We start from the raw sequence: 276,725 nt of genomic DNA, 5'->3' as shown, positions 1-276,725 counted from the left end.
TTATCCTACCAAAAAAAAAAAAAAATTGTTATTCCAGCATCAACACTTCTCGTTTTTAGAACATCTACATTAAAATCAATCATCTAATGCAAGAATTTTGGAGACGGCAGCGAGCGGCTTTGCAATCTGAACTAGGGTTTTGCTTTAGGGTTTTGACGCTGGTCACCATGGCGGGGCGTGGAGGAGGGAGTTCTGCTCCCTCCTACAGTCAAGTGGTTGCAGATAGAAGCAAGGGAGTTGGATCGCATAGCTTCAAGAAACCAACGGAGATGGTAATAGAGACCATGAATACAGAGAAATTGGAAACCATCAGACCTCAAGGACAGGAATAGAATCATGAGGAAGCTAGTAAGGAGAAGAGGACAGAGATTAGCAGTCAGAAAGTTGCTCCTATGAGTACATCAGGGGTCTGTAAACCCAAGTCGACCACTACTCCTCGAGTCGTTTTAAGTGACCCAGCGCTACAGGTGCACAGAGAACACATGAAGGAATATGTTGTTATCTATAAATTTATGGGGATTTGGCCGACGGAGAAGGCTTTGCAAGCATGGATAAGAACCACTGGAAACCAAAGGGGAAAATTGACCTTCACCTTGGGTCCAAGGGCTTCTTCACGGTGGTGTTCACAAGCTTGGAGGATAAAGACAGAGTGTTTCGAGGGAGGACCCTATTTTTACGCTTCTGCAGGCCTTTATATGAGACCATGGGTAATGAACTTTGTCCCAGAACAAGAAACTTTCACATCGGTGCCGGTATGGATAAGACTCTACTCCCTTCCTTTAGATTATTGGCTACCGGAGTCTCTAAAGGCTATCGGCAACAAGATAGGGCATTTTATAAAGATCTCAGATGCTACTCTAAGAGGAAAATACACTTCCTTCGCCCAGATATGTGTGGAAATGGACTTATCTGGGGCACTTCCGGATGCAATCATTTTAGAAGTGTATGACAAGGAATGGGTGCAGGTGGTGGACTATGAACACGTCCCATTTAGTTGTCGTAAGTGCCACGAACACGGGCATCTATATAGGGACTGCACATTGAACAAGCTGGAGAGCAGTACGAAAGCCACTACAGGCAAGGATCCTGAAGGTTTTACTAAGGTTGGGGTAAAGGAAAAGGAGGCAAGCGATACCAAAAGAAAATTAATAAAGACGAACAATTGAGCCATAATAGTTTCAAGATCTTAGAAGAAGAAGTTGAAAACAACGGGACAAACCAAGAATCGGAGAATATTCCCACTCAGACGGAAAGGGATGCTAATATGGAGGATATACTAGAAAACAACAAACAAAAGGATGATATGCCGAGCATTATGGAGCTCAGTAGGGACCATGAGATGACCCCAAGTGAGGCTGGAACGGAAGACCATGAATTGCAGGAAATTCTAGAGAGGGAGAATTTAGACCTAGAAAAGTTTCTGGAGCAGGGAATCATCAAAGGGGTAAACTCTCCGCCAAAAGAGGAGTTTGATAGGGTTCAACTGCTCTTCCTATGGAGATCACAAACGAAGTGTTCTGGAGTCAAAAGAAACCATAATAGCTAGGAGAATAGGGGAGTGAAAACGATGGAGGATACACCGATGCATTCTTCTAAGAACCCGGGTAGGAAAAGAGGAAGAAAAAAATAGAATGAGTTGCTGACTGAATGTGGGAAACTTATGATTAACTCAGGTAAGATGAGGGATCTTACCAGTTACTCCTTTACAAATATTCCTTAATGAAGCTTACAACCTGGAACAATAGGAGTCTAGGAAGTAAAAGGAAACAAAGAACACTTAGCAGTAGAGTAAAAGAAGAAAAATTAGATATGGCTTTTATTCAGGAAACAAAATGTTCGATGGACAAGATCAGAGAGATACACAGCAAATGGTTAATCAAGTATGAGTATCTAGAGGTTAAAGCGGATAACTCGGAAGGGGGGATTCTTACTCTATGGGATCCTTAAAAACTTGGAATCCTAGATGTTGAAGCTTCTAGGAACTATCTATCGCTGGGGATTCAACCTTTGGGTGATAAGGAGATCTACAAGATAACCAACGTCTATGGCCCTCAAAAACTAGAAGACAAACTTAAGCTTCTCACCTCCCTTGAGAAGCTGAGAGAAAGATATCCTGATATGCCCTGGATTCTGGTGGGGGATTTCAATATGATCAGATCTCTTATAGAGAAAAAAGGTAGTACCAAAAAACTAGGCAGAGATTCCATCGCCTTCTAGAACTTCATGAATAACATGGGGCTAGTAGACATCGAAACATTAAATGGCACTTTTACTTGGAATAATAAGAGGGGAGGGGCTTTTCTAGTCGCCTCTAAACTTGATAGATTCATAATCTCAGAGGACCTCTTTCTCAAAGGCCTTGATATGTCAGCTTCAATCCTCCCTTTGGAGGCTTGGACCACTGGCCTATCTAGCTTGAAGCTACTTTCATGGGTATACCGAGGAACAAACCTTTTAGGTTTGAAAATGTCTGGCTCTCTCACCCTGACTTCACCAGCAATATTGACAAATGGTGGGAGGAAGATATGCCTGTTCAAGGCACTAAAATGTTCATGCTGCAGCAGAGACTTAAACACATCAAATCTAGGCTTAAAGATTGGAACAAAAAGGAGTTTGGGAATCTCTTTAAATCCAAAAGCGAAGTTAAGCAGAAACTCTAGGAGATTAATCAGATCATCATCTCAGAAGGTTTTACCGAGGAACGAAAAATTCAGGCTGACTCTCTTCAAAATGAATGGGACGATCGGTGCAAGCAAGAGGAGATTTTCTGGAGATAGAAATCAAGGGTGCAGTGGATTAGGGAAGGAGAAAGAAACGCGAAGTTTTTTCATAGATCAAATTTAGATCGCAAATCTCGTAACAGAATTTCAAAACTTAAATATTCTCAAGGGAAAGAGCTCATCTCTCACAATGAAATGGAATCTGTCCTGGTTCAACACTTCCTTAGCATTGTAGAGGAGCCTCTCATTGACAAATCTCGGTTCATTAACAAATTCACCAAGTTTATTCCTAAGCTTGTAACCAGGGAAGACAACCACAATCTTAACAGGCCAGTGTCTGAAGAGGAGGTTAGTGAAGTTATCAATGAGATGAAAAATGGGAAAGCTCCTGACCCTGATGGCTTTAACGTGGACTTCTTCAAAGCTTGCTGGAAAACTGTCAAACAAGATATCCTTGATGTTGTGGAAGACTCTAGAAGATCCAAAACTATTTTGAAAGCTCTTAATGCCTCTTTCATAGCTTTGATTCCAAAGCAGGAAAAAGCTATGACACCGGACAGATTCAGACCCATAGCCTTATGTAATGTGGTGTACAAAATCATTTCCAAAGTGATTTCTAATAGACTCAAGCCTCTTCTTCATGCTCTCGTCTCGGAGGAGCAAACTGGATTTGTGGAAGGAAGACAGATTCTCAACAACATCATACAAGCTCACAAGGTGGTACACTCTCTAAAGAGCAATAAGCAAGCTAGTATGATCATGCAGCTTGACCTAGCGAAAGCTTATGATAAACTAAGCTGGTCTTACATCAGGGTAGTTCTAAGAGCTTATGGCTTCGACCACAACTAGATAAGATGGGTTATGGCCCTTGTATCTACGGCTAGCTTCTTCATTCTGCTTAATGGCTCCCCCTCTAAAACTTGTATGCCTTCTAGGGGTCTCAAACAAGGGGATCTGCTCTCCCCCTTCCTCTTTGTTTTCATGATGGAAGGGCTAGGCAAAGCGATCAATAGGGCAAGTTCTGAAGGAAAAATCCAGGGTCTGAAGCTTACTCCGGATGGTGCTGCTTCTACTCATCAACAATTTGTGGATGACACAATGCTGTAGGCCATTCCTATGGTCAACGAAGCCAGAGCCTTCAAAGAAATCCTGAACGACTTTGCATTAGCCGCTAGTATAGAGGTAAGCCTTGACAAATCAAAGGTGTTATTTTTTAACACTGACATTGCTATTGAGAGGAACCTTACCAGAATTCTTGGGTTTCAAAGACATCAGTTACCTTCTAAGTACCTTGGAATGCCTCTTACTGACAAACATCTAAGTAAGGGAGTGTGGGAGCCGATAACTAATAAAATTCAGGACAAAGTCAAGAAATGGCCCTACAGGTCTTTGAATATGGTGGGGTGTCTTGTGCTTACTAAGGTCGTCCTGCAGGCTATACCCATTTTCATGTTTTCAGTTCTTCCTGCTCCTAAAGGAGTTATGCAACAAATCAGAGTATTCAACGAGAATTTCTTTGGGGCAAGGGGGAAGAGAAAAAGAAGTGGCCTTTGGTAGCTTGGGACAAGCTCTGTAAACCTAAGGCCCATGGTGGTTTGGGGCTGCATGATCCTAAAATCCTCAGCAGAGTCTCGGGAGCCAAACTTTGGTGGAGGTGGCTCAAGGAATCGGCCACCCCTTGGGCCAAACTTTGGAAGCAAAAATATGCAAATAATTGGCAGGAGAGGGATCATATCCAAATGTCTGGGCTCATCAAGGGCTCCCACATTTGGAACCTTGCTTGGGAGAATAGAGCCATTGTCCAGAAGCATAGTTTCTGGGAGATCCGAGATGGGAACCTTGCACGGTTTTGGGAGGACAACTAGCAGCAGGAACCAAATCTGTTTAGGGAAGGACTAACTGCTCTCAAAAATGACACTAAGGGTTTACTTATGGTAAGTGACTTCTGGGATCAGGCAAGGAACAATGGTAAATGGAGAGTGTGGAAGGATCTTGGTTATAGTGAAGAGAGTCCTTTGAAGGCCCAAGCGGAGTCTCTTGCTCTTGACTTGGAGCAGAGGAAGATTTTGGTGTCATCCTCATCTGACCAACTGAGATGGGGTCGAAACACTGAAGGCACCTTCAACCTCAAAGAAGTTAATCGCATGGCCCTAGGTTTCGATTATCCAAACCCTGATCAGGTTTGGAATGACCTTTGGCAGAACTCGCAATGGATGAAAATCAAGTTGTTTATGTGGTTAGTTCACTAAAATAAAATTCTCACATGGGAGAATCTTCTAAAAAGGGACTTTGTTGGCCCATCCAAATGCCATCTATGTGGCCTATAGGAGGAGATGATGGAACATTTACTAAACCTCTGCCCCTTCACCTCTACCCTGTGGGATTGGGCAGCCTCAGTCTTCAGGAAAACTGACAGGGACAGACTCAACATTACCAACACTTTGAAGAATTGGAGGAAAGAATTCTCAGGTAATGAAATCATTAACAAGGCTTGGACTCTGGTTCCAGGCTTTATCATCTGGGATGTCTGGAAAGAACACAATGGCAGGATTTTCAAGAACAAAACAGGCTCGACCCAGAACATCATTGTCCAAATTTTACGACAGCTCAAAGATACAGTAGGAGCCCTTATGTGGAAAATTCCTGAGGACCCTCCTTCACCCTAGGATGCTCGCATACTGCTGCAATTGGGTTTCCATTCTCGGGTTCCCCAAGGCACTGTCAAGGGTGTGAGAAAAACAACTATTGGTAAAGATATATGGCAACCTCCTTCTCATGGTTTTTGGAAAATCAATATAGACGGGGCCTCTAAGGGCAACCCAGGGATGGCTGGATTTGGTGGTGTCATAAGAGATGAGCAGGGGCACATAAAGGATATCTTTCACAGTCATTTGGGGACTGCCACTAATAACATGGCGGAGCTCATGGCCTTAGAGCAATGCCTGGAAATCCCAATGGAGTCAAATTTACATAACGCCATCATTGAAGCTCACTCTAAATTGGTTATTAATGCGGCCAAGAAAATGTGTAATGGAATGGCCCCTGGAAAAGTGTCGAAACACTGGAGGCTCTCGCAGGTCTTTCAGCGTATTCATTCCCACTTGCGAACCCTGAGAACCGTCAGCTTCGTTCATGTGAGAAGAAAAGCCAATATGTTAGCTAATCGTCTGGCAAATGAAGGGGTGTTATGTAAGGAAAGCTATATTCATTACAATTGGGAGTTTTTACCCTCTGGTAAACTCTGTGATGATTGTCAACGACATGCAACCAAAGACACGGCGTATCTCTATACCATGAATAATGAGCAGGGGGAAGACTAGCGAGAGTTGAAGGAACGACATAAACCTGCAGTGAAGAGAAGGACTAAGCGATGAAAGATTGATGCATAGGAGGCGTTAGATCACGTAAGATCAATGGACATATATGGTGGAAAAGATTAGCGGGACTAGGAGAGGGCGGAAGGGCTTGAGCCTAGTTGAAGTGCCGCATTAAATCCTGACCATCGATCTTAATTCCAAACGATGACATCACATGTAACTACAGGGGTTCAGCTATCTATAACCCACATGCTAAGTTGAATGGCTGCAGACCATAGGTTTTTAGTGCATCCACCATCGATTGGATATCGGGTGCTAAAGTGGTTGGAGGTTAAGTCTAAGAGCGGACCTGAAGTTTTATGGACCAAGGTTCATAATCTATTGCGGCTCTAGGAAGCGTTTAAGTGGCGAGCAAGTTCCGATGAGATGTTGCGACAACCGTCGGATCAAGAACCAGATCGACGGCGGAGATTTAATCGCAAATCGCATTCGGTCAAAGAGTCGGGTCAGCGTTAAGCCCAGTTTTGTGATATTGCGATACCGAGATAATGTGATATTGCGATATTGCACTGTCCCAAGGTTGCAATATTGTGATATTGCAATATTGCGAGGTGCGATGTGCCAAGGTTGCGATGTTGTGATGGATTATGGACCGTCAGATCAAAGGGTTGATCGAACGGTGGCGGTCAACTCTCGCTTTTCGCAGGTATCAAGTGTTGGCGGCTTGCAGACCTAAAGTTTTATAGACCATGGTTCATTTTCTTTATCGGCTCCAAGGAGCGGTTACGGGGCACGCAAGGTCTCAATGCGATGTTGCAACAACTGTTGGATCAAGAACTAGATTGACAACGAAGATTTAATCGCAAATCGCATCCGGTAAATGACTCTATCAGAGATAAACCCAGTTTTGTGATATGCGATGTGCCGAGGTTAGCGATGCTGCGATGGAATTTGGACTGTCAGATCAAAGGGTGGATCGAACGGCAGAGGTTAACTCTCGCATTTCGTAGGAATAAAGTGTTGGCGGCTTGCGGAAACTGCGATGGGCAATATGCTGAGAAGGGGTTGAAGCATCTAAATTGGCTTTTGTGTGCAATGTTTTGGGTTTTGTTGACCCTATTGTTTGTTCTCATCAACGGGTCTACCTTTTCCTGGTCTTTACACTTGTAAAGATGTGTACCATATGTAATCTTGTTTTTCAGTTAATGGATGGCTCCACTCTTACTTGACCCAAAAAAAAAACACTTCTCATTTTTAGCACTGTTTTTCATGTTTTTTTGGCTAGAGTTCCCGTTTTGAGTTTATAGTTCTCGTTTCAAAGTTTACATTGTTAATTTCAAAAACGGATTCTCAACCAAAGTTCAAGAAGTGAAGATACTGCTCATTTAAAATTAACCAGTGATCACCACAAGAGTTGCAAAAAGGATTTTCAATATAGCACCCAGATTGCACATAGACCAACACTAATTAAACCAAAGTGGCCATGGCATTCTAGGATTGGCGTCATAATAGAAATTAATAACATGTTGCAAAAGTTATACCTATTTCAATTTAGGCCCTCAAAAATCCCCATGGAAAATTATTGTTGCATGATTATCTCTTTGTTTTTAAACCAATTACAACAACGCCAATACCATTAGACATGGAGTGGAGGTGCCATTTCTAGATTGGTGTCATAATAGCAATTCATATCAATATCAAGGAAGTTAGGGCTATTTCAAAATTCACCACTTCAAAACCTTAAAGGAACCAAAGAATGACAATATATAGAAACAAATTGGACTTGATCCCACTATATAACCAAGTGATGAAATCTATTCATAACATCAATGTCACTTTCAAGGTTGTTAAGGTGACTTTTAAGAAGGCTAAGGAGGCCCATATAATTGGTGAGACATAAATTTTCATCACTGGAGAATATACCAAGGACATATATGTTTAGTATGATTTAAAGGAGGTTTGTGATTAATAGTATATGGATAGTGTTCGTTTATGATATGACAACAACTACTAATGTCCCTTTTGATGACTTTACTCCAGTAACATCATTGAGAAAAATCCAGAGCTTATGACTATCGATTTTAAATTTATATATTCTTTAGTTGTAGTATTCCTTCTAGATCCAAAACCAATATTTTATAACAATATGGATGATGTTTCAAATATGGAGGGTGCTATTTATTTAGATCTACGTGACTATAATGGAAATTTGGAGCACAATTCTTAGCAATTGATTGAGCTCAAGTGTCATTAAGTGGGATTTCATATGAGCACTTGGATATGGGACCTAAGTTTGAGCTTCTTAGATTATTTTAGTGTGGAGGCCAACACCTATACATGGGACCTTGATCTCCTAAACTATAATGTTGTGATTAACACTTGTATATAGGAGCTTGTTTTATGGTTGTATCTCATCATTGCACATGTCAAATGAAATGTTTTTCAAAGAGGGATTTAATGGTGAGATTTTTTCTTGGGGTATATTAGGCATCGAAGGACTCACTAGAGTTAGTAATGGTGTAGATATGATGGCCATTTATTCTAAGGTCTAGAGGATTCACTACGTTTTCTATTATTAAATAATGCCCACTAGGTAGTTAGCGTTGTATAAATGAAATGTTTCCTCATTAAATAAGGTCCACTAAGTAGTTAAATTTAGGTTTTTCTTGTTATTTATAAATAAGGATGGAGCCCTCCTTATGAATCATGCATTAGAATATATTGTATTAAAGCTTATCTCATTAGGAGGTTGGCCCCTTGAAGTGTAGGTGAACAAGAGTTGGTTATTCGTGAAAGAATCATTGTATAATGTTACCTTATCTTAAGGACATTTTGATATATAAAGTTAAGGGGACTCTCTATTATATTCTTGGATATCTTGTTTGTGCTTCAATTCAAAGGATTAAGGATCATGACATGGTTGAGGTTCTTTTTTTTTCTTCTTTAACGCACTTCAACATTATAGGTGCTACTTTCTCATGAAGTTTGGTGCATCAATCTAGTTAAGCACCTCTATCAATGTTGGGAATGCCTCACTAGCATTTCAAATGGATTTTTGTTGGAAATACTTAGAGGGGGTGAATCAATATTTCTTAGCAATTAACACTTTTTAGTCTTTTTTTTCGGAACATTAGTTAATATTTAGTTGTTATTATTGTTGTTATTCTTCAGATAATCATAAACAATAACCAACAATAGGCAACACCATACAAAAATGAAGAAAGATAAAAGGTAAACACAAATATTCTAGGTGGAAAACCCCCTTCGAGTAAAAAACCACCAAACACTTCTTTAGTAATTGTCTTCTCTCTGTTAAAAGAAAATTGATTACATCAATATTTCAGCTATAAATGAGGGAGGCTTCAACCCACTAATTTAAAGGCTACAACCTGTAGGACACTACAACACCCTAATAACTTGTTTCAACTAGAAGGATTCCCCAACACCCTACGAGTCAGGCCACAACTTGACAAGTTCCCTAACAATATGTTTACCAACTATTGTCGGAAGGACACTTCCTTGCCTTGTAATTTATGATCCCCAACAGAAAGGACAACACAACACCCTATGCTAGCTACGACCTGCCCTAACACCACCCTAAAGTGTTCTCGGGCCACAACCTGAAGGTGACTCCAATCACCTGCCTTGCACCACCCTGCCACCCTAATCAACAGGTAGACCACGTTTCACAATTTTCACATTGGATCCCCTTGTGCTTTGAATCAATATAAAAATGTTGTATATAAGATTATGTTGTTCTGCCCAAATATGAATATCCTGCCAAAAACTGATGCAAAAAGCTGACCATTGCCAAGTCAATCCACTGAACAAAAATTGTACATCATTGTCACTGCTCAACCACACATCACTGTCATTGCTCTACTGCACATCCCTATTATTGCTTAACTGCACATCCCTTCCATTTCTCAAATAATCATGTCATATCACTTCTCAAATGACAACTGCATATACTGACATTGCACTATATATCTCATGTAAGAATAGGCATCATATGCTCATGAAGCAGGCAACATATTACGTTCCTACATTGTACCAAGCTACTCATAATGTTGCGACCATCTGACATTGTTATCAAGTAATGGCACAAACCTAGGTGCCTCAGGTCGTCCATATGACTTGCCTACAATGCTCTCAAGCTTGGCCCAAGGAGGGCTACCAACGTATGTCTAATTACTCTTGCTTATATAGTCAATGCCCCAAAGGCATCATCGCCCACTTAAATCATTGAACAAGAAGTCTGTCACAAATCCACTGCAATATTTTTACATAAGTTATATCATATCAATGCATTTTATCAACATGTCTCGTTTCCATTTCAATAAGTAAACAATGTTGTTGACATAACTGTCCCTAATTGTGTGCTACAACATACTTCATAATAGTCATGTCAATGAACACCCAATATGTCACTAAGTCAAAGTCAAGACTATGTGTCAACTCAATGTGTCAAGTCAATGGACCATGTCATTGTCATTGTATACTACTGCACTTCTGAGGAAACTTTTATACCAATGCTACTACTTGCAGAAGATCAATGTATTAATATCCAATCATGTCATCAATAATTTGTTATTAAAAAATTCAAGTGTATTAGTCAATTCATTTGTCAAATCAATCATGACAATGTCACTGCCAAGTTGTTGATATAAACTCGTTGATCAAGATTCCATAGTTGCTTCAATTAAATGTTGCTACCATAATCATTGCCATGTCAGAAGCCATAGGTCAATGGTAAATTCTAGAAGGTTTGTCCTACTTCAACCATGTCATGTCAATTCGTCAAGACCTTATCAAGTCATGTAGGTCTTACTATCTCATTAATGATCTTTAATATTAGTAATATCAAGACAGCCTAGGATGGTTGTCATACATATTTAGGTCATTATCTCTTTAATCAAAAGACCCTATTTAAACATGATAGGTCCCTATAATACTAGTGATTACCCCATTACTATTGTAGTTGTATCCCTTATTAATATTGTTGTGCCCCTGTTGTCCCCATATTTTTATTACTGTGCCCCATAGAATCCCTCTATTGTTATTTTTGTGGCTTTATATTATAATTGTTAGGTCGGCTGGGTTATATTGTGACTCCTTAGACTCCTATATATAGAAAGGAGGTTTTGTCATTTGAATCATCCAAGAATTGTTCATTTATGTAATGTAAAGGAGGTTGCCCCCTTGAAGAGGCTGAATTCTAAGTTGTTGATCTATCTTTTCTATCTTCTCTTGAGCTGGTTTCATAACATTTGGTATCAGAGCTTTGGATTCTAGGGTTTCGTTGCTCCAAACAAGTCATCGTGGAATTTTCGCTATAACTTTTTTTTTGCAATGTTTCAAAAGCTTAAAAAAAACCCATTGGAGAAGAAATCGTGCTGAATCTCGGGTCCGAATTTCAGAGCTTTTCCACTATATTTGCGGAGATATGATCTAAGGAAGTTGGTCTTTTTGCAGACTCCTGAATTACATTCCAAACAGGTGACCTGGGGAAAATCGTCATAACTTGCTTTCTGAGCATTGGATTGAAATTTTGTAAGAAGGTACAGAAAGAGGACAGACTGTAGTTTCTTGTATATATTTTTCAGAGCCAAAAGTCGAAATAGTGACTCGTGGCACGTGTACTGAACTAGTCTATAATCAGGTCACTGTGGGAGATTGTGCATAACTCTTTCTTGGAGAATCCAATTTGGATCAGACTGGTGGCATTGGAAAGAGGACACAGAGGGCTACTACAGGTCGCAATTTCAGAACTTGTTGATTCAAAATTACATAGATACATCAAATTCAATATCAGGCTCCTACAAAGTGAAAAAAGGTGTGTAGTTTTTTTTAAATTTTTGCATAAGCTTGGTTTGAAAAATTAGTTTGAAGGAATTCAAAAGGCATAGTAAAGCATTATTACCAGTAATTGATGCCCCAAGGAAAGAAAATGCAAACACCTAGTAGGCAACCTGAAAGCTCTAGCATGACTCATGAAGAAGAGGAAGAAATGCAACATGATATATCAAAATTACGAGACCAAGTGCAAGAAGTGTCACTTGCACAAAAAGGAATAGAATCTAAGATGGATGGTTTAAAGAAAGATGTAGAAGCTAAGATGGATGGTTTAAAGAAAGGCGTAGAAGCTAAGATGGATTATTTAAAGAAAGGCGTAGAAGCTAAGATGAATGACGTGGAAGCTAAGATGGACGATTTGAAGATAGATTTGAAGACAAACATGGAAGAATTGAAGATAAATATGAATAAGTTGCTACAAGAAATGGTCACTAATGGTGAAAGGGTAGTAAAGGAAACTCATGATGAGAACAAAAGAAATGTTAATCATGATTCCATAGACTCTAATGTTGGATCGAAGACCCACCATATTCCAAAAATCGATATGAGGAAGTTTGATGGCAAGGATCCCGCAACATGGATATTACAGATGGAGCAATTTTTCGATCTCAATAATGTGCAAAACACACAAGAGGTACGTATTGCAACTATATATTTGGAACCAAATCAGTTTGTATGGTATCAATGGCTTTGCTCTCGTAAACAAATTATCACTTGGGCAATTTTTACGGAAGAATTGACAGCACATTATGAGGATACAAAAAGCAACACTTTTTTTAGCCAATTGATAAGTCTCAAACAAAAGGGTTCAATAATGGAGCACATTGAGGAGTTCCAAAAATTGAACATAAGGGTAAAAAATATTCTAGAGGAGCATAGGATTGATGTGTTCATAGGGACTTTAAAGGATAATATCCAACATGATGTTCGCCTTTGGGAACCTGATTCATTAGAGAAGGCATTCAGGTTAGCAAGAAAAATGGAAAGAAAAATTATGGCAACCAGGAAGCATACCAGTCACAACTATAAAGATGGAAGTGTTGTTACCCCTAGCCTTCCACAACCTATAAGGTTGACACCACAACAATTGGAAGAAAAAAGAGCAAAAGGGCTTTGTTACAGTTGTGATAGCAAATACACTAAAGGTCATAAGTGTGCTGAGAAGAAATTATTCTACATAGATTGTGAAGGGGAAGAAGAAAAGGAGCAAGAAAGGTCAAAAGAAGAGGATATACTCCAGGAACAAAGCCTAGATAAAGAAGAAATGAATCCGACCATATCTTGTAATGCATTGACTGGAATTACCACTCCTCAAACCATCAAGATAGAAGGACAAATCAAGAAGAAAAAGGTAATAGTGTTGATTGATTCAGGAAGTACCCACAATTTTATTCATTGTAAGGTAGCAAAGGAATTGAATTGCTTCCTATATCCAGCACCAGAGTGTCAAGTGATGATTGCAAATGGAGGAACGATAAATTGCTCTGGAAAGTGCCATAATATCAAGCTATCCATGGGAGAATATGTATTAACTAGCCCAATGCTTTCCATTCCAATGGGAGTTGCTGATGTTGTACTTGGAGTCCAATGGCTACAATCCTTGGGTACAATAGCTTTTAATTTTCAAGAACTTTTCATGAAATTTTCTGCAGAAGGAAAGGAAGTTGAATTAAGGGGTATTGCAGGGAAACCAGGAAAGATAATCAGCTCTAACGGTATGACAAAGCTTCTAAAAAAGGAACAAAGAGGTGTAATTGCACAATTATGTTCGCTAGATGTTTCCACATCGGAATCATCTATTTCTCCAGATCTCAAAAAAGTCTTGGACAATCATTCCAAGGTATTTGAGACTCCCAAAGGTCTCCCACCTATTTGTGATCATGATCATGCTATTCATCTGATTCCAGGAAGTGTTCCTCCAAACATCAAGCCGTACAGATATCCCTATGCCCAAAAGAGTGAAATTGAACGTATGGTTGTAGAAATGCTAGAGGCTGGTATAATTCAACCTAGTCAAAGTTCTTTCTCTGCTCCAGTAGTATTGGTGCACAAGAAGGATGGATCATGGCACATGTGTCCGGATTATAGGGAGCTCAATAAGCTCACTATTAAAGATAAGTTTCCCATTCCTGTCATTGATGAATTATTGGATGAATTGCATGGATCAATTTACTTCACCAAGTTGGATCTTCGTTCAGGATATCATCAAATCAGAATGAAGACTGAAGACATTCCAAAAACAACATTTAGAACTCATGAGGGTCATTATGAATTTTTGGTCATGCCTTTTGGCCTTACCAATGCACCTTCCACATTTCAAGGTTTGATGAATTTCATTTTCAAACCCTTCCTTAGAAAATTTGTGTTAGTATTTTTTGATGATATACTAATCTATAGCAAGTCTTGGAAGGATCATGTTGAACATGTTGACAAGGTGCTACAACTATTGGAGGAGAAACAATTATATGCAAAAAGATCCAAATGTTTCTTTGGAGTACAAGAGGTGGAATATCTGGGTCATATTGTATCTCATGAAGGAGTTAAGGTAGACCCTAGCAAAATTAAAGCCATTAAGGAATGGAAAATCCCCACATCCATAAAGCATCTGCGAGGATTTCTCGGGTTGACAGGGTATTATCGCAAGTTTGTTGAGAATTATGGGAGAATAGCAGCACCTCTAACAACATTATTGAAGAAAGATGCATTTTCATGGACTCCAGAAGCAACAAAGGCCTTCGAACATCTTAAAGAGGCAATGTGCCAAGCACCGGTCTTAGCTACACCGGACTTCACAAAAACCTTTATTGTGGAATGTGATGCTTCAGGAAATGGAATCGGTGCTGTTTTAATGCAAGATGAAAGACCCATTGCTTTTGAAAGCCGTCCAATCAAGGGAAAGTTTTTACACAAAGCTATTTATGAGAAGGAAATGTTGGCAATACTACATGCACTTAAGAAATGGCGACCCTACCTAATGGGAAGACACTTCAAGGTAAAAACGGATCATGATAGCCTTAAATACTTTCTAGAACAAAGATTATCCTCTGAAGAGCAACAAAAGTGGGTCACAAAGATGTTGGTTTATGACTTTGAAATCATCTACAAAAAAGGGAAGCAAAATGTGGTGGCAGATGCACTCTCAAGAAAGGATGAGGATGTGGAAGTGTTGTTGTGCGCCATTTCTATTATCCAGCCAGATTGGATAAATGAAGCAAGGGAGGAGTGGAAGAATGATGAAGAAGTGTGGGAACTTATTCGAAAGTTACAACAAGATTCCAGTACATCTGATACATTTAGCTGGCAAAATGATTCGTTATGGTACAAAGATCGCTTATACCTCTGTAAGAATTTGAAACTCAAACAAAAGATTCTTATGGAATTGCACACTTCTCCCTTAGGAGGGCACTCAGGATTTTTAAAAACTTACCACAGGGTTAAGAAGGAATTTTTTTGGGATGGCCTTAAATCAGATATTCAAAAGTTTGTGGCGGAATGTTTGGTTTTCCAACAAAATAAAGTTGAAACAATTAAGACCCCGGGTCTATTACAACCTTTATCCATTCCAAGCCAACGTTGGGAGGAGGTTTCAATGGATTTTATCACAGGTTTACCCAAGTCTGAGGGAAAGAGTGTCATCATGGTGGTAGTTGACAAACTTACCAAGTATGCACACTTTTGTGCATTGTCACATCCATTGAAAGCCAGTACAGTTTCTACTGCATTTATGGAAACAATTCAAAAGCTACATGGAAACCCAAAGATTATTGTAAGTGACAGAGATCCCATTTTCACTGGAAATTTTTGGACAGAATTATTTTCTTGTCTTGGTACTTAGTTAGCTCATAGCTCATCTTATCATCCTCAATCTGATGGGCAAACTGAGATAGTAAACAAATGTTTGGAAGGATATCTTCGTTGCTTTGTATCTGATAAACAGACACAATGGGTCAAATGGTTGCCTCTGGCTGAATGGTGGTATAACACTTCCTTCATACAACAACAAAAATGACCCCATTTATGGCACTTTATGGATATCAGCCACCATCCATCACATCATATTTAAGAGAAAATTCTAAGGTTCAAGCAGTGGAACATCACATTGAACATCAACAACAAGTCCTCCAACTCTTAAAGGATAACCTCGTGTTGGCACAGAATAGAATGAAACAACAGGCAGATCAACATCGCAACGAAAGAAGTTTTGATGTAGGCGATTAGGTATTCCTACGGCTACAACCATATAAACAAATGTCCCTCAAGCAAGCTAAGAAGGATAATAAATTATCACCAAAGTATTATGGTTCGTACAAGGTGTTGCAAAAGATTGGTACTATGGCATACAAATTGGAGCTTCCTGCAGTCTCGAGTGCACCCAGTTTTCCATGTTTCATGTTTAAAGAAGGTTATAGGTGACAAGCTCCCAGTTCAAACAATATTGCCAGAACTTGACGAGGAAGGAAAAATTATATTGGAACTGGAAGCAGTCACAGAAACAAGAAATCGACAGCTACGAAATCGATCAATCTCCGAGTATCTCATCAAATGGAAGAACTTATCTGCTGAAGATTCCACATGGGAGGATGAGAATTTTATACAGAAGCATCCAGAACTACTCAAGCGTTGAGGACAACACTTTTTTTGAAGGAGAGGGCATGATAGGTCCCTATAATACTAGTGATTACCCCATTACTATTGTAGTTGTATCCCTTATTAATATTATTGTGCCCCTATTGTCCCCATATTTTTATTACTGTGCCCCATAGAATCCCTCTATTGTTATTTTTGTGGCTTTATATTATTATTGTTAGGTCGGCTGGGTTATATTGTGACTCCTTAGACTCCTATATATAGGAAGGAGGTTTTGTCATTTGAATCATCCAAGAATTATTCATTTATGTAATGTAAAGGAGGTTGCCCCCTCTAAGAGGCTGAATTCTAAGGCGTTGATCTATCTTTTCTATCTTCTCTTGAGCTGGTTTCATAACAGAACAAACATCTAACATTTATATAGTCACAAATATGTCATAGATGGGGAACATAATTGAGATCACCATTGGTGCAGTATAACAATTAATGCATAATCATTGTCATATCTTTAGAGATTGCATCGCCTACTCTCTATATCAGATGTCATTGTTAAGAATCGTAGGTTTAAATGTAGGATTACTCACCATCTTTGTGACAGTTATATGGGTCTAAGTAAAATTTCATTGTTTGCTTATTATTAAGTTCATGTTATTGTTTTGATTTTACAATTGGACAGTTAACAAAATTCCAATCACTAAAGGTCATATATTATAGTTGTCAAATCATTGTTGTCCTAAGAATTGATGCAGCGCTAAGACAAAAATCTGAACTAAAATTAGGGTCACATTCAGGAGTTGATCAACAAAATCAACCAAAAACACACAAGGATAAACTCAGATCAATACAATAATTAGTGCCCTAGAGATTTACAATGTCTATCATTCATTGCAACCCATATTTACCAAGTCATGGCATCTGAGTGGTCCAGCGGAAACCCTAGACCAAGGGTTATTGCCTTTGGTTCTTGAAGTTATTCAACTTATACACAATGAGATTGCGTGAGAATTACTATCATATATTGACAACCGAAGGTGAATAAACTTCCTATACACTACTTCTTACTTTGTTGAGTACCTTCAATTTTTAAGAGCATCACTGTCAAGATTAGCAGGTCAAACCCTTAAATTAATGATAAGTTTTCATGTCACTACCCCTTAGGGTTTTAGCCCACCAATTAGGGTTATCAACTTCAATTATGAATATCTCTCAGACCAGGAGGACTTATGCGACGTACCACGTACCACCAAAAATATCTCGACGAGGAGAATCCAATGACATGGATCTCCTGGTCAAAATCAATAATTTAATGCTTCAAAAACCCTCGACAATGTCAGGGTACATTCTCAGCCCAAGGAGCCCAAACACTAGGACTTGGGTTTTCAACCATCCAACAACGTGGCTGCCAAATTGATGTAATTTGATAATTACTAAGAAATTTTCATTAACCATTTGACATCAATGACTAGTGTTTTTAGTCAAAATCAAATCCAATCAACTCCGGGGGTTTACATCAATGACAACACCATCCAACAATCTCCCCCTTTGTCATTGATGGAAACACACATACTCCTTTTGTGAGTACAACTCCCCCTAACTTCATGTTTCCATTTCCTTCTCAATATTTTGAACTGCTTCTCATGATTTCTCTCCCCCTTTGTCATCAATGGAAAAGGGTGACTCCCCCTGACAATCTGCTTGCTTCTTGTGGACCTGTCACCGACCTATGCTCCCCCTGACAAGAAGCCTTCTTGTAATAATTTTTCAATGACGATCCCTATGGACCTGTAACCTGCATGTGCTCCCTCTGATGAGAAGCCTTCCTCTGAATCTGATGAATATTGTGAACCTGTCATCCTTTAATTGTTCTTCTCCCCCTTAACATGTTACACATTTGTCTTGAAGCTTTTACTATGTCCATATTGTCTATATGTCAACGATAGATATGTGCCACACTCTGTTGCATTAAATACCCCTCTTCAAGATTCAAGGAGTTGACAAGCCAGATCTTTCCAGAATGGTGTGTCACCCAATGGATCATCTTGACTTGTGACATCATCTGAAGCAATTGTTGATTCCTCATGACATTTTGATTTTACGAATCTTGAAAGCATAACTATTGAAACCTTCTTATCTACTTGATCTTCCTGTACCATTTTCCTTTTCCAGACCTTGTTCCTACAATCTCAAGCCATGTGCCCATAGTTATGACACTTGAAGCATTCAATTATGTCCATAGGTGATTCCATTTGATATCTACAGTCACGAGCTATATGGACATAGTTATGGAATTTGAAACACTCAATGTTTATCCCATCTGGCACATACTCATTGTTGACAAAACCATCATAGAACCCGTCTTATGGTCCTGAAAACTTGCTTCCAAGGTTTTGCAGATGATTATGGCACGTGCCAAATACTTCACAATCCCTAGCCATATGTCCATAGTTAGTACATAAAAAGAAATAACGATTAATGAATATGTGTCCCTGGATGATTCATTCGAAGGTGGTGGTCCTTCATACTTGTACCTATCAACAACTTTACAATCCCTAGTCATAGGTCCAAAGTTAGCACATGAAAAACAATAATTATTAAATGAAAAAACATACCTGGATGAGTTATTCTTCTTTTGAGGTGGTGTAGTCTTTTGTGCTTTGTCCTTTACTGCTTTGGCATCATTCTTCAGAGTTAAAGTGTTCTTCTTTGGTTCAGTCTTCTTCTTAATGTCACTATGCGAAGATGTGGAGCTTGTACCTTCCTCAATTAGAGACTTACCTACTTTTTTTGCCTTCATCTTTAACTGAGCCAATTCTTGGTCTTTCTTGTCGATAACTTGCAAGTGTTCTTTTTTCCATTCCTTAAACTTGTTGATTTCCGATAGAGTTACATCAAGTTCTTCTTTCTTTTGAGAAAGGTATTCTTGAAACCATATTTTCAAGATCTCCCTTCTTTTTTTGCCTCTTCAACCTGTAGCTTTAGAAGAGTGGTCATCTCTACTTCTATGTTGAGTACTTGTATCTGTGCCTTCTGCTTTTCATTTTCTTGCCCGAGCTTGCTTATTTCTGTTGAATATCTATCTAATTCCTTTTGCTTCTAGTCAACTGTAGATATGTACCTTTGATCAAAATCCTTTAATTTTCTTGCCAAATCCTTCTCCTTCTTATTAGCTTCCTGCACTTGGAGTTTTAATAGAGAAACTTTATCTTTCAATGTACGATTTTCTTACTCTTCTACTTTTTTGGATTCTTTTAACTAGATTCTAAGATTGCTAATAATTTCCTCAGATTCTTCATTCTTCTTATTAAGTCTTTCGGCATGTCCTTTTTCTATATTCAGTTCTTCTTCCATAAATTTATCCCTTTCCCTTTCACTCTTGAGTTCCTTTATAACTCTGACAACTTCATTTTGAAATTCAATTTCACTCATTTCTTCAACTTCTTCCTCAGGAGCATCCTTGTTTGATTCCTTAATATTAAGATCTGCCTGATTATCAACATATACATCTTGACCTGAATGCTTCTTTGAGTAGAGATTATGGATCCTTTCCCAAAGAACTTTAGTCGTTGAGCATTGACCAACTTTTGCTTTTACGAGATCTGGCAAAACATTAAAAATGGCATTCATGGCTTTCGTATTGTACCTTTTAGCTTCATTGGTAGATGTGTCTCCAGAAACAACATATTTCCATACATCATGAGATTGTAGATGGACTACCATTCTAGATTCCCATATCCAGTAATTATCTTTATCAAATTCAGGAGTTGGTGCATAATATTGATTTTTTTATTATAGATTTTACAGTACCTGAAACTTCGTTTGAATGTTGGACAACTTTCTTCTTCGATTTTCGCATCTCTATAATATGAGATTTGACTTCTAGTGGTTAACCTGTTATTGAAGGAACCAAGCTCTGATACCAATTGTTGGAAACATTGAGATAAAGGTAAATCAATATTTCTTAGCAATTAGCATTTTTTTTTTTAATTTTTTTCAGAGTGTTAGTTAATCTTTAGTTATTATTATTGTTCTTCTTCAAATAATCATAAACAATAATCAATAGTAGACAACACCATATAACAATTCAGAAAGATAAAAAGTGGACACATATATTTTAGGTGGAAAACCTCCTCTGGGTAAAAAACCACCAAACATTTCTTTAGAACTTGTCTTCTCCCTATTAAAATAAAATTGATTACATCAAGATTTCAGCTACAATTCAGGGAGGCGTCAACCCCCTAATTTACATGTTACAACATGTAGGATGCCACTACACCTTAATAACTTGTTGCAACTATAAGGACGCCCCCAATGCCCTGTGAGTCAAGCCACAACCTGACAAGTGCCCCAACACTCTGTTTACCAGCTGTTGTAAAAAATATGCTTCGTTTCCCTGTAATTTATCAGCCCCAACTGAAAGGATGCCACAACGCCCTGTGCTAGCTACAACCCACCCTAGAACCACCCTGCCACCTTGAAGTGTTCTCAGGCCACAACCTGAAGGTGACTCCAATCACCTACCTTGCACCACCTTTCCACCCTACTCAACAAGTAGACCATGTTTCATAATTTTCACACTGGATCCCCCTGTGCTCTGAATTAATATAAGAATGTTGTATAGAAGATTATGTTGTTATGCCCAAATATGAATATCCTACCAAAACCTATAACACAAATTTGACCACTGCCAAATCAATCCACTGAGCAAACACGGCACATCACTATCACTGCTCAACTGCACATCACTGTCACTTCTCTACTGCACATCCTTGTTACTGCTTAACTACACATCCCTGTCATTGCTCAATTGATCATGTCATATTTATTCTCAACTAACAACTGCATATACATACATTGCATTGTACCGCTCATGTAAGAATAGGCATCATATGCTCATGAAGCAATCATCATATTACGCTCCTGCATTGTACCAAATTGTTCATAATGTTGCCACCATCTAGCATTGTTATCAAGTAATGGCACAAACCTAGGTGCCTCAAGTCATCCCTATGACGTACCTGCAATTCTCTCAAGCTTGGCCCAAGGAGGGCTACCAACATATGTCTAATTATTGTTGCTTAGATAGTCAATGCCCTGGAGCCATCATCACCCACTTCAATCACCATCCAAAAAGACTGTCACAAACCCACTACAATATTGTTCCATAAGTGTTATCATATCAGTGCATTTTATCAACATGTCTCGTTGTCATATCAACAAGTAAACAATGTTTTTGTCATAACGGTTCCTAATTGCGTGCTACAACATACTTGACAATAGTCATGTCAATGAACACCCAATATTATGTCACTAAGTCAAAGTCAAGACTAAGTGTCAACTCAATGTGTCATGTCAATGGGCCATGTCAATGTCATTGTCTATTACTACAGTTCTGAGGAAACTTTTATACCAATGCTGCTACTTGTAGAGGATCAATGTATCAATATCCAATCATGTCATCAATCATTTGTTATTACAAAAGTCAAGTCTATTATTCAATTCATTTGTCAAATCAATCATGACAATGTCACTGCCAAGCTCTTGTTATAAAACTCATTGATCAAGATGCCACAGTTTCTTAAATCAAATGTTGCTACCATAATCATTGCCATGTCATAAGCCATACATCAGTGGTAAATGCTAGAAGGTTTGTCCTACTTTGACCATGTCATGTCAATTTGTAAAGACATTATCAATCTTGCAGTATTCAATATGCCAAGTCTTACTATCTCATTAATGATCTTTAATATTAGTACTGTCAAGGCAACCTAGGATGATTGTCATACATATCTAGGTCATTGTATCTTTAATCAAAGGGCCCTATTTAAACAAAAATCTAACATTATATAGTTAAAATATTTTATTTGTCTACTATATGTCATAGATGGCCAACATAACTGAGATCATTGTAGGTGCAATATCACAATTAATGCATAATTATTGTCATATCTTTAGTGATTGCATCACCTAGTCTCTATATCAGATATCACTATCAAGAATCGTAGGTTTTAGTGTAGGATTACTCAACATATTTGTGACAAGTATATGGGTCTAAGTAAAAGCTCACAATTTACTTATTATTAAGGTCATGTTATTGTTTTTTATTACAATAGGGCAGTCAACAAAAGTCTTGTAATTAGAGGTCATCTATTATAGTTGTCAAATATTTGTTGTCCTATGAATTAATGCAACACTAAGATAAAAATCTGAACTAAAATAATTAGGCTCATAATTCAGGAGTTGGTAAACAAAATTAACCAAATACACACAAGGATAAACTCAAATCAGTACAATAATTAGTGCCCTAGAGATTTACAACATCTATCATCCATTGCAGCCCATCTTTACCAAGTCATGGCATCTAAGTGGGCTTATGGAAACCCTAGGTCGAAAATTATCACCTTTGGTTCTTGAAGTTATTCAACTTATACACAATGAGACTATGGCGAGAATTGTTGTCATATATTGACAATTGTAGGTGAATAAACTTCCTATACATTGTTTCTTACTTTGTTGAGTACCTTCAATTTTCAAGAGGAGACATCATGGTCAAGATGAGCAGATAAAACCCTTAAATTAATGATAAGGTGTTATGTCACTACCCCTTGGGGTTTTAGCCCACCAACTAGGGTTATCAACTTCAACTGTGAATATCTCTCAGACCAAGAGGACTTATGTGATGTACCACATACCATCGGAAAGATATCGACGAGGAGAATCTAATAATGTGGATCTCCTAGTCAAACTCAATAATTTGACGCTTCAAAAACCCTCAACAAAGTTGGGGTATATTCTCAGTCTAGAGAACCCAAACCCTAGGACTTGGATTTTCAACCATCCAACTATGTAGCTACCAAATAGATGTAATATGACAATTACTAAGAAAGAGTTCGTTAATCATTTGACATTAATGACTGGTGTTTTTAGTCAAAGTCAAATCTAATCAACTCCAGGGGTTGACATCAATGACAACACATCCAAAACTTTTCACCCTTCCTTTATGGCCTCTATAGTGATCAACATCCTCAAAACCTCTTCCAAAAATAGTAGGCACTATTGAGAGGCATTCACCTCTACATAAAGGTGCACACCAAAAAAATCACCTAGAAATTTACTAGAGATGGGAAATCACATTGAAATGAATATGCTAAGTTTTGATGACCGTAATGGTATGCAAGAGAGGAAGGTTCACCTCAAAAGGAAATGTATTCACATAGGTAGGGTCAAAGCATTCCACAAGAACCTTAGGTAGATGTAAACAAATCTATCTGTTGAAGATTAAACCAAATCAAATGCCAAATATATTCTATAAAATTACCTTTTGGGAGGAGGAGCAACCTACCAAGGATTGACGTTAGTATGAAGATAGTAGTGGCATTTAGCAAGGAGAGAGCCATGATAGGGTACAAGTTGCACAACCAAAGAATGTAAAGAAGCATTTATGGAAACCAAAATAGGGACAAAACTTATTTTTGACACGTGTTTAAAGGCAAATGGATCAAGTACAAACTTTCAAATTTGAATTTGAAACAAATTCCATTTGAAACAACCATCCCATTTATATAATGATGCACAATTTGCAACTCAACAATCCTTCCAAATCATGTAAATGATGGTGCATTCTAATAGAGAATGAAAATGATATGGAATACACAACATCAACTGGAAGACACTATTGGAGGATCATTGGATACAGTTGGAGGAGGGGACAATGTTGAGTAGATAACGTCAAGTTGAAGGTATTCTTGGAGGATCATTGGCTAGAATTAAGAAAGAGAAAGGATGTCACAAAATGGACAGATTATTAGTCATCCTACACTAAATTACTCTTTTGGTTGACACCATATACCAAATCTATATATCAAGTTAATGAACTAGTCAACTACAAAGTGAAATAAACTTACATCCAACACTAAGTAAAAAAAATCATTTCAAGCTTGAAACACTAAGCACAGATGAAAATGTATTATATTTCACATATGCCATCTCTAAATCCAAAACTGGTTTTGATTAGTCAAAGTGATACAAAAAATTCCTATGAAATCCATTCCCTTTCATAGGAAGCTCCCATGGTCTTTTAAATTGTCCACTTTACTTTCCTTAAGATGGGGCCACTATGTTCGACAATCAAATCAATTCCATTTTTACAGGAAATACCCATGGTATTCTTGTCCCACATCTACCCAAGTAACTAGCCAACCAGGGTAAATATGCGACGAGAGGCCACTATAATGGGATTCAACCTCCTAAGTCACCTTAAGGAAGTGGAATCGATGGAAACACCATATAGATTTTCCACATTAGCAACAAAAATCCCAGGAGCCATCCCAACCACTCAGGTAACCAACCCCTGGGTCCCACTAAGTTTTTAAACCATTCAACCCCTAGACTCTCCCTTGATATGGACGAGGGTGCATATGGGAGACTCCAAACGCTCCCACAACATGGGTATGCATGCGTCTAAGGAATTTTATCCTCAGACCTATGGCTGCGACTTCAAGATTTGTGACACTTTTTCAGGCCTAGAGCCCAGGTCACTGCCCAGAACTCAATGACAGGTTCAGAAATTAATTTACACAACAGAACAATGATACATTTGCAAAAATATTGACAAGGTATAGACTAGACCCCTGCTAGCCATGACAAACATTTTGTCAAATATGTTAGAAATATGTAATCTACAGGTTTAAACAATAGATCTAAGCATAGGGGTCTCATACTTATCTGAGAATCGCTAAGAAGCATTGATGCCTCAACCAATTAGCTGCAATTTCATCTATTAGGCCATAGATACATTGTTCATTCATTTACAAGTAAAAGCATGATGAGAGCCATACATCATCACTGTCAAAATACATGCTTATAACCAGCATAATAACAACAAAAATATCAAGGATACATCAACCATAGAATCCACAAATAAACCAGTACATTTACACATAAGATACCAGGGAGAGAACCTCTTATTAATGAATGTAAAAGCCAACCCGGTATGGGACTACCATGTTTCACCCGACCATAGATTAGCTAAGAAAAATATATCTTCAGCCAACCACCCCCATGCCATATTCCAAACATGAATGTGGGACTCAAACCAAAAGAACTAGCCAGGACATATCGAGGCTAAACCACCTCACCCTCATCAATAGAAACCAGGCTTTAGTGTAATCCACACCAGATCACTATGCCTAAACAATAAACATGTAATAACAAAATTTACCATGATCTCCACCAGATCACTAGGATAAAACAAGCATGGATACCACATGATTTCTCCACCTACACCATGAGGAATTTTCTTGTCTCTTAGTCTCTAGGCCTTATCGCAATCCACAGTCCGATCCAGGGATCACTAGGCCATAACTGAGACACCAGTCTCCGAGTTTTACCGTAATCCATCCTAGATCGCTAAGCCCTAACTGAGACTCCACTCTCCAGGCTTTACCATACCTCCCATCTCGGGAATAATAGGCCTGATAGAGAGCACCCACCTCTAGGCTTTAAAGTGTATCCTGCCACTCACCAATTGAGGATTCCTAGGCCCACAGAGGCACACAATACCTAGCTTTATAACAACCCACAGTCTGGTTCAAGGGTCACTAGACCAGTGGCTTTACCGCAATCCACAATATGGTTCATGGATCACTAGTCCATGTGTTCTTTCTTTCGGATACCCACCTCACTCAGCGTCAAATCAATCCGACAATCCAACTCAACCAAAACATGAGAACCCCATCACACCATGGTTATCCAAAAATGGCAAGGCTAGGCTGAAAACACTATCACACTTGGCAAAACCCATGCCATAATAGCAAAGAACCACATGCAATACCATGCATGCCAAATCTAAGAAGGAAACCACACATGCAAATCGATACTTGCAAAGAATCTTGTTGTAGCTGTTTGATCTTGCTCTTCCTTGCTTTCTCCTTCCTTCCTCTTGCCTTCTTTGCCTTTCTTGATCTGATGTTGAGCAAATCCTTCACTGACCAAGCTTTCCCACTGATCCTCGGAAGATTTTTTATAAATGAGGCCTCTATTTCCTTCATTTCCCATTATTTTCCTTCAATTTCCTCCTCACATAAAACATGTTACCTTTCACCTTCCTTTTCTCCTAATTTCCTTTATTTTCATAAATAAAATGCCAATAAATTCCATTTCGCCTTTCCAAAGCCTTTGGCAATTTCCTTGGCCATAATAACCGAAAAACCACCCACTAGGATGTTTTTGCCCAACATTCAGCTTGGAATACGTGTCCCATGACTATGGTCTTATATATATATATATATATATATATATATATATATATGTGTGTGTGTGTGTGTGTGTGTGTGTGTGTGTGTGTGTGTGTGTGTGTGTCTATATATATATATATATGTGTGTGTGTGTGTGTGTGTGTGTGTGTGTGTGTGTGTGTGTATATATATATATATTTTAACATGGATTTTTAACCAAGGTTGTTACAGAACCCTCCCCCTTGGGGGAACACCGTCCTCGGTGTTCAATGACACCTATAACCAGTAAGACTGCTGAAAACAAAACATACGACCCATGGAGCTTTATAACACAACTTGTTGCAGTATTTACAATGATCACTGTTGAAGATATGACAATCATACAGCTTACTAGAGCTTTATAAAACAACTCATTACGGTATTTACAATAACAAACACATATACTCATACACATTTGCATCAACCAACAAATAACCATACTGTCTATGGAGCTTTATAAATACAACTCAATACAATATTTACAATAATAAACACATATGCACATTTTATCAAATAACAAATAAAAGGATACAATGCTTGCATCTGCAATAAGGGAATCTAGAGGCTCACACCTCCACCCTCAAAGTGGGTACCAGGATTCATCTCCTTCCGAGGAAGTCCAAAATCCACTGTCAAAGTCAAAGTTTCATCAAATGTCCAGTGTTGCGATCCCGCGCCACTTGTCCTCTCAGTGAACAGTTACCGGCTCATTGTTCCAGGGCGCACTCCCAATGTGCATCTGATTCCATTTGGCAATGCTAATTACCAAAACAAATCCATCCTCGACCTTCCCTTCTCTGCTACATAGTCCCTCGGGCAATTTGGTCACCCCTTCCGTGCAGTCACTCACCTTCCAAGTTCCCCGACATCCCCTATCCCGGGCGATCCATCCCTTGGCAAGGCTTCCTCGCATCGGAAGGTCAAACAACCAAGGCATATACCTACCTCAAAACCATCATATCAGTCATAGAATGCTCATGGAAATCAATGGACACTATTGGGTACCAATGTCCATAAATAAGGTCATGATATCCATGATAGTAAATAGCTAACATGTTCACATCATAAACTCAAACAATTTTCTTTCATGCATAACAATGACATATGGATTGTCAGATTAGATTAGTATGACATAGTATCACAATATATTAACTCATGCTTGAATTTCATAACCATGATCATCTGCATAGGTCAATCCAAATTAGCACAAAACATAATAACATCAAGATCTTAATGTAATAACCCTAATCATCAAGTTACATATCATATAACAATCAACAAGTTAACATATAACATAATCGTCAAGTTAACTATCATAAAACAATAATAGGAACGCATACAACCACATATTACTATCATTCATGACTATCCGACACATGTGCATATGACTACACTAATCAACTAGCATTTATCATATATGTAACGATAACATCAATAAAATGACAAGCATATCAGTAACCCTAATGCGTATAAAAAACATTAAACAACATGCTTGCATGCCCACCATATAAACCTATATGATGACCTTCTCTTACCCCGAAGTCCATGTTGCAAATTCATTTTAATGATATGCATCTGCTGCTCTATCTCAGCCAACACATTAGCATCATAACATACCAATAACATCATGATGACCTAAAATCCATACAATGACCTCACAATGCATGTTTGACCTACTATACATGTATAACTATAACCATGACAATGCATGCATAATAACATATGGACACTCACATGCATAACACATGCATATACAACTGACATGAATTCATGACTAAAGAATCCCGACAACAACATCATCAACCTTCACATGGCGACATTACTGCAACCATGATCAATACCATGCAAATGCAACAAGCACATGGACTACAAGCATAAGGAACACATATGCAACCGACATGACTGCATGACAAACAAACATCGCCCATCCAGTATAAGGGGTGAACCATGCTCTGATACCACTCCGTGGTATCAAATATCACACAAGGAGAACAAAAGCCGGAAACCACCCAAAGGGAACGAAACTTGCTCTGATACCACTCTGTGGTATCAGATATTACCCAAAGAGAGCGCAACCTACTCTCATACCACTCTATAACACACTCATCCCACATCTACCCAAGTAACCGGTCAATCGGGGTAAATATGCGACGAGAAGCCAATGTAATGGGATTAAACCTCCTAAGTCACCTTAAGGAAGTGGAATCGATGGAAACACACCATACAAACCTTCCACATCAGCAACAAAACTCCCAGGAGCCATCCCAACCACTCAGGTAACCAGCCCCTAGGTTCCACTGAGTTTTTAGACCATTAAACCCCCGGGCACTCCCTTGATATGGATAAGGGTGTGTCTAGGAGTTTCCAGACACTCCCACAACATGGGTATGCATGCGTCTAGGGATTTTTCTCCTCATACCTATGTCTGTGACTCCGAAATTTGTGCCACTTTTTCAAGCCCAAAGCCTAGGTCACTGCCAGAACTCAATGACAGGTTTAGAAATGAATTTACACAACATAACAATGATACATTTGCAAAAACATTGACAAGGTCTAGATTGGACCCCTACTAGCCATGATAGGCATTTCATCAAACATGTCACAAATATGTAATCTACAAGTTTAAACAATAGATCTGAGCATAGGGGTCTCATATTTATATGAGAATCGCTAAGAAACAATGACGCCTCAACACATTAGCTGCAATTTCATCTATTAGGCCATAGATACATTGTTCATTAATTTACAAGTAAAAACATGATGGGAGCCATGCATCATCACTGTCATAATACATGATTATAACCAACATAATAACAACAGAAATATCAAGGATACATCAACCATATAATCCACATATAAACTAGTACATTTACACATAAGACACCAAGGAAAGAACCTCTTATTAATGAATGCAAAAGTCAACCCGGTATGGGGCTACCACGTTCCACCCGACCATAGATTGGTTGAGCCAGATCTCTCTTCAGCCAATCACCCCCATACAATATTCCAAGCATGAATGTGGGAATCAAACCAAAAGAACCAACCAGGGCATCCCAAGGCTAAACCACCTCACCCTCATCAATGGAAACCATGATTTACCACAATCCACACCCGATTACTAGGCCAAAACAATAAACATGTAATAACAGGCTTTACCATGATCTCCACCAGATCACTAGGCCAAAAAAAGCATGGATTTCTCCACCTACACCGTGAGGAATTTTCCTGTCTCTTAGTCTGTAGGCTTTACCACAATCCACAGTCTGATCTAGGGATCACTAGGCCATAACCGAGACACCAATCTCTGGGATTTACCACAATCCATCTCAGATCATTAGGCCCTACCTGAGACTCCACTCTCCAGGATATACCGTACATCCCATCCTGGGATTACTAGGCCTGATGGAGTGCACCCACCTCTAGGATTTACTGTATATCCTGACATTCACCGGTCGAGGATTCCTAGGCCCATCGAGGCCCACGGTCCGGTTCAAAGGTCAGTAAGCTAGTGGATGTACCACAATCCATAGTCTAGTTTAGGGATCACTAGGCCATGTGTTCTTTCTTTCGAAGATCCACCTCACTCAACTTTGAATCCATCTGGCAATCTAGCTCAACCAAAAACACGACACCCCATCACGCCATGGATATCCTGAAATGGCAAGGCTAGGCTGAAAACACTGTCACATCTGGAAAAAACCATGCCATAACAACAAAGAACCACATGCAATACCATGCATGCCAAATCTAGCAAGGAAAACACACATGCAAAGAATCCTGTTGTAGATGCTTGATCCTGCTCTTCTTTGCTTGCTCCTTCTTTCCTCTTGCCTTCTTTACCTTTCTTGATCCAATATTGAGCAAAAGCTTCACTGACCAAGCTTGGCCACCAATTCTCAGAAACCTTTTTATCATTGAGGCTTCTATTTTATTCATTTCTCATTAATTTCCTTCAATTTCCTCCTCACATGCAACTTGTGATTTTTCACCTTCCTTTTCTCCTGATTTCCTTTATTTTCATAAATAAAATTCCAATAAATGCCATTTTAACTTTTCAAAGTCTTTTCCATTGCCTTTTCCAATTTCCTTAGCCATAATAACCGAATGAACACCCACTAGAATGTTTTTGCCCAACATTCAGCTTGGAATACGTGTCCCATGACCGTGGTCTTGTATTTTTTTTAACATGGATTTTTAACCAGGGATGTTACACAAATTATCTACTTTATTTTCCTTTCCCATTTCAAAAGGCCATCCCTGCACACTAAAGAATAACGTTGTTTACTGAGGCCACAAATTTGCTCAGAAAGTTATTGTTTGCTGGAATTCGACAAAAAATTTTCTTTCAAAAATTCTGATTTTAGGAGTGTTTGAATCGGTTTGTTTTGTTTGTCTTTTTTGTTTTTTGTTTTTTTTGTTTTTTGTTTTGTTTTGTATTGTTTTTGTTTTTGTTTTTGTTTTGTTTTTGTTTTTTGTTTTTTGTTTTTTGTTTTTTGTTTTTTGTTTTTTGTTTTTTGTTTTTTGTTTTGTTTTGTTTTGTTTGTTTGTTTGTTTGTTTATTTTTTTATTTTTTATTTTTTTGTTTTGTTTTCGTTTTGTTTTGTTTTTTGTTTTTGTTTTGTTTTTTTTTTTTTGTTAATGTGGAAATGGATTCAGCACCATAAAAAAACTCCACGGGAATTTAAAATCTAGAAGTTTGACAGGTTGTAACCAAGATTTCCCAAAATTTATGTCGAATTTTAGCAAAAATCACGTCGAAGTTTCCACTATTTTTTGACCGAATTTGTGGCCTCGCTGGACTACTATCTAAAGAATTGCAAGTCGGAAAATCCATACAGTTCACTTCTAGAGTGGTGGAGCCTACTTCCACTCTTTACTGCAACGCCTTTGTTTTCTCGTACTTAGGGATGGAATTTGATGAGAAAAATGCCCGTCATAAGTCACTTTGGCCATATTTAACGTTTAATATCTCCTAACACCTGTATCTTGTGATGTGTTTGAAAGTGTGTAAGTCATATTTTTGACAGATTATTTTTTGTTTGAAAACGTTAGTAATACCCTATCCAAGAAAGCCAGAGAACTGGAAACATATAGTTACAGGCCGCAGTCGTTAGCGAAGGGAGTAGACAATGTTCACCCATCTCACAAGGGTTCTCACTAATAATGATGTAGCAAGTACCTATGGATTAAGGGACAAAGAAATTACGTAACTGACAAAAATTAAAGTGAATTCCATGGGGAGTTGGGGAGGGTTGTCTCTTCAATTGATTTTATGCTTTGCAACAATACACGAGAAGTCTAGTTTAGGATTTTGCTTGCATGTAGGAAGAAATGTAATGTTGAGGTTCGCAAGTGTGACAGACCTATCAAGGGAGTGGAGTGGAGTGGAGTGGATGTGTTAACTGAAATGAAGCCATGTGTAATCGACCATTTTATCCTACTTGGCTAGCTATAGGCCACAACGACAGAGGAATAAATATGGGTGTCAATGCTGGAACAACAACATCATCCTCAGGAAGAAAGTCGAATAACATGTCACCATGTGTTGTCTGCAAACTGCTAAGACGAAGATATGCCAATGACTATATGTTCACCCCAATTTCCCATCTGATGATCCACAAAGGTGTGCTCATGTCCACAACTTGTTTAGAGGTAGCAATGTGAATAAAATACTTCAGTTAAGTCATTTTCATTCTCCTCCTCTACTTGCCCACCTTGATATTACATGTCATGGACACAAGAGATTGTTTGTTTTAGCAGCATGACATGAAGGACCTTCCCATTAAGTGGAGAGGAGACACAGTCACACAGTTAGCAACATGGTTTAATACAAAGCAAACATGAGAGTTAGAGAACCTGTGTATGGGGGTGTGGGGGCTATTTCTTCTTTACAACAACAAGTTACATTATTACAAGCTCACTTAGTTGCGACGTAGGCAGAGGTTATTCACATCAGATTATTGTTGCATCAAGCCACGAAATTCTCAAACTGGGTGGAAGCTCACGTTCTCAAAGAATATATCATGGAAACTGAGACACATGGTTAACCTGATGAAGCAAAGAATATTTAGCTTACATTAACACCCACAACTGAAAGAGCATCAACATTTCAACCATATTAGTAATTTCTACCTCATGTCTGTTTCTTTCTCTCAAATCTCCACCAGTACGTTGTCGAGGGACTACTTTGAACTTTTGTATTATTTTCTCATTAGTCAAATTAGATTTCACTACCTTTCAGTATATGGAAGCACCAAGGGAGAAAATTGAAGAGATTCAGAAGATAACCTCTCACAAAATAATTGCATCAACCAATCAAACTTTTGTTTATGAAATTATATATGTCTATTTTGTGATGGTACTAATCCATGTAACTCGGGAAATGGATTGAAAGTGTCAATCATGCCAATCTTCTTTGTTTAGAAACTTTGTTGCAATCATAATTTTGGTGACTTTATTGCAGAAGGCAGAGGAGAAGTGGATCCATCGCTGGATTTTGTGTTTACTACTAAGGATGTTGCCGGTGTGGGTACTACTGCCACATTGTTGGTTTTTAAAAACATGATTGGATTTCAGAAATGGAATACCAATTCTATATGCAACTAGGACGATCTACCAAAAAGAATAAAAGGCAAGCAATTTATATATGATAGAAAGGTACGAATTTGTCATCTAAATCATTGTTTATTAAAATTGTAAATTATGAATTTACAATACTTATAAAGGTATGAACAGATTATTATAAGCATTATTTATATATTTATCTAGAATGATTATAATAACAATTAAAGCACTCTCTCTATTCATCTAGAATGATTATAGTAAAAATTTTGTAGGTAGCCAATTCATTCTCCCCTATTTGTCTATAACAATTTTAAAGGAAGCAAACTATCTTTTCATTGCAAGCAATGAATTTAAGAGTGTCTTTTTAGTGACAAGCCTACCTCACATTTTTGTCAATGGGTACAACACGAGATTCAATGAAATCCCCTCCTGCAGACTTTGGCATTCGATATATAGTCCTAGAATGGGTTAAAAGAACGCCCAACATTTCCCACCTTGAAGAATACAATTATAGTTCTTCCGTTGTGAATGCCAATTTTAATAAAAATAGAAAAATCTTTGTTTCTTTCGTAGGGAAATCTAGTTATTATATGTGGGGGCAATGTTTCTTGTGAAAAATGAGTGTAAGGTTGAGGAGATGAAAGATGTGGTAAAATAGGTGATTACGCTTACGTTTCTTTATAGAAGACAAGCTGGCCCTATCTATTCTTCTCTTTCGACAAAAATAATAATTGGATTTCCATTTGTAATACAATCTGATTTCTTATTGGTTTCCCTGAGAGAAAGAATTAATTTGGTTGATTCAACATAAAAGAAGTATTAATCTTCGTAGGATGTTGATTTTTGGATGTTTACAATAATAAATTCCAATAAATTTTAGATGAACTTTAGAACCTACAAGTGTATTGTTAGTTCTGCAAATTGCATTGCTAATGTAGGCAAGATAGTATTGTCACTGATATTTTACTTCCCTAGAACTGCCTATTGAACTTTGACTCTGTAATATACATTTGAAAATATACAAGATATAACATTGTTGCGTTAACATCAAATTGAAAGGCTCCAACAAATCAAATCAAATTGTAAATATGTGAAAACTTTTAACATAACTATTTTATTGAAAGATATTTTTTCAATCAATTTTTTTTATTGATAAAGGGTTAATTTATTATCACAAACTCATTATTAAAAATAATGTTCCTTAACGATAAACATAATTATCACAACCTCACTCTTAAAGTACAGGAAAGGGACCGCAAAATTTTAGAGATCATAGTTGCAAACCGATGTCTAATGGAAGGTAATAGAATTTTAAAAGAACAGGTAATGATGTTACAAGAGACTCTAGAGATAGGAAAACAAGAATGGCAAAGCATGAAGACAGCGTGACAAAACATGAAAGAATTAATAACAACAAACAAGGATGTGATAATTTCTAAACAAACTTAGGTAGATACACAAGTATCTCAGCAAACATACATTTCCAAAGAGAAGGGAAAAAAAGGAACATTAGGAAAGATAGTCCAAAAGAAATCAAAGCTAAAGTTGAAGACGCTAATGGTTATATAAGGACAGAGGAAGAAGAAGATGCAAGTGCTTGTAGAGCATAGGAAATAAAACACAAAGAAAGAAAGGACAGGGAAACAAACTTTATTATCAGAGGAATAAGAGATTATGGGAAGAATGAAAGTACTCTCAATTTGACAAGAGACTTTCTTAACACCCTTGCTACTCGTGCCCTGAGGATTTCTGATAATAAGAGCTTTGATAAGGAGAGATCCCATCTCCTTAATGTCTTTGTGGAGAATGGCTACAGTAGGCGCCTAGGTCAGAAGGCTTTCCTTAAAGCCTCTAAAAATGCGATAATTAATAAAGAACTGAAGGAGCGCCGACTAGGGGTCCATCTTCCCTATGTTCAAGGAACCACAGACAAAATTGCTCGGATCCTTAAGAGGTATGATATCCCCTCTACCTTTAGGCCCCTCAACACCATTCGTAAATCCCTCTGATCGGTGAAAGATCCTGTTGACCCTATGGACATGAAGGGTGTCTACTTGATCCCTTGTTCTTGTGGAACCCCCTATATCGGGGAAACAGGACGCTCCATCCATCAGAGGATAAGCGAACATGCAGCTGACCTAAGACATGGGAGAACCAAGTCTTCAGCGTTAGCAGAGCATGTGGAAAAGACCAAGCATCAGGTTTGTATTGAGGAGGCCAAGGTTGATGCTAAGGTTGCTCAATTCCATCATCGTAAATTCAAGGAAGCTATTGAGATTGAAAGAAGGCCTAACAATCTCAATAGAGATGACAGCTGGAAAATCAGTAGCTGTTGGATCCCTGCCCTGTCGTCTTAGTCTTTCTCCTTCCCCCCCCTTTTTATCTTTGTGCTAGCTTTCTGTGTTCCCCCTGGAGCCTTCCTTCCTCCTAGGGTTGATCCGTTTTGCTCTGTGGTTTCTATTGGTCTTTTTCCTGTCCCTCCCCTTTTTATTTTTTGTCGTTCTCTTTGTTTTATTTTTATTTATTTATATACCTTATATATATATATTTATTATTATTATTATTATTATTATTTTAATTAATTAATTAATTTATTATTTTTTTTTTCGTTTTCAGTGTAATGATCTATTTATTATTTTTATTCCTTTTTCAACTATCTTTTACCTTAGCTCTGTTCTCTTTTATATATTTTATTTGTATTTTTATTTTTATTCTTTTATTATTATTATTATTTTTATTTATTTATTTTTATGTATTTTTATTATTTATATTTTTAAACTAACCTTTACTAACCTCCTTCTTAGTTTTTTCCTAAGTTTTAGTTTTATTTATGTATTTATTTATTTATTTTTTAATTTTTAAACTAACTTGTACTTTTATTAGCTTTATTTTAGTTTTATATATTTTTATTTTTATTTATTTGTTTTTCCTCTTTTATTTTGATTTATTATTAATTTTGTCTTTTCAACTAACTTTTACCCTTACTAGCTTGGTTCATTTATTTTTTATTATTTTTTTTCCTTCTTTTATTTATTTTTCTCGTTTCTCATTCTAACTAACTATTATCCTATACCCTATGTATATTGTATTATAATATTTCTTATAACTTATATTTTTATTAAACCTTTTAACTAACTAGTAACATTAACACCTATTAAATTATTTTATTTATATAAAAATCTTATATATTTTAAAAGAATGGTCATCGAATATAACTATATTATTAATTTGACTTTTTAACTCTAGTCCCATAGTCAAAATTAGTCGTTGGACAAGATAGCCGTTGGGGGTCTCTGCTCATACTATTTAAATTGCATAGCTGGATCTGTTTCTTCAACTTGTCCCGATGATGAACCACACTAGTTGGTTCGAAACGCGTCAACAAAGGTCTTTCCTCATGTGATTTTCGCCGAAGTTCTGCTTACAACTGTTATGGATCACAGAAGCCTCAATTCAATAAGAGAAACTACATTGGAAAGGGAAAATTTTCCAAGCAAAGAGAGTTGGGAGGACATGTGAAGAGAGGCCTCGACCCATAAAAGTCACCATGGCAAGCGTATAAGACAAACACCAACTTTTGGGCAAAAAGAAACTCTTGAAAGGCTCACACTTCTTCTTCGATGAAGATTTAACCAAAAAACAACAAGAGGAGAGAAGGGATGAAGTGGAGAAAATTAGAACATCAAGAAATGAAGGGAAAAGGGCATGGTTGTACAATGGTAAAGCCGTTATTGCAGTGTTTGGGGCTCTCGGCAAAACAGGGGAGCAAGCTGGCAGTAAAGAAAAAACAAAAAATTCGATAATAGAGATGAAAACAACAAGAGAAACATGGATGAAAAGGGGTGAAGGCTAAAATTTGAGTCTTATGTGTCAAACTGCGTAGCAGTCAAATCATACCCAGGTCTACCTAAGTTTAGTTTGTTGGAATTGTAGAGGTTACCTTTGGAGGAGGGGACTTGGGTTAGGGCCTATTGCAGAAGGTAGAGACACAATTTGTCTCACGGAAATTCATGAGCATGATGGTTGCAAAACTCCTGTGTTTGACGGTTATTTGAAGTTGGCACTTTGGAACAAGGTAGTAGAAAATGGAAAAGGGTATGGGGGAATACTAGTTTTAGTGAAAGAAAAAGAAGGTCATCACATTCAGTTAATTAAAGAAGATGCAAATAAACAATATTTATGGTTGAAAATATTATAGAATGAGACTCACATAAGAATTGCAGCCTACTATTTTTCCCCTCAAGTCTAAAAAACTTACAAAAATAAGGGGCTTGACAGCAAGGATCCGCATGCAGCTTTAAAACAAGATATTGCCGTGTACTCTCAGCAAGGAGAAGTTCTTTTAGTGGGAGATTTCAATGCTAGAACAAAAAATAATCAAGCTAGCATTCTTTGTTGCAAAGAGGATAACAATCCTATTTGACTCACTGAAGAGGAGAATCCCCAATGGGTGAGGTGTTCAGAAGATGACAAAGTTAGCAATCATTTTGGAGAGGAGTTGCTTACACTGTGTGGGGCTTTCAACTTAATTATTTGCAATGGTCTAGAAAGATGGAAAAGGTTTGGGAACTTCACTTGCAACACATACAATGGGGCAAGTGTCGTTGACTATGTGATGTGTTCACAAAGCTTGGTAGAAAAGATAGATGAAGTTAATACTGGAGAGCATATTTGGGACTTAAAATCAGACCATAACCCAATTTATATAAGGTTATCATGGTTAGAAGAAAGGCAGCATAGGAGGAAAACCCAATGCTCTCGACAATCACTATCAAGGGGCAAAATTCTTCTAACACAAGAAAATTGTACTATCTTCAAGACAATGTTAGAGAGATTAATTCAGAAGGAGAAAACTGGTTTCAAAAGCTTCAACAATCATGAGTTAACAAATATAATTCAAAGTGCACTTGAGAAGTGCAAAAGAGCAAAAAATAGGAAATCAGAATCAAATTGTTTTCCTGTAAATGCTTGGTTTGATGAGGAATGCAAAATGGCAAGGAGAACCTTGAAAAAGGCAGGAAAGGAGAAGATGAATGTAAAGTTATATAAGTAGATACTAAAAAGGAAAAAAGATGAGTTCATGCAAACTAGGAGAGAAGAGTTAATATATTTAAGCGAGAATAAAGCAAAGATTTTTTGGTAGGAACTGCAACCAAGGAAGAAGCAAATTGAAAATAATATTACAACCAATCAATGGTTTGAATATGCAAGGCAACTCTTTGAGAAAGAATTTGAGGTGGAGCCCCCCAGGATCGACACAACTTCAAATCTCTTCACGTTACAGGAGGTGGATAATGGAATTAAGAAACTGAAAACAGGAAAGAAAAGGACTTGGTTGAACTTTAAGCATAGTATCTAAAATGGGGAATGAACGCTCTTGCACCGCACATCATGGAAATATTCAACAACATCATTCAACGAGGATTCCCAAGAGACTGGACAACTAACCTAGCAATACCCCTTTTTAAAAGTGGATACATTAATAGTCCATCCAACTATAGAACAATTATGATCAATCCTTTGTTTGCAAAGCTTTTCGGCGGCATGGTAGAAAACAGAATTAGTAAGTGGGTAGAAGTAAAAGAAAAGAGGGCAAGAGGACAATCGGGTTTTAGGCCAAAGCATTCTACAATGGATCATGGTATCACATTGAGACACATTGTTGAAAAGGTTTGGGAGGACAAAGAATAAGTATTTTGCTGACTTGTTGACTTCAAAAAAGCATTTGACACAAACCTTAGAGATAAGTTGTGGCGTAGAATGGAAGAACTTGAAATTCCTGTGCATTATAGAGTCGTTGTCCATAGACTTTATGAACAAGTGAAAGTCAAAATTAGAACCTCAACAGATATTTCAGAAAGCTTTAGAAGTGACATTGGAGTCAAGCAAGGTTTCCCTTTATCCCCTACTCTTTTTGGTTTATATATTGATAAATTGGAAGAGTGACTAAATCTGCAAGGTGGAGATGGTGTTTGGTTTGGGCAGTTTGTGATAAAGCTTCTTTTATATGATGATGATATTGTATTGATTTCTAAATCTGACCATGGATTACAAATGCACTTATATGCCTTTGAGCATTTTTGTAGAGTAGTGGGGATGCGAGTCAATACTAGCAAGACCAAAATAATGATTTTCTTTAATAAAAGGAAGCAGAGCCAACATACTTTCTTCTTTGAAGACAACATTCTTGAAGAAGTAAATGAGTATAAGTACCTTGGGTTTGATTTCAACAACAAACTCAATTGGGAGGTTTGCAGAAAGAAGAGAATTTTAGGAGGGTGGAAAGCATTATATGCTCTTCAAAACTGATATAGAGAGGTAGAGTTATGGGATTAGAAAACAATGAAAGTACTTTTTGGACTCCTAGTTTGTCCAATGATGCTATATGGGTGTGAATTGTGGGCTAGCAGCACCCCCGTCTCAAAATGGAAATAAATTGAGAAAATCCAAAAACATTTGATCATGAGCAAGTTCAAAATAAAAAGTTCAGTACCTTATGAGATAATGTTGAGTGAAATAGGAACAACTCCCATTGAAACAATTGCTATGGTGCTGCTCATAAGATATCTAAAAATAATTGAGCAAATGAGAGTAGGTAGATGACCTAATGTTATTTTCAATGAAGACATGAGTGAAAGAAAGAAAACATGGATGAAACAAAACTACACATGGATACATAAATGGAATATCTACCTCAATGCCTGGCCCACAAATAGCAAGGAGCTAAAGGATCTTGTTATGGAGAAGTTTCGTAAAAAGATATGGGAAAAAGAGTTGGGTAGAAAGAAGAAGTACTACATTGAGGAATTCAACCCTACCTGTGATTTACAACAAAAAGAGAGTTTATTGGAGCTACCATTTCGTGGAGGGCAAAGGTTCTTATTGCTCAATTAAGGACCAACTCGCATCAACTTTGGTGTGAAATAGGACGGTGGAAAATCCCTAAAGAAGCTTGGGAAGAAAGGGTGTGTACATTTTGCACGTCTGAGCTATGGAATCAGAAAAACATTTCATTTTGGAATGTGATGCATTCAAAGACATCAGAGAAAGTTATGAGAACATGTTAGCATGAGTTTCTTGGCATTGTCTTTTTAGCCAAGGAATTGTTAAAAAGTTGGGCCAGCTCATCATCCATTTGAATGGAAAAATGATTAAATTACGAAAAAGGAAATACAAGAAACTAATAATTTCGTAGACTATTTTTAATTTAATAAACATTAAAATATGATTTCATTTTAAACCAGAGAACATAAAAGCCAGAACTTCCGGGAAAAAAAGAAAAAGAAAAAGTTTTGTACTATGGCGAAGAGGAATGCAAATTCCAAGTATGCTTGTACCAAAATTTTGAAAAATACGTGACGCGTGGCACAATCCTATACGCAGGAGGACGCTGAAACAGTCACCGATCAGAGGTCCTCTCACCGTCTCCCTTTTGCACTGTTCTTTGGGCAGTTTCGTGTCAGAATCCGGAAGCTGTAATGGAAACAACGTCTCCCATTTTCAAATTGGGGTTCGTAAACATTTGTAGTGAACCACAAAAAAGGATTCCAATTTCAATTAAAAAAAAAAATTACGGTCACCGGATTCCAGAAAAGATTGGGCATGGCCGTAAACTCACAAGAATTGAATCGGTCTGTAAACAATTCAAGTCAGCCAAGAAAAGATTCCAGTTTCAATTTATGAAAAAGGAAACTACGATCACCGGATTCCACAAAAGATTTGGCAAGGGCGTGGACTCACATAAATTGAATCGGCGGCCGGATGTGGTTTAAGTAAAGCCTCCAGGCTATACAAACAGTATTACCTATGAACTCATTTGAGTACAGAGTACTTATCCAGCTTCCCAGCTCCACTGCTGCCTGGAAACTTCCTCCTCCCACTACAATCGAATCTAATCACATTACATCACTAGCTACACCCCGTTTGCCAACATAGCATAACCTACCGGGTTCCTGGACGTTGGAGGGCAGGGAGGGATATTCGCTCTTTTACTTCAATTCTAAGTTAGGTGTAGGTTCAGATTCGGATTATGGTCTCGGGACTCCATGATGGATGAAATTGGAATTAAGTGCCTTGCATTGATGAAATGAAACTGGAAAGGGGAGGATATGGACTCAACTCAGATAAGCCTGGGTGGTTTTGGGGAGCGTGTGAGTGCCAAAGAATTGACAGACTACATAGAAGAGATTGTGAAAGTGGGATCGGTATACAGATGCAGAGTGAAGACATCAACGACTCCTCAATTTGCATACCCAGAGTTCACAAAGTCCTGCAATGGCAAGAAAATCAACATTTCCAAGGTTCCTCCCCACGCCTTTGTTCAGTTCTCAATTCCCAGTGCTGTGAAGGAGGCAGTGAGGCTCAGTGATAGTGGGAAGCTCATATTCGACGGCCATGCTCTCAAGGTCAAGGTTGGTACCGAAACCTCCTCTAGATTGCGCAGAAGAAGAACAACTCCTCTCTTTAGATTTTCCCCTGTTCACTTGCTTGAGATTGGTTCATTGCTGAATCTGAATGAGTTCGCGGTGGCCTGGAGAGCACCTACTTCTGGTGTCGATTTTCATGTGGACCCATTTGATAGAAAATGTAGGATTTTCCTTACTCGGGATCAGTTGTTTACTTTTAGTACTCGTCATAAAGACACACTGATCAAATGTGATTTTAAGATTGAATTTCTTATCAGTGACATTCGGAACGTAAGGATTATCAATGGCCAGGGTACTAAAGTTATGCTGTTACAGCTTTGGGTGCCTCCTTGGATATATTACAGAACCGCAGACGATGATATCTATGAGAGTGTCCCTTTTCCTTTGTTGGATGATGAGGATCCCTGGATTCGAACCTTGGACTTCACTCCTAACAATGCATTGGGTAGATGCCTGGCCTACAAAATTGATCTGTCTCCTCGCATGGGCGAGACAATGAAAAAGGCCATTGATTATTTCAAAAAGGAAGGATTGCTAGATGAAAAACCACCTCCTTCTTTGACAGTTGACAAGGAGCCATGTATATCCAGCAGAGAATTGTTTTTCATCCTGCCACACTGCCCAAATATTCCTTTTGAGAGTACGTTCCTTCTGAATGCTCTTGTGCACAAGGGCATTGTCAACTATCACAGAATAACACCTGAGTTTTATAATTTGTTGGATCCTGGTGTGACACCAACCAAGTTGAGTACCCTGGCACTGAGGCATATGCTTGCCTACACATACCCAGTTTTTGATGCCCTTGGAAGATTTAACACTGTTCTTAACTGGATTTCAGAGAATCCAAAGCTACTGAAGAGCCCAAAGATAGTCGAGGAAACAATTGAAGTGAGGAGAATGGTCATCACACCTACAAAAGCATACTGTCTTGCTCCAGAAGTGGAATTGTCAAACAGAGTATTAAGGCACTTTAAGAGGTTTGCAGACCGATTTCTGCGAGTAACTTTCATGGATGATAGCATGCAAGCAATGTCCTCCATGGTACTAAATGTGCGTATAGCACCCATTGTTAAAGAAGTTTCCTCTGGTTCTACTGCATATAGGACAGCTATTTTTGAGCGAGTAAAGAAAATACTCCATAAGGGTTTTAAGCTATGTGGACGAGGCTACTTGTTTCTAGCATTCTCTGCAAATCAATTGAGAGACCGTTCTGCATGGTTCTTTGCTGAAGGGAAAGATATTACAGTACAACATATCAAGCACTGGATGGGGAACTTCCCCCAAGACAATGTTGCCAAGCATGCTGCAAGGATGGGCCAATGCTTTTCTTCCACCTATTGTACAGTGGAGGTTCCACCAAAAGACATTGAGCACCTTCCAGATATTAAAAGGAATGGTTACAAATTTTCTGATGGTATAGGAAAAATTACACCAGATCTTGCCATGGAAGTTGTTCAAGCACTGCAGTTGAATTTCAACCCTCCCTCAGCGTTTCAAATCAGGTATGGTGGATACAAGGGTGTGGTTGCAACTTGGGTAGCAGAACCAGGAAGTAAATTTAAGCTCTCATTGAGACCCAGTATGAAGAAGTTTGAGTCTGAACACACAACACTTGAAATAATTACTTGGACACATTTTCAGCCCTGCTTTTTGAACAAGGAAATAATTACTCTCTTGTCATCCTTGTCGGTCCCTGATGATGCTTTTCATCATTTACAAAATTCCATGGTTAATAAACTCAACCAAATGCTTGAAAATGTTGAAGTGGCATTTGAGGTATTGACAACGTCATGCACAGGAGATTTGCAAAACACTGCTGCTATGATGCTAAGCGCTGGTTTTAAACCCCAAAGCGAGCCTCACTTAAGAGACATGCTTTCTTCTATAAGAGCTGTCCAGTTAGAAGAGCTTTTGACAAAATGTAGGATTTTCGTTCCCCAAGGTAGATGGTTAATGGGCTGTTTGGATGAAATGGGGGAGTTGGAATATGGGCAATGTTTCATCAAGGTTTCAAGCCCGCCCTTGGAGGGCTGTTTTCTCAGGCATGGCTCAAGCTTTGGAGAGAGGAAAACAATTTCAACAGTTGTAAAAGGCAAAGTGGTGGTGGCCAAGAACCCTTGCCTGCATCCTGGAGATATTCGGATTCTAGAAGCTGTGGATACTCCTAGTTTGCATCATTTAGTTGATTGTCTTGTCTTCCCACAAAAGGGGCACAGGCCACATCCCAATGAAGCTTCTGGAAGTGATCTCGATGGAGATATTTACTTTGTTTCTTGGGACTCTAGCCTTCTTCCCCCAAGCGGCGAGAGTTGGAAACCAATGGATTATGATGCAGGTGAAGTGAAAAAATCAAAAGCACCGGTCAAAACTAAGGTACAGCAATTTTTTCCTTCCTTGCCTTTGCTAGTGTTATTTATGTAGGCATTACAAACTGTTAAGAAGTATGTCCGTTCAATATCTTTATTACTAGTTTTAATTTAGTTTTTGCATTATTTGATCAGCTATAGGTGTATAATCTATTTAATCAGGGACTTTGATTAATTTGTGTCATAATGATTATGGCAATAATCATTTTTTGGTTCAAAATTGCAGCATGATGGCTTTTAATATTAAAATTAGAACAAACTCTTAGAGTTTAGATGGAATTATTTCCTGATTGATAAGGACTATTAAGGAGGCAATTGTGAATTTCCGAGTCTTTCAAATTATCTTGGATATGGTCAACCCCTAATGTTGAGACCTCTGTGGAAAAAGTCCCGATAAAATCACGATAACATCAGGAACTCGCGATTTTTTCAACTCAACGATTTTATTGGCAGAGTTTTTCACGATTTTTTCAAAAATGAAAAACTTGGGATAAAATCGGGAGTTTATCCAAAAATTCGTGAGTGAGATGCCATGCCGCATATAAGTTAGGAAAAGGCTGATTTTTCCATTCATTTTGCAGTCTAACCTTTTTGATTCGTGCCTGTTGAGAGAGGAGGTGTTTGTCACTGCCCAAGAGGAGGAGATTTGCCCGATTGTGCTTGCGACAACTTCAGAAAATCCCTGACATGGAAGTCATCCCATTGGACCATATTGAAACCACTTCTGCATGGAGGGTTGAGACTGAGAGGCTTGTCAGACTCGGTCCCTAATTGGTTAGAGGTGGATTTGGAGGCACTGGAGCTAGAGGAGGTAACAATTGCAGGGGAGGAGGAGGAGGAGGAGGAGGAGGAGCAGGAACAAGAGGCAGAGCAGGTGGAGGAGGAGGTGACACCATCTAGGATGGGCAGTAGCAGAGGATAGAGGCGACCTCCTATTTTTGCTTCTAGAGGACAACGAAGTCCATTTGTAACCCCAGGGGCAACGCCTTCTTCCTTTAGAGGAAAAGTCAAAGCCATTCCCTATTCCTATAAAAGGCGTAGAGGAACTCAGTCATTGATTAGTTTATGACATGTAGATGACTCATGATGATGGATCATGACATACATTTATTATTTTTTTGTTGATATTTTGACTCTTGAGACTGAGCCAAGACTCAAGATTCAGGACTTGATTCACTATTGATATGTGATGAAGCACTAGACTTCTTACATCTTATATATTAGCTTTCTTTTCATATTTATGTGACAATGCATTTATCTGATGTTGTGGATACTTTAGATGTTAATTAAAAAAAAGTGAATATTTTTGTGCTTTTTAATGACTTTAATGACTTTTTCAATTTTCGGACCCTTGTCAATTTATTCTTGAGGTCGACTTTTTCCACTTTGGTTGAAACAACTTAGTCAAAATAAAGAGTGTGAATATCTCCACAAATAACTTTTAGCATTTTCCCTTTAGCTTTACCCTCATCATATTTGCCTTATTTATTTAATCTAGTTAAACATAGAAGTCAAGTGTACAAGCTATCACTTAGTGCTAATCTCGAACAAATTATTTTTGCTTTCTTTTCAACATACTAAATATGTACCCCTGCTTTCTTATATATACAGTAATAGTGTACATATTGTATTGGTGGCAAATATCCTGTGTGTGATTCTTGTTTTTGTTTTCTCGTGTTCATTGTTTTCCACATTTTAGCTGCGGGCACACATTAATAGGTCAAAGCTTGAGATGCTTGGGGTTTTCGTGGTCCAAAATTTTGGTTTCTTTGTAATTTTTTCCCATCTAAAATTCTTCTTGAACTTCCATATCTCTTTTCTTTGAGATTGTCATAAATCTCCATGCAGGGTTTCTTCTTTAGTATTTTGAATGATTAGCAACACATCAAATCCTCTCTAGAGATTTTGCAGGTTGATGATGCACTACTATGCATCATCGCTGAAAATTTCCTCCTCTATTTGCTAAGTTTCATGAATAGTTGAATTTTTGTCTTTTTTGTGGGTTCTTTGTAATTTTGATGCAGGACTAATGAAGTAGAACCAAACAAATTCAATTTTCCATGGCATATAACACTCAAAATTCTTTGATTTCACTATGCATCAATTGTTGCTATTCAGAACAATATAAGAGGAATAATGATAACAATCACACATATAGTAACAACACATAAACCATGATTTACCTTGGAAAACCCTAATTGAGGAAAAACCAACAAACAATAGATCTATTATTATCCTTGATTTAAACACAGCCAAGCCAACCAACATCTTGGCCCCGACCAAGTGAGTCACCACTCAACTCTGACCCATTACAATGGAGAATCCCCGAGCCTTTTAAAGGCTTGTTCATGTTGACCAAACCGCCTACACCTACCTACAAGTTAGTGAGAAAAGCCTTCAACCCCACAAGGTGTGGTTGGTGGTAGGGAACTCAGATAAGGGGTTGTCACATTAATCCCGACTCTCTCCGTCTAAGCTATCTCCTAGGTTAGCTAAGGGGGGTGGTCTCTAATGAAAAGTTAAGTTAAAATATGCGAGTTTCTAGGAGAGTGTTATAGTGAAAACATATTACTTTTAAGGATTTATGAGGAAATATGATGTGAGCAACTCGAAATAACAATGCCAATGACAAAAACCATACAACCAGTGTCTTATAAGGATTTTGCTCAACAATTTTGAGATATATTTGCTCAAAGAAAATGCAATGCTCTCAAAACATAAAGAAAAGTAACCCTGAAATATAAACAAAAATTGTTAGCACAAGATATGTAAGATACAAAATGCTTTTGAGGTAATCAACTTTATAAATCAAAACATGTGAAACATATCTTGCCAAAACCCAAAAATTAGTAATTAACTTGGAAATGTAAAAGAAAGGAAGTGCTAAACCAAGACATCAATATGCAATTAGACTTGAAGCATGAAAAGAAAACACTTGTTCGAAAGGATTACAATACTTGCTTTTGGAATAGACTTTGCATATGAAAACTCAAACTATCAAGAGATAAGTAAAGTAAATGTAATGGAAAGTGCTCTTGGTTAATTTTATTAATTATCTCTACAACAAGATTACAATTTAACTCTTCAATCCTCAGACCTCACCTTCGCCTAAAGATATGGATCTCACAATGAGGAGTCAATAGAGGAGTAGAGGGTTTCTAAGATGTCTACTTCAACCAACTTATGTTGGAGGTAAAATTTTAATGAGACTTGGAGCTTTCCTATACTAAAATGCCTAGATGAAATGCAAATGTTCTCTCCAAAAGAAAGATTGATTTGAAATGCTTGAAAATGAAATAGCGTTCAACATAAGTTGCAATTATAACCTCAATTGGAGGAATAAAAATAGCTTACAAGTGTTGCATGTGTCTCATCAATGAATTAAAATGATACAGGTAATTTGCTTGAAAGTAAAATTTGTTTCAAATAGACAATGACAATAAATTGCTCCAATATTCAAGATAACAATGTAACATCAAAATGAAACATGTATTCAAGTGCTCATGAAACAATTTACCAAGGTAAATGGTAATGAATCAAGGTTTGTTAAGAATATAAAATGCTTGCATGTAAATGATGAATTGCCCAAAGTAAAGTGTAAGCTTGTAGCTCCAAGCAACAATGAGATAGAAAATGCAAAGCTCAAATGAAATTGTAACAAACTTTAACTTAAAAATGAAATGTGATAGTGAGGTTGTGTTAATTCCCAATTAAAGCATGCATGTAAGTGAATGAAGTGTGAAAGTTTAAACCATGCAAATGTCAATCCACCCAAGAGAAGCCTCCCTCTAAATGGGGAGATAGGATACCATGGGAGAAATCCCAAGCTCCCACAAGCAAATTAGATCTTTTATTAATATTACAATGAGAAGAGGGCCCTTCAAAGTCCTCAACTAAACTTCAAGGAGAGTCTTCACAATAATTGCTTGAAACTTGGACACTAGACCTCCTTTCTTGAGAAAGTAATGACAAGATTTCACAAAACTTATGCAAGGGAAACAAGGTGAAAGTTTCCTCCAAATGCCCACGGCTTAGAGAGGAAAATGGGCAGCCCTCTAGTGAACTCGACTTTGGCCAAAATAAGCCTCAAAAGGGCTCATGGCATCCTTGGAAATCGAACCCCCAACATTTGCCAAAGGTCTTGCAAACACTTGTTAGATGTTGCGGGAAGTTGCTCTTCAAAATCTGCCGCACAAGAGTTAGCAAACAATCCAAACAATGGCTGCAAAATAAGTTAAGTATTAGTGAAAAAATCAACAAGATAAAATGTATTTGTACAATTATAATTTACAAAAGGCTAAGCTAAAGAGTGAGAGTAAACTCTTGTCTTTGCTTAGCCATCTTCAAGCTCTTAGGTAGAAAATGAAAGAAATGAAGTCCACTATTTTTTAAAACAGATTTAAGTTCAGAAGTGCCCGACTTGTGTACAAGCTATGTGCCAAAACCCCTGCAAATCCACTTTGTAAGATAAGACTATGAAGACTCAAGGAATAAATGAGAGCTCCTTTAAGATTGTATTAAGAGTGGGTTGGTCTCTCCAAAGACTTCCCCTCACGCTTGATTCTGTGATCCCAACAAAATGTTTCCTCTACAAAACTTCAACCAAGAATTAGTTCCATATAGATTTAACAACAAACAATGATAAGAAACTCTAGAGATTTATTTAAAACTAACTAGAGCATTTTATACTTAGAGCATACTTCTAAATCAAATGTGAATGCAAGATAGCTCTATATTAACAAATCTACAAGAGCATATGGAAACAAATTAGATCAAAGCATGAATATAATAAATTATACTAATAATCAACAATTCATCACACTCGAAAAGGAGGAACATCTCATGAATGAAACCCCAAAGTCTTTATTGATATTTTTGAAAGTGTACAAGGCACCAATGCTTCCACAAACACAATAGCTATTAATAATTCATACAATTTAGAGCTCAAGGCTCTATTATATAGAACTATGGGAGCCAATCCCAATGTAGAAGTGATTAAACAAGTGGCATGAGGTGACAATCCCAAAGAGAAATTCGAAGTTGTTGAATGGATCTCCAATGCCAAGTGTAAAAATTGAATTTTGGCAAGTGGACATCATTTTTTTCTTCCTTTATGTGCCAAATTCGAATTTTATGATGGAATGACAAGTGTATATGGGTGGTAACCCATGTGGGGACGACTTCCCAAAAAAATCTCCACCAAATATTCTCCCAAATCCTTCCAAATCCTCCCAAATGTGCATTAACTTCACAAATTCGAATTTTCAAGTAAGCAGCTTTCTCATTTAATGCCAAAAATTCGATTATATTTGAGCACATGTCCTTTCCTTGATTTTAGGAGTCCACATCACCTTGGGACTTCACTTTAACTCCTCCATAATTTTCAACCTCATTTCCACAACATTTAACATGTGTGGATATTTAATTTTCTCCATTTATTTAATTTTTGGGTTAATTAATTGCCAGATTTCTCACGAAACTTAAGAAAAATGGGTTTTGAGGGTTCAAAACACATTTTTAACCTCTCAAAGCGTGTCATAGTAGAAAGTTGAGGGTGAGAGGTGCAAATTTAATTACTCATACCCCATACAACTTCTTTATGCATCACTTATTACATTACAAATACAATTTTATTAGCAATTTTTGCAGTGCGGAAAATCTAAAAATTAAAAAATGACTATCTAGACCTAACCAAATTCCACGAAATTTTTTGTGTGATCTAGTATGGTAATATATATCAACTCTAAACACTAAGATGTGTTAGGGGCTCAACCTTCAAACTGTCACCCCGGCTTTGGGGTAAAAAGTGAGTGAAAAAACCCAAAAAATTATCTGCCTTTGAAAAAGAAGGGATAATTAACCAGATAAAAAAACACTCCAAGGTGTACTCATTTGCTGATCGAGTCCCAACATCCTAGGCCTGTTACAGACTCAAAACTCATCATTACTAGTATCACTTATTACAATTCCCCGCAATGTGTGGAATCTGGGTACAAGAAAGATGATGAGAAATAGACGTAGAGTTTAAAAACTTTGTTGACTGATAATGTTTGATGGTACAAGTGTCATTCGGATCATCCTTGGGCATGGATTCGTCATATAATCATCAGGGGCCACTTTAGTGGTCAACAGGTCACATGTAATACGATGGGCTCAATACCGCAAGCCACCCATACCAAGTGCCTCAAACCACAGCTGTTAACCTTATAACCTTAACTCATTCACCAGGTCAAGTTCAGTGTGGAAAAAGTCACGATAAAATCGATAGTGTCTTTTTTTTGAGCTAGCCAATTTTATTGGCCGATTTTTTGGTGACTTTTTGGAAAACAAAAAAATCGAGATTTTATCGAAAAAGTCGAGATAAAATCAGGAGTTTTTCCAAAAAATTGTGAGTGAGATAGTTTCTTTAATGACTCTTTATTTTTTTTTGAAAAAATCAGGATTTTATCGAAAAAATTGAGATAAAATCGGGAGTTTTCCAAAAAATCGTGAGTGAGGTAGTTTCTTTAACAACTTTTTAAAAATGAATGTGTATATATATATATATATATATATTTATTTTTTAATTCTGCCGACTTTTTCAAAAACCTCCCGACTTTAATGACTTTTTCAATTTTTGGACCCTTGCTGATTTAATCCCAACTTCGACTTTTTCCATATTGAGTTTAACTAACAATCCCCCCTTTAAACTTGACTTGGGGTTTTCCTTGAACAAATCTGGCCAAACCAGCCAAGTGAGCCAGCACCCTCACCTCTAGGCTCTACCACCCTCAAAGTTTATATCTAGTAATTTGGCATGCCCCTTATCACCTAGGTCTAACCCTAGACCTTACCAATAATTTCCCAAGGACACACATGCCTTAACGACCATATGCCCATTCAAAAAATAAATCAACTCCATTATATATATATATATATATATATATAAGTGATTGTTTTTATTTTTATTTGGTTACTATCCATCCTTTCATCCTCAACCATGATCGATAAAGTCTTATGGCTTACGATAACCCGTTCAACCCATTATGTAAATCCACGATAAATTATCTCATTCAAGCATTTTATCAAACTCTTTGTGTGCATTTCCTGGTCATTTGTTTTCTTTGGTGCCACCAATTCATGTTATAGGAATTAAGTTGTCCATTGCCCAGTGTTACTTGGGAGCGGGAGCGGAAGCGGGGAGCGAGAGCGGAAGCGGGAGCGGGAGCGACCATTTTCAGAAGCTCCCGGTTTGGGAGCGAATCCCGGAGCGATTTTTTAAAAATATATATATTTTTTATATTTTTTAATTTTTGATACATATATGTCAACAAAAACATGTAGAATGATGAAATAGACATAAAAAACATAAAAAAACATAAATTGATCATTGAACCATATCACATCAATCATCTAGAAATTATAATCGTCATCAACCTTAGTAAAATAATAATTTAAAATAACATTCAATTCAATAACATTTATCATCATTGATCACCAAAGTAACAAGTTGTACTTGTAAGCCAAGTTTAACCATTACAAGAAGTAATATCGAAGATATTTCTAAGTCCTAACTTCTAACTGTTAACATGATATGAAATGTTAAAAATTTATAAAATGAAACATGAATAATGAGATGAAATGAAACAACTTTAGTCTTTCACAAAGCATCATATTCATAATTCACAATCATTACCAATGAGTTATAATTGCCAAGGCCCAACTTCAAACTTCAAATTTTCATTGTCACAGTGATATAATGTTTACAAAAAATATCATAATGTCATAATGATATGAAAGAGTCAAGAGTCAAGAGTCAAGGACTCAAAACTCAACACTGAACAGTTATGAAAACTAAAGTGACAAGTCTAATAGAAACTAAAAAAGACAAGTAAACTGTAAATCTACAAGTGGCCCTTGCCACGAGAGTCTCCAGGAGTATAAGTAGGTCGTGGCGGTCTTCTAGGAGTCTCCCGCCCAGACCGACGACCAGAACTAGAGCCTCCACGCGAGGGTGTCGATGGAGGTGGCGACAGCAATGGAACAAGACTCGGGCCCCGAGAACTGCTACTGGATGGTGGAGGTGGAGGTGGCATGGCTGCTGCAGCTGCTTCAGCTTCATCCCGTACAAGCTCATCTTCTAGTTCTTCCATATGTACAATGCCATCCTCCAAATTGTCGTCCTCAGGGTGATTGTCCCAAATTTTATATGTGGGATCTTCATTAGCCCGATCACAGTAATGGCTCAACAACCTCAAATTGTAGTGCACATAAACCAAGCTTTCTGCTCGGTTTTCGTTGAGCCTGTTTCTTTTCACATTATGTATATAACTATAGGTGCTCCAACACCTCTCTGCAGAAGAAGAATTTACAACCTGTGCAAGAACTTTCAATGCCAATTTTCGCAAAAGTCCGTCGCCGCCATATGTTTCCCACCATGTGAGAGAATCAAATTTATCTTTGTCGTCCATTGCATGGAAGTTACCATACAAACCACTGCCAGTGAAGTATCTGCCTATTTCAAGGCGCACAGCTGCACATTCCTCCCTGTCAGGCACCAACTTTTCTAATGCATCCAGATATCCTTTAGTTACCTCTCGATCTAAATGGGGTTTGGTCCTAACACCACCCCCTGCTGCAGGTTTGCCCAACCAAGAATCTGAGTAGTATTTTGGCGTAAGGATATACGCCAAGCAATGTAGTGGAAGGTTAAGCCTTTTCCACCGTTCACACACACAATCGTGAATCAGATTGTACAAGTCGGGATCTCTGTTATTAACAATGTCTTTTATTTCCCCCAACATGGTATCCATTTGCTCATACACCTCGCCAATCACTGGTTTGTCTGTATCTGCAAACCGAATCATGTTATAAATTGGCTTGGTGAAATCCAATACCTGTCTCACAGTTGTCCAAAACTGCCCATCAAGAGCGGCCTCCTCCACCGTTTCAAAACCTGCAATGTCAGCTACATTTGTAGCCCTTTCCTTTAACACCTGCCAATTTGGACTTGATACCATGCTAGCTAAACCCTCTCTTACCTTCAAAAGGCGCCTGAAGGTGAGGTAATAGCTACCAAATCTAGTCCTCGCAATCTTCAGCAACTCCAATCTCGAGTGACTGCGGAAAAGGCCATGGGTATTGCTATGATTTGTAATAAATTTTATCATTTTTTTTCCTTTCTTGTACAAATCACCAATCCATTGGTATTGTTCATTTTTGTTTTTGACAATATCATGCAACAGAAGGTTCAATGTGTGAACCAAACATCCAGACCAAAATATGTTCGGGTATCTATCCTCAATAATTGCTCCCGCTGCCTTACAATTAGGAGCATTATCAGTGATGACTTGGATGACATTGTATGGGCCAATACGCTCAATTGTTTCAAGCAATGCTTCTGCAATGTTGATAGCGGTCTTGAACTTGTCTGAGTAATCATGTGCAGCTAGAAAAATGGGACCACTTCGGGACACAGCAAGAACACTTATCAATGGCTTGCCTTTTACATTTGTCCATCCATCAGATACAATGGACACCCCATTGTCAGTCCAAGAACTTGTCATTTTATTCAAAGAATGTGATATTTTTGCTTTTTCATGATCAAGGCCAACAGTTCTTGCCTTGTCATACCCAGGGCTCTTGTATCCTTTAGGGGCATCATTTATGGCAAAAACCATTTCGTGCCAATAAGGTGAGCGTAGAACATTGAATGGTATCCCATTTGCATAGAGGAACCTGTAAATTTTTGAATCCACATCATTCCTACACCCCTCATCAAGGAAATCTGATATGGTTCTACGGCGTAAAGATGATGACCCTGAGCCTCCATGTCCATATCCACTGCCTTGGGAGGATGCTGAAGGAGTTCTTTGTGAGCTTTCAAAGAAACCCCTTGATCTTTTTGCTTTGTATTGGGCGTCCTCCTCTTCCTTTATGTATTTGGCTCTATCTGCTGTTGACACCGCGTCGCAAGTTCTGATTCCTATTTGTTTCTCTCCATCCCATGCCCTTTTCCCGCAAAGGTGTCTTCTCAAACGGGTGTATGAGCCTGTGTAATCAGTGTTGCAATGGGGGCAATGAAATTTAGTGGTTCCACCCCCTCTCCCTGTTTCAGCCCTCTGAACATATTTCCACAATGGAGTTTGGTCTTGTTTAGTTTTTTGACCCTCATGTTCACCCTCCTCCACATCCTCCTCACTGGGGTTTTCACCTATTTGACTTCCTCCGGCTTCTTCATCCACCTCTTCAGTTTCAGGCCCCCTCCGTTTCCTACTCTCCACCACCATAATAACCAGAAAAGGGACCAGGAAGAGGAAAATGCCAATAAAAATCCCCAGGTCCATCGTGTTTGATGTTTGTAGGGTTTGAGTCTTGAATCTGCAAATTAATTTAGTTTATTGGGATTAATTCATTTAATTTATTAATTTAATTTAAATTAATGATCTTTAAACTCAAACAGGTAAATTAAACTAAACAAACAAACTACCTAACCAACTAAACTAACTAAATGATTAAGTTACTTACCTCTGCAAGCTTGCTCCTCGCTCCTTGGCACTTGCTCCTCGCTCCTCAGCTCTGGCTCCTTGCTCCTCAGCTCTTGCTCCTTGCTCCTCAGCTCTTGCTCCTTGCTCCTTTGCTCTTCCTCAGCTCTCAAGCTCAAGCTCAATCTCATTGAAATGATTTTTTTTTGGCCCATTGGGCTTATAAACCAAAAAAAATTAGTTAAATTTTTTTGTTTTTTCGGGTCTGGCGGAATTTTTTTCCGCCTAACCGCTCCCGGATTTTTAAAATTCGCTCCCGGAGCGTTTTTTAATGCCCGGGAGCGATCAGGGAGCGATCGCTCCCGGGCATTAAAAAGCGCTCCGGGAGCGCGGGAGCGATCGCTCCCTGAATCGCTCCCTCACAGACCAGGGAGCGCAAATTTTTTTACGGGAGTGCGCTCCCGAAAATCGCTCCCGTCCGGGAGCGATTTGGGGAGCGCGCTCCCGACCCGCTCCCGCCCGGAGCGCGCTTCGGGAGTGGGTTCGAAGGGGGGGGGGGCGCTCCCCCGCAACAGTGCCATTGCCGCTATCCCAATTGACTTTGCTAGGTCAGATCATGCATTTCTCAATGTAGGGCCAAGATTTTACTAGCACTAGGGTTCTATTAATGGATGAAAAAACAACACATGTTGCTTTGCGTCTCAACCCTCTATCCATATTCCAAAAGCTACTCCTTTACATTGAGCATGAAGCTTGTAGTGCCATAAATGGAACACTCGTGCTCATTGACATAAATTCACTTCGTCGACATTCCAAAGCATTGCCTTTATCCCTACATCATCTCTGATGGATTGTTTAGTCCATAGCTTGTTTGGTGCAATATCTATTCGACACAGTTACATTGACGAGATCTAGATATGCGATGAGGATAGGGTCAATTGTTGTGAGCATTCTTTAGGCATAGGGAAATATCAGGCCATCATTGACACCAACGTCAAACTTGACACAACCCATCATGAATCGAACCCTCTCATGCCTTCTTGCAATTAAGTTTGCACCATGGATGGAGCCCACACTACCATCGAGGGCACTTTTTTTAGTGTAACTCCCTAAAGAAAATTCTACATCTACTTCAAATTGACACCACACCATGCCATGGGCATGACTCACCTCCACTCCTATAGTGAAAACTAACAACAACAATAAATTGACAACAACAACCTCCTTTGTTTCCTTTTCATAATTGTAGTGGCAACATCAATATTGTTGTTCATCTTGTACCGTTTGATCCAACAAGCAATGCCCTTGCTAATGCACCCTGCAAATATTTCTAATGTATGAATCCATTGTCTAAGAAATGCCTAGGCCACTCTCACTAGAGAAGCTAGGCCAACCATGGCTCTGATACCACTTGTTGGTATTCAGAACAACATAAGAGGAATAATGATAACAATCACACATATAGTAACAACACACATAAACAATGATTTACCTTGGAAAACCCTAATTAGGGAAAAGCTAACAAATAATAGATCTATTATTATCTTTGACATAAACATAGCCATGCTGACTGTTACATACATTTTGTCAAAGTTCCAAGGAAGCAGTTGAACCATATTTTCAAAGTATCAAGATCATTAACCATCAACTTTTTGAGTCATTGTAAACCCATTCTGCAAAATTTGTAATGTAAATGATGCTAGTAAGACCGTGTATGTATGTAACAACCTAGGTAAGCCTATTATTTTGGTGACGAATTTCATCCTAGGAGGTTTTTCGTCTCACTGATTTATCTGTGTTTCTAAACACGGATGATCGACAAAGTTTTTCCCTCCAGCCTCACCCCAAAGCTAGGGTGGAATTTATCGTCAAAGTCTTAGGTGAGTCCTAATGTTTTAGTCGAGTCTTTTGTAAAAGTGATTTGGGAATAATTTAAGCTAATTAGCTAAATTATTTTATTACAAGTCACTTGGTCTACTAGATCATATTGTGTCGCAGAATTGGGTGTGTATTTTGAGGGTCTATAACGAACGGGTATTCCCCCTTTGAGGGTTGAATTTTGTAAAATCTTATGTAAAAAATATTTTAGTGCATGGTCCCTCATACTTAGACACCATGGCTAAAATATTTGAGGGTGGAAAAATAATTAATCCCCTCAAGTGTCAATTAATTAATTTTTCTGGCAAAAATAAATAAATTCTAAGCCAGAAAATTAATTAATTAGAGTTAAAAAATTATGTTAGAGAAATTAAATTCTTCAAGTGAAAAAATTCGTGGGTCTTAAAGAAATTAATTTTTGGAGGTCCTCCACCAAGGGAATATTGGAAATTTCAAGAAAAAATGGACCTTTGGACCTTGTTGGTTGAGTCAAAGTCAATTTTTTGATGAAATTAGCTCAAAATAATTATTTTTGGGTTAATAAAAAATGGGTTTAATGAGAAATTCGAAAATTCCTTAAAAATAAGTATTTTCGACGACAAAGATTAAAAGTTGATCAATGATCTATCAACAGTCAAAATTATTTTGATGGGGATCAAACCAACTAGCCGTTATTTTCCACTTGGAGGATTTATCTATAAATTAGAGGTCATTTGTGTCTCAAGCCAACTGATCTTTGGCTAATGTAACTTTGTAAAAGCTGATGTAAAGCTATTGTCCTGCTGGGAACATTTTGATTATCATAATAAAAGACTTTGGGGTGCAGTTCATGGTGTCTTTGTCTCATTGATTTGTGGTATGTGTTGGGTACGGGCATTCCTATATTGTGCTTTAAAATTTAATTGAATCGTTATTTCATTGTAGATGATAGGAACATTCTATTGGTAAGTTTTGGGCTTATCTTAGGTGATCCGATTCATTTTATGTTCTAACAATTTATTTTTGAGAAAATATATAGTGTTTGCAGGTTCGCTAGACCTTGGGCTCCAAGTTCACAGACTCACCATGTTTGGATTCTGAATATTTTATATGATTTTCTAAATTTGCTAAGGTTGTGGTTTGGCATTTATTTTTCGAAATACGTTTAGCCATTGTCAACATTTACAAAAAAATTATTCTCAAAAATTCTTCTAGGCATTGTACACTTGTTACGCTGTAAGGCGTTCCCTTTGAAATGAACTCCCTCTTTTGCCCACCTGTCATCATTATGGGCCATAAGATTATGTATTAGACGATTGAAAACAGTTCCATTGTTCGATGAAGGGAAAGTAGTTACAATTCGTTGTAGATTATCAAGGATGCGCAACAGTTGCGCTTGCCAATGGCTATGGTTGCACTCGCCGCTGCAACCACAATAGCCACAGCTGCACTAAAACATCAAAATGATTCTGATACCCATATCTATATATCCATTGTTGCTGATGACAACCCCAGAGGTTACCCAGTAGTAGAACACATGCCTCATTTCGGATTTCTTACTCAACGAATGTGGGTTGCGCCAGTCTGAGCTTTCAAGAATCCTCAAAATAAGGCCAACCTTTGTCAGAACGAGATCCACTTCTACAACCCAACAAGCTGTTTGGTTCTTGACAGATTCGCGATTCACGGATGACTGGGTAAGGAACCTCATTACCAGAAACCCATCTATTCTCGCTTTCAATGCTAATCGGCTATTGAAATCCAAGTTTGAGTGAATGAAAACACGTGGTCTCACTGCCCAAGACATAAAACTTGCCTTATCTCGGGCACCCAGATTGATTAAATGCAGTATAGAGAAACTTCTGTGTCCTAACATGCAGTATCTTCAAAATCTGTTCGGAACAGAGGCCATTGTTTCCAGGTTTTTTAAATGGGCACCTCAGATTCTAGTCAGTAGTAATATGCCATGACTTTTGGAAAAGAATGAAGTATTGGGCAACTTTTGGCCTCCTGGAAGATGAGATGAATGAGATTTTTAGCAGAAATCCATATATACTGAATGTTTCCATGCATAAGGTGCAGAAGAACATGGATTTTTTCATGCACACTGCAGGGCTTCCTGCAAAGTTTGTTTTATCATATCCTAATTTAGCGTCTCATTGCAGCTTGGCGTGTAGGATCAAGCCTTGCCACAAGGTGTGGAGCGCTATTAGTGCTATGCAAAACACTGAAAATTCAATTACATAACCCTTTAACAACCTCCAGCTAGCTATAGCTTTTCGCAGTTAAAAGAGTGTTACTTGTTTGATACATTTCCGTAAAGTGAGTGCTTTTTCATTTTTTGTTGCATTTGTAAATTGTTTCATTTTTCTGATTAATAGGAGAAATTACATTGATAGTAGAAATCACAATGTAAGAAAAAAAATTCTTCTTTTATTTATTTACTAGAAAAATCTAAAAGCCTTAAAATTTCATTGAAGTCAACCTTGCAATAAAGCAGTCCCAAAGATATTTGATGTTAGGTAACACTCTCATTCGTACTCTGTTGCCTTAATGCTTGCTGTCTAGGGCTGACACCAGTATGCCAATTAGTAGCACAATTAAATCTCATAGCAATTTTCCCTCAAAAGTTTGTTCATGGACCGTAACAGCCTTTGATTTCTTCTCAGTGGCACATTGTTCTCCATATATCAATCTAAATGCAGATAGATATCAATAACCAAAGAGGCAATAGAATTTGTGATTCAGATTTTGGAAAGTTGGACTCCATACGTTCATTAATGAAATAGATTAAACACTATAACATCACCATGTAATATTTTATAAGTGGCTGGATTATCAGCTCTTGAGAGGGTAGTTAAAGTTTAGTTTTTTTTTTTTTTTTTTGTGCAGCATAATGTGGATGTTTAAACCCGAGTCTTTTTTTCGAGCAATATGAAACAGAAAAGGAAGGAATGAAGGATGGGCTAATCTTGAGAATCAATTCGAATGCTTGGTTAGATTTATTGGTATCCCATGGAACGAACTACACATTTCATGTATATTATGATAAAATAAAGTGACTTAAGGAATTAAAATAAGCGTGCTCTGATGGACGGGTTGTTTTCTTAATGACTTTTACATTATGGAAAACTTATGCTTGTCGAATCTTCTGATAAAAAAATAGCTTTGATGCTTGAATGTAGACAATGCCATAGGCCAACGTGCATTGGTGCGACAGAAAATAGCAAGTAAGAAGAAACCTGACAGATACAGGCAACAGTTCTCTGAACAGTATGATGGAAGTGAAGAGACCCTACTTCAGATACATGTTATAAACTTCATAGCTTCCTGAATTCTGGGTCACTCCTAACTTATTGCTGAACTCCACCTGCAAATGAGATAAACTATCTCGCACTATCCATCACACACTCCCTCTCTACGATAAAAGTGATCTCAGTATCAATTTGCATACATGAATTGGTGGATTTCATTTCATTTGATAGTGTATGTAGAGGACAGAGGAAATAGATAGAGGTCTGGTTTTTATCTTTTTATATTTGGCATGTATTCTGCAATTTTCTCTTGTCCTGAATCCCAACTAATTACTTGTTCATTTTCTTGTCTTGCAATATTATAATTTACGGGGTCATTGTTCTCCATATATAAATCTGAATGCAGATAGATATCAATAACCAAAGAGGCAATAGAATTTGTGATTCATATTTTGGAAAGTTGGACTCCATACACTCATTAATGAAATAGATCAAACACTATAACATCATCATGTAATATTTTATAAGTGGTTGGATTATCCGCTCTTGAGAGGGTAGTTAAAGTTTAGTTTTTTTTTGTGCAGCATAATGTGGATGTTTAAACCCGAGTCTTTTTCTCGAGCAATATGAAACAGAAAAGGAAGGAATGAAGGATGGACCAATCTTGAGAATCAATTCGAATGCTTGGTTAGATTTGCTGGTATCCCATGGAACAAACCACACATTTCATGTATATTATGATAAAATAAAGTGACTTAAGGAATTAAAATAAGCGTTCTCTGATGGACGGGTTGTTTTCTTAATGACTTTTACATTATGGAAAACCTATGCTTGTCGAATCTTCTCATCAAAAATTAGCTTTGATGCTTGAATGTAGACAATGCCATAGGCCAGCATGCATTGATGCGACAGAAAATAGCAGGTAAGAAGAAACCTAACAGATACAGGTAACAGTTCTCTGAACAGTATGATGGAAGTGAAAAGACCCTACTTTAGATACAGGTTATAAACTTCATAGCTTCCTGAATTCTGGGTCACTCCTAACTTATTGCTGAACTCCACCTGCAAATGAGATAAACTATCTCACACTATCCATCACACACTCCCTCTGTACGATAAAAGTGATCTCAGTATCAATTTGCATACATGAATTGGTACAGATAGAGGTCTGGTTTTTATCTTTTCATATTTGGCATGTATTCTGCAATTTTCTCTTGTCCTGAATCCCAACTAATTACTTGTTCATTTTCTTGTCTTTGCAATATTATAATTTATGGGGTTATAAAGCCTCCGCAGGTTATATGACACACTTCTTGGAAAGACAAATGTTTTACTAATAAAAGAGACGTCAACAGACTCTAAAGTCAAATCATTATCTAGTAAATGCTAATAAGCAAAGTCATTTCTACGACTCCATTATGTGCAAGAAAATACCAAGGGGCAACACTACATTTCAATTTGAATGTACATGCTAGAGCACCAAATGTTATGCACAAGCATCGCATAGAAAGAACCTTGATGACGAAATTTTCTAGTATTTGTAACATTCCCACTGATATTTTGAAGGTGGCTTATCATGTAATTTACACAATAACTATAGTTGTTGCAGGTAAAAAATTTCCTTTGATTGGAACTCGATTATCAAAAAGAAGTTCTTGTTTAAGCAAATAAGAGCATATGCACCTCATTTAGATGGGTCTGCCATGAACATATTCAAAATGGTATCTCTGCTCGTATATAATGTGTCTGACTTTTTTATTGCCAATGCTTTATAAATAATAAATATTTATAATAAAAAATATAATAAGAAACTCGAGCACAAAATCAAGAAACATCTTTTTCAAAACATGAATACCAAGTAACTAATTGAGAACATTTTTATTCCAGCCCTCATGCCACAGAATTATTTGAACTTTACAGTCGAAAACCTACCCTCTTGTAAAGACAAGGCACAATGGTTTCTAGTTTGGTCATAGTTAGATTGTATTGCCTTTCTCTTGATGATTAAGTGCATTAACCAAGGGATCGTATATCGGTTAAGATCCACTGTCATGATCCCTGTTTGTTCGCTAGTAATGTTGCGACTATAATGCATTGGCAAGGATAGACCGATCGAAAATCCATTACACAGATAGACCGATCGAAAATCCATTACACAGTTCTTTTCTAGAAATACTCGACAACTGTGAAAGCCTCTAGTCACTTGTAGACATGAAGATTTTTAGTTTGTCTGAATTATGGCTAATTTGTAAAAGTAAATGCCCAATCCCATTGGCATGTGGGGACCTTTTAAATTCTTATATCGTTTATAGTCTTTAAAGTGGCATGAATTGTTTGTTTTCTTATCCGCGATTGTTGTTTGAATCAATTAGTATTGCTACAGACACTATTTAATATAGAAATGCATTTGTTGGTCACATTACACAACTTTTAGAAACTTTATGCGCAAGTGCACCTGGTATGTTAGTAGCTTGCAAGAACCACTGTAGAAATATGGAGAAAGCAGATAGAACCTTGATAACGAAATTTTCTAGTATAAGTTGTAACATTCCCACTGATATTTTGAAGGTGGCTTATCATGTAATTTACACAATAACTAGTTGTTGCAGGTAAAAAATTTCCTTTGATTGGAACTCGATTATCAAAAAGCAGTTCCTGTTTAAGCAAATAAGAGCATATGCAGCTCATTTAGATGGGTCTGCCATGAACATATTCAAAACAGTATCTCTGCTCGTATACAATATGTTCGATTTTTTTTTATTGCAAATGCTTTATAAATAATAAATATTTATAATAAAAATATAATAAGAAACTCGAGCACAAAATCAAGAAACATCTTTTTCAAAACATGAATACCAAGTAACTAATTGAGAACATGTCTATTCCAGCCCTCATGCCATAGAATTATTTGAACTTTATAGTGGCAAACCTGCCCTCTTGTAAATGACAAGGCACAATGGTTTCTGGTTTGGTCAAAGTTAGATTGTATTGCCTTTCTCTTGATGATTAAATACATTAACCAAGGGATCGTCTATCTGTTAAGATCCAATGTCGTGATCCTTGTTTGTTCGCTAGTAATGTTGCGACTATAATGCATTGGCGAGGATAGACCGATCGAAAATCCATTACACAGTTCTTTTCCAAAAATTCTCAACAACTGTGAAAGCAAGCCTCTAGTCACTTGTAGACATGAAGATTTTTAGTTTGTCTGAATTATGGCTAATTTGTAAAAGTAAATGCCCAATCCCATTGGCATGTGGGGACCTTTTAAATTCTTATAACCTTTATAGTCTTTAAAGTGGCATGAATTGTTTGTTTTCTTATCAGCGATTGTTGTTTGAATCAATTAGTATTGCTACAGACACTATTTAATATAGAAATGCATTTGTTGGTCACATTACACAACCTTTAGAAACTTTATGCGCAAGTGCACCTGCTACGTTAGTAGCTTGCAAGAACTACTGTAGAAATATGGAGAAAGCAGATATGAGGAACACACTGTGGATGGTCCCATCCATGCTGGCCTTGGTAGATTGATTTATGACTAGGCTTCTCTGAGATATGTTGAGGCAATTGCATAGGGGATGAGGCAACAACTAGAAATTTTGAAACATCAAAATGATTCTCATACCCATATCTCTACATCCATTGCTGCTAATGACAACCCCACAGGTTACCCAGTAGCAGAGAACACATGCCTCATTTCGGATTTCTTACTCAACGAATGTGGGTTGCGCCTGTCTGAGCTTTCAGGAATCCTCAAAATAAGGCCAACCTTTGTCAGAACGAGATCCACTTCTACAGCCCAACAAGCCGTTCGGTTCTTGATAGATTCGGGATTCACGCATGACCGGGTAAGGAACCTCGTTACCAGAAATCCATCTATTCTTGCTTTCAATGCTGATCGACTATTGAAATCCAAGTTTGAGTGGATGAAAACACGGGGTCTCACTGCCCAAGACATAAAACTTGCCTTATCTTGGGCACCCAGATTGATTAACTGCAGTATAGAGAAACTTTTGTGTCCTAACATGCAGTATCTTCAAATTCTGTTCGGAACAGAGGTCGATGTTTCCAAGGTTTTTAAATGGGCACCTCAGATTCTAGTCAGCAGTAAGATGCCTTGACTTTTGGAAAAAAAATTGAAGTATTGGGCAACTTTTGGCCTCCTGGAAGATGAGATGAAGGAGATTTTTAGGAGAAACCCATATATACTGAATGTTTCCATGGATAAGTTGCAAAAGAACATGGAGTTTTTCATGCACACTGCAGGGCTTCCTGCAAAGTTTGTTTTATCATATCCTAATTTAGTGTCTCATTGCAGCTTGGAGCCTAGGATCAAGCCTCGCCACAAGGTGTGGAGCACTGTTAGTGCTATGCAACCTTCCAAGCATCCTCGTAGTCTCATTAAAGCGCTTAAATTAAGTGAGTGGAGGTTCCTTGAAGAACATGTCTATTCCAGCCCTCATGCCACATAATTATTTGAACTTTACAGTGGCAAACCTACCCTCTTGTAAATGACAAGGCACTATGGTTTCTGGTTTGGTCAAAGTTAGATTGTATTGATGATAATCTACTTGAAAGAAGAAAAGGAAACCTATGACAACCTCCCATAGGACCAACAGTTCTAAGAACTACTTTATGACCAGGTCCATGCCCAATAAGAGCAGGAAGAGGAATAGACTGCCAACATTGCTAGAACCTGGAAAGAACAAATGGATAAATAACAATTGGCGGTCCAGGACCAACCTCTTCCTATTCCAAGTATCCCAATTCAGTCCCAGACCATTGAGCAGGTGTACCCCAAAAGAAAAAACCAATTTTGACCGCTATGGGCTACAAGGGCTCAAGAGGTTTGGCTAAAGAGGAGCGAGGACCAATAGAGCCTCCTTCTGTGTAGAAGAGGCCAAAGGGGCTTGGGCTAGGGGCTGGTCCCAATGCTCCTACTACAATAAAAAAGGACTTACAGTATACATTCACCCCTCCCATGGTTGAGCAAAAGTAGCAATAAGAAGGAATTCTTCTGAAGAAGAGGAGACTTGCACTCTTAGATGGAGGTGCAGGCAGTTTTGGCAGTAGACAAAGACCCCGAAGGGGGGCCACATCTGATAAGAAGAATCAGATAATCTACCCTATTGCAATGGGGGTATGCTTTTTTCAATCAAAAAACAACTAAATAAGCTGCCAAGATCCTTGAGGCCATGAAGTTCCCCCTAGATAACCCTTGCAAGTATGATCGTAAGTGTATAATGGCTTTAGCTAAAGGGAAAAAATTGGAAAACATGAGAGCATACCTACACAAGAAAAATTGGAAAACATGAGAGCATACCTACACAAGAAAAATTGGAAAACATGCACTCTTGGGTGGAGGTGCAAGCAGTTTTGGCAGTAGATAAATACCCCGAAGCGGCCACATCTGAGGTGTTCCTTGCTCCCTTTCCAGACAGATCGGGGGTACCACCTTTCAACACTTTCTATAGAGCACCAAATGAGGTGGTACCTCTAGAAGGAATGAAGTCTGTGGCCCTTACTTAAGCAAGGAGGAAAGAGGTAATTGAAGATGCTTTCACTACGAAGAAGATGGGGGCTTTTAGATTGTTAATTATGAGTGGATTGCAGAATTCACAATATTCTGGAAATTTAACCGACATGAGTTTATTCATAAAAATACAAACTCAATGTCACTGCTAAGATAGCAATAACAAAGGTTATTGGAGAAACATTTTTTTGAGATGACACAAATTAAAACAACAAAAAGAGATCATTTACTTATAAAGGTTTCAAAATCTTAATGAAGAGAATTTTCATAAATTCTTCACTTTGAATATTGAATTCTTTCTTCTATGCTATTGTTTCTTATGCCATTGCCTTACAGCGTTTCCTTTGCAATATGTGGTGCAAATGCTAGTATATTTTATAAATATATTTTGTATAATTAATTTGTAAATTATTTTATTTTCTAACTCTCGTTTTGCATCTGGGGTTTTTTGGGGTTTTGGGATTTTGAATTTATATATATATTGGGGTTTTGGGCTATCGTAAATTTATTTGTGCAGGGGAGATCAAATGACAACTGCAGGATTAGAGCTAGATCTCGGCCCTTGGGGGTAAGATCTAGCCTCTACAATTTTTTGTAGGTCCAACTATTGAAAAATTTTGCAGTAAAATTGAAGATCTGAAGCAAAATAATTTTTTTGGCAAGGGTTTCAAGTTTTTCAGGCCCCCTAGGCCCAACGTCCTTCTTTCTCCCAGCCGTCTAACCTGCTTAGCCCATGCGTCAACCCTTTTTAGCCTTTTAAGGCTAGCTGTAGGCCCCTAGAGGCCTCAACCTTCCCTTTCCCCCTAGCCGTGGTGTTTTTAGGCCTTGGTAGGCCTGGCCGTGGCCTCTAGGCCACTTGACCTCCCTCCTTTAGCAAGCCGCAGGCCTTAAAGTCCTAGGCTGTAACCCTCTAGGGCCTTTCGGCCCCTTCCTCAAGCTAGATGACAACTTTCTAACGCTTGCCTTGGCCCTTGTTGGCCCCTCCTCCTCTGTCGTGAGGCTTTCCTAACCTCTAGACCCTAGCTGCATGCCTATTTAGGCCTTTTCCCTTCCCTCTTGCCATCTTCTTAGCCCTAGTTTGACCTCATTCATCTTCTGGTTGGTCATTTGATTTCTGGACTGAATATTGGTGGGTTTTGCAGGAGAAATTGGCTCAAATTTTTATGTTTGCAGGTATTCCAGCTCTTGGAAAAACTTCAGCAAGTTTGGCAAACTCTTTCGAGGCCTAAGGCCTTTGGTTTGACCTCTAACCCTTATCCTCTCATCTCTATTTTACTACAATAGTCATAATTGCTTTATAACAGTGGCAAAATATCATTTTAATTGGCCTAAAAAAAGTTCATATATTGCCTAGCATACTAAGGAGTCAATTCCTTAAGTCAGGCATTCATCATTAGGCTTGTTTTATGCTTTGTTGCTGACTGTAATGAGAGTAATCAGATCCGATATATCACTTGTAAACACGTTTAAGAGGTATAAAATTGATTGGTAAGATATCTAGCATATTGTCACATCATCTAAGCAACTTGGGCATTAATCTTTTGGCATAAATCTTCAAGTTCTCATGACTGATATCTCTGCATAAAAAATGTGATCAGATCTGATATAATACTGAAGCTACATCATAAGAAGGCTTGTTTAACCCATAATTTCATATTGGCAAGTTTGGTTTGACATCTAGAAGTATTTTGGCATATTTTGACAGACTAGTAGCTCACTTTTTTCATTAGTTATCTACTGCTGTCATACATAATCTTACAGCTGTCCTAAAGTTCTAATAATTGATCATTTGAATGTGATTGGGACATAGGTGACTTAAGAAATTTCCTTGCTTATACTCCTTTGATAATAATTGTTCTTTGTTTCATGGTTTCATGTGCTATTAGGTTGCTAGCATTGATATTTGGAATCTAACATTGTGTTTCTTGTGAGTTTCACAAGTATCAAAGTTCATAACTTTACAAGCTCACTCTCTCTAAAGCACATTGATCTAAATAATCTTGTTACCTCTTTGAGTAATCATCATTGGATATTGGTATCTAATTGTGTTTTCCTTTCTAATCAAAAGAGTCTTGGTGAATAGCATTCATTATTGCTCCATTGGTGAATGATAATTTCATTTTGACATTAAAGATTTAAGTACTCTTTACTTGAAGTCTTTGAGTTAGTATTGAAGTAACTTGTTCCTCTTAAGTGGCAATCTAATTGGCAAATTGGTACTCTCACATGATTATTCTTGCTTTAATAATGATATCCATTTATGAATGATAAGTACACATTGATATTGAAATTCTAAGTGTCCTTGGTTCTAATCTAATCAAACATCTCTTGATTGTTGGCATTAAATAATCTCGGCATATGATCATCATTGGCATTTACTTTGTTGAAGTATCTTGAAAGATTTTGTAATTGTCATTATTGAATCATTGAAGTAGATAAGGCTCTAAATTTACATTGGTTAAGCATCTTGTGGAAGACAATTCTATCTTAAGCACTTAAATATATTGTTTAATATTGGCACTTGATAATTTGGCACATTCTTGGTGTTAAGATTGTCCTTCTATTCATTGGTAAGTAGTCTTGTCATAAAAGCTAATCATAACTTAAGTATTTATGCATTAAGCAATCTTAACATAAGAAATCATTCATACACCTTGCACAAGCATCCTAAGTCTAGTTGCATTAATAACATACCTTCAAGCATAAGCTTGGTCGATAGACATTTAGGGCCACCATTTCTCAATTTAGCTTGAGGAATTCAACACCTTTCTGGTGGTTAACATGGTGACCTTGCAGTGGTCAGAGCCACAATCTCTACAGTGTCAGAGGCATCGGGTGGTTGGAACACAAGGGAGATATCGTTAATCAAGCCTTTGCTTGCTCCCCGTTGGCTTCCATCCCACAACCTACTCTAAAGACTGGTTCCAAAACAGTTAAGAGGAAGGTCTTACTTGGAATTGGCATATAGCTAACCAAGATCCTTGCATCACACCTAAGTCTTAGGATTTGCATCGCATATAAGTTAGTGAAGCATCCAAGCAACGATTGTCCATCTGGTTACTAGGTCTTTAATTGATAATAAACAAGAAGGTGACTCCATAAGGCATTGTTCTCACATTTGAATTTAATTCAATCCTTAAATCTTGCTTAAATTAACCAAGTAGCTAGGCCACTCAATCATGTCTTCCAGACTCGTTGGTTGCCAACTTGTCCTTCATCTTCACATTTCCATAGGGACTACCCCCCATAGGCTGCTGTTGGGAGACAACTAGAACAGAGAGGTCAGGGATCAAAGTGACAGCCCTCGACCGGAGTCATTGTCACAGTGCCCGTACAATCTAAGCGACAACACCGACCAACATCCAAGGCCCTACCAAGTGAGCCACCACTCAACTCTGGCCCATTATAATAGAGAATCCCCAAGCCTTTTAAAGGCTTGGTCACATGTAATACAATGGCTCAATACCATAGGCCACCAATACCAAGTGCCTGAAAACCACAATTATTAACCTAATAACCTTCTGCACCGAGTCAAGTTTACCTGGCATCAACAATCACCGTACAAAGTCTAATAGTGATTCAGATTAAAATCAACTTTACCATAAACAAATTAAAAAAAGATTGAAAACAATTTGTGTTCACTGTCCAGTGTGTTCTTGCATCAAACTTCCATGGTTAGAAAATTATGAACCTACCTGTTCATAGTCTCTAAATTTGTCTTTTGCTCTCTCTCCTAATCAAACAACACCTCATCTTCTTTCGTGTCTTCTTTCACCACCATCCCTTGGGGTAATAGATGCATGGCTACAACATTTTGACTTGTACCATCAACATACAGATAAAAAATCCCAAAAACATTAACAACATAATCCATTAGAAAACACATAGTTCCTATATGTATTTCATCTTCAATCTCACAGTGTTCAACATCTTCTGCTACATTGTTTCTTTTGTTATGAATTCTTCATGCTCATATCTTCTTGGCATTTCAATTTGTTGGATGAACCTGGACCACTTCTATTGTAACAATATCAACTTTGTCTTTTTCGAGGCAACCCTTTTGCTCTTAAGCTTCCCATATACTCAACATCCTTAGTTTGCTGGAAAGGCATAAATCCTATCAAGATTTCTCCAATCCATAGCTGTTTACTCTAGTTTTCTAACACAAATTTTACCTCTGCAATTTCTTTAGGCATCCATTTAATGGCATGATCCTCCTCCATTCTTGTGCACTATTCCTCAAGTGCATCACTTGTCCTTGGGCAACCATTCACTTCATTCATGTCCATTTCTAATGGACAACACACTTGAAATTTCATCTTAACTTTTTCTCTTTCCGGAACATGAGAATAATGTTTTCCCCCAAATTCTTCTCCTTCTCTTTGGTCCTGCAACCATTTGCAACCTATTCTTTCTCTTTGTATTCTTTTTTGTTATTTTTCTTGATATCTTCATCCTTTCTTACCATCGCAAGGTCCACTCTTATCTTCTTTTGCTTCATACTTTTTCGTCAAACTCTTCCAATTCTTCCTTCAATCCGACCATATTGGCCAAATAAAGTGTTTCAACCACACCACTTCAACAATGGACAATATCTCAAGTTTCTACCTCAACAAGTTACCTCTTTTATCCAATCACTTTGACTTCTCAGTGACTTATTTATTAAGAATCTTTCTCCTTGACTTCTTGTGCTTGTTGCATGTCTTCCTCTAATTATTTTCAAACAATCTGCACAATATGAAATCATTAGTAAAGATTTACATTATCCATTACTGATGCCCTATATGTAACACAACTTTCCAAAAAGCGTCAATGGCCTTTGATGACAATTGTCACAGGGAAAAAAGTCTTTGAAACCAACTCAAACTCAAAATTCAACTTGAAAGATCTAAACCAACTTGTGTTCATTATCAATTGTGCTCCAACATCATATTTTCACTATTTTTGTGAATCTTGTGTGATCTCTCCATTTCCCACAAATTTTCCATCCATGGTTGCATAGAATGTGTGAATTAATGCAACACTTCTATTCCTCTCTATATTGTCTTGAATTATGAGAATCACTGTTACGACCTCGTGGAACAAAAGGCCATTTTTGCTACAAACTCATGGATTGCTTCAGGCACTTATTCTTGTTAATATGGTTTGACATTCAAAAGGATCCCATGTTTACTTTGGTTCAACATTTCGCATATATCTTCGTGATGAACATTAACCAAAAATGACATTTGGACCAAGATGATGTACAATATAATCGCAATGCTATAAAAATTAAATGACAACAATGGTTTCTTGCTTAATAATTGCAAATGGTTGAAGAACATTAGGCATGCAATTAAGAGGTTGTGTATTTCCGCGAGCAGTAATGGCTACGAGTTCAATGGATATCACTCCTCTGGCATTTGAAATTGCTCAACAACCTACTCTAGCATCTTCACTCACAACTGATTATACTCCAAATGAGATCAAGCATGAGGAATCTCATGAACAAATGAATTCAAGGAAACCTCAATTACATCCCATTCGTTGGCTACTATGTTTCAAGAATTTAATTCATTGCCAATTTTTGAGGTTGTCCAAACAATTGAGCTACACCATACTAATACACTTGCACTACACGATGAGACTATAGTGATGAGAACTCATCTAGAAGTTGTATCCACATTATCCTCTTGGGCATTTTCACCTCTTCTTTGTTTCCAAGGTTGTCTGCATAGTCTTCTACTTTGTAGCATGTTCCCAAACACTTCACAGGGCTTTCTCATAGTTGAGTTACACAATTAAGTAGGGAGAACTTTATGCACCAAATAATCTTCTAGATCCTCATCTATCATATCTTGCTATGGACAAGACTTTGCTCTAATTCCTTGCCCCCTCTTGAATCAATGACAAAGAAAATCTATGCCCTTCGTAATCCAAGACAATTTTTATATTTCCTAGGATTTATGTTTTTGAAGTAGTATCTTCTACTTTCTTGCCCTAACTTCTTATCTTTCAACCTATTATTATAGGTTTTGCTCTTAAGCATGGACGACATTTAATGCTTTTTTATTTTGAACCTCTTCAACATGACAATGGTATCTACCTTTGGTTCAAGCATCAATCTGAAAAATTGGGAACAATTTTCTCTTAACAGGGAGGCAATGATCTTCATCATGGCAAGGTGTCTACCTTTGATTGAAGAACCTATATTAAAAATTGGAAACAATTACCTATGAGGTGTAAACCAGTTGGCTTGAATGGTGTTTGGTTGCCACTAGGTCTTAGGTTCAAAACTCATGGGGGGAGGAGTTGTGGATGGAAGCCAGTTTTGGGAGAATTAAACTATACCAAGGGGCGTCCAAGCTCAAGCAAGTTTGCACAATCTTGGTGATAACATTGAACTAGTGGATAGATCATTCTTCCATCCAATAGACAGGCACTGGCCCTGGCTCAGTTTCAACCTAGTTACTTAGGAAAAACAGAAAGAAAGATTGGAAACAATTTCCTCTCAATAAGGAGGGAATGATGAGATTTCATAGTCAAAAGTTAAAAAAAATGTGTAATTTCACAAATAGAATGTAGTTCTAAATATTGCAAATAAATTTCAAATTATTCTTATCCTTTCTAGTTAGGAAATATTTCTCAAGTTCCAAATTTGTAGGTGTCCCCTACCCCAATGTACATTCCTTGACCTCGTATCAAGTCTTCTCGAGATATTGTGACCCCCTAAAATGCAATACAAGAGGTTGAAAAATGAATGAAAGAGTTAGAGATGATTGGGGCTGATTTTGCTCCTTGTTCGGGAATTACAAGGCTAGGTGGTTTAGAAGGATGTTAAAAAAATTGTTGTCATTGATGTGAAATGGATTATATCATTGATATTATGTATAAGTGTCCAAGTATATTAAAAATGGGGCTCTCGTGAAAAAGAAGAAGTAAAAAAGTGAAATGATGGTTTTGAACTCATGGTTTAGGAAGCCCATGGTATTTTCCCAAGATATTTGGAAAAGTGAAATAAAAAGGAGAATCAATTATTTAATTAATGAATTGATGTGACTTTTTCAATTAACATGTCTTTTCATGAAGAGTTATGATAATGTATAAAATGAGAAAGCATTGGAAGGAAAGAGTGTGAAAAAAATGTAATTTGTGGAGTGAAGGAGCCATCTTGGCATTTTCACTATTAATTTTTTTTGTATCACTTCAAATGGTTAAATTTTGAACATATTTAGGAGAGATTGAGAGAAATATTTGGTTGATATTTCAGATCTTGGTTCACTATACTTTCAGAGATATATCTTGTGGAAGTTAGGGTTTGTGATTGGTCATGGAATCTACTTCAATTGAGCCATCTTGTGATTTTTGCTACAACTTATCTTTTAGGACATTCACACCGTGGATGACGAAGGAAACATCTTTGGGTACATGTGGTCAAAATTTCAGACACTGGTTCGTTATATTCTTTGATTTATTCCCTGTGGAAGTTACAGTTCTTGAATGCTGTTGAAATCAGTTTCAAATACGTTAGTTTGACATTTTTGTTGTAATATTTTTTTTGGGATGTTTAGAGTATGAAACTTTGAAGAGACATAGATGAGATCTTTAGGTACCCGTTGTCAAAATTTTAGACTTTGGTTCACTATACTTTTGGAGATAAGCGATGAGGAAGTTAGAGTTCCTAAATATTCCTGAAATAAGTTTCAAACATGTTAGTTTGCTATTTTCACTATAACTTGTTTTCTGAGATGTTTTAGACCGTGAAATTTTGAGGAGATAAAGGCAACATCTCTAGGTACCTGTGATCAAAATTTTAGACTTTGGTTTGCTATAATTTCAGAGATGCATTGTGTAAGCTAGGTTTTCAGAATGGTCTTGAAATCAATTTCCAATCAACTAGCTTGGAATTTTTGCTATAACTTCTTTTCCGGGACTTTTTAGACTGTGAAATTTTCAATGATCAAAGGAGACATATAGAAGTTCCTTAGGTAAAATTTCAAAATCAAATCTCAAAATTGGATACATAGCATGTTGTACAAGTTCGTTCTTAGGAAGATGCCAAAAACAAGAAGCTTTGGGAGAATTACCATAAATTTCATTTGGACATTCAAATTTTGGTCAAACCTAGTGAAGCAAGAAGTAGTGAGAAAACCTGGTGAAGGCAGAAGTAACAAACAAACCTGGTGAAGGAAGAAGTAGTGAACAAACCAAGTGAACGCAGAAGTAGCAAGCAAACTCGGTGAAGGTAATGTAAATGTTATTATCTTTTGAAGAAGTTATATGCACTAAAGAAGAGTTGTAATTGAGGGTTGTTGCTCAATCAAAGGGATTGGTGTCTCTTGCTAAGTTGGTGCTTAGCAGTGGGATTGGTGTCTCTAGTAGGTTGGTGCCTATGAATATTTGTAGTGGTGGGGGCTGGTGTCTCTAATAGGTTGGTTACTACAAATATTTGCAATGATGGGGATTGGTGTCTCCAATAAGTTGGTGCCTATGAATATTTGCAGTGATGGTAATTGGTGTCTCCAATAAGTTGGTGCCTACACATATTTGCAGTGGTGGTGATTGATGTCTCTTGTAGTTTGGTGCCTACAAATATTTGCAGCAGTGGGGATTGGTGTCTCTAGTGAATTGGTGTCTACAAAGATCTGTAAGAGTAGGTTGGTGCCTACCAACATTTGTACCAATGGGGATTGGTGTCTCCAGTGGGTTGGTGATCCAGGTGGCTCCAGGGATACACACAGGACAAAGAGGGCTTATGGAAGCTCAAAAATCAAAGTGATCAAAATGCTTTCGAACCATTACCATAGCATAGATCTTGTCATCTTGATCGCGGTGGTGCGAACGGTTCGTCAATCCGAGCTCGTATGGGGGAGAACGAGCCAGTCAAAGTTTTGGTCAAAGTTGGACTGTGGGCCAGGTTTAAGTATTCTACAATTTGACTAACTCCGGGGCATGAAACCTAGGTCCCGAAGGCGGGCAAATTTGTTGGATCATTAATTTGTCTAATATCCCTTATATTAGACAAAATTGAAAAAAATGTGTTGGTTTTAAAAATAAAAATAATATATATATATATATGAGGTGGTGGGCCACCACCCCCGCCACCCCAAACTATAATAAAATCAAAATTTTTATGGATCGACGGGCCATGACCCCGCCGGACCCTCCAATGCCCACCGAAACATTACATTAAGTGTTGTGGGCGGGCCACCTTCGGTGGACCCGTTCCACATCCAACCCACATTACCATGTATGAACTGAGGGTGGCGGGGCTTGAACCCGCCTGACTGGTGTGGCCGGCCTGCCTCTCGGGCACCCTCGCACGCAACTGAACCCCAGAACCAACACACACAATGTAATTATAACGGTTCCATGCCACATAATCGCAACATATAATATCACCTCGGTTATAACAATGCTTCACGCACCATTTTTAAAACGGTTATAAAAAACCATATGCCAAAAAATATTTATATGCTTGCCTAATTCGAGAGGGTCGGGATTTGATCCCCCGACCTCTCTCCAACCAAACACTAAACTTACCACTGCGCCAACCAACCCATGTGGTAAAGTCCGCTCGAAAAATTCAATATAAACTCATTTTCTCAGTGCACGGAGGTAGAGGAGAATGGGCACGGAGACCGAGGAGAGCATGCACGCGGATCGAGAAATATTATTTGTTTATTTGCAGGTGGAACCATGAGCCCAGAGAAGAGGCAGGCGGAACCATGATTGGACGAAATTCTCAGGAGGGTGAAATTTTTGCAGTGTCCAAATTGGACAAATTTTATGTCGATCTTACACCTCTCAGCGACACGAACCTGATGGCGCAGTCAGTTTCCTGATCTGAGCAATAGATTTTCAGATGACCCGGAGGAGGGAATCTTTGAGGAATCTAGGGGGAATCTAAAAGATTCCTTAAGCCCCAGATTTTCGTTTTCTTAGAATTCAGAAATTTGATAGTCGATTTTGCACTATTTGACGCCACAATTTTGATGGTGCATCAGATTTTCCATTTGCTCATTTCATTTTTCGGCCACTTTTCAAAGTGGAGTGCAGGTGTCAGCATTCAATGTGCGAGCAGTCATTCCATTGATGGTACAGCCAGCTTCAGCAGTTTGACATCCTTTTCTTTAGATGGCCCCACGAAGTGAGGTATATGTAATGTGTCCATGTACTTCTTTTTGCTATGAGATGCATTGTGGTGCATAGATCCCTGTTTGATGTTTGATGTGGGATCTTGTTTTCTTACTTGTTTCATGATTCCTGCTTGATGTGACGCAGAATCAGCTGTGGGATGTACTTATGATTCATCATGTTTTGTTTGAGATCCCTTTGTTGTTATGTTGATGGGATATTCATGTGTCGCCATGTATGTTGGCATTGAGATCCCTTTTATGCCATGTTGGCAGGATGTTCATTATCATCATGCATGAGTTTAGGTCATACTGATAGGAATCTTTTTTGAATGAGAGTTCCTGCAGCGGAACATCTCTTGGAGCCACTCCTGCGTGAGGGCATTTTCCTTGTATGATAGCGATGTCAGCACCTATGTACATCATCACTATTGACAACACTTAATGCAGCGGTCTACACCATCTTGACACCAAGGCCCGAAGATGTAGTCCCTCCTAGACGAACTCTGTTACCAACTTCTGGTGTTTTATGTTGCTGATTTTTGTCATGTTCCTTCTTCTTTACAACATGCATTTATGCTCCTTTATGCTATTTTAAATGCAATTCTAATCACATCACGAAAGCAAAATATCTTGGTTAAATTCGGGAGTTGAGTCAACTTGGATCAAGTTTGGTATTGGAGCAGTCTTTGCGTGGATGTGAATTGCAAGCGTGAACAATGGAACGTGCAGTGACAGAGGACGAAAAAGCGATGTATGAGACCATGCTCAAAATTTCCAAAAGGGTGGAAATAATGTATGAAGCTCTACAAAAACAGAGAGGAAAATGATTGATTGCATCTTCAGTTGCGAGCCACGAAAGAGGCCCTGGAAGAACTGAAGCACAACAACCAAAATCTTCCAACAAAGAACGCTAAAATGAAGATGCTTCTACACAAAGAGAAAGAGGAAAAATGGAGTCTGCTACGACAGCTGCAAGCAAAGGATGAGGCCTTGGAAAAGCTGCAGTGTGACCCATGTGAGGTAAAAAGTAGTTCTCTGAATTCATGTATGTTTCCTGATGATGATTTGCTGTTTTTGAAAATCATACCATAGGAATTGGCTCCAAACTGTTGAAGAGAATGGGTTATGAAGGAAAAGGCTTGGGCATTAAGGGTCAAGGCATTGTCAACCCCATCAAAGTAGAAGAATTACCCCATCAGGCAAGACTTGGGTATGTCAGGAAAGAAGTTGGAGAATGTGCCGAGACAGCTAGTGAACCACCAACAACAGATGATGAGAAGCCCTCATCAGTTCTTTCCAAATCGACAGAGGAGGTAAAATATGTTGATTTCCTTTCGATTTCGTCTTCACATAGTATGATTTCTGTTAGAGCTGTGGAGATATCGATTACAGGACAAACATGAGGCTCCTTACTAGGACGAGGCACGAGGAGGAAGAAGAACTTGGTTTTAATAACCAAGGCATAACTCAACCATTGGAGGTTGTGCAGAGACCTCAATTTCAGGCTTGAGATACACCGAGGGAGAATGCTCGAAGGTGTCAAATTCTTCCAAGACATCGTCGAAATCATCGAGGAAAGAGAATGATGGGAACACATCTCCATCATCCCATGGCAGTGTCCATTGCAAGGAAAGAACTGAGGCAAGCTCTCATCACCATAATGGCACCAACGACAACAAGGAAAGGTATAACCAATCTTGATATTCGAATGTTCATTTCGATTATAATCATGTTGTTAATGATAAGCGTAAAACATGTTATCAAAAAACATGTACCTTTTGTGGATTACATAACCATACATTTTCTAAGTGTTGGAAAAGAATAGCAGCACAAACAAAGACGAGGTGTGAAAGACCCTCTCAACAGCAGGCAAAGAAACATGTTAAGCAGATTTGGAGGAAGAAGATGTATTGCAGTCATTGCAATAGAGGTGGCCATCAAAGAGCCACTTGTTGGAGGCTCCATCCAGAGCAATGCCTTAAAGACAAAGTGTCGTGCATGAACCAGGTGAAACAATTGTTCGACAAGCAAAACCGCCACAGGAGGGTGACCCATTCATAGCGATAAGTGAAAAATGGTTTCTAGATATGTTAGCTTATCATGGTCTTGCTTTTGTAAATCATTTGTTGCATTTTAAGATGTAAAAGTGATGATGTGTGTTCCATCACCTGCTAAGAAACAATGATGGCTGGTCTTATTTCGTGTTGCATTTTAAATTGTGAAAGTGATGTCGTGTTTCCATCACTTGTCAAAGAAACAATAGTTTTTGGCCTTATTTTTGTAAATCATGTGTTGCAGTGATGATGTGTTTTCCATCACTTGTTGAAGCAACAATGATATGTTGGCCTTGTTTTTGTAGCTGGGGTATTGTTTCCATTTCGATGTAAACTTGACCACCAAGTATGTGTTATAAACTCGTGGCAAGTATGGGATGCTTGGGTCATTAGTTGGTCATGTAAGACAAGCATGTAATTTGCAAAACAATGTACTAGAGGTTGCAGGTGTTGGCTCATCGCTTAAGGCTCCGAAGAACAAAGGTGAAGGAGATGGAAGCGAGACCTTTTCAAGGACGCTTGTGATGCAGACAAGGTACAGAGAAGTTGCAGATTATTTTTCATGCTTTTGGAGGACCAAAAGCTCCTCTGTGGGAGGATTGATCCAGGTGGCTCCAGGGACACACAGGACAAAGAGGGCCTATGGAAGCTCAAAAATCAAAGTGATCAGAATGCTTTCGAACCAGGACCATAGTGTAGATCTTGTCGTCCTGATCACAGTGGTGCGAATGATTCGTCAATTCAAGCTCGTATGAGGGAGAACGAACTAGTCAAAGTTTTGGTCAAAGTTGGACTGTGGGCCAGGTTTAAGTATCCTACAATTTGACCAACCCTGGGGCATGAAACCTTGGTCCCGAAGGCGGGCGAATTTGTTGGATCATTAATTTGTCTAATATCCTTTATATTAGACAAAATTGAAATGTGTTGGTTTTAAAATAAAAAATATATATAAATGAGGTGGTAGGCCACCACCCCCATCACCCCAAACTATAATAAAATCAAAATTTTTATGGACTTCCTCAACCAACCGCATCACATAATAATTAATATTAAATGGGCCAACGACCATGACCCCGCCGGACCCTTCAATGCCCACCGAAACATTACATTAAGGGTTGTGGGTGGGCTCCGGTGGGCCCGACCCACACCCAACCCACATTACCATGTATGAACCGAGGGTGGCGGGGCTTGAACCCGCCTGGCCGGTGCGGCCGGCCCGCCTCTCGGGCACCCTCACGCACAACCGAACCCTAGAACCAACACACACAGTGCAATTATAACGGTTCCATGCCACATAACCGCAACATATAATATTTAAAACAATGCTTCACACGCCATTTTTAAAACGGTTATAAAAAAACATATGCCAAAAAATATTTATATGCTCACCTAATTCGAGAGGGTCGGGATTTGATCCCCCAACCTCTCTCCAACCAAACACTAAACTTACCACTACGCCAACCAACCCATGTGGTAAAGTCTGCCCAAAAAATTCAATATAAACTCATTTCAGTGCCCGGAGGCAGAGGAGAACGGGCATGGAGACCGAGGAGAGCGTGCACGTGGATCAAGAAATATTATTTGTTTATTTGCAGGTGGAACCATGAGCCCAAAGAAGAGGTAGGCAGAACCATGGTTGGGCGAAATTCTCAAGAGGGTGAAATTTTTGCAGTGTCCAAATTGGACAAATTTTATGTCGATCTTACACCTCTCAGTGACACGAACCTGATGGCATAGTCAGTTTCCTGATTTGAGCAACAGATTTTCAGATGATGCGGAGGGAATCTTTGAGGAATCTAGGGGGAATCTAAAAGATTCCTTAAGCCCCAGATTTTCGTTTTTTTAGAATTCAGAAATTTGATAGTCGATTTTGCACTATTCGATGCCACAAATCTGATGGTGCATTCAGATTTTCCATTTGCTCATTGCATTTTTCAGCCACTTTTCAAAGTGGAATGCAGGTGTCAACATTCAACGTGTGAGCAGTCATTCCATTGCTGGTATGGCCAACTTCAGCAGTTTGACATCCTTTTCTTCAGATGGCCCTAGGATGTGAGGTATATGCAGTGTGTCCATGTACTTCTTTTTACTATGAGATGCATTGTGCTGCATAGATCCCTGTTTGATGTTTGATGTTTTATGTGGGATCTTGTTTTCTTACTTGTTTCATGATTCCTGCTTGATGTGACGCGGAATCAGCTATGGGATGTACTAATGATTCATCATGTTTTGTTTGAGATCCCTTTGTTGTTATGTTGATGGGATACTCATGTGTCGACATGTATGTTTGCATTGAGATCCCTTTTATGCCATGTTGGCAGGATGTTCATTATCATCATGCATGAGTTTAGGTCATACTGATAGGAGTCCTTTTCGAATGAGAGTTCCTGCAGCGGAACATCTCTTGGAGCCACCCCTGCATGAGGGCATTTTCCTTGTATGATAGCGACGTCACCACCTATGTACATCATCATTATTGACAACACTTAATGCAACGGCCTACACCATCTTGACACTAGGGCCCGAAGATGTAGTCCCTCTTGGATGAACTCTGTTACCAACTTCTTGTGTTTTATGTTGCTGATTTTTGTCATGTTCCTTCTTCTTTACAACATGCATTTATGCTCCTTTATGCTATTTTAAATGCAATTCTAATCACATCACGAAAGCAAAAGATCTTGGTTAAATCCGGGAGTCGAGTCAACTCGGATCAGTTGGTGCTTACAAATATTTGTAACAGTAGGTTGGTGTATACAAAGAATTTTGTAAAAAATTTTTGTGGTTTTCTCTCGAAAGGTTTCACGTAAATCTTGTGTTCCATGTTTCTACAACTGATAGATTTCATATGTGATTGTTTTTTTATTGTTCGTGAATGTTCAAATAAGTAAAAATTGTCTTATACTAATTCACCCCACCCCCTATCAATATAAGTGTGTGCTCAACGAAGGATCACCTCATTGTTGACATAAAAGCCCAAATATTATCACAGGGACAACAAATTACTAGCCTAGAATAAGAAAATTTAGGCCTCGAATAATCATGTGCTCCCCTCGTTGATGGGGTCCATTTCCTATGAAATCAATTATATGATATTAAAAATATGTCGACAAACATTTTTCTGCTCTATCTTTGTAATCTTGACTTGGGGTATTGATATTTCTTAGCAAGTTTAATCATAGCTCAAATCCAATTACATTTTAAATGAGGCATATTCTTCATCTAGTCCCATGGTTTGTCCCTTCTCAATGAGTCCCTTTCTTCCCTAATTCTATTCATTTCACATTCTTTCCTTACAGTGAGTTGATTGATGTGATTGATTATGTTGCTTGTAATAAGAACTTGATCTTCCACCTTAAAGACCTTCATGTTTCTCGTCTACTTCCAATACTAGATCATACCTACTTGACCTTCTCTCCCTCTTCCCATCTTTCCCCAAAACCCCTTGTTACTCAAAAGAACACCATCCACTTGGATTATTTCCATGCTACAACTCATACCTCTTTCTTCTCCTATTTGATTTCCAACTTTTAGTCCCTTCCTAATGCCATTGTTGAAGATGATTTCCCTACTTTGTCTATTTAAGGATGTTATGTTTCACTCATGTCCTTACACCATTTACCATTCAAAACCCCTCAACTACTATGGTTTATTTCCTATGAACTATTCATGTGATGATAGTTGATTCCATACATAAACACCATCAATTTGTGCTCACTTAGCATTCTTCTTCTATCACTCTTGCATGTAGAGGTTATGGACATTTTCTTCGTCTCAAAAAATGTACATTTCTTGTTCTTTGAAGGGATGGGCTTCTTACTACCCTTCAAACATACCTTATGACATTCTAGCCTACCCTTTTCTCAAGAAAAGCTCCCTTGTCATTTATGCCCTCACCTGGTTATCTTACGTCACCCCCTTTCTGATACTCCTACCCATTCTTGACTCGTCTCCCCTACTACTTGTCTTCTCTTTACACTCAATTGCATCAAAAAATGCTATCTAGAAGACTAGTATTGGCAACATTGCAAATAGTAAGGGGTTCCTAATAAAATTTCCCAAGCATAGTGTAGACCCTTTTGTTGCTCTTGTTGTTCACCACTTCAATGATTTTTGCTTAGGATTTTCACGTTCATGACCTTAACATATTATACAACCTATCCATTCAAGTCTAGGGATAGATAGACCCTAGGTAATTATAGGAAAATTATAATCAGGCACACCTTCTACAAAATATATGTTCTCACTTCTGATATGCTCTTTTTGAGTTGTTGGAGAATGATAATTTAGAGATGAGGGCCAAACAAGAATCGGGAATGGCTATTGAATCATTTATTTCATCTTTATTCTCTAGGCTATTAATAAGGAATATAGGCAATTGTCTTTAAAGGTCTATGTTGCTTTGCACACTTCAAGAAAGCCTCTTGCTAGGCATTTGTTGTTTGATAGGCTTCACAACACTAACGTTTCTGAGATTTTTATCATCTCTATTATGAGGATCTATGAGACAATTGTTGGTTGTTTTGGGACCATGCAAAATCTTTCTAACTTCATGCATAGTATCATTTGAGTCAAGCAAGGGTGCTGGTTCTCCCCATAGTTTTAGCCGAAACTGGGTTTTGGACCGAGCCACTTATCAAATTGGGGTTCAAATGGGAACCAGATCAAACCATATTGAACCAAATTCAATGAACCAGAATTGAAAAAAATACATAAAGTAATTATTTTTTAATAAATTAAATTATATTTTTAAGGTTTCAATCCATGATTTTAAATCATTAGAGACAAAATATGCAAATTTTTCTCATCGATATTCCATGTAAGGATTCATATATCAAAATGGCATAAGTGCAATACATATCATCAACAGAATGCATAATCAATGAGGCTATAAATGGCCTCTAGAGTCCAAAAACATTGCTACAATTCAAGCTACTGGGCCACTAGCCTACTACAAATCATTGATCAACATGATCACTCATCAAACTTGTCACCACTACTAGATATGGTATCATCACTAGGAGCTACATAAACATCATATGAATCAAAGTATAAGGACTCTTTAGGCTCCTCTACAACCTTAGTAGCAGTAGCAACATCCAACGAAAAAAACCCTGGTTTCCTTAGAAACCACCTAGAAAACCACCCACAAGTCACCCTCCTTGTCACATGCACATTTTGATGAATTGGTCTGGTTTGGAGCAGAACCAATTGGTTTGAATTAGTTGGTACCGGTTAGCTACCAAATCGGCCGGTTTGGTACCTAAACAATACCAACCGGTCCCCAAACCAGATTTATGTGCTGGTTTATTACCTTGACTTTTTTGAGTGGCTGGTTTGACTAGTTATCTGTTTTTAAAACTGTGGTTCTCCCCTACTTTGTTTGGAGCTTATATTAGTAAGCTTGAGTAGTTACTTTTATCCTTTTATATGAAAGTGGTTGTCTAAACCACGCTTTCATCTCCTTGCTTATCTTTGTAGATGATGTGATCCTCACAACGTCCTACCATGTAGAGATAGTTGGATGCCCTTGCCCATGTTTGCTATCATCACCAACTTGTAGTTAACCTTAGTAAAAATTATGTTATGAGTATTAGTTGTCAATAGAATACTATGGAGGCACGGTCTCAACTTTGTTTCTTCTTTATCAAGGAGTAGATTGAGATCATTGCTACCTATACTTTACAGAACCACCTTTAATTTGCGATTAATATCCTGTTTACCACTATGTAAGGGTTATGCCTCCCTTGCAATACTTGAGTACCAATGGTTCTACATCCATTTTCAGGTTACTTTGTCCAAGATACATCTTTTCGAAGGAGTAATTAAATCTATTGCTCTCTATGGCTTGGAGGTTTGAGGAGCTAGCCTTAGGCTTAAATTTTGGGTTTGTATTGAGAGGGTCCAAAGCATTATGCTCTAGTGTATGGTTCACTATAAGTAGATTGTTCTCTAGTGCACTGTCCAGGCTAAATTTGGGGCTTCTCCCCTTCATCTTGATAGCATGTCAAGGTCAACTCCTTACGACACAAGCTCCAAACTTTCATTGATTCAGTTGTAAGTCATGATAGGTATCCTCATCTGACTCGTTACTTCTATGTTAAGATTACTTTTTGGGTCATTCTAATTGGAAAATGATGTTGGTTTTTCAAGGCTTCCTTGCTTTTATAGTCAATGAGCATCCCCATTGATCATCTCCCACATTATAGATTCTCTTTGGATCCTCACTTGTACCTTTTTCCCTTGGAAGGGGAAATTATTAGGGTGATTAGGGAGGACATTTAACAACAACACATCTGAACCACTTGGATCTCTCCTTCACATCCCCTTAGCACCATGCTAGTCTTATGTATTGATCACTTCTTGTAGATTGATGGTCATATTATTCGATAGAGTCATATACAATGCCATTGGTCCGATGGTCATATATTCCATTTAGGCTAGTGGAGAGTGGATTGTCCCCAACTTCATAATGAGTTAAACACTATACTTCTTTGGAGGGTAGGACTTGTCAACTTTGTTCTCTATATGAGGTTGACATTGATAACACTTTTCCTTTAGGTGTCCCACCTACCATGGAATTAGAGGGACATTTTTGTTGAAATTTGGGCAACTATGGGACAAATTTCGCATGAGAAACCCTGCTGTCCTAAAGGAAAGCCCATTGAGCCCCAAGGAGAATTTATATTGGTCAAAGGAGAATTCAATTTGATTAAATGTTATTATTAATACATTTGAATATTGTTTGAATTTGAGCTTCCCTCCATAAGTTACAGGTTGGATCCACAAATGGAGGCATCCATTCGGTCTATATGGAAGCCTATATATTTGACCCCTTTGTGCCTCATTTGGATACATGAAATTCACATATGGTTATGAGATTTGAATGGTAATGGAAACTCTATTCCCGACAGGCGAAAGTGATTTAGTCTCTGTATGTCTCACGTATGTCTTTTCTATGGTTCACACTTGTGTAACTCGCATTCTATTCGAGGCTTGAAGTGGCTCGCATTTATGGTTCACGTTTATGGTTTGTATTATATTTTGCAGTAGCTCGCACTCTATCCATCATTCACATCACATCCCAGTGGCTCACATCATTTTTTTTGCACGCATTATGATTTGCGTCATCATTTCTGTCGCACACATTATATTTTGTGGTTTGTACTACAATTCTCTATGGCTCGCTAATGTAAACTTTGGCTCACTGTCAGTTCCAAACTCGCATACATATTATAATAATTTGTAGTGGCTCACAATTTCATTGAGGCTCGCATCTGTTTCATAGTGGCTTAAACATTATAGTTACAATGCGGATCACATTATGCTTACAATGAGGATATAGTTATAGTATGGCATCACATATGTCAGTGGTAGCATCATACATAGTGACAGTGGTATCGCATCTCTTTTGTGACATTGTATTTGTATTACTATACTCAGTATGTTAGATTTTGTAGCATCGGACAAGTGTTCTAGTCTCGATTTGTGTATAAGATACTAGGAACACGAGATCTCCATAACCCAGAAATGGTTTCGCGAGATAAGTTTGCGAAACACCTTAATTAAATTAATTAGCCATCATTTAAATTTTTCGTAAGTCTAACTTAAGAAAAATGGTTAATTAATGGGATTAAGGAAGATCGAGAATGCTCTAGAGACCTACATGGATCGAGTCTAAGATGATCTTAGCTGTTGATGAGGATCTAATCATGGCCGTTGAAGCTCCAACAAGAGATTATAAGAGCAAGTCGATGGGATGGAGAGAGACACAGTTGCGAGAGCAAGAGCTAGGCAGACCGAGCTACCTAGTGCACAAAAATTCAGCAAGGGAAGAGTTCAAGCTAGAGGGAGAAGCATCAATGATTGAGGGAGCAACAAAGAGTATTCTGGAGGAATTTCCCAGCAGTTTTCCAGTGCCAGAGAAGTAGGAAAAGGGAGGTCGAATAGCTAGTGCGAGTAGCCAAAAAACCCAGTGCGAGTGCTGGAAAGGGAGTCGTTTCAGTTGCTGGAGGCCAGGAGATCACCCGGAAAGCAGAGCGAGTCATTTCCAGAGGTAGAGGAAGGCTGGACGACTTAGTTACAATTGAATTGCAGGCAGTACAAATTTCCCAGGCCAGTAGTGCGAGTTCCAAGCATGCCGAGTTGCCGAGGAGAGAGAACAAGCAGGGCAGAGGGAGGTTGAATTGTATTACGGAGGGAGAAAATTCTCTCCTAGTATTTTTGCCAGATTGTTTGTCGGAGGGTTGTCAGTTGGGCATCCAAATTATTGTACTCATCTTTTTGCTATTGCATAATAATAAAATAAACCCTCATCTGCTGCACTAGTTTTCCCTTCAGGGTTTTTTTGGGGACGTTAGTCCAAAAATATCGGTGTTTATTTTATTTTGTGTGTGCATTATTTTCTCAGCTTCCAGTTTATTTTCCGTAGCGTATTTTAATTTTGCTGAAGATTGCAATTATGAGTTTATCGATATTTGTCGTAATAACAAATAAACTACAATAGTTAGGAGATAAATTTCCAGTAATTGCATTAAAGGAAATGTTCACACAATATACTTTGTATGGCTCGTATTACTATAGCATCACATCTCTGCACACTCTCTTGCATCATTGCTACACTTTATAGTTTTTACATACTCACTGGCATCACATTACTATGAGACTTAATATTATATAGTGGCGTGCCCATTTGTAGCTTGCTATTCTCTATGGTTGTATTATGATGTATGGACAATGACTTGGGCATTAGTTAGTGATCTTTGTTATGGCAATTAACTTGGACATAACCTTGATAATGACAGTAACCCTAATATGATAATGTTAGTAACCGTGTGTATAACAATAACAAGAATTTTGATATATATGATGGTTACCTTAATGAATGACAGTGAACCTGATATAAGCAAAACAATGACCTTGATAGCAGTAACATGACTGTGATCTATATGACAAGGACTTGGAGACTTGACAATGATTTCCTTGACAGTGACAATACCTTGTTACATCACAGGGATCATGATGTATGACTATAATAGTGACAATGTCTCTATGGTAGATGTAATATTCTATATGACAGTGAGATGATAACAACTCTCTCTTGGTCTTGTCTCAGTTCACAAGTGAAGTTGTGAATTGACCTAATGTAATTATTGTATCTCATTCTCATTGTACTTTGTCTCTTAGCTGAAAAATTGATGAATATCCAATAGAAGAAGAATCTGGTTGGGTTTTGCCCCTTGGGTTTTGCCTTGGTCTCTGATCTAAATCCGAGTGTCTCTATTGTGTATGTTTTTCTTCTGTTGTTCCTTACTGTTCCACTGCATTGCTAATGTTACTCTTCTATCTACATAGTTGCAAATGATGTTATGATGTTATGGGGTGAATGTAATATGTAAAATATGAAAAAATGAAAATGCAATGATCTACAACAGAGAACAATCTAGCCCTAAAAATTAACATGGTGTCAGAGTTGTGCTGAAGAAAAGTCATTGGGATCATCCCTGTGAAGGAACTAATGGATAAGAGAAGATTGAAAGAGATGAGGATGGCAATGACCTAAAAGAATGCTAGGGTTTGAAGGAAACCCTAAGAAACCCTTGTTCTCACAATATAGGTTAGGGCCCGTGGAGTAGCTTTAAAGTCTTGGGTTCTATCGCATTGGAACCATAGTATAAAACTTCATGATATGATCAATAAGAAGCCCTTGTCAAATTTAGAGAAACTCTAGGAGTAGGCCTAAGATATGGTAAGGGCCTAGGTTCTACAGTTTTGAAACCCTAGTATGATTATAATCAGTGAGAAGACATTCAATTATTCAAGTACCTATGACAAATTCAAAGAAACCCTAGATGGACTTGAATCCTATCCAATAGGAGATGGTATGTTGCAGATTCAAATGTCTTTGATGGCTGAACTTGGCTGCCGATGGAAGAGATAAAGGATACAGGTGGTACTCAAGAGGAAGCATTTCTTCTGAAGACGATATTGTCATATGGTTGATGGGTAGTGGCGACTCTTGGAGGCAGGATCAAGAGGGAGCTGAGAGCTTCCTACAAATCCTCGTTAAAGATAAGTACCTTCCAAGTCTAATGTTATTGTTTGTGACACTGCTCTTGAATAGATTTAGCATTTTCGACTACTGTTTATTCTTCTTGCATAAATATTAGAATGTTTCTCAATTCTTGGATGAGGATGTGATCAAGGAAAGCAGATCCTGAGGATCATTAGGATGCAAAGTAGTGCAGGATGTGTAAGCTCCAAGAGGGTGTTGGTGCAGGAAACTTCTAGAGGGAGTTGGAGTAGGATAATGAAGGAGCCACTCTCATATCTAGAAAAGGATGATAGTCTTGCCTCATCACTAGGTACACTTCCATTTATATATTTTGATTATTATTGTTCTTGTTCTTGTCTTGGGGTCATCAAGTACAACAGATGGATGTAAGGATCTATTTTTCAACATTGAGATTGAGAAAGATGCAGAGCCATCCCGTGATTAGAGTAGACACTTGGAAGTTGGACAAGAGCTCAGACCTAGAAGGAAGGATTGCAGTCTCCTAGGTTGATAACTATGATTGAAGAGGCTTCCTATTCAGAGGGAGTAGAATATCAGTTTGAATATTGTTACCCACCATTTTGTGGGTGATATCCCTAGATTTTTTTTTTTTTCTCGAAGATGGTCCTCAGCCAGCAGCCCCTTGTAGCCACCAACTAGCTTGTTGTGCCACTTCTCCGCCACTTGATCCAACCGTGTGGTTCCTCACCCATCTGTCATGATCATATGTTTGAAGGTGGGCCTCCAAAATCTAAAGGTATGTCTTGTTATTTGGTAATTGAGTATTGTAGTTTACTTATCATGGAAACTTTTGGGCATGGATTAATGGGGGGATTCAACGGAAAGAGTGGGCTAGGTCTGTGCTCTTGTCCTCTAGACATCTTTTGGATGTTAACCTTGGACCCTAGTCCCGTATGATCTCTTTCACTAACCTTTGGATTTTAGAGATGGTACTTCATGGGAAACCCTGATTTTGGTTGTGTGGTCCCGCTCTCTTATCCACATATATCACTCCCCTTCTGCTCATTATAACCCCATTCATCATTCCTCCCACCTGGGTCCACATTCCTCCACTGGGTCCACATAAGGTTAGCCTTCCCCTTCCCCTTGCCCACACCTTGGGTCGGGCCTGGAATGATGCCCCAGAGGTTGATGCAGCTGAAAAGAAAAGTAAAAGCATAATTGGCTGTTGAAATTTGGTACCGGAGGACAGGTGGTTCCCTAAGGCTTTGATCTTTGGCCTAGGGAAAAGTGTCCAATAGAATTTAATTTTTCTCCTAAAGTGACTTTATAATTTTTATAAAGTCAAATCTAGTTTAAAAGTGACTTTAAGTGATAAAGTTACTAAAGTCTAATTTTAAAGTGACTTTAATAAAGTCAATGTAAAATTAGAAAGGAAAAGTGACTTTGCAAATAAATGACTAAGTGGGTCTTTATTAAAGTGGGGTGAATTAAAAAATAGAAAGTGAGATTTAAATGAGCATTTAAGCTCAGCCCTAGATCTCAATCTATTTCAGCCATTGGATTTAGGGATTCCTCAAAAGTCACTTAGGATTAGGTTAAAGGAGGAAAAGGAGGAAAAGGTCATTCATTCTTTCATGAGCAGATTGAGAGAAGGAGAGCAAGAGAGCAAGGGAGATTTCTGGACAAGGAGGGGAAGGAGGCAGCAGCTTGGCACACATTCCAAGGTAGCATTTTAGCAAATCCGTACAACTGAGTTAGCACACAGTGAAAGGCAGATATTGGGCACGATTTTCTAGAAATCCGTACAAGTGCATAGAAATCGAGGAGCAGAAATTTGTATAGCAAGTGGCTGTACCTTGGCACGCAAATCGAGGCAAATCCGTACAACTAGTTTTTTTGCATGCAAATCGAGGAAATCCGTACATCATATTTATGGCAGCTTGCACGCTTTTCTAGGCAAGTCGTACAACAGCATTTAAGACTGAAATTTGGACACAAAAATCAAGGAGGCCGTACATCATTTATTGTTGTTTTGTTTTGCTGTTTGCAAGTTTTTCCAGTTGGTTGAGGCACGAAAAACGAGATAAGTTGTAAAAGTTTGCTTGCTGATTTTTTGCTGAATATTTCTCACTGTAAAAAGCATTTTCTAGAAATAAGAATAAGCTTTCGAACTGGTTTTCCCCAAGAGTTGCAGCGGGTTTTTCCAGAGTCACCTTGACAAAAAATCACTGTGTTTAAATGTGTTGAATGGCTGTTTGTATGTGCTGATTTTTATATTTCTGCATTTTCCAGCATTCTGTAATTTTTCCAGAATTTGTGTTTTCAGCAAAATTTATTTTTCAGTTGTTGAATGTATAGATATGTGAAAGGGCATATAACTATTTTGGAGAAATAAGGTGAAACTGAAAACCGAGGTGGGAAATGAGAAATTTTTACATGGTATCAGAGCTTGAGCGCTGAAGTGCAGTTTGGGACAGCAAGGAGGAAAATTACAGGGTGCTGATTTTTCACTCAGAAAATTCCAGCAAGCTGATTTTTCACAAACAACAGTTTTATCTTTACTACAGCAGTGCTATTTTTCAGTTTTAGGACAGCAGGATGTCATTGGGATTGAGAGTGGAGGATAGGTTGGATGGGCATACCAATTACAACGTTTGGAAGGAGAGAATGCAGAGTATCTTTGAGGAGGCAGAAGTCTAGGACATCATGGTGCATACCACACAGAACCCTGTTGTTGTGCCTACTGATGCCACTCAGTTGGCTGATTATAATAAAAAGAACAACAAGGGTAAGAGACTGATTCTAGACGGAGTCAAAGACCATTGCATTCCTCATGTGAGAGGAAAGAGAAATGCCCATGAGATGTGGACAACATTGTCCAATCTCTACCAGAGTACCAATGAGAACCGGAAAATGGTCTTGAAGGAGAAGCTGAAGACCATTAAGATGGGTAATGATAGTGCAGCTGGATATCTCACAAATATTACTAATGTGAGAGATGAGTTGGCAGCAGTTGGAGAGGTCATTCCACCCACTGAGTTGGTGCGGATTGCAGTGAATGGCCTCCCCCGTTCATGGATGAACTTTGCTGATGGGGTTTGTGCACGTGAGACCCTTCCCACATGGGAGAGGTTTTGGGATGATTGCATTCAGACAGAGATCAGGAAAGGTCAGCTTGGGGTAGCCAAGCCAGTTGAGCAGGATGAGGATGTAGCACTGTTGGCAGGAGGCAAGAAAGGCAAAGGGAAGAAGCAGGCTTCCACAAGCAATGGTGGGGGCAAAGGCAAAGGTAAAGGTAAACAGGATAACACACAGAAGGACTATTCCAAGGTGAAGTGTTGGAATTGTCAAAAGATGGGACACTATGCAGTTGTGTGTCCGGAGAAGAAGAAGAAGAAGGGGAAGAACCAGAGCATGGCAGCTTCAGCAGAGGTTGAGGACTTTGCAGATCGTTTTGACCGGGAGTTTGCGTTCACTGCGTGTAAGTCCTCTAGTGCAGGATCACTTGCCACACAGGTTCAGAGGGAGCATGCTTTTCCCTCGATTAGCGGAGCATCTTCGGGTATCTGGTATGTGGACAGTGGGGCTTCACGTCACATGACAGGAGTCCGTGAGTACTTCTCAGAGCTTTCAGAGAGTGGCACTGATATAGAGGTAGTACTCGGTGATGACAGAGTTGTTAGAGCAGTCAGGGTGGGGACACTGACATTTCAGAGGGAGTCCAAACCTCCCTTGAAGGTGTCAGATGTTCTTTATGTGCCAAGGATGAGGAAGAACCTCATATCCGTCTCAGCTTTGGAGGACAGAGGATATGAGGTACTGTTCAGGGGAGGACAGGTGTTGATGTATCCTAAGGGCACTCCAGCTGATTCAGCTAGAGTGATAGGTGTACGCCATGCAAAGGTGTACAAGTTTGCATTCCAGCCCCTTTTGGCATTGAGTAGTAGTACCGACAGCAGAGCTAGCAGTTCTGAGCTGTGTGAGATTTGGCACCGCAGGATGGGGCATATGTATCATGGAGCCTTGAGGACCTTGCGGGAGATCACTACAGGTGTGCTAGATTTTAGTACTGATCACTTTGATACTTGCAGAGGATGTGCAATGGGCAAGTTTACCAAATCCCCTTTTCCCAGCAGTGACAGCAGAGCGACTGGGATACTTGATTTGATTCATTCCGATGTGAGCGGTTGAATGTCTTATGTTTCCTTGAGTGGATATGAGTACTATGTTTTATTCATGATCACTCCAGGAGGACCTGGATTTATTTCTTGAAGACCAAGAGTGAGGTCTTCAAGCGGTTTCAGGAGTTTAGAGCTCTTGTGGAGACACAGACAGGTCGGAAGATCAAGTCCCTGAGGTCGGACAATGGAGGAGAGTACACCCTTGGAGAGTTTGTTGACTATTGTGCGGAGGCAGGGATTAGGAGGGAGTTCACTGTTCCTTACAACCCCCAGCAAAACGGGGTTGCGAAGAGGAAGAACAGATCCATCGGAGGGGCTGCCAAAGCCATGTTACATGATCAGGGGTTGCCATTGTTCTTGTGGGCAGAGGCCTGCAACACAGCTGTTTATTTGCAGAACAGGAGTCCACATCGTGCCTTGGGGCACATGACTCCGGAGGAGGCTTTTTCTGGGAAGAAGCCTAATATTGGTCATCTTCGTATCTTTGGGTGCATTACATACTCCTACATACCCAAGGAGAAGAGGACCAAACTAGAGCCCATCGCAGAGAAGGGTATCTTTGTGGGCTACAGTGCGACCTCAAAGGCCTTTCGAATTTACATTCCTGCACAGAGGAAAGTTGTTGTCAGGCGGGATGTGAAGTTCGAGGAGGACAGGGCCTTTAGGAGGTCACGGGAGTTAGAGTATCTGGATCAGCCAGACCCTCAGCAGCAGTTGAGTCAGTCGCAGAGATCCAGTGGGCAGGGATCAGGAGGTACATCTATGAGGATGTCAGGTCCGTCAGTGAGCAGTGGCTCGCCGACCCAGGGGGGTGGTGCTCCGGGCAACATGCAGAGCAGTCCACAGAGCAGTTCACTAGGGAGTCCACTAATGGACAGTTCACACGGTACCTCAACTTCTACAGGTTCAGGTGCAGGCAGGAAGACAACAGACAGACAGTCAGGAGTTTAGGCTCCTGATGATGATGATGAGGAGGAGTTTCATTCTCCAATGGGAGAAGTACGCTCAGGGAAGAGGAAGCCCAAGTGGCTTCAGGACACCTTGAGAGATGCCACATCTGTTGCTGAGCCTAAGAGGCCGGTCAGAGAGAGTAGACCACCTAAGAGGTTTTGTAGTTATATGGCAATGACTACCAGCATCCTTGACTCTGAGCCTTCTAGCTATGAGGAGGCAGCTAGCCAGCAGGTTTGGAGAGAGGCCATGCAGGAGGAGTATTCTTCTATCATGAAGAATGATGTTTGGGAGGTGGTGCCGAGGCCTGAGGGCAAATCCGTGGTTACTTCCAGATGGCTTTACAAGGTAAAGCATGCTGCAGATGGCAGCATTGAGAAATTCAAAGCGAGGTTTGTGGCTAGAGGGTTCTCCCAGGTAGAGGGAGTTGATTATGAGGAGACCTTCACTCCCGTGGCTCGATATACTTCGATTCGCTCCATTATATCGATAGCAGCAGAGATGGGTTGGAAGATCCACCAGATGGATGTGAAGACTGCATTTCTCAATGGCTTCATACAGGAGGTGTACATTGAGCAGCCACAGGGCTTTGAGGTGCATGGGAAGGAGTCCCATGTGTGCAGACTGAAGAAGGCCCTTTATGGCCTGAAGCAAGCTCCCAGAGCTTGGTACTCCAGGATAGATACATACTTGCAGGGGATGGGTTTCACAAAGAGTGAGGCAGATCCGAACCTTTACTATATTGTGATAGGTGAGGAGCCTCTCATTCTGGTGCTGTATGTGGATGACTTGGTCATTACAGGTGTAGAGAGACTCATAGAGCATTGCAAGAGAGATCTTGCGGCGGAGTTTGAGATGAAGGATATCGGCTTGATGCATTACTTTTTGGGTTTGGAGGTGTGGCAGGAGGAGGGGCATTTCTTCCTGGGGTAGGGGAAGTATATTGTGGACATCCTTGGCAGATTCCACATGGAGGATTGTAAACCCATGTCGACACCGATGATCACCAACTGGAAGAAGCTTCATGCTTCGGATTCCGAGTTGGTGGATCCCACATTGTACATGCAGCTGATTGGTTCCTTGATGTATTTGGTCAACACTAGACCAGATATTTGTTTTGCAGTCAACACGATGAGTCAGTTTATGTGTGAGCCTAGGAAGGTTCACTGGGTGGCTGCAAAACACATTTTGCAGTACTTGCAGGGGACAGTGGATTATGGTCTGGACTACAGGCAGGGGGATGGAGTGAGATTGGCAGGTTATACTGATTCTGATTGGGCAGGTTGTGCTTCTGATAGGAAGAGCACTTCAGGGTGCTGTTTTGGGTTGGGTTCGGCAGTAGTGTCATGGTTCAGTCGGAAGTAGCAGTCAGTAGCGTTGAGTTCAGCGGAAGCAGAGTATATGGCAACGAGTCTAGCTAGTTGTGAGGCCATCTGGCTTCGCAAGATGTTGTTTGGCTTATTTGGTCAGCCGTTGAGACCTTCAGTGATTTACTGTGATAATCAGAGTTGCATTAAACTCACAGAGAATCCAGTATTTCATGACAGGTCAAAGCATATCGGGATCAAATATCACTTCATCAGAGACTATGTTCAGAAGGGAGCTGTGAAGCTTGAGTTTATTCCCACTGATGAGCAGGTTGCAGATATTCTTACCAAAGCCTTACCACGGGGCAAGCATGTCTACTTCAGAGACAAGATGGGTGTGGTGAGGAACACCTTCCTCAGTAAGAGAGAGTGTTGAAATTTGGTACCGGAGGACAGGTGGTTCCCTAAGGCTTTGATCTTTGGCCTAGGGAAAAGTGTCCAAAAGAATTTAATTTTTCTCCTAAAGTGACTTTATAATTTTTATAAAGTCAAATCTAATTTAAAAGTGACTTTAAGTGATAAAGTTACTAAAGTCTAATTTTAAAGTGACTTTAATAAAGTCAATGTAAAATTAGAAAGGAAAAGTGACTTTGCAAATAAATGACTAAGTGGGTCTTTATTAAAGTGGGGTGAATTAAAAAATAGAAAGTGAGATTTAAATGAGCATTTAATCTCAGTCCTAGATCTCAATCTATTTCAGCCATTGGATTTAGGGATTCCCCAAAAGTCACTTAGGGTTAGATTAAAGGAGGAAAATGAGGAAAAGGTCATTCATTCTTTCATGAGCAGATTGAGAGAAGGAGAGCAAGAGAGCAAGGGAGATTTCTGGACAGGGAGGAGAAGGAGGCAGCAGCTTGGCACACATTCCAAGGTAGCATTTTAGCAAATCTGTACAGCTGAGTTAGCACATAGTGAAAGGCAGATATTGGGCACGATTTTCTAGAAATCTGTATAGCAAGTGCACAGAAATCGAGGAGTATAAATCCGTACAAGTGGCTGTACCTTGGCATGCAAATCAAGGCAAATCCATACAGCTGTACTGCTGGTTTTTTGCACGCAAATCGAGGAAATCCGTACAACGTATTTATGGCAGCTTGCACGCTTTTCTAGGCAGGTCGTACAACAACATTTAAGGCTGAAATTTGGGCACAAAAATCGAGGAGGCCGTACAACATTTATTGCTGTTCTGTTTTGCTGTTTGCAAGTTTTTCCAGTTGGCTGTGAGGCACGGAAAACGAGATAAGTTGTAAAAGTTTGCTTGCTGATTTTTTGCTGAATATTTCTCACTGTAAAAGATGGAAAATGTACCAAAAAATGCAAAAGATGGTCGAGACAAACACATTTAGCACATGGGCAAAAGCCAATGCATGAGCTCTACCTCATCATCATGACCATCACCCTGGTTCCTATAGGCCCTAGATGAGCCTCTTTTATCATTCAGGAACCCATGATTGTCCCAACCCCTAGTGGGCAATGAACCGCCCTACTTTAAAGCGGTATCCAATACTATACCTTACACATCATGCTCTTATCCCTTGAGCATGAGCAGTTAATAAAAGAAGAATCCATAAAGGCAAAAGGCATATAAAGAAGGGTGGAAAAATAGGCGGGGCACCTCATGCACCATGATTGCTCCCTCCTATACATTATATACCCAAGTGTGGGCTTCCCTTTTATTAGCTACCCTTGTACTCTAGTATGTGGCCCAGTGCTGCCCCCTTTCATTCTCTACTCCATTCATCTCTTCATCACATGCCACCACCCTTTGAAGGATGTACCTTAGACATACTATCCCCTTTAAAAGTAGAGACCACCTAATAGGATATTTGGTTAACTTCATTTGGAGCTTGGAGACATTAGCACATGCCAAATCCCACTATGGAAGGGCATGCCATTATGAAGTGCCCACCTATTGTCCATTGTTTGTAAGCTTTTTAACTTGATGTCCTTTGATGACTTGTTGTACTAGAAGGCTAGGGGACGCATTGTATCTTATGCAGGATTGCAGATGGTCTCCATTTTGGGTTTGGTCTCCCTATACGGGGTCCTAACCCTCCAAAGGACTATATTGGCACATGTAGGGTGTGTGTAGAGAGCCATGGGCCTCCACAACAATAAACAACACTCCATGGATCCCCAAAGATGTTTAGAGGTTGCTTGAGATTCACCTATGTGACAAGGAAGATGCACCTGGTTCACCACACCCAACCGACCCCACAGTTGTACCATACACTTGGCAGATGACCTAGGACTTGTATGCTGATGTGCCATCACTTACACCATCATTTGAGCCCTTACAGATGGTCTACAACCATCTTTGATCTACTTGGAGATCCATGAGGTTACTTGTGTGCCCTCACACCCATTGGGAGCACCATAGGTTTATTATTTGGAGAACAAGGGGCCAACCCATTGTCCACTACTTTTGGGAGTCATATTCATCATTATGGCACTTATGGACTTCATCAAGCTTCTTAGAAGGCCCAACGACATGTATTATTGATCATTCGACCTCTTGAGAGGCTTATTATTTTGTTTATGAGCTAGTTTGGTGGGCTTATCACCAAAAGTTTGTTGTTTTGCAAATTATTTTATTTTAGGGGCTAATGTAGGCTCAAATAGCTAAATCGAACTCATTATAAGTGTATAAATAGAAGTGATGAGGATTCATTTAAGCATCATCACTTGGATTTGGAACTAGTATCTCTTTAGATATTTTTGCTATCCTTCTTGGAGGACAAATTTTTGGAGCATGGAATGAATTTTGATGTTTGGATAATTTTCATATGTGTTGGAGCTTCTTGATGGAAAGTTTTTGGATGGTTGGATATATTTTTATACATGTAAGTGCATTTTAATGCTATTCTTTCTTTCTAATTTTGTCACATATATTGTTGCTGGGATTTCGCTATACTAGGGCTTATTTGCTGCATCTCTTATGCGAAGTTGCGATAATTTTGTTTATGGATAGTGAATGCTTCATGTATGGGCCATGTATAATGAATGAGTGTTCTTGGGGATGTTTCATTACTGAAATTCATCTTGACAAGCCATTTATCTTGCAAAACAATGTATAAAGTCTCTGAAGCTGCTTTTGGTGCTGCCCTAGTGCCAAGCGAATTTGTCTTTGAGGCCTCCTTGACCTAGAAAATTCGAAGTTCCATAGTCATAATTCTACCTAACTCCATTTCTCCCCAAAGAATTAGGCATTGGTCGACCCAAAGGTGATCACTTTAAACCTTTTTCATCCTACTCCCTCTCCTTTTCTAGGCCTAGCCACCTTAGGTCTCCTAGGGCATCATTTATCTTGCAAACCACCAATCAAAAAAGTTCGATCTCTTGGCCCTTATTGCACTGGTGTGTCTCCTAGGTGCCCTCCAATTTTGAAGAAATTCCGACAGTGGGATCTTGAGATATCTCAAGCCCTAGCCTTGAGATTGAATCTTGCCCTTGGTTTCCTTAGGCTAGAAGCCTCATTGGGACCCTCACATTGTCTTGCATTAAAAATTCTTTCTTTGGTCCCTTTCCCCTCCGGAATAGGTCAAGCATATCATTGGTTGCTAAACCCTACCCCCTTGACCTACCCCTCGGGTCCACTTGGCCTCATGTGGTCCCATACACTATTAAGGGTAATTCTTCAAGGATCATTGGGAATCCAAGCTTTCACAAGAATTTCAAGGCCTAGGAACCTCCATTATAAGATACATACCCTAAACCTAAACCTTGAAATTCCCCTTAAGCCCTTCCTAGAGAGCTTTAAACCTTGCCTCCAAAGCAAGCAAGCCACATATTTGAGCCTCTCTTGTGAATAGGCTTCTAAGATCACCCCTCACCCTATCATTGGTCTATCCATTTAGTGATCCTCATCATAAATGTTCTCCTCCCATCGATGAAAGTCCATAAAGAGTAGGGAGCCTTAGCGAAGGTGACAGTGGGCTATTGCTCCATTGTTGCCCTTAGCCTAGTAGTATCCCTTTAAGGATCCCCCTTTAGGACCCCTGCTAGTTTGAGCGGTAACAAATACCACTGTTAAATAAGATGATAAGAGCTATATATCCTTCATGCAAGGACCATTCTAGATGGCAAGATACAATAGTGTCAGATGCTTCCGCGATATTAAATTCATCAGTGATAAAGAATATGCACCTAGAAGGAGAGGATTGTAGCTCTTGTTGTTGGATGCACTAATTAGATGTATGTATATAAGGAAGAAGCATACTTGGAGCTACCTCAAGGATTTGAGGCACATGAGATGAGATTCATGATTACAGATGGAAGAAAGTCCCATATGGACTCAAGCAAGCCCTCTGGTCTTGGCATACTTGGATTGATGGTCATTTGATGCGGACACCAACCTCTCTTCAAGGTTGCAAGTATGTCTCTGATATTTGGTTATATGCGTTGAAAATTTATTTATGACAGGATCAGATCATCTCTATGTTCAGTCCCAGAGGGAGCTAACCCTTGAGTCCAGATGATCAACATCTTGAGATTAGAAGAAATGATGAGGATGTCCTTATCAAAAGAAGTATGTTGATAGAAATTTGGCATGATGATTTACACTAAAGCAGTTGAGAAAGACTCCTCTTCAAATTCAGATATGATGGATCCCATGATGAGCTAACAACTTGATGGATACTCCAATGCTGACTGGGATTGAAAATGTTGTTGACAGGAAAAGCACATCTAGGTGCTGCAGTAGCCTAGGGTCTGCCATGATTTTATTGGATGAGTTGGAAATAGAAGTTTGTTGATTTGAGTATGGCCGAGGCAGGGAAATTGTTGCTAACATGGCTAGTTGCAAGGTAGTGTGATTGAGAAAGCTCTTGGGAGAGCTGTTTGAGAATGTGTTGGACATGACTATGATATACTGTGATAATATGAGTGGGATTTGATTTTTAGATAATTCTTTATTTTATGATTGGTCCAAGCATTTGGAGATTAGTATATCTGGAATATGGTGCAAAGGGAGCAGTGAGGCTTCAGCATTGATTTGTTGTGGAATTGAAGCAATGAGGCTTTCAACAAATGAGCTAGTTGCTGACATTCTCACCAAGCCTTTACCGAAAGGGAAGTTCTTGGTCTTCGGATAGAAGCTTGGATTGATGGATATGACCCTCCTAGGTAAGGGTCACGATTGATTGAGAACACTGAGTTATTCTCTTCCCCCCTGTTTGAGCTCCCAGGGAGAGAAATGGAGCTGTAGAGCTCCTGGGGTTGAGGGATCTATGGACAATAGCTATGTGTGGTCCCTACCCTTTGTGGTATGTCAGGTATCTCCCATATTGTTGTGAAAATTTCACTACTGAAATTTTATTGCAGCGATTGGAATTAATTCTTCTAACTATAAATTAATTTAGCAGTTTATTGCTATGACAACAACGAATTAATCAAATTGCAATCTTCACAAATAAAAATACCGCGGAAGATAAACTGGAAACTGAGAAAATACTGGCACACAAAAAATAAAAAATAACACCATTATTTTTGGACAAAAGTCTTCGGATAAACCCAATGTGGGAAAACCGATGCAACAACTGAGGGTTTTTATTATTAAGCAATAGTGAGAAATTTTGAGTACAATCTATGGATGCCCAACTAGCAATCCAATCAGCAAAATAATCTGGCCAAAATATCTGTGAGGCAAATACCTCAACACCACGCTTGATCCAGCTCCGATAATCAGCAAAACAAGTTAGTCGTACAGTCTCTGTGCACTATTTGCTCAGAATCTAACTCACTAAGCCTCGGAACTGCTGGAAAGATGACGTCCTGGTTGACTCTGCCTCTAGAAGGAATTCGCTTGGCCTCCTGGAGAATTTCCAGACCAACTGCAACTGAATTACCCTTCCCTTCAACAAAATCGATCTCCCTCTGAAGCTATTTGCGCTAGCTTTGCGCAATATCTCTTGGAAATATGACCCTTTTGCTGTTGTCTATCTGGAACTGGAAGACTTCCTCCGGATTCACTGTCTCTGTCTTTGCATCCCCTCTTTGGCTCGAACTCTTTCGACAAACTGTTGTTGTTCTCTGGAAAGTCGAACTGCCCAAGGAAATCGATCTCAAGTGTGTTCCTCCATCTACCCATTGACTTCTTCTTATAATCTCACTGTGGGACTCCAACGACCAAGATTAAAACTTAATCAATGGCTGAGATTATTTCCTAGTCAATCCATGTGAGTTTCTAGAGAAATATCACCTTCCTCAATTAATTCATGTTAATTAATCATTTTTCCTAAGTTAGACTTAGGAAAAATTTAATTATTGATTAATTAACTTAATTAAGGCATCTCTAGGTGGATTTTCTTGAAACCTTTTCTGGGTTTTGGAGTCCTAGTGTTTCTTAGCCTCTCTGACAACTGTCGAGACCAGAACACCAACCGATGCTACAAAAGCTAACAATTGTCACTGTAGGGTGTGTGTGATCCTTGTCTTTTATGATAAGTCGGGTATCTCCCCCTATCAGGTTTGGCAGAGTATACCCCAATTGGCATCCTACCCACAAGTTGGGCTTGTTGGATTTGTCCCTCCCCATCTCACCAATGGGTGAGGAGACTTGGGTGTATGTGATCCTTACCACTGGTGTTCTACCACTTGAGGATGCAGGTGTTCTACCACTTGACTCTTGAGGGTCAAGGTGGGAAGCTCAGTGGACGATAGGATGGATGTGATCCTTACCTCTCATGGCAAGTGGTATCTCGCCTATTGTCATTAGACAACAGGATGGTTGTGATCCTTGCCTTGTAAGTTGTATCTCACCTATTGTCGATCTGATATATAGAGTGGCGAATTAATCTCCCTTCTTGTCCATGGATATAGGGTGGAAGTCAGAGCTCCCTTATGATGATTCTTCTTCGTTAGATTGAGACATCATTGTTCAGATGATGATCAAAGATGAGACTAGTTGAAATGCGATATGATGAGATGGATATCTTGTTGATGTAGCTGAGATGAAGGTCATGAAAGCTGACCTGGAGACTAGTAGGGTTTGGAGGATCTAATCGATCTCCCCTACCATCAGTTGTGGATTATTCTTCTTCTATGAGTTGAAATGAAATGAGGTGATATATGATCAGACATTCGAGTTGAGACTTATGATATAGATGGAAATTCCTCCTCAGCTGAGAGGGAGTGTTGAAATTTGGGCAACTATGGGATGAATTTCGCATGAGAAACCCTCTCGCCCCAAAGGAGATCCCATTGAGCCCCAAGGAGAATTTATATTGGTCAAAGGAGAATTCAATTTGATTAAATCTTATTATTAATATATTTGAATATTGTTTGAATTTGAGTTTCCCTCCATAAGTTACAAGTCGGCTCCACAAATGGAGGCACCCATTTGGTCCATAAGGAAGCCTATATATTTGATCCCTTTGTGCTTTATTTGGATACACGAAATTCACATATGGTTATGATATTTTTGATGGTAATGGAAACTTTGTTCCCAACAAGCGAAAATGATTGGCTCACGTGTGTCTTTTCTATGGTTAGCACTTATGTAACTCTCATTATATATTAGGCTTGAAGTGGCTTGCATCTATGGTTCACATTTATGGTTTGTATTGTATTTACAGTAGCTCACACTCTATTTGTGGCTCACATCACATCTAAGTGGCTTGCATCATTTTTGTTGCATGCATTATGGCTCACCTCATCATTTATGTAGCATGCATTATATTTTGTGGTTTGTATTACAATTCTTTATGGCTCGCTGATGTAAACTGCGGCCCGCTATCAGTTCTAGACTCACATACATATTACAGTGGTTTGTAGTGGCTCACAATTTTGCTGAGGCTCACATTTGTTTCATAGTGGTTCACGCATTATAATCACAGCAGGGATTGCATTATACTTATAGTGAGGATAATAGTTACAGTATGCCATCACATATGTTAGTGGCACGCATCATACATAGTGACAGTGGTATCACATCTCTTTTGTGACATCATATTTTATATGATTCGTATTACTATACTCAGTATACTCTGTATGGCTCGTATACTATATCATCACATCTCTGCATGCTCTCTTACATCATCACTACACTTTATAGTTTTTACATACTCACTGACATCACATTACTATGAGACATGATATTATATAGTTTCTTGCTCATTTGTAGCTTGCTATTCTCTATGGTTGCATTACGATGTATGGACAGTGACCTAGGCATGAGTTAGTGATCTTTATTATGGCAGTTGACTTGGACATAACCTTGAAAATGACAATAACCCTAATATGACAGTGACAGTAACCATGTGTATGATAGTAACATGGATTTTGATATATATGATGGTTACCTTTTTTTTTTTTTTTTTTTTGCTTGTTAAGACTAACCTAAGTACCCACGGGGGATTTGAACCGGTGACCTATCGCAAGGAGTGCCTTAACAGCGCACCCATTCACCGTCAATCCAAAGCCCCGTGGGCATATATGATGGTTACCTTGATGAATGACAATGAACTTGATATAAGCAAAATAGTGACCTTGAGAGCAACAACATGACTGTGATCTATATGATAGGGACTTGGAGACTTGACAATGATTTCCGACAGTGATAGTAACCTTGTTACATATCAGGGATTGTGATGTATGACTATAACAATGACAATGTCTCTATGACAAATGTAATATTGTATATGATGGTGAGATGATAACAAGTCTCTCTTGGACTTGTTTCGGTTAACATATGAAGTTGTGAACTGACTTGATGTAATTATTGTATCTCATTCTCATTGTACTTTGTATCTCAGCTAAACAATTGATGAATATCTAATAGAAGAAGAAATCTAGCCCTAAAAATGAATAATTTTATCGCCTCTATAGAGAATTAAGAGGCTTATTTCCTCTTTCTTTTATTATCCTATCTAGAGATGTATAGCTTTGCTCCTCAAAGAGGTATGAGACCCTATGTGGAAAAACCAAATAACTATACCAATTTCATCCTTCAATGCATCTCAAATTTCTCAACTAGTAGGAGTGTTGAGTTCCATGCAAATACTGCCTACACATTTAGAGACCCAACTTTAATTTGAATTTAACATCCCATCTTCAACTATGTAAGGGTTATTCCTTGAGTGTTAATGGTTTTACATCCATTTTCGGGATATTTGATCTAAGATGCATCATTTTGGAGGAATAATTAAATCTACTGCTCTCTATGGCTTGAAGGTTTAGGGAGCTATCCTTAGGCTTAACTATTGGGTTTGTGCTGAGAGGGTCCAAAGCATCATGCTCTAGTGTATGATTTGCTTTAACTAGATTATTGTCTAGTGCATTGTCCAGTCTAAATCTACGCCTTGTCCCCTTCAACGTGATAGCATGTCAACTTCACCTTCTCTCTACACAATCCCAAAACCTTCATTGACTCATCACAGGTCATAAGAGGTATCCTTATCTAACTCTTTGCCTCCATGTTAAGATTGATTTTTGGATCCTGTGATTGCAAAATGATGTTAGTGTTTCAAGGATTCATAGCTTTTATAGTCAGTGAGCATCCCCATTAATTGTCTCCCATATTGTAGGTTTTCTTTGGATGGTCTCCTCTACCTTTTCCCCTTGAAAGGGGAACTGGGTGATTAGGGAGGACATTTATCGACAATACCTTTGAACCACTTGGATCTCCTTCACATCCCCTTAGCACCATGCTAGCCTTATGTGTTGATTGAGCACTTCTTGTAGATTGATGGTCTTATTATTTAACAAAGTCATCTACAATTTCATTGGTCTGATTGTCTTATGTTCCCTTTGGATTAGTTGAGAGTGGACTATCATCAACTTCATAATGTTGCACATAGTGTTGTCATTGATGACAACTGGGTGTCATTGTTGTCAAGAGGATGTTTGAGACAACAACAATATCATTCATCGGTCCAAGGAAGCAATATGACAACTGGACATCTTGCATTCCCTCATCAGGTAAAGTCCAAGGAAGCTTGAAGTTTATTGAGTTTTTGACAAGGTTGTGCAGCCCTAATGATCCTATAAACAACCAAGTTGCATAGTTCTCGTTAAGACATTTCCAATGGTATATCCCACTCTGAAAAACTCCCTCTGGATAAGAAGTTATGGCATTTTGAAAATCAACATTAGTTGAGAGACCAAAACTATAGGGTAAAACCCCCTCAAAATTAATCTGTTAAATAGTGCGCATCTTCGAGCGAATCTATGGTAGATAGTGGCCCAACATGCACGAACTTTAACAAAAAAAGTTTGAGTATGTTTAGTCTGATCGAACAACTCCAGTAACCAAATGAGAAATTGAATGGTGGATGATGTCAAGAGTTGCCGACATTTAACTAGTCTCGCCAACCCAATAAAATGGTGACACGTAGCAGGTGTTCATTGAAGGCATAGGTGGTAGATTCAAGGGGACTTTTAGGACACGTGGAATATGAATAAAATGGCACTTGGTGAGTTTTGGCAGATTGACACTTGGTGAGTTTCAGTTGGCTCGATACAATACATTGTAGATTGACAATTAGCGACTTTCGATTGTTCTGATACAATGACATGGCAGATTGACACTTGGAGCGTGATGATTGGCTTGACTTAATGATGTGGCACCCTAGACATGTGGTAGAAATTCACAAGACATGACGTGGTTGTGTGTACATACTACAACATGCAATGACACATCATTCGATGACGTGGCACAACCAGGGATTACCATGTAGCAGGCATATTTGGCACTCTGGTGAAAGGGCCAAAATGGGTGACACGTGGCACCCCTCACAGGCTGCCACGTGGCTCAATGACATCATGATGACATCATCAAGCAAATGGCCATGGACCCCAAGGATCGAGTCACATGGCAAGGTCACATTGGGCTAAGCACCAAAATCCTTGGGTTTCAACAAAGTCACCCACCATTGGTCATATAGAGTTTGCACATGGTCGACTGGTCATATGAATGGTTAATCTCCGGATGTGCATGGTTAGCTGTATTGTTTAAAGGCATGATTAGTGTTGGCCCTATTGAATCTTGGGACCACCAAACAACTATATATACCCTCAGCCATGGGCTGCGAAGGCAATTGTGCAAAATTTGTTTGTGTGACAACGAGTTTGGTTTTGTTCTGGTTTGAAGGTAAAAGGCTTATGGTTATGAGCGGAGGCCAAGTGTGAAATTTCCTTGAATAATAGTAATTGGAATTTACTCTTTTTACTGGTTAATAGTTTATTAATTTTCTGATTAATAGAAAATAAATCACATTGCAATTCTTCACAAATAAATTCTGCAGAAACTAAATAAAGTGTTGGAACTGAGAAAATAGATGCACACACATAATAAAATCAACACAATAATTTTTGGACAATAGTCCTCGGAAAAGCCCTGAAGGAAAAATCGGTGTAGCAGATGAGGGTTTATTTTTATTATTTTGCAGCAGTAAAATATGAGTACAATAATCTGTATGCCTTATGGCAATCCTCCAACAAATAATCTCACAAAAAAATTTAGGAGAAAATTCTCCCTCTGCCAAAATAATTCAACCTCCCTCTGGCTTGCTCGCACTGCCTAATTGGTTGCTTGCAATACTGGCTTGGGAAAGTCGTACGACCCCTTAAACTGCCTCCAACTGGGTTGTCTAGCCTCCCTTTGCCTCTGGAAATGACTCGCTCTACCTTCGGGGTGGTCTCCTGGCCTTCAACCACTAAATCGATCTCTTCCTGGCACTCACATTGGGGTTTCTGCGTCACTCACACAACTTAGACGACTTTCCTGCAGAATATTACAACCTCCCTTCTACTGGCTCTTCGGAAATGAAAATCCTCTGGAACTCTTTGCTGCTACTCCCCCAATCACTAATGCTCTCCTCCTTTGGCTCAAATTCTTCTTCCTGCTAAATCTCTGCAACTGGATAGCTTGATCTGCCAAGGAACTCGGTCTACCTATGTCTCACACTGTATCTATCTCCATCCCATCGATCTACTCTTATAATCTCTCTTTGGATCACCAACGACCATGATTAAATCGTTATCAACGACTAAGATCATCTTAGAATCAATCTGTGTGAGTTTCTAGGGCTTTCTCAATCTTTCTCAATTAATTGCTGTTAATTAATCAATTTTCCTAAGTTAGACTTAGACATTTTTTAATTATTGATCAATTAACTTAATTGAGTGCTCTTTAGGTGTTTTCTCCTGAAATATTTTCTGGGTTTTGGAGATCTTATGTTCCTATAGCCCCTCTGACACAAATCGAGACTAGAAAACCTATATGATGCTACCTAAAACTAACACCAAGCATTGTTGAGATGTTGTTTCTTTTGAAGGTGAGTAACCATGGTCTGAAGTTTTGATGTTCTTCGTTAGTTTGTTGGTATAGTTTCGTGGTTATGGTTGGACATGTGGTTTCGTTGCTACAATTCTTCCATTGAAATAACCCTGGTTCAATTGGTATGTGATGTAGTGCTGCAAACGCGACCGAGGCAGATTTGATTGGTTTCATATGGCACATATGGATACACAATGAAGCACAGTAAATTGGCTCTTGTACAACCACATTGGATCTTGTAGCATATGTTACGATCGTTGGAGCTGGCCACATGGAGAAAGACACGTTGTTTATGTTACGTAGAGCAACTCCCAATTGACACCAGATCGAGCTGTTCATGTGGTGATTGATACACTGTATATGTTACATGTCGGATTGAGCTAATTGATATGTGGAATGGTTGTGTGGAGTTGTTCACGATTGACATGTCAGATTGAGCTAGCTACGAGGAGTTTGATTCACTATATACATTACGTTGTTAAACGTGGTGTGGCTTGGGGTCAAATCCCCTGGCTCTTCATTTTGAAACTAGTGCTATCATAACAAAACCATTGGCCAAGACGACCTAGTAAGCACCGTCACATGGTTTGAGGTTTGGTTTGTATGTCGGAGGTTGCAGGTTCAATCCGCCAGGTTATGAGGTTTGGATTGATTTTTTTATTAATGTATTTTTCTCATTAGAGTTTCATTTTGTCGAAGAATTAAGAAACCAACGGTGTGCATTTTGTCGTGTTGATGTCAGAAAAATTCTATTATGTCTAACACACTCAGAAAAGCACTTTTTGTATAATTGTTAATTTAGTATATGGTTTTAAATGGTTTCTTAGAGTTTTTGAGCTCATTATTGGTCCAAATTGAATTGAAGCATGGTGATCAGAGCCCAGAGGTGGACACTTCTGAAGGCATGAAAAGCCTTATTGAATTATTCTTGATGATGCAAATCTTTGGTGTATGTTTTGAGGGTTTATGAGCAGGTTGTGGTGATTTGAGTATATGGTAGAAACAGGTTTTGAGACGAGTCATATGTGACTAGATTGATGAATAGGTTGAAGCAAAGATCTTGACAAGGTATTGGCAGTAGTATGATAGTAGCATGATATTTAATTTGAAAATTTATACTGTCTGAAGAACAGGTGGATCCAGTTTGAAATTATTTGAAAAGAGGTCCACAAGAGGTTGGAGCCTAGGGCAAGTCGAAGCTTGCTCATCATCGAGGTTGAAGCCTCAATCATGTTGGAGCTTAGAGCAAGTCGAAGTTTGCTCATCATTGAGATTGGTGCCTCAATTAGGTTGGAGCCTACAACAAGTCGAAGCTTGCTCATCATTGAGGTTGGTGCCTCAATCAGGTTCCAACACGCTGCAAGTAGTTGCTTGCATACTTTGGGGCTAGAGACCTCCAACAGGTCGGTACTTGCAAATCTATGTAATGAATTGAAGCATAAGAAGAAGAAGAAGAATTTGTGGTTCTCTTGTATGGGTTTCCACGTAAAAGCTAGTGTCTCTTGTGTTGATGTGATGGATTCTTGATGCTTTGTTGGCATGATGGTGGTTTCATGATGCATTGCTTTACTTATTGAAATGCAACAAATGGTTATGATTTGTAAGTATATAATTGTTAATTAATGAAAATTTGTGAAATGGTATATAACACCCCATCTAAGGTTCTCTGCAATCATGTTCGCTTTTCCTGCAGAAACCTTAAGTTCTGATTTCCTTGACGATGGCGTCTCCAAAGGGGGCTGCTCCCCCTCCTCCCCCCGTCTTCCTCTGCAGACGAGATCCAAGCTTTCAAATCTTTGATCACGACCATCGCAAGCCGCCCAAATCCAAAAGATGCTTCGTCCAAGTTCGTTAAGTGAGTTGAGGCCATTCCGTCAGTAGCCCTCCCCAATGGAGTGATCATAACCACTCTTGCCTTCTCGCATCGTGCCCTTGTTGGCGAATTCACGGGGATGCGGCTGTCTCCCCGATTTATGGAATCCTAGCTTGAGCAGACTTGGAAATTGAAAATGAAAGGGGGTATTCGATTTTATGCCTGCATCAATGGGTTTCTGCCTTCCTCTTTGAATTCAAGGAGGACTGGGATGCAATTTTTAGAAACGGGCCATATTTCTTTGGATCTAGGGGAATGTATTGTTGGAAATACTGAGAGGGGGTGAATCAATATTTCCTTCTCTTTTCACAATTGGTTAATTATTACTTTAAACATTTTGAGCATTAGATCATAACATAAGAGGCAACATCACATTAAGGAGAGTACACAGAATATTTGTCGTCTAGACAAGCTTTGTTACATGTATGATTACATACACATTTACCAACTATGCTGGAAGTAAGTACGAAACTCCCAAATCTGAAGATGTTTGCAGATCAAGTCTGCAGGAGTCTTCATTCCCCCTTATAATCAACTAATCAACCAATCAATGTTGTTGTTGCTGCAATACATCTCACAACTCCTTACGTTTCACTGCTACCACACTTGCTTCTTTGCGATTGCACTCCTCTACAACCACTACTGCCTCTACTGCTACTACACTGACACACTGCTCATTGTTGCTGCCCTTATTCACTGCAACCACTGCTTCTGTCCATGTTGCTTCTACTTACTGTCTGCAACTTCAACTTCTGTCCATGGTCCCTGTTACCCACCACTCGTGGGTAGTATCCATAGGAGAAATTTTTTCTCCTAGATGGTCCTCAGCCTGCAGCTGGTAGCCCCTTGCAGCCACTAGATAGATCGATGTGCCACTATCTCTGCCACCTGAGCCAACCATATGCTCCCCCGCCCATCTATTATGATCATATGTTTGAAGGTGGACCTTCCAACCTCGAAGGTATGACTTTTCATTGTGTAGTTTGTTATTTTTGTTTACTTATCATGGACGCTTTTGGGCATGGATTAGTGGGGGGATTCAGTGGAAAGAGTGGGCTTGGTTTGTACTCTTGTCTCCTTGTCCAATTTGATGGTTAACCTTGTATCCTAGTTCCATGGGATCTCCTTTATTGGTTACCAGTGTTAGGGGTGGAACTACATGGGAAACCTCGATTTTGGTTGCATGGTCCCGCTTCCCGACACCATATACATCACTCCCCTCCGCTCATTATAACCCCATTCACCATATTTCCCATCTGGGTCCACATTTGTCCATTGAGTCCACAAGGAGTTATTCTCCCCTTCCCCTTGTCCACACTTTGGGTCAGGCCTGAAACGATGCCCCAAAGGTTGATGCAGCTAAAAGAAAAGAAAAATCATAATTTGGGCACTCTCAACAGGAAATGTACCATAAAATGCAAAAGATGGTCGAGACCAATGTTACTTGGGAGCGGGAGCGGGAGCGGGGAGCGGGAGCGGGAGCGACCATTTTCAGAAGCTCCCGGTTTGGGAGCGAATCGGGGAGCGATTTTTTAAAAATATATATATTTTTTATATTTTTTAATTTTTGATACATATATGTCAACAAAAACATGTAGAATGATGAAATAGACATAAAAAACATAAAAAAACATAGATTGAACCATATAACAACAATCATCTAGAAGTTATAATCTTCATCAACCACGTCCACAAGTTAGTAACATAGTAACATACAACATATTGAGTCTCATGATTCATCAATCTTAAAGTTTCAAGCTTTTAAAATTCAATATATAACATTTATCATCATTGATCACCAAAGTTGTACTTGTAAGCTAAGTGTAACCATTACAACAAATAATATCTAACATGAAATGAAATGTTATAAAATGAAATGAAATGAAACAACTTTCAACTTTCATGAAGCATCATATTCATAATTCATTACTAATGAGTTATAATTGCCAACTTCAAACTTAAATTGTCATATATTGTTTAAAAAAATATCATAATAAATATGAAAGAGTCAATAGTTATAAAAGCTACTAGAAACTAGAAAAGAGAAGTAAATCTATTATCTATTTCTTATGCTTGGGCCTCTTGCCACCACGAGAAATGTCTAATTTTTTAGTCTTGTTGCAAAATCAGGATCTTTGTCATTAATATCACCCTCCAAGCATTAATATCCAGAGGTATCTTTGTCATTACCTTTGTATCTGTATAGGGATCTTTGTCATTAATATCACCCTCTAAGCATTAACATAAGATAGAAAAAGCATAGCATGTCAAGTCAAGATTTTGTTTGAGTGATGCGTACATTTTTAGAAGGGTCATGATAGAGGAGTTCGACAACCAATGTCACTAACATCAAGGTACATAGAGGGATTGGTACTCTTGATTAAATATGAGTTCCATACCCTAATACATGACAAAATTCAATGGAAACATTGCAATCCCCCAATCCTGAAAACCTGAAAAACTGATTAGTCTGCTGGATTTTGAATGAAATCTAAAATTCTACTTTCTCCATATGAAATCCAATGAGGACGAAACCACTCTCAAACATCCTGAGTCATTTCATGGTAATGTTAAAAATTTAAGTAAAAGGATGAAAATGAAAATTAAAGAAAATGTCACTTTTACTTTAAGAATTTAACATTACCATGAATAGCATATCAATACTAGGGCCTAGACTTGATCATTAAGTTGCCCCACTCAAAAACTATTTGTTTCTTTCAAAAAAAATTGCATTTCGAACATTACTACAAAAAAAAAAATGCAAAAAAGGCAAAACGCTCCCGAAAACGCTCCCGAAAAGGCAGGGAGCGAAATTTTTTTTAGGGAGCGCGCTCCCGAGTCGCTCCCGCCCGGAGCGCGGATCGGGAGCGGGAGCGAGGGGGGGGGGGGGCGCTCCCCCGCAACACTGGTCGAGACAAACAAATTTAGCACGTGGGCAAAAACCAAACATGAGCTCTACCCCTATCATCATGGCCATCACCCTGGTTCCTAGGGCCCCTCATATTGGCCCCTTACATCATTAAGCAACCCATGATTGCCCCAACTCTTGGTGGGCGATGAACTACCCCACCTTAAGGGGGTATTCATTGCTATATCTTACATATCATGCTCTCATCCCCTGGAACCCCGAGCAGTTACAAAAGAAAAATTTATAAAAGGCAAAAGGCATATGAAGAAGGTTGGAAAAAAATAGTCGGAATAACTCATGTACCACGATTGCTCCCTCCTACATTCTTATACCCAAGTGTGGGCTGCCCCAAGTTTAGCTACCCTTGTACTATGGCATGTGGCTTGGAGCTTTCCCCTAATGCCCCACTCCATTCCATCATTATTTCACATACCACCTACCATTTGATGGATGTACCATGGACATGTCACCCCCTTAGAGGCTGAAACCACCTAATAGGGTCCTTGGTTAACCTTCTTCTTGAACTTGGAGACACTTGTACGTTCTGAAGCCCATTATGGAAGGGCATGCCACTATGAAGTGTCCACTTGGTTTCATGATTTGTAAGCTCATTTACTCAATTGCACTAATGTTTGGTTATACTAGAAGGTGACGGGACACATTGGATCTTATATAGGATTGCGGGTGGGTCTTTGTCTGGGGTTTAGTCTCCCTATATGGGGTTGAAGCCCTCCAAAGGTTCATATTGGCATTTGTAGGGTGAGCATTGAGAGCCACGGGTCTTCACCATGGCAGAGAGCAGATTTCCACTCCATGGGATCCTTTAGCTTCACTCATGACTTGCTCGTGCTCCACCTATTGGACAATGATGATGCACCTGGACCAACTTGCCTAGCCTACTCCACTCTTGCACAACAAACTTGGCAGTTGATCCAGGGCCTAGATGAGGATGTGTCTTGTCTGGGAGACAATGGGAGGGCTTGCATCTTTCTTCCAACCCTTACAGATGGGATATAGGCTTGTTTGATCCATTCGGAGACCCATGAGGATGTTTTTTGCCCCCATAGTCACTGGGGGACACCATAGGTTGTTTGCTTGGATATCAAGGGGCCAACCCCTTTATCACTATGTTTGGAGCTCATTCATTCGTCTTGGCACACATTGGACTCTGCTAGGACCCCTCAATGGCCCTTCGACCTATTGTATCTACTATTTTTCCCTCTTGGGAGGCTTATTTTGTATCTTGGAGCTATCTTGGTGGGCTTGTCACCAAGGAATGTCATTTTTAAACATTATTTTATTACTTGGGGCATTATTAGGCCTTATTAGGCAAATTGAATCCCTTAGGGAGGATATATATTGATGTGATGATCGTTTCATTTGACGATCACTTGGTTTTGGACTTGTATCTCTTCTTGAGAATTTCCCTAGCCTTATTGATGGATGAATTGGAAGTTTAATGCATTTCGATGTTTGGAAAGACTTATATTTTATCTTGGAGCTTCGATTTTTGTCTCTATTGGTGATTGGAAAACTTCGCTATACTTGTAAGTGACTTCTACATGGTTTCTTTCTCATGTTTTGCACTTGTATAATGTATGAAATTTTTTTGCTCATGAAGCTGGAGTAGTTTCCTTAATGAAATGCAAATTTGTTTTATCTTGTCTTTGTGAGGGCTTTTCATATGTTTATGCAAAGTATAGTGAATGAATGTCCTAGGGGTATATGATTACTCATAATTTCCTTGATAAGTCATCAATTGCAACATCAAAGAAGTATAAATTTCCCTAGTAACCTAGTAGCTGCTTCTAGGGCCATGCGAAGTTGCTAGGGAACTCCTGGATTGGGTATAAGAATCTCCAAATATTGAATCACATTGACTCCATTCTCTGAATAGGCTAGGCACTGGTCTAGTCGTAGGTGATCACGAAACGAAAATTATTCTCACCTCCTTTTTCTCTTTTCTAAGCCCTAACCCTAGTAGGCTTCTAGGGCATCACACAAATTTTATTGTAGCCATCCAAAATTGATGAAAATTGGTCAAGAACTGTGCTGGTGTGTCCTTGAGAGGTCCTCCAAATTTAAAGACAATCCGATAGTGGAATCTCAAGATATTCCAAGCCCTAGCTCGAGAACCATTCTCCCTAGCTTGCCTTTGGTTAGTGGCTTCATTTAGGATCATTGCATTGAAAATTAAAGTCAAATTTCATCACCTTGATCCTTTTCTTCTCCCTCACCTGGTCAAGTCCCTTTGCTTAAAGTTTCACTCCAAACCCTTGACCTCGTTTGGGTCCACTAGGGCTTCTTTGTGGTCCCGCAACCTTGTCACTCCAATTTCACAAGGATTGCTTAGAAACCCTATTCTTCTAGGATTCTTTGGTCTAGGGTGCTTCACATCAAGACATACTCCTCAACCCTAGGTTCAAGTTTCCTTCTAGCCCTTCTTGGAGAGCCATTCATCTTGCTTCTAAAGCAAGCAATCCTTATCATTAGAGTCTCTCCCTTGAATAGGCTCTTGGAATCACTACCTTTACACCATTGAAATATTTATCATAGTGATTTCCTCAATACCGGGACTCCTCCCATCAGCGAAAGTCCGTAAAGAGCAGGGAGCTTTAGTTAAGGTGACAATGGACTATTGCTCCATTGTTGCCACTTGACCTAGTAGTTGCTTCGTAGGACCCCTCCTAGTTTGAGTGGTATCACTACCTCAGCTGCTTTCGTCATTCCACAACTACCTGTAATGGCTCTCTCCGTCAAGTACCAAGAATACTGTCACATTTCACTGTTTAAGACATACTGTCATCAAAGATATGTCATCATTGTTGCCACTGTACAATGTCACTGTCATATGAGAATTCTCTCAATATACAAGGAGCTCTATCATATGCTTAAGAGCACTATCAAGTAAGTAAAAGATAATGAAATAGAGTATCATTGAACATTACAGTCATACTACATTGTTGTCAAGTTCCATAGTCAATACTACGTCACTAACAACACCTTCATATGTTAGCTTACAGAATCAGACAATCCCTTGCTACAAATGTATGAATATGCAATGATAGTACAAAAATCATCTTACTGCTAGAGCATACTGCTGTTAGCAATCATGATGATGAACTCTCACTATGGCTATGATGAGACACCTGCTGCTAATGCAACCCTTATAGTGATGATGACTGGAATAAACCTTCACTGTGTTGACTGTAGAAACCCTTGTTGTAAGAAGACTGCATAAACTCTTACTGTAGAGACCCTTACTATTGACTATTGCCAAAATGCTTTTGTCTAGATGATGTAGGCTCGATTCAAGCCTGCTTAAATCCCACAATGTCGAAAGCTCTTTCCAAAAAGGCGCTGCCTTCAACCCTTTATATGACAATTTATGCGGCCTTTGCTTATACTCTAGCTCCTCTTGTAGCCTTCATATTAACGCCCAAGCTTGCTCCATGCCTTTCTCGTTTAGCTCCTTGAAATTGCCTTTCATGACCAAGGCTTTATAAAGTGCGGCCTTTTTGCTTTTCCCAAAGCCTACTCGCATTGCTTGGCTCCTCTATACTCCATCATAGAACCTTGCTTTGTGACCTTACGCACAAAAGGCTTGGGTGATGAGTCTCCTAATGCCTGATCTTTTCTTAACTGCCAATTCTTTGAACCTTCATGCTAAAGCCATGATGGGCTAGCCCACTTACTATCTCCATGTTATTGCGTCCAAATGCTTCGACTTGTCTATGGATACTTGGTCCACATGCCATGTAAGCTCGTTTTTGTGCTTGATGCAACGGGAAAAATATTATAAAATCCACCGGGTTATGAAACCTCCGGACAGGGTCCACTTTGCCGCGTCCTTTTCACACGTAAGCCCAATGGCCAATTGTCACATTAGCTCAGAGCTCGACTCTTTTTATATGTGTGCAGTTAAAACTTCCCGGGCTCTCTGGTTTCGAGCAATGGGAATTTCCTTGTCGGCTATCATGTTGTCACGTGACAGATCCTGCCGGCCGGATGCCTGGCTCTATTCACTTTGGAAATTAAAGAGATCTTCCGGGCTTAAGCCTCCTACCCGGACCTACAAGTAACGACATTCCTATGACAAAATTCAAGTTTCTATCTCCCGACATTGTCAAGCAACAAACTTTTATTGAGACTTTAAAGAAGTTGAGTGTTGCGCTCCTCCACAGTTTCGCTATGCTAATCTAGGCCTTCATTTATGAATTCGGTTAAGTCTTGGCCTTATCACTGTAACCCTTGACTCTCTTATCACCGACGCACCTCTCTGATTTCTATTTGTTGTCTCTGCAAAGCCTTTGCAATAAACAGATGCACTCCTCTGCAATGCTTCTGCCTCTAACTTGATTCTGTGGCTTCCACCTCCTCTGTGATTGCAGTTAATTCATGATCATTGATCATACAATTGATCAATGATCAACACCTTCACTCCTTCCATTATGAAAAAGGGTCCTTGCTTCAATGGTAACAAGACCTTCGACTCTCTCCAACCTCCACAAACGCTTCCTCTGCGCTACTTTGACCCTGCAAACCATATATATAAATACGTGAATCCCTCCTAAGCTTCATTTGCAACATTCTCGATTCGGGAAACAATTGCAAGAACTTAACAATCACAAGAATACGCACAGGGTTGCATTGAATTCTTCTATTACTTTAAATAATATGCACAAAATTACAAAAAGGCCCTCCTTTGGCCAAATTTGTACATTCAAAGCCCTTCTTGGTCTTGTGGCCCTATTTAGCCCTCAAACTTCTCGAATCTCTTTACTATCTATCTTCCACCCATTTTTGTTCTATTTTGTCACACATTTATACAAGGGGATTCTGAACTAAATTCTGGTTCAGATCCACCATTTTCTCATCTAAACTAGATCCTCTAAATCCATATTTCTCTCAAAAGATCTAATTAATCCCCAAATATCTCTAACTCTCTCAATATTCCCGAGACTTCTCCCAAAGAATAGATAGGATTACAATTGTATTTCTAAATACATATTTTTTTCTAGAACTCTCTAAAAACATAGGAAATACAATAATTAAATAATTACATTCAATTAGGGAACCAATTCCCTTGGTAAATGAAAATCCCTAGGTCTAGTCAAAATACAATTTTGGAAGTGGGATGCCCCTGCATCAAACTCCCAAGGTGAAAAAGAATTATGATCTCTTGACCATGTGTTGATAAAGTGAATCTTCTTGGATTCCAAACATTGTTTTGTAGCTGGTCCTTCTCCTTGTCATGTTGTTACTCTACTGTTGTCTTCTCCATCATTCCAGGGTTCCAAATCTTGCTCAATCATCTGCAACATGCCGTCTTTCATTTTCCTCTGCCCTAAATGCCGCTTTTGCTGGGTCTTCTTCAACATCAACTTCCTCATTTCTTCAATTTCAAGATCTAGCTTGTCCTCTGGTTGGTACAAATCATTGTTTCCTTGCTGAAATTTGTTGTTGTCCTCCATTGACATATGAAGATACCAGTTGCTTGGAGTTGTTTTCACTATTCCTTGCATTTTCTGCTGGAACTTGCTATCACTATTGTCCATTTGTTGTTGCATCTCCTTCATGGAAAACTTGATCTTGTTCTTACTTGTGTTACTGCAATCCATTGTTCTCGAATTCTCACCCAGTCTTCTAAAAATCTCGACTTTGCTACCATGTTTTCCATGTTCACTTCTTTGCAATCCCATAGGTCCTCTTCATTGCTTGAAGTATTTCCAAGCCATTTCACTGTTTCCTGAACAACTTCATTACCCGCAGACACAAACCAATTGTCAATTTTAAAAATATGAGACTTTGAAGTCTCCTTTGATGCTTCCAACATCTTTCCCTCATGCATCAAATCTTCATCACTGTTGGATCTTGTTGCTTACGCTGTAACAACTTTCTCCTCATCATCCTTAGTATCCACACACATGTTCTCCTCAATCTCAGGGTGTTCTTCCATGGTTGTAGTTGACCATGACTCATAGTCTTCATCTCGATCATCCTTCCAAAACACTTTTGTCTTCTTTTCAACCTTTCTAACAATATTTAGTGACTATTCTTCCTCCCTACATAGAACAAAATCATTGTTCAATCTTTCATTTGGAAAAAGTCCTGCATTCATAAACCAATTGTTAAAATCAAAATCAATATGGTCTTTATCTTCTATCAACATCTTGACCATCACTTGCTGACTGTCTAAACACTTTGTGAGATTTTCAGAAGGTCTCATCATGACATCTTCATAACAGTTATCTTATCCTAGGATTGATCCTTGTTCAAGCAGACAAATGTACTCTGTCTCTTCCTTATTCTCAACTTCTCTGAGTATCCTCAACCAATTTCTGATCAGATGTCTCATTCACTTTCTCTGATTTCTCGCATGCAATTTCTTGACTGGCCATTGCACTCTTTTCCTAACATAGACTCCATTCCTTAATTCCTTCATCAATTCCTCCTGCAACTGCTTCGTTTGTTTTTGTAGTTGTTTCTTCATTTGGCTGAATTCCTCCTTCATCTCAGCTGTCCCCTATTCTCTTTATTCATCACTCATTCTCCTTTTTCCAGTTGTTTCGACATCCTGCCTTCTCTGATTGTGACCTTCCTCTGAACCCATCACATGACTATCAATAGCCATCTTTACCTCTTCTTTCTTCTCTTTGTGAACTCTCCTTGTTCACCTATGAGTTGCAACAAGCCTCCTCTTTCTCTCTCTCCCTGTCTCTGTCTCTGGGCAATTCTACCCACAACCACCTTAGAACCTCTTCAGTGTCAAACACTCTACAATTTCACCTGCTCACTTTCTCTTTAGAGAAATTCTGATGTCCTCTCTCTTTCTTCAGCAATCCATCTTGCTGCTGGGTTTTGTTACAATCCTCCTTTCAAGAACTCTGCCTATTATATGGTTGCCACCTCCTTGTTCAAAACCCTGCTTGAATATGCAGACTACTGCTACAAAATTTTCCTTGTTGCTGTCATCCCTTTATCGTTGCAAGCCTTCTCTATTATTTCAATCAGATCTTTCTTTTTTGACTACTTCTCAAGCCAAATTTGTTCTACTTTCTCACAAAGTAGACATCCTCCATATCCTCAAATGGATTATGTCTGCACAGGACTTCACTCCACAATCATCAATCCTTTATTTAATATAAATTGAAAACAAAAAGATTTTTACCTCAATCTAATTTAATTGTGCTGCAAACTCTGATTTTCTCCAAAAGCTTTTGTATCCTCCTCTCAGAGATTTCAAGCTAAAGAGCTTTCTAGCTCTAGTACCACATGATGCAGGCCTGATTTAGACATGCTTAAAGCCCATAGTGCCCAAAGCTCTTTCCAAAAAGGCTCTCCCTTCAACCCTTTATATGACAATGTCTATAGCCTTCGCTTATACTTTAGCTCCCCTCATAGCCTTCATATTAGCGCCCAAGCTCTTGCTCCATGCCTTTCTCGTATAGTCCTCGAAATTGCCTTTCATGACGAAGGTTTTATGAAGTCTGACCCTTTTCCTTTTCCCAAAGATCACTAACATTGCTTGGTTCCTCTATACTCCGCCATAGAACATTGCCTTGTGACCTTACGTACAAAAGGCCTGGGTCTCCAATGCCCAACCTTTTCTTAATTGGCCATTCTTCAAACTTCCATGCTAAAGCCCTTACAGGTTGGCTCACTTACTGTCTCCACATTACTGCTTCCAAATACTTTTAGGGTCTCGCTTCAGCCTGCGGCTAGCCCTTCAGCCTTGGATCAACAAAGGGTATGGCTCCCTAGCCCTTATGGAGAGGCAGTGTTTCCGACACCATTTCCAGGACATCTCGTCCAAAATGAGCATCATGGACACTTTGATTTGCCCCCCAGTGCTTTACGGCTCAGAGATTTGGGGTCCCTCTCTGCTAGAGTCAGATTGGGCCTCAGCGGAGTAGGTCCAGACCCTCCTTTTGCGCTGTTTCATTAGGTGCAAGCAGACAGTTCCTCAGCACATCATTCTAGTAGAGTTAGGAGCTCAACCTTTCCGCCTAGAGGTGATATTCAGGTTAATGTCGCTCTTGCATAGGCTCCGAGGCCTGGCAGACACGAGGAAGGGTCGTGACAGATACCCATATTTAGCATATTGCTCCTCGGAGAACATCGCACGTATGCAGACAGGCCGATCCAAATGTTGGTACACCAGTGTGACAGAGCTTCTAGAGGCTTCAGGAATCTAGATTGACCATCTCCCTCCTTTTCAGTACTCTCTGAATGCTCCAGGCCACCTCCTTCCCAATCAGCAAGAGCTGAATAAAATCATTAAGGAGGATATTTACAGACGATACATTCAAACTACATGGACCAATCCTCCCAATGGGTTGCGTCCAAAAATGGCCTTCTACGCGGAGCATTGCCTGGAGATCAGGGATGGGCTCATCATCAGACCCCAGTACACATTCCAGCATTGGATGCATGCCCTTAGAATCCCCCTTGGGCAGCTCAGAGTTGGGTCTCACAGACTCCGGGTGGAAACAGATCACCACATCGATAGGGCAGATAGGATTTGCTAGTTCTATCACTTACAGGAGATAGAGACAAAGACACACTTCATCTTCAGATGCCCTGCTTACTACGAGATTCGAGGTCGTTTCCATTGTCTCTTCAAGTCTTCTCAGACTTTGACCAACTTCCACAGATATGTTGATCAGAGATGCCTTGCACTTTATCTCCAGGAGGCCATCAGATTTTGGCCCGTTTTCTTCAGCCCCCCACTAGATCGAACACCACGCAGAAGATCATGGACTTCTTTAGGGTGCTACCATCAACGCGGGGCACCAAAAGAACCATTGACCGACCCACAGACACTGAGACCAGATTAGTGCGGTCCCGGGGGGGTCGACCCACCAGATTGCACCAGCGCTCCAGGATTGGATCCACCCTGGGAGGCGCCGTAGAACCTCTAGGCGACAATAGCGACAACCCAGTATGCCCACCGGACAACAGACTTTGACAAGCTTCTCTCAGTTTTCTTCTCTCGACCTTGGATGTTAGGCGTAGGAACTGGGTAGGAGACTCCTTCCCTTCTTCATCGCTCCTTCTTCTTCTTCTCCATCTCTGCTTCATTGCAGTGCTTTGTTTCAAGCCGAGAGCTTCTAGCTTCTACATTTACATTTACTTAGATTATAGATGTATTTTCTGCTTTTTGAAAGAAATGTTAAAGGGGACCGTTTGGTCCACCGGCTTGGCATGATGTAATCATTGTAACCGACAGTCCCATTGATCTATTATGGTCATTTGTTGGACATTAATAAAATTGTTGAATTGAGGCTTCTGTGATCCATAATAGTTATAAGTAGAACTTCGACATAAATCACATATAGAGAGACCTTTGTCGATGCGTTTCGAACCAACCAGTGTGGTTCATCGTTAGGACAAGTTGAAGAAACAGATCCAGCTTCGCATGTTAAATAGTCTGAGCAGAGCCTCCAACAGCTATCTTGACCAACGACTAATTTTGACTTAGGGACCAGAGTCAAAAAGTCAATTTGATAATTTAGAGGAAGTTAGTTATCATCGGTGACCATACCTTAAAATATATATAAATGAAATAATTTTAGATGGTGTTTACGTTATTAGTTAGTTCAAAGGTATAATTTGATACTTAAAAATTGTAAATTAGATTAAAGACCTAACTTATATATATATAAGGTAATTTTAGGATGGTAGTTAGTTATAATAACTATATATTATTAGTAAGTTAAAATTAAATAGATAACTATATATATAAAAATATATAAATGAAATAATTTTATATGGTGTTTACGCTATTAGTTAGTTAAAAGTATAATTTAATCCTTAAAAATTGTAAATTAAATGGGAATTAGTTAGATTAAAGACCTAACTTTTATATATATATATATATATCTATAAGGTAATTTTAGGATGATGGTTAGTTATAATAATTTCAACTTATTAGTAATATATAGTTATCCTATAATAACTATATATTACTAATAACTATCATCCTATAATTACAACTTATTAGTAATATATAGTTATTATAGGATAACTATATATTACTAATAAGTTGAAATTATTATAACTAACCATCATCCTAAAATTACCTTATATATATATATATATAAAAGTTAGGTCTTTAATCTAACTAATTCCCATTTAATTTACAATTTTTAAGTATTAAATTATACCTTTTAACTAACTAATAGCGTAAACACCATATAAAATTATTTCATTTATATATTTATATATATATATTTATCTATTTAATTTTAACTTACTAATAATATATAGTTATTATAACTAACTACCATCCTAAAATTACCTTATATATATATAAGTTAGGTCTTTAATCTAATTTACAATTTTTAAGTATCAAATTATACCTTTGAACTAACTAATAATGTAAACACCATCTAAAATTATTTCATTTATATATATTTTAAGGTATGGTCACCGATGATAACTAACTTCCTCTAAATTATCAAATTGACTTTTTGACTTTGGTCCCTAAGTCAAAATTAGCCGTTGGTCAAGATAGCCATTGGAGGCTCTGCTCAGACTATTTAACATGCGAAGCTGGATCTGTTTCTTCAACTTGTCCTGACGATGAACCACACTGGTTGGTTCGAAATGCGTCGACAAAGGTCTCTCTATATGTGATTTATGCCGAAGTTCTACTTATAATTAATAAAATTATCTTATCTTATCTACACATACTTTGTCCACATGCCGCCACATAAGCCCGCTCTTTTGTGCCCGACGTAATGGGGGAAAAATTATAAAATGAGCTTGGTTATGAAACCTCCAGACGAGGTCCACTTCGCTATGTCCTCTTCACAGGTAAGCCTGATGGCCAACTGTCACATTAGCCCAAAGCCCGACTCTTTCTATATGCGCGCAGTTAAAACTCCATGAGCTCCTAGCTTCTAGGTAATGAGAATTTCCCCCGTCGGCTTCCATTCTATCTCGTGACAGATCCTGCCACCTGAATGCTTGACTCCATTCACTTGGAGAATCAAGGAGATCTTCCAAGTTCAAGCCTCTAGCTCGGCCTTGCCAAGTAATGACATTCCTTTGACAGAATTTGAGTTTCCGTCTCTCGAACTGTGAAGCGACGAACTTCTGTTGGGACTTTGAAGAAGTTGAGTGTTGCACTCCTCCTCGCTTCTACTGCGCCAATCTAGGCCTTCATTTCTGAATTTGGTTAAGTCTCGACCTTATCACTGTAGCCCTTGACTCTCTTATCATCATCGCACCTTTCTGATTTCTATTTGTTGTATTTGCAAATTCTTTGCAATAAACGAATGCGCTCCTTTGCAATGCTTTTGCCTCTAACTTGATTCTGTGTCTTCCAACTCCTCTGTGATTCTGGATAACTCATGATCATTGATCATACAATTGATCAATGATCAACACCTTCACTCCTTCCATTATGAAAAAGGGTCCCCTTTTCAATGGTAATGAGACCTTCAACTCTCTCCAACCTCCACGCGTGCTTCCTTTGCGCTACTCTGATCCTACAAACAATATATATATAAAATTTAAATACGCAAATCCCTCCTGAGCTTCACCTACAACATTCTCGATTTAGGAAACAATTGCAAGAACTTAACAATCACAAGCATACACATAGGGTCGCACTGATTTCTTCTATTATTTTGAATAATATGCACAAAATTACAAAAAGGCCCTCTTTTGGCCAAATTTGTACATTCAAAGGCTAAAACCCTTCTTGGCCTTGTGGCCCTATTTATCCCTCAAAATTCTCGAATCTCTTTCCTATCTATCTTCCACCCATTTTTGTTTTATTTTGTCACACATTTATACAAGGGGATTCTGAACTAAATTTTGGTTCGGATCCACTATTTTCTCACCTAAACTAGATCCTCTAAATTCATATTTCTCTCAAAAGATCTAAGTACTCCCCAAATCTCTCTAACTCTCTCAATATTCCCGAGACTTCTCCCAAAGAATAGATCTGATTACAATTGTATTTCTAAATACATATTTTTTTCTATAACTCTCTAAAAACATAGGAAATACAACAATACAATAATTACATTCAATTAGGGAACAAACTCCCTTGGTAAATGAAAACCCCTAGTTCTAGTCAAAATACATTTTTGACTTGGAAGTGGGATGCTTCTGCATCATTGGAGATGACTTGGGGCAATAAGGATGATGAAAATAAACTCCAGACTTGCTATAGGATGAGATAGCCTTTATTACAGACCTCTTCAGTGCACGGTCACTATACCTCCTTGTTTAATCAATTTGGACACGTCTATGCCACCGATGTTCTGTTGCTCACTGTGGAAATCGACTTAAATCCTTTTTGATAGTCATTTAGATATTCATGTATGCTTAGACCAACATTGCTCTAGGATAGTGTGACCAAACTAGCCATTGTATATTAACTTGCTTGTCAACATTGCTCCAATAGATCAGTGATCAAATACTCCTTATTTTGTTGTAATTGGGGCCAAACCTTTTAGAGATTTGGTTGTACAAGAATTGTCAATGCATGGTAATTTTGGGCATAAGAGATCTATGACAAAATGATGTCCTTACTCCAGAAACCCCACAATTGTATTGGCTTCACAAGCTAACAGATTTCAACTTCAGAGCCATGGTCTTCTCAAGGATCCCCATGTATAGTTCTTCTCTTTGCTGCACACAATCCAAGGTTTTAGGACACAAACATAATCTTCATTGTAATTAATAGAATTCCATCATTTAGCAGTGTGCAAGCTTGGTTGGCATCACAAGTTGAAGGGTCTAGGCCACAAGCTTGTAGCTATGAATTTTGGCTGATATCTTCTATTGAAACCCTGGCCGAGGGCACCAAGGGTCTTGGAACAAAAGTTATGCCCTAAATTCTTCACTAGTGTTGGACAAAGTCTTTGGCACCTACAAGAAATCCAAATGAATCCCCAAAATACTCCAAAACAAACTAGATTAAAGACCCTAACAAACAACACACTTGAGTCTTCATTTTAGATGTAGGCTGCAGAGGTAAACCCTTTTCAAAATTTCACAAATCCAAAGATCTGCTCCATAATAAATTCCTCTGATTACCCATTTGTTCTACATGAATCCGGTTAAACACACATGTATTGTCATTGTTCAGTCAAAGCTCAATAAATAAACTAAAACTACACCATTTCCCATAAATTCTCCATGGAAACAGTAAAGATTTAGATTTGGACTTAAATTGAAAACATGAGTATTGTTTGGTGGTTATTTGTAGAGAAATTCCAGCGAGAGCCCTCCTTAAAACAGTGATGCATACAGGTTCTGCTTCCACGAATTCTACATAGGCTGTGTATACAATGTGTCACAGAGCATCAATAGAGAACAAACTTCGAATTGCACACAAGAATTCATATTTGTCACAGAGGTCACAAAAACCCTTATTTCTCCACAGAAAAGTAACCTACAAAAAAACACAAGTGAATCCCAACCAGAAGAAGGATATCCAGAAACCCTATACCAAAGAACAACGAACAACAAAACCATAATCCTTTTCTTCACATCAAAATTCTTAAGGCCGCAACTCCATCTTGGAACAAAAGTTATGCCCTAAATTCTTCACTAGTGTTGGACAAAGTCTTTGGCACCTACAAGAAATCCAAATGAATCCCCAAAATACTCCAAAACAAACTAGATTAAAGACCCTAACAAACAACACACTTGAGTCTTCATTTTAGATGTAGGCTGCAGAGGTAAACCCTTTTCAAAATTTCACAAATCCAAAGATCTGCTCCATAATAAATTCCTCTGATTACCCATTTGTTCTACATGAATCCGGTTAAACACACATGTATTGTCATTGTTCAGTCAAAGCTCAATAAATAAACTAAAACTACACCATTTCCCATAAATTCTCCATGGAAACAGTAAAGATTTAGATTTGGACTTAAATTGAAAACATGAGTATTGTTTGGTGGTTATTTGTAGAGAAATTCCAGCGAGAGCCCTCCTTAAAACAGTGATGCATACAGGTTCTGCTTCCACGAATTCTACATAGGCTGTGTATACAATGTGTCACAGAGCATCAATAGAGAACAAACTTCGAATTGCACACAAGAATTCATATTTGTCACAGAGGTCACAAAAACCCTTATTTCTCCACAGAAAAGTAACCTACAAAAAAACACAAGTGAATCCCAACCAGAAGAAGGATATCCAGAAACCCTATACCAAAGAACAACGAACAACAAAACCATAATCCTTTTCTTCACATCAAAATTCTTAAGGCCGCAACTCCATCACACAGAATTGATTTGATACCCTCAAATCATTACGCCTTGATTTATATAGATTTATCAAGGTCCCTTTTAGAGAGGTCGACTAGATATTTTTGGAGGGAATTTGAAATTTGAAATTTAATGGGCCAACATTAAGGTCAATCTCCGCCTTTATTCATTCTTTTGTTTTTATTAAATTTTAGTTTTGACTTGTGGAGCCACAAATCAATCTCTCCACAAACCCTTTCTCCATAGTTGACACATTTCATAAACATATGTAAACTTATCTTAGCCATTGCCATGTCATCACTCTTGGGCCACATTATTTAATCAATAATATGATGCCTCCTCATCATAACTTGGCTGCCACATCATCTCCATGGGGTCTTGGACCATAAACTAGATCTTCAACTTTGAGAGAGCTTTTCTCTCAACCGTGAAGGCCCATAGGATGCTCCACATACCACAGGAATCAACGTGACGAGGAGAATCCGATAGTAAGAGTCTCCAAGACAAATTCAACAATCTGCATCATCAAAATCCTTAATAATTATAGTGTCCTCATCATCCAAGTAAACCAAACCCTAAATCTAGGGTTTCATTTGGTGGCTAGGATTTCTGCATTGACATCCTGCACCTCATCCTGCACTTGCTACATTGCATCTGTTACTTGACATCAATGACAACATATTCAACATGTATCTGAATCAATGGTATCTAGATTTCAACCCTGATAAAGATATTCTGACAACTATCCTTGTTTGGGTTAAGCTCCTTTGTCTCCCTTGTTTTTATGGAGTCATGATTGTTTAAGGGTAATTGGGAACGAGGGTGGAAAGTATCTAGATCGAGCCGAGCCAAACGGTTCCTAGTTCGCTTGTGCTAAAATTTATGCGGAGGTAGATCTAGAAAAAGGGTTGCGCTTAGAGATAAATCTAACCCTAGGAGGATGGACACACTATCAAACATTGGATTACGAGCATATTCCCTTCAAGTGTCGTTTCTGCCACGAATACAAACACTTTGTTAGGGACTGTAGAAAAGCTCCTGCCAGTAAGGGCCCGGATCCACCTGCAAATCAGGGAGAAACCTGGCAAATCCAAAAAGGAGGCAATAACAAGGGTAAATCCTTTGGAAACAAACAACAAGATGCTCCAAACAAAAATGGAGCAATATTGTCTGCAAATCCTTTCAATTCCTTGCAGAATCTGCAAGATGGTGATCAAGGCAACGGTGTCCCCATTCGAGCTTTTCCCCCATAAGATAACTTGGACAAGCAAGGAGATAGTGAAATTAATGAAAATGAGGAAGTCAATATAGTAGATCAGGTCATTCCCCCTCAATCCGAAGATCAGGTCATTCCCCCTCAATCCGAACCAAGTTTGAAATCCCCCCCTCCATCCCCAAGAAATGAGCATCTCTCCCTTAGTCCTAAACATGTAGGACCAAGTTCTCAGCTAGTAGGAGTTATCACTAGGAACATGGCGTAGAATTTAGTTTGGGTAGACGAAGGAAGCAGTCAAGAAACGAAAAGTACAAGAAAAAAGCAAGGTTGGCCCCAACAAAAGGTGGTTTGAGAGAAGCAAAAAAACAGGAAAATGGGTAACTAGTAAGTGATCTCGAATATTCTAAAACCTAAAGGTCCCAAAGGTGTTGAAATCCCAGAAAAAGTAGGAGGATCCTCTCAGAACCCTCTTTCTCGATGATAATAATCTCATGCAATATATGGGGTTTGGGTCTCCCTATTAAAACCCAGGCAATTCGAGATTTGGTTCGTCAAGAGAAACTGTGGATCTTCGTGTTGCAGGAAACTAAGATGGAAGAAAGAGAAGTAAATATGGGAGCAAGAACATTCTGAAAAGGCAGTGTTGGCATTACAAAGGATGCACACAGCGCATTGGGTGGAATAGGTATGTTCTAGTCTGAAATGCACTTCCAAATAGTCGATAGTATAAAGTCTCACTTTTGGATTGCAGTCATTTTAGAAAGAAAAGACTCCAAAGAAAGAATCCTGGTCATTAATGTTTATGGCCTGGTTCTGTATGGAGAAAAAGCCGAGTTATAGGACTCTCTTGCCTTAATTAAAATTCGGGAGGGATACTCTAACTGCATTCTAGGTGGCGATTTTAATGCCATTTTAAAAGCAAGGGAAAAAATAGGTGGATCTATAGTTAGAGATCCCTTTCGTGAAAGAATGGAAGACCTTATAAGCAAGTGGGATTTGGTTGATATCCCTCCCAAAATCGGCAAATACATTTGGACAAACAAAAGATCTGGGAATAATTTCTTAGTTGCGAGGTTATATCGATTTATCATTCACATAAGTTGGTTTCTTAGGGGCCTAGATTGCTCCTCGTCAATTTTGGATCAAGGTGAATATGAACACCACCCAATCTCTCTTCAGTTGGATCAATTAGAAAATTGAGGTCCAATTCCATTTTGATTTAATCCAATTTGGTTACCGGAAGGAGTTCTAGATCTCATTAGAAAGGCCCGTCTCACTCCGATGATAGGATCTCCTTCTTTTGTATGGGAATCCATGTTGAAAGGTGTGAAGCAAGATTTGAGAATTTGGCTCAAATCCGAGTATGTTCCTCTAGGTCAAAAGAGAAAGGAGTTGGTTCATCAGTTATCCTTGCACCACGAATCGATGGAAGATAGTCCAATAGAGTCGTGGCATTTTGATAAAGAAAAAGATCTCACTAAGCAAATCTATGTGGTCAGTCGACAGGAAGAAGAGACATGGCGGTTGAAATCGTGAAGCTTATGGCTTAAAGCTAGCGATCAGAATACTTCATTCTTTCACAAGCAAGCGAAGGCAAGGGAGCTATGAAACAAGGTGAAAAAGATAGTTCCTGAAGGAGGTCTGAAAATCTCCTCATTTGAGGAAATAAAAGCAGAAGCCTTTTGTACAAAACCCTATACATGAAAGAGTAAGAGGTTGATAAGGACTTGGCCCACAACTTTCTAAAATGTGTTCCATCGGTGGTCTCAAATTCTTCTAATTCCTCCTTGGTCAGCAAAATTGGAGAATCTGTGGTTTTGGAAGCTCTTTGGAGCCTGGACCTTGATAAGGCTCCGGGGTTGAATGGGTTCTCCATCAATTTTTTCAGAGAATTTTGGCATTTAATGAAGAAGGATCTGTTAAGAATTTTGAACAACATGAGGTTTAAATAAATGTTGTGGGGAGCTATGAACTTAACCTTTTTAGCCCTCATCCCCAAAGAATCAAATCCTGCAAACTTCACTAGATTTAGGCCTATCTCTTTGTGCAATTCAACCTACAAGATCTTGACAAAGATCATAGCAAACTGGTTGAGGAAATTTCTTCCAGGTTTCATATCAGAGAACCAGGGAGGCTTCATGCAGCAACGTCAAATTATAGATAACATCTTTCTGGACCGGGAAGCAATCCACTCTAGCAAAGAAGCAGGCAAAAGAGGTATGGCCATAAAATTAGATATGGCAAATGTCTTTGTCGGGTTAAGCATTCCTTCCTTTATTTAATGTTAGAAAAATTAGGTTTCAGCCAAGATTTTGTCAGATGGGTTAAAGCATGCATAGGATCCCCCTGGATCACCCTTCTGATAAATGGACGTCCATCAACCATCTTCAAGGCTTCTAGGGGCCTTCAGCATGGGTGCTCGTTATCCCCCTTATTGTATATCATTATGGCGGAAAGTTTAATAGTTAGCTAGGCAAGAGCAAGTTGATGGGCCTTAGTATAGCACACAATGTTAAGCAAGTAAACCACTCTCAATTTGTTGATGACACCCTCCTGATGGGAGGTGCCTCTAAGATTATTGCTATAAGAATCCGAAAATTTTTGGACTCCTATCTCCTCCTCTTGGGAGGTTCAATTAATAAAATAAAATGTCAAATCTATTGATGGAATAGTGATTAATCAACTCTTCACGAGATTGCCAGAGTTTTTGAATTTCCTGTCATTTCAAATTGGAGAGCCTTCAAGTACTTGGGCTTTTCCATCTCTCTGGGAGCGACCAACTTTGAAGATTGGGAGGAGGTCCTGTAGAAAATGAAAAAGTGCATTATTTCATGGGGAGCACAATGGTTAACAACAAAAATTAAGGTGACCCTGATCAGGTCAGTTTTATCTTCCCTCCCAATATATTTGAGATCTGGTTTATTGGCACCAAAAGGCGTCATTAACCAACCTAGTGGTATGATGAGAAATTATTTTGTGGCAAGGCAGGAAAAACAACGAACATCGCCTCCATCTGATCAACTAGAAACCAGTTCGTTTGCCCAAAGAAGGAGGATTGGCTATTAAAGATCTGAAGCTCATGAATATAGCATTAGGGGCCAAAATTGTGTGGAGGTTGATCTCGAAATCTAGTGAGTGGTGGAAGTGGGCCTTCCTACAAAAGTATTTTCATAAGAACAAAATCTAGAGACCAAAACTGGAATCCTGACCGGATCATGGGTTGAAAATTTGGAAGTTATGTAAAGAAGCTTCCTCTCTTATTTTTGATCATTTGGGGTGGAAAATGGGGAATGGAGCTCGTATTAATTTGTGGTAAGATTGTATTCCAATAATAGAGCTGTTGAATGATAATGCAAATATGGAGGAATTGTTGAACTAGATGAAGGATAAGGGCCTTAGAAAAATCGCAGATATTTCCATGTGGGATAGTGATGGCCGATGGATTGGCTAGTATTGGGACAACATCCCTGCCAATCTTCAACAATCTTGGAATTTAATGCTCAAGGCTCTTAAGGGTTATGCGCCAATTGTCATCACGAGATTGGATCGAAGGATATTGCAGCCTAACAAAAGTGGAACTTATACAGTTAAAGAAGGCTACAACCTTTTAGCTCAGGGTCAAATGCAGGGCATCCATAATCGTATTTGGAGCAAAATATGGCACATTGATGGAATTTCGAAAATCAATTTCTTTTGTTGGGCCTGGTGCAAGGAAAAATCTTAACTGTGGAAAACTTGAAAAAAAGAAACATTTTCGGCCCATCAAGATGTATTTTATGCCAAAAAGAGGAAGAATATATCCTCCATTTGTTCTGGCAATGCCCCTTCTCCTAGGAAGTTTGGAAACTAGCTCTTGCCCATCTCTTTGACGTATTCAACATCCTGGATTCATGGGATGCAATGTTTATAAATTGGATCCAAAAAATTCCTTGGCAGAGAAAGTCTAACTTAGTTGTAGCTAGATGTTGGAAATCCCTGCCAAAATTTCTATGTTCGGCAATATGGATAGCACACAACTGCGCCATTTTCAGAGAGGAAAAATGAAGCACAGTTGCAACAACATCTAGAGAAATATCCTTCTTGTTCGAGACAATCTCATCTAGAGGTTTTGATAAAAAAGAATTGGAAGAGCTTTCTCCACGAGAAAAAGAATGGTTGAGTTTGGAGCCGAGCTTTCATCATGCTTGCAGCTTCAGATCCAAAAGACTGGACCCTCAACCTCATTTAATTAGGTTGGATCCAAAGGAGTTTCACTCTTGGAAAAGAAGTTTGGGATGACCCACATTGTTCTTTGATGGCGCCTCGAAAGGAAACCCCGAGGAGGATGGAGCGAGAGGGGTTCTCTTTCGCTTCGATGAAACACAATAGTCTCAATTTGCTTGGGGTCTTGGTTTCACCTCTAATAACCAAGTGGAGTATCGTGCTTTATGGGTGGGCTTGTATCTGGCCCTCTCCAGAGGCGTATGAAACCTATCGATATTTGGAGATTCGAAGATTATTATTCAACAGGTGATAGAATTTCAAAATAATGATGATTAATTCCCTCCTTCAATAATCCATCGAATTAAGTTGCTGGTAGACAAATTTGATTCAATTGAATTTTTTCATATAAGAAGAAATCTCAGTGATTCTGCAAACCTTTTGGCCAATCAAGGAGCAAAGCTTAATCAAGGAGAAATTAAATATGATGATGAGGCTATAGTTATAAAAAATATTCCATATGTATGACAGGATTAAATGGGAAATCTATGATCTGGAGGCAATTCAAGTAGAGGATAGGGTGTCGAACCGCTGTATTAATAAACAATATGATTAAACATTCTATCGCTCCACTCAAATTGAGTTAGGGGTGTTGGGAGGTTATGGAGATCTGTGCAATTCAAGGTAGGTGGGTAGGAGCAGTTGCATTGAACGCGATGTGAGAGAGATGGAGCGAGATAAAGGAGCTATCCAACGTCGTAAGTATGTCCGAGCCTCCAATTTGTGTTATCATCTCTCAGGGTGACGAAGTTCAATTTATTGATCCACAGAAGGTTCTTCAAACTTACATTATGGCTTCGGCAAGTAGTGCTCTAGCGAGTCATGCGGCCATTAATGCATGAAGGAAAAAGCTTGAAGCTTATTGGGAAAGTTTAATGATATATATAGAAAGTCTGGGTCTTTTCAGAAAATGTGAGCAAGAACTTCGGCGCTGCATTGGCAATCTTTGTTTTCATCTTCAGTCCCGCCTCAGTAAAATGGAGAACTCTTTGCACGAAAACGAGGTTGATGTTGACTCTGCTCTCGCCCATATGATAGGAGTGCTCGAATTCATCGTGACTTTGATTTCGCGTCACGCTTTAATGCTCTTAATTTACAATTAAATCAGACAATTCAAAAAAATGTACTCGGACTTTGCAATTTATTCAAACATTCAATTTAACTAGAATTTAACAATTTAATCATAGAAAAATTCTTAGATAACTGTTTGAAGGCGTTTCTACTTTGTTGTTGCTCCTGCTCCTGCTACCAAACTGAGTTTTCCTCCCAACCTACCTGTGTGTAGGAATTTACAGGGTAAGTTCCTCAGACAGAACACCAAAAGGACACCGCTCACAACTAGATCGCAGATCAATACACCAGTATTTTGACGTGGTTAAAACCTTCAAAGAGGGAAACAGTCCACGGCCTGAGCCAACGCGGCCACTTCAGGCAATTTATTAATAAAAGAATGAAAATTTACATAGGTTTCTCTCATGCACGGATTACCCTACAAATGACCCTCCATGCGCTTTAAATAGAATTCATGGACCAATCGTGTGTCAAGCCACGGATCAAGTGTCAGTAATACCGAGGAGAGAATGAACCGTCGGATCACTACATATCGTGACCGTCAGATTGTAAGTTACAAAATGTACAACGGTAAAGAAACACACTTTACCTAACTCTATACCTAACTCTACACTAGATCAAGTTGTACTTAACTATTTCCTATGTGTTGGAATATCCTAACATCCCCCCTTAAGAACAACTTGGGATAGGATTGAAGGATTTACAAATATGACGCAATAGGAGAAGGAAGGAGGCACTAGAGCCTATCCCCCCTTAGTGACAACTTCCTGAACTCCAACCAGAAATCGAAGTTTAGTGAACTTCGCCTCTGTGAGAGCCTTTGTAAAGATGTCTGCCACTTGATCATCTGTTGAACAATACTGCACTTCAAGAACATGGTCATGAATGAGCTTTCTGATGAAGTGCATGTGCAGTTCAATGTGTTTGCTGCGCTGATGTTGGACTGGATCTTTGCATAGCTGAATGGCACTTTGATTATCACACCAAAGTGTAGTTGGATGCTGCTGCTGAAAGCCAAACTCTGACAGGATCTGACGAAGCCACAAGGCTTCCTTACTAGCTTCTACGGCACCACGATACTCTGCTTCTGCTGATGAAAGAGAAATGGCAGCTTGTTTCTTACAAGCCCATGTAATAGGTCCTGAACCAAGAGTGAACACATAACCGGCAGTAGACTTCCGATCATCAGGGTCACCAGCCCAATCGGAATCAGTGAAACCAACCAATAGAGGAGCTGCTTCGGCACTGTAATGAATCCCAAACTGAACTGTACCTCGAACATAACGAAGTATTCTTTTAGCTGCTTTCCAATGACTTTCACGGGGGTTTTGCATGAACCGAGCAACAAGGTCAACAGCAAAGGAAAGGTCAGGACGAGTATGGGTTAGATACAAAAGTTTTCCTACAAGTTGACGGTATAAGGTAGCATCAACTTCAGGAGAGTTACAAGTGATTGAAAGTTTGACTCCAGACTGAAAGGGACAAGGGGCTGGCTTACAGTCTTCCATGTGAAAATGACGTAGAATATCACAAGCATACTTGGACTGTGAAGGGGAAATACCCTCCTTGGATTGCAAGACTTGAAGACCGAGAAAATAGTGTAAGTGTCCTAAATCTGTCATTTCAAATTTCCTTTTAAGGCTAGACTTCACATGGTTTATAAGGTTGGGATCACTACCAGTAAGGATAAGATCATCAACATAAAGAACAAGGATGATAAGAGAGTTGCCCACTTTCTTGGTGTAGACAGTATTGTCAGAATGACACCTAGAAAAGCCATATTCTAAAAGAAAGCTATCCATTTTGGCATACCAAGCCCGAGGAGCTTGCTTGAGACCATAAAGGGATTTCTTAAGTCGACATACAAGGCTGGAGTCTGTTTGTATGAAGCCAATGGGTTGTTCCATATAGATTTCTTCATGCAAGTCTCCATGCAAGAAGGCAGATTTAACATCCATCCGATGGACTTCCCATTTGAAAGAGGCAGCAAGGGAAAGAACAAGGCGGATAGAGTTCATTTTGGCAACAGGGGAGAAGGTTTCAGTGTAGTCAATGCCTTCAACCTGTGAAAAACCCTTAGCAACAAGACGAGCTTTATGTTTATCAACTTTCCCATCTGGTCCATACTTGGTTCTGTAAACCCATTTGCATCTAACAAGTTTTTGTCCCTTTGGTAGAGGAACAAGATCCCATGTATCATTTGCGAACAATGAATGATATTCTTCATTCATAGCTGCTTCCCAATTTGGATGGCCTGAAGCTTCTGCAAAGGTGTCAGGATCATAATTTACTGGAGCTTGAGCCAGTAAAGAAGAGGCTCTCTCCAACTGAGAACGTGTACGTCGTTGATCTGTAGGATCACCAGCAAGATCACCTGCTGCATCTCGAGTAGCACGAACCCATTTTGGAAGCTCAGGAGCTGAAGGAGTATCCTGAGATGGTGGGGGAGGATTGTCATCCTCACTTTCATCATCTGAAGAAGAAATGTTTTCAAAGGTAGAAGAGATAGGGAGAGGTGGCACATCCGCCGGACTAGGCTCACAGGCCGATATATTTTCATCAAATTTTACATCTCTTCTAATGATAACATTTTTGGACTTAATGGAATAAGTCTATAGCCTTTGACATCTTCAGAATATCCAACAAAAGTACATTTTTCACTTTTAGGTTCTAAAGCTTTATGCTTTTCATCTGGAATATGGGCCCACGCTTCACTTCCAAAAACACGAAAGTGACTTACATCTGGTTTGATTGAGCTCCATGCTTCTTCTGGAGTGATATTCTTTAAAGCCTTAGTAGGAGTGCGATTTATTATGTAATTTGCACAGTTAATTGCTTCTGCCCAAAAACTAAGACCAAGTCCTTTAGATTGTAGCATACAATTAGCCATTTCCTTTAAGGTGCGATTCTTCCTTTCAGCTACACCATTTTGTTGTGGAGTATATGGAACAGTATGTTGCATTTGAATTCCATTCTCAGTGCAATAGTTGATGAATGTGTTTTTAACATATTCTCCGCCATTATCAGATCTTAACTTAAGAATTTGATGTCCAGATTGTTTTTCAACAAAGGCCTTGAAGGCCAAAAAAGTGTTAAATACTTCACTCTTGAGTTTTAAGAAGTATACCCAAGTGCGTCTGGAGAAATCATCAATGAAAGTTAAGAAATACTTGCAGCCAGAGAATGACACAACTGGAAGTGGACCACATAAATCACTATGCACAAGCTGTAAAGGGGCTGAGGCGTGCCAAGAGGCACGTTTTTCAAAACTGTCCCGATGATGTTTTCCGAGTACACATCCGGAACAAACACCATCTCTGCAAGATACCATAGGAAGATCTGTCACCATTTTTTCTTTACATAGATGCTGAAGGGAGCGATAGTTTAAGTGACCAAATCGCTCATGCCAAAGTTTGTTCACTTCATCGTTATGAGCAACAAATACTGAGGGAAGATTTGATAACCCAAAGTTGTGAAACTTATACAACCTTGTAGAATCATCAGCAATGCCAGTAGCCAAAATCTGTTTAGGATCTCTTAAGTCCTTGATTACAACATCATGAGGTGAAAATTCAACGATTTTACCTTCACCTGAATGAGTTATCTGATATACAGATAGAAGGTTGCAGGATAAGGTTGGAACACATAATACATCATTAAACTGACCATTGTCTAGATGAACAGTTCCAGTCCCTACAACGTTAAGAGATCTATCATCACCAACCAATGTTGCACGAAGCGGGAGCGAAGCGGAAGCGGAAGCAGAAGTGCGGAAGCGTCATTTTCCAAAAATCTAGGAAGCGAAGCGTCCGCGGAAGCGTCTGCTATATATATATATATTTTTTTGCATTTATACTCAAAACAAACATCCCAAATACCAAATTAATTGTAGAAGACATGAAAACATGCATATTTTTGCATAAATCAAGATAGATATGGCATCCATGATTCCATTGTAGTTACTAGTATGTACAACAATCATCTATATTCTAGCTATTACAAACATACATCAAATTTTTAAGCATATTATAAAACATAAAACATTTAAGCATATTATAAAACATAAAACATAGAGCATATTATGATTTATCTAGCAAGTGAGCAACTGTCAACATTTGTCATGTCCAAAATTCAAATAATAATGTTTACAAAATATTTCACTTGGTCACTGCCAAGCCAAAAAGGTTCAAAATTCAAATTCACAAGTCTACAAGTCTAATGAGTAATCTATGACAAAAAGTAGTAGATTGTGAATATATCTACTAATCTCTCCTCCTTCCACCACGAATAGAACGTGGTGGCGGGCCTCCATGTGGTGGCAATGAAGAAGATGGTGCCTGTGTAAGTCGTGGCACTGAAACTGATGAAGAAGAACCCCCTGCTGTTGGTGTTGAACCATGGAACCTAGGAACCAAGGGACCAGATGGGGGTGGGGGTGGTGGCATATCAACACGGTCATCATCATCCTAGAATCGCTCAAAAAATTCATGCAAAAAAAAAAACACTAGTTAACAAAAAAAATTAAAAACATGAATTAGAGAAATGCTTTATAAGGGAAAATTGGAAAATTCATACCACAATGGACATACCTGGATAAGAGCATCCTCTAATTGCTCTAGTCGCAACACTCCATCCTCCAAATTGGGCTCCTCTGGATTCTTGTCCCAAATCAACAAGTCTTTATTAGACTTTGCATCTTCACAGTAATGGGACAACAATCGCAAGTTGTAATGAACATAAACCAAGCTCTCTGCCCGGTCTAAACTCAACCTGTTCCTTTTAACACTGTGGATGAAAGAATAAGAGCTCCAACACCTCTCTGCAGAAGAAGTGTTTACCACCTGTGATAGCACCCGCAATGCCAAACTCTGTAGAAGTGGAGTACCCCCTCCATGCATGTTCCACCACTCAAGAGCAGAAAAAGTCTCTCGATCTTTAATTGCATGCATGCTCCCAAATGGACCAGTGTTGAGCGTATAGTTGCTCACCTGTCTCCGTACCAATGCAGCGTCCTCCTCATCAGGGATTAATTTACTCAATGCAGCCATATATTTTTCGTGAACCTCTTTATCTTGGTGTGGTTTTCTCCTGCTTCCCCCCCCAGGTGCTGGTGTTGAAAGCCATGATGGATGATAGTATTTAGGTGTCAAAACATATGCTAATGCATGCAATGGAATATTTAGCATTTCCCATCGGTTTTGCACCTCTACACGAATATAATTGTACAAGGTGGTATCTCTAGGCTCAACAATGTCTTTAATCTGCCCCAACATGCTATCCATTTGCTCATACACCTCCCCAATTACTGGTCGATCTGAATCTGCAAACTTGATCATGTAATAAATTGGTTTGGTGAATTGCAAAACATATTTAACCTGTGACCAAAAGTAACTGTCAAGAACAGTGTCCTTGATTGCATTAGCACCATCTGTGTCAGTGTTAATTTCATCCCATGTTTCAGCACACACCAGATTAGTTAAAGCTTGTCTCACCTTCACTAGCCGCCTAAAGGTGAGGTAATAACTAGCAAATCTTGTCTTTGCAATTTTAAGCAATTGCAACTTGGAGTAAGTGCCATAGAAGTAGTTTACCCTTGTATGCCCTGTGATGAATTTAATGAGCTGCTTCCCTTTCCTGTAAACCTCAGCAATCCACCCACATTCTTTGTGTTTCACAATATCATGCATCAAAAGGTTCAATGTGTGAACCAGGCACCCAGACCAAAAGATGTGTGGATGAGTACGCTCAATAATTTTTCCTGCTGCCTTACAATTTGCTGCATTATCTGTGATCACTTGAACCACATTATTCGGACCAACATCTTTGATTGATTTCAATAGGAGATCTGCAATGTTTTGTGCAGATGCAGTGATGGAGGAGGAGTCATGACATGCAATAAATACTGCACCACTAGAAGAAACACCAAGAACATTTATCAAATGTTGGTTTCTAATATTTGTCCACCCATCTGATACAATGGATACCCCAGAATCTACCCACTCATTTGTAAAACGTGTCAAAGCTCTTTGAACCTTAGCTTTTTCTCTTTCTAATAACACTGTTCTAGCTTTCTCATAGTTGGGGGCCTTGTATCCTTTTGGGGCTTCATTGATGGCCTTTACCATTTCATGCCAATAGGGAGAGCGAAGCACATTGAATGGTACACCGCAAGCACAAAGAAAACGGACTATCTTTCCATCCACATCATCCCTCCCAGCAACATTAAGGAAATCCCCTATTGTTCTTCTACCTCCAGAGCTTGCAGAAGTACCATGAGGAGATGAGCAACTACCAAATTTAGAGGTTGCACTTGATTCAGAATGAGTTTTTTGTTTCTTGTTTTTTTGTTGTGCAGCCATCTCTATTTGGATGTATTTTCTTCTTTCTTCAGTTGAAATGTTTGGGCAAATTTGTACCCCCACAGAACCCTTTTTTTCATCACTGTCCAACACCCCACAAAGATGCCTCCTCAGACGGGTATATGAACCACAATATGGTTTTCCTCCATGACAACCATGAGGGCACACAAATTTGTAAGATCCACCACCCTTTCCCCCATCAAGTTTGGTCACATAGTTCCACAAGGGTGTTGATGTAGCTTTCCCATCTTGTGTTTCAGTGTCCCCTTCAAGTTCATCCCCTTCCTCTTCAAACTCTTCCTCCTCATCATACATTGGGTCACTCATATTGGTACCATCACCACTGCCCTCTTCTGTTTCTTCCCTTCTATTCCTATTCACCTTTGCCATCATTAGAACCAAGAGTGGAATGATACATAGAAGCCAAAAGAACACCATCTTGGAATATGGATATAGGTGGTGGACAACCTGTAAATAAAGGAGCAAGTAGAAACAATGGGAAAGAGTAGGAGAGGGAGGAGAAAAATACAAAAAAATTGTCACAAAAAATAAGGGAGTTTGGGGTTTGAACTTACCTCTTTAGCTCTTGTAGATGAAGTCCTCCAAGCTCTTGCTCCAAGCTCCTCCTCCTTCTCCTTGCTCTTCCTTCTTCACTCCTCCAAGCTCTCCTCTCTTCTCCTCTCTTTTCCTCTCTTCTCTTCTCTTCTCCTCTCCTCTCGTCTCTTCTCCAACTCTCATAAACTCAAAGTGAGAAAATGAGGAATGAATGGGGGCTTTATTCTTTTCATTCCTCACATTAACCTCACTCTAACCTCACCCTAACCCACCCCCTCAATGCTAACTTAAGTTAACTTTAAAAAAAAATTAAAAAAATGAGGTTTTTTTCCCTTGGGCGCGCGGTTTTGGAGGAAGCGCTCCGAAGCGCTGCGTGAAGCGCACGCTTCCTGGCCCGAAGCGCTGCGCTTCGGAGGCCCGAAGCGCCATCCGAAGCGCGCTTCGGGGCCGGTGCTTCCTAATTTCCAGGAAGCACATTAAAAAGGTCGAAGCGCGCTTCGCCATTTTCGGAAGCGCGCTTCCGGGGGCGCTTCCGTACGGGGCGCGCTTCGGGCCTAGGATCCGGGGGGGGGGGGCGCTTCCTGCAACATTGTCACCAACATATATATTTTTGGTGTTACAATCATTTAAAGAAGAAAACATGGCTTTGTTTTTGGCCATGTGATAAGAAGCTCCAGAATCAATGAGCCATTCATGAGAATGAGAAGAAGAAGATACATTTAATGCATAGCCAAACCGAGATGCTTGACAACCACATGCAGAAAGTGCCATTCCTGAAGATGAAGTTGAAGTTGAAGATTGCCCCAAATGGATGTTATGCTTCTTCATTGCTGCTTCCAAGGCTTCCATCTTCTTAAAATATTTTGATTCTAAGTGGCCATCTCGATTACAAAAATTGCAATGTCTATTAGTCTTCTTCCCTTTGTTTTTATTTGTCTTATCATTTTGTTGAAATGATTTTTCATTTTGGGGCTGAAATTGCTTAGGACCCTTGTTTGGTTTAGGACTATTCTTTTTAGGATATGACTTCTTAGGATTCTTTGAATTTGGTTGCTGCTGGGCGGCTAACGCTTTCTTGGAAGAGTTTCCAAGATTAAGAAGACCAAGGTGTAAGAGTTTTTCTTGTTTTCTTATTAAAGAATCACAAAAAGAGTCAAAGGAAGGGGGCTTGTAGTCTGTTCCTTGAGAAATGAAGGCTTCTCTTGTAGAATGGAAGGTGGAAACAAACACAAAGTAGGCTGGTCCCAACTTTGTAAGAATGGAATAGATAAGGTTACTATCTTCTTTCTTAACTTTAACACCTTCCAAAAGATATCTAAGGGTCTTGAACTTGGACAAGAAATCTTCAATGCAAGAAAAATTATTAGGGTCCAATGTAAGCAACTCATTTTCAAGCTGATGGGCTCTAATTTCATTTTTAATCCCAAAAACTTTATTGATTTGTTTCATTGCTTCATCAGGAGTATCCATTTCTGCAATATGGAATCTAAGATCTGGAGAAATAGACATCCCTATCAATCCACGTGCTTGATCTTGCCTATTTTCCCATTTAGCAGCCTTATCTTCATCCTTCGGTTTCTTTTCTTGGCCTGAGGCTATTCTGTAGAGACCTTTACTTCTAAGTAAATCTTCAATGTAAGCCAACCATTGGAAGTAGTTGGTGCTGTCAAGGGTAACTTGGTATTGACTTTCCATTTCAATGGAAACTGAAGCTAAAGATGCTGAAAATAAGTGTTCCAATGGATAGATCTCGAAAAATTAGGCTGGTTTAAAAAAAACGGCTCTGAAAACGGCTTCCGGATGAAAAAGTTATGACTTTTTGAAAAAAAGTTGTTGAAGTTGCCGACGAAGTGCGGGAATGTGCGGAAATGAAAAAGTCCGCCCCCACAAAATGGAGACTTGAACCCAAGACCTCTACTCTCTTAAAATAGCTTTGAACCAATTGATCTATACAAAAAATTTGAGAGAGAGAGAGGGGGGGGGGTGCTTTGGGTTGCGTGCTTGCTTTGAGAAAGCTCTTTTTCCCTACAAAACAAAAAAACACAAAACCCAACACGGACATGCAAAGAAAACGAACCTTATGGCTCGAAGTTAGCTTTAGCCGAAAAACTAAATATTTTCAAAAATGAACCTTGCGGCTCAAAGTTAGCTTTGGCCGGAAACTAAATATTTTCCTCAATGTTTCTGATTTTCCGAGATCACCCTAAGGTGCAGGGAAAAGAGCATACGCATGAGAAAAATCCTTCCTTTCTGTTTCTGATTTGCCTAGATCGCACAGAGTCGCAGGGCAAAGAGCATACACAGAAATGAAAGGTATAGATCCGGTAATAAAAAGGCTAAATAAACCGAAACCGAAATAAACAGAGAGAAAATAACAGTAAACTGCAAATAAACACTGTATACCTCCAGATCTTAAAAATGACGCAGCTAGGGCTACCGGAAACCTTTTCGCGTGAAACGAAAGGGGTTCCTCACTGGAACAGATGCTCCCAACACAACAGAGCAGTCCTCTCGGCCCGAAAGCAGTCAGAAACAACAGATCTAGGAAACGGCAGTCGGATGCAGTTCTACCCGCTTCAGATTTGGATCACAAACAGACGCGGCCCTCAAATAGCTCTGATACCATGTAGGAATTTACAGGGTAAGTTCCTCAGACAGAACACCAAAAGGACACCGTTCACAACTAGATCGCAGATCAATACACCAGTATTTTGACGTGGTTAAAACCCTCAAAGAGGGAAACAGTCCACGGCCTGAGCCAACGCGGCCACTTCAGGCAATTTATTAATAAAAGAATGAAAATTTACATAGGTTTCTCTCATGCACGGATTACCCTACAAATGACCCTCCATGCGCTTTAAATAGAATTCATGGACCAATCGGGTGTCAAGCCACGGATCAAGTGTCGGTAATACCGAGGAGAGAATGAACCGTCGGATCACTACATATCGTGACCGTCGGATTGTAAGTTACAAAATGTACAACGGTAAAGAAACACACTTTACCTAACTCTATACCTAACTCTACACTAGACCAAGTTGTACTTAACTATTTCCTATGTGTCGGAATATCCTAACACTGTGATCTACCTATCCGGTTCCCAAATCCAAAAAACTTCGATATTGAAGAATTCTAGCCCCCATGCCCAAAATTCCAAGAACAGTTGCTCAAATTTCCCAAAATTTCAGACTCATCCCTCAATGGTGTATCCTTCTTTCCGCCCTGTTTTGTATTCTCCTTCGTCTTATATAAAATCCCCTCTCTCAAACGGTGGCTGCCTTCCTTCCTTCAACTAAGGGTCAGGTGTAGTCGAACCTATGCATGTATCTACCACCTATGCTAAAGGTTGACAACAAAGCCAAATAAGGAGTTTTAATCGAGAGGCTAGTTTTGATTTATCTTTGAAGTTTGAAACAATAACATGATTTATTGTATCTCATGATTTTTATAGCATTGTTTATAATTATAACTCATTTATATTATTTAAATTAATTTAATCATAAATTATATAAATTATAATTTGTAGTTATAATTATATTTCTGTATTAAAATTTTATTAAAATTTATTTATTAATTTACTTACAAATATAAGCTTTAAATTTTCTTGTGAGTTAGGTATTCAATTAGTATGCATACTAGTGCAGTACATGCATGCATATGTAGCTATCATATGCATGCCTAGTATGCATTCTAATATTCCCATGTTGTACGTAATTCAAGATGGGTCATTACATACATCCCACCTTCACAAAACTTCGTGCCAAAGTTAGGGTTTCTATAGTATTTTAGTGTTTAGTATAATCAGGTAAGGATTATATTTCGTGATTGAATTCTTGTTTATAATGTGAGAACACATTAAAGTTGGTGTTTTGAACATTTATAGGTTTACAACTTTAATAGTTATGCCCTGCCCCAAACGGGCTCCCAAGCTATTCTAGAATCATCCTATCTTTCCTAATCTCTTCCTCTCCCATCCTATCCGTCCTCTACTGGAATATGCCATGGTGTCAACTATACTGATCTAATCATTCATAAACTTCAAGGGTGATAGCGTCGACTATATCGACCTGATTTCCCAATAGGCCTTTGGAAATCATCATCACACGTCTGGAGAAGCGTGACTCGCACAGTGTTCCCATGACTCCAGGTTTTGGAGGATAAACGGTTGGCAACACCTACACTCCTCTTAGTAGGATCTGGGTCAACACCTTATTAAGAAATCTGATTGAGACTCAATTGTTCTTGGAATTTTCTCATCACGTGGTTGGTTTGGCAACGACACCATCTGTAATGAAAACCCTTGCCCACACATTATAACATATGCATCAAGATATTCAAAACCTATTGTATTTAAATAACAGTTTCCTTGCATTCCTATCATGTTGTCATCTATGATATTGATCTTTGAGTTCATATAACATATCCAGCTATGTTTAGCCAATATATTTGCAAATTACCTTTCATATTAAGTAGTCAAATATAGTTATTGTTTTATTTCCATCTCATCGTTCATGTTGATACATAAAGTAAAACTATAGGCATTACATTCACAACATAATTCATATTGGTATCCATGTACCACAATAATTTGAAATCATTCTTACGAGTAACTTTTCATAGTTATAGAATAGTTCAAAATGATAGTGTCAAGTATCCAATCAAAATAAACTAAATATATACAAAATAGAGTTTTAAGTGCCTCAAAATCAAAACAAGTTGGGGTATTTTTGGCATATGGTCTATGTGTCTTCTGAGGTAGATGATCCAGGATTGTACTTGTCCCATTGAACCTTAACTTGGTTGACCAGGGGGTCCCTGAGCTGTCTAACCCTACGTTCCATTATACGTAATGGTTCGACCGAAATGGCTCCCTCGTTCAATACCTGCAGTTCTTTCCATTGAAGGTTATGAGATTTGTCAGCTATGTAATGTTTTAGTACAAATGCATGAAAAATATTATGAATTTTATGCAAGTGGGGTGGCAGTGCAAGACGATAGACGACATGTCCAACTTTTTCTAGAACTTTAAATGGCCCAATAAACCGAGGTGACAACTTTGTTCCTTTTCCAAACCGGATGGTGCTTTTGTTTGGTTTGATGCGAATAAAAATCTGATCCCCTACTTCATAATTCCTATCTGTCCTGTGAGTATCAACATAACTTTTCTGTCTATCTTGTGCTTCTTTTAACCATTGCCTAATTTTTTTTACTTGTTCCTCCATCTCTTGAATTAATTTTGGCCCCACTATCACCCGATCTTCTAACCTGTCCCAACTTAGCAGCGTCGTGCAAGGTCTTCCATATAATGGTTCAAATGGAAGCAATCAGATTGAACTATGGTAACTGTTATTGTACGCAAATTCAACCAAGGGAAAGTACTTTTCCCAGTGTGTCTGTTGGTCCATAACACACATCCTCAACATATCTTCTACTATTCGGTTCACCCTTTCTGTTTGTCCATTAGTTTTAGGGTGATATGTTGTACTTAAATTTAGTTGAGTTCCTAAGGCTGACTGCATACAAGTCTAGAACCTTGAAGTAAATCGTGCATCCCTATTTGATATGATGTTCCTAGGAACTCCATGAAATCAAATGATTTCATTTTTAAATACTCGAGCTATGTCAACAACCTCATTACAATAATAAAATGGGCGTTTTTGTTAGTTTATCTGCCACAACTAGAATGACATTGTGCCTTTGTGGGGTAAGAGGTAGTCCGACGATATAATCCATAGAAATCACCTCCCATCTGTATTAACTTTTCATAAGACTACATTGTTCTTTGCTTTGATAAGTACATTTATTCATTAATACATTAAGTTCACCCCCTATCATCATTACATTATCTAGATCTACGCCATTATTCATCAAGATATGCAATTATATAGAAAGAACAACACTATCATCATCAATGCAACGAAACATAAAGGAACAATAGAAGAAAAACATGCACACACATAGAGACACCAGGATTGGTCTGAGACCAAGGCAAAACCCACTACGGGGAAAACCCTTGCAAATCTTTTTTTCTTAGATCATTATCAAATGATTTAGCAAAAGAGAGTACAATGATCCATAACTTTATCTATGCAACAAAGCAACTATGATATCCATGAAACAAATCTAATCATGCTTATAATCACAACCTTGATTCTAAGGATTGTAGTGTGCTGTCACTGACTCTAGTCAACTGTTGGATATTGTTGAACATTGCTGTCACTGAGCGGAGTCTTAAGAATACTGAAATCTCATCTTTGAGCCCTCGATGCAGGTAGGAGGAGCTGTGCGAGTGCCTATAACAATCTTGGACGCTCTCTGTGAACTGTATGCCAGCGTCTATGATAGCTCGGACGCTCCCTAGACCATTCTGTGCATGCGTCTAGGGACCAACTCACTAGATCTGCTCCAAACCCCCAGATGCTCTCTTCCAGTTACTGTGCGTGCATTTGGGACAGCCTGGACGCTCTCAAGACCACTTTGTGCGAGCGTTTGGGGAAGGACACCTCCAGATCTGTCTCTAAAACACTGGATGCTCCCATAGGATTCTGTGCCAACGTTTAGGGCTCTCTAGATGCTGTCTTGACCACTATGTGCCAGCATCCAGGACTAAAATTCCCAGTTCTATGCCAGCATCCAGGAATCAGAAAATCATAGATCAGTGCGAGTTTCATCCCTGAGATTTTGGACCCTTGCGCGAACTTTCCTCTGACAAACCTGTGTGAACCAAGACAGTGAGAGAAGATCAATGTGTCCAACTGAGCTTGAGGTCTCTTCTATTTATAGGATTTCATGAGGGTCCACTTGGGGTTGAGGCCGACTTGTCCAATTTAACATGTGCTTAGGGCCGACCTAACCCAATATACATGAGTGAATAAATAAATTCAAAAATCAACTTTCGCTTGTCCAAATAAGGTGATCTTCATGTCGATTTTGGTCCTCCCAAAAAGAGGAATCTAATGCAATCATCATCTCGGTCATTTGAGCTATCCAAGGTGAAATATGACCGCAGTTGCAAAAATTAACACTCCCTTTCAACTCAGGAGAATTCCACCTGCCAATATCTATCCATCGATCAATATTCCGTTCTTGTATCTTCACGTATCATCACTGTTCATCTCTGTCATGTAGTCATCATGCCATGACCACCTCAAGTTAGTCATCATCACAAATCATCAATGTACATCTCGATCTATCCCTTGCTTATTCCTGCTTATCTCTTGATTGTTCCTGCTCATATGCTGAACATTCTCAAATCTAGAAGAAAAAGAATTTGTTGCCGGAGGGGAGCTTAAGCTACCACCCTCTATCCTGTTGGAATTTCTAAGTCTACCCATTAGAAACCCTTCATGTACTTTACTGATTTATTCCTACCTACTTGTTCTGTTAATTAACAAGTTATTTACCATGTAAATACTGGAAATAAATACAAGTACATGCTCAACACATTACATATCATCAACTTAAGGAAACAGAAACAAGAACATAAGTGACACCATTGTTTTTGGACTAATGTCCCCGGAAAAATCCAATGCGGGAAAATCAGTGCAACTATCTGAGGGTTTTATTTATTAAGCAGTTTCAGAATACAATCTGGGTGCCAAATCCGACTCACCCAACAAAGAAAAATCTTGGTAGTAGTAACTCTCTACTCGGGGGCAGATAATTTGACTGAAACCCCAGATAAACACTTTGGCAACTCCACAGCTCCAATCCGCCCCACGAAATGCCTGCATCAGCTCTCTCTGGCCCAACGTTAGCCCAACGTCACTCTGGCTTGCCCTGCGTTAGCCTCTGGAGGCACTGCGTCAGTCCTCTGGCCCTCTGTGTCACTCACACTAGCCCTCTGAGGCACTACGCAGCTTCTGGCTCCCTCTGCATGAGCCCTGGCTGGTTCTGCGTGAACCCTTCGCTAGTTCTGCATCCCTCTCTCCAGCTACTGCGCTGATCCTCCCGGTGCTATCTCTGCCTCTCTGCTTCTGTATTCACTGCCCCTCAGCTGCAACTCTGATCACTCTCTCAACTTTCTCAGCAAACCCAGCCTTAGAAAGTCGAAATCTTGATCTCTTGGTGTGTTCTCCAAGTGACCCTCAAGCCTCCTCTTATACTTTTCTCGTTGACAAATCAACGGTTGAAATTAAGTCCCTAATCAACAGCTAAGATTAGATCTGGCTTGATCCATGACTTTTGGACCATTCTAACACAGTTTTAACTTTCATATTAATTCACATTAATATTTTATTTTCCCTAAGTTTAGACTTAGGGACTCCATTAAAAATATTAATTATTTTAATATCTCCCAAACTGTTTAGAATCTGCCCAAACCCTTTCTGGGTATTGGAGATCTCATGTGCCTTAGCCTCTCCACCAATTTTTGTGGCTAGAGCACATCCGATGCTACCCCAAATCAACACTCCCTCTTAGCGAGGACTGTGCTCTAGCAATACTCCTCACTGAGTATCACCCTGATCATCCGACATCGGTCCCTATGCTGATGCTAGGCCTGTTGCCCATCATCTGCACTACTGCATCTTGTACTACTACCCATGGCCCTGCCACTGCCACTGTTGCATCCTTATTGCAACTTCTTCTCATCCTGTTGCATTGTGTTGCCCATAGCACTATCATTGCTAACTGCCGCACTGCAACCCAGTTACTGAGAAGTAAGTAACTGATCTCCCAACTCTGACATCTCTATCAGGCTAGAGACACCCTCAATGTTGAAACTCCCTCTGTCGTTGACAAGTGCTCCCTCTCTGACCTCTGCGTTGCTGCAACAACTCCATGCATCTCGCACCGTTGCACACCTCTCTGTGCCATCTTACACTGGTGCAACACTCCCATGCTTCTCGCACTGCTGCCTCACGCTGTCCTGGGAATCCTGCATTGTAGCTCTCTCTGTCATTGCTCCATCTGCATCCGTCTCTACTGACATCCGCCAGTACTGCTACTCCTCTTCAAGTCTCCCGTAGCAAAGTCTAATCCAAGAGGCTGATTACCTCGAGAATCCTGCCCCTCATCGCCTGTAGTCCGTCTGACTACAGCTCGATGTCTCCCCACTTCCTCTCAAGTGGTGTGTGTCACAGTCATCGTCTGTCTCCACTTCCTTCTTTGCCCTTGCTGGCGCAACCTTGGTCTTAGAGGCCTCTCCCTTGCTCTTCTTCCTTGGACACTGGGTCGCATAATGAATGAGCTCCCCACAGTGGAAGCATTTGACCTTGGAGAGGTCCTTCTTCTGTTACTATTGCTTTCCCTCAGATGCTATGACAGCATCCACCTCCTCCTCCTTTTTGATTCTGATCCCCTTGCCGCTGCTTCTCGCTTTGCTCAGCCTTCTGATCTCTTCTTGGCTAAGAGCCGCCCACAAACACCTCCCAATCTTCTGAGACTGCGTTCGGGGCTATTCTCACCATCAATTCTTGATCCGACGTGGCTCTTATGGAAGTCAGCTGATCCAGGATCTCCTTCAATCGACCGAGGAAGGGGTTGATCTGTTCTCCCTTCTGCATTTGGTATGGTCGCAACTGATTTTATAGTAACATCCTTCTCTGCACAAAAGTATGCTAGTACAATTTCTTTAGGGCCTCCCACATCTCATTTGTCGTGTCATTTTCAGCAATATGTGGTACCACATAGTCCTTGACCCCATCAAGAATGAAGCTCTTGGCCCTCACCATTGCCTCCTCGTACTTGTCGTTATCAACTGGGTCAACTGGGATAATTATCGTCCTCAAGGCGAAGTGCTTGACACGATTCTTGTCTAGAACGGATAGGATTCTAGCCTTCTAGACTCTGAAGTTGAGGCTCCTTCTAGTCTATCCTGGTCTCTTGCCCCATTCACTGCCATCTCGCTGCTCCTCTACTTCCCTCTTGGAAGTTCTTGGTGTGACTCCCTCTAAGTCTCGATTTCCCTCCTGGAAACCCTTCTGCTAATGTCGAGATGCCCCCACTCCAATTGTTAGTGCAGCGACACCACTAATCCAGATTTCTTGGTTAGAAATCCTCAGTAGCAACTCCCTCCTCCTTGGCCTTGCCCTATTAGGTACTGTTTTGACTACAGTACCCCACCAGCTCCACTTTGCAACTTACCCACAGCCTCCTAAACCCCAACAAACTAAAGGTTAGAGCTCCTAGGCTCTGCGCAATCCCGACATCGGCAAATCAGCTTCCTCAGCCAACTGCGTCAGCCCTCCTGTCATTTGTGTGGCTCTGCTTGAGCCTGTCTTTGCCTCCCTCAGCCTCTGTGCTACCTCTTCTTGGCTCGAATTTGATGATGCAGGCACTGTGTCACCCCTTCCTTATTGCATCTCTGCTAGGAACAACTTTTGTCACTTGGGACAACTATTTTCTGCTGTTGCTGCTCTGCTCGGCTGATGTCCTCACTTCTCCTATGATCTGCAACCACGCTTTGATACCATGTTGGAATTTCTAAGTCTATTTGTTAGAAACCCTTCATGTACTTTATTGATTTATTCCTACCTACTTGTTTTATTAATTAACAAGTTATTTACCATGTAAATATTGGAAATAAATACAAGTACATGCTCAACACATTACATATCATCAACTGAAGGAAACAAAAACAAGCACACAAGTGACACCGTTGTTTTTGGACTGATGTCCCAAAACCCAATGTGGGAAAACCGATGAAGCTATTTGAGGGTTTGATTTATTAAGTAGTTTCAAAATACAATTTGGGTGCCAAATCTGGCTCACCCAACAGAGAAAAATCTCGGCAGTAGTACCTCTCTACTCGGAAGCAGATATTTTAGCCGAAACCCCGGATAAACACTCCGACAGCTCCACAGCTCCAATCTGCCCCACGAAACCCTAGCGTCAACTTCTAGGACTACGTCAGCTCTCTTTGGCACAACTTTGGCCCAACGTCACTCTGGCTTGGCCTGCGTCAGCCTCTGGAGGCATTTCATCAGTCCTCTGGCCCTCTGCGTCACTCACGCTGGCCCTCTGAGGCACTACGCAACTCTTGGCTGGCTCTGCGTGAGCCTTGGATGGCTCTGCGTGAACCCTTGGCTAGTTCTGTGTACCTCTCTCTAGCTACTGCGTTGATCCTCCCTGTGCTATCTTTGCCTCTTTGCTTTCGTATTCACTACCCCTCAGCTGTAACTTTGATTACTCTCTCAACTTTCTCAGCAAACCCAACCCTAGAAAGTCGAAATCTTGATCTCTTGGTGTGTTCTCCAAGTGACCCTCAAGCCTCCTCTTATACTTTTTTCGTTGACAAATCAACGACTGAGATTAAGTCCCTAATCAATGGCTCAGATTAGATCTGGCTTGATCCATGACTTTTGGACCATTCTAACACAGTTTTAACTTTCATATTAATTCACATTAATATTTTATTTTCCCTAAGTTTAGACTTAGGGACTCCATTAAAAATATTAATTGTTTTAATATCTCCCAAACTGTTTAGAATTTGCCCAAACCCTTTTTGGGTATTGGAGATCTCATGTGCCTTAGCCTCTCCACGAATTTTCGTGGCTAGAGCACATTCGATGCTACCCCAAATCAACATATCCATCAGGCTGCTACCTGGAATCTTTGCTAGTGGGCTACTACCTGGAATATCATCATCAATCGTCATCAGAGAGCATATCATCAAGGAGCACATCTCAACCTGTAACCACATTGGGGAGCACATCTCGACCTAGAATCTCATGGGGGAGCTATACATCTACAACCCCATATCGAGCAATAGGATATCCAAACACACAGGGGAGCACATCTCGACCCTGGGATCTCATCAGGGAGCTCAATCTCAACCTGGAATTGCATAGGGTTATCTCAACCCATCCTATTGCCTACTGATCTTCCCATCGATGACCCTAAATAGTCATGTGGTAGAACACCTGCATCATAATCGACTTGGGTTGTACACCCCAAGTACACTCAAATCATTGGCCAAACAAGGTGCGATATTCGTGACAAGCCCTGCTTGTGGGTATGATGCCAATTGGGGTATACTTTGCAACGACCAAACATGGGAGCAACATTCTTCGACCCTATGAAGATAGGGGAGCAACATGTCCAATCCTATGGGTAACAGATAGGGGTCATACCCTATTGTCCAGAGTTCCCTCAACCCCAAGAGCCCTCTATCTCAATTCCTCACCTTGGGAGCTCAGACAGGGAGGAAGAGTTGGCTCAATGTTTTCGATTAGTGTTGCTCTCATCATACTCAAATCTGGGATCAGCTTATCTCACTAGCAGCTGTTTCCTGTTCGTACAAGCAATCAAATCAAATATCATGTCAGAACATAAATAATCATTTAAATCATAGAAGGATACCATAATCATCCTCCCTCTCAAGGAGGTACCAACCACAAGCCTGAGCTTGTTTTGAACAACTGCACTGTCTCAATATATGAGAGTATCTCGGTCCCAACTATCAATATGGGACTTTCTTCCAATCGGATCTCACTCTATGTCATCAAAATGTATCCATGTCATATCAAGATCATGCTCAGTCAACTCTCCAAGGAGCTTCTACATCCTGCCTCACAGCGAGCCATGCTAGCAACATCGTACTCATCCTTAATCGTACTATGGACCTCTCATCTAAGATATCATGGCAAATCCCATACTAAAGCAACATCCAAATGTGCTTAGCAATAATCTCTATCAACAACAATACATCCATGCAATCACATGCCATAAGAGAAATATCTTAGCCTTAAAAATAGAATATCTCATGCAGATATTTCAAAGGATGCTTGGTGGCAACTCTATGTGAATGAAGCGATTCACTCATGATTTTATTCAGGTTCTATGCACATCATATATATATATATATATACAAATGGATGTTCAGAGTGGAACATCAATGCTTCAATCAATAGTGGGATGCCATGTCAAGTTCAACAACATCTCGAACTTCAAATCAGAGTATCCAAAGATTTGCATTTTCATTATTCAAAAACATTTTCCAATAGCTTTTCAAGTTCAATAGCATCTTGAACTTCAAATTGGAGTATCCAAGGATTTGCATTTTCATTATTCAAAAACATTTTCCAATAGCTTTGCAATATAGAATTTCTTTTCCAAATTCCAAAAATCAATTCATCATGCCATGATACATCATTTCGAGCTTCAGAAGCTATCTCCCTCTGATTTAGATCATCAGAGGCTCATCACCTGTCAAGGGTAGACCATCAGGATGTAAAACCAAAACCATAATCAAAATCAAAGTCATACCTTGGAACTCATCATCCTGACTTCATCAGATAACTGTCAAATATAGACATCTGGATCGGGGAGCTTTCTTCATGCAATGCTCTAAGCATAATGCCTTGCTAAGCCAACATAACATAAATCAATGTTGTACCATCACATCAACAGAGTCAGCTTATCAAAGTTTAGAAGTCATATCACAACCATTATCAAAGTCATCAACATCACAATATCAATTCTTTCAACCAAGAGACAGGGAGAGCTCATATCAAGTCGTGACTTCATTTATTATTATGCCAACAAGTTGTCATCAACCATGCATTATCAATCTGAACTTGATCAAGTCATTCTCATAATCATAATACAAGTCATTTTGTCACTAGGTGCAAATGCATACACCAATGATGAGTCATGCAGGTTACATTTTCATGCTGAATCACAACTATCATTACATCAACCATTGTGCTAGGAACAAGGAGGCCAATACAAAATAATTTTTTTGAATACCCACATAAGTCATAGTGCCCACATAGCATTGACATCATGGCAAATAAACAATCGTCAGATCAAATCATTAGACATTAGGTCAAGTCCAAATTTGCTATCGTAGAGAGATCTATAGTCAAAGCATATCTCAATCATCAATTCAAAGTTATTGTCAAGCATCATGACAACACACTGTTCATCTATATCAATTAGCCAAATCATGCCAACCTCTTGTAGCACAAACATAGTGACATATCTATATGTATGTCCTAGTCACCTGCAAACACAAGTTCAGTCTGCATGTTCATGTTATGGAAAAAATTCAAGCTTTTCCTGCTTCCAGATCTTGTTATCTGCAACACATTTGTGGAACTAACATCTTCCAGGTGACCATCTGATTTCATGCACAATACTTCATTTTTATGTGATTAGTAATTTAACCCAACAACTTCAGAAATCAGTTTATAGTGGCAGAATATGTCAGAGACACCTTGGTTCAGAGTTCAAATATCTTCAGAAAGCTTCAGATGATGGTCAACTGTAGTTAAACCCATGGACGCTTACTTCAGGTTAGTATGGGAGCGTCTTTAGCTACCTAGACGCTACCTGGGCCTTAACATGCGTGCGTCCAGGGACAAAATTTCCTAGTTCAATGCTTGCATCAACAACATAAACCCTAATTTCTGTACAACCTTTAGATTTGAGACTTTGCTGCAGATTAATAATGTCAGATGCACATAAATCATACTTTAATAGTACATAATGCAAATAGTAATATGAGTAAGAATCTTGAGAAGAGATTCTCCCTCTGACTGGGAATCTATGTCATCAACTTGTCTCTACTAGAGTCAAGCAACAATAGATCTGTTAGATCATAAACATATATCTGTCATGGCTATTAGCATCATGACATCAATCTTTCATCAAAGGTTAGACTCAAAGCGACAGATGGATGCAACATCATATCTCAAAGATTATGAACACAATAGCACTTTCTATCAAGTCACTTCATCAAGTTAGGATATTCAGTTTAACCATATGCCATCAAGACAAGACCACAGGTAGTAAGAGATCTAGAATATCAATCTCATAGTTATACCTCTAACACCAAGGCTACCATGCTTATCATGATCAATGAAATCAAGTTAGGTTATTCAATAAAGCTTTACCAAAACAACAAGAGTGTGAATCTCTCTTTCCATATGCTTTCATCATGCTTATCACAAGCATTATCAGCAGACTCATGTATAGGAGTCAATGAGCTATCCTTCTATATAAAATCCATCATGACAAGTATCAAGAGTATCATTTACTAGAGTCAAGGTGCTAGCCTTCTTTATAGGATCAAGATGTCCAACGGATGGATGTTAGCCAAACATCAAGTGTATCAATGTATCAACATTAGATAGCCTCATAGAATTCAAGAAGATCAAAATGTTCAACACTAGATGCATCATTTTACCTTAGGAAACATAGATCCAAGTCGCTTTCATATGCATGTATGAGCCATCAATGAAAGAGACTTTCTTATCATGTCTTAGGGCTTACTGATCCATCCAATGTTACAGTTAAAATACAACATATCATGCATACCTTGTGGTATTCAAATACCTGTGCACCTTTTCATTAGACATAGGCCGCTTGAAGCACTTTGACATCTTTTCATATAGTGCCTCTTTACCCTTTCCAGCTCTAGCCATCCTTCCTGCATCTCAAATGATCCTCAAGAGGGATCCACTTATCACATCTCATCAAGGAGGTTAGAAACATCCATATACTCAAATACATATGCAGGAAGTATAAGTAATAAACATAATCATCAGATCCATAGGTCTAAACAAAAGTAAGAGGCATCATAAGTCAAGAAATACTTATCTTCAATGAGAGGTGATCCTCTCCCTCTTGAACCAATATTCAAGAGCCATCAATGTCCATGGTCCATATACCAATGTTGCCTCCATAAACCAGGTTTTTCTCTCCAACCCTAACCTTATAGAATCCATCAAAACCTAATAATCAAGTTGCCGATGGTTTTCTTCAAACCCTAGAATTCTTTTAGGTCTCCACCATCCTCTTCTTGCTTCCATCAAAGGTGTCATCATCGGGGTGATCTCCATGGATTTTCTTCAGCCCAACCCTGATACCATGTTAATTTTTCATAGTGCTACGTTGCTTTTTTGCTTTGATAATTGCATTTCTTCACGAATACATTAAGTTCACCCCATATCATCATTACATTATCCAGATTTACGCCATTATTCATCAGGATATACAATTATATAGAAAGAACAATATCATCATCATCAATGCAACAAAACATAAAAGAACAATAGAAGAAAAGCATGCACACACATAGAGACCCCAGGATTGGTCCGAGACTAGGACAAAACTCACTATGGGGAAGACCCTTGCAAATCTTCTTCTTCTTAGATCGTCATCAATTGGTTTAGCAAAAGAGAGTACAATGATTCATAACTTTATCTATGCAACAAAGAAACTTTGATATCCATGAAATAAATCTAATCATGCTTATAATTACAACCCTGATTCTGAGGACTGTAGTGTGCTGTCACTGACTCTAGTCAACTGCTAGATACTGTTGAACATTGTTGTTACTGAGCGAAGTCTTCAGAATACTGAAATCTCATCTTTGGGATCTGGACGCTCTCTGTGAACTATATGCCAACATCTATGGTAGACCAGACGCTTCCTAGACCATTCTGTGCGTGCGTCCGGGGAGCAACTCACCAGATCTGCTCCAAACCCCCAGACGCTCTCTTCTAGTTACTGTGCGTGTGTCTGAGACTATGTTACTTGGGAGCGGGAGCGGGAGCGACCATTTTCAAAAGCTCCCAGTTTGGGAGCGAATCCCGGAGCGATTTTTTAAAAATATATATATATTTTTTATATTTTTTAATTTTTGATACATATATGTCAACAAAAACATGTAGAATGATGAATTAGATATAAAAAACATAAAAAAACATAGATTGAACCATATAACAACAATCATCTAGAAGTTATAATCTTCATCAACCACGTCCGCAAGTTAGTAACATAGTAACATACAACATATTGAGTTTCATGATTCATCAATCTTAAAGTTTCAAGCTTTCAAAATTCAATATATAACATTTATCATCATTGATCACCAAAGTTGTACTTGTAAGCTAAGTGTAACCATTACAACAAATAATATCTAACATGAAATGAAATGTCATAAAATGAAATGAAATGAAACAACTTTCAACTTTCATGAAGCATCATACTCATAATTCATTACTAATGAGTTATAATTGCCAACTTCAAACTTAAATTGTCATATATTGTTTAAATAAATATCATAATAAATATGAAAGAGTCAATAGTTATAAAAGCTACTAGAAACTAGAAAAGAGAAGTAAATCTATTATCTATTTCTTATGCTTGGGCCTCTTGCCACCACGAGAAATGTCTAATTTTTTAGTCTTGTTGCAAAATCAGGGTCTTTGTCATTAATATCACCCTCCAAACATTAATATCCAGAGGTATTTTTGTCATTACGTTTGTATCTGTATAGGGATCTTTGTCATTAATATCACCCTCTAAGCATTAACATAAGATAGAAAAAGCATAGCATGTCAAGTCAAGATTTTGTTTGAGTGATGCGTACATTTTTAGGAGGGTCATGATAGAGGAATTCGACAACCAATGTCACTAACATCAAGGTACATAGAGGGATTGGTGCTCTTGATTAAATACGAGTTCCATACCCTAATACATGACAAAATTCAATGGAAACATTGCAATTCCCCAATCCTGAAATCCTGAAAAACTGATAAGTCTGCTGGATTTTAATGAAATCTAAAATTCTACTTTCTCCATATGAAATCCAATGAGGACGAAACCACTCTCAAACATCTTGAGTCATTTCATGGTAATGCTAAAAATTTAAGTAAAAGGATGAAAATGAAGATTAAGGAGAATGTCACTTTTACTTTAAGAATTTAACATTACCATGAATAGCATATCAATACTAGGGCCTAGATTTGATCATTAAGCTGCCCCACTCAAAAACTATTTGTTTCTTTAAAAAAAAATTGCATTTCGAACATTACTACAAAAATAAAAGCAAAAAGGGCAAAACGCTCCCGAAAAGGCAGGGAGCGAAAACTTTTTTAGGGACCGCGCTCCCGACCCACTCCCGAGTCGCTCCTGCCCGGAGTGCGGATTGGGAGCGGGAGCGGGGGGGGGATCGCTCCCCCGCAACATAGGTCTGAGACAACCTGGACGCTCTTAGGACCACTCTGTGTGAGCGTCTTGGGACCAACACCTCCAGATCTGACTCTGAAACCCTGGACTGTCCCATAGGATTTTGTGTCAGCTTCTAGGGCTCTTTGGATGCTGTATTGACCACTGTGTGGCAACGTCTAGGGACTAAAATGCTCAGTTTTGTGCCAGCGTCCAAGAATCAGAAAACCCTAGATCAGTGCGAGCTTCATCCCTATGATTTCGGACCCTTGTGTGAACTTTCCTCTGACAAACCTGTGCGAACCAAGACAATAAGAGAAGAGAAGATGGCTTGATCAATGTGTCCAAATGAGCTTGAGGTCTCTTCTATTTATAGGCTTTCATGAGGGTCCACTTGGGGTTGAGGCCGACTTGTCCAATTTAACATGTGCTTAGGGCCGACCTAACCCAATATACATGAGTGAATAAATAAATTCAAAAATCAACTTTCGCTTGTCTAAATAAGGTGATCTTTAGGTCGATTTTGGTCCTCTCAAAAAGAGGAATCTAATGCAATCATCATCTCGGTCATTTGAGCTGTCCAAGGTGGAATTTGACCGCAGTTGCAAAAATTAACAATTTGGTCATAGGAATATCACGAGGTTGCAAGAGATCCGTTGGGTGGTAATGGTTAGCCTTCACTTGTTGACATTTAAGGCATTTTGTAACGAATTGGACAATATCGCGTTTCATGCCTACCCAAAGGAAAAGTTTTCTTATGTCAGCATACATTTTCTTTACACTAGGATGCGCACAATACAATTATTTTCTTTGTCAGCATACATTTTCTTTACACTAGGATGCGCACAATACAATGCTTTGTGGGCTTCCTTAAGGATGGTGTTTCAAATATTCCCATTATCATGGATATACATCCTTCCATGGAATTGTAACAAACCATCATCCTCTGGTTCATATCCCTCAAATTTAGGTTCTTTTAGACCTTTACTATGAAGTCCAAATCTTACTTTTAAATACCAGTTATCTTCTAAGAGATGTTCTAGCACTTGCTCCCTCAAATATACCTTGATGGGTATAAGGAAAAAGATCCTTAGTCTTCTACTTAGAGTATCTGCCACTACATTCTCCTTCCCTTTAATGTATGAAATTCCAAAGTCATATTCGCTTAAGAATTCACTCCATCGTCTTTGCCTAGCATTCAAGTCCCTTTGGGTAAACAAGTATTGCAAACTTTGGTGGTCGCTTTTGAGCACAAAGCTTCTCCCTACCAGGTAGTGTCTCCATATCTTTAAAGCTAGTACTACAATGACCAACTCTAAATCATGTGTGGCGTAGAGTTCTTCATGAGGCTTTAACTTCCTTGAGGCATACGCTATTACTCCTCTATCTTGCATTAATACTGCACCTAATCCTTGCTTGGATGCATCAGTACATATGGTAAAGTATTTGTCCATGTTAGGTACTTGTAAGATTGGTGCACTGGTCAACAATATTTTAAGCTCAGAGAATGCAATGTGACATTCCTCGGTCCACTCGTACCTAACTCCTTTACGTTGGAGGGTTGTGATAGGCTTTGCAATTTTTGAGAACCCTTCTACAAAACTTTGATAGTATCTGACTAAACCCATAAAACTACGCATTTCATGTGCATTTTTCGGTATCGGCCAATCCATAATTGATTTTACCTTCTCAGGATCTACTGAGATCTCTTCACCGGATATAGTATGACCTAGGTAATGAATCTTCTTCTGAAAGAAGGAACACATGGATAGCTTTCCAAATAACTGGTGTTCCTTAAGGCAAGATAATACTATCTGTAAATGTCCTGATAGAAAATCAGAAAGGCAGAAATATTTTCTTTATATGGATAATTACTTGTGACTTTCTTATCGTCATGTTCTTCTTTTATCTTTTGATTCATCAAGCAATTACCAAAACAATAACACAAAGATCATAAACATCAGATATAGACGGACGACCAGGGAAATCCCTTTCTAGGGGAAAACCCAGTCAACAATTCTTCCTTCAATAGTTTTACGAGATAATCCAAGACTCTTGACCTAGACAAAGACTTCCTCCACACCAAGTCAGCGCTTTCTTTCTTATGCAGATGATAACCCTCCAACAATAACTTCGACTTGGCAGCAACTGACGGCAACTAGCAGTAACAACTTTGAATTGGAAATAAAGACTTCGCTGTTCTTAGATACTTCACTTGGGTGGGAGATAGATGGCCCAAAACTTCTTTTTTTGTCTTCTTCTTTCCTTTCAAATTTCGCACCCTTTTTCCAGCTCTTTTTCAACTTTGCACTTTTTAGCTGCCTTAGCTTGTAAATCGAACTTGTGTGTCTCAAATGAGTTGCACTGCACTGTATATATAGCCTTCTAGTGAGGTCGAATTAGCCTTCTTGAAGCCGACTTGATCTCCTTGAGGCCGACTTGGTGCGGAGGGGAAAAACAACATATTTGACTTGATATTAATTCTTTTTACATGAACCAAAGTCCAAGAAGAGTCTCTTTAAATGGCCAATGACTCTAATGACTCAGAATAAATCCTAGAAGTCTTTAATGGGAACTTTGACCTAAATCATGATGACCCAAGCATGAAACCCATGCTTTAATAAGTCAAAATAATAATAATAATAAAAATATCTTCTTCATTCTTTTGATATATACATTTCATTGTGACTCAAATTCATTTATGAAGATCGAACCTAGTTACATTTTTCAACATGTCCTTCATGCTCCTCATTTTTGGAGTAGATGAGAATATAATCTAAGAAGACTTGTACAAAGTGGTCAAGGTACTTGCGGAAAACACTATTCATAAGATTCATGAATACAACCAGTGCATTGGTCAACCCAAATGGTACCATCGTGAACTCGTAATGCTTGAAATGTGTTCGAAATGTAGTCTTAGAAATATCATTGTCCTTAATTCTTAATTGATGATATCTTCACTGTGGATCGATTTTTGAGAAGACAGAAGCCCCTTTCATTTGGTCAAGGAGGTCATCAATTCAGGGCGTTGGATACCTATTCTTTACTGTAGTTCAATTTAAGTCTCGATAGTCTATGCATAGCTGTAAGGAACCATCCTTCTTCTTGACAAAAATTACAGGTGCTCCCCAAGGTGAAATACTAGGTCGGATGTGTCCTATGTCCAATAGTTCCTTCAGTTGAATTTGTAACTCTTGAAGTTTCAAAGCCGTCATTCTGTAGGGTGTTTTAGAGATTGGTTTTGTACTAGGTTTCAATTCTATTGTGAGATCAAGCTCCCTTTTAAGAGGTAATCTTGGTAGTTCCTTTGGAATAACATTCGGAAATTCAGATAACACTGGATATTGCTTTAGGGATGGTCCCTTTTCCTTGCTTACTTCCTTTACTGCATATATCTGACAACCTTTTCTTAGGTAACGTTTCATTTGCATTGCTGAAATGAAGCATAAAGATACCTTCCTCTTAATACCTTGGATTGGATCGTCTCTCCTTCATCATTTATGTAGAGAATTATTTTTCCATAACAGTCTACCCAAGCTTGATGAGCTTCTAACCAATCCATCCTTATGACGAGATCATAAGTTCCTACGGTTGTGACATATACTCTTAACTTAGTCGAAGAGACCCCTAGATTAACTTTGCATAACTCAACACTTAATTATATGGATTAAACTTCCCCTGAAGCCATTTCTATCTGTCTAAAATCGTTTTGCTTGTGGGCTGACAACTGACATTTATCTAATGCATATGAAAAAATGAAACTATCAGTAGCACCAGTATCGAATAAGATTTTGAGTCTTATGCCATTAATAGTTCCTGATTGTGTTGCACAGGTTCACAAACCCGGGGGTGGGGTTCGTGAATCCATCTCGGGTTCTCATCCCCACGAACTAGGTGTTGGAACGGGGACTTCCCAGACGAAGCCAAACGAACCCGATACTTCCCAAAAGAAATCGGTACTCAGTATCTTTGGGCTGGGTTCTTTTGTGTAAACAGGTTCGCCAAACCCCCAAAATGGGTGCGTGAACCTCGAAAACGGGTGCATGAGCAGTTCTTGATGGCTTTTTTTCCTTTGTCTAGAAATCCTTTTCTTCTCACATTCCATGTAATGGCTTGTTGCTGTGTTGAATAAGTTCATGGAAGTTCAAAATTCTAGTATCAAATAAATGATAGAGAAATGATTTGGGTATCAGATATGCATATGATATATCATATGGAAGATAATCTCCTCCTACCCAAGAGTAGCTTACAAATAACTTAATAAGTTTAATGCATCCTTAATTAACTAGTTCACTATAATGACATTTTTACAGTTGAAGTTGGGTTTTAAAGATTGCTAGGTTAATGCAGCCAGATCGATGTACCGTACTTTTATCTGAATATGGTAGAATCATACTGGAAGGGTTGTTATGTTATTTTCAGTGCAAACCCTATTCTCAACTTTCATAGTGATCCGAATCGGATCCTTAAACACTCTTAAAATTCCCTGAACTCTGTAAAAACTCATGCCGAAGTTTCAAAGCCTTATGGATGTCAAGCTTATCAGAAATAACCTCTAAACAATGGCAATTTGTGATCAGCACGGAGCAAGGACCCTCGGTCAAAGCGCGCAGACCGTTGGCCCATGGTAGCCGCGCGTTGGCACAAATTGATAAACGGGAGGTCAAATCTAGAAATAGGGGTAGTTTCTGATACGCTAAAGCGCTAATCGCGTATCGCAGGGCGTCCCCCTCAGTGAAGGAAAGCCCCTAAGCGCTCGGTCCTGAGAAAAGCATAAAACTGTACGGAAATTGCTGATTCCGTCAGAAGGCGGGTCCCACACTAAAACTGGCAGGATATCGGAAGGACTTCCAGCGATAAGTGGGTTCGACCAAGTCCCGCCCGATGCCATACACTGGGTGACACGCGTCCAGCGGATGAGAGAGAAAACCGCTCACATCGGATGGGTAAAAGTCATGCTACTTACCCGCCCGATATGGACGGAGACCGCAGGATCTGGAGGCCCCAAATCAACGGCGGAGAAATGATCCGACGGATGACCAGATTTGACAGGGAAGTAGGCTGAATCACATAAGATTTGAGGTTTGGCATGACCGATGAGTTGGCAGAGGAATTGGTTTTGCGGGCAATCTTGGAGCAACGGAAATAACGACCATTCGAAGAGAACTGACACTTAGTTCGTGAGGAAATAGGTGGCCACCTCTCTGTGAAGTGTTACACAGTGATGATGACGCAGAGCAAGGGAATTCAAGCGGACAGAGGCAGGAGATCCAGAGAGCCGGGAAGCGGAAATGAACAGTCAGGAAGCGGATTGGCTTTAAGTCACGAATGGACAGAGAGTAAGAGCAGGTAGAGAGAGAGAAGCAGAAAGTCGAGAGGCAAGAGAGAAGTGAATTGCAGAGAACAAAGAAGCCGAGCTGACCTGCAGAGCAAAGGAAGCATCGAGCCAGATAGAGACAGAGAGAGTCCGAGAGTCTGTGAACTCCAGAGAAGGCTTGAGAGGTTCAAGCAAACTCTTCTGTGTATACCTGTCAGGTATTGAGTACTAGATTGGACTCATACCACTGAGACCAGTTGAGGTCGAGATTCAGTAAGGGGAATCTGTGCACTCTAGAGACTTGGGGGATCCAAGTACATTCCTACTGATCATTATCTGTTAAGTGAGACTCAAATTGAGCTCATTATTGTAAAAAAACTCTGCTTTTTAAACCACAATAGAAGGGCCACCACTAAAGGCTGGACCAGGAGACGTAGCCCAGGAGGATTGGGTGAACTCTTTATTAAACTTGTTGTGTTTATGTGTTTGCTTACTGTGTTTCTCTTACTGCTTTAGTGTCTGTGTATTTCGCAATCTTATCGATCTGTTGCATAAAATAACATAGGCACACCCCAACACTTGAGTCTGTAATACCTTCATTAATTCTCTGAGATCATTTACAGGTGATTTCAGATCAAGTGGTATCAGAGCAACTAGGTTGTTAAGGTTAGACAAGCTTGTGTTGGATTTTTGTTGTTGAATGCTAACTAGATCAAAGCTTAAATTAGGAGAAGGAGAGTTGGTTGAAACTAACCCGGAAATTGGAAGAGTCTATTCTAAGAGGAAAATGTCAGAAGAAAATCCCTTGGGATCAGACCCCCAGTTCATAGATAGTTTCCTGGCCATGAGATCCATGGTAGAGGAAATGTATAGGGAGTTTAAGAAAGGTAGAGATGTAGATTCAACACACTCCAAAGATAAAGGAGAAGAAGAATCTCTCCTCCATGACCACTCTAAAGGCAAAGGGAGAGAATAAAACTTTCTCACACCTCCTAATAGCCCGAAAATGAAAAGAAGACATCTTTTATTAAATTATATGTTAAATTTGATTTACCAATATATGATGGAGAGTTGAATGCAAAGAAGCTGGATAATTGGATCAGACAGATTGATGTTTATTGTAGAGTGCAAAGCATTGACTCAGACAAGAGTAAGATTTAACTGGCCAGCCTACGCCTTGGAGGCACTGGCTTGGTATGGTGGGAATGTAGGACACAAGCTGACATGAAGAAACGTGGTAAGATTCTTTCTGTCTGGAGTGAATTTGTTTCTACAATCAAAAAACAGTTCTATCCACTAGCTTACATGCATCAAGCCATGATGAGTTGGCAAACTCTTCGCCAATTGAAAGGGCAAAGTGTACAAAGTTACACCCAAGAATTTAGGAAAAGAGCTTTGATTCTAGGAATTTCATTAGAGTCATCTGAGACTCTGTTGAAGTACATAGGTGGTCTACATAGCTACATGAGGCACACTGTCCTCATGTTTATTCTCACTAGTATACATGAGGTATCCGTTCAGGCTACACATCTAGAAGCTAGAGGTAAGAATGGAAACCCAGAAGTTGGGGGATCATCCCAACCCATTGCAAGCAAAAATAAGGAGAAAAGAAAACATAAGTGGAAAGAGAGGAAGACAAACACTGTACAGAAAAGCAAGTCCTCATGCACTCACTGTAAGGAGGATGGGCATGATGATGAGCACTACTGGATTCTGCATCCGGAGCTGAGACCTAAAAAGTTTGAGGGCAAGAAGAAGACTGCTGCAGCTATTAAGAAAGATTTGGGGTCAGACTCAGGAGATGAAACAACCATTGCAGCCACTGGTATAAAAGGTAAAAATTATGAAGCATCTACTAGTAATTCTGCACAATCTACTAATAATGAGGAAAACGAGAGGAAAAGACATGAGCTTTTTCATATTCGAGTTATTTCCAATCATCAAAAGATTGATACTTTGTTTGATAGTGGCTCACAAGTAGATTTAATTTCTGAAGTAATTGTAAAGAAGTTGGGATTACTGACTGCACCTCACAAGAAGCCATATCCATTAGGTTGGTTATGTAATGAAGCACAATTACAAGTAACTAGACAATGTAAACTTAAGTTTTCTTTTGGGTCAACATTTGTAGATGAGGTTGAGTTAGATATAGTTCCTCTGTATATATGTGGAATTGTTTTAGGAGGTCCTTACTTGTATAATAGAAAAGCTATTCTCCATAGCACTGAGAACAAGTATCTACTCATTAAACATGGAATCAAATATATTGTAAAAGCTCATAAGCTCAAGAATAATTATACTCTCATAAACTCAGGGCAGATGAAACGAATTGTAAATTCATGCAAACAATTTTTACTAATGGTTGTAAAGGAAAAGAAACTTGATAAAACCAATGTATTTGAGGGCTGTGATGCTAAACAGCGAGCTGACTTAGAAAAAGTTGTTTCAGAATATGATGTATTGTTTCAAGAACCTAAAGGTCTGCCACCCAAAAAGGAAATAGTGCATGATATTAATTTGCAACAAGATGCTCCATTGCCTACCATCGGAATGTACAGGTTGTCCGCTTTAGAGAATCCAGAAATCAAGAGGCAGGTACAGGAGTTGCTCGAGAAGGGGTTCATCAGACCTAGCACATCATCATGTGGGTCTCCAATCGTTTTGGTGAAAAAGAAAGATGGCTCATGGAGAATGTGCATTGATTACTGAGCACTGAATAAGATAACAATCGAAAATCGTTATCCCCTTCCTCGCATAGATGATCTGTTAGATCAGTTAAAAGACGCTGTTTATTTTTCCAAGTTAGACTTGCATAGTGGCTATCATCAGGTCAGAGTTGCAGAACAAGATGCATGGAAGACTGCTTTCAAGACAAAACAGGTATTGTATGAGTGGCTGGTTATGCCTTTTGGCTTAACTAATGCTCCTGCTACTTTCATGAGAGTAATGAATGATGTACTCAGACCTTTTCTTGATGATTTTGTTATTGTATATCTGGATGACATTCTTATATTCAACAAAACATGGGAAGAAAATTTAAAGCATGTTAAGCAAACACTAGATGTTTTGAAAAGAGAAAATCTTTATGTTAAACTCTCAAAATGCGAATTTGGCAAAACATCTTTGAATTATTTGGGACATATAGTAGGGGGTGGTGAATTGAAGATAGATCCCTATAAGGTTGCAGTCAATGTTGCAGGAAGCGCCCCCCCCGCGGATCCTAGGCCCGAAGCGCGCCCCGTACGGAAGCGCCCAGGAAGCGCCCCCGGAAGCGCGCTTCCGAAAATGGCGAAGCGCGCTTCGGCCTTTTTAATGCGCTTCCTGGAAATTAGGAAGCGCCGGCCCCGAAGCGCGCTTCGGATGGCGCTTCGGGCCTCCGAAGCGCAGCGCTTCGGGCCAGGAAGCGTGCGCTTCACGCAGCGCTTCGGAGCGCTTCCTCCAAAACCGCGCGCCCAAGGGAAAAAAACCTCATTTTTTTAATTTTTTTTTTAAAGTTAACTTAAGTTAGCATTGAGGGGGTGGGTTAGGGTGAGGTTAGAGTGAGGTTAATGTGAGGAATGAAAAGAATAAAGCCCCCATTCATTCCTCATTTTCTCACTTTGAGTTTATGAGAGTTGGAGAAGAGAAGAGAGGAGAGGAGAAGAGAAGAGAGGAAAAGAGAGGAGAAGAGAGGAGAGCTTGGAGGAGTGAAGAAGGAAGAGCAAGGAGAAGGAGGAGGAGCTTGGAGCAACAGCTTGGAGGACTTCATCTACAAGAGCTAAAGAGGTAAGTTCAAACCCCAAACTCCCTTATTTTTTGTGACAATTTTTTTGTATTTTTCTCCTCCCTCTCCTACTCTTTCCCATTGTTTCTACTTGCTCCTTTATTTACAGGTTGTCCACCACCTATATCCATATTCCAAGATGGTGTTCTTTTGGCTTCTATGTATCATTCCACTCTTGGTTCTAATGATGGCAAAGGTGAATAGGAATAGAAGGGAAGAAACAGAAGAGGGCAGTGGTGATGGTACCAATATGAGTGACCCAATGTATGATGAGATTCCATGGTTCAACACCAACAGCAGGGGGTTCTTCTTCATCAGTTTCAGTGGCACGACTTACACAGGCACCATCTTCTTCATTGCCACCACGTGGAGGCCCGCCACCACGTTCTATTCGTGGTGGAAGGAGGAGAGATTAGTAGATATATTCACAATCTACTATTTTTTGTCATAGATTACTCATTAGACTTGTAGACTTGTGAATTTGAATTTTGAACCTTTTTGGCTTGGCGGTGACCAAGTGACATATTTTGTAAACATTATTATTTGAATTTTGGACATGACAAATGTTGACAGTTGCTCACTTGCTAGATAAATCATAATATGCTCTATGTTTTATGTTTTATAATATGCTTAAATGTTTTATGTTTTATAATATGCTTAAAAATTTGATGTATGTTTGTAATAGCTAGAATATAGATGATTGTTGTACATACTAGTAACTACAATGGAATCATGGATGCCATATCTATCTTGATTTATGCAAAAATATGCATGTTTTCATGTCTTCTACAATTAATTTGGTATTTGGGATGTTTGTTTTGAGTATAAATGCAAAAAAATATAAAAATATATATATATAGCAGACGCTTCCGTGGACGCTTCGCTTCCTAGATTTTTGGAAAATGACGCTTCCGCTTCCGCTTCGCTCCCGCTTCGTGCAACATTGGTTGCAGTCATTGTAAACTGGCCTAAACCCAATCTGCTACTGAAGTTAGAAGCTTCTTAGGAGCAACACAGTATTGGAGAAAGTTTATTTCTAACTTTTCCTTAATTGCAGCTCCCTTACATGCTTTAACAGGATTGAACAAGGTGTTTCAGTGGGGAGGCAAACAACAAAAAGCCTTTGACACCTTGAAAGAAAAGATTAGTACAGCACTCGTACTAGCACTGCCCGATCATCAAAGACCATTTGAGATTCAAACGGATGTCTGTGACTATGCCATGGGAGCAGTGTTGTTACAGCACAGTAAATCCATATGTTATCATTCTGAGACATTTAATTCTACAGTAGTTAACTATCCCACATGATAAAGAATTGTATGCATTAGTATAGAGTGTGAAAAAGTGGAAACATTACTTAATGGGCAAAGAGATAGTTATACATACTGATCATCAACCACTTCAATATCTACACTCCCAAACTAAGTTGCAGCAATCAAGACACTATAGATGGATGGGTTTTCTACAACAGTTTCATTTAGTCATCAGATATAAAAAAGGCATACACAATAAAGTTGCAAATATGTTATCTAGACCAACTATAAATGCATCCAATATACTTAAGCATAATTCAGTATTGCATGGGAGCTATATTGAACAATATGCTCAAGATATAGATTTTAAAGATGTATATGCAACTTTAAGTCAAGGCAAACAAGTAGAAGAATTGGATTATCATATTAAGGACCAACTCTTGTATCATTGTGGGAAGCTATGCATTCCACAAACTGAAAGAGTAAAGATAATTCGAGAAGCACACACTTCTCTAATATCATGTCACTTTGGTGTAGGTAAAACGGTTGTACAACTGCAAAGATTTTGTTATTGGCCGAAAATGAATGAGACAGTTTCTAGATATGTAAGAGGGTGTAACATGTGTGCTAAAAGCAAGCCCAACAATAGAAAACTAGGCTTGCACACTCCACTATCAGTTCCTTCTCATCCTTGGGAAAGTGTTTCCATGGACTTTGTTGGAGGACCGCCTAAATCTAGGAAAGGTCATGACTATTTATATGTTGTTGTGGATAGGTTCAACAAAATGTGTATTTTGATACCTTGTAATAAACAGATTACAACTGAACAAACTGCAAAGTTGTTCTTTCAGCATGGATGAGTTCATTTTGGATTACCCATTTCTATTGTATCTGATCGAGATTCCCGATTTGTTGGGAAGTTTTGGTCAAGTCTGTGGGAACTAATGGACACCAAACTGAAGAAAAGCACAGCCTTTCATCCACAGACAGATGGCCAGACAAAAGTGGTCAACATGACAGTGATCCAGTTGCTCAGAGGCTATTGCAGCAAGCATCCCAAACTTTGGGATGAACATTTGTGTTATGTGCAACATACTTACAACCGAGCAAAACATTCTTCCACACAAAGATCTCCTTTTGAGACCTGTTTTGGTTTCACACCAAGGTCTCCCTTGGATTTTGTCTTTGGTAAAGACATAACAATTGATGGACACAGTGATGTGGACAAGGCAACCAAGTTCATTGAACAAATCCAAGAGATTCACCAGGCAGTACAGGAACAAATGGAAAAGAGCCAATCCAAATACAAGGCAAGGCATGAAAAGCATCGGATGGAGCATAGTTTCCAAGTTGATGATCAATTCTGGCTGTATATCAACAAAAACAGAATGTAAGGTGAAGGTAAAAAGCTAAAGCCAATAAGGTATGGACCTTTCAAGATACTTGAGAAGATTGGTGAGAATGCTTTTTGCCTTGATTTACTAGCTTACATGCACATCTACTCAATCGTTAATGCAGACAACTTGAGACTATTTGAACCTTCACTAATTGAAGATCCCGAAGAGCAGAGTCAATTGCCTTCTATTGATGATATGTTACTTGAATTTCTTAATGAATTGCAGGAAGATACAATTCTAGACAGAAAGGTAAGAACTACACGCAGAGGAGATGTTGAGTACCTCAGGATTGGACTCAAAGGTTCAAAGCCAAGCAGTGCAAAATGGTGAGACAGCTATACCCTCACTTAGTCGATGCTTGAAAACCAACTTTTGGTGGTCCAAAAGATTTTTCAGTGGGAAGGTCGTGATCCGAATCGGATCCTTAAACACTCTTAAAATTTCCTGAACTCTATAAAAACTCATGCCGAAGTTTCAAAGCCTTATGGATGTCGAGCTTATCAGAAATAACCTCTAAACAATGGCAATTTGTGATCAGCACAGAGCAACGAGGACCCTCGGTCAAAGCGCGCAGACCGTTGGCCCATGGTAACCGCGCGTTGGCACAAATTGATAAACGGGAGGTCAAATCCAGAAACAGGGGTAGTTTCTGATACGCTAAAGCACTAATCGCGTATCGCAGGGCGTCCCCCTCAGTGAAGGAAAGCCCCTAAGCGCTCGGTCTCGAGAAAAGCATAAAACCGTACAGAAATCGCCGATTTCGTCAGAAGGCGGGTCCCACACTAAAATCGGCATGATATCGGAAGGACTTCCAACAGTAAGCGGGTTCGACCGAGTCCCACCCGATGCCATACACTGGGTGACATGCGTCCAGCGGATGAGAGAGAAAACCGCTCACATCGGACGGGTAAAAGTCATGCTACTTACCTGCCCGATATGGACAGAGACCGTAGGATCTGGAGGCCCCAGATCAACGGCGGAGAAATGATCTGATAGATGACCGGATTCGACGGGGAAGTACGCTGAGTCACATAAGATTTGAGGTTCGGCATGACCGATTCGTTGGTAGAGGAATCAGTTTCGCGGGCAATCTTGGAGCAACGAAAATAACGACCATTTGAAGAGAACTGACGCTCAGTTTGTGAGGAAACAGGTGGCCACCTCTTTGTGAAGTGTTACACAGTGATGATGACGCAGAGCAGGGGAATTCAAGCGGACAGAGGTAGGAGATCCAGAGAGTCGGGGAGCGGAAACGAATAGTCAGGAAGCAGATTGGCTTTAAGTCACGAATGGATGGAGAGTAAGAGCAGGCAGAGAGAGAGAAGCAAAAAGCCGAGAGGCAAGAGAGAAGTGAATTGCAGAGAACAGAGAAGCTGAGCTGACCTGCAGAGCAAAGGCAGCATCGAGCCAGACAGAGACAGAGAGAGTCCGAGAGTCTGTGAACTCCAGAGAAGGCTTGAGAGGTTCAAGCAAACTCTTCTGTGTATACCTGTTAGGTATTGAGTACCAGATTGGACTCATACCACTGAGACCAGTTGAGGTCGAGATTCAGTAAGGGGAGTCTATGTACTCTAGAGACTTGGGGGATCCAAGTACAATCCTACTGATCATCATCTGTTAAGTGAGACTCAAATTGAGCTCATTATTGTAAAAGAAAACTCTGCTTTTTAAACCACAATAGAAGGGCCACCACTGAAGGCTGGACCAGGAGACGTAGCCCAAGAGGATTGGGTGAACTCCTTATTAAACTTGTTGTCTCCTTATTAAACTTGTTGTGTTTATGTGTTTGCTTACTGTGTTTCTCTTACTGCTTTAGTGTCTATGTATTTCGCAATCTTATCGATCCATTGCGTAAAATAACATAGGCACATCCCAACACTTGAGTCTGTAATACCTTCATTAATTCTCCAAGATCATTTACGGGTGATTTCAGATCACATAGTTACTGAGATGTAGTTAGTAGGTTGACTAAATATATAAGCTAAAGTGTTGTTCATGAAAGGATTGGTAGAAGGATGACATTATGTTATCGAGAAACATTCTTTGAGGGACTGATAATAATGAATTTCCTAGAGGTTAGCTTCATCTATAGGCATTCTTTGAATGATATGAATCTAGCATGAATATGTCGTCCCTGTCATTAACTTTACTATAGACCTTAACAACATTGTGTTTCAACTTAATAACGAAATGTATGTGTATTTTAAAATGATTCTTGTTTGTCAGCTAGTGTCATGGATAAGTATCGGATGGTTAGGTTTCAACTTAAACAATTGTTAACATGCATTTTGTTAAGTTTCAACTTAAACAATTGTTAACATGTAAGTTGGAAGATTTCAAAATTCATATCTATTATAATTTATTAAATATATAATATATAAATTATAATATACCCTTGACAAACCCATGTACCCTATTTCAAAAAGCGGCACACCCATCCCCGTAATTGTCCCTGAACCCATGTTTCCTGGAAACATAGGTTCTTGAGGATTCCTCGCAATTTGCTTATTAGAGACCCCATTTGCCTTATAGAATCCGATTTCATTTGGAAATTATGTATTCGATAACTTGAGAGTTAATAAAAGCAACCACTCTCCCCACAGAATCCTTTCAGCAGATAGAATCTATAGAAATGTTTTCAACAGTCCATACCAAACAAAGGACCCTTGTCCAAAGTGATGCCATTCTGCATAGGATTATACGTTTTCAATGCATTCCTGTTTTATATGGTGTGCGCATGCTTTTGGTTTCTCTTTCTCTTTTAAATTATCTTGGTTGTAGACATGCAATCTGCATGACGAATTTAAAACAAAGTTTAGAAACAGAAGTCCCTATCTGGTACATATAAATATGGAAATCTATGCCGAAATTGGCTCTACATGATTTGATAATTGGTGAGACCTCAAGACATTATGTTAGTGCATTATGTTGAGTGGTGACATGATAAATTTATTTCAGCCCTCATACTTATATAAAGCTATTAGTAAATCTTCTATATATCTGTCCCTTGTAGACTAGGTGAGTTTAATTTGAATCAAACACAAAACATACAGGTGAAATTTCACTGTTTCTAATGTTTACAGGTATTGTTAACAAATGTTTATCCCAAACTTGCTCACAACCGATTAATAGTTGAGAACTAGCTTACATCCAATAGAACAAAAAAAATAGAACTGTTGAAGCTATGGTGAAGTTCGAGAGTTGACTTGGCTCTGATACCAATTTCAATGTCCTTAATTTACAATTAAATCAAACAATTAAAAAAAATGTACCCAGACTTTGCAATTTATTAAGATATTCAATTTAACTATAATTTAACAATTTAATCACATAATATACCTGGATAATTGTTTGAAGGCATTTCTGGTTTTTTGTTGCTCTTGCTCTCGTTGCCAAACCGACTTTTCCTCCCAGCGTATCTGGGATCTACGTATCCGGTTCCCAGATCCATAAAACTTCAATATTGAAGAATTCTGGCCCCTGTGCCTAAAATTCTAAGAACAGTTTCTCAGATTTCCCAAAATTTCAAACTCGTCCCCCAATGGTGTATCCTTCTTCTTTCCTCCCCCCGTTCTGTATTCTCCCCTGTCTTATATACAATCCTCTCCTTCAAACAGTGGTTGCCTTCCTTCTTTCAACTAAGGGTCAGGGGTAGTCGAACCTATGCATGTGTCTACCACCTATGCTAAAGGTTGACAATGGAGCCAAATAAGGAGTTTTAATCGAGAGGCTAGTTTTGATTTATCTTTGAAGTTTGAAACATTAATGTGATTTATTGTATCTCATGATTTTTATAGCATTGTTTATAATTATAACTCATTTATATTATTTAAATTAATTTAATCATAAATTATAAATTATAATTTGTAATTATAATTATATTTATATTTTTTTATTAAAATCTTATGAATATTTCTTATTTAGTTTACTCACAAATATAAGCTTTAAGTTTTCTTGTGAGTTAGGTATTCAACTAGTATGCATGCTAGTGCATTACATATGACACATGCATATATAGTTATCATATGCATGCCTCATATGCAAGCTAATATTCCCATTTTGTACATAATTCAAAATGGGTCATTACACATGTGGAGATGGTTTTAGAAAGAGCCAGGGCTCAAAATGAACTAATGGCGCATAGGATCGGATTGCTAGAACTAAAGCTCGACCAACTCCAATTGGTTCTGGAGATGTTGGAATTCCGCATAGAAAACCCACAAGAAGCTAAAATGCATGGTGCAGCCGGCGAGCCTCTCCCGGTAGACAGTGTTGCAGAGCAAATGGATAATGTGTCAGATGAAGAAGCCACCATGAGCGATCGCGAGGGGGAGAGCTGTGTTCAGGCAGGCTATCAGGAGGATAATTCTGAAGAGGTTGATATGGCAGAAGCTAAAACCCAAGGAACCTAAGTTTTGGGAGTTATGTGGCTTCCATTTTTTTGTATTTTTTCCATGTTACGTAGATATGCAGTATATGGTAGGGTTTTTTGGGGGATCTATAGTTGATATCTGTTTAGTAATGTTAAATCTAGGCCGCGAGATAGTAAAGGCAATGCTTTTTTGAAAATTTGGAACAAAGAAACTGAAATATCTGAATATCTATGACACTTTGTAAAAGGTATTGGCCTTCAAACTGGGTTTTCTTAATAGAATGAATAGCTATTTCTTTCTTTTTTTTTAAAGTTGTGAAATGGTTAAATTACTCGCACATTGATTCACCCCCTCTTAGTGTGATCTTTGGTCCAACACATAATGAGTTGAACCACCATATTTCTTTGGAAGATAAGATCAATCAACTTTCTTTTCCACGAGGTTGAGATTGATATCACTTTGTCTTTAGGTGTCCCATCCACCATGAAATTAGAGGGAGATTTTATCGCCTATAGAGAATCAAGGGGCTCATTTTCCTCTTTCTTTTATTACCCTGGATAGATATGTCTAGATTTTTGCCTACGAACTAGGTGCACTAGTTTCCAACATAGGTGTCTTTCTACCCCCTCTTGTGTACGTCACTTTTTTCATGGCCAATAGAATTTTGCTAGATTTCCCCTCTTCTAAATGGTTGTCCACCTTGGATACTACGAAACCTTTTGTGCAAAAAGACCTTGACTAGCTACCTCTACCTAGTAGGCTTCATTTATTCGAAGCCTTTCTCTAAATGACATCACCAAACACGTTATTGGTGATTACATAGAGATCGATGGTTCAAGATCCTCCTCAAGTCCAAAGGATGGTTGGAGGCTACTCAACTAGCTAGTTCTTTACATTGTGACAATACTTATTCTCTATGTGTGTGTTATTCACTATATCGTAGAGGTTCATCCTCACCTTTACATTTATTTCTACATTGTATTTGTCATTTTCTATAAAGAAGATGCCCTAAGAACTCCCAATTTGGCTATTACTGTTAGATGTAAACTTGAGTCTCATTAACCTATTTTTGGTCACCAATAAACATTACTTTAATTTATTTCTTTTTTTTGAATGAATTATGCTAACTAGAAGCCAAATGTGCAAGCAAGATATGCATGTCATTTTATGCTATTCTTGTTCTCTTTTATACATACTAAATACGTACCCTTTGTATTTTTATAAATATACCCACATATGAAAACTGTACAAATTGTATAAGAGGCAAACACTTATGTCTCTTGAGTGTGATTCTTGTTCTCTTGCTTTTGTTTTCATCACTTTACATGATTTCAACTATAAGCATGCCTCATTTGTAGAAATCCTTCATTTTTCAATTCAAAATTTAGATAAAAAGCAAAGATAACGAATGCTCTTTTAAAAGTTCATTAATTGATCATTCAAAATTGCTCATACTCTACATAGAAGTTCTCAAAAACTCCAGATTAATTAATAGGAAAAAACTATCTTGACATTTTTAACCTCGTCTTTGAAGAGATCCACAATGTTCCACTTCTGCTCCTAAAGAGTTGTTCCTTCCCAAAAATCAAAACTTGATTTTTTCTCTTTTTCTATAAATAGAGTTTTATAATAAAGAAAAGAAATATCCCAAGCCCAATTCACTTCCAAAACCAAAACGAGAACCATATATAAAATAATTATTATAAAACTCAAACAAAAGTTTAAACGTTGGCTAGCTTTGAGTCCAACCTAACACTGCATATGTTTGTTTCATTACTATCTTGGTTGTGTTGATTTTCTAGTAGCAAGCATGCCTAGAACAATTTTTCAAACTGATAACTACTTCCAATGATACAATTTGGCTTTTTTAGATCAGTGTTTTCAAAAACAGTTGGCTCGGAACCGACTCGGCCGAGTTGGTCCAAGCCAGACCCCCCAGCTATGACCTGACCTAGGAAACGGTTCGGCCACTCGGCCGACTCAGTATTAACCCGGTCGGTTCAGCTGAGTCCGTAATAACTCGGCCAGGTTGTGTACATTGGCCCAGTAACCCATAAAAACAACGTTTTTTTTTTAAATGTTTTGTGTGGGGGACTCCAAACCAGTTTATTTTGTCTTTGGGGTCCATTCCCCTCTCCTAAAACCTATTTAACTCACCCAACCCCTCTCATTTCCTCACAACAATCTCATGCATTTGAGTGAGAATTTCAATGAGAGTTTGTGAGGAGTTGTTGAGTTTGTTTTTGGAGCAGCAGTGAGGAGTCTTGGGCAAGTATTTTAGCTGGAGTGAGGAGCTTCTTGGGCAACCATTTGGAGTAGCATTGAGGAGTTGGTTTTTTGGAGCAAGCTTGAGGAGGCAGTTTGTGCCTGAAGGTATTTTTTTTCACTTGTACAAATCTGTTTTTGCTTATTAAATTTTATGTGCAAATCTGGAAATCCTAAAGAGTGCTTTTTGTGAAAGAAATGAACATTGAATCAATATGTTTTTTGTTTTGTTTTCATTTTTGGATTTTTTGCTTTCATTTCCAAGTCAAAAAATGGCACCTAGAGTGAAAGATGTTGCTTGGGAATATGTTGAAATGGTTGGTAGTCAAATGCATTGCAAATTTTTCCATAGGAAAATTAAGGAAGGTCCTGGGGGCATTAATAGGCTAAAACAACACTTGGCGGGGATTAGAGGCCAAATTACTCCATGTACCTCACCAGAAATTGGGGAGATTGGGAAGGATTTGTTAGCCAGCTTTGAGAAGTTTAAAGAAGATAAGGCTAGGCAAAAAGAGTTAGAATCTAAATTGGGAGGAAGAGGAATATACAAAAAATGCTGTCTACCAGCCCCCATTTTGATTTTGAGGGTTCTTCCTCTATCCCTTGTATTGATGCATCCAACCCCTTCCGATATGTTCCTCCCTCTTTTGAGTCTATTCAAGAAAAAGGAAAGGGTAAAATGAAAAAGGGTGATATGAATATAAAAATTTATTTCACTCCCTCCTCTCCATCAGATGCACATGGTCCTCAAGCTAGTAGAAGTCATATGCAACCCACTTTAGATGACCATTGGAAGAAAGAATTGAGGAAGACTGCTTGTGATTACATAGCTAGATGGTGGTATGATGCTGATATCCCCTTCAATGCTTCCTGTTCACCATATTATGAGCCTATGTTTGATGCCATACATGTTGCTGGAAAAGGCTTCAAAGGCCCTACTATGCATGAGCTAAGGGGGTATTGTTTGCAGAAAGAAATTTTCTCCATTAATGAGTATTTGAAATATTTCAAGGACTCATGGGCAAGAATAAGATGTACCATCATGTTAGATGGGTGGACTGATCAAAGAAACCATACCATCATAAACTTTCTTATCTTCTACCCACAGGGAACCATGTTTTTAAAATCAGTTGATGCATTTGATAAGGTAAAAGACGGGCAATTGTTGTTTCAACTATTGGATGAGGTTGTTGAGGAGGTGGGGGTGGCTAATGTTGTTTAAGTCATCACAGATAGTGCCTCTAACTATGTTCTTGCTGGGAAACTGTTAGAGGAAAAACACAAGACCATCTTTTGGACCCCATGTGCTGCACATTGCATAGACCTCATGCTTGAGGATATTGGCAAATTAGATTGTGTCAAAAACACTGTAGATCATGCCAAAAGCATAACAAAATTTATCTACAATCGTTCATGGATTTTGAGCCTGATGAGGAAACACACAGGGGGCAAGGATATTATTAGGCCTGCCATCACTAGATTTGCTACTCATTTTTGGACATTTCTATTCTTTCACAACATAGAAACTTGCAAAAGATTTTTTCCAGTGAAGAATGGAGTCAAAACCAGTGGTCCCACAAACTGGAAGGCAAAGAATTGAAAAAGAAAGTTAATGAAGAAATATTTTGGAGAAAGGCAACAGAGGTTGTGAAGCTTGCTGAGCCACTGGTTAAGGTGTTGCGGTTCGTGGATGGGGAAAGATTGGCTATGGGCTTCGTTTATGAGGCTATGGATCAAGCAAAGGAGCAAATAAAGAGGGCATACAAGGATAAAGTGGCTAAGTATGGGCGCATTTGGGCAATCATTGATAAAAGATGGAACAATCAACTCCATCGCCCTATACATGCAGCTGGGTATTTTTTGAACCCACGGTATCATTATAAAGCTAAGGTGACAGGAGCTTTGAAGGGGGAGGTTAGAGATGTTGATGGATTGATTGACTGCATTGATCGGATGATCCCATTGCAGTGTGATCAACTAGAGATACACCGATAGGTCACAACCTTCAGCACTGCCTCGGGTACCTTTGGGAAGAACCTAGCAAAGATTGCAAGGGAAGCAGATGAGCCAGGTAAACAAAAATTTCAATTTTCAAATTCTTAATACTTATTTTGTTAAATCGTTTATAATTTGAAAGTTGGGTATAATTTGTAATTTAGTTGAGCTAACTCATTACACCCCTATGTTTTTTGCAGCACAATGGTGGGAGGCTTTTGATAGCCATTGTCCTAAATTGCCGAAGTTCGCAATTTGTATTTTGAGTCAAACTTGCAGTGCTACTGGGTGTGAGCACAATTGGTCTGTCTTTGAGAGGATTCACACAAAGAAGAGAAACCGTTTGGATAAAAAACGGTTAAATGATCTAGTATATGTCCAATACAACCTCCGGCTCAGGCGCAACCAATTGTTGAACAAAAGATCTGATTCAGATCCCATTGTGTTGGAAGACATTGATCCAACAATAGATTGGGTAGTGGAGAGTCATCCAACAGAGTTTGCTTCTAATGAGGATATTGATTATGAATTACAGACGATAGCATCACTCGAGCATAATGTTCAGTTGAATGTAGATCCTTATCCACTTGTGCCAGCCTCAACCTCAGAGCCAACAAGCCCTCCAGTTGCAGGCGCTTCCTCTGCTCAGCGACGACAGAAGCGCATATCTCGTTTATCTCAGCTTGCAGCTGCTGCACAGCCTGTTAGTGCTACCACTTCTATAGTTGCAGTTGGAGATGATGATGAGGAGGAGCCATGGGGCCCCCTGTCTGACTCTGATGATGATCCAGAGATTGATCCACATGATCTCGGCTCCTCTAGCAGTAGCCAGTAGTACTGGTCACAGTTTACTTTTGTTGTAGAGGCCATTTCTAGCCTCCTTGGTTATGTGTTTTTGTTTTGATCTCTATATCATGATCATGTATGTATTGGACAGTGCACTGGGTGCCATTTTGATATAATGGATATATTCATGAGCCTACTTTGATCATATGTTGTCTTCTATCTATATTTTAATGCTGTGTGTTTGGAAACATGAATGAAAATATTTAAAATTATGTTTTTTTATAAAATAAAAATAAATATTTAATGTATTTTTTACAATGATCGAGTCATTGAAATCGAGCCGACCGAGTAGATACCGAGTCGGAGTCGGAGTCGAAGTCAACCCTTGGCTGATTTGGAGTCCGAGTCGGAGTTTTAAAACATTGCTTTAGAGCATTCTAATCATTACGCAGTTACACATGAAAAATTCCAACCATTAACTTTAATAGAGCAGTAGAGATCACAAAAGGAACAACAAACAAGAGACACCAAAATTTATTGGGATAAAACCCCACAAGAGGGAAAACCTGGTAATCTTTCCTTATGAGAGAGAGAGTTCAATTCATGAAAATGTATATCAGAATATTCCAGTCAAAATGCCAGTCTCTGACCTCAACAATTGCCAAGTCAAAACCAGTCAAATGAGAGAGAAATAGTGAACTTCTGCTCACAGTCAACGTCTGCACAAGAGGGGTGAATTTCAGCCTGAGGCTGCTGGTGAAAAGGCCAAAATTCGGCCTGCAATTTCCACAGCCATCTTCGGTCAAAGTGCAACAGTTGACCTGTGGTCAACTCTCAGTCAATGGCCCAGAACAGAGATAAAGCTTTGGTCAAAGACAGTCAACGAACCATAGAAACTTCTGCCTTCAAACTTCAGGCAAAAACTCGTCAAATCAGAGAGAAACGAATCAAGCCAACGTGGTCAAACAGAGGTCAAACTTCAATCAACGCAGATATACTTCTTCTTCCTTCTCACGCATGTGAACAGAACTCCTTGATTGGTCGAATAGATGAGTGATGTGATGGCTCCAAATGAGGTCAACGAATGCCAATATATATGAGTCAAGAGGTGGGTTTTGACCTTGGGGTCAAACCCATTCAAATGGTGGGGCCGACTTGTCAAGATGAGGCCGACTTGGACACTTGGCAAATACATGATTTCTCCTTTGAATTTGACAATGAAAATATAGACCGCAGCTACCATTTTTCAACAGGTTGAAGGTAGGCACTGGTAGTGTGCACACGTGAGTTATATTCTTGAAAAAAATTCCCCCATTTTTTCATTCTAGTGAAGTTATCATTATCTGCTCACTTAAATTGCTCTCTCAAAAAGTCTAGTTTCAAGTAACTTAGCAACCAGACTAGGATGATATTGTTGAAATGGAGAGTTCTAGTTATTCTCTCCAGCCTACTCCATACACGCCAAATGGTAATCATTGTATCCAAGATTAACCTTCCTCTAACAAAGCCAGTTTGCCTTGATATCACAATCTGGGCTACAAACTTCCAAACTCTCAGCACTAAAGCCTCCACTGAGATTTTGTAAGAAATATTCAACAATGTAATTAGCATCCAACCACCAATTATATATGTGGTAGAATTTTCCAGTAAATGTTTTATGAGACCTTGATGGAGGAATTCAAAGAGCCTTCCCTTCTTGAACACCTCCTAGGCCATCTTAAAGATATCATCACAAACCATGCCCCACTTAGCCTTGAAAAAACAACATGGAGGCATATTGGAAGGGAACTCCACCCTGCTTTTGTACATGAGCCTTATCAACTTGATTATCAATAATCACTTTGACATCCTGACCCTATGTAATACTTGTTTCCAGTGAAGAGTTTTGAACTGAATCATACAACACATTAGAAGCAGGTGTATTAACAGGAGCAGGTGTAGGGCAAGGCTTGTTGTTGGGGTAGTTTCTTATGATGATCAAGTGCTTGACAGGAAATTCATGCATTTGACCAGATATCTCAATTTCTCACATTACAGAACGCTAATTGTATATAACTTTGGTTGTTGAGGTGGTTTATTGTTCAATCCACTTTCATCACAAACTTGTGAACTGCAGCCTGAAAATAATTGCACTTGCTATTTCCAATCACCAACTTGCCATATCTTTGAGGAAATACATCAATGGTCTCATATCAACTGTAAGATTAGAAGATTCAATTTAAAGAGGGTACTGTACTTGGTTGATATCCTCCAAGAATGTACATAGGACGGGCACCTAACAATAGTCCATTATCTGGACTATAGAACATATTGCAACTCAAGATGCCAATGTGAGTTTAATGAATTTCTGTTCACCTCCCAATTTAGTGTACACAACTGCACAAATGCAACCTCATGAGGCAAAATAAAATGTTGCTATAAATTCCTTTTTGGTTTAGTGTATTTCGAGTTGTCATTAGAGACATTAAATCTGCAAATTCTACCAGTTGATCATCATTCAAATGAATGTTCTCCTCAAGGTGCATAACTGCTTCAGATAATTCATTATCAACTTGCAATTCTTTGACACTCTCAAAGTTGTTAGGGTTGCAATTTAAGCTACCATGAGACAAATGACAAATAAATACCTTCAGCTTTTGTGTGCACGAATTGAAGCAAGTTTGGTCTAGAAACCACTGTGGCCAAACCCTGCTCAAGGTTAATAACTTAATATTGCTTTCAAGATGCAAACTTGTACTTGCAATGACAAGGGAGTCCATTGTCAAACTCTGTTGGATGCTAAGTCACCAGGTTTGTGTTCAAGTTCGAGTTCGGCGACCATGAAATTCGAATAAAGTTCGGCAACTAAAATTTTGTCGATAAAGTTCGACATAAAATTCGACATATAGAAATTCGAAAAAAATGTATATATATATATAATCAATTTAAAGTCAAATTCAAATAAATTTTTGGATTAGCAAGAGAACAAAGGCTAGAAAATTTATTAAATTTTATAAATTAAATTTTGTCGATAAAGTTCGACATATAGAAATTCGAAAAAAAATGTATATATATATATAAAATCAATTTAAAGTCAAATTCAAATAAATTTTTGGCTTAGCAAGAGAACAGAGGCTAGAAAATTTATTAAATTTTATAAATTATGTGTGATGATTGATCAATTTTGGTCATTTTCAAGCCTTTTAATGTTAATTTTTATTGTAATTATCCTCCAAATTATATGCTTCAGAATCTACGGGTGAATATATTGGCAATGCTTTCCAATAATTTCTCATATCTCAAGGCATATCTTGCTAAAGAACTATTCCTTACACTCCACAGTAAAATGTAGTAACAGGTAACAACACGGAAGAATAGGGCTATCATGGAGATGGTTGGTGGCTTGCTTCACTCCAAGAAAATGAAACTTCCATTTTGGGAATATATTACTGTTTCTACAATCCATGTCATCAATAGAACATCTACTCGTCCTCTCACAAATATGACTCCATATGAGAAATGGTATGGCAGCAAACATCCTATTTCACATTTCAAAATTTCTGGATCTGCTGCATGGGCTTATGCTCCTAATGATAGACAAAACCCATCAGCATCTCTAGACTCCTAGTACAATTTAATTGGTGAAAACAAAACTTTTCAGGGATACTGCCTTTAAGATCCCACCACTCATAGAGTGGTTGAATATAGAGAGGCTATTTTAGCCTGGCACATTCAGCAAGAACATTTTAAAATAATCCACAGTCAAGTCACTGTAGACCTAAACACAGAAAAACAATAGCCGTTATCAGTTCCAATTAATGTATGTCATTCTAACCCATTTGGACCAGTCTATATCTATTATTTGTTTTGCTAAGTTATCACTAAATTTGAAAACAAAAAAGAGGACTGTATGTCATTCTAACCCTCCGGTAGTTGTAGACTGGACCGCAACTTGCAAGTTTGCAACAAAGTTTGGAGTCTGGACCACAATGAAACCCTTCGGCTGCAGGCAACAATGAAACCCTTCGAAGTTCGAGGCTCGAGCAATGAAACATTGGAACAATGAACAATGAAACCCGACGAACAATGAAACCTGCGGGCTGCAGGCAAATTTGCTAAAACGCGCGAGAAAAACGAACTTTTTCGAACCGGAAACGAATTTCATCGAACCCTAAACGATTTTGTTCGGCAAAAAATTCGAATTCGCGATGAAATTTGAGTTCTCCATAAAATTCGACGAACTCGAACGAATAAATTCGTTTTCGATTAAAATTCGTCGAATTTCGAATTTGTTCGTTGAAATTCGCCGAATCTGGTGACTTAGGTTGGATGTTGAAAAGATCTTGTGCACTCTCAATCAAGGCTTTTATTGCTTTGAGCCGTTTCTATTATCATTCAATGCACAATAAAGGCATTCTATTTAACGGAATCATGTTGGGATTTCTCAATTAGGAACCCCACATGCAACATTGATTTAAATCTAAACTCTATTGAGCATCGCAACAGACATATAACCTAGGTGCTGACATTTACAAAAATGTTGATGAACATCCCTAGGCTAAGTCCTTGCTGAAGTTGAGATTATCACCATTATATAAATTTTCTGCACAAGATCAAGGCTCATCCTTGTTGAAGGGAACACTGAATCAACCAGATCAAGAAATAGATTCAAACAGGAAGTGCCTCTTGCGTGCTGCTCAGACCCCAAAACAATCAAATTGCCATCATCCATAGTAGGCATGAGGGCTTCCTTGTGCATATTGAAGTGGTTACGATCTCCTCTAGTTGAGGCCATATTTGTGCCATCGTTTACATATGAAGACTTTGGAGATCCTCCTCTCTTGCATAGTTCTTCCTTGTGTATAGTACTTCTTTCGTTGCTTCCCTGGTGAGGAACAAGGAATTCATATGAGTTTGCTAATGCCCAAGACCTAGTCTATACAAAATCGAACCCTTGTTACTAAACACCATGATGTGGCAATTGCAGGCTAACTTCAAATTTGCTCCCATGCCACCAAATCCAAAAGATAACCTCAAATTCTTCAAAAGTTTCATTGGAGTGTTCCATCCTTTCACCATTCGCTCCAAGATAGGATTCTTTTCCTTCAATTAAATATTTTTAAACTAAATGCAATAATATGACCATTATATTAATATTGTACTACCCTCTCATAGTGGTGATATGTAAAACTAAACCAATCTTATCTCTAAGCATTAGAAACTCACTTGGACCAATGGTGAGAATGTTTGCAATTTGTATGTTGACTCTCACAATACCGCAGCTCAAAATCTCTATTATCTGCAAGTCGCTCAATGTAATGACAATGAACCTGTACATAGTTGTTTATTCATTCATTCTAATTTCATACTTTGATAACAACAATAACATTTAGTTGCATTAGATTGCTTTACTTGCAATCAGTAAGTATTCTTGGCAACCACACACCTCACACATCATAACAACTGCTGGCCTGTACATTGGTTCAAAGCACAAGTGTGCCATGTTACATTCGCGACCATCCTCTGTTGAGAAACCAAGTGCTAGAAGATAATGATTAATTTCTATTAACTTGATAATTACCTGTGAATATTTGTTGGCTTCTTATTACTTATATTATTTTCTTCATTAAATAATTATACAAATGTGCAAAACATAAAGATCACAAAGAGACAAAGAACGCCAGAAATTAGGCTTCAAGCCAGGGCAAAACTCCACAAGGGGGAAAACCCAACAATCCTTCTCTTCTAAAATCAGATCAAAATGAGATATCCAAGACCCAATACCAAGACCAAAACTACCACTAAGATCCCAAGTCAGCCCTCTTCCAAGTCACCTCCAAACAAGTCAAACTCAACAAAAGTCAACGCCGATCAAACTCTATAAAATCTGGTCAAAACACAAAAAATTTCAGATCTGCAGTGGAGGCCAAATTTCGGCCCTGTAATTACCTCAAAGTTACCACATAATCTTCGCATGTGTGAGCATAAACAAGGCATAAAGCCTGAATTTTATCTCTTCTTTGACTTCAGCTCTTTTTCTTCTTGATTAGGCACATAAATTGATGATTTTTGTGATGTGTGAGTGAGTGAATCCAAGAGGTCGAGTTACTCTTATATATAGTTGCCCAGGAGGGTTGAATAGCTATCACAAAGGCCAACTTGTCCAAGAAGGGCCAACTTGAACTTTGTTTGACTCTTTGACTCAAAATAAAAATTCGTTTTCTTTTCTTACAAAAGTCCAAATGGGACTTGACTCAAATACATTTTCTTTTTGACTCATAATAAATTCTTTTTGACTCTATAAGCATGAAGAACATGCTTTGACCAAAAATAAAATAATAATAATGAATATAATAAATATATCAATGATAAAAATTACATTTTATTACATTGTGAAGACTGACAATAGTTACATTTTCAACACTCCCTCTTAAATAGGGAGGTATTCATAATGACACAATAGGATACTCTCATGTTGGAATATTCATATAAGAAAGTATCCGGATTGATAAGCATCAATGATGATTTACGTCATCATATCCAACATTGTCAAAATACCAATGTCTTGACAAGTAAGCTCTATCTCTACACTAGATCAAAGCACAATGCTAGGAGGCATAAATTTGTACACCACCGCCTCTCCAAGGCACATACCCCACACAAGTGTTCACCAGGTTATGCCTCACAAGACCATTTCCTAATTCATTGTCACAATATTTGACACAAGGAAATGTCGGTCCTCAGGACTATTCTTAGCTTAGATCAATGTACTTGACTTACAGCGGTTAGTCCTTGTCACAGTACAAATCTTCAAAGAATATCGGTCCCTGGTACTTATCCAATCCATCATTCTCCCTACCAGTGTTCATGCACTAGGCTTATGGCTGTTAGTCTTGGCCATAGTACGTGACACATGGAGAAGACGGTGTCCACCCTCACTCGCTCTCAACCAAGGAGGAGATCCTCACTTCCTCTCAACCAGGGAGGAGACATCCACGAGCCTAAGCTTGTTTCAAAAAATACCTTTTTTTACATGAAAAAGAACATCATCAATATATCGGCTACCTGCTTTGTCAATGGAGACATACTGTTGCTTCACGACTTCATCATGCATCATGTCACGAATCATAAAGTGCTTCAACCTTCCTGGTTCTTTGTCAATCTTCATGTAGCCTTGATTAATTGAATCCAACATGTCATCAAGTAGTTTGATAAACTGTCTTACAACTGCTACATCTTCTGCCTCTACGGTGAACAAAATTCTGCTACATACTCTTCTAGAAAACCATACCATATCTTAAAGATAGAGTATCTCTCTTCACATTGCCAAAACAATCGATGTGACCTCAAATCCCAAGTTGTAATATCCTTCATGTCAATTTCTGCTTCTAGCTCCCTCTGAGGTCAATATTACTTCCTTCGCATTATAACAGAATCTAGTTTCACATTCTTTCAAGAAGTTACATTTAATAAGTAGAAACGACCAACAGTAGTATCAACATTAGTTCTGCCAATAATGTCTTCAAAGTTCGAACCAATTAGCTGTTGGATCAAAGCTCTTCAGTGATGTTGCCATATATCTGTAAACTGTCAACCAACCTACTAGGAGAATCTTGATAATAAGTATCTTTTGACTTTCTGCCCAACTATCTAGAAGTAACAGATCCGACCAACATGTATTGTGTTTTGCCTCCAACTCCCTTTGAAGATAATATTTCTAATCCATGAGTCCCTTTTAGATATCTAGTTGCAAGGTCTTCTATGAACACGAGACGACTTCTTGAAGTTATTGAATTTCTTCCTTTGGTTGATAGAAACCTCTTTTGAAGCTTGCTTCTATGCTGCCATATAATTGACTGTCTTAAATGTACAATTTGTCTGCTCTTCTTGTTGAGTCTTTGCTACTTCCTTCTGGTTCTTTAATCTATCAAAACCTAATCTGCTTTCCGAAATGCTTTGTACTGGTAGTATTACTTGACTGATTTATGATGTATGAGATCAACTTCATCTTCACTGAAATCATAATGCTGCATATTGATTTATGACTCTTTTTATGTTCCTATTGACGACCTGTAGTCCTTTCTGCTAAAAGAGATGATGGCTGCCTCTAAATCTTGATGATGAACTGAATGCTTTTACTAGAATTCTATGTAGACTCTATTTCTTCCAATACTATATGCTTCTTCTTAAACTTAATCTCCATGACTTTGCAAATTATGAATCCCAAAAATCTTCTATCCTTCAAATATAACTGTAACTTCTATTTTAACTGCCATCTAAGAAATGAAAACTTGTTTGCAAACCTGGTACTTGCCATATTCTTCATAATTGTTAATAGTAGAGGTCCTTGTTGTCTTCAACCTTGGGTTTCTTTTCAGCTCCTTCATATTCTGCTATATGTGCTTCATTTCTTTCCTTCCTTTTGTTGCTCTTATTATTCTTAGGGTCCTTGGGACAATCCCTCTTATAATGTCCATATTCATTGCAACCAAAGCATTGAAATTTAGACATGTCCCAGTTTCCATGAGGCTTGTTATTGTTGTACTTGTGATGAGATCCAAATCTTCCAAACTTTCCAAACTTCTTCTTTGATCTAGCAATAAAGGCTTGAGAGTTTTCGTTATTGGATTTGGTATCATGTTTAGCCTTCAACCTTATTTCTTCTAGAACACATAGAGCCCAAAGTTCTTCAAAACTTGGAGTATCTTTTCTTGCATAGACTCAACCTGCAAAACCATCCCAAGCTAGAGGTAAAGCATTAATTACAAAAGTGATCAATTCATATTTAGATATGGTTTCTCCAAGACCTTGAAGTTGATCCTTTATTTTTGATATTTTCAAGAAGTATGAAGCCACATCTTCATCTTTTGCTCATTCTTGTTCCATAGAGTCGATTCCTTAGAGATATCTTCTGACTAGTGGTATGACAAAATATAGTTTGACCAATTTATCATAGACTTCTTTGGATGTAGACAAATCTGAAAAAAAAGAGATAAGATGATCCTTGATAGACTCAAAGATAATTCTTTGAGCTCTAATTTCCCCCTTGTTGTACATGGCTACTTCTTGAGCATTGTTTTTATCTGTTACTGGAACATTGCCTTCAACAAATTGCATAACTTCATTTTCTTTGAGAACTAGATCAATTCTCTTTTTCCAAGCCTTGAAATTAGAAGCTCCATCAAGCTTGTTGCCTTCCTTGCAAATAGATGTCATTTGACTGGGAGGATTAGACATAGAGTATAGAAGAGTATGTTGATTTTGGGTAGCATCCGATGTGATCTAGCTCCAAAATTTTGTGGAGGGGCTAAAATCATGGTATCTCCAAGACCCAGAAATTGTTTGGAGAAATTCCACTCGGATGATGAGTTATTAAAATAAATAATATTTTTAATGGGGTTCCTAAGTCTAAACTTAGGAAAATAAAAATATTAATGGGTATTAATAAAGATATGGGTGAGAAGCTTCTAAGAGACGAGGATCAACTCTGTTTTAATCTTAGTCGTTGATTAGGGACTTAATCTCGGTTGTTGATTCATCAACAAAAAAAGTATAAGAGAAGAGTTGAGAGTCATTTGGAGACACATCGGGCAAATACTCAGTAACCCGAGGGAAATTAATTCTCAGGGAGAAGAAGTTCGATTTCAGAGGGAGAGTAGCACGGTGAAGGAAGAGGAGGGTATCAGCATCAGTCAGACACTGAGGAAGAGGTGACGCAGATCATCTAAGAGACAACGCAGAGGGAAGATCAGTGAGACAACACAGCGGGAGACGCAGTCCTCACGCAAGTTGACGCAGAAATGACGCAGAGGAGGGTAGAGGGTCTCCAGGGTGTCAAACTTCTCCAAGAGGTGGGGAAAAATTATCCCAGGTGTTTCTCTCTTAAGTGTCTCAGTATTTTGTAGAATCCTTCTTTGTAAAGAGATTGTTGCTGAAGATTAATAAATAAACCCTCATCTGTTGCACCGGTTTTCCCGCATTGGGTTTTTCCGAGGACAATTGTCCAAAAATAACTGTGTTGATGTGATTGATTCTTGTGCTTGTATATCATTGTTATTTTTCTCTATGCTATTATGTGATAGCTGTAGTAGAATTTATTTTAATGTTTATTGAAGGGTTTTGTAAATAACTTATTGTGAAAAATAAGTAGGAAAAATAAATCAGTTACTGCAGTAGAATTTCGTGTTCGAAATTTTCACAGAGTACTTCCTTGTCAAAGAAGGAGAAGTTGTTATAAGAATGTTGATGAGTGAGCAAGAGTATTGATGAGTGAGAGCTGATGATATTTCCAAGAGCCTTCAACAATGTCCTCAAGAGAGTGATGGTTGTTTATGAGGATGTCTTCAACAATATGATCTTCAAGCCTTCTTTCTTTGGAGAGATAACTGCTGTAATAGTGTCTTTAAATATGCCAACAAGTTGTGATCTTCAAACTTCCTTTCTTCACCTTAGCTCTGATACCATGTTGAGAAACCAAATGCTAGAAGATAATGATTGATTTCTCTTAACTTGATAACTACTTGTGAATGTTTGTTGGCTTCTTATTGTTGAAATGTGTAACTAGGTTTGGTCTTCATAATATCTAATGTAATCATGATTTTATGTATTGATGTAAAGAGAAAAATAGATTTTACTATTATTATTTTTTAAGCATGGGTTTCAGCTCAAGGTCATTTTATTTGTAAGTCAAGCGCCCATTGAGTGTTTCTAGGTTTTGTCATGAAGTTAAGAAGTCAAACGAGTCATTGTAATATGTTAAAGACCCTTTTGGGCATATTGTATCTAGTCAAGGAAATTTATGAGTCAAAATTGAGTCCAAGTCACCCTCCAAGACAAGTCAGCCTAATAGTCAAACAAGTCGGCCTACACGGTGACAAGCCAGCCTCATGAAAGGGTTGTTCGAACTTCAACTTACATAAGAAGCCTATATATAGAGAAGCACTCGACCTCATTAAGAAGCAGTAATCAAAGTAAGAGAAATCACCCTAATCTAGCTGGCCTAGATTTCTCAACAGGGTATCAGAGCTAAGGTGACTTCAACAAGGAAAGGCAACTTGAAGAAGATCATCCAATTGAAGAAGTACACATAAGGGTCGAGCACATTAAAAAGCATCAATAGCATCAAGCATCAAGGAGGACCAACCATCACATCACAGGATCACATCATCACAACCCTTGGAAGAAGGAAGAAGACCTCAAAGACCCTTACCTCCATTCAAAGAAGGATTCAACACTTGAAGCATTCTTGGAAATTTTATACACTCTACAATCATCAACCAAAGGAAGCAAGAAAGAGAAGTTCATCATCAAAGTGATATCCCTCACATTGAAGAAAGGATCAAATCTCAAGCATCCTTGAAGAAGATCATCAAGCAAACATCATCAAGAAGGCATCAAGTTGAAAGATATCATCATCAAAGGAGCATCTTCACCTGACAAGTAAGTATTCTATATTATTATGTCTCAATCTACAAACCAAATGACTTCCTTTTATAAGGAGAACAATAAATTGTTTGGGACCTCGAACTACCTTGCATGGAAGAAGAGAATTGCTTTAATTCTCACAAAGAATGAAGTTATTGAATATGTAAAGGGCTCCATCACTAAACCATCACAAGAGCAATCCCATGCACTGAAAAAACACATGAAAGGAGAAATAAGGGCACAAAGGATCCTCACAGAGTCAATCAAGGATTTTTTCATTCCTTATGTTGCAAAATTGAAGACAACAAAGGAGATCTATGACAAATTGGTGGAGTTGTTTTCTGTGAGCATTGTAGGAGAAATCATATCTTTGAGAACCGAACTATACAAGATGAAAATATCAAGGGAAGAAGGGATAGCTTCATATGTAATGACTTATCTTTAATACAAAGAGCGCAAGAATATTAGCATGCACACGATGCATGCATATGATAGCCACATATGCATGTATCATGCACTGCACTAGTATTTATATTCTAAAATTAACTATAAATGTTGAATATCATGACACTCCATATATAAGTTACCTTCACCCATCAACACACATATTGCTTAATGCATCATAATTAATGAGCAAATATCAATGATATAAATTTAAAAAAAAATAAAAGTAAAAAGAGTTATAAAGAAATAGATGTAAAAATTAAGTTAATTTTTACATATAGTTATATAATTATATATCCTGAATATTAATAAATTTTTTACATATAGTTATATAATTATATATCCTAGAATATTAATAAATTATTAAAATGATAAAGTAAATCAAAATAAAGTACCTAGTATGAACCTAAGGCATTTATATTAAACAAACAAAAAATCCTAAATATAATATAACCACACCTTTAAAGGAATATGACTCATGTTATACAGAGGGAAAAGGTGTCACTATGAATGGAAGTGGTGGGATCGCTGGTGGAGAGAGTGGTCACCGCCAAGGAAGAATACATGTATAGGTAGAAATAATTTTTAAGGGGATCTAAATCGGGAAAAACCAAAACAGGGGAAAAAGGAGGAAGAACGAAGAATCTGAGGATAGTGGGAAGAAGCACAGTGGGAAGGAGCCTTGCTTGTTCTGAAGTTTTTGGGCACGGGGGAACAGATTGCAGAAATTGAAAAGCAATCTGGACTAAGTACCCAGGTTGTACTTGGTTTCGCTGGGAGGTTATGGTCTTTTGGTAATAGGAGTGAACTGAGAAATTCTGAAGCCTCTTCATCTGCAGGAAAATAGGTAGGCACTCTCATCAATTCTGTCAATTAGATTTGTAAAATTTTATGTAATTTTATCACATGTTCATGATGATTTTAAGAAATCCTTTACTGTCTTTACAATCGCTCTTAAATTTTGTATAATCCTTACATCAAATTCTGTATAGTCCTTACATTTGGTATCAGAGGGCTTAAACCCTCCAACCGCACGATTCCTATTGAAGATTCTTAAATTTTTTACTTAGTAAAACCCTAGTCATAGTTTGCTTCTGTTCACGATATTGATTCTAACACAATATACGATTCCACTGTGTTGAAACCCTAGCTGTTTTCATACTTAAAAAAAAAAAAACCAACTCCGAGTGTGTCTCTATATCTTAACAACGTTATGACGATTTGCAAGGCGTAAACCTAGGCACCAATTGTGTAACAGTTTCCGTTGATTGAAACCAACAAGTCTGATCCATGATATCATATCTGCATAGCCCTTTTGAGACGATTTTCCCTAGCATATTTCTCGCCCTTCATCAATGAGAGGGTTTAAACCCTCCGACCTCAAATTAGTAAATTTGCACGATTCCTATTGAAGATTCTTAAATTTTTTACTTAGTAAAACCTTAGTCATAGTTTGCTTCTGTTCACGATATTGATTGTAACACAATATACGATTCAACTGTGTGTTGAAACCCTAGCTGTTTTCATACTTCAAAAAAAACCCATGAGTAACTCCGAGTCTGTCTCTATATCTTAACAACGTTATGACGATTTGCAAGGCGTAAACCTAGGCACCAATTGTGTAACAGTCTCCGTTGATTGAAACCAACAAGTCTAATCCAGTATATCATGTCTGCATAGCCTTTTTGAGACGGCTTTCCCTAGCATATTTCTCGCTCTTCATCAATGTTCCTACCAATTGAGATTGACAAAGTTCTTTTTCGGCCTTACCCACCGCTTCATTTCCTTAGGTTATCCCTTGTTGATAACGGGACGTACTCGGGAAGGAATGCCACCCGAGCGTTTCCACTTTTTCAACCCGAGAAGTGCATTGCTGGAACTGGGTTGGAAGGTCAAGCAACCCTAGACGAATCCGACTTGTTGGCAGATGAGATGAGGCGGGCGCGGAACCTTCTCTGGTCGTCTACCCTGGTGCATCGATAGTCGGATGCTAAGGTTTAAGAGCCAGCCGCTGACATCGGTTGCGAGAACCACTTTTGGAACCGGACCATGAAGATGTAAATGACTCCATATATGGTAGGCCATCTTCTCGGCGTCCTGCGAGTCAACTTAATTGAGGCCTTCCTTGCTTGAGCGTGGCTTGGTGACGTGCTTATCCCGATGGCGAACACCGAAAATACACAACTTATAAAAATAAATATAATTTCAAAGCTGCCTTATATTCGAATATTGTATTTATTTCGGTATATGCCAGTCAACTGAGAGAGGTAAGAATAGTAATTTTGGGTTCGATACAATAGGTGTAATCATGGTCTTTTTTTTCAGAGGAAAAAAACATAATATTATATTCAGGAAATGATGAGCGATTACATATGCATATGAGGCTGGCCGGCAAGACAGGCCAAAGGGGATTAGCATAACATATAACCCATAAGATGGTGACCGAACAGTCAGGCCATAAAACAGCATAAGAGGATGACCGAGAGGCGTATGTCGGCATGTGACCATTCTGAAAAAAGACGTGTGCTGACCGACGGGCAGATCATGGAGACGGTAGCAGAGACCGAAACCATTATGATTCCTGTAAAGGCGAAGATCAACCTGTAACCATGACATTTAACATAGAGAAGTAAACCGAGAAAAAGGATATAGAAACAAAAAGACGTTGAAACAATAGAACAAAACAGCAGGATCAGGAAGGATCAATCATGGTCTTACCAACTATCAATTGACAGATTAAAATTCTCAGTAGAAAGGGATGATGGGATTTCCAATATGTGTCAAGTTTTATGTAAAATTATGTTCCAAATTTCAAAACAAATCTTATGCTGAAGATAAAATACGGATGTAGAAGACAAATGGAGGTTCCCGCATCAGACCTAGTCAAGAAACCCCACACCAATACTGCTTTCTAGATGATTGCAGTTTTGTATAAATGGTTTCACGAGAATTTTTATAAATTACTTATCTTACGGTTTTCTGAGTTAATTTTATAAGATAAGAATTTGTTAAATTATATTTGAGTCGTAAAATAATATAATTAAAATATTTAATAAAATAAATTTATTTTTATTAAAAAAAAGTTCTTGGGAACATGATATTTGCTTTAATTTCCTCAGACTAAATTGACTTGATAGAGAAATTAAATTATGTATATATTCTTTTAATTGTGTTGTTTTATTTTTTATTTTAAATATTAAAATGGTATTTGTATTAGATATTTATGATGAGGTGGTAAATTACTTTATTGATTTTTGAAGAATTTTGACTTGGCTTAAGTGAGAAATCAAATTCATATAAATGTTCCTTTGTGTTTGATCAGAGGTGGGGAATGGGTAAGTACGATTATGGGTAAGTGTTGAGTGGATATTTAATTTTGATATTTCTTTTAATTATAAAATAGTAAATAAAAAATATAAATATTTAATAAGTAATTTTTATAATATTATATATTTTTAAATATAGAGAGGGAGAGATTTAAAATACAAATATTTAATATAAAATGAAGTAAATAATCAGACAAATTATTTTTAATTGGATTTTTATCTTTCTTAATTTTAATAAGAATTTTATCAAATTATTCAATAGAGTAAATAGTCAAATGAGTTTATCTTAAAGACTTAAGAAGAAAAAATGATTAGTATATTTCTCATCTAAATCACTTATATTTAATATCTTCAAATAACATGTTGAAGCATAAAATTTATATATAAATATAGTATTATATAGAAATGTTATTATAAGGTAAATATAAATCCAAATGTAATGTAATTTAAAAGACCCATGCATTAAAATACATATTATTGTGCATAAAAATAGAAAACCCTGCATTAGGACAAGGAGGTCGCGAGACCACCCTCCTTGACCTTGGTACCAGTAAGCCCCGTAAGACTTGCTTAGCAGGCAAAAATAGAAAAAAAAAACTATACCCGTTTATAAATGTGAAATTGCAAAAACTATATGTTAAATCCGAATGTATACCTCAAATTTTTTTACAAATTTTATTATGTATACAGGAAACATTACAATGGTAATGACATATGAGCGACGACGACATGATCGGGCAGCATCACCGTCATTAATACCACCACCGTTGTCATCACCATTTCCATCACCACCACCATCATCATCATCTCCCTCATTACCAGCATCAACACCAATCACTCCAGCACCAGAGTTGACTGTGATAATGCATTCATTAGAAGCCTTATTGGAAACATTAAAAGGGTCAACAATGACTAAGACCAAAGAAGAACCTCAACCCTTAGCAACCAATTCAGCGGAACCAAAGAATTTTGAGTATAAAAGATCAAAGGTAGATATTTTTAGGGAGCTTCAGAAAATTAAACTCCTAGAATTTTCAGGAGGTCGAGCTGGAGAACATGCTGAGGCATGGTTAGAAGGAATGAATAGATGTTTTAAATTAAGAGAATACTCTTCTTCTGCAAAAACAAAAATTGTTGTATTTCAATTAAAGGAAAGTGCCTTGATTTGGTGGGGAAATCTGGAAAAACAACTACACCTCACAACGGATAATGTCCCTTGGGAATTGTTCAAGGAAAGATTCCGCGCGAAGTATTTACCTCCATATTTTCAAGAACAATAAGTCGGAGCCTTTCATACATTAGTTCAAGGTAATAAAATAGTGGAGGAATACGAGATAAGGTTTATGGAGCTTGTGAAATACATTCACTACTTAGATTCTGATGAACATCAGGCTGAACGCTTCATATTTGGGTTAAATCCTCGCATCAGGGCCTTGGTGAGGATGTGGAAACCATCATCAGTAGCTGAGGCGGTAGAATGTGGCCGTTATGCAGAAGAACATCTAGGAATCAAAAAGGATGTAGGGCCAGCAGAACCTTTACAATCAAGGTTTTCAGGAAAGACTCCCCGAAATTTCTTTAGGGGAGGTAGCTCAAGACCACCTTATAGTAATAGATTTATCCCAAGAAATGTAGGAATAAGAGCTCCCATTTCAGTTAATACTATAGCTGCTGAATCATCAAACACAAGTCCATGGAAATCCCGTGGAACTGCTAATAGAGGAAGCAACATGAGAGGACGAAGCTCTTTATCTAGAAATTCAAATTATGATTCAAGAGGACCGACCCAGGTTAATTGTTGGGGATGTGGAGGACTGCATTTTCAATGTGATTGTCCAGAAACTTCATCAAGTATATTGTATAGGACTAGAAAGGAACCAATACCAAATACCCAAGGCAATCATAGAATTCATGCATTAGTCAACAACAATCAAGCAGCACATCAATCCATTGTAGTGGAATCTTCAGGTATTATTAATGGTATAAAACTCAAAATCTTATTTGATACTGGTGCCACAGATAGTTTCATTTCGTCATATACATTAAACAAATGTGGGTTGGCAGCTCGTAGACAAAATGATTTCAGACAGGTAGAAATGGCCTTAGGAGAACTCCAATCCGTAGACTTAGTGTGGATCAATGCAAAATTGACCCAGGGGTCTGTTCGACTAAATTGAAAGTTTATGTCACAACGTTAGGGACTTACGATCTTGTCATAGGTATGGATTGGCTAGAAGCTCATCAAGCTTGGATAGACTGTTATGGGAAAAGAATTCTAGGTATAAATGATGAAGGAGAAGCAATCCAAATTCAAGGTATCAAGAGAAAAGCATATTTACGCTACATATCAACAGTGAAAATGAAGTGTTGCTTAAGAAAAGGTTTAAGTATGGGGGATTTACGCAGTGCATTATATTAGATATCATTTTTGGGATTCAACTGCGTTAAGTAAGTCATTCAAACGTATGACCATTTCCATGAGAGGTAGTCGTAACTGACTAATTTCTCATGATTTTTGAATAGTTCACTTAGCACTCATTGCATCGGGTGATGCTCACAGGGGTGAAGAAGTGGGATTGAAACTAGTGAAATGTGGAGAACGAATCACATAGCATCAATCATCACTTCCGGGGCTTGCACCCGGTAACCAGGACTTCCCAGGAGGTCACCCATCCCAGAACTCCTCTGGCTCAAGCGCGCTTAACTGTGGAGTTTTTCCCACAATCAAGCCCACTTAGCTTGCTACCCCATTTGCAAAACCTTAGCAAGTATTGTGCCTCATGAACCATTCAAGAAGAGATCCCTTGACTCTTTTTGAATTTAAGTATGGGGGATTTACACAGTGCATTATATTAGATATCATTTTTGGGATTCAACTGCGTTAAGTAAGTCATTCAAACGTATGACCATTTCCATGAGAGGTAGTCGTAACTGACTAATTTCTCATGATTTTTGAATAGTTCACTTAGCACTCATTGCATCGGGTGATGCTCACAGGGGTGAAGAAGTGGGATTGAAACTAGTGAAATGTGGAGAACGAATCACATAGCATCAATCATCACTTCCGGGGCTTGCACCCGGTAACCAGGACTTCCCAGGAGGTCACCCATCCCAGAACTCCTCTGGCTCAAGCGCGCTTAATTGTGGGAAAAACTCCACAGTTAAGCGCGCTTGAGCCAGAGGAGTTCTGGGATGGGTGACCTCCTGGGAAGTCCTGGTTACCGGGTGCAAGCCCCGGAAGTGATGATTGATGCTATGTGATTCGTTCTCCACATTTCACTAGTTTCAATCCCACTTCTTCACCCCTGTGAGCATCACCCGATGCAATGAGTGCTAAGTGAACTATTCAAAAATCATGAGAAATTAGTCAGTTACGACTACCTCTCATGGAAATGGTCATACGTTTGAATGACTTACTTAACGCAGTTGAATCCCAAAAATGATATCTAAAATAAGAAAAGGTTGTCAGGCATATGTAATTCAAGAAGTAAGTAAAGAAAAAGGACCATCCTTAGAACAATATCCGGTGTTAGCCGAATTTTCGGATGTATTTCCAAAGGAACTACCAGGATTACCCCCTGAAAGAGAGCTAAATCTCACAATAGAATTGAAACCTGGTACTCAACCAATCTCTAAAACACCTTATAGAATGACAGCTCCGGAACTTCAAGAATTACAAATTCAATTGAAGGAACTATTGGATATAGGACATATTCGACCCAGTATATCACCTTGGGGTGCTCCTGTAATTTTTGTCAAGAAGAAAGATGGATCCTTAAGATTATGCATAGATTATCGAGACTTGAATAGAACTACAGTAAAGAATCGATATCTTATGCCTCGAATTGATGATCTTTTCGATCAAATGAAAGGAGCTGCTGTCTTTTCAAAAATTGATCTTCAATCAGGCTATCATCAGCTAAGGATTTCTGAAAGCGATATTTCTAAGACTGCATTCCGAACACGCTTTGGACATTATGAATTTACTGTGGTACCATTTGGATTAACTAATGCACCAGCAGTATTTATGAATCTTATGAACAGTGTTTTCCGCGAATATCTTGATCAATTCGTACAAGTCTTTTTAGATGATATACTCATCTATTCCAAGAATGAGAAAGAGCATGAAGACCATTTACGAATAGCGTTATCTTGCCTCAAAAAACACCAGTTGTATGGAAAGTTATCAAGTGTTCATTCTTTCAGGAAAAGATTCATTACTTAGGTCATATCATATCAGGTGAAGGGATCTCAGTAGACCTTGAGAAGGTAAACCATAAAAGCAATCATGGAATGGCCAATACCGAAAAACACATATGAAGTACGAAGCTTTATGGGTTTAGCCGGTTACTACCGAAGATTTGTGGAAGGATTCTCCAAAATTTCAAAGCCGATTACAACCCTTCAGCATAAAGGTGTTAAGTATGAATAGACTGAGGAATGTAATAAAGCATTCTCTGAACTCAAAAGACTACTGATCAGTGCACCAATCTTAAGAGTCCCTGATATGGACAAAGATTTTACGGTATGTACTGATGCATCCAAACATGGGTTAGGTAGTATTGATGCAGGATAGAAGAGTAATAACGTATGTCTCAAGAAAGTTAAAGCCTCATGAAGAACTCTACACTACTCACGATTTAGAGTTAGCTGCTGTAGTACTAGCTTTAAAAATTTAGAGACACTATCTAGTGGGGCGAAGTTTTACGCTTAAAAGCGACCATCAAAGTCTACAATATTTGTTCACCCAAAGAGACTTGAATGCTAGACAAAGATGATGGAGTGAATTCCTAAGTGAATATGACTTTGGAATATCATATATTAAAGGAAAAAAGAATGAAGTAGTAGATGGTTTAAGTAGAAGACCACGGATATTCTCCCTCATACCTATCAAAGTAGACTTAAGGCAACGAGTATTAGAAGATCTCATAAAAGATAGTTGGTATTTAAAGGTAAGATCTAGTCTTGATAGTAAAAAGCCAAAAGAATCTAAGTTTGAAAGATATGAACTAGAAGATGATGGAATCTTACAATTTCATGGAAGGATGTATATTCTTGATAATATGGATTTTCGAGACACCATCCATAAAGAAACCCATAGAGAAGTATATTGTGCACATCCTGGAGTAAAGAAAATGTACACGGATACCAAGAAACTCTTTTTCTGGTCGGGCATGAAACATGATATCGTTCAATTCGTTGCAAGATGTTTAGAATGTCAACAAGTAAAAACAGATCATTGTCATCAAGCGGGTCTCTTACGACCTCACGACATTCCTATGACCAAATGGGAGATCATTTTTATGGATTTTATCACTGGGCTACCTTTTACTTCTCAAAGACACAATGCCATTTTGGTAGTAGTGGATAAATTAACGAAAAACGCCCATTTCATTCCCGTAAGAGATACTTACGAACTTGCTAATATAGCTCGAGTATTCATAAATGATATTATTAGATTTCATGGAGTACCTAAGAAGATTATATCAAATAGAGATTCATGATTTACTTCAAGATTCTGGACTTGCATGCAGTCAGCCTTAGGAACTCAATTAAATTTAAGCACAGCTTATCATCTTGAAACTGATGGGCAAACAGAAAGGGTAAATCAAGTACTTGAAGATATGTTGAGGATGTATGTTATGGATCAGCAATCGCACTGGGAAAAGTATTTATCCTTAGTCGAATTTGCATACAATAACAGTTATCACAGTTCAATCGGAATGCCTCCATTTGAAGCATTATACGGTAGACCTTGCAGAACACCGTTAAGTTGGAACAAGTTACAAGATCGAGTGATAATAGGCCCAAAATTAATCCAAGAAATGCAGGAGTAGGTAAAACAAATTAGACAACGGTTAAAAGAAGCACATGATAGACAAAAGAGTTATGTTGATGCTCACAGAACTGATAGGAAGTATGAGGTAGGGGATCAAGTTTTCATCCGCATCAAACCGAATAAAAGTACTATTCGATTCGGAAAAGGGACAAAGTTGTCACCCCGATTTATTGGACCATTTAAAGTCATGGAAAGAGTTGGACCTGTCGCCTATCGTCTTGCACTGCCACCTCACTTGCATAAAGTTCATAATGTATTTCATGTATCTGTATTAAGGCATTACATAGTTGATCAATCTCATAACCGTCAATGGAAAGAACTGCAGGTATCGGGCGAAGGAATCATATCGGTCGAACCATTACGTATACTGGAACGTAGGGTTCGACAGCTCAAGAATCGTTTGGTAGACCAAGTTAAGGTCCAGTGGGACAAGTATAGTCCTGGATCAGCTACTTGGGAAGATACGGAGATCATATGTCAAAAATACCCCAACTTGTGTCAATTTTGAAGAACTTTAAACCATGTTTTGTATATGTTTACTTTACTTTAAATTAGAGACTCAGAACCATTTTAAAATGATCATATATAAACGTGAATTTTTATGACATGTTATCTGTTTTATTCCACTAGTACATGGGTACTAAGGCAGAATATGTTATTGATCTTACTGAATTATAGTTATCAGAGTAAAGCTTAAATATTTGAGTAATTTTGTTTCTGATGAGAATTAAGATATTATAATTTTGTTTCATTTATGCATATCAATATGATTGATGAGATAGAAATCAAAGAACGATTACATTTAAATATGAAAGCTAATGATATGAGTAAGACATGGCCAAGTATGTTATACTGTAATTAACATGTATATACATAAACTATTTGTTTTGAATATGTTGATGCACATTTTATAAATGCATGGACCAGTGTTTATGATTGCAGATAATATCATTACCAAGATGATCATGTGATGACAAAAACTTCAGAACAATTAAGGCTCAATGAGATTCCATGATACGGTATTAATCCTGATTCTACTGGGAGGGGTGGAGGTATTACCCACCGTTTATCCTCCGAAACCTGGAGTCATGGGAGGACTGTGTGAGTCACGCTTCCCTAAACGTGTGATGATGACTACCAGATGCCTATTGGGAATCAGGTCGATATAATTGACACTGCCACCTTAGAATTTCTGAATGGTTAGGTTAGTATAACTGACGCCATGGCATACTCCAGTAGAGGACAGATAGGATGGGAGTGGAAGAGATTAGGAAGGATAGAATGATTTTGTAATAGTTTGGGAACCTGGTTGGAGTACGGCATGACCATTAAAGTTATAAACCTAGAAGTATTCAAAACACCAATTTTATAGTGTCCTCACATTAAATAAGAATTTAATCTCGATACACAACCCTAATGAGAATGTATTAATCGCTAAAATAAGTATTGGTATACGATAAAACCCTGACTTCGGGACAAATTTTTCTGAAGGAGGGGTGTATGTAATGACCCATCTTTAATATAGAGAGCGCAAGAATATTAGCATGCATACGATGCATGCATATGATAGCTACATATGCATGTATCGCATGCATTGCACTAGTATTTATATTCTAAAATTAACTATAAATGTTGAATATCATGACACTCCTTCAAATAGAAGTTACCTTCACCCATCAACACACATATTGCTTAATGCATCATATTTAATAAGCAAATACTAATGATAAAATTTAAAAAAAAGTATAAAGTAAAAAGGGTTATAAAGAAATAGATGTAAAAATTAAGTTAATTTTAACATATGGTTATATAATTATATATCCTAGAATATTAATAAATTATTAAAATGATAAAGTAAATCAAAATAAAGTACCTAGTATGAACCTAAGGCATTTATATTAAACAAACAAAAAATCCTAAATATAATATAACCACACCTTTAAAGGAATATGACTCTCGTTATATAGAGGGAAAAGGTGTCACTACGAATGGAAGTGGTGGGATCGCTGGTGGAGAGAGCGGTCACCGCCAAGGAAGGATACATATAGAGGTAGAAAGAGTTTTTAGGGGGATCTGAACCGGGAAAAACCAAAACAGGGAGAAAGGAGGAAGAACGAAGAATCTGAGGACAGTGGGAAGAAGCACAGTGGGAAGGAGCCTTGCTTGTTCTGAAGTTTTTGGGTACGGGGGAACAGATTGTAGAAATTGAAAAGCAATCTGGACTGAGTACCCAGGTTGTACATGGTTTGGCTGGGAGGTTATGGTCTTTTGGTAACAAGAGCGAGCTGAGAAATTCTGAAGCCTCTTCATCTGCAGGAAAACAGGTAGGTACTCTCATCAATTCTGTCAATTAGATTTGTAAAATTTTATGTAATTTTATCACAGGTTCATGATGATTTTAAGAAATCCTTTACTGTCTTTACAATGGCTGTTAAATTTTGTACAGTCCTTACATCAAATTCTGTATAGTCCTTACATCATATTTCATGAACGTATATGAAATTAGAGACCAACTACAAGAACTTGGAGAAATAATGTTTGATTGAGAAATGACCACCATTGTGCTCAATGCACGACCTGATGAATGGGGCAATTTTGTGTCAAGCATTTATGGGAAGAAGGAAACCACTCCATTTAGCAATCTGTGGTCATCATGAAAATTTGAAGAATCTAGATTACAAGCGAAGAATGATGTTGGATCAAAAGAACAAACTCAAGCATATGTAGCATCGACAAGGAGAAAAGGAAAATTTGGGAAGTTTGAGCCTCGAAAGAAGTTTCAAAAGAGAAATCATATGTCAAAGATCTAATGCTATGAGTGTAATGAATATGGGCATTTCAAAAGAAATTGTCCTAAACTCAAGAAGGACAACAAGAAGAGAAAGGAAAGAAATGAAGCCCATGTCACCAAAGAAGTAGAAGAAGAACCCGAAAATAAGAGATCAAAGAAGGAAGAAGTGATAGACCTCGACTACTAGAAGGTCTCTCACACATTTCCATGTACATAGAAGTTAGCAAGTAAAAAGGGAAAGCATCTCAAGTATGATAGGATGTATTGTAAGCAGAAATGGAGATGACATCATTATAGAGGCATGGAAGGATAGCTGAAGTAGAAGTCTACATGGTTGAAGCAGTCATCATGATAGAAAGGAAGTAGCTCATGGCATCTTCATTGAAAGCATATTAGGATAACTGAAGTAGCAGTATATATGGTTGGAGTAAGTCATCTAGCAAGATAGAAGATAAAGAGATCATCATACATCAGAAGCATTTGCAAAATGAGGATAATCAAGATTCCCCATTGGAATCTTCATTAGAAGGTTCACCTCTACTTAGAAGAAGCGTCTCTCTGATAGTCTACATTCCACCTTTTGTGGGATCAACTGGTTAAGAAGGATAAAGGTATGATGACAAAGATATGCAACATGTCAAGTTGGTTGAAGTACTCGCATCTTCAAACAAGGAAAGGAAGTTGTTGAAAGGAAGTCTAGATGACCACATGAAGGAAGAAGTATGTATATATTTGGTAATAGATAGATAAATTCATGTAATCATATGGTTGAAGATAGAATGGGTAAAATGCTCTATCTCATGAGCATGATGAATGAAGAAACATACTCTTCCATTAATGCATGAAGGCATGTAGACAATGTGCCTTGAACTTTTCTATATTGACAAGATGAAATCAACATAATATGACCTCATGGAGAATATGCGGAGGTTAGCAACTATGGTTCCTATGATGAAGGAACTGTGTATAGACAACCCTCAGAAAGCAATATGTGAAGAAAGGTGAAAGAAGAGTTCGTGAGAAGATGCATGTACTAAGATAAGTGATCAACATTTGATAACTAGAAGAATTAGCTATGACATCTCCATGGAGAAAGATATGAAGATGTTGATATGTCAGAAAAATAAAACCTTGGTAATTTATGTCTTGGAGATGGATTCATGTGTATGCAGGATGTCGATAATGCAATAAGCTAATGTCATGACGAAAGGCCATCATAAAGAGGTAACTTTGATTTAATGTTCTGTTGACTAGTGTTGATAATATCAGTATCGGCAAAATATCGACGAGGGTCTAGAAAACATCTTATCGACAATATCAACGAAAATATCGACAAAATATCAGCAAATATTGGCAAGCATAAAAAATGCATAATATATTCATTATTTTAAAGACTTTTAAACATATAAAACAATAACAACATGAAATAAACACATTGGCACATAAATATGAAGAAAGCACTGATATATATGATGTCAAATAGAAATGATACATCAAAGGCGATACCAAATCCTACTGATCCCTGATAATTGTCCATTCAAGGACTCAAATGTGCAGAACCAATACAAAATAACATCACATATATAAAAGTATCTCATCATCGTGAGTTATATGTAGCAAAACAAATAAAACTAGCAACTATCTATTTGAAATCACTGCCCTCTCCCCCTTTTACAGGAAAACATGATGGGTTGTTTTCCAGGCCTGCCCTAGTAGTAGAAGGCCCCCTACACCTAATGTCAAATAATGAGTGCTAGGTATGGAGTTGTGCTCTCCTATATCTATAATAGATGGTGTTGATGCTGATGCTTCCACAGTCTCCTCCTCCTCCTCCTCTAACTCCTGCTCCTCTTCCTCGTGCTGCTGCTCCTCCTCCTCCTCCTCTTGCTGCCCTTGTTCTAATGGATCATCTGGCTCTAACCATGAAGGTGACTCTTCCAAGATGGGCTCGTCAAACTACACCCTCCACTGAGACAATACATCAATATTGTCTAAGGAAATGGCATTTGGATCCATTGGTGCTTCTATTTGCTTCACTCAAAGTCGGATATTGTAATGTAGATACACTAAATCATTGAGGCATGCGAACTCCACTATAAGAGTGTCAAAAAACTAATGAGTCTTGAGTCTTGAGTCTTGACACTCGAAGGTCATAAATTAAAAATTAAAAATTACAATAAGTGTAATTGCTCAACTGAAGGCTGGAGCTCAAAGTTATACCTGTTGCGCTTTTTTGTGTGTATTTTCTCAAATACACTCCAATTGTGCTCACACCCTGAAGAGCTACATGTTTGACTGAAGATTCTTATGGCCAATTTCTGCAAATTTGGTGCCCTTGCACCATAGCTTCACCACCAAATATCTACAACAAAATAAAGAAATAAAAAATTCAAAAACTTAAAACATAATTAAACTTTCAAATAAAAGTTACATAATTGAAATTTAAAAGTTTAAAATTATAAGGAAATTCTAAATTGAAAATTATAATTTCTAATGAGTGATGAAGAGGGTCCTTTCCCTAATAGCATCATCAAAGCCAAATAGGCCAACACAATCCTGATAAAACTGTATCTTGCGATTGATTTTGCTATGAAGCTCAGGATCAGGTACCATCCTATGAATACAGGAATGGAGCCCTTCCATCACCTCGCCATCAAAATCAAAGCACTTTTGTATGAAAATGCGGGGTTGAGGAAGAGTGTTGTTGCATGAATGGGTCGATGAAGCATCCCTGTCTACCGACTATCAATCACATCCCATAACATCATATGCCTATTAAGCCCAACAAAACCCTTTTCTACATAATAAAAATGAATGGCCTCCTTGGCCCTATCCATGGCCTCATACAAATAAGCCATTGCAGGCTTCTCCCCATCTACCATCTCAGAACCTTTACTATAGGTTCACTAATTGAGCATGCTTCTTCTACTCCCCACCAAAACGTGTCAGAGTACACCATTTTTGCAATGGCTCTCCTGTCCTGTCTCCTGCTGTATATACAATCACGTCACTCATCAGAAACAAACATTTGCTTCAACTCGAACTGGCATTGAAGCAAAAACTGAAGAATAATAAAGTTTGTGGCAAAACGTGTGATTGTAGGACGCCGCAACTCCTTGTTTCTAGTGAACCTCCTCATGAGGCTAAGAACAAAAGCATGGTTATAAATAAACTTGGGGACGCTCCTAGCCATATCAACCACCTCCTTGATGAAGGAGAGTTGCCCCATATTCTCAAGCAACAAATTGATACAATGAGTTGCACACAGAGTCCAGAACAATGTGCGATGCCTCTCCATAAGCATCTTGCCGACACACACATAATTAGCTGCATTGTGTGTTATGCCTTACACCACATTCTGCACACCAATCTCCCGAATGAACCATCTAACAACTCACATATTGTTGCTGCATCTTTGATATGTGCCGATGCATCCACTGATTTAATAAACATGGTACCTTTAGGACACTGTACCAAGAAAATTAGAAGGGTCCTACCCTTCCTATCTGTCCAACTATCAGACATCACTGTGCATCCAGAAACTTCCCATGTTTTTTTCAACTCCGCCAATCTAGAGTTGATGTCCTGCTTTTCTGCTTAAAGAATTGCCCCTTGCAACTCTTCATATGTAGCACTTTTGTACCCTAGGCCCACAACAACAATAGCATCACACATTGGCTACCAAAATGGATTGGTTTTGGTGATGCTGAGAGGTAAGTCACTTCAGAAAAGACAACTCCCCATGACTCTACCTGCTTCTTGCTTCTCCTTTTTTTTAACAATTGATTTTATGCCAGGTTGTGCTCCATGTCCTGTTCGTGGAACAAAAAATGATGACTTCGCACTGGCAGTAGTAGGTGATGTTGTGGAGCCCCTCCCACTACCCTCAACATCAAAATCAGAAGAAGATATCTCGAAAGATATACCTGCACGTTCAACCTTGTTTATTTCTACCTCTTCCTTCTTTCTGTCTTTTTCATCAATTGCTTCAAGAGCTTTTTGTATAAGCTCCAGACTAGAAATTGTACAAATCCCAACATCATGTCTAGTGAGTCTAGCCAGATGGTATTTCAATCGCGTAACCCCTCCTATCATCCTGGTCCCACACAATTTGCATGATAGATATGCTCGATTTGTCCCACCATCAGGCTCCCCATACTCCCAAAATGGGTCCAAGGCTTTTGGCATATTTGAATTTTGTAGCGAGCTAACTCAAACTTAGGGCACCAATTTTTTTTTTGGAATTAATAAGTAATAACCACCTCATTTTACAAAATAATTTTTTTGCTACATTATTTGCAATGTGAATTCAATGAAAAATCATAAATGACAATAAGAGGGTGCATTTGAAAGTTAAAAAAAAATGGAGTTTGCTGTCCAAATATGGAGAAAACCCTTGCATTTGCTCATGGGCATGAAAATCATAGCAAATGGAAAAAAAAAACAAGCAAAATGTTTGTAGGCAAATAGGCAAGCAAGAATAACCCTAAATCTATCAAAAAAATCATTAACATAGGGGTTTATTAGAACATACCTGTTAATGGAAGAAATGAAGATTGTCTCACTGTTCTTCAATTTTTGATGAACAAAATATTCGTTGGTGGTGGCGAATGGCTATTCAACCCTCGATTCGTCCTTGACAACAAGCACAATGCTCTCCCCTTCCTTCTCCAACAATCAGAAAACAAGAACAAGGAAAAAAACGATTTTGGCCTTTTCCAGCGGCGACATCACATTTTTTCACTTGCCCGATGATTTTTTAGGTCGTAGCGCGATATTTTCCCGAAATATCGGTATATCGCGATATTTTTGAGGAGACAAAATATTGCGATATTTCCTCAGTGATACCTCGTCTCCCCGAAAATATTGCGATATTTGCGAATATCGACGATATTGTCTTCACTGCTGTTGACAGTGTTGGCCCCTCTAACATTTAGGGGATCTCCCCTGTATGAAGTCCCAACTAGATCTCATACCGTTTGGTGGAGTCCCATCCGGTACGATGGCCCGATTTCCATTATCTTAGAGATTTTCCTTAGCTCTTGCTGTTCAGCACATGAGAGTGTTATGCTTGTAACTTCAAGAAAGCGAGGTGAGTATTCCTGGTGAGTGCATAATGTAACTTTGTGTTTGGGTTCTTTTATTGTAAGGGACAGGGTAAAAGTGAGCCTCTAGATGAGAGGTAGTAGTACCACGTAGGGAGAGACACGCGAAAACAACAAGGGTCTGTTCAACATCTAGTGGATAGTCCACAGCGGAGAGACACGTACACCGTCCAACGGAGTAGTCCACACAGGGGTGAGTGTCATTATAACCAAGGAAAACAAGAATGGTCTATCTAATGTCCTACGGAGTAGTCCACATGGACGAGACAACAGTGATATACAATATAACACGTATTCAACAATGTAAGTTCTAAAATAATCGAAGTAGTTCAACTATCTTAGTACAAGTTAAGCAAACATGCATTACAAACGTTTAAGAATAGTCTTACAAACGGATACAGAACACACATGAAAACGTGTTGGCGTGAGACAGGCCTCTGAATTAAACAAAAGTTCCAAGACACATATGTACACCATACATCACTAGTCCTAGTAGTGGGACTTTGGAGCCACTCCTTGCTCCTCAAAGAACAAACTACAAACTCTCAAGGCTATGTGGGAGGAGCCAAGGTGAAAAGTCTTTTGCTCATCAATGAGGGGGTATATTACTATATATAGCCAAGGCTAATGCTTGACCCTTGTGACTCTTGGACTTCCCTCATGACTGTTCAACTTCCTATGACTTTTCAACTGACGTGACTCTTCAACTTCATATGTGTGTCTCTTGAACTTTCACATTACATTACATTTGATTACAACAAGTATGGCCCATAGTAGTGATGTGGTTGAGACAACTCATGACACAACTCGACATGACACTGCTGACATGTATTGGCTGACTATGGTGTCCATGTTGACCTACTATGCTGCTGAGTGATGGATGTGCTCTCGGTGTGTTGTGTCTTCACCTCTGCATGGAAAAGTGTTGCGGGGTCTTCGATGGTCTTGGTCTTTGCTTGATGGTTCAGAAACATGTATCCCTTTCGCTTGCTGCTCCATGTGCTTGGTACCTTTGTTTGACTGCAAACAAGTCTTCTAGCCTAAGTTCCATGAAACTGGGAAACGTGCACGGGTACGAAACGTGACCCCCCCAAATTTTGGAAACGGGGAAACGCAAATATATATATATATCTATATATATCTATCTATATATATATATATATATAGATATTAGGACATTTAAGAAATATGTGCAATCATAAAGCATATATGATACATTCTAATTTATTACATTATGATTAAATTGTCAATTGTTAATGCATAAACTATAAGTTTCTAAATTTACATCACATTTACTCATGAATGATCACATAATGAAAATAACAATATCCAAAATCAGCCACAAGAAACTTCTAATTTCTTGTCTCATGCTTGATTGGGAGTCTCCTCCCTACATAGTCAAACGACCTTAGTGCTCTTGATTAAATAGAAGTTCCATACTGTTAAAGTTGGAAACTAGGGCAAAACTTCATGTGGGTCATCTTATTCATGGCTGATAATATTTTTATTAGATTCCTCTCGTCAAGAGGTGTAGGATTGATATAAAGATCATCTGATTCCGATAAGTATTCATGGAGATACGAATTTATTTTGATTATGGAATTATTATCAAGCCGACCTACAACTCATGTAGGCTCAGAAGCCCAACAGTCGCATCTATTCAAAAATCATTAGTTGTGTATAAATACAAGAGGACTTTTCCTCATTTGCACTCACTCATCTCATCACATCTCTCTCTCTCTACTGCGTAGAAAAGAGTCTCTTCTCTACTGCGCAGAAAAAGGTCTCCCTCACACATGTGAAGCCGGAAGCTGCTGAAACTGAAGCTGCAACTGTAGAGTAAAGTTTGACCTGTGTGGACCAGAATATCTCCTCATATGAACTGCGCTGTAGGTTCATCTGGACCTCCTCTGAAAGCTGCAACTTTTGGTGGTGGAATCAAGTCAATCCGACAGACGGTTTGCAAGATATCGACTGCCCTAGTTTGAAGGAAGCTGCTGAAACTGAAGCTGCAACTGCAGAAGTAAAGTTTGACCTGCGTGGACTAGAAGATCTCCTCATCTGAACTGCACTGTAGGTTCATTTGAACCTTCTCTGGAAGTCGCAACTTTTGGTGGTGGAATCAAGCTGATCCGACGGTCGGTTTGTGAGATATCGTCTGCCCTAGTTTGATGATGACGCCGCTAATGCTGATGCTGCTGATCTAGGGTTTGCTACTACTGATATAAATCAGATTTATTGTACTATTTCTCTCTGCTGAATTATTGAAGATAAAAGAAGATTGATCAAAGAGTTTCCCCACACATTGTGGGGTTTGTCCCTGGCTAGCCGCCACATCTTGTGTCTCTTGTCTTGGCTTGTTTTCTGTCGATCGTTTATCTGCACTTTACTTTATGTACATGTGATTGCTAATTTGTGGAATATAATAAGAAAAAAAAGTAAACTGTTATAAGCATAGAACATACCATAACTTAACATGGTATCAGAGCTGAGGTGAATACAAAGCCCGAGCAAGAGCAAGAGCAATCACCGAAGAGAAGATTGGCAAGGCTATCCTAAAAGAACTATGGGGTCCTCATCACTCTTTCCTGCTAAAGACAAGCTCCGTGAGAAAGCTGACTATCACGGATGGAAGATGTCTATCAATCTAACCCTTGAGGATCAAGGAGTGTTGGATCATGTGAAAGGCAATATTGTTGAGCCTCCATCAAATGCACCTCCTGCTGCCAGGAACAAATGGAAGGACGGAAAAGTTAAAGTAAAGAAGATCACCCGGGACTCTATCGACAAGCACTTGGTGGCCTACATCTCTGAACTGGACACCTCCAAGGAAATCTACGATAGACTGGTGAGTTTATTTAAAGTTAATGATGCAAATCAAGTTTTGTTTCTTAGAAATAAGCTGAGGGAAATCTAGAAGGGTAAAGATGAGAGTATGCAAGCATACTTCTTAAGAATCACCGAGATCAAGAACGATCTCCTATCTATTGGGGAGACTATTATTGATAGGGAAATGGCACTCACAACTCTTGGAGGATTACCATCCGAATGGTACGTGTTTAGGACTACTCTTCTGAATAATAATGTAATTCCTGGTTTCAATGAATTAATGACTAGATGCATTCAAGAGGAAACAAGGGTAGAAGAGCAAGAAATGCCCTTGCCTAAAGGTCCTCCTGCTGCCTTTTCTTCTCATGATAAGAAAATAAATTATTCTGGGACTAAATCAAAAGGAAAGGCTGGACCTAAAGGACGATGTTACATCTGCGATAAAGCAGGTCACTATGCAAGGGAGTGCCTTGATAAAAAGGACTCTCACCATGACGATGATCAAAATCCCTCTCATGGTAATCAAAGGAATGGAAAATTCAATAGCAAAGGTAAAAGGAATGTCGGAAATCAAGGAAGAGGGCAACCATTCAAGAAGGCTAGAAATTCCAGGTATGAATCTAAGACTGTTGACAATAAGCAGGCTGAATATTATCTACCAGCTGCTCTATCTACCTCTACTCCTTCAGACTCAATGGGAATTTGGCTCATTGATAGTGGTGCTTGAAGACACCTTACTGGTTACAAAGAAGTACTCCATAATCTGGTATACAAAGAAACTAACCTGGAAATTGTCCTTGGAGATGACATGAAATACCTTATGAAAGGTGCAGACAATGTTTCTCTCAAATTGAATCAACGTAATACGATCCACTTACAAGATGTATTATATGTACCTGATCTCAAAAGGAACCTGGTATCCATCTCGGCAATGGAAGACAAAGGCTACAAGGTAACCTTCAGCGATGGCAAGGTACATATATGGAAAAATAATGTTAAAGATGCTTTCACTCTCGGGTTTCAAGTTGATTCTTTATATCAAATCGGTGGAAGTCCGCTAGGTGTCATGTCTTATGACACATCTCTTTAGTCCGAACTTTGGCATCGGAGGTTTGCCCACCTTCATTATAAAGCTCTACTCGGTGTAAGAGAAATGGTGACAGGGATGCCCGAATTCTGAGTAGAGAAAGAAGGTGTATGTCCAAGATGTGCTAAAGGAAAGCTCAAAAAGGGGACCATTCCCCTCAAGCCAAAGCAAGACCTCCGATATATTACAACTGGTCCACTCAGGCATATCTGAGGCTAGCATTAAGAGGGAGACTACTACACCACATACTCCTGAGCAGATTGGTGTGGCGGAAAGGAAGAACTGTACGATTGTGGAAGCTGTCTCTATGGGTAGATGATGTAACAATCCCTGATTTGGAGGAACCCATGGATCCTATTTATCCACCTGAGCCTTCCTCTTCTAGGAAGAGGCCTTCATGGCTTAGGGGGATACATGATGATGCTGAAGGACATGTTGCACCCCGAGGAACCTTTCGTGAAAGTAAGAAGCCTGACAGGTATCAGGAATACCTGACCATCATGAGCACGATCATACAAAATGAGCCTTCATCATTCTCAGATGTTGTCAAGCATCAAGTATGGAAGCATGCTATGACCATAGAATATGAGTCTATTATGGAGAATGATGTCTGGGAAGTAGTTCCCAGACCCCGACCCCAGGACAAGACAATTGTCACTTCTAAATGGCTTTACAAGATAAAGCATGCAGCAGATGGAAGTACGGAAAAGTATAAGGCTTGTTTTCTTGCTCGTGGTTTCTCCCAGAAGGAAGGTATAGACTATGATATTTGCACCTGTTGCCAGATATACGACCATTCACTTGATCATAGCCCTTGTGGCTTCACAAGGATGGAACCTACATCTGATGAATGTCAAGACCGCGTTCTTGCACGGTTCGATCAAAGAAGAGGTCTATGTGGAGCAACCCGAAGGATTTAAGATTTATGATTGAAAATCTGAAGTATGCAGGTTGAAGAAGGCTCTCTATGGGCTGAAGCAAGCACCCCGAGCATGGTATGAGAGGATCGATAACTACTTGATGAAGCTGGGATTCACCAGGAGTGAAGCCGATCCTAACCTTTACTTTAAGGTTGAAGATGACAAGCCTCTCATACTGGTGCTGTATGTGGATGACCTCTTTCTAATAGGTGCAGAACCTCTCATTCACAAATGTAAGAGGGAGTTGGCTTCTGAATTTGAAATGAAGGAACAAGGACTTGAAGTGTGGCAGAAGCCAAGGGAAATTTTTCTATCTCAAGGAAAATATGTGGTAAAGATATTGGAAAGATTCGGTATGATGGACTGCAAGCCTGTGACTACCTCGAGGATCTTAACTCTTAGAAGTTATATGGTAGTGATGTCGGACCAGATTTGGGAAATGCCTCTGAGTTTCATAAACTCATTCGCATTGATGTTCTTGGTGAACCTCCATCCGAACATATGTTTTGCAGTTAGCATTGTGAGCTCATATTTGGTTGAGCCTCACTGGATCAATGCCAAGAATCTTCTGAGATATCTTCGTGGCACAATTACTAATGGGTTAAGATACACTGCCGGAAATATGAAACTACATGATTATTCGAATGCTGATTAGGCAGGTAGTGTGGAGGATCACTGGAGCACTTGTAGTGCTGTTTCTCTTTGGATTCTGCTTCGATATAATGGATGAGCAGGAAGCAGAAGTCGGTTGCCATAAGCATCACCGAGACTAGATACATATCTACGAGTATGATCTCGTATGAAGCTGCCTGGTTGGGAAAGCTCTTCAGTGAGCTGTTTGAACACATACCACTGTGATTCTCTGTAACAACCAGAGGTGGGATTCGATTACTGAGGAATCCCGTATTCGTCAATTGCTCTAGCAGATAGACATCATTTGGGATATGGTAAGTCGATGAGCAAGGAGGCTCCATCACATTAAGATGATGTATAGGTCGATACACCTTGTCAAAGCCCCGAGGAAAGATCTAATCTATGATTTTCCCAAACGACTTGGAGTCATCAAGAAACCCTTGTACAAGGGTCTTGCATGTTGCATCCATTGAGCTCTAGGAGCTCTAAGGGCTTGCGGTTCTTACTAGAGCAACATATGACCATAGGGTGACTCACCCTCTCCTGGTGGTGCGCATTGGAACAAGATGATTCGCTCTCTTGTGGAACAGGATGATTCACTCTCCTGTGTAGCAGGATGATGTGTTCTTTTGTGAGGCTTGGATTGATGTGTTCTCCATGGCGATTGTAGCAGGATTGATGTGTTCTCCTATGAGGCCTAGATTGATGTGTTTTCCATGGTGACTGTAGCAGGATTGATGTGTTCTCTTGTGAGGCTTGGATTGATGTGTTCTCCATGGCGACTGTAGCAGGATTGATGTGTTCTCCTGTGAGGCCTGGATTGATGTGTTCTCCATGGCGACTTGGATTGATGTGTTCTCCATGGTGATTGTAGCAGGATTGATGTGTTCTCCTGTGAGGACAGGATTGATTAGTTCTCCTGTCGAGACATCCTACCCATGTAGTCTGGGACTCATGGGAAGTACCTCTCATCTAATCAATGAGCAGGGAAATGAAGTTAGGGACCATAGTAGTACTGATGTATCCATCGTTGTATCTACCGTACTCCCTACGCTAGGATGACCTCCATTGATCTGGGATCAATGATATTGGTCTGGGACCAGTGGTAGGAGTTGTACCATACTATGACACTGACTTTGGGTTGGTTGAGACTGGTCTAGGACCAGTGGTACATACTCTGAGATTGACTTCGTGTCAGTGTAATACTAGTCTGGGACCAGTGAGAGTGGTACATACTATGACGCTGACTTCGAGTCGGTTGAGACTGGTTTGGGACCAGTGGTACACTCTCTGAGACTACGATACTGGTCTGGGACTAGTGGTAGGAGTGGTACCTACTATAAAGCTGACTTCGGGTCGGTTGAGATTGGTCTAGGACGGTGGTATGCACTCTGAGACTGACTTTGAGTCAATGGAGGATGATACTGGTCTGGGACCTGTGGAGTTGTACTCACTATGATGCTGACTTCGGGTTGGTTGAGACTGGTCTACGACTAGTGGTACATACTTTGAGACTGACTTTGAGTCAGTATGATACATCCTCGATCATTTTTTCTTCTTCATAATTCGGACAAAAGCAGAGCAGAGCATAACAAAGCAAAGTCGTACAAATCAGTACAGGGCAGAACAAGACAAAGCAGAATAGGCAGAATAGAGCAGAGAAGGGCAAGGGTCAGGTTGTACAGGGCAATGCATTTGATGGATGAATAGTAATGACCGATAGACAGATTGCAGATGAAGTTCTCCCTAGTTGAGAGGGAGTGTTAAAATTGGCAACTAGGGCAAAACTTCATGTGGGTCATATTATTCATGGTTGATAATATTTTTATTAGATTCCTCTCGTCGAGAGGTGTAGGATTGATATAAAGATCATCCGATTTCGATAAGTATTCATGGAGATATGAATTTATTTTGATTATGGAATTATTATCAAGCCGACTTACAACTCATGTAGGCTCAGAAGCCCAACAGTCGCATCTATTCAAAAATCATCAGTTGTGTATAAATACAAGAGGACTTTTTTCCTCATTTGCACTCACTCATCTCATCACATCTCTCTCTCTACTACGCAGAAAAGAGTCTCTTCTCTACTGCGCAAAAAAGGGTCTCTCCCTCACACGTGACGCCGGAAGCTGCTGAAACTAAAGCTGCAACTGCAGAAGTAAAGTTTGACCTGCGTGGACTAGAAGATCTCCTCATATGAACTGCGTTGTAGGTTCATCTGAACCTCCTATGAAAGCTGCAACTTTTGGTGGTGGAATCAAGTCAATCCGACGGATGGTTTGCAAGATATCAACTACCCTAGTTTGAAGGAAGCTGCTGAAACTGAAGCTGCAACTGTAGAAGTAAAGTTTGACCTGCGTGGACTAGAAGATTGCCTCATCTGAACTACACTGTAGGTTCATCTGAACCTCCTCTGGAAGCCACAAATTTTGGTGGTGGAATCAAGCCGATCCGACGGTCGGTTTGTGAGATATCGTCTGCCATAGTTTGATGATGAAGCCGCTAATGCTGATGCTGTTGATCTAGGGTTTGCTACTACTGATATAAATCAGATTTATTGTACTATTTCTCTTTGCTGAATTATTGAAGATAAAAGAAGATTTGATCAAAGGGTTTCCCCACACATTGTGGGGTTTGTCCCTGGCTAGCCACCACATTTGTGTCTCTTGTCTTGGCTTGTTTTTTGTCGATCGTTTAATGTTCTATCTGCACTTTACTTTATGTAAATGTGATTGCTAATCTGTGGAATATAATAAGAAAAAGAAATAAACTGTTATAAGCATAGAACATACCCTACATGCTCTTGATTATTAGGAGTCTCCGCTGCATAGAGGGCTTGGTTCTCTTGATTAAATACAAGTTCCATACCCTAGCACATGACAAAATCCAATGGAAACATAAAAATTCTCCCAATCCTGAAATCTTGAAAAACATATAAGTTTGATGGATTTTGAGTGAGATCTAAAATTCTACTTTCTCCGTATGAAATCCAATGAGGGTGAAACCACTCTCAAACATCCTGAGTCATTTCATGGTAATGTTAAAAATGTAAGTAAAAGGATGAAAATGAAAAATAAAGGAGAATGTCACTTTTACTTTACGAATTTAACATTACCATGAACTGCATATCAACACTAGGGCCATAGGCTTGAACATTAGGCTGCCCCACTCAGAATATCCTCTTTTTTATAACTTGAGAAGCATCTAGAAGCATCCATAAGATATTTTAGTCGCCCAACAAAAAATTAGAAGCGAAAAAATTAAAAAAAAATACAAGAAAAAGTCAAGTTAGAAGAGGAAGCTCCACCGTACGGCTTGGAAACGTGTTTCCGGTTGTACTGGCCACGTTTCCTCCTTGAGAAACGGGCCAGTACGGCTGGAAACGAGTTTCCAGGCCGTACGGTACGAGTTTCCTTGTTTCCGTTTCATTTCCGACCAGAAACATACCCTTCTCCATCGTTTCCTGCAACTTAGCTTCTAACATGCGCTCCTTCTTCATCCCATTCGTTGTCGCGCCATGTTCCATCAATGTACCTGTTCCTGCAATTCACTCATGATGGGACGACATCAAATCCAAAAATCTCCTAGTCTAGCATGATGCATTGTTTTCAGTTTCGGGTCCAGGTGACTAGGAGGGAGGACAAGACACTGAAACTGCGCAGAGCACAACTCACGCTGGGATGAGAGGTTCCGGAGTACTTCCGGGAAAAACTGCACAGAGGTCACTGGGAGGCAAAATTGTGCAATCATGGACAACAGTGACAGTGGCAAGGTGGAACCCAGGTAGACAGAACTATGCGATTCCTGGGAGGAAGACAAGGAAGGGTGTCCGGGGGAATTGTTGGATAGTTTTGCGCAAATTTCAGGGTGAGGGTTGAACAGGTCACTCGGGATCCAGCTGAGAATCTGTGCAATTTTCAGGGGGGAGACAGAGCTGGGCAACAAGGGACACTAGTAGGAAATTCTGCGCAATTTTCCAGAGCAGGGCATGTCGGGCTGCGGGGAGCTGCTAGTCATAACTGCGCATTTCTGAGATATAGTGCAGGACAGGCAGTTGCTACACAGTTTCTGGAAACAGTGTAGAGCGGGGCAACAACAGATGTCCAGCCAAATCTTTGTAATTTTCAGGGACAGTGTAGAGCAAGCCAGCAGGAGGCTTGACTTAGCATGACTATGCAATTTTTATAGGCAATGTGTTGAAGAAAGTGTAACTAGGTTCAATCTTCATAAATGTACTTTTGATATTTGTATTTATTCAAGAAAAGAAATATTATTTTTGTTATATTTATCAATGAGTTTCTTGCTCATTGAAATAGGTCTAGCACATGTTAAAGTGCTATAGGTGACTCAAAGAGTCAAAATAAAAATGTCGAAGACCTTAGGGGCATGTTACACCATGTATATAGTTGTATAAGAGTCAAAGAATATCTCTCCAAGCAAAGTCAAATACCTTTCCATGCAACGACATCATCAAAGAAGCAATTTCGATGCAAAAGAAGTGAAGTCGGCCTACTGTCCTCAAGTTGGCCTAAAGGACAAACAATCCTCTATATATAGAGGTTGTCCACTCCTCCAACAACAAGCCTATAATACCTCTGAAATCAGCGAGAAGGGAGACGAGTTAAGGGTGAAGGGAAAGCGAGTTTAAGGAGCCTCTAGTGCAGCGAAGAAGGAGAAGTCTAACTGAAGTTGAAGGGACTATTTTTAGGAATGAAAACCAGTCACACGTGCGATAAAAGGGCAGTTTACAGTCATAACAATAACAAGATCACAATCATACATATCTTATCGTTTGGGCTAGTAACTTAGGCCTATAAGGCTTCCTACTCAAGCGAAGAAGAGGGTCTCTCAAGCGAAGGAAAAAGGAGCCAAAAGTATAAGGGAAACCTCCCACACGTGCGAGAAACTAGGGATGCACTGCTGTCACATCAAGTTTGCAACTACACATCAAGAAGAAGCTCGGTTGGACAAGAGAAGGAAAGTATCGTCATAGGTGAAGGATCTCACTAAGGATCAAAGATAAGTCTCTCTTCTAGAGCTCACATAACAAGGTCTATCACCAGTTGCCGGAAGAAGGAGGACGAAGTGCTGGAAGGAGGAGGACGAAGTGTCGGGAGATAAAGTGCAGGAAGAAGGAAGGACTTGACTTGTGCTTGGAGGATATTATTGTCAAGGGTCTAGGGTTTGGCATGGGTCAATAGAAGCTTCAATAAGAGAAATTAATGAAAGGTTTTTCCTCTCTAAGAGAGAGAGGTTTTGCCCTTGGAGAGAGCCAACATCTTGTGTTCTTGTTCTTATGTTTTTGGTAGCAGTTTGATGAAGTAAACACGCATGCATTAATAAGAAGCGAAGAAGATTAAGCTAACAAGATAAATTGAAAAAGAGCTTCCCAAATTGTTATCAAGTCTAGAAGAATCCTACTATATATCTAATTGCCCTAGATTCTTCAATATGGTATCAGAGCTAAGGTAACACATCAAAGAAAGGGCATCTCAAGAACGCTCATAAGGTGACTCATCAAGGAAGAACATCTACAAGGTTGAAGCATCAAGCCAAGAAGTCTCAATCACATAAAGGACAAGAAGGTCTACTATCTACTATCCATCAAAGAAGACTACTAAGCAAGAAGAAAAGCCTTGTATAAAGGAACCTACAAGAAGAGCAAATCAAAGAGGGACCTACATCAAGCTACACCATCTTCAAAAAGGAAAAACACTACAAGTCAAGTCATCAAGCAAATCTCATCATCAAGAAAGCAACTTGAAGAACATCAAGATCTAAGGAAGCAAGCCATGAAGTCTTCAAGAAGAAAGCAAGTTCACTACATCTCAAACTCTATCAAGTAAGTATATGTCTGTTTCTGAATATACCTCAATGTCTTTTTGCAAGGAAAACAACAAATTGGTTGGGACCACTAACTTCCTTGCATGGAAGAAGACGACTGATTTACTTCTCAAAGAGAATAAACTTTTAAAACTCATCAAAGGGAATGTCACTATCCCTGCTAAGGAACAAGCTCTAGCCTTAGCGAAGTACAATAAGGATGAGACAAGAGCTCAAAAGATTCTAATAGAATCCATAAAAGACTCTAATTCCTTATGTCTCCAAATTTGAAACATCAAAAGTAATCTATGATAAACTAATAGAGTTATTCTCGATAACCACAGCTGGAGAAGTGATATCTCTATGAAATGATTTGTACAAGATGAATATATCAAAGGAAGGAATAGCTCCCTACTTCATGAAGATCTCTGAGATGAGGGATCAACTTCGAGAGCTAGGGGAAGTCATGTCTGATAGAGAAATGACAACTGTAGTACTTAATGCTCTACCTGAGGATTGGGGCAACTTCACATCAAGCATATATGCCAAGAAGGAAGCTACCCCACTAAGTGAACTATGGTCTCTATGAAAGATAGAGGAAACTAGACTCAAAGAAAAGGATGGTGTGGGATCAAAGGAGCAAGCATTTTTTGCTATGGCCAAGAGAAAGGGAAAATTTGGCAAGTTTGGTCCACGAAGAACAAGCAATAGAGATAAGCCCAAAATCCAATGCTTTGGATGCCAAGAATATGGACACTACAAAAGGGATTGTCCTAAACTTAAGAAGGACAACAACAACAAAAGAAAAAGGGAAGAAGCTCATGTAACTCAAGAAGTGAAAGAAGAAGACAAGAAGTAGAAAAAGGAAGATCCTCCAGATCTCTACTATGACTAAGTCAACCTCTTTACTTAAAGTCTTCTTTCAAAGTTAGGAGCATATAGAAATAGAATAGATTGCATGGTTAAAGATATCTTCTAGAATATAGGAGCATGGTGTAGATATAGCTCAAGATATTCATATAGAAGGAGCATACCTATTATAGGACCTCATCCACAATGAAAGAATAATTGATCATGATTAAAATTCTTAGAAGGCCTCCATCATCAAAGGAAGAAACATTTGCAAGATAAGGGTCTTCAAGATCCTCTGATAGAATCTTCAAAAGAAGGTTCATACATAAGGGCAGATGTCTCATTGGGAGTCCCATTTATGGGATTCAAGAAAGGATGATATGCAGGCAAGAGAAGATGAAGCAAGAAAGGCTACACCAATCGAGGAGAACTATCAAATGAAGCCGAGATGATCAAAGCAGAATCAAGATGAGGTATGTATGCATCAAAGTTTAAGTCATGTCATCATATATATTGGGTCATGGGAAAAGTTCTAGAAGCATGATCAAGAATAAAAGGATCTCTTTCACCAATGATATGCTCGAAGGCATGTACTACAATGCAATAAAGGTCAACATGAAGAAGTGCTCTCATAAGGAGTATAAGGTGGTTGACTAATCAATCCAAGAAGAAGCAAATGAAGAAAGAGATCATGAAGGAGAAAATGAAGAAAGAGATCAAGCATGTGAAGAACACTGTGGTCACAAAGAATCACTATCTGACAAGATTCATTAACATCCCCTGAAAGAAGGCATGATAAGTCTGACAAAGGAAGAAAAAGATCAAAGGACCCTTGACACCTATGAAGGCCTTGGAGATAGTAAGGTGCAGATAACTGATTCAACTCTACGAAGATGTCATGATGAAAAAGCCATCCAGCAAAAGCACCATTTGATGTTGAAGCAATATCAGGATGGAGTCATGAAGGGCTACTAAATCAAAGTATGGGAACAAGCAAGTACAACTAAGAATCCATGTGATAAGAATTCTGAAGCATAGACAAGATGGCAAAGGAGTAGTCGGATGACAAAAGGACCTGATATATATCAAGAAGGCCACTTTCCACGAAGGAAGCAATGACATGACAAGCCAGGAAGGAAAGTGATCAATGGTCGGTGCCCTACCAAGAAGAAGGTCAAACAAAGACTTGATGACATCAAAGGAAAGAAGGAGATCAAGTAGCTGGAGGACCCACGAAGAAGAGGTTGCTGATTAATGGACAAGTCCCTAGCTAAGAGGGAGTTCTAAATAAGTTCCCAATTACAAAGGAACTTGGGCAAGTCCCTTGTCAGAAGAAACTTGTGCATGTCTTCCTCAACTAAGAGGAAGAGATAGACACAACATTCTTGTCTTCACTTGGGAAGAAAGAATGGGAGGATTGGGTAATCATCTGGCATCCGATACTCTTTGAGGATGTGTAGGGCATCCAAGACAATAGTAGGCAAGAAGACCGATATTATTTGAGGGCTAGGAACCCAAGAGAAGAATAGTCCTAGAAGGTCATACTCAGTGAACACCCGGGTGGGTATGTACCTTGAGAGACAATGACTAAGGTGTCTATAAGTCATTGGTCTCGCCAACATTGTGCTCTGATCTTATGAGAGATAGAGCTATTAGTCAAGGCCTTGCTATGAACAATGTTGGTTACTATGATGCTATAACAAATGGATTTCCAATCCAGTTTCTCTTATGTGAATTCTTCAAGATTGAAAAATAGCCAAACACCTTGTAATGATTTATGAATACCTCCCTAGTTAAGAGGGAGTGTTGAAGAAAGTGTAACTAGGTTTGGTCTTCATAAATGTACTTTTGATATTTGTATTTATTCAAGAAAAGAAATATTATTTTTGTTATATTTATCAATGAGTTTCTTGCTTATTGAAATAGGTCTAGCACATGTAAAAGTGCTATAAGTGAGTCAAAGAGTCAAAAGAAAAATGTTGAGGACCTGAAGGGCATGTTGCACCATGTATATATTTGTATAAGAGTCAAATAATATCTCTCCAAGCAAAGTCAAAGACCTCTCCATGCAACGACATCATCAAAGAAATTCTGATCCAAAAGAAGTGAAGTCGGCCCACTGTCCTCAAGTCAGCCTCAAGTCAGCCTAAAGGAGGGACAATCCTCTATATATAGAGGCTGTCCACTCCTCCAACGACAAGCCTACAATACCTCTGAAATCAATGAGAAGGAAGACGAGTTAAGGGTGAAGGGAAAGCAAGTTTAAGGAGCCCTCTAGTGCAATGAAGAAGGATAAGTCTAACTGAAGTTGAAGGGACTGTTTTTAGGATGAAAAACAATCACACATGCGAGAAAAGAAGGGCAGTTTGCGGTCATAACAGTAGCAAGATCATAGTCATACATATCTTATCGTTTGGGCTAGTAACCTAGGCCTATAAGGCCTCCTACTCAAGCAAAGAAGAGGGTCTCTCAAGTGAAGGAGAAAGGAGCCAAAAGTATAAGGGAAACTTCCCACACGTGCGAGAAACTAGGGTCGCAGTGCTGTCACATCAAGTCTGCAACTACACATCAAGAAGAAGCTCAGTTGGACAAGAGAAGGAAAGTATCTTCATAGGTGAAGGATCTCACTAAGGATCAGAGATAAGTCTCTCTTCTAGAGCTCACATAAGAAGGTCTATCACCAATTAGCAGAAGGAGGACGAAGTGCTTGGAGACAAAGTGCAGGAAGAAGGAATGACTTGACTTGTGCTTGGCGGATATTCTTGTCAAGGGTCTAGGGTTTGGCATTGATCAATAGAAGCTTCAATAAGACAAGTTTACGAAAGGGTTTTCCTCTCTAAGAGAGAGAGGTTTTGCCCTGGCAGAGATCCAACATCTTATGTTCTTGTTCTTATGTTTTTGGTAGCAGTTTGATGAAGTAAACACACATTCATTAATAAGAAGAGAAGAAGATTAAGCTAACAAGATAAATTGAAAAAGAGCTTCACAAATTGTTATCAAGTCTATAAGAGTCCTACTATATATCTAATCGCCCTAGATTCTTCAACACAGTGCAGGGTAGGCAGCCAGGCATGTCTGCGCAATTCTGGAGAGGAGTGCAGCCTCGGGTCATAGTGCAATGCAGATTTCCGGTAGACCAGAGGGAGGCTTGATCACTGATGTTGCGGGAAGTGTGGAGTGGATCGGGCCTGGAGACAACTTTTGCGCAATTCTGGGAGAAAGTTAGCTGGCTCACTTCCAGGATTGCGCAGTGCAGTTGCCCGGGAGGACAACCTCAAGCACTACGCAATTCTGGGCAGCAGAGTGGGGTCACTGAGAGCTGAGACTGCACAATGCAGCTCAGTCGGGGTCCGGTTGAAGGGGTTTGTTCGATCGACAAATTTTTAGGAAAAATGGCTAAGTGCGAGAGCAAGTGAACTTGTGTAGACGTGACATTGTGATCAGACACTTAGCATGACTCGACGACAGGACACCACAAACCAACAAGACAAACATGTGCTCAGTGAGATTGTCTTAAGGTTAAGAGCGACAAGTGCAACACTTGAGATAGACTCGAACGATCGTGATGACACTTGCGTGGCAGTGCTTAAAACTGTGTGTGAGTACAACCAATGTTCACAGAGCGAAGACAACTCATGCACACGAAGATCAACCTTCAAAATTGCTAGAAAACAAGACTGCAAGCATGACAAAGCAATCAACATGCCAAAAGATGACCGTTGGTCTGATGAGAAAAGTGTGTAAAAGACTCTACAAGAGCTCATGGCATGAGCTTGAGAGTTTGCAACCATCAGTGGAAAAACCAAGGAAGGCTCCAAAATTTGGATGCAAGCCAAAATTTTGGAGGGTGTTGCAGCCGCTACAACATGTTCTTTTGGATTTTTTGAAAACATTTTGTTGGGTTGAAACAGGGCTACCGAAAGAAGATTGTAGAAGTCACCTACAACTAGTATTCATGACTTGGAAAAGGTAGTTGTATGAAGATAGTCAGATGATGACTAGAAGATCACTTTCCAATGAAGAGAAGGATGACATTACTATTGGTTCAAACACGATGTTTTGTTGAAGGGAAGTGATGGAGAAGATGGTCGATGCCGTACAAGAAGAAGGTTCCACGATGAATAAGTTGAAGTTCATGACATGATGCCGAAAGGAGGAGCCCTACAAGTAGCTGATAGTATCTCCACCGAAGAGCGCTGTTGTTGGTAACAAGTCACTTGTTAAGAGGGAACTTGGGTGTATTCCTTTTACATGAATGAGTAGATCCTCCCTAGTCAAGAGGGAGAGATAAGACACATCATTCTTGTCTTCATGTAATGAAGAAAGAATGGAGGATAGGGTAAGCATTTGAGATTGATTCTGATATTCTTTGAGGATGAGGTAGGGCATCCAATAGCTAAGGGTAATCAAAGAGGAAATTCCATAAAGATTTGTTAATCCAAGACGGGAATGGTCTTAGAAAGACATACCTTGTGAACATCCAGATGGGGTATGTGCCTTGAGAGACAATGATGAAGGTGTCTATAAATCCTTGTCTCCCCAACATTGTGCTCTATTCTTGTGGAGAGATAGAGTTGTTAGTCAAGGCTTTGCTATATGACAATGCTTGATCCAAATTGGATCCTAGAACACTCTCTAAGTTTTCATGAACTCTGTAAAAATCATGCCAAAGTTTCAAAGTCTTATAAAGATCAAGCTTAGCAGAAATATCCTTGTAACAGTTGCAATTTGTAATCAGCGCGGAACAACAAGGACCCTCGGTCAAGTGCGCAGACCGTCGGCCCATGGTAAAGCGCGCTGTCACAAATTAGGAAAACCAGAGGCCAGTTCGAGAAATGGGGGCAGTTTTTTCACATATCGAAGGGCAAACCCCTCAAGGAAGGAAAGGGCCGCAAAACACCCGGACACGAAAAATCATAGAATACAACAGATATGGCACCGATTCCGTCAGAAGCGGGGTCCCACAAAAACCGGCAGAATATCGGAGGGGCTTTGAGCGATAAGTGGTTTCGGCCGAGTTCCGCCCGATGCCACACAACGATTGCCACGCGTCTCGACGAGGAGAGAGAAAACCGCTCACATCGGACGGGTAAACGTCATGCGACTTAGCCGCCCGATATGAACGATGATCGTAGGATCTGGGGCCCCCAAATCAACAATGGAGATGCATTCCGATGGATGACCGGACTTGGCGAGGTAAACAGACAGAGTTGTATAGGATTTGAAGTCTGATATGGACGATGCATTGGCAGAAGGTCATGTTCACGGGAATTCTTGGAGTTAACGGAATAAACAGTTGTTTTGAAAACGTCCAAGAGAACTGACACTCAGTTCATTATGAAATAGGCGGCCACCTCCCTATGAGGCGTTATAAAGTGATGATTACACAGAACAGAGGAATTCGAACAGACAAAGGCAAGGGAACTAGAAAGCTGGGAAGCAGAAACAAACAGTCAGAAAGAAGACGAGCTTTAAAGCCACAAACTGACAGAAAGAGAAGCAAGCAGTAAAGCAATAAGCGAGTTAAGAAAACTAAGAGCAAAGAACAGAGAGAAGAAGTTGAGCTAACCTGCAAAAGCAAAGACATCATCGACACAGAAACAGAGAGTCAGAGAGTCTGTGTACTCCAGAAAGGGCTTGAGAGGTTCAAGCGAACTCCTCTGTATATCACTGTCAGGTATTGAATCTCAGATTGGACTCGTACCATTGTGACCAATAGAGGTCGAGATTCAGTAAGGAGAGTTTGTGTATTCCCGAGACTTGGGGGATCCAAGTACAATCTTGCTAATTTATATCTGTTGAGTGAAACTCAAATTGAGCTCACTGTTGTAAAGACTCTGCTTTGAAAACATAATAGAGAGGTCACCACTGAAGGTTGGACCAGGAGACATAGCCCAGGAGTATTGGGTGAACTCCTTATTAAACTTGTTGTGTTTATATGTTTTCCTGTTGTGTTTTCTTTAACTGCTTCAGTGTCTGTGTATTTCGCAATCTTATCGATCCGTTGCATAAAATAACATAGACACATCCATGCACATGAGTCTGTAATACCTTATTGTTTGTCTTAGATCAATTTCAGATCAAGTGGTATCAGAGCTCTAGGTTGCTAAGGTTAGACAAGTTTGTGCTGGATTTTGTTGTTGAATGCTAACTAGGACAAAGCTCAAATTAGGAGAAGGAGAATTGGTTGAAGCTAACCCAGAAATTGGAAGAGTCTACCCTAAGAGGAAAATGGCAGAAGAAAGTCCCTTGGAATCAGACTCCCAGTTCATGGATAGTTTCATGACCATGAGAGCCATGGTAGAAGAAATGTATAGATAATTTAAGAAAGGTAGAGATGAAGATTCATCAAACTCCAAACAAGATAAAGGAGCAGAAGAATCTCCCCTCCATGACCATTCTAAAGGCAAAGGGAAAGAAGAAAAGCTTCCCACACGTCCTAATAGCCCTGAAAAAAAGAAAACATCTTTGATTAAATAGATGTTAAATTTGATTTGTCGATATATGATGGAGAGTTGAATGCAGAGAAGCTGGATTTTGGATTAGACAAATTGATGTGTATTGCAGGGTGCAGAGCATTGATTCAGACAAAAGTAAGATTCAGCTACCCAGCCTACGCCTTGGAGGCACTGCCTTGGTATGGTGGGAAGGCAGGACACAAGCTGACATGAAGAAGCATGGTAAAATTATTTGTCTAAAGTGAATTTGTTTCTGCAATTAAAAAACAATTCTATCCACTAGCTTATATGCAACAAGCCATGATGAGCTGGCAAACTCTTCGACAATTAAAAGGGCAAAGTGTATAAGGCTACATTCAAGAATTTAGAAAAAGAGCTTTGATTATAGGAATTTCTTTAGACTCACTTGAAACTCTGCTGAAGTATATAGGTGGTCTACGCAACTATTTAAAGCACACCATTCTCATGTTTAATCCCACTAGCATAGATGAGGTATCTGTTCAGGCTACACATCTAGAGGTTAGAGGCAAGAATGTGAACCCAAAAGTTGGGGGTTATCAAAACCCACTGCAAGCAAGAACAAGGAAAAGGGAAAACAGAAATGGAAAGAGAGGAAGACAAATGCGGTACAAAAGACCAAGCCTTCGTGCACTCACTGCAAGAAGGATGGGCATGATGATGAACACTGCTAGACTCTGCATCCGGCGCTGAGACCCAAGAAGTTCGATGGCAAAAAGAAGAAGACTGCTGCAGCTATTCAAAAAGATTTGGGGTCAGACTCGGGGGATGAAACAACAATCGTAGCCACAGGTATAAAAGGTAAAAATTCTAAAGCATCTACTAGTAATTCTGCGCAATCTACTAATAATGAAGAAAATGAGAGGAAAAGACATGAACTTTTTCATATTCGAGTTATTTCCAAGCATCAAAAGATTGATACTTTGTTTGACAGTGGCTCACAAGTAAATTTAATTTCTGAAGCAATTGTAAAGACGCTGGGATTACTAACCACACCTCACAAGAAGCCATATCCATTAGGTTGGTTATGTGATAAAGCAAAGCTACAAGTGACTAGACAATGTAAACTTAGGTTTCTTTTGGGTCAGCATTTGTAGATGAGGTTGAGTTAGATATAGTTCCTTTGGATATATGTGGAATTGTTTTAGGAAGTCCTTACTTGTATGATAGGAAAGCCATTTTCTATAGAGCTGAAAACAAGTATCAACTCGTTAAAGATGGAATCAAATATATTGTAAGAGCTCATAAACTCAAGAATAATTATACTCTCATAAACTCAGGGCAGATGAAAAGAATTGTAAATTCATGCAAACAATTTTTACCAATGGTTGTAAAGGAAAAGAAACCTGATAAAACCAATATATTTGAGGGCTGTAATGCTAAACAAAAAGCTGATTTAGAAAAAGTTGTTTCAGAATATGATATACTATTTCAAGAACCTAAAAGTCTGCCACCCCAAAAGGAAATAGTACATGATATTAATTTGCAGCAAGATGCTCCATTGCCTAACATCGGAATGTACAGGTTGTCCGCTTTAGAGAATGTAGAAATCAAGAAGCAGGTACAGGAGCTGCTTGAGAAAGGGTTCATAAGACCTAGCACATCACCATGTGGGTCTCCAATTGTCTTGGTGAGAAAGAAAGATGGCTCATGGAGAATGTGCATTGATTACCGAGCACTAAATAAGATAATGATAAAAAATCGTTATCCCCTTCCTCACATAGATGATCTACTAGATCAGTTGAAAGAAGTTGTTTACTTTTCCAAGTTGGACTTGCATAGTGGCTACCATCAGGTCAGAGTTGCAGAACAAGATGCATGGAAGACTGCTTTCAAAACAAAGCAGGGATTGTATGAGTGGTTAGTTATGCCTTTTGGCTTAACTAATGCTCCTGCTACTTTCATGAGAGTAATGAATGATGTACTCAGGCTTTTTATTGATGACTGTCATTGTATATTTAGATGACATTCTTATATTTAGTAAAACATGGGAAGAACATTTGAAGCATGTCAAGCAGACTCTAGATGTTTTGAAAAGAGAAAATCTCTATGTTAAGCTATCAAAATGTGAATTTGGCAAAACATCTTTGAATTATTTGGGTCATATTGTAGGGGGTGGTGAATTGAAGATAGATCCCTCTAAGGTTGCAGACATTGTAAACTGGCCTAAACCCAAATCTATTATAGAAGTTAGAAGCTTCCTAGGAGCAGCATAGTATTGGAGAAAGTTTATTGCTAACTTTCCCTTGATTGCAGCTCCCTTACATGCTTTAACAGGATTGAATAAGGTGTTTCAGTGGGGAGGCAAACAGCATAAAGCCTTCGACACCTTAAAAGAAAAGATTAGTACAACACCAGTACTAGCACTGCCCGATCTTCAAAGACCATTTGAGATTGAAATGGATGTCAGTGACTATGCCATGGGAGCAGTGTTGATGCAGCACGGTAAACCCATATGTTATCATTCTGAGACATTTAATTCTGCAGTAGTTAATTATCCCACATATGATAAGGAATTGTATGCATTAGTACAGAGTGTGAAAAAGTGGAAACATTATTTAATGGGCAAAGAGACAGTTATACATACTGATCATCAACCACTTCAATATTTACACTCCCAAACTAAGTTGCAGCAATCAAGACACTATAGATGGATGGGTTTTCTACAACAGTTTCATCTTGTCATCAGATATAAAAAGGGCATACACAATAAAGTTGCAGATATGTTGTCCAGACCAATCATAAATGCATCTACTATACTTAAGCATAATTCAGTATTGCATGAAAACTACATTGAACAATATGCTCAAGATATAGATTTTAAAGATGTATATGCAACTTTAAGTCATGGCAAACAAGTAGAAGAATTGGATTATCATGTTAAGGACCAACTCTTGTATCATTTTGGAAAGTTATGCATTCCACAAACTGAAAGAGTAAAGATAATTCGAGAAGCACACACTTCTCTAATATTAGGTCACTTTGGTGTAAGTAAAACAGTTGCACAGCTGCAAAGATTTTGTTATTGGCCAAAAATGAATGAGACAGTTTCTAGATATGTAAGAGGGTGTACTATGTGTGTTAAAAACAAAGCCCAACAATAGAAAACTAGGCTTGTACACTCCACTACTAGTTCCTTCTCATCCTTGGGAAAGTGTTTTCATGGACTTTGTTGGAGGACTACCTAAATCTAGAAAAGGTCATGACTATTTATATGTTATTGTGGATAGGTTCAGCAAAATGTGTATTTTAATACCTTGTAACAAACAGACTACATCTGAACAAACAACAAGGTTGTTCTTTTAGCATGTATGAGTTCATTTTGGATTACCCATTTCCATTGTATCTGATCGAGATTCCCGATTTGTTGGGAAGTTTTGATCGAGTCTGTGGGAATTGATGGACACCAGACTGAAGAAGAGCGCAACTTTTCATCCACAAACAGATGGCCAAATAGAAGTGGCCAACAGGGTAGTGATCGAGTTGCTCAAAGGCTATTGCATCAAGCATCCCAAGCATTGGGATGAACATCTGTGTTATTTGCAACATACTTACAACCATGCTAAACATTCTTCTACTCAAAGATCTTTTGAGACCTGTTTTGGTTTCACACCAAGGTCTCCCTTGGATTTTGTCTTTGGTAAAGACATAGCAGTTGATGGACACAGTGATGTGGACAAGGCAACCAAGTTCATTGAACAAATCCAAGAAATTCACCAGGTAGTACAGGAACAGCTGGAAAAGAGCCAAGCCAAGTACAAGGCAAGGCATGATAAGCATCGGATTGAGCATAGTTTCCAAGTTGGTGATCAAGTCTGGTTGTATATCAACAAAGACAGAATGCAAGGTGAAGGTAAGAAGCTGAAGCCAATAAGGTATGGAACTTTAAAGATACTTGAGAAAATTGGTGAGAATGCTTTTCGCCTTGATTTGCCAACTTACATGCACATCTATTCGGTAGTTAATGCAGAAAGCTTGAGACTATTTGAACCTTCATTGATTGAAGATCCCAACGAACAAAGTCAATTGCCTTCTATTGATGATCTGTTACCTGAATATCTCAATGAATTGCAGGAAGATACAATTCTGGATAGGAAGGTGAGAGCTACGCGGAGAGGGGATGTTGAGTACCTTAGGATTGGACTCAAAGGTTCAAAACCAAGCAGTGCAAAATGGATAGATATTGGGCAAGCGAGGAATTTGTACCCTCACTTGACTAATGCTTAAAAACCAATTTGTGGTGGTCCAAAAGCTTTTTCAGTGGGAAGGCCGTGATCCAAATTAGATCCTAGAACACTCTCTAAGTTTTCATGGACTCTATAAAAATCATGCCAAAGTTTCAAAGTCTTATAAAGATCAAGCTTATCAGAAATATCCTCGTAACAGTGGCAATTTGTGATCAGCGCAGAACAACGAGGACCCTCGGTCAAGCACGCAGATCGTTGGCCCATGGTAACGCGTGCTGTCCCAAATTAGCAAAACCAGAGGCCAGTTCGACAAACGGGGTTAGTTTCTGATATGCAATTAGCGACAAGTCCCTAACCTCAAAGAAGAAAAGGGCCGCAAAACACCCAGACCGGAAAAATTATAAAATACAACGGAAATCTTGCCGATTCCGTCAGAAGCAGGGTCCCACAGAAACCGGCAGAATATTGGAGGGGCTTCGAGCAGTAAGCGGTTTCGGCCGAGTTCCGCCCAATGCCACACAATGATCGCCACACGTCCCGGCGAGGAGAGAGAAAACTGCTCACATCGGACGGGTAAATGTCATGCGACTTAGCCGCTTGATATGAACGATGACCGTAGGATCTGGGGCCCCCAGATCAACGGCGGAGATGCGTTCCGATGGATGACTAGACCTGATGAGGTAAACATACAGATTTGTATAGTATTTGAAGTCTGATATAGACAATGCATTTGCAGAAGGTCGTGTTCACGGGAATTCTTGGAGTTAACGGAATAAACGGTCATTTTGACAACGTCCAAGAGAACTGACACTCAGTTTGTTATGATATAGGTGGCCACCTCCCTATGAGGCGTTATACAGTGATGATTACACAGAACAGAGGAATTTGAACGAACAGAGGCAAGGGAACCAGAAAGCCGGGAAGTGGAAACGAGCAGTCAGAAAGAAGACTAGCTTTAAAGCCAGAAATTGACAGAAAGATAAGCAAGCAATAAAGCAGTAAGCGAGTTAAGAAAACTAAGAGCAAAGAACAGAGAGAAGAAGTCGAATTGACCTGCAGAAGCAAAGACATCATCGACACAGAGAGTCAGAGAGTCTGTGTACTCCAGAAAGGGCTTGAGAGGTTCAAGCGAACTCCTCTGTATATGCCTGTCATGTATTGAGTCTCAGATTGGACTCATACCATTGTGACCAATAGAGGTCGAGATTCAGTAAGGAGAGTCTGTGTACTCCAGAGACTTGGGGGATCCAAGTACAGTCTTGCTGATTTATGTCTGTTGAGTGAGACTCAAATTGAGCTCACTGTTGTAAAAACTCTGCTTTGAAAACATAATAGAGAGGCCACCACTGAAGGCTGGACTAGGAGATGTAGCCCAGGAGTATTGGGTGAACTCCTTATTAAACTTGTTGTATTTATATGTTTGCCTGTTGTGTTTTCTTTAACTGCTTTAGTGTCTGTGTATTTCACAATCTTATCGATTCGTTGCATAAAATAACATAGACACATCCATGCACATGAGTCTGTAATACCTTATTGTTTGTCTTAGATCAATTTCGGATCAATGCTAGTTGATATGATGAGATGCATTAATATAAGCTAAATAAATAGCTTATGAGATGGCTTACCAATCCGACTCTTCTTATGAGAATTCTTCAGTATGAGAATGTGAAAGTACCTAGTATGGATTATGAATACCTCTTTAGTTAAGAGGGAGTGTTGAAATGTGTAACTAGGTTCGGTCTTCATAATATCTAACGTAATCATGATTTTATATATTTGATGTAAAGAGAAAAATAACTTTTATTATTATTTTTTTGAAGCATGCGTTTCATGTTCAAGGTCATTTTATTTGTAGGTCAAGCACCCATTGAGTGCTTCTAGGTTTTGTCATGAAATTAAGAAGTCAAAAGAGTCATTGTAATATGCTAAAGACCCTTTTGGGCATATTGTATCTAGTCAAAGAAATTTGTTTAAGTCAAAATTGAGTCAGTCACCCCCCAAGACAAGTTGACCTAGTAGTCAAACAAGTCGGCCTACACAAGTGACAAGTCGGCCTCATGAAATGGTTGTTCGACCTATATAAGGAGCCTATATATAGAGAAGTACTCTACGTCATTAAGAAGCATCCAAGCAGTTCGTACAAGGACAAGAAAGGCAAACAAAAGTAGCAAAGAAGAGAACAAAAGAAAGAAAAAGTCGAAGTTTAGAAGTTTGTTTTTGGGCCTATATCTCTCACACATGCGAACTACAGCTAGGGTTTCTGAAGTGATAAATTGCAGACATTAAAAGGAGTTGAAAGCTAGGGTCAAAAGATCATACTTGCAAGCCAAAATTCTAAGGAGAGAAGATCAATCCAAGCAAAGGAGAGAAGTACCTTAATTCTGCCCTAAACTGTTCACACGTGCAAAAATCAACTGCTGCAAGAAGGCCGAAAGTTGCAGACTTGTAATAGAAGCCAAAATTCTGAATAGAGGCTGAAATCTGAAGTGTTGGAGCAAGTTTGACTAACATTGAATTTGTGGAAGAGAAGCTCATCAAAGAAGAGGTTGACTTGGTCTTGGAGGGGTCTTTGTCAAGGGTCCTAGGTCTTGGAATTCGTCATTTGAAGATTTTTTAAGAAGAGAAGAATTCTTGTGGGTTTTCCTCTCAAGAGGAGAGGTTTTGGCCCTGGCTAGTAGCTTACATTTTGTGTCCTCTTGTCTCATTGATCTTCATTGTTTGGTCGCTGTTTGATGATAAAAGAACACTATAATAATCAAGATAAGAAGAAACTAACTACAAGTACATCAAGTGAAGTAAAAAAATATCACAGACAATTATCAAAGTAAGAGAAATCACCCTAATCGAGCTGCCCTAGATTTTTCAACACTTATTACTTATATTATCTTCTTCATCAAGTAATTATACAAATGTGCAAAACATAACAATCACAAAGAGACAAAGAACACCAAAAATTAGACCCCAAGCTAGGGCAAAACCCCACAAGGGGGAAAACCCAACAATCCTTCTCTGATATAATCATATCGAAATGAGATATCCAAGACCTAAGACCAAGACCAAAACTGCCACAAAGATCCCAAGTCAACCCTCCTCCAAGTCACCTCCAACAAGTCAAAGTCAACACTAGTCAAACTCTTTGAAATTTGGTCACAGCATAGAAAATTCTGGACCTGCAATGGAGGCCGAATTTCAGTCCTGTAATTACCTCAAAGTTGCCACAAAATCTTCACACATGTGAGCAGAAACAAGGTAAAAAACCTGAATTTTATCTCTCCTTTGACTTCTCTCTCTCTCCTTTGACTTCAATGCTTTTTCCTCTTGATTAGGCACAAAAATCAATGATTTTGTGATGTGTGAGTGAGTGAATCCAAGAGGTCAAGTTGACTCTTATATATAGTTGTCCAAGAGGGTCAAATAGCTGCCACATAGGCCGACTTGCCCAAGAAGGGCCGACTTGGTCTTTGTTTGACTCTTTGACTCAAATACATTTTCTTTTTAACTCATAATAAATTCTTTTTGACTCTTTTGACTCTATAAGCATGAAAAACATGCTTTGACAAAAAATAAAATAATAATAATGAATACAATAAATATGTCAATAATAAAAATTACATTTTATTAAATTATGAACACTGGCACTAGTTACATTTTCAACATCATCAATTAAACTTGCTCAATCTGAATCTTTAAAACCTATCAGTCATAAATACGTTGTTTTATTGTACATTATGTCAAACTTGATACTCCTCTAAATATATCTCAAAATCCTCTTTGCTGTTGCATTCCAACGTTCAGTGTTTGGAGCTGACATAAATATAGAAATATAGCTAACTGCAAAACAAAAAAATCGGAGCTTGTTGATGTAAGGTTATGTGAGGATGCCCAACAATTATTTGTACAATGATTCATTAGCTGGTTTTAAGTTAATGTTGTCCAACAATTTGTAGTCCAACAATTTGTACAATGTCTCATTAGCTGGTTTTGAGTTAATGTTGAGTGATAATATCAACTTGACCTCCATAGGTATAGAAGCTGATTTTTCGCATTGAACCATTTTAAATTTTTTCAACAAACTTCTGATTTCATGTGAGAGAGAGACACAGCATGGTTAATTTGCCAAAATTTTATGCTTAGGCAATAATGCAAGAGGTCAAGATTGGCCATGTTAAGACCCATACCATTTGCCTTGGCCATAGTACCTATGATGATCAAATTGTTTAGATGCACTACTAGAATAACCACCCAGTCATGTAAGCATTTGACATAAAGATTTGGATCACGACTTCTTCTGAATATGGATCTTTTCAAAAGTTTATTAATTTTTAACATACCAAGTTCTTAGGACATGCTTCAACTCATACAACTCTCTACATTTCTCATACAACTTATACGCAAATTGAGTTTTCAAGATTAGAACCAATCTAACGATGATTAACCTTAACCTAAGGGTGAAAATTTCCCTATAATCCACCCCTTTCTAGAGTGTAAAACCCTTTACAACCAGCTTAGTATTATATTTATCGAAGTAAACCGTTTGCTCTGTATTTATCATGTTAACCTATTTTGTAGTGAATGGTTTCTTTTCCAGAGGCAACACTATCAACTTCATGTTCTTCACGAGTGCATTGTACTTGGTCTTCATGGCATTCTCCCACTTATCCTTACCTTGAATCAGTTTCATTCTAAGTCTAGGATTCAAATGAATTTAAAACAATAAACAGTTATGAGAAATATGATTAATCATTTATTTTTTGTTCCTCATCGGTCTGCCTCTTGATCGTTCTTGTTTGAGTTGTGGAATCCCATCCTCTCAAACCCTCCAATGTATTGTAATATGCTTTATTAAATACATATTTCACTTTTTTCTTTACTTAATATGCTTTATTAAATACATCTTTCACTCTTTTCTCTACTTTTTCATGTGCTTTATGTACATCATCCCCTAGTGCATCTCATTGTCCGATGACTATTTTCCAGCTGATTTGTCACTTCCAAACTAGCAAAGATCATCTGTTTTCAACTGTAGGGTAGATAAAAACATGCTTAATTTCTCATCTATAATGGTATCCTTTTTAATCATTATGTTATAGGGTTTAGATTGATAGTCATAGCCAAAAAATAATAATTCTTTGTATTTTAACTGAATAATAATTATTAAATTAATTAAAGTTAAGTGATATATTTTACTTTATAATTAATCAAACCATAGAAATATTTATTATTAGTATGAAATTTATTATAAAATCATTCATTTTATCAATCTTTATTTTTTGAACGAGTAACTATGTTGCACCCATTCACCAATCATTCCATACTTACAAACTAAATCATTATTCAATACAATTTTTTTATTAATTATTCAATATATTCTTTATGTAATTTTTTATTAATTATTAATTATTCAATATTTTTTATGTAATTTTTTAATTAATCATTCATTATTCAATACATTCTCTTGTATTTTTGTCCAGCAAGGGAAAGATCACCTTTTCATTAAGGAAAAGGAGTACAGTCACTACATGGTCCACAGCACGAGGCATACAGCTAGAAAAAACTGGGATAGACCATCGCAAATTTACAAGTAGTTGTGGAGCCAAAAACTAACAAGGAGAGGAAAACGCTTTACATATATATCTTTTGATGACAAAAATACAGAGAATCAAAACTGTCTACAAAATAACAGCAGCAGTTCATGAAGGTGGAGATCCACAAAGCTGGTCTGATAGCTAACCATAACAAAACACAAGATCAAAGATAAATAGGACATCAAAATATAGCAGAAATCACAAAGAGCTCAGATGAACCTGATATGCTGGAGATGATGACCATAGGGGAACTGTATTCTGCCTTTGCTCAGGGGCTGAGCACCCAGTTTTTTTCCCAAGAAGATAGACCCTTCCTCCACATTGAGCCCCATCTTTGAGAGGGCATCAGCCTGATGATTTAGTTCTCTATAAACATGCTGAAAGGAGAGCAGAAGAAAATGGTGCTTTAAAGCAGTAATTCTGTCCATCCAGCACTAAAGGACAAGACAAGAGCCTGGAGGTGATTTTTGCTGGTCAACCACTCTATAACACATAAAGAATCCCCATATATCTGCATAGAAGAGATATTCATAGATGCAGCAACATAGAGGAGGGCCCAACATGAGATAATCTCAGCTTTCGTATTGGAGCCACATCCTAGGTTCAAAGAAACCCACAATAATCAGTGGGAGGGCTGCCATCAAACCCCTCCAAATATTCGATCCCACAGCATAGCTAGAAGGCTGGGGCCGACCAAAGCCATTCAGGAAAAAGGACGATTATTCAGATATTTGTCTACAACAATTTTACTCCAAGCCAGACCCAATTATAATTCTCCAAGGACTTTTTGCCAAGTCCCAAAAAATGGAACTAGCGGAGATTCCAATATATTCTCTTATATACAGTTTGAGTGGACTCAATAATTTAGAATATGTGTTTCCTTTAAGAAGTGGTGGGCCCAATAATTAAGAACATGCATTTCCTCCTAAGAAGTCACAGGTTCAAAATCATGAGTAGAGTATGTATGCCTTCATAGATTTAGGAGTCAAATTGCAGCGCAGGAAAAGGGGGTATCATACACCAATTTGGTCTCTGACTTGGCTGTGACCTTAAAATTAGATAATAATAATAATAATATATAAAACTGTTAAAACACATCTATCAATTCACTACAAAGATTTGTTTATTCTAAAGAATGGGTGTGTACATTTTTCACATGTGGAGCAGTGGAATCCAAAAATATTTCATTTTGGAATGTCATGCACTCAAAGACATCAAAGAAAATTATAGGAATATATTATCATCAGTTTGTTGGCATTGTCTTTTCAGTGAAGAGATTGATGGAAAGTTGGACCAGCTCATCATCGATTTAAACCAAAAAACGCAGAAAACTAATAGTTCCATAAACCATTTTTAATCTTGTGAGGGTTAAAATATCATTTCATAATTCATTTCATTTCCTCAAATCCAAAGTTCAGCGAATTTCATGGGTTGATACCACTCGTCAAATTGCCATCAATTAAAAAGCTCACTCGACCACAGGTGAATATGCCATACAAGTCCAGCGTTGATGTACAGTCGTCAGCCAGCCTGTACGACCAGTACAACCTAGCCACCAAATCAATTTAATAACCCTTACGATTGCTTTAGAGTACAAAGCGTCAGTTTTTCCACGTGTCACCACAGGTTCCGTACATACATGTTGCCTGTACGATCCGTGCACCGTAGTAACCAATTCAATTTAATAATATGTACGCTTGCTTTAGATCGAAGATGGAATTTGACAGCAAATTGCCTGCGGTCATAGAGTGATTTGCTACTTAAATGCAGTTAAAAAGCTTGTAAAATAGTCTTTGAAACCGTGAACACTGACGAGTTGTGAAAACCATCTTATTTGACTGGTAGATCTGTTTTGAAATTCTAATCTTATTTTGAAGTAAATCAGTCACTCTAATTTAGTTGAATTTTATTTCTGTAATTTAAAATGAAACTTAACACTCGAAATAATAAATTCACACTTCAAATTTCTAATTCCAACCAATCCTAAATATTAAACTTGTATATATAACATTTTAAATAATAAATTCACAATTCAAATTTCTACTTCCAACCAATTTTTATTAAATTCTAAACGAATTATTAAGAAAAACCTGTTTTTTAGTCATCAATTTTTGTACTTTTGTACTTGTGGCGGACTCGCAGCAATTTCCATGCATCACCGTACCAATTTCAGTACCGCTGTCCCAGCACAGCACAATCGTGTCATCCTTTTCCTATACACTCTGTACGTGCCAGCTGCCAACCATCAAATTACCTCTGCCGAAAGTCGTCCATTCATAATGCCCTGCTGGAATACTAAAAGCAGTCTTAAATTTATCTGTTTCATCAATGGCAACCTGCCAAAATCCTGCCTTTAGATCGAATTTAGAAAATACCTTGGCACCTGCAATCCTTCTGATTAAATCTCCCTTGTGCGGAATTGGGTAGGTATCATCAGCGAGAACTGAATTTAGAGGTTTGTAATTGATAACAAGTCTAGGAATCCCTCTAATTTGTTTGGCTCTTTTATTCACATAGAATCCGTAGCAATTCCATGGGCTACTGGATTCTCTGATTAATCTTCTGTCAAGCAATTGCTGGATTTCTTTTTGGTAGAGATCTCTATATTCTTTGCTCATTGGGATGGCTCTGCTCTTACAGGGTTTTCCAGTATACCCTTCTTTGTAAGGCAATTTGATGGTATGCTGCTTCCTATGCCAGAAAGCATTTGGCTCTTCTGAACAACATGTTTCTTCCAATTTTTCTTTCAGATCCTGGATTTTTCTTTTTATGTGGGGCAATTTTAACTGCTCTTCAACCCTTAGCGTGCCTTTCAGATCTTTGAGATCTGCCAACAGAGATTTTGCTTTATCCAATTTTTGCATGGCTTGGACCATTGTTGAAATCCTTGGACTTGAGACATAAGGAAGTTCAAATTTCTTTCTTTTACCTTTTGAGGTAGGAACAGAGATAAAATAGCCAGCTCTTCCTCCCTTTAGCCTGGCTGAGCCATGGGGCTCTACTGCAGCTAGAAAGACATTTCCTAATATACAGTCAACAGGAATATCTGCAATGGCAAACTTCATATATACACAATGAGTGTCAAAACATAATGAAGCTCTGGGAATTTCATATTGGAGTTTCTTGTTTCCCAGTCCTACTACCTCCCTTTCAGCTGAAACCCAGTACTTGGCTGGAATATTTTTGATATTAAGGATGTTAATATCTGCACCTGAATCTAGTAATGCAATCATTTGAAATTTTTTTCCTTGGATGCAGATTTTTACCTTAACATGATGTTGTTGATAGGTGATTGTGAATAACCTCATATCTTTAAATCCAAAATGTGGATCTTGCATTCCTTCAGCAATTTGTACTTCTTGGTGATAAGCCGTAGGATTCCAGGAATCCTCTTCTTCTCTTTTCTCGCCTATGAGGTTTTTCCCTTTTTGTATTTCTGCAATTTGAATTTTTATTGCAGAGATTTCTGCTTTGAGGTGGTGTATTTCACCACTTACTTCTCCCAGAGTCAATGACCTGACTTTTCCTGGCTTTTGATGATGCATTTGGAATGACTTAGTATTTCTTTCATAAGATGCATCAATAAATAAAGGCTTTTTACCTGATTCTTTGGAAGCTTTGGTTTTGAGCTGGTCAGTGAATGCTTCAATCAAGTGATTTTTCATATCTCCTTCCTCCATTGCCCTTATTTGAGACAGAATCTTCAATTCTGCTTCTTCTTCAATAGATGCCATGAGAACCTTTTCTTTTGGAGGCTTAGGCCTTTCTTCTTCACTGGAGCTGGTATAGTATTCAGAATCCTCTTCGTATAAAGCATGACAAGCACACTCTTTTGAGTTTGAGCATGGACATTCTGATGAATCTGATTCATAGTACTGGCCCATATTAGCCTGCAATTCGTCTTCTGATGCAGTACTTAAAGAATCAAGAGAATATTCTTCTAGTTGATGCTGCTGGGCTGTATCTCTGATGGAAAGATTTGGGCATCTTTCTGTAACATGTGTCTTGGATTTGCATCTAAGACAAAAAATAGGTCCTAAATGCTCTTGCTTGACTTGCTTGGAATTCTGAGCATAAACAATGGTTTTCTTTCCTTTATTGAGCTTTGATTCTTCTCCTTGAGGACATTTGGAAGCTGTATGCCCATTATGGCCGCACAACCAACAAGTAACTTTATTCCACTTTTCTTGTTTGGTTGAATGCAAATGAATATCAGAAGGGTTGTAATAATGAATTTTTGGAACATATCTGTAATAACCCTTCTTCTTATGTCTGTGATTTTTATCTTTTGCAAGATATCTTTTCTTATCCTTTGGGTAATTTCTTTTATTTCTGTAGAAAGTCTCTTTAAATTCTCTTTTGGCTCTCTTTCTGGACTTTCTTTTCTTGACCAAAGGATCATCTATTGTGAGTCCATACTTGCTGCAAATAGACTTTTTATCTGGTAGTCTTGATAATTTTTCCAGAGACTTGTTGACCTTTGAACTAGTACAAAGACTCACCAATGTCTTTGTAATATGAGAATATATCTCACCCCATGTGTAAGATTCAAAAGGTAACTGAAAAATCTCTTGCATTCTGATATAATCAACAAATCTAGAGGGTAAAGCAGCAAGGTATACCTGTTTCCACAACAAATTCTTGGAGTCTTTTACCTCATAGATCCGCTGCATCCAATCTCTATGGAAATCATCGAACTGTGACATTTTATGGCACTTGAGGTTCATAAGAATAACCTCATGTTTATTGGCTATTTCTGTCTCACTATCGCACCAATGCTCAAGAATCATTGATGTCAATGTGCCAATCATATTGCTGATGACAGTGCCATCCGGATTATGAATAACGTCTCCTTTCTCATCTTTGAGGATCTCTGCTTCCATTGTTTCAATGAGTTTAGGAGAGGATTCAGTCTCCCACCACCTGAGGAGAGTACCTGTAAAACATTGAATGATGGTTCTGCAAGCATCTATTTCAGATTTGCCTCTGAGACACATGAGCTTATATTCAGTGTACATTAAATCTATCATTTGGCGTATTTGGCCAATACTCACGTTGTCAATGTTCCATTCTCTGTGAGAATCAGGGAAGAATGTATGGGCTTCAGGCATTTTCCCTTTCCCTTCAATATCAGGAGCAGAATATGTGGAAAATCTATGTTCCAGAGGTCCATAGATTGGAAGAATCTGTGTCTCTGGTGATTTCTGCTCTGTTTCCTTGAATAAGGAAGCAATACTAATATGTTCTGATTCATCAGCTTCTGATGATGAGGTAATTTCTTTAAGAAACAATAGAGGGAATTTCTAGACATTTCTCACAGGATTTTCAATCTTAATATTTAGGTTTACTAGAAAAGAATTTGGAACTAGCTTTTCAAATTTTGACAATTGTATCCTTTCAACTTTTGCTGTTAAGCCAGTCAGGAGAGTCTTAGTTGTACCTATGTGTCCAACTAATTGTTCTCCTACTTCTTCTATCTTGTTTATTGATTCTCTGGTATAGGAGCGAGTCATGCTGGAATCAAACTGCATATTATTCAAGCAATTATTTACACTATTTAATGAAGACTGTACAACATCTATCTGCTTTTTAACATCTTCGGTTTTTGCTACATTCATTTCCAGGCCTTTGATAGCAGTATTGGTCCAATTCAATTGCTCGCTGGCTTTTTGGATCCTCCCATCAATGCCTAAAGCATTGTCATCGTTTTGGACGAGAGGAATGGCTTTGGCTGCATTTGTATTTTCTCCTAAAATAATTCCTTTGTAAGGAGGAAATGTAGTAGGGGTTTCTACTTTTGACCCATCAAGTGCAGTCCACCCATGCTTATCAGTTATAGTGCTAGAAGTGGTCCCAGTGAAAACATTTATAGGAGCAACCTTTTCCTTCCATGAATAAAAAGATATCCAAGTATTATTTGCTTCCATATAATGTTTCCAATCAGTTGCCAATTGTCTCTTTTGTTCAGGGGTGTATACGTGGTCAAACTCTTCTACCTGAGGATTTGTATACAAATCCCAATTTAGCATATCCTTCATCCATTGGGTACTAATTTCTGACTTCAAGCATCCGTCCATGAGTGAAAAGAACTTATGCATTTCCATTATTGCAGGATTTTTACAATCAGAAGGAATCTCTTTAAATCTGCATTCTAGGATTAATTGTGATTGCTCAAGTTTTCCTAGTCCATATCTTGGTTTTGATGGCCTCATTAAGCAAATCATTTCAGTAAATCGAGGATCTTCTTCTTCAACTGTGTGTACCATTAGGACATGGTTTGAATCTGGCTCTGGCTCATGTGGGAATGGAATATCAGAGCATTTGGGATTCGGACATGAATTGATAGAAGTAGAAGGTGGAGCAATACCAGTTCGTGGATTATGATGCAGATGAGCTTTTTGTTCGGCTAATGTAAGCAGATTTATGGTATCTTCACAGTCTGGACATTTTACTTCCAAGGAGGAAAAATTTACAAGCTGGGCTAATTCATATAACTGGTTGTGTCTACAAGAAGACGAGGATGAGCAGGCGGTATCCAAAGTGGAAGGATTTTTGTAGTATTTAGAAGATTTACAAGCAGCATCAATTCTTCGGCGGTCAATGGTTGATCTTCGGGGAAAGGAAATAATTGCACTGGAAGAATTTTCAGTGATATTTGCAGAGGTGATATTTCTAGGTATATGAGGCCTAGAATGGTTTACAACCCAATGTTCTGGAAACTGCAAGTCTTCCCATTTGATTAACAGATGTTCAACTTTTTGGTTCTTGGGATCTGTTTTAACAACAACACTAGACTTGGAGTCTCTACTGGGTGTATGACGGATGGCTGGCCACAAGGTATTTGTATGTCGGAAATAGGCTTTAGTCTGTATGGCTATATTATTCCTCTTCTTCTTCATATCAAACCCCATTGTTTGGATTTGCAACTGCAAAATTTCCTCAATGGTTTCATCATAGACATACACAGAGAAATTTGGGAAGCAGTCGAAATAGACTGGACCATCAGACAGAGGGGCCACAATTCCGCCAATAATGGAATCTGTATAATGCAAGTCTTCCCATCTGATTAACAGATGTTCAACTTTTTGGTTCTTGGGATCTGTTTTAACAACAACACTGGACTTGGAGTCTCTACTGGGTGTATGACGGATAGCTGGCCACAAGGTATTTGTATGTCGGAAACAGGCTTTAGTCTGTATGGCTATATTATTCCTCTTCTTCTTCATATCAAACCCCATTGTTTGGATTTGCAACTGCAAAATTTCCTCAATGGTTTCATCATAGACATACACAGAGAAATTTGGGAAGCAGTCGAAATAGACTGGACCATCAGACAGATGGGCCACAATTCTGCCAATAATTGCTATTGTAAGAGACAAGTATACGGATTCCATTATTGGCGGAATTGTGGCCCATCTGTCTGATGGTCCAGTCTATTTCGACTGCTTCCCAAATTTCTCTGTGTATGTCTATGATGAAACCATTGAGGAAATTTTGCAGTTGCAAATCCAAACACTGGGGTTTGAAATGAAGAAGAAGATGAATAATATAGCCATACAGACTAAAGCCTGTTTCCGACATACAAATACCTTGTGGCCAGCTATTCGCCATACACCCAGTAGAGACTCCAAGTCCAGTGTTGTTGTTAAAATAGATCCCAAGAACCAAAATGTTGAACATCTGTTAATCAAATGGGAAGACTTGCAGTTTCCAGAACATTGGGTTGTAAACCATTCTAGACCTCATATACCTAGAAATATCACCTCTGCAAATATCATTGAAAATTCTTCCAGTGCAATTATTTCCTTTCCCCGAAGATCAACCATTGACCTCTGAAGAATTGATGCTGCTTGTAAATCTTCTAAATACTACAGAGATCCTTCCACTGTGGATACCGCCTGCTCATCCTCGTCTTCTTGTAGACACAACCAGTTATATGAATTAGCCCAGCTTGTAAATTTTTCCTCCTTAGAATTAAAATGTCCAGACTGTGAAGATACCATAAATCTGCTTACATTAGCCGAACAAAAAGCTCATCTGCATCATAATCCACGAACTGGTATTGCTCCACCTTCTACTTCTATCAATTCATGTCAGAATCCCAAATGCTCTGATATTCCCTTCCCACATGAGCCAGAGCCAAATTCAGACCATGTCCTGATGGTACACACAGTTGAAGAAGAAGATCCTCGATTTACTGAAATGATTTGCTTAATGAGGCCATCAAAACCAAGATATGGACTAGGAAAACTTGAGCAATCACAATTAATCCCAGAATGCAGATTTAAAGAGATTCCTTCTGATTGTAAAAACCATGCAGTAATGGAAATGCATAAGTTCTTTTCACTCATGGACGGATGGATGAAGGATATGCTAAATTGGGATTTGTATACAAATCCTTAGGCAGAAGAGTTTGACCACGTATACACCCCTGAACAAAAGAGACAGTTAGCAACTAATTGGAAACATTATATGGAAGCAAATAATACTTGGATATTTTTCTATTCATGGAAGGAAAAGGTTGATCCTATAAATGTTTTCACTGGAACCTCTTCTAGCACTATAACTGATAAGCATGGGTGGACTGCACTTGATGGGTCAAAAGTAGAAACCCCTACTACATTTCCTCCTTACAAAGGAATTATTTTAGGAGAAAATACAAATGCAGCCAAAGCCATTCCTCTGGTCCAAAAGGATGACAATGCTTTAGGCATTGATGGGAGGATCCAAAAAGCCAGCGAGCAATTGAATTGGACAAATACTGCTATCAAAGGCCTGGAAGTGAATGTAGCAAAAACCGAGGATGTAAAAAAGCATATAGATGTTGTATAGTCTTCATTAAATAGTGTAAATAATTGCTTGAATAATATGCAGTTTGATTCCAGCATGACTCGCTCCTATACCAGAGAATCAATAAACAAGATAGAAGAAGTAGGAGAAAAATTAGTTGGACACATAGGTACAACTAAGACTCTCCTGACTGGCTTAACAGCAAAAGTTGAAAGGATACAATTGTCAAAAATTGAAAAGCTAGTTCCAAATTCTTTTCTGATAAAGAGAAATATTAAGATTGAAAATCCTGTGAGAAATGCCCAGAAAATCCCTCTATTGTTTCCTAAAGAAATTACCTCATCATCAGAAGCTGATGAATCAGAACATAATAGTATTGCTTCCTTATTTAAGGAAACAGAGCAGAAATCACCAGAGACATAGATTCTTCCAATCTATGAACCTCTGGAACATAGATTTTCTAGATATTTTGCTCCTGATATTGAAGGGAAAGGGAAAATGCCTGAAGCCCATACATTCTTCCCTGATTCTCACAGAGAATGGAACATTGACAACATGAGTATTGGCCAAATACGCCAGATGATAGATTTAATGTACACTGAATATAAGCTCATGTGTCTTAAAGGCAAATCTGAAATAGATGCTTGCAGAACCATCATTCAATGTTTTACAGGTACTCTCCTCAGATGGTGGGAGACTGAATCCTCTCCTAAAATCATTGAAACAATGGAAGCAGAGGTCCTCAAAGATGAGAAAGGAGACGTTATTCATAATCCGGATGGCACTGTTATCAGCAATATGATTGGCGCATTGACATCAATGATTCTAGAGCATTGGTGCGGTAGTGAGACAGAAATAGCCAATAAACATGAGGTTATTCTTATGAACCTCAAGTGCCATAAAATGTCACAGTTCGATTTCCATAGAGATTGGATGCAGCGGATCTATGAGGTAAAAGACTCCAAGAATTTGTTGTGGAAATAGGTATACCTTGCTGCTTTACCCTCTAGATTTATTGATTATATTAGAATGCAAGAGATTTTTCAGTTACCTTTTGAATCTTACACATGGGGTGAGATATATTCTCATATTACAAAGACATTGGTGAGTCTTTGTACTAGTTCAAAGGTCAACAAGTCTCTGGAAAAATTATCAAGACTACCAGATAAAAAGTCTATTTGCAGCAAGTATGGACTCACAATAGATGATCCTTTGGTGAAGAAAAGAAAGTCCAGAAAGAGAGCCAAAAGAGGATTTAAAGAGACTTTCTACAGAAATAAAAGAAATTACCCAAAGGATAAGAAAAGATATCTTGCAAAAGATAAAAATCACAGACATAAGAAGAAGGGTTATTACAGATATTTTCCAAAAACTCATTATTACAACCCTTCTGATATTCATTTGCATTCAACCAAACAAGAAAAGTGGAATAAAGTTACTTGTTGGTTGTGTGGCCAGAATGGGCATACAACTTCCAGATGTCCTCAAGGAGAAGAATCAAAGCTCAATAAAGGAAAGAAAACAGTTGTTTATGCTCAGAAGTCCAAGCAAGTCAAGCAAGAGCATTCAGGACCTATTTTTTGTCTTAGATGCAAATCCAAGACACATGTTACAGAAAGATGCCCAAATCTTTCCATCAGAGATACAACCCAGCAGCATCAACTAGAAGAATCTTCTCTTGATTCTTTTAGTACTACATCAGAAGAAGAATTGTAGGCTAATATGGGCCAGTACTATGAATCAGATTCATCAGAATGTCCATGCTCAAACTCAGAAGAGTGTGCTTGTCATGCTTTATACGAAGAGGATTCTGAATACTACACCAGCTCCAGTGAAGAAGAAAGGCCTAAGCCTCCAAAAGAAAAGGTTCTCATGGCATCTACTGAAGAAGAAGCAGAATTGAAGATTCTGTCTCAAATAAGGGCAATGGAGGAAGGAGATATGAAAAATCGCCTGATTGAAGCATTCACTGATCAGCTCAAAACCAAAGCTTCCAAAGAATCAGGTAAAAAGCCTTTATTTATTGATGCATCTTATGAAAGAAATACTAAGTCATTCCAAATGCCTAATCAAAAGCCAGGAAAAGTCAGGTCATTGACTCTGGGAGAAGTAAGTGGTGAAATACACCACCTCAAAGCAGAAACCTCTGCAATAAAAATTAAAATTGCAGAAATACAAAAAGGGAAAAACCTCATAGGCGAGAAAATAGAAGAAGATTCCTTGAATCCTACGACTTATCACCAAGAAGTACAAATTGCTGAAGGAATGCAAGATCCACATTTTGGATTTAAATATATGAGGTTATTCACAATCACCTATCAGCAACATCATGTTAAGGTAAAAATCTGCATCCAAGGAAAAAAATTTCAAATGATTGCATTACTAGATTTAGGTGCAGATATTAACATCCTTAATATCAAAAATATTCCAGCCAAGTACTTGGTTTTAGCTGAAAGGGAGGTAGTAGGACTGGGAAACAAGAAACTCCAATATGAAATTCCCAGAGCTTCATTACGTTTTGACACTCATTGTGTATATATGAAGTTTGCCATTGCAGATATTCCTGTTGACTATATATTTGGAAATGTCTTTCTAGTTGCAGTAGAGCCCCATGGCTCAGCCAGGCTAAAGGGAGGAAGAGCTGGCTATTTTATCTCTGTTCCTACCTCAAAAGGTAAAAGAAAGAAATTTGAACTTCCTTATGTCTCAAGTCCAAGGATTTCAACAATGGTCCAAGCCATGCAAAAATTGGATAAAGCAGAATCTCTGTTGGCAGATCTCAAAGATCTGAAAGGCACGCTAAGGGTTGAAGAGCAGTTAAAATTGCCCCACATAAAAAGAAAAATCCAGGATCTGAAAGAAAAATTGGAAGAAACATGCTGTTCAGAAGAGCCAAATGCTTTCTGGCATAGGAAGCAGCATACCATCAAATTGCCTTACAAAGAAGGGTATACTGGAAAACCCTGTAAGAGCAGAGCCATCCCAATGAGCAAAGAATATAGAGATCTCTGCCAAAAAGAAATCCAGCAATTGCTTGACAGAAGATTAATCAGAGAATCCAGTAGCCCATGGAATTGCTACGGATTCTATGTGAATAAAAGAGCTGAACAAATTAGAGGGATTCCTAGACTTGTTATCAATTACAAACCTCTAAATTCAGTTCTCCCTGATGATACCTACCCAATTCTGCACAAGGGAGATTTAATCAGAAGGATTGCAGGTGCCAAGGTATTTTCTAAATTCGATCTAAAGGCAGGATTTGGCAGGTTGCCATTGATGAAACAGATAAATTTAAGACTACTTTTAGTATTCCAGTAGGGCATTATGAATGGAACGTCATGCCATTCGGCCTGAAGAATGCTCCCTCAAAGTTGCAAAAAGTAATGGATGATATCTTCAAGCCATACTTTGATTGGCTAATTGTTTATATTGACGATGTTTTGATTTTTCCAAGAATATTGATGACCATTTCAAACATGTAAATATTTTCTTGAAATTGGTTCAAAAGAATGGACTAGTATTGAGCAAGAAAAAGATAGAAGTGTTCCAGACTTCTATAAAATTCTTGGGACACACAATTTGTAACGGGCAAATTTCTCTACAACAGCATGCCATTGAATTTGCAGATAAGTTCCCAGATGTGCTTAAAGACAAAACACAACTGCAGAGGTTCCTAGGGTGCCTAAATTATGTCAGTAATTTCTACCAGGATTGTGCCAGTGACAGGAAGCTGTTAGATAAAAGACTTGGTAAGAACCCTCCTGAATGGTCAGATCTCCACACCGGAGCAGTCCAAGAAATTAAAGCCAAGGTAAAAATTTTACCTATCTTATACGTAGCTGATGACCAAGCTTTTAAGATAGTTGAATCTGATGCAAGCAATGTTGGGTGGGGAGGAATCTTGAAACAAAGAATTGGAAAGGAAGAATAGGGTGTCCAATTTGCTTCAGGGATCTGGAATTCAGCAGAGCAAAACTACTCTGTCCTCAAATATTTGGCTACCAATATATATTGTGCTATTGATTCATTAATGCTCAAGGGTACTATATGTGACTAGTTAGATGTACTAAATAGTGTATATTGAGAGGTAATGACGCAGTGAATATTGGTTGCCCAAATATTTACTAAATAGTTTAATTTTTATTCCAAAATTTGGTATGCATTATAAAGTGGAATTTAATAAAATAAAGCAAACTTCGAGATTCAAATGTGCCTCACCCAAAGAAGAAAATCAACCCTATGATTAAACAGGGTTATCATTATGGATTAATTAAAAGATCCGGAGAATAATAAATATATATAAAAAATGACAAATTAACTTAAAATAAATAAATTTAAAAAGTTAACTTAAAAAATAAATTAATTCAAAAAGTTAGTAAAAAAACTATAAAAATTTATTTAAAATTAAAATTTATAAAGATTTATTTAAAATAAATTAATTAATTTTAAAAAAAATCAATTAAAAAATAATTATTAATCTATATATATATATATATATAACTAAATATGATAAGAAAGGGATATCAATATATTTATATGAAAATATGTTTGGTATTATTTGAAAATAGTGAATTGAAATGGAAAATTGAACCCAATGAACCAAATTACTATGAAGTATTATTCAAAAAGTTACTATTAAGTATTATTCAAAGTTTAATAGGATAAAAGTATTGAAGATAATTAATGAGTGGAGAAAAATACTACGAATCTACAATAGAACCTAAAATGTATTACAACAACAACAACAACAAAATATTCTGCTAGTAGATCTAAACTCATCAACTATACTTCATAAAAGAATTTAAAATGTACAAAAAAATAAAAATCTGTTAGTAGATCTAAACTCATTATCTATAGTACATAAAAGAAGTTAAGGTAGAATAAGTTCACTTATTAAAATCAAAATTGATATTAACAATTGATAATGAAGCATCACTAAAAATATTGCTAAAAATATCATTAATTTCAAATTATTTTTTTTGTGCTTAACAAAATAGTAATGAAAAGGGTATGCTTCTAAATTAAAGTATTATTTAAATGGACAAATTACAAGAACTAATTATCAAGTATATTTAGGCATATCTCTAAGAAAAGAGAAACGAGAATCTATAACTCTATATATAAATAAAAAAAGAAAAGCACAACCTAAAACAAAAAATCTCAAAGGAATTATCAACTAGTTTAGCCATATAAATAAAATGGTTTGTAAAATCCCATAGACATCAAAACACTTACTTCATAATACATCTCTTATTAAAATTTTAAAAATCAACTAAATTATAATTTTAGTTTAAATTATTTTATTATTAATAATTATAAAAAGAATGAATATATAAGTTAAACATATATAGATTTAAAAAAATATGTAACAAGATTCTTAATCATGGAGATTCACTCCCATTTTATCATGGAGATTCTTAATTTGTAAATAGGTTTTGTTACAATAACATGGGTTAATACCATGGTATCAATACCACATGCCAAAAAAACCACAACACATTTTCTTTTTCATATGACATTTCTTTTAATTGATCAATTTAATTAAATGGGTAAAAAGGGCATAAAAGACAACTAATTTGGAGATTAATCTCAACCTTTGATTTGTGAATACTACAGAGAAATTTACTTAATTGCAATCACTAGAAATTATTCTTCTATCTTATGTAGATTATTTATCTTCAGAAATTAATTATGACAAATAATGAAAAAAACTACTACAATTTTCATCATTACTAATAAGAATTGAGGAAATTAATGTACACACAAAACTTACACACTGATATTTTGGACAACAGTCCCTCGAAAGACCTCGGAGGAAAAATTAGTGCAACAAATGAGGATTTTATTATTATTTTTCAGCAAAAATCTCTGATTGAAAATTACAACTGCTTGTTATAAACTGGCAAAGCTCTGGTAATTATTTTTCTCCAGCTACCAGCACATAAAAACACCTGGAAGGAACTCGACCTCCCTCTACAAGATAAACTTGGCCTCCTTGAGATAATTCGACCTTTCTCTACAAGTGCATACAACACACACGTGTGACCCTAGCTAAAGGAAATTCGTCCCACACGGCCTTTGGCAAACTCGGCCTCATCTGACAACTGACTTGGTATGACCTCTCGGGTTTCCCTAGAAGAAATCGACTTCATAAATTGTCTCTTTCTCCCACACGTGTGAATGCAAATCTGGCCTCTAGAAACCCGTGCAAGCGAGAAATAATCTCAGCCTCTTGCAAACAAATTTAACTGGAAACTCTCTCCCTCTAAATATCATAAACTGGAAGACGATCATGAAGAATTCCTCTCTGGAAATCTTTCTCAACCATTGCTAATTCCTCGTTGCTTGGTGCTCTCAACACTATCACTACGCCTTTATCTCACAACAAATCATTATGTCTCCAAAAGTCCCATCAACTTGCTCTTATAATCTCTCATTGATGAATCAACGACCACGATCTTAACTCCAATTGATGGCTAAGATCATCTTGACCCCTTCCCATGACTTTTATAGGAGTCACTAGAGAAAATCAATTTTGTCTCAATTAATTTGATTTAATCAACCACTTTTCCCCAGCTAGACAAGAAATAATTAAAAATTGGCTAATTAATCTAATTAAGACATTTTTGAATTCAGACTTCTGTGATCCATAATGAATTAAGAAAAAGTCTTTCAGTAGAAATCACATACGAGATTATTTTTTTTTGGTCGACGCGTTTCAAACCAACCAATGTGGTTCATCATCAGGACCATATGAAGAGGTAGACCATAGCAAAGGCTTAAATAGAGAGCAATGTAGAGACTATAATGTCAAGTAATGGCTATTTTTTAAAATTAATAAATAAATTATGATATTAATTTATTAAAAACAAATATTATTAAGTAGCGAATACATTAACCGACTAGTTTTTGAAAAATAATATTTAAATTAATTTAAATTTTATTTTTCAAAAACAAGCCGTTTAATGTAGCCATTACTTAAAAATATTTGTTTTAATAAATTAATATTATAATTTAAATATTATTGACTTTGATTTTTTTATTCTTGTTAGTTATATTTTTCAATTATTTCCCATTAATAGACTTTTCTTAAGACATATTCCTTAGAAAAAAAATTTGGGTCTTTGAGATAATTATTCTCTTGTGTTCCTTAGCTTCATAGGCACTAATATAGGCTACAACACTTGTCTGAGCTACAAAAACTAACACTCCCTCTTAGTGAAGAAGTTGTTTTTCACTACTCCCAACTTATCACAAAAGAAGACAAACTTTGCCTTACCCAATGCCTTCGTCAAAATATTTGCAACCTATTGATCTATGGAAACATATTGTAGCCGAACTGATCCACGTTGTACACAATCTCTAATGAAGTGGTATCTGATGTCGATCTGTTTCGACTATCATGGAACACTGGATTCTCAAAGAGATTAATACAACTCTGATTGTCACAATAGATATTGGTCGAATGCATCCTCTGACCAAATAGTGCCACTAGCAGTTTTCGAAGCCAAATAGCTTCACATGTAGCCATGCTTGTTTCCATGTATTTTGCCTCCACAAAACTTAGTTCCACAGATTTCTGCTTCCTATTACACCAAGAGGCAACCCCTGATCCAATATTGAAGCAACACCCTGAGCTGTTTTTTTGATCCATTGCACTACCTACCCAATTTGCATTTGTATATCCCATCAATCTAACACCATCACCTCAAGTAAATATCAAACCATATATGATTGTACCTCACAGATATCACAATACATGTCTCGTTGTTGTCCAATGTACTCTCTTTGGTTACCATGAATTGACTAAGAGTATTGACCGCGAAACAAATGTTTGGCCTTATGTTGACCAAATACAGAAGAGAGCTAATAAGTTTCCTGTACAAGGTTGGGTCCACTGTTGTGACCTTTGATGCGTATATGTTCCTCCAGTTGGTAATCATAGGCGTAGACATGGGTCTACAATCCTACAACCCGAATTTCTTCATAATCTCCATAGTATATCTCCCTTGCCCAAGGAAGATCTCCCCATCTATTTGCCATACCTTCAGTCCTAGGAAATAATGCATCCCCCAAATCCTTAGTCTCGAACTCTGCTGCTAAGTCCCTCTTGCAGTCTTCTATGAGCCTTAATGACTCTTTCAGAAATAGATCATCCACATATAGTACAAGAATGAGAGGCTCACCTACTACCATCAAAGAATATAGTTTAGAATCTACCTCACTCTTCACGAAGCCCATCTGTTGGAAGTAACTATCGAACTGACCATACCATGCTCTAGGAGTTTGCTTGAGTCCGTATAGTACCCTCTTCAACATGCAAACTGGGGTATCTCTCCCATGTGTTTTGAATCCCTCTAGATGTTCGATGTACACCTATTCTTATATTACTCCGTTAAGAAAAGTCGTCTTAACATCCATCTGGTGGATTTTCCATCCCTTCTGCGTTGCTAAAGAGATCACGACCTTGATAGAAGTGTATCTGGTCATTGGAGAAAATGTCTCATCATAGTCTATGCCCTTTTTTTGAGCAAAACCCTTATCCATGAACCTAGCCTTATACTTGTCCACACTTCTATCTGCAATATATTTGATCTTATAGATCAACGAGAGCCAACTATTGCCCTGTCCACTAGTCTAGGCACGACCTCTCATACATCATTCAACATGATGGAGTTGTACTCGTCCACCATGTTGATTTGTGGCAGCATCAAATGTGCTCTAGCCATGAAAATTGGTGGAGAGGCTAAGGCACATAAGATCTCCAAGGCCCAGAAATGGTTTGGGGAAATTCCACACGGTTGGAGAGATATTAAAATAATTTATATTTTTAATGGGGTTCCTAAGTTTAAACTTAGGAAAATTAAAATATTAATGGGTATTAATATAAAATTGGGTGAGAGTGTTCTAAATGACATGGATCAAGCCAAATCTAATCTTAGTCGTTGATTAGGGACTTAATCTCGGCCATTGAAGACTCAACAGGAAAAGTATAAGAGGAGGCTTGAGGGTCAGTTGGAGATACACCAAGACTGATCAGTCAGTTCGATTTTCTAAAGCGGGGTTTACTGAGAAAATTCAAGCTAGTGGTCTGTTGCAGCGAGGGGCTGTGAGTACATAGCAGAGAGGTAGGGATAGTGCTAGAGGGTCAGCGCAGAGACCGAAGAGGTTGACATAGAGGCAACTAGAGCTACGCAGAGGCAGCTAGGGATTTCACAGAGGCAGAGAGGCCTGCGTGGGTGACGCAGAGGGTCCAAGAGCTGACGTAGAGGGTCCAAGAACTGATGCAAAGAGCTAGGAGGCTGACGTAGAGGCTTTAGGAGCTACGCTGAAGCTAGCAACGCTGATGCAGGGCCAAGAGGAAGCGCCAGAAGGATTTTCGTGAGGCAGACTAGAGTTGAGAGGCTGAATATCTGTCTTCGAGAAGAGGTATTACTGTCGTGTAACAATCTTTGTTGGGTGAGCCATTTCGACACCCTAGTTGTACTCAAGAATCCGCATAATAATAAAACCCTCAGAACTATTGCATCAATTTTCCCGCATTGGGTTTTTCTAGGGACGATTGTCTAAAAAGAACGGTGTCCCTTGCGTGTTTATCTCAGTATTTCAGTTGCTGATCTGTATATGAGTTAAGGCTGCATGTTTATTTCAGTATTTATATTTATAAATAACTTGTTAATGGAATGAACAAGTAGGAGAAATTAAACTAGATAATGCAATAGGGATTTCTAACTTGTCAGACATAGAAATTTCAACACACCATTGCATCCCACCACACCTGATGTTGTGGGGCCTCATGATAGTTGGAAAGCTCTCTGTCAATGGCTGCTATCCTCAATGCCTTATACCTATCTCGTTGTTTTCGCTCTCTAGTGCTCGCTCTAGGAGCTCCCACAAAATTTTGTGCATCTCTCAATGTCTGAAGCACCTCCCTGTTTCTTCTTCTACTGGTGGTGGGTGAAGATTCACGCTCCTCATCATGCCCCTACTGCTCCATCTGCTATGAACACTTCTATGCGCCTGCACTCATCACTGTACTTGTACAAGTGCCTTGAGACTGAGATCCTTGTTCAACCCTTGGAGCTTTTGTTGGCCCACTTTGATCATCTGTAGACAACTTGTGAGATCTTCTAAAAGCTTTCTCCTCCTAGAATTTCACATCCCGTCTCACGATAATCTTCTTGGTACTAGAAATGTAAATCTTGTATGCCTTGGATGTTTTGTTATCCAACGAAATATCCCTTCTCCGTAGTCTAATCTAACTTGGGGCGTTTGTTGTCTGGTATGTAACAATAAGCTATGTTGCCAAAGATTCTGAAGTGTCCAACCTCTGGTTTCTTTCCTATAAAAGCCTCCTCGAGTGTCATCTTCCCCAACACCTTGTGAGGAACTTTGTTTTGAATATACATTGTTGTACTACATGCCTCTGCCTAGAGAAATCTAGGCAAATCTTGGTCATACAACATTTCCCTTGTTGCTCCAACATCGATCTATTCTTCCTCTTTGCAACCCTGTTCTATTGTGGGCTATATGGAGTTGTCCATTCTCTCTTGATGCCCTCCTTCGCATAGAACTCCGTGAAGACCTTATCTATGTACTCGCCTCCATTATCTATATGAAGAAACTTTATTTTCCTCCCTGTAATGTTCTCCACAAGAGCCTTAAACTCTTGGAAGCAACTAAAGACTGTGTCCCTTGTCTTTAGGAAATATATCTAGGTTTTCCTGGAGAAGTCATTAATGAAGGTTATGAAATATTCATAACCCCTGAGAAATTTTGTAGACAATGGGCCACATATATCAGAATGTATCAACTCAAGCATACCCTTGACTTTACTATCACTCCTTGGGAATGTTTCTTTTGTGAATTTCCCAAACATCCACCCTCTGCACACATCATCATGTTCTGTGTTAATTTCTAGAACTCTTGTTACAGTCTCTCCGAACAACCAAAGTGCTCCATGGTGTATGTGTCCCATCCTCCTATGCCATAATTCTCCCACGTCTCTGCTACTATTGTTGCTAACCAATGCTTTTGGAGAGTCTAACTACAACTTATATAACTTGTTGCTTCTTACTCCAATCTGTTTTATCGTCTTCCGATTCTGGTGTTTATTGTACACCTTCTGCCCTCAAAGGTAGACATCATATCCCTTGTCCTGAAGTGCAGAAACTGAAATCAGCTTCATTCCTAAACCTGGCATGTGCAGCAGTGAGCACATCTATAACACTAGTATTCTTGCCTAACTCCCTTTGAATGGTGATAATCCCTCTCCCAACTAGAGTACACTTGGACTTGTTCCCCATCTAAATCTAGAAGGCCATCTCCTCTTCCTGATAACTGGAAAATTATTCTCTAACTCCCATCATGTGACATGATGCCCCAATGTCAATATACCAGACACCTCTAGAGATAGAGCTAGAGAGGCAAAGTATGAGAGCAAACCCATACTCTAACCTCCAATACAAGTCCTCAATGTCTGATGGAGTTGCTATCTGTTGCTTCCCTTTCTTCTTGTTTGGAAATTGGTTGACTTAGTGTCCTTGTTGACCGCAACCAAAGCACTTGATTTTACTCAAGTCCTTTTTCTTCTTCTCTCTCGTGGACCCTTTATTTGTGCCCTTTTTGGCCTTGCCTTTTCTTGCTAGGGCAATGTCATCATCTTCATGCTTTTGGTTTTTACCACTATTGCTGCAATTGACAAGGCTCAACGTAAGCTCCTCCTGACTAAAATCACTCCATAGGCAGTCCCAATATGGTAATGTGTCTCGTCCATTAATAACTTGAAGGAACACGTCCCATTGCTTTGAGAATGCATTCAATGTGATCCTCACGAGCTCATCATCATCTAGTTTATCACCAACATCTGCTAACTAGTCCTTTTTTTGCTTTGACTCTCGTGAGATCACTTCGAACGCTTTTCCCTTTGTTCATCTTGTGTTTCTCAACTTCTCTATGAGGATCAACTTCTTATTTGTGGTAGCATCCTAGAACAATTTTAGAATTGGGTCCCACATTTTCTTTGTTGTATCAAGATTAGCAATATGTGGAACTATATGGTCCTTGAATCCATCAAGGATAATCCTCCTGGATTTGGCATCTTTTTTTTTGTACGTTGAGAGTTGTGTTGGATCCGTAGGCACGACTTGTAGATTTTAACCCCGTACAAAGATTATCTTCATATGAATTCTAAAAAGAGAAAATAAACAATGGCGAGGGCATAACACATAAAACAAATATACACAGATATTTTCCCTTGGATCCCAAAACCGGGACTACCAACTTGATTTTTCATTATGTTCCTTTCAATGTTACAATACATATATATACATGCCGAAGCATCCATAAACCCCAATCCATTAACCCTAGATTAGAACATAACTGTAGTTCCCTTAACCGGATCTACAAAATACCATGGACCGAAAACCATCGCACCCAAAAACATGTGCAAAACAAAACCATAGGTCGGTCCACCCACCTAATATAGGGTCCAAAAAAGTTTTCCCCGGGGTGCTGCCCTCGACCCCGTAGAGGGGGCCCCCCCTCAACCCCCCCGCTATACCTAGCGCAAGGAAGGGGAGGTCCAACCCCCCTCTAACCCCCCGGTTTAACTACTGGGGCTAGTCGTGGAAAGAATATAACGCGACTATCACACTGGTCACATACTCCTTGAAATCATTCTCTTCCAACAACAAGATAATTTTGTCTTTCTAGACACCAAAATTTGAGGCTCCATCCAATCTATCCCGACCTCTTAAACTTATTGAGACCATCTCTTGAAACTCTCGGAAACTGGACAAAAAACTGAATCTGGAGAGGTTTGATCTGGGTTTTACCAACCCTTGCTCTCTTCCTGTGCCCTGCACAAATCTACTCCAGTAAACCTCCGTACTTCAGATATGCTTTGATATCATGTGAAATTTCCTTATTTGCAATAACTGAAAATTATTCTGCTATCTTATGTAGATTATTTTTCTTCAAAAATTAATATTGACAAATAACCAATAAAATCACTACTGAAATTTTCACCAATAATAATAGGAACTCAGAAAAGTAATGCACACACAAAATTTAGACACCGATATTTTGGACAATAGTCCTTGGAAAAACGCCAAATGAAAAACCAATGCAATAGATGAGGATTTTATTATTATTCTTCAACAAAAATTTGTCATTGAAAATCACAATTGCTTGTCGTAAATTAGCAAAGCTCTAGTAATTATTTTTTCTCCAGCTACCAACACATAAAAATACCTGAAGGAACTCAACTCCCTCTGCAAGATAACTCAACCTCCCTAAGATAATTCAACCTCTCTTTGCAAGTGCGTATGACTCACATATGCGACCTTCGCTGAAGGAAATTTGGCCCACACAACCTCTAGAAAACTCAGTCTCCTTCGACAATTGACTTGGCTTTCCCTAGAAGAAATTGACTTCAGAAATTGCCTCTTTCTCCCACACGTGCGAATGCAAAGGTGGCCTCGAAAAACCCTTTCAAACTAGAAATAATTTCAGCCTCCTGTAGACAAATTGAACTGGCAAATCTCCCTCTGAACCTCATAAATTGGAAGAAATTGATGGAGAAATTATCTCTAGAAATCTTTTACTCAACCACTGTTGATTCCTCGCTGCTTCTTGACCACTTCCCATGACTTTTCTAGAAGTCACTAAAACAAATCGATTTTGTCTCAATTAATCTGATTTAATTAACCACTTTTCCTAAGTTAGACTTGGGAAAATAATTAAAAATTGGTTAATTAATCTAATTAAGACATTTTCCTTAGAATCTTTTTCTGGGTCTTATATATAATTATTCTCTTGTGTTCCTTAGCCGGATAAACACCAATATAGACTAAAACACCTATCCGAGCTACAAAAACTAACACCATCCACCTAATAATTAAATTAAAATTGTGGAAATCCTATTCCAAAATAAACACATATATGGGGTAAAAATAAAAATGTAATAATACTTGAAGATTCTAGTAGTATTGTTCATTGTACAGACATCAACGTTGTAAACCTTTTTGTGTACTCCACCAAGGCTGTCAAAATACAGACATCAATGGACAAAAAGGTCAATGGAGTAGGAAGATATCTTAAAATCCCTTTCAGATACAAGAATTGGAAACATAAGGTTTTGCACCCTATTGCTAAATGAAATGGATATGGTGCTAGGTGTTGAATGTAAATGAGTACTTATAGCACTAACATTGTAGAACAATTGATGGAATTTAATTGAAAAAATCTACATAATAAATTATGTGGTGTTGAAGGTTTTGCTTCCAAGAAAGGGAAATTTTCAAATTACAACTCATAAAAAAGTACAAGAATACAAGAATACAAAAGAACATGCAACCAGAAAAACAAGAAAAACATTAAACTATTAATTTATGAAGATTTTCGAAAAAAATCACATTGCTAATATTTGGTCGATGCGTTTCGAACCAGCTAGTGTGGTTCATCTTCAGGACAAGATGAAGAGACAAATCTTAGAGGAAGGTTAAATAGGAAGACAGGTCATCCTAACAGCTCGAGGAAAACAGCTAAATTTGACCAAGGAGGGAAATTTATATGAACACCTTATCTTTTTTTTTTTTTCCCTTGTTAAAATTTATTTATGTATCTATCTTTTTTTTGGTTGGTTCACTCTTAATATTTATTATTTTTTTAATTTTTTACCTTCGGCATTTATTTCCTATTAGTGTTATTATTTATTTATTCCTTATCATTAATTATTATTTTTAATCCTTATTATTTTTTCCAAATCATTACCAAATAAACAATTAAATAAGAACAATAAGGGAATGAATAAATAAATTAATAAACAATATAAATTTACGTCCTTGGTCAAATTTATCTGTTTTCCTCGAGTCGTTAGGATGACCTATCTTCCTATTTAACCTTCTTTGAGATATGTCTCTTCATCTTGTCCTTAAGATGAACCACACTAGCTGGTTTGAAAGGCGTCGACCAAATATTGGCAATGTGATTTTTTCCGAAAATCTTCATAAATTAATAAGTTGTGGATCACATAAACTTGAATTCGAATATTAAACTATTAATTCAAAAGAATTTAAGATATGATACAAACAATAGAAAAAAGCCTCACTAGCTCTCAAAACAAAAATAAAGTCCAACCTTTAAAACCAGACAAACAGAAAAATGATGCCATCATAGAAAGATGCTTTGTTAGAGAGAATCCTATATACAATGCTTTGAGGACAAAGCATTCCGTAAAAAATATTACATTACAACAAACCAACATAAATATAAATAAAAATAAAAATAAAAATAATAATAATAATAATAATAAAAAGTTGAGGAACAAATCCCACTTAATCAATGCAATATTTACTATCACAAGGCATTTACTATCACAAGGTTTACGGTAACATCATCAGTTTTATCAAATCCTTGTTCATCAATCATTACACAATACATTCTTATATTTATACAAAATACACCTATTAATTTAGTAGCAAAGACAGTTTTTTAATTCCATTCTCCTTTCCTATGGAATTAAAAACATAAGCAACATAATCAAACACCTTTAAGTAACTCACCTTTGGCTTTATGTATAACCATACCTCTTTAGGTGCAATACCTTGGATTCCCTTTGCAGGAGTCAGTTTAATATATATAGCATTTTGAGTCGATACTTATTTTGAATTTCCCTCACCTTACAACGCACTTTTCCATTTGCATACGTATTCTGTTCTTTGATTTTATTATCAGATTTATTCACCATGGTTTCCTTAAAGTTATACACATGCATCCAGCTTTTCTTTTAAATTTGTTTTTAATCATCTCAGAAAACAACCTAAAATTATTTTCATGACGATACAAAGGTCTAAGAATCTTTTAGCTCCGCCTATCATATTTTCATCAAAGTGCAATCCGAAAGATATGCCTTTTACCATCCGAGAGCTTCATTATAAATTTCCACGCTTTCTGCCTGAGCCTGTTTTGGGCTGCTTTGGACAAAGCAATCCCTTTCTAGAGAGTCTGGTTTGGACTGCTCTGGACAAAGCACTCTTTTCTACTTGACATATGTTTGAAGCTTCAGAATCAAAGGGCCAGTGATTTAAGGACTTATGTGCCACCTAAAAGGCTTCAAATGAGTACACTTCCTCATCATGCTCCAGTACATTCACTTCCTTTCTGTTGGGTTGCTTTTTCTTGTGTTCCATCTGCTACAACCACTTCTTGCAATTCCTTTTCATATACCCCGACTTGCCATAGCACTAGCACGTCACATTTTTAGGGTTGAAGTTACCTGTGTTAGTTTTACCGTTTGAACTGCTCTATCTTTGTGTTCGGCAGCAAATGCACTCTTCGAAGTTTCATAAACACTTCTGAACTGCTACTTCTGCAACAACTAGGTTGACAACATGCCAAAAGTAACATCACAATCATCTCTTTTCATCATGCTTCTCACCTTGGGTGTCATGACTCCAATTTTCTCGTGATGTTCAAAATTCTGTATCATTCTCTATCTGTATATTTCTGTAGGACTTAACTACCTTGGGAAGAAGCCCAATGGGCAGACCCTTTCTTATCAGCACATCACAGATCAGTTGCTGCTCCTGTGAGGCCTTTGCAAGGAATGCACTTCTCGTTATTAGGAGACAAGGAAGGATGTGTAGATGTCAAATCCCCATGTTGCTGTTGTTGTGTGTTTTTTGGACGTTGGATTTTCAATGACTAAAATGTCGATGTAATTTATATTGTGCCAATAGGCTCTGTGTAAACATTATAAGTTTTGGAGTTTTTGGTCAAAATCAAGTGAAAATCATTTTGATCAAATTTTGATTTTTGTTGTTTAAAATAGATTTTTGATTACATATATAGATTCAGCACTTTGAAAACTTCATATTATGGAGAGTTCACAATTTCTACTTATAATTCCAATAATTTCCTACTTAATTTTAAACAAATTACACAAGAAAATATGCCAAAAAACCTTCCAAGACTACAATGATCCCAATACCCACCTAGTCAAATTGGGAAAAGGAATCTGTGGCCAAGGAAACTAACCGAGTGAACTAACAACGTTCAATGTTTGTGCAACAAGGGAAACGGCAGATTGAAAGTGAATTCATCATGTCAGTGAAATAGGAGGGATTTGATGTCCCGTAGTCCCTGTAATTTTTATATCTATCCAGCGACTATTTGGCCATCTGTGATGCAAATATTTTATCTTAGCTGTATTTACTTCCTAAGTTACTTTATCTTTATACCAGTGAGATTTTGGGCTATAAAGAACACGTTTTGAATTTTGAAGGTTTTTCTTAAATTATTTGCTAACAATATAATTTGCTTTGCAGGACATCATTGAATTTTTTGTTCAACACATGGTGAACGATAAGTTGGGTGTTATCTGCCATGCCCATGTTGTTCAGGCAGATCTAAGTGATGATGGTGCCTTAGATGAAAACTGTCTCAAACTTGCAGAGTTGGCAGCCATGGCTGTTGATTTTCCTAAAACAGGAAAAGTAGTGGTTATGCCTCAACATCTGAAACCCAAGATATATCCAGATTTCATGAATAAAGAAGACTTAGTTTGTTACAAATCAGAGAAGGTTTTGGGAGTTTTGTATCGGAGAATCAAGGATATGTTTGGGGAAGAGTTAGAAAAATGGAAAACTAATGCTGATTGTGAGAATGTATTTGAAGCACTTCCTTATGATACTGATTTGGAAGCTGCTGGATTTGAGGAATATATTGAAGAAGCTTGGAACTACAAGTGTTCATATGACCGACAGCTTCGTGCTCTGTTAGGCCAATTCAATGTTAAAAGAGAGGGGGAGGTGGTCACAGGACGCATTTCTTCTCTCTCCAAACTTAACAGCAGGAGGCAGGGAGAAATCAAAGAAAGGTTGCAGCATGCATACAAGGCTTTAAGAAAGGAGTTTCGGTTAGTGTTTGAGGGGACAAAAGATAGTGAAAATCCTGAGCCTCGTAAACAGTCTGATTATGAAGCCAAAGCATCTGCATGGTACCATGTAGCCTATCATCCAACATGGGTGCAGAAGGCCATGGAACTAATAGAACCAAATGGTTATCACAGTGCTCCACTTCTGAGCTTTCCATGGGTTTCTGTTGATTACTTAGCCCAGATTAAGTTGCAAAAGCTCTGTCCAGATGTCGATTATAGTTCAACAGTCAGATCCTTTACTAGTTTTCTGGTTGGTAAAGTAGAATGATCCAAAGTTTTCTTGTTTTCTTCCCTCGGCAGTAAAGCCTTAGTTTCGAGGGTTCCTGATTACAGTTCCGTATCACAAGTGCTATTCTGTATACCTTAGTGCGTTCCCTACCATCTTAGACTTTGAACTTAATAGCCCCTGGCCAGCAGGCCCTTCTGCAATTAACAAATGAAGAAGAATGTTTTTTAGTCCGGTGAAAGTCAGCAATTAACGCAAAAAACTGGCATGTGTTTTGAAATTTGAATGCTTCCAAGAATGAACCAATGTTTATATACCACTTTGTGTTTTCTTTTAATCAGAAATCCCAAACCTTTTATCATTCGATATTTCTCCATGGGTTAGCTTCCTTTTTCTACTTTTCAAAGTCAGTTTAGAATTTAGTAATATCTGTTGCATGTCTTTGATATGCATATGTTTGTAACTGTGTATTGAGCACAGGATGTCCATAAATAATACAGTCTGCCTTCATTGAGGTTCCCATGTTAGGAACGTTTGATTGTCATTTGGGCTGGAATAGTTTTAAGAGTTAGGTTCTGTTTATGGTTATCACTTTGGTTTGCATACTATATCAAGGCTTGACCATGCATCTTGAAGTATAATATTCCATTATTAGAATGTTATTTTAAATTTTTATGTATGTTTATTTTAAATTTTATTTTTATTAAAATACAAGTGTAATTATATAAATTAAATGTCTCCACAAACATTAATTCATAGTAATCATTAAAACATTTATTTCATCATGTATTTCAAATGATTAAATTAAAAAAAAAAATTGACAATTCACCAAATTATAATTTTATTTAAATTATAATAATAATTATTAATGATAAAAGAAAATTAATATATAAGTTATATATATATATATAAACATGATCTTTAACCATGAAGATACAAACCACTTTATTTTAGAGATTTTTAATCTATAAATAAGTTTTGTTACAGTATCATGGGTCAATATTATGGCTTATGAATACCACATGCCCAAAAAATCATAATTCATTTCATATGACACTTGTTTATATAATATTTTTTTAATTAATGAATTTTATTAAGAGTGCAAAAATGATATAACTAGTTTGGAAATAAACGTTTTGTATATTGTTAAAATAAAATATTTATTGAGATTAAATCCTTACTATTTAGTAATAAAGTTAAAATTCAAAAAACTTTATTCCAAATTAAACATGTCTCGACATAATAAACCTGTTACTTCCCAAAAAAATGATAAAAAAAACTATAAAACTATAAATTTTTATTCATGATGCTGAGTGAGCAACTACGATCTGGCATATTCAAAAAATGGATGGGAGAGCAGGTGAAGGGTTAGCAAAGAACAAGCTATTTAGGAGCACTATGTTGCATATCTGTCAGAGTGAGGAAGAGAGGAGCAAAGAATTTTGGCGGGGGTGCCTCGTGGTGTTCTCCTCCATCCATTATTATATGTAGTTATATAATGTTGAATAAGCAGGGTTATGTATCCATTATTATATGTAGTTATTATATAATGTTGAATAAGCAGGGTTTTTTTTTCAGTAAGGAATAAGCAGGGTTATGTGTTCAGAGAGACTGTATTTCCATAGGAAAAGTCGCTTCTTATTGTGCTTCCCTATTATGTTAAAATTTCTTTTTGGCTGGAAAGATATAGCACCGTACTATTTATTGTCATGTATTGAGTGATGTTTAGATGTTGCAACTGGCATAAATTTCTCATAAAACAAAGATTCTTGAAGGTCAGTTTTATGACTATTGCAGTTTCCAAGTTCCGCTCGGTTGCGGCTATAAGTTTCAAAGTCCAACTAAGGGCCCCTCGTATGAGAATGGAATGACTTCATTACGATTCGCATTAGGATAACTTATGTGTACTTGTGGGCGTCCCAAAGATCCAAATGGTTGCTTCATGGTGCAGATGAATTGTCTGTGGTAGACCATATCAGCACCATTTCTGAAGCAGACTTCCAGCGCCCAAAACCTGCCAGCACAGTTAAAATTGAAGTAGATGAATTGTCTGTTGTAGTATAGATATGCTGCAAACTTCCTGCACCCAAAACCGGCAAGTAAAGTTAAAATTGATGTAGATGAACTGTATATTGTAGGACAGATCCGAAGCAAACTTCCAGCACCTAACCTGCAGGCATTACAGCAGAAAAGATCTGTGTGGAAGATGCAGGGTCATTCTCTCCCTGCAATGACCTGTAATATAAAGTTACAAAAGTGCTAAATTACTTACTGACGAACTAAAAAAATATTTCGAATGGAAGATGCTTGTGTTAATTAGTAATTTATATGGATAGGTGTAGAAAATATTTAGAATGGAAGATGTTTGTTTTAATGTAATTATATGGGCGTAATAGGGTTTTTAAAATTTTAATTTATTGAATTTAGAGGTTACTTAAATGTTTGTAAATTATAATAAAACGTTAAAAATAATATAAAGTTGATTAGTGAGATTAGTGTTCATAAATGACTATCAACATTTAAACATATTTAAATTTAATTAATAAATACATATAAATTTAATATTTATAATAAATTTGATGGATATTCACCTCACTTTACCATGGATATTATTAACTTATAAATAGAGTAATGATTTTGTAACATTTAAATTTAATTAATAAACACATAAAAACTTAATACTTATAATAATCTTGATGCTTAATTATGGATATTCATCCCTACTTTACTATCGATATTATTGACATTGTTACGATACCAAAAGAAATACCATAGGCAATACCATGACTTATCAATACAACATGCCCAAAATCCATGGCTCATTTCACAATCAAAATATTTTATAAATATTTTATTTTAATTTAATTTTATAACAATGTTTTAATTAAATCTAAAAGCAAAAGATTATAAATACTTTTGACAAATATTTAAACCCTCTATCTTCACCACTACTAAATTTTTGGTAGATAGTCTATAGATATTTAACCAACATAGATACATCTTATCTTGGAAGGATGAAATTTCTTAAGATGCAAACCTCTCAGCTTTTAATAGATATGGAGTTAAAATGAATTTATGTTAGTTTTGAACAATACACTAACAAAATGTTTTAATTATAATAAATTTTTTATTTTCTCTTTTTTTTTTTGTATAATATATATAATTAATTGTTATTAATATTTTTTAAAATGTTATTTATGTTACATGTTAATTAAATATAAAATAAATTATGCATCATATATCATATAGTAAGAGTAATATTATTTTTACATGTAATTTTTCATATATATATAATGTAAGTATTATTTTATTATTTTTAGATGTACCATTACTTGACAACATCCCCTTCATAATGCTCTCTAGAGCATTTTTTGGCACAATCAAGGTTTTAATAAAATTAAAAATGAGGATACTTTTATATATAGAGATGTGAAATTTATATAATATAAATAATATTATTAAGAACCAACACATATCCATTTTAATTAAGGATCTACTAAGCCGTGAGAAAAATCAAATTTCTCAAAAAGTTTGAATCTTGAGAGATTTGATCCTTCGACACTTGGTAGACTCTGAGTATGTTTGTTTATTAATAATTATTAGGTGGATTGTAACCGTCACTTTTTATAAATTTAAAAATAACATAATACATATAATTTTTTTTTTATTTAATATGAAATCTGGTTATGAATACACACACACACACACACACACATATATATATATATATTATTCTGCATACAATCATTAATATGGATTAATGCTTCCATAATACCGGACAACTCAAAAATGTGACTCGTATGTGTTTAATATCTGCACAGTTCACAATGCTTCTATGGTGGTTAGAGTTAATTGTTCACATGGCCTCCGATGCTTTAGCATTCACTACCCAGTCTTGGCTTAGTTGGTCCTCGTACGTAGCTGAATTTCTACATGGTATCAGAGCTAGCTGATTTGTAGAAAAAGTTCTACATGGTATCAGAGTATAGGTGATCAAGGAGAGAACAATATACTGAGAGGAGATTTCAATGTTTTGAGTTTTGGGCCGAGAGTTTGCAGAGCAGATAAATAAATAGCAGATTTGGATTCCTTATGGAAAAATACCCAAAATCAAAAAAAAAAATTGGCTGAATCGGAGTTTGGATGAGGGAGATATCGGTGATTTAATATCAGCTCTTTTTCTAGAAAATTTCGTGACGGGGGGAAAGTGAAAATAGATTGGTGTGCTAGCCAAGAACCTGTATGCACTTGAGGTACGGATGCATGCAAAGCCTTGAGGAGCAAAGCAAAGGTTAGATACTTGGTGGTTGAGAGGGAGAGTAAATTACCTTTCAACATGCAGTGCCAGAAGAAGTCTAAAATGATTGTGGAGGAGCCACGATTGGTGCAGCAGCTTCAGGAAGTTGTGGAGCAGCCACAACAGGGGAATTTGAGTGGAGATCGAGTAGAGACATCTACTCATGTGGAGACCCCCAGTAGGGGGAAACTTCGAGCCATGTGGGCTGAGGGATCACATGCAACCATACCTCCAAGTAGGACGTGGGGCGATGTAAAGTGATCGTCCCAAGGATGAGGGGCAGGATCTTTGAGGTACCCAACCTCTTGGATGAGACCTTGCTACGGGAGCCCTGATGTGGAGTAGCAGGAACTGACTGATTGGGTAGAGACAGATGCGGATGGAGTGGCAGAGAGAGCGAAAGTGCATGAAATCCCAAGATAGCGCATAGTTAGCAGGCTGTGGCAATGCGAGAGGCACAAGTGTTTTGCACAGTGCTAAGTGGCACAGAGAGGTGTGTAATGGTGCGAGATGCATGGAGATGTTGCAGTAACGCAGATGTCAGAGAGGGAGCACTTGTCAGTAGCAGGTAGAGCTTCAGCATTAGAGTATGTTCCTAGCCCAACATAGTGGTCAGTTGGGAGTGTTTTTGTTCCAAGTGTTGTTGGAGCAAGTGGATTGGGTAGATGTGTTGCATGCAGAACATTCCAAAGTTACAGGATTGGGTTCGAGAGGAAGCCTTTCTTGTAGAGAGGGAGTGTTGAAAAATGTGCAACAAGAAATGTTAAATTTAGAACGTGCTAAAAATAGGACTCCTAAAAATAGTAGTTTTTCCAGTGAGGTCATTGGCCACCTTGGGTGAGAGGTGAAACTGCTAAAACTAGAAAGTTCTAAAAATAGCGTTTATGGGTCCCTTCCTATTTATAGTAGTCCCTGGTCTATCAATAGGAAGTAAAAACGAATTTGGTCTTAACAGCAGTTTAAAATATTAATTAATTAATCTCCATGAGTTAATTAGTTAAGGAAAAACAAACTTGAAGTCTATGTGAGGACATGCAACAATTTATCTGTTAATTGGTGAATTTATCCATCAGTTAAAGAGATAAGGATGACCTGTAATTAGTTGGCTCAGTTAACTGAGTCAAGTCCAGTTAGATTAATTTAACAAGTTGCTAAATTAATGAGGTTCAGTTTGTTAATGCTTGCATGCATGTAACAACTGGTATTTTCAGATAACTGAATATTATAGCTTAAATAACCGATGCATGTCAGTGCTATCAGAGACCTAGTTGAGATCAGTGAAGGGACAATGTACTATTAGCTGGATGAATATTTTTCCTATAAAGGAAGCTCATCCATGATGAGAATTTATCTCCTTCAGGTTTGTGCAGTTATTTCAGAGGTCAATGTTGTGTGTGAGGTGAAAATCACACAGGTTGCAGTTGGAGGACCCAAGAAAACTATGCATAGAAATAGGAGGCTTTGAGGGCAGAGGAGAAGGTTTGTGAGAAGCCTTTGACTTTCTATGAGCAGCAGAGGGATTGTACTGAGAGTTGGATAGCTTCCGAGCTAAGGCTTTATGTAATCCGAACTATATCTCCACTTGTATGATAACACAGAGATGGGGTTTTAGGTAGGTGCTTTCCCCCGGTAAATTCTTCTGTGTTATGTGTGATTGATTCCTTCTTATCAGTTATATGTGTTCTTATTGATGTTGCTCATGGTTGATTAAGCTTCCGCTAAATTGCTTGTAGAAGTAGATCAAGTGTTTTGCTTTAGTACATTGTATTACGAAGTGATCTACAGGTGAGAAATTTCTACATGGTATCAAAGCTAGCTGATTTATAGAAAAAGTTATACATGGTATCAAATCTCGCTAATTTGTAGGAAAAATTCTACAAAATTATACAGAAGCTTCTCCATTTTATTTTATTAAGTGATTTTTTTATTTTATTTTATTTAAGTCACTTTTATTCCCAAAAAATTATTAATCTACCTCTACGGTTCCTCCAATGACTGAAAGTCACTTTTCATCATCCCATCTTGTAAATACTTTCATGATGATTCCAACAAGCTATTAAACTAAGGTGTTTATCTAAATAATCCGCTCCAAATAACACCTTTAGTATATTCAATTAAAAAATGCTTGATAATTACTCTGTTTTACGGGAATTGTCGGAATGCAACAAAACCAAGAACGAAATGTGCAGAATTGACCCTGATGATGAAATATAGCAAGCGAACCTCGTTGAACCCCATAAAATTACTCCAAAACCCTCTGGGCCCATAGATGACATAATCTCACTCTTGTGACCTAGCTGACACAAACCTTAGAATTCCACCCTAACTACATCATAAGGGAAACCAAAAATGGGGATATTACAGGTCCTCCCACCTTTAGATCGCTTGCCCTCAAGCAATCCACATCTATCAAATGTAAAGGCATCTATACATCAATATCGAGATCCTATATGAACCATTGTGTCACATCATGTCTCCGTGTCACCCAATCATGAATGGATCCCTCAATACATGGGCCCCAAACAATCTTTTGACTCATCCTACCACCGATAGATCCACTTGGATCCCAATGCCACCTTGGCCATCCATCATCTCCCATGTCCCATGGATCCAACTATACTGTCTCCCTAGCTATGGATGTTGCTCCATAAATTATCCACTTAGTAAGATACCAACTCATCACTTCTCTCCAATCCATTCCTTAGAATGGACTTTGTGAATAGGTTTCCATGGAATAGTCAATGTTCCACCAAGACTCAAGTGTGGGGAGACGTAGGTGTGGGGAGACGCACATGGGGGACGTGTGGGAGTACCCTCAAATTTTAGGGAAAATTCTTTTAGAAAATTAGAAAAGCGGAAATATTTTCTTATACTTGATAATTACTTGTGATGTTCTTGATTTCTTATTATGTTTCTTTATATATTCTTTCTTTTAATTCATCAAGCAATTACCAAAGCAATCACACATATGGACACCAGATATAGGTTCATAGCCATGGAAAATCCCCTCTCTAGGGGAAAACCCAGTGAGTGATTCTTACTTCAATAGTTTTTCCTGAGATATTCCAAGACTCTAGACCTTGACACAGAATTTCCTCCACACCAAGTCAACCTTCGTCCCCCTTCTACTTGACCTGGCAGCAGTAGAAATAGTAGCAACACTTTCTTCAACCCAACAATTTCAACCCAGCTTTGGAGACTTCGATCTTTACTTAGAAACTTCAATCTTGGCCAAATACAGTTTCTTGAGGTAGCAACTCCCAACACTGGCAACTTCGACCTATAGCAACAACAACATGCAGTAACATGATATGGCATCAACTAAAGATCTTCGATCTTCCAAACCAGGGCACGAGAGAGAGAGAGATAGATGCACAAATTTTTTTATTTTCCTTCCTTCCTTCTCTTAGACCAAACCCACACTCCTTTTTCCTTCTTTCCTCCACTTCACACTTTTTCTCAGCTTCAAGAGATATCAAACTAACTTGTTCTGAGTGTTCTTCAAATGGAATTCAAACTACTTCATTTATAGTCCTTTGGTGAAGTCATATAACCTTCTTTGAGGCCGACTTGATCATCTTAAGGCCGACTTGGTGTGGGTGCAACATAATTCCTATTTGACTCAATACTCAACCTTTTTACATGATTCAAAAGCCTAAGAAGGGTCTCTTTAAAGTTACAATGACTCTATTAACTCGAAATAAATCCTAGAAGTCCTCAATGGGGACTTTGACCTTAAACACGATGACCCAAGCATGAAACCCATGCTTTAAAAAGTCATAGTAATAATAATAATAATAATAGTAATTTTCTCTATTCTTTTGACAAGTACATTACATGATGACTCAAATATATTTAAAGAACTAAACCTAGTTACACTTTCCAACACTCCCTCTTAACTAGGGAGGTATTCATTATATACAAGTACAAGGAAGATCTCAACTATATGAACCATGAAGAGCTTTAGGCACCACAATGCCATGGACTAGATTCCTGACTAGGGAAATCTATCCATTGGTCTCTCAATAATTTAGGCACCAAAATGCCATGGGCTAGATTCCTAACCAACACAATCTATCCAGGTGGGACTAATATGGACACAAGCTTTCATCCTCTATAGGTACCATCAAGCTTACTTGCTAACCATCAACCTAGAGATCCAATTGTGTATCCAAAAATCATAGCTCTACAATCAACACCACCTTTCCAACTTCCGGACCTAGACATCAACACAAAGTGTCGGTTAGGTGTCCTCCCAGGCAATGTATCACTCACAAAGCCTCAACACTCCATTATCCAACAAATCAAGGAAAACAAATCTATCCCAATCAAATTGATTGGTAACCAACAAGCTATCAAAACCTTCGAGACATTCACTTGTACAAACACAACCCCATTCAATGATATACTTTCACATATTCATAAATAAACACAAACCTTCGGGGTTTTTTTGATGTTTCTTTTCAAACCTGATAAGCCCATCAACCGAATCTTTGATACTTTTCTTTTCATACAACAACATATCCTTCAAACTTCATTCTTCAATCAAAACTATGCTCTCCCTCTCAACCAGGGATATTTTCTCTATCCAAGCTCCCTCTTAATCTCAGGGAGATCCCTTCTTTTTTCGATATCGAGGAATCTTTAGTGGCTTCCATCCATCTTATCATCATTATCATCTTTCACATCAACTTTACTTGTGATTGTCTTCACCATCTTGAAGATTATGTACCTGCACAACTTTGATAGCAAGTACAACCAAATCTATAGAAGCATGAAGTTAGTCATATCAAAATCACGAAAGCATTTCAACTTTATATATGTCAGATACCCAAACAAGAGATACATATTCTTCAACATATTGCTAGGGATTTTGTCATAAACCCTAGACTACTTCATCAACACCTTTCATTACATCTAGGGTTTCAATGTTTCTACCAATGGTATGACATACCCTACTACAACATATTGCAAACCCTAGAAACAATTCAAACAAATATAGATCTACAAAGTATTTAACAACTTTCAGAATTCATATGTTAGACTTCCTACTAGGATTTCATACAAACCCTAGATATCATATATAATTTTTTAACAACCAAGAACCAATTACATCTTCAACATGACTACCATCCACTAGGGTTAGCTACAAACCCTATATTTTCTCATTTCAACATCATCCTAGAATATCAAACTCAGAAAAGGACTTATATTAAACCCTAAGACTTATGACCATTAATAATTATGTCAACACATATATCTAGGAATTCATCATCATGCATAAACATATCATATGTTAGGCAACATATTAGACATATATCAACCTAGACCAAGCTAAGGTTTCAACTACATGGACACATATATAAACCTAGGGTTTCATTCCTAGGACTTTAAATACCTAACAAGGAATTTTCTTATAGGCCCAACCAAAACCTAAAGATCTAGGGCTTCATAACATAACAAATTAAACCCTACTATACTTAAAGCTTCAAAGGTCCATGATTACATACAACACCATTTCAACCCTAACAAGTTATGGTTTTCATGATCCTACCAAAATCCCAAACATGTCATCATCAACAATAACAATTCCTAATAACCCTAAGTAGGCTAGGGTTTCATTAACATTATCATTAGCATACCCTTAGGTTATGGTTTTCCAGAGAACCTTTCTAGGGTTCTATAAGATCAATTAAGAATATGAGGAGGGTAGATTTATCAAGAGATGAATCGCCCAAAACAAGAATCATTGTGATTCAATATAGCTAGACATAATGATGTTAGTAATATATTATCAAATGAATAATCATTTATTATAAAGAAATCAATGGTTTGTGGTTTGAGGCATACCTTTTTTTCTTGACAAACCTTGTCTTGGGAGGCTCTCTTTCATACTCCTTGAGGATATAACATATGTTTCCCTAATCAAGACGATAGAGGGAGAATGGTGATTAGTATTTAATATAATCAAAACTTAAATGAGCACATGAAACCAAAAACTGAAAGGAAATGAGATACTTATGATTCAAAAGCCCAAGAAGGGTCTCTTTAAAGGTACAATGACTATTTTAACTCGGAATAAATCCTAGAAGTCTTCAATGGGGACTTTGACCTAAAACATGATGACCCAAGCATGAAACCCATGCTTTAATAAGTCATAATAATAATAATAATAGTAATAATTCTTTTCTTTATTCTTTTGACAAGTACATTACATGATGACTCAAATATATTTAATGAAGACTGAACCTAGTTACACTTTCAAACAATTTCGGGGGTGCCGGGGGGGGCGTTGGGGTATATATATATATATATATATATATAGATTTCAAGTTCATATTCAATAATGAAAGCACAAACAAACTAATAGTAATACATTGATCCACACATAAAATTTAAATTCATAATTGAATTAAATAATGATATACATTGATCCATATTCATCATTCATTTTGATACATACATCATTCATATGACATACTCATATTCACCCATACCATGAGATTCAATAATGAGATATTCAAATACATCGATTCATAATTCTATAATATACATTTATTTAAAAATTAAATTCATCATTCATCATTATAGAAGAGCTCGACAGTGGGCAAAAGAGCAGAGCTCGGTGGCAAGAAAGAAAAGCTCGACGGTAGGAGAGCAGATCTCGAAGGTGAGCAAGAGAGCACAACTCGACGACGGGCAAGAGAACATAGCGCGACGGAGACAAGAGAGAACTCAACAGAGGTCGACGACAAGCAAGAGAATTTTGGAAATGAATAGGTAAGTTAACCTAGGTAAGTTTTAACTATTTAAATTTTAGTTTTGTTTTATTTTTATTTTTTTTAAGTTTTGTTATTTTTTGTTTTTTTCTATATTAAGTGTTATTAAACAAATTCAAGGGGGGACGTAATGCAGGGGATGCCCATAAGCACCCCATTTTGGGAATCGCGTCCCCCACAATAGGGAAGTGCACCCCCTACGTCTCCCAACGACTCCCTAAAAGAGGTGCGTGGGGAAATGCACCCCTAGATGCCCCCCTGTCCCGGGTGCGTGGGGTGTGAGGGTGCATGCACCCCACCTTAGGGGTCGCGTCCCCATGGAACACTGTGAAGAGTCAATATCACCATGTTGATTTTGATCTAGTGCAACTGAAATGTTGATGAATCGTCGACCTATATCCCATTGCGACCTAAGCATCTAGTATTCCTGATGTGTAAATACCTCTGTTGAGTTGTGCCCCTAACTAAAACTACCTCCGTAAGTCTAACCCATTCCACAGGGTGCCAACTCAAGAGCTCTCACCATTCAACCCTATGGGAAGGATCAAATGGATGACGACATGTACAGAGAACAAGTCCATTATTAATGTTGCACAAGGCTCAACTCATGTTACTTCGCATGGTCAACCTGTAAGATACATCTAGGAAACTTTGCACCTCTCTCTATAATGTATAGAGGTGGGATGATAGTGTTGCAAGCCCCGTTTATGTAATCCTAAAGAGGGATACTCTAAAACTCTAGAATATGCTCCCTTGGTTACCTAGTTAGGGACGTTAGCTACTCCCCAATGCTAGACAACTTGGCCGTTGACTTGGCACACACAAGTCCAAGCTCCTCAAGTTTATTGATCCACTGCAAGATAGCGCCTCAGAGTGTTTGCGTCTCTTTCTGCATCGCCATAAGATCTATTCTGAAATGCTCAGTATTCTCTTGGTGGCTATCATCTAAAAGTCATGTAGCCTTATTGGGTGCCTCTGCATCTGCTTGCACCTCATCAATGGTTGGCCCTAAAGATGGATGCTCAACTCCCTCAACAACATATCCAAATTGAGCCTTCAATAGGCTCTCCAAAGATGGCTGATAATGCACACTATTTATATCATACTCCTCGTCATGTTCATGCACCTTTGAGTGCTCTTCATGCTAGATCATCATTAATGGCTCATCCCCTAAGCCTTGAGTATCAAGGGAAAGATATTTTATCCTACTATCATCATCATAAGTTATGGTTGGTATATCCTTGAGTTTCTTCTCCTTGGTATTCTTCACACATGGGAGCAATCTACTGCTCACTAAGAGCTTCATTTATCTCATCCTTATGCTGACCATTTTCAGCCATCAAACATGGATGCATAGGTGAACTGTTGTCAACATCTTCACATGACTGCTCATACTCTTTAAAGGTGTTCTCATGAAAATCAATGGACTCAACTATAGTAGAAGAAACCATCTTATTCTCATCAGAATTATCAAAAGGAATCTCCTCTTGTTTTACACTTGCCATCTCTAACATTTTACCCGAGCATGAGTGATTAGGCTCCCAAGGTCCCTTGTAGTTAAAACAAATATTTTTCTATCTTAATTCATTCTTGTTGCTTGTTTGAACCTTTGCAGAGGAAGCATCCTTTTCTTTACGAACACTATTCAAGTGGTCAAATGAACAAATTTGCTCTTTTCTTGTAACTTGCATCCTCATCGGTTCCTCCTTGGTTAACTGCCTTTTGAATATTCTCATGTTTTTCTCAACCAACCTTTTTGCTAGTTCACAAGCAACAAGTGAGACAATCAGTTCCTTTCTCCAAATAGCTAATAACTTGGATTGTAGCTACTTGCAAATTACATCATGGTCACCCATAATTGAAGACAAAATAGTTTGCATGTTTGTTTTGACATTGTTCGGATGATGTTCCTTAATGTTGTCGAAGATGCATTGGAACATTTGAAGAATCAAACCATTGCATTCTAGATCAAGCATGATGGCATATGATTTGAATCTGAGAATGATTTCCAAAATCTTGAGCCTATTTCGCATGGTAGGACCCACATAGTTATGCAACCCCTAAAAGCTTTCTACTATCAAATGGAATACTTTCCTCATAATGTCATCATTGTAAGAAGGTATAGGTGAAGTTAACCTTATGATATCACTAAGACAAGAGGCGACTGTGATTCTTACCCCTTCACAAGGATGATCCAAGAACTTCCACTATATCAAAGCAAGAATTGATGGTTTAGGGCCCAATTTAAACTCCTCCAATCTGATTTTTTTGCCCATAAAGATGTGAGTCTAATTCCTCCAATTTACGAATGACATTCATTGATATCTTCATGATCTTCAAGTTTGATCCAATTGCAAAGACCAGATTTCTTATTTCTTGTTCTTTCTTCATATCCCATAAGTGCTCCTACTGCAAAATAGCATGGAGTCTTCTTGAGAAGGATCTGCTGTTATTCCTTTTCCTTTAGTCTATAAAAGCATTGCAGTCCAAAGAACCAACTAATACACTAAATTGTTGTTGTCTTTCTAAATTATTTATGGCATCTGTGAGGCCTTCTAATGCCAATTTCCATTTGTTGTCCATGAGCAAATTTTCCACCTACAGTAGAAATTACATGGATACTACAAATTAAAAACATTAAAAGCCCTCAATGACATACCCATCCCTTGAATGCAATATGCCATATCACAAATTCTCACAATTCCTGCTACAAAATACAGAAATTTGCAATGCAACTACTGTAGTAGAGACAAGTTTCTACTTTTGGCAAACCACCATGTAGAATCAAGTGCCCCTTTTCACATAAAACAAAAACTATGCTATATTTACAAGGGCATGATCTAAACCCAAATTCCTTGTGTTAGGATAGTCCAACACATAGGAAATAGTTAAGTACAACTTGGTCTAGTATAGAGTTAGGTAAAGTGTGTTTCTTTACCGTTGTACATTTTGTAACTTACAATCCGACGGTCACGATATGTAGTGATCCGACGGTTCATTCTCTCCTCGGTATTACCGACACTTGATCCGTGGCTTGACACCCGATTAGTCCATGATTTCTATTTAAAGCGCATGGAGGGTCATTTGTAGGGTAATCTGTGCATGAGAGAAACATATGTAAATTTTCATTCTTTTATTAATAAATTGCCTGAAGTGGCCGCGTTGGCTCAGGCTGTGGACTGTTTCCCTCTTTGAGGGTTTTAACCACGTCAAAAATACTGGTGTATTGATCTGCGATCTGGTTGTGAGCGGTGTCCTTTGGTGTTCTGTCTGAGGAACTTACCATGTAAATTCCTACATGGTATCAGAGCTATTTGAGGGCCGCGTCTGTTGGTGGTCCAAATCTGAAGCCGGTAGAACTGCATCCGACTGCTGTTTCCTAGATCTATTGTTTCTGACTGCTTTCGGGCCGAGAGGACTGCTCTGTTGTGTTGGGAGCATCTGTTCCAGTGAGGAACCCCTTTCGTTTCACGCGAAAAGGTTTCCGGTAGCCCTAGCTGTGTCATTTTTAAGATCTGGAGGTATACAGTGTTTATTTGCAGTTTACTATTATTTTCTCTCTGTTTATTTCGGTTTTGGTTTATTCAGCTTTTTTATTACCAGATCTATACCTTTCATTTCTGCGTATGCTCTTTGCCCTGCGACTCTGTGCGATCTGGACAAATCAGAAACAG

The 276,725-nt window shown here is 38.5% G+C and overlaps 2 protein-coding genes across 2 annotated transcripts; one reads left to right on the top strand and one right to left on the bottom strand.

The window, feature by feature from the left end:
- The first annotated feature begins 40,775 nt into the window (after positions 1-40,775).
- LOC149228223 (RNA-dependent RNA polymerase 6-like) lies at positions 40,776-262,338 on the top strand. The gene is made up of 2 exons (XM_089378105.1): positions 40,776-44,114; positions 261,139-262,338. The coding sequence occupies exons 1-2, from the start codon at positions 41,424-41,426 to the stop codon at positions 262,015-262,017; spliced, it is 3,570 nt and encodes a 1,189-aa protein (XP_089234231.1). The 5' UTR covers positions 40,776-41,423; the 3' UTR covers positions 262,018-262,338.
- On the bottom strand, positions 136,014-138,437 carry LOC149228224 (uncharacterized). Its single transcript, XM_089376863.1, has 2 exons — positions 136,341-138,437; positions 136,014-136,217 (listed from the first exon to the last, which is right to left on the bottom strand). The coding sequence occupies exons 1-2, from the start codon at positions 138,435-138,437 to the stop codon at positions 136,014-136,016; spliced, it is 2,301 nt and encodes a 766-aa protein (XP_089232989.1).
- Positions 262,339-276,725: the final 14,387 nt, after the last annotated feature.

This window comes from Pinus tabuliformis, chromosome J (assembly GCF_031772625.1).
Source record: "Pinus tabuliformis cultivar Carrire ecotype Pingquan chromosome J, CPIR1, whole genome shotgun sequence".
NCBI lineage: Eukaryota > Viridiplantae > Streptophyta > Pinopsida > Pinales > Pinaceae > Pinus > Pinus tabuliformis.
The sequence above is the reverse complement of the archived record's forward strand: the minus strand, read 5'-3'. Positions and strand labels throughout refer to the sequence as shown.

Bases quoted from the DNA above. Each gene is read 5' to 3' on its own strand.
- LOC149228223 (XM_089378105.1), top strand. From the start codon at position 41,424: ATGGACTCAACTCAGATAAGCCTGGGTGGTTTTGGGGAGCGTGTGAGT. The intron at 44,115-261,138 runs GTACAGCAATTT...TTTGCTTTGCAG, and splicing joins AAGCACCGGTCAAAACTAAG to GACATCATTGAATTTTTTGT.
- LOC149228224 (XM_089376863.1), bottom strand. From the start codon at position 138,437: ATGAGTGACCCAATGTATGATGAGGAGGAAGAGTTTGAAGAGGAAGGG. The intron at 136,218-136,340 runs GTATGTCCATTG...GAGCGATTCTAG, and splicing joins TAGAGGATGCTCTTATCCAG to GATGATGATGACCGTGTTGA.